This window comes from Budorcas taxicolor, chromosome 1 (genome assembly GCF_023091745.1).
Source record: "Budorcas taxicolor isolate Tak-1 chromosome 1, Takin1.1, whole genome shotgun sequence".
Lineage (NCBI taxonomy): Eukaryota > Metazoa > Chordata > Mammalia > Artiodactyla > Bovidae > Budorcas > Budorcas taxicolor.
This window is the reverse complement of record NC_068910.1, coordinates 52616267-52865757: the sequence shown is the minus strand read 5'-3', so window position 1 is coordinate 52865757 and position 249491 is coordinate 52616267. Positions and strand designations below refer to the sequence as shown.

General features: G+C 38.6%; 2 protein-coding genes and 1 non-coding gene across 5 annotated transcripts; 2 read left to right on the top strand and 1 right to left on the bottom strand.

Annotated features, from left to right (window-relative positions):
- Positions 1 to 23222: 23222 nt before the first annotated feature.
- On the bottom strand, positions 23223 to 206476 carry CLASP2 (cytoplasmic linker associated protein 2). Of its 3 annotated transcripts, XM_052637064.1 has the most exons (44): positions 206282 to 206476; positions 195735 to 195813; positions 187932 to 188035; positions 186149 to 186240; positions 184872 to 184947; positions 183245 to 183342; positions 178413 to 178483; positions 152557 to 152703; positions 130835 to 130914; positions 128063 to 128155; positions 124429 to 124574; positions 121483 to 121618; positions 113957 to 114027; positions 111766 to 111825; positions 110437 to 110514; positions 109601 to 109768; positions 105220 to 105275; positions 103877 to 104050; positions 89266 to 89289; positions 87158 to 87175; positions 84969 to 85070; positions 84788 to 84814; positions 82044 to 82070; positions 79068 to 79238; positions 78519 to 78626; positions 74860 to 74922; positions 73760 to 73866; positions 72077 to 72100; positions 70510 to 70754; positions 68702 to 68765; positions 63193 to 63195; positions 58158 to 58321; positions 57274 to 57352; positions 57096 to 57146; positions 53165 to 53308; positions 48766 to 48909; positions 45761 to 45867; positions 43765 to 43918; positions 40135 to 40363; positions 32926 to 33119; positions 31826 to 31954; positions 29113 to 29319; positions 27672 to 27788; positions 23223 to 25614 (listed from the first exon to the last, which is right to left on the bottom strand). In XM_052637064.1, exons 1-44 carry the CDS (start codon positions 206474 to 206476, stop codon positions 25528 to 25530), a joined length of 4713 nt encoding a protein of 1570 aa, XP_052493024.1. In that variant the 3' UTR covers positions 23223 to 25527. The 3 variants fall into 3 exon arrangements, with proteins under 3 accessions (XP_052493024.1, XP_052493034.1, XP_052493042.1); XM_052637074.1 differs by lacking the exons at positions 63193 to 63195; positions 72077 to 72100; positions 74860 to 74922; ... (2 more) ...; positions 87158 to 87175; positions 89266 to 89289; XM_052637082.1 differs by lacking the exons at positions 63193 to 63195; positions 72077 to 72100; positions 74860 to 74922; ... (8 more) ...; positions 195735 to 195813; positions 206282 to 206476 and adding an exon at positions 171941 to 172032.
- On the top strand, positions 142630 to 142702 carry TRNAG-CCC (transfer RNA glycine (anticodon CCC)). The gene has a single exon. It is a non-coding gene; the product is annotated as a tRNA-Gly (tRNA).
- Positions 206477 to 239168: 32692 nt separating the features above from the next.
- Positions 239169 to 239601, top strand: LOC128050800 (40S ribosomal protein S15a-like). The gene has a single exon (XM_052643202.1). It carries the CDS (start codon positions 239190 to 239192, stop codon positions 239580 to 239582), a length of 393 nt encoding a protein of 130 aa, XP_052499162.1. The 5' UTR covers positions 239169 to 239189; the 3' UTR covers positions 239583 to 239601.
- The last annotated feature ends 9890 nt before the right edge of the window (positions 239602 to 249491 follow it).

Genomic DNA, 249491 nt, shown 5'->3' with positions numbered 1-249491 from the left:
ACAAGTTGGAGAAGTTACTGGTGTTTTAGGACAAAGATTCTTCGCTTGAGCGAACTTTAGTCAGGCTCCCTATCTTCTCCTGTCCTATCTGTAAAATTCAGGCCTAGCAGGAAGGAGTCATTTTAGGAACCCTTTATTTCTGTATCTGATCAGATTCCTTAGTCTCCACCATCACCTAGGTAATATCTGATCACTCTTGCCTGCCTTCAACAAGAAACCTATTAGGTGGGTTCAACCAGAAACCCCCTTACCCTTTATGTTTCCTCTTAGTAATTTTCTATCCGCTGACCTCTGCCCTCCTCCTTGGCTCTAAATTCCCACTTGCCATGCTGTATTTGGGTTGAGCCCAGTCTCCTTGGGCTTTCCAGGTGGCGCCAGTGGTAAAGAATTCATCTGCCAATGCGGGAGCAGCAAGAGATGCAGGTTCAATCCTTGAGTTGGGAAGATCCCCTGGAGTAGGATATGGCACTTCACTGCCTGGAAAATTCCATGGGCAGAGGAGCCTGGTGGGATGCTCCTTGCACTGAAAAGAGTCAGACATGACTGAGCACACATGTCCCAACAAGGCTCTAGATATTACATCTATTTTGGGGCTTCAAAATCACTGGAGATGGCAATTGCAACCATGAAATTAAAAGACACTTACTCCTTGGAAGGAAAGTTATGACCAACCTAGATAGCATATTCAAAAGCAGAGACATTACTTTGCCAAGAAAGGTCTGTCTAGTCAAGGCTATGGTTTTTCCAGTAGTCATGTATGGATGTGAGAGTTGGACTGTGAAGAAGGCTGAGCACTGAAGAATTGATGCTTTTGAACTGTGGTGTTGGAGAAGATTCTTGAGAGTCCCTTGGACTGCAAGGAGGTCCAACCAGTCCATCCTAAAGGAGACCAGTCCTGGGTGTTCATTGGAAGGACTGATGCTAATGCTGAAACTCCAATACTTTGGCCACCTGTTGTGAAGATTTGACTCATTGGAAAAGATTCTGATGCTGGGAGGGATTGGGGGCAGGAGGAGAAGGGGACGACAGAGGATGAGATGGCTGGATGGCATCACTGACTTGACGGACATGAGTTTGAGTAGACTCTGGGAGTTCGTGATGGACAGGGAGGCCTGGCGTGCTGCTATTCATGGGGTTGCAAAGAGTCGGACATGACTGAGCGACTGAACTGAATGAACTGAACTGAACTGAGGTGACTCAGGGGGTAAAGACTCTTCCTGTAATGTAGGAGACCCAAGTTCAATCCCTGGGTTGGGAGGATCCCTTGGAGAAAGGAATGGCTACCCACTCTACTATTCTTGCCTGGAGAATTCCATGGACAGAGGAGCCTGGTGGGCTAGAGTCCATGGGGTTGCAAAGAGTTGGACATGACTGAGTGACTAACACTTTGACTTCAGTCTTGTTGAGCCCCGTCTCCCCAAATGCAAAATTCCATTGCAGTGGTCCCTCTACCTATAATCATGGTCCGTCCATCTTTAACAATTATCATGGATTTTTTTTTTCCTTAACACTTAAGGCCTGGGGCCAGAAACTGATACAGAGTCTTTATTCTGCATTGTATTTTATCAGTCATTGCTCTTTACAGCATTGGACCTTGCTTCTATCACCAGTCACATCCACAACTGGGTATTGTTTTTGCTTTGGCTTCATCCCTTCATTCTATCTGGAGTTATTTCTCCACTGATCTCCAGTAGCATATTGGGCACCTACTGACCTGGGGAGTTCCTCTTTCAGTATCCTATCATTTTGTCTTTTCATACTGTTCATGGGGTTCTCAAGGCAAGAATACTGAAGTGGTTTGCCATTCCCTCCTCTAGTGGACCACATTCTGTCAGAATCAAGGCAAATTGGAAGTGGTCAAACAAGAGATGGTAAGAGTGAACATCAACATTCTAGGAATCAGCGAACTAAAATGGACTGGAATGGGTGAATTTAACTCAGATGACCATTATATCTACTACGGCCAGCAGGAATCCCTCAGAAGAAATGGAGTAGCCATCATGGTCAACAAAAGAGTCCGAAATGCAGTACCTGGATGCAGTCTCCAAAACGACAGAATGATCTCTGTTCATCTCCAAGGCAAACCATTCAATATCACGGTAATCCAAGTCTATGCCCCAACCAGTAACGCTGAAGAAGCCGAAATTGAACGGTTCTATGAAGACCTACAAGACGTTTTAGAACTAACACCCAAACAAGATGTCCTTTTCATTATAGGGGACTGGAATGCAAAAGTAGGAAGTCAAAAAACACCTGGAGTAACAGGCAAATTTGGGCTTGGAATGCAGAACGAAGCAGGGCAAAGACTAATAGAGTTTTGCCAAGAAAATGCACTGGTCATAGCAAACACCCTCTTCCAACAACACAAGACTCTACACATGGACATCACGAGATGGTCAACACCGAAATCAGATTCATTATATTCTTTGCAGCCAAAGATGGAGAAGCTCTATACAGTCAGCAAAAGCAAGACTGGGAGCTGACTGTGGCTCAGATCATGAACTCCTTATTACCAAATTCAGACTTAAATTGAAGAAAGTAGGGAAAACTGCTAGACCATTCAAGTATGACCTAAATCAAATCCCTTATGATTATACAGTGGAAGTGAGAATTAGATTTAAGGGTCTAGATCTGATAGATAGAGTGCCTGATGAACTATGGAATGAGGTTCATGACATTGTACAGGAGACAGGGATCAAGACCATCCCCATGGAAAAGAAATGCAAAAAAGCAAAATGGCTGTCTGGGGAGGCCTTACAAATAGCTGTGAAAAGAAGAGAGGCGAAAAGCAAAGGAGAAAAAGATATAAGCACCTGAATGCAGAGTTCCAAAGAATAGCAAGAAGAGATAAGAAAGCCTTCCTCAGTGATCAATGCAAAGAAATAGAGGAAAAGAACAGAATGGGAAAGACTAGAGATCTCTTCAAGAAACATAGAGATACCAAGGGAACACTTCATGCAAAGATGGGCTCGATAAAGGACAGAAATGGTATGGACCTAACAGAAGCAGAAGATATTAAGAAGAGGTGGCAAGAATACACAGAAGAACTGTACAAAAAAGATCTTCATGACCCAGATAATCATGATGGTGTGATCACTCATCTAGAGCCAGACATCCTGGAATGTGAAGTCAAGTGGGCCTTAGAAAGCATCACTATGAACAAAGCTAGTGGAGGTGATGGAATGCCAGTTGAGCTGTTTCAGATCCTGAAAGATGATGCTGTGAAAGTGCCGCACTCAATATGCCAGCAAATTTTGGAAAACTCAGCAGTGGCCACAGGACTGGAAAAGGTCAGTTTTCATTCCAATCCCAAAGAAAGGCAATGCCAAAGAATGCTCAAACTACGGCACAACTGCACTCATCTCGCATTCTAGTAAAGTAATGCTCGAAATTCTCCAAGCCAGGCTTCAGCAATACGTGAACCGTGAACTTCCTGATGTTCAAGCTGGATTTAGAAAAGGCAGAGGAACCAGAGATCAAATTGCCAACATCCGCTGGATCATTGAAAAAGCAAGAGAGTTCCAGAAAAACATCTATTTCTCCTTTATCGACTATACCAAAGCCTTTGACTGTGTGGATCACAATAAACTGTGGAAAATTCTGAAAGATGGGAATACCAGACCACCTGACCTGCCTCTTGACAAATCTGTATGCAGGTCAGGAAGCAACTGAAGCAAGTTAGAACTGGACATGGAACAACAGACTGGTTCCAAATGGGAAAAGGAGTACGTCAAGGCTGTATATTGTCACCCTGCTTATTTAACTTATATGCAGAGTACATCATGAGAAACGCTGGGCTGGAAGAAACACAAGCTGGAATCAAGATTGCCGGGAGAAATATCAATAACCTCAGATACGCAGATGACACCACCCTTATGGCAGAAAGTGAAGAGAAACTAAAAAGCCTCTTGATGAAAGTGAAGTGGAGAGTGAAAAAGTTGGCTTAAAGCTCAACATTCAGAAAACGAAGATCATGGCATCTGGTTCCTTTACTTCATGGAAAATAGATGGGGAAACAGTGGAAACAGTGTCAGACTTTATTTTTGGGGGCTCCAAAATCACTGCAGATGGTGATTGCAGCCATGAAATTAAAAGATACTTACTCCTTGGAAGAACAGTTATGACCAACCTAGATAGCATATTCAAAAGCAGAGACATTACTTTGCCGACTAAGGTCCGTCTAGTCAAGGCTATGGTTTTTCCAGTAGTCATGTATGGATGTGAGAGGTGGACTGTGAAGAAGGCTGAGTGCCGAAGAATTGATGCTTTTGAGCTGTGGTGTTGGAGAAGACTCTTGAGAGTCCCTTGGACTGCAAGGAGGTCCAACCAGTCCCTTCTGAAGGAGATCAGCCCTGCGATTTCTTTGGAAGGAATGATGCTAAAGCTGAAGCTCCAGTACTTTGGCCACCTCATGTGAAGAGTTGACTCATTGGAAAAGATTCTGATGCTGGGAGGGATTGGGGGCAGGAGGAGAAGGGGACGACAGAGGATGAGATGGCTGGATGGCTTCACCGACTCGATGGATGTGAGTCTGAGTGAACTCTGGGAGTTGGTGATGGACAGGGAGGCCTGGTGTGCTGCGATTCACAGGGTCGCAAAGAGTCGGACATGACTGAGCGACTTAACTGAACTGATTCTATCAGTCAGGCAGCCACAAAATCAGATTGATGGGTGGAGAGTTAAATCATTTCAGGATCATGTCTTAAAACTTCCAGAATCACCCTCTGGCCACAAATGTTTTGCATTCTTTCCACATGCAGCATAAACTCATCTTGTCCCCAGGCCCATGTAAAGTTCTCATTCCATTACAGCATCAAGTTCCAAAATCTTGTGAGGTCCTGGAGCAGATGAGGCTCTTGGATGTAGTTTCTTGGGTGTAATTCAAGTGGTTCCTCTCCATGTGAAGTTCTGTGAATTAAAAAGACAGCGGATCTGCACCAATCACTACCACATCCGTAGTGAGCAATGATGAGAGATGCACAGGAGACTCTGCCTCTATAGGCATTTCCCTTCTAAAAGGACAGCAATAAAAGGCACACAGTAGTTACTAGTCCATAAAAAGTCTGAAATCTAACTGGGTAAATACTATCAGTTCCTTGATTAGGACTCTGCCAACTTCCTGGGAATACTCAGTGGCTCTTTTCTCCATCCATTGGGCTCTTGGCTGCACCTTCTGAGTTATCCTTCCAGTTCCATAAAAAGTAGCCCATGTTTACAGCTAAATCGTTTTCTCAGCTGCTTCCTGTCCACAGTTGTGCAGAGGTCTTAAGATCTCTTTTCATATTGTACTGTCCCTGTCCCTTCCAATCTAAGCTGATATAATTCATTTTTAAACTTTGTAGGTCTTTTGAATCAATTTATAACTTACTCCAAGAAGCAAAAACTGCACCAACACATTGTGGGGGGAGGTGCAGCTTAATTGTATTGTTCTGGTTCAGTTTCTTATAAAGTCACAGTCATGATATTAGCTCAGGCTGCAGTTGTGAAGGCTTAACCAGGCAAGAGGATCCACTTCCAAGCTCACTTGCATGACTGTTGGCCAGAAACCTCAGTGACTCAACGTTTGGGACCACAGGGCTGCTTGTTGTTGTTCAGTTACCCAGTAGTGACTTAGAGACCCCATGGACTGCAGCACACCAGGCCTCCCTGTCCTTCACCATCTTCCGGAGTTTGTCCAAGTTCACGTTCAATGGATTGGTGATGCCATCCAGCCATCTCATCCTCTGATGCCTTCTTCTGCTCTCCATCTTTCCCAGCATCAGGGACTTTTCCAGTGAGTTGTCTGTTCACATCAGATGACCAAAATACTGGAACTTAGGCTTCAGCATCAGTCAGTATTCAGCATCAGTGAATATTCGGGGTTGATCTCCCTTAAGATTGACTGCTTTGATCTCCTTGCTGTCTAAGGGACTTTCAGGAGTCTTTTCCAGCACCACAGTTCACAGACATTAATTCTTTGGCGTCTGCTTTCTTTACGGTCCAGCTCTCACAAACATATGTGACTCCTGGGAAGACCATAGCCTTGACTATACAGACTTTTGTTGAAAGAGTAATATCTCTACTTTTCAGTACACTGTCTAGGTTTGTCATCACCTTCCTGCCAAGAAGCAATCGTCTTCTGATTTCATGGCTGCAGTCACCATCCACAGTGATTTTGGAGCCCAAGAAGAGGAAATCTGTCACTCCCTTCTATTTGCCATGAAGTAATGGGGCTGGATGCTATGATCTTCGTTTTTTAAATATTTAGTCTTAAGCCGGCTCTTTCACTCTCCTCCTTCACCCTCATCAAGAAGAGGCTCTTTAGTTCCTCTTTGCTTTCTACCATTAAGAGTGGTATCGTCGCATATCTGAGGTTGTTGATGTTTCTCCTGCTTATCTTGATTCCAGCTTGTAACTCATCCAGCCCAGCATTTCTTAGGATGTTCTCAGTGTACAGGTTAAACAAAGAGGGTGACAGCAGACTCCTTTGCTGCTTGAATGTCCTCAAAACATGGCACTGGCACGTCCTGAGAGAGCTAATTCCTAGATAGACTGATAAGGAGTCCAGGGCCCTCAAGGAGGAAAGGGTCCAGGGCTCTCGTGGAGGAGAAAGGGGACTACGGCTCTCAAGGAGAAAGAGACAAAACCATCTTTTGAAGGGACGAATGTCAAAGAGTTGGTAGATGTATTTTTAACCAGAAGAGCCACATTCATCATTATCATTTAATAGGTTTTTGAAGGCACTAAAATAGAAGAATTAGATCTGAAATTCAAGGTATAAAAATGGAAAGAAGGAGGTTAAAATTATCACTGTTTATAGACTGTCTGCTCATATATCTGAAAATGTCATGGGAAGACAGTAAAAACTGAATAACATGGTGGCATCTAGGAACTAACTTATGAAATATAAAGAAACATGTGAGCAAAGACTTTTAATTCTCATAAACACAAATGTACATTGAAAATTGAAAACATTCAGCAGTGTGTCCAGTCACTCAGCAGTGGCCGACTCTTTCTGACTCCATGGATTGTAGCCCACTAGGCTCCTCTGTCCATGGGATTTTCCCAACAAGAATACTGGAGTGTGTTGCCATGCCCTCCTCCAGAGGATCTTTTGGACCCGGGGATTGAACCTGCGTCTCCTACATTTGCATTTTACCACTAAGGCACCTGGGAATCTAAAAATACTACATCCAGTATTATAATGGTAGTTCTCCATAAGCTGACAATAAACTTAATATGATTTCAATAAAAATAGTAACAAATATTTAACTGGACATGCTGATTCTAAGATTAATATGGGAAAATAAATAAGCAAAAATAGCCCCCCCAATTTGAAAAAGTCAAATGAAAATATTTATAAACCTAAATATTTAAGAGTGTGCATTGGTGAATGAATAGATAGATAACAGAAGAGAATGAAAAATCTAGAAACAGATCAATATGCATATGGAAACTTACTGTGTAATAAAAACTGGCATCTCAAATAGTGGAAGAAAATGGAACATTCAGTAAATGATATGGGAATCAAGTTAACCATCTGAAAAACATACCAGAATAAATTATAAGTGGCTTTATTTTGTTTTTTTCCAAAAAGATTGGAAAGGATGGAAAAGCAAAATCGTAAAACACTAGAAGTAAATATGAGAACATAAAAATTTTAGTTATTCAGAGAGGAAAAGGCTTTTTAAATTATGACTCAAAATCTAGAAATTTTAAGAGGTGGATAATATTTAATAACCTAAAAATTATACTTTTCTTCCTAACAACCATTGCCATAAGCACATTCAAAGGAGAACAGGAAAATACTATTTAGGACTTTTCACGGATAAGAAGTTTTATTTCCCTAATACATAAAGTTCCTATAAATAGATTAAACAAAATACTGTGAAAACGGCCTTTATACACTGCAACTCCAAAGAATACGCAAATTGGGAGTAAGTCTTTAGGATATACCCAAACAGAAACTTTCACTGAAAAGAGCAATGAAATTGAAGAGCTACCTCCTGCAGGACAACCTAAAACCTCACCACTAGAATTTTATGTTGCCCGTAATGGTGAAGAATAGCCACATCTGGAGAAAACTTTGTTCTTGGAAAAAGGCGGAGGAAGCTGATACAGCTTTCAACAGAAAGGACTGCTATAGCCATAGTCAGTGATCCCATACCTATCATTTTCTCTCAATTAGATGGGACCCTGGGGATCAGCTGAGGAACAACTGCTCTTAGCCTTCATCCAATCAGAACTTAGTGGCAGCTAATGGCCAGGAAGACAGCTGGTAAACAGGAAGGACAAGCTTCTGATGTAGAAAATCACATCTTTAAGAAATGTTCACATTTGAGTGCTGGATTAAAAAGTGCTATCTGCTTGGAATTCTGCACAGCAATTAATTTTTACTTGAGAAAAATGAATGATAGACAGCATGATTTTCAAATGCTCACAAGTTAGCATGATTTTGAAATGCTTCTGTGTGATGGGTCTTGGACTTACGCTTAACCATTTCAAAATATGCATGCTTTCACACTCTGTTAAGCAGTTCATGGGGGCTAGTGAGTGAATGCTTGTGTCCTCTCAAAATTGCAAGTGATAGTATTAGAAGGTAGGGCCTTTGGGAGGTGATGAGCTCATAAGGTCCCACAGAGCTCCCTAGCCCTTTCTGCCATGTGAGGACACAATGAGAAGTCTGCAACCCATAAGACAGCCCTCTCCTTTCTATGCTAGACCGCTATTCTCAGACTTCCAGCCTCTAGAACTGTGAGAAATAAATCCTGGTGTTTATAAGCCACCCAGTCTGTGCTATTTCATCAGAGTAACCTGGAGAGATTAAGACAGTGGGATGCTAGGTGTCCCTTTGGGACATACTGAGGTTTCGGAAAAGTTACTGAGCTGCAGTGTCAGGTTTTGCTGTACAACCAGCCATTTCAACCAGCATTGTTGAAATGCTGGTTTTGCTGTACATTGTTGAAATGTCAGGTTTTGCTGTACAACCAGCCATTCAACCAGCTGGTTGTTTATGTTTCAGCATAAACAACCAGCATTTACTTGGCTCATGCTTCTGTGGGTCAACCAGCTGGGCTCAGTTGGGCAACTATTGTGAGCTCAGCCAGTCTTCCTCATGCCACTGCAGTAAACCGTGGGATGGCTTTGCTGATCTTGGCAGGGTCTCTCCTACACCTGGGGTTTGGCCAGGAAAACTGGGCTGACTTGAGTTTCAATGTATGGCTTCCCACTCTCCTGCAGACTAGCCCTGCTTTATGCCCATGGCGGTTGAATGGGTTCCAAGAGATAGTATAAGGACTTGATCAGCCCAGAACTTGAGCACCATCACGTCTGCTGAAATCTCTTGGCCAAAGCAAGTCATAAGGCCAGCCCTCATCCAAGAGATGGGGAAACAGACTCAATCTCTTAGCAGGAGGCGATGCAAAATCACAATTATGTGGATATAAACGCTGACAAGGAGCAAAGATGATTTTTACTAGCTGGTTCTTAAAATGCTTCAACATAATAAAATGCACTTTTTTCTTTTTTCAGATTCTGTTAATGGGGAGGGATTGGAAAACTGTGGCCATTTTTGTAAAAATCATTAAGAGATACCAAGGGAACATTTCGCTGAGCACAATAAAGGACAGAAATGGTATGGACCAAAAAGAAGCAGAAGATATTAAGAAGAGGTGGCAAGAATACACAGAAAAACTATACAAAAAAGATCTTCATGACCAAGATAACCATGATGGTGTGATCACTCACCTAGAGCCAGACATCCTGGAGTCTGAAGTCAGGTAGGCCTTAGGAAGAATCACTTTGAACAAAGATAGTGTAGGTGATGGAATTCCAGCTGAGCTATTTCAAATCCTAAAAGATGATGCTGTCAAAGTGCTACACCCAATATGTCAGCAAATTTGGAAAACTCAGCAGAGGCCACAGGACTGGAAAAGGTCAGTTTTCATTTCAATCCCAAAGAAAGGCAATGCCAAAGAATGTTCAGACTATTGCACAATTGCATTCATCTCAAATGCTAGCAAAGTAATGCTCAAAATTCTCCAAGTGAGGCTTTAACAGTACATGAACTGAGAATTTCCAAATGTTCAAGCTGGATTTAGAAAAGGGAGAGGAACCAAAGATCAAATTGCTAACATCCGTTGGATTATAGAAAAAGCAATAGAATTTCAGAAAAACATCTACTTCTGCTTTATTAACTCTGCCAAAGCCTTTGACTGTATGGATCATAACAAACTGTGGAAAATTCTTGGAGACGGGAATACCAGATCACCTTACCTGCCTCTTGAGAAACCTGGATGCAGGTCAAGAAGCAACAGTTAGAACCACACATGGAACAATGGACTAGTTCAAAATTGGGAAAGAGTACGCCTAGGTTGTATATTGTCATCTTGCTTATTTAACTTATATGCATTAAAATCATGCAAAATGCCAGGCTGGATGAAGCACAAGCTGGAATCAAGATTTCAGGGAGAAATATCAATAACCTCAGATATGCAGATGACACCACCATTATAGCAGGAAGTGAAGAGGAACTGAAGAGCCTCTTGATGAAAGTGAAAGAGGAGAGTGAAAAAGTTGGCTTAAAACTCAACATTCAAAAAAACTTAATATCGTGGCATCTGGTCCCATCACTCCATGGGAAATAGATGGGGAAACAACGGAAACAGTGACAGACTTTATTTTTTTGGGCTCCAATATCACTGCAGATGGTGACTGCAGCCATGAAATTAAAAGATGCTTGCTCCTTGAAAGTGGAGAAGGCAATGGCAACCCACTCCAGTACTCTTGCCTGGAAAATCCCATGGACGGTAGGCTGTAGCCCATGGGGTCACTGAGAGTCCGGCACGACTGATGCGACTTAGCAGCAGTAGCAGCAACTCCTTCGAAGAAAAGGTATGACCAACCTAGACAGCATATTAAAAAGCAGAGACATTACTTTGCCAACAAAGGTCTGTTTAGTCAAAGCTAAGGTTTTTCCAGTAGTCATGATGTGTGAGTTGGACAATAAAGAAAGCTGAGTGCCAAAGAATCAATGCTTTTGAACTGTGGTGTTGGAGAAGACTCTTGAGAGTCCATTGGACTGCAAGGAGATCCAATCAGTTCAACCTAAAGGAAATCAGTCCTGAATATTCATTGGAAGGACTGATGCTGAAGCTGAAACTCCAATACTTTGGCCACCTGATGAAGAACTGACTCATTGGAAAAGACCCTGATGCTGGGAAAGATTGAAGGCAGAAGGGAATGACAGAGGATGAGATGGTTGCATGGCATTACCAACTGGATGGATATGAGTTTGAGCAAGCTCCGGGAGTTTGTGATGGACAGGAAAGCCTGGCGTGCTGCAGTCCATGGGGTCGCAAAGAGTTGGATGCGACTGAGCGACTGAACTGAACAAACAGGTAGGTAGGAAAATATTTGAAATACTTCAAGTCAGCTGGACAAAAAACTAGCAAAATTTGTTCCTGAAACAGTTAACAAATATGCTCATTGTGAAGTTGGTAGATAAAAATATAATTACGTAGGATTTGATAAAAGCCCTTTGCCTTTGAAATGAGAATGTGAGAACCTCCCTGGTGGTCCAGTGGCTAAGACTGTGCTCCCAGTGCAGGGAGCCTGGGTTCAATCCCTGATCAGAGAACCAGAACCCAAATAAGAACATGCAACAAAGATCGAACTAATCCTGTGAGCCGCAACAAGACCTGGTGCAGTCAAATAAATATTAAAAAATAAAATAAAATTAGAATGCTACCTTCCTGGTTCTGTATTTGCATGGGAGAATGCCTTTCAACGAGACTGAGAACTGGAAGTATGTCACTAAGAATATGAACACCATGTATTGAAAGAATGGATAACCACAAGTAAGGGTCAGGTACCCTTCTGAACATGAGACAGTAGGTTAGACGGTGGAGCTAGATTTGGATTTGAATTCCAGCTCTGCCAATTATTACTGTGTGATCTAGTTACAAAACCCCTTTACCTTAGCTTCTTCATGTGTAACATGGACAGAACAGTATATGTTCTTTATGGAGTCATTATGAAGATTAAATAATACATTGATTGAGCTTGAAACTCTGCACAGTTCATGATAAGCATTGTGTTTGCTCTTGTGTGTAATCTCTGAAGAGTCTCTGACGTATCCCGTCAACAAGAATGAGCTGACTACTGTGTCCTGGATAAGCAGGCAATCCAAGCAGAGACATCTGTCATGGTGTCTTTAACCAACAAAGTGTCATAAAAGCAACAAAGGATGAAATGCTATTTGTCCATATGTCAATGTGGACAGTTCTACAGCTTATAGTCAGTCATTTCACTGAGATGCCCCAGACACATGGCAGTTTCTTGAATGTTTTACTCTGTGATGAGTGACTGAAAACATTCTAACCTAGAGAACTGTGTGGGTCTGGTAATCCATATGCTTCTAAATGCCCTTTATCTAAAAAAAAAAAAACCAGAACAGGTAATTTTTTTTTCCTCCTAGGCAAATTTAATATTATGCTTCTCCAAATTACCTTAAATCATTCTTATTTTTTCTCTATGTATTTAAAATTTTAACTTAGAGGAAATTTGAAAGAACACAAAAATGATCACCTATGTATTCATTAGTGATATATGACTATTGTTAATATTGCATTTGTCTCTTTATCCACCTATTATTTGCTTAAATATGTGAAATTAAGTTGCAGATTTCATGACATCCCTACATAAATACTTCACAATGTATTCTAAGAGTAAAGAAATTCTCTAACAGAATTATAATATCTTCATTACATCCCCAAGTTTTTAACTTCAATTAAAGTTATTTATTTTCTATTATTATATATCATTAATGTATATTATTTTATTCATTTCTGAATCTCTCCATTTGTCCTTAAATTGTTTATTATAGTTTTTTCTTTAATCCAGAATTCAATTAAAGGTCACAATTGCATTTATTTTTAGTCTTTTTTTTTTTGGCCATGCCAAGACCATTGCAGGATCTTAGTTTCCTAACCAGGGGTTGAACCTGGGCCACTGCAGTGGACCTCCAGGGAATTTTCAAGCTACTGCAATTTTGGAGATGTTTGCTAAAGCAATTAGCATGTCTGTATAACCACATGTCCAGCTCCCTGTATTAGCTTCCTAATACACTGTAACAAATTCCTGGGTGATTAAAATAATGCAAATTTATTATCTCACAGCTCTGGAAGTCGTAAGTCTGAAACAAGTATCACTGGACTAGAGTTAAGGTGTTGGCAGGGCAGTGCATCCTCTGGACATTCTAGGGGAGAGGCTGGTTCCTTGCCTCTTCCAGCTTTTGGAGGCTGCCGGCACCCCATAGCTCTCATCAGTCCAACCTGTGGGCATCACATCTTTCTGACTCTGACTCTCCTGCCTCCTTCTTTCATTTATGATGATTACATAGGGCCCACTTCCAGGATAATCCAGGGTACCCTCCCCAGCTCAAGATTCTTAATCACACCTGCAAGTCTCTTTTGCCATATAATGTAACATATTCAGTTTCCCAGAACTAGGACTGGACATCTTTGGAAGTCACTATTCTGCTGCTGATACAGTAAAATTACATATCTGAAGGTGGGACATGAAAATATTTAAACGCATTCTCTCTTGGTCCATTCGAGCCACTATCCACTCCCCTTCAGTGTGCACTGTGCATGTCCATTACACATTAACCAGATCCCTTCAGAAAACACACGAAGGCCACCCACCCAAGAAATGCCATTTCCTCCCAGTGCCAGCAAGCTTAACTCCTTAGGAGGTACATTCCTTTCTCAGTCCTGTAAGGGGTCACAGTAATCCACCATTCGCCTTGTTGGATTATGGAAACTGCAACAGGTTAGTTCCTTTGATCTACAACCCTTTGTCTCAAAAATTCATATAACTGTGCTTTGACCACCAATGAATGGGAACAGTCCTCGGAGCTTTCTGAAAGTCTGTTTCATGGGCTATAACCCTCAGGGTAGCTCGAACAAAACTTTCTATTTCCTTCTTAGAGTGACCAATCATTAATTTTTACATTGACACTTCCACACTTCACTTCCTTCACCTCTTTGCTTGATATTCTGCTCTCTGAAGTCTTACTGCTGGTCTTTTTAAGACTCCTACACATCCTCACCGTTTTCATCCCCCTCCCTGATTTTTTTCCCTCAGTCTTCATTGTAATCTCAAGGATGCTATATTTTTCTTATCTTTTCTCTTTAACTAGAATGTAAGTCTGTGAGGGAAGCCATTTTTCTCCAGTTTTCAGTGCACAAATACCTAGAGCAAAGCTTGACATTTCAATAGGTGCCCAAGCACTTAAACAAATGACTCAGGGTTGTAGTTAATACATTTGTACATGGATATCCTATAAGAACATGTAATGTAAAAAACAAACAAACACGCTGCTAACTGGCAAGATTTAAAGTGGTGTCCATAAACTGCTTGACGATTGCTAAAAGGATTCTGAAATCAAAGAACTATGTGTTATAAGTAACATCAGTGCTATTTATCATCAATACCTCTAGATCAGTGCTTCTCATACATTAATATGCATATGAACCACAAACCATAACACACCTGGAAGCTTGTTAACAAGAATGCAGAATGCAGATTCTGATTCTGGAGGTCTGAGGTGAGGCCTGAGCTTCTGCACTGATGAGTTTCTGGGTGATATTATAACTGCTGGTCTATGAAATAGCAAAACTTAAATGATGTTAAAATCAGAAATGTCAATGGTAACTTCTTTTGCAGGAAAGGTGTTAAAACCGAGATCTAAGGACCTAAAGCAAGAATTAGTGTGCCCCAACTGTACCATTACGGATTACTGGTGTGGTAAGGGATTCTCTGAATTGAGATATCACTTAGATTGGTGTTTGTAATGCATAAATACTGGTTTAAATACACAGGGAGGAAAAAAAAGGCAGACTAGGTCAAGGAAGCAGAGGAAAAGATAAGAAGGCTTACTTTTTTTGTAGGGATTAAGACTTTAAAAATAGAAATATATATGAAGTCATACCCCACATCTCAGTACTCATTTGCTTTCTTCAGGTCCCCCTGTCTTTATATTCCCACTTGCAATCGCGAATGAACCCTTTCCCCCCAAACTGTAAAACCATATCATGTACATGTGTTAGTTTTTTATTGGTTTTTCTTTTGCCACCATGAACATCTGAAGTGCTTGTGTAATGCATTTACTTTTTAGGAAAATCAAAGTGGCAAAAGTATGTGGCTTGAAACATCTACTACAAATATACTGGAAGATTGGGATTGACGTATTGACTGCTATATACAAAATAGCTAATAAAAGACCTGCTATATAGCACAGGGAACTCTATGCAATGCTCTGTAACGGCCTATATGGGGAAAGAATCTAAAGAAAGAGTGGATATATGTATATGTATAATGGATTCACTTTGCTGTACAGCAGAAACTAATACTGTAAATCAACTATGAAAAGTGAAAGTGAAAGTCGCCCAGTCACGTCTGACTCTGCGACCCCAAGGACTATACAGTCCATGGAATTCTCTAGGCCAGAATACTGGAGTCGGTAGCCTTTCCCTTCTCCAGAGGATCTTTCCAACCCAGGGATCAAACCCTGGTCTCCCACACTGCAGGCGGATTCTTTACCAGTTGAGCCACAAGGAAGCCCTGTAAATCAACCCTACTCCAATAAAAAAATTTTTATAAACAACAAAACAGTCCAATAATAAAATGATCCAACAAAACACAGTCTGTCCTAATCTCCCTTCTCATGAGGTGGCCACTTTCCAAAGCACACTTTCAACCTTTAGCAATGTCTCCTGATACATAGTTCTAGACACTATCTATCTATTCACTTTTAAGGGAAGGTGAGGTTTCAATAGTCTATATAGCTCCCACCCAATCACAGCTAACGCAGCTTTTTGGTGAAGTTAGCTTTTATTGTTACCATCATGATGTGTAGTAGTAGCAGCAGCAGTAGTCGTCGTTGCTCAGTCGTGTCCGACTCTTTGCAACTCAGAGGACTGGAGCCTGTCAGGCTCCTCTGTCCATGGAATTCTCCAGGTAAGAATACTGGAGCTACCTGGGAAGCCCTCATTATGTATAAATATTCAAAATTAAGGATATAGTATATTAGGATACATACTTCGCTTTTCATTTGCTTGTCAAATTACCTACATCACTCCCACACTGTGAGAAAATTTCTTCCCAATATATTCATTCATTACATGCATCCCCCCTTTCTCTTCCCTCTTTCCCTCCTCTTCTTGGAGACATTCCCCTACCACACCTGTAGCAGCTTACTCTACCTGTATTCCGTCTGGGCTGGCTATCCCCCCTTAGGGCTACTGTATGGCTTCTTCCTGAGTCATCTCTCACCAGCCAGGCTTGAAGACAGGCAAGAAAAGGGAGGAAGGGCAGTAGGAAAGGATGATGGAGTCAGAAGGATTAGTCTCAGTGAGATGCTAGGTAGGGCTGGAGCTGGCTGCCCTGCCTAGTCACACTGGGTTACCAAGCATGTCCAAGACAAATGTTTGGGGTGAAATTTTCTTGTTTGGTCACACCACAGAGCTTGTGGAATCCTAGTTCCCCATCAGGGATCAAACCCAGGGCCCCAGCATTGGAAGTATACAGTCCTAACCACTGGACTGCCAGGGAATTTCCTGTTTGGGTTGAATCGTAAGGCCTCATTTTATCGATGCTTCCAGTATGACAGAGGATATGGAAATTGCATCCTCGTCTTTAATGACTATGAATATTATTTTTTACTTATTTTGAGAACTTCTGTACTTCCATAGGTGAGATGTGGGCATTTTTAGAAACTTTTTATGCACCAGTTATACAAACTATATAAGGACTATTTTTGAAATGCATAGATGGTTATTGATTTTAAGACCTTAAAAGGCACCAATAGTCACAAAATTGGGAGAAGACCTTATAAGTGTTCATGTACAATTAGAGTACTTATAGCACAGAGATTGGGTAAATAATACATCAGATGATACCCGTGTTGTATCAGAGTAAGAACAGAGTAGGCAAGTTGAAGCAACTTACTTTTTAATTAGTTTTTATTGGAGTATAGTTGCTACTCTGGCCGTAGTCTGAGTTTAAAACACAGCTTGAGCTACACAACTTGGGCAAATCAATTAACTTCTCTAAGTCTTAGTCTCTACTCTGTAAATTGGGGATGATGATGATAATACTTGTTGTGTAAGACTGGAATAAAAAGTTAATGCATCTAAAGTACTCAGCACAAAACAGGACACACAGGAAAGAACAATTAGTATTATACGTTTTCATGCTAAAATCTAGAGCAGCTGGTCAAAATGTGAAAACACATAGAATGATTTTACTGTTTTTATGAGATTAGGATATTCCAAAGACTCACTGAATTAATTTACTTATGTATTCATTTATAAAATAAATATTAAGACTTCCTGTGTTCAAGTGTTGCAGACAGTGTTACAAATATATAAATGGTTTTTTAAATAAAAGGGCTTATGCAGCATTTCAAAAGCCAAATTTGAACTGACAGATGAACGGATAAGGAAATGTGGTAGATACACACAATAGAATATTATTCAGCCTTAAAAAGAAGGAAATCCTCGTATATGCCACAACACTGATGAAACTTGGAGATGTTATGCTAAGTGTTTAATAAGTCAGTCCCTAAAGGACAAATACTGTATGATTCCACTCCTGTGGAAGTACCTAAAGTTGTCAGAATCATAAAAACAGAAAGTAGATGGATGGGTGCCAAGGGCTAGGGGGAAGGGAATTAGTGTTTAATAGGAACAGAATTTCAGTTTTGCAAGATGAAGTTCTAGAGATGTTATACAACAATGCCAACACTAACTGAACCTAACACTACTGAACTGTATACTTAAAAATGGCTACCATGGCGAATTTAATGTTACATGCTTTCTGACAATTAAAAGCAAAACAAAACAAAACTTTTTAAAGCCCTGCAATTAGCAAATGAAATGCTGAGTCTATGACGGTTAGGTGGAGCAGCTCAGATCCAAGGAGGTGAAATGACTCAGCAACAGCCCAGGGTGGCAGCTTGATCACTGTGCCCCGCCTGCAGTTGTAAAGGCCCTCACTTGTGGAGCTTCCGACTGTGCCCAAGAAACAGGCATTATTTCATTTAGTCTCACGATATTCTTATGTGCTAAGTGCTACTGTTTTTGCTGTTCTGTGGATGAGGAATTGGCAAAGTTTTGAGAGACAAAGTTGTCCAAATGCTGGAAAGAGTGACTGCACTTGAGCACCAGCTCCTCTGTAAAACTTATTCTCTGTTACTATCTTCTTTTGGGAAGATGAGGAAATCTGGGACAGATGCCAAGTAGCTAATGCAACGGCAGAGGGTGAGGGTGGTGACGAGAGGCAGATGGTGGCAGATCTACCTATGGTATGAACCTTAAAGGTAGGACTTAAGACAAAGCGGGCCCGAGTCCATATGCCAAATTTAGAAAAACACATCAGCACTGAAGTCAGAACCACTGAAATCAGTGTATGAACAGAGTGAGTAGAGAGTGCGAGAGACAAAGCCATGACTGACTTCTTGCAACCTCTGGGGCAATACATGTCACTACGCAACTTTTGAAAGAGTTGCTTCCTACAATAGGTAACTAATGAGAACCTACTGTACAGCACAGGAAACTACTCAATGCTCTGTGGTGACCTAAAGGGGAAGGAGACTCAAAAGAGGGGCTACACGCATATATATAGCTGATGCACTTCCCTGTACAGCCGAAACTATCACACCACTGTAAAGCAACTATACTCCAATAAAAACTAATTAAAAAGTAAGTTGCTTCAACTTGCCTACTCTGTTCTTACTCTGATACACCACGGGTATCATCTGATGTATTATTTACCCAAACATCTTTACAGAGAGTCATTTATGGTAATCAGGTTGTGAATAAAGTTCTTAATCACTTTTGTACTTGGACCCCATCTTAATGATCATTATTTTTTTGTTATTTTTATGTTTAGTTCAGTGTTACTAAGCATATTCAGTTTTGCAACTATCACCAACATCCATTTCCAGAACTTCATCACTGCAACATATAATCCTGTGCCTTCATTTAACACTGACTCCCTCTTCCCTCCTCCCAAACCCCTGACAAACACCACTGTATTAAAACTTTCTGTCTCCAGGTACCTCATGCAGGTGGAGTTATACAATATTTGAATATTAAGTTTTTAATACTTTTCAACAAACCTCAAGGCTATTCTTCAGTGTCTTCTCGCTCATCCACACTGCTGCATACCTAGAGAAAACCTCACTGTATGGAAATTCTCTGACCTCAAGAGCTAGAAATCAGTTCTTAGAAATAAAAATCACCATTTTTCTTACAAGAGCAAAATGCAAAGGACTACCCTAGCACCCAAGCAGAGACGTCAGAATGGAATAGGTGGCAGGAGAAAATGAACAGAAAATAGTTTGGACAGAATTGGGGATCAATGATTTGTGTTGAATGTTTGGCATGTGAGCTCATATGTATTAAAGCATGGGAAAATTTATCCTAAAATTCAGCTGGAAATGAGTTCTGGATTCTTCATTTTCGATTCAACATTAGTGTAAAAAACTGATTCAGCGTTTTTAAACTGGGCTGTATTGCCAGCGCAGCTATCTACGGAAGCCCCTTTGCTTTGATGCAAGGTTTCTCATCCTGGGCATTACTGACATTTGGGGCTGCATGCTTGTTTTGCTGAGGGGCGGTTGCTGAAGGGGGCAGTCCTGTGTATGTAAGATGCTTAGTAGCATCTTTGACTTGCACCCACTAGATGTCAGTAGCACTTCCTTACCAAGTTCTGACAACCAAAAAAGAATCAACACTGCCAGATGTCTTCCAGTGGGCAAAATCATCCCAGAGAACTGTGGTTTTAGGAGGATGGAGAAGAGAAAGCACATTTCTTGCTTTGTTGGAGTAACTCAACGGTAAGTCTCTACTTTGACCTGAACTTTGATAAAAATTAGTTATAAATCTGGTTATAGACTAAAACCAGCAAGCACTCTCTTTTCGCACTGACTTCCAATAAAATAGTAGCTCAGATGGTAAAGAATTTGCCTGCAGTGAGGGAGACCTGGGTTCAATCCCTGGATCAGGAAGATCCCTTGTAGGAGGGAATGGCTACCCACTCGAGTATTCTTGCCTGGAAATCCCCTGGACAGGGGAGCCTGGCGGGCTACAGTCCATGGGGTGGCAGACAGTCTGACACGACTGACTGAGGTTCGCTCACTCCAAAAATATCAGACTCAGTTTCTTTGTGCATGCTCAGTCATGTCCGACTCTTTGTGACCCCACAGACTGTAGTCCACCAGACTCCTCTGTCCACGGGGATTCTCCAGGCAAGAATACTCGAGAGGGTAGCCACTCCCTCTTACAGGGGATCTTCCCAACCCAGGGTTCAAATCAGCATCTCCTGCATTGCAGGCTGATTCTTCACCACTGTGCTACCTGGGAAGCCCTCACACACTCTTAAGGAAAAAAAATACTGGGAGACTGGGCTAGCTGGGGTACTGCACTCAGGGCTAGCTGGTCAGGATGGTTTGCAAAAAGCAGCACGTCTGGGCACTTTCTACCTCGAGTTACAGGCCGACTCCTCCTATATCGATCACATTTCTGAAAGCCTATTAATGCATTTCTCCCATTACCAGATGCACAGCTACATATTAACAGCGGATAGATTTTAGAGGTGCCAGATACACAGCTTCCCTGGTGCCTCAGCTGGTAAAGAATCCATCTACAATGCAACCCACAATGGAGGAGACCTGGGTTTGATCCCTGGGTTGGGAAGATCCCTTGGAGAAGGAAAAGGCTACGCACTCCAGTATTCTGGCCTAGAGAATTCCATGGACTGTATAGTCCATGGGGTGGAATAGAGTTGGACACGACTGAGCAGCTTTCACTTTCAAATGCACAGCAGGTGCTCAAACATTTACTAGGTAAATAAGGATAATCAGAACCAGATTCAGAGAGACCAATCTGAAAAAAAAATTGTAATGTAAAAACCAACTCACTTTTGAAGTTTTCAGAGTATATAAAATTGAGGTGTCTGTGATGTTAATTCTATAATCATGCTGTTTTTCAGCTTGTCTTCGATGAACTTCTTTGTTCAGTTAGATAAGTACTAGTACCCAGTCAGATGCCAGTCTCCACTGGCATCCCACGTTCCAGCTAAACCAAGCTGTGTAATGATGGCCAGTTGGGGAGATACAAAGGGTATGTTCAGTCTGGAAAGCAGATGCAATATTATAACTGTTTAAGAAAAGGAAAACTTTTGAACTAAAACCACTGAAAGAAAAGCTATATCCAAGGTTGTTTTGTTTTTTGATTGAGAGAATGCACAGATTTTGGGGAAGAAGATCTTTTATGGGAATTTTAAGAGAGAATGAATTTTTTTTTTTTTACCTTGATCAAACAAACCATGGTTTAAAAAGTTCTAGTGATACACCCTAGTGCTACTTACTTCACATATAGCCCTAGCATTGCCTTCCTCTTTGGCTTTCTTCTGCTGTTCCGGTCCTGTAACCCCAATGAGTCTCAGGCCCATTTAGCTCTAGACAAAGTTTACGCCTCACCTCTTCTAGGAAGCCTTCTGTGATTACACCTTAGGTGCGCCATCACCCCCATTCCCTACCTCCCATCAACACCTTGTGTGTTATTCTCTACGAGAGCACTAACCACACTGCATCGTGGCCATCTGCTCTACTTTGCGTCACTGAAGGCAAATACTCAGATATCTTTTGCATGAATGAATGTAGGTAAATCTGAGATACTGAAATTCTTACACATATAAAGGTTTCTTGTATTTTCTTGTTTTACTTTTGATTACAAGAATAATTTAAACCCAGCTAGAATAATTTAGACACAGCTATTTAAGTAACTAGGAAATCTTTAAATAAGTGATATCTTTCTACATTTGGCAATTTCATAGTAAAGACACCTATAAAGTTACCTAGTATGAAATAATTTGAGATGTGCCATAGATGTAGCTATTTGTTACAGGAATATTCAGCAAAGGTCTACAACCCAGGATTATGCTGCACACATACCAAGGAATATTTCGCTGCCATGAGACGTCATCCTATAGAAAAACAAATAGAGAATATATTCAAAATGTAATGTTAAAATACATGCACAGAACAGATGCATTCAAAACCTTAGTTTTGAAATCTAAACTTTTCATTCTCTGGTTAATAAAACTTAATGTTCCTTTTTGGAGAAGGAAATGGCAACCCACTCCAGTGTTGTTGCTCGGAGAATCCCATGGACAGAGGAGCCTGGAGGGTTACAGTCCATGGGGTTACAAAGAGTCAGACATGACTGAGTGACTAACACAACAACAATGTTCCTTTATAGTTTTCAGCATTAAGTCAAATTGATTATCTTAGCAATCCACAAAACAGCAACACAGATCATCTCAAGTGGTGCTATTAAGAGGCAATTTCTTTTGCAAATTTTCCAAATATTCCACAAGAGCAGTGGACAACTTTTTAACTGACAAGGCTTTTTTTTTCTTTCTGACAAGGTTTTTTAAAGCTTAACTCTGGACCTTGCATTTGCATGGCTATAAAACTACACTGATTAACTACAATAAAATGAACTAAAACAATACAGGAAGCAAAGATGTCAAAGGTTAAGAAAAAAAAAAAACCCTTATGGGGAGGAGTGATAAATTAGGAGTTTGGGATTAGGAGATAAAAACTATTATTTATAAAATATTATACACACACACATACACTCCATATAGCACAGGGAACTATATTCAACATCTTGTAATAACTTATAATGAAACAGAACATGGTAAAGAATATGTATGTTGTAAATCATCTATACTTCAATAAAAAAATGTTTCAGAAAAAAAAACCACCTCATATTATGGAGTAATATTACCAATTTTTGTTTCTTTTTACTGTAAATGTTTTTCTAAATTAACAATAATAAGAAACACTTGAATTTACAAATATATCTGGCCTGAAGATTTTAGTTTTTCAATGTTAGATATAACTTGGTGAAAAGTTGTTTTGACCTAAGTTTCTAATAAAATACGAAGGAATAGAGTGAATTTACTCCAAATCTGAAACCTCAGATTCAAACCATATCTTACTTGAAAATGTCAAAAGTCTATTAAAGATTTTGAAAACCCACAAGAAACAAACATGTTTTAAAACATGGAATTACATGCTTTTTTAATTGGTTTTCAGCAGCGTGGGTAAATGAATGACACTGATGCTTAGGGGAGAAAAGTAGAAAGAAAAAAAAATTAACCAGTAGCTTTTAATCACCATTCTTTAATAGCTGACATCTTAATATGTTTCTGAAATGAACAAATTAAAGGTATTGTAAATAGCAATCTGAATAGTCAACAGTAACTTTCTTATAGTCTTATCAACTGAAATAATAGAACTTTAAACATGACTTAGCTTTCTACCTTGTCACATTAAACCATAATCTTCTGTTACCCATTCATTTCTTGAGTGCCTGCCTTTACGCGCCAGGTGTTTGATCTAAGTTTTCAAGTAGAGTTATTATTCAGGTTATGTCACTCTATTTAGTTGTCAACAGTAGTTAGAGCAGGACCTTAAAGAGGTCAAAATTAAATTAATATTTCGATCCAAAATGATTATAAAACATACCAAGGTCATGAAACATAAAACATTACTGAGACAAGTTCAGTGCTTAAAATACCTTCCCTTTTTAAGGATAAGTGATAATATATACATGCATTTAGAGATATATATATTGGATTGTGGTTGCTACTCCTGACAAATCTTTTCTCTTCAGATGCACTTACAAATTCATGAGAACAACACTGATATAGGACTTTCTAAAAGCTTTTAAAATCCTAGTTAGGAGATAAGTGACTTGTCACACAGTAAGACAGAAAAACAACTGATATACATTGTTAATTTTTTCAAGTAATGTTATGTACAGTTTTATTGCCAGTATATGCACAACAGTAAGCATAGAACTATAAATACACAATGTAATTAACAGTAGAAAACAAAATTGTTACAGGTAAAGTGGGGGGTGATGTAGAGAAACTATTTTCCTGCTGCTAGAACAAAAGCAAAGGAAGGTAAAATCCTATGACAAATCATCCATTCAGTACTCTTGTCTTAAATTCTTTACATACATTTCTACATTGTTTTTCAATTCAACAAAGAAAGTACAGATAACTCTGTTAACAATAGCAAATTGCTTCCCTAATAGCCATTTGCCTTTCCAGTCAAATTTACTTTATGTTAAGATAAAAAAAAAAAAAAAAGTCAAGGTAAGAAATCATTAGTATCCTGGTTCCATATGATCTAATCTGCCTTTCACCAAAACCGGTAATTTTTGAAAGTTGGCTGCACATGAAAATAAGAGGTGTAGCAAAAGGTGATTAAAAAATTTGTTAAAAAGTAACAGAAGATCACCCTTTTAGTAGTTTTCTAAAAGACACTATGTAGGCAGCAGCTCAATTAAAAGTATTAGCCCTGAAGAGGTAGAGAATTTGAGCCTATTACATGAAGATAATAATAGCCTTGGCACCATCTTCTCTCTCATCAGGATCAATGTTTTCAAGTAAGACAATTTCATGGCAAAAGGAAACCAGGTTCCACCACATAAAGAAAAGGTGCTGGTCGACTCCCATGTCGCAATCATTAGTTTGTTCATTAAATGAGAAACAGAAGACGGTCAAGGACACACATGCACTTGCTTTCTTTTTGTCTGTTTCCATTATCAAGTTTATTCATAAGTGAATTTGATATCAATAAATAAAAAAGCATCATTCACAACCAAGATAAACAAACCAAAAAACCCTGCAATGAAACCTTCTACTTGAATAAGTAACAAGAAAAACACAGGCTGATGATTTGGTGCAGCTTTCTTAAGGGATCAGAGAGGGGACATGGTTTTAAATAAACGTGGCAAGGTCAACAACCAACAAACGATACCAGCTTTACAGAACTGGCTGGTTCTGTAACGTTTCTTTGAGGTCTTAGTTTTAAACTACAGATCACCCCAAAGAAGTTGCAACTAATGACATGTATCACCATCACACCAACAGAGTCCAGCTGGAGTTCAAATCAGTCCTGCTTTGTTTCACATCATTTCAGTATTTCTAGCATAGGACATGATACGGAACAAAACTTAAAGTAGCAATAAAAATATTATTCTGCATTTGAATAAAGGCCAAAAAGAAAGTTTTAGACTGTTAAACTTTAAAGCTTTAAGCATTCCTGTTTAACCAGCATTAAAAAAAAAAATTTATACAAATTTTAACACTGGCAAAGGTTAATGGGAAGACAAAGAAGTACAAACGTGTGAAATGATGAATTAGATTAAAAATTACTTTGTATTGATCAACTGATGTTAATACTGCTTCTTCTTGAATTTGGAATAACTATTGTAAAAGTTACATGCAGACTGAGGGTAGTCCTCTGTTACGGAAAATACAAAACAAAACAAAAAACTAAAACTGGGAAACAATGGTAAGTTTCAAAAGATGTATTTGAAAATTTCTTTTCACTGATGAGGGTGGTCTGTCTGTCCTTTCTTTGAGAGACCTGGTTCACTTCTGTCAGCTTCACTAACTTTGTCCGGAAACATCAGTAGTGGGGTCAACTCCTCCAGAACCTGTCTGTGCACGTTTGATGTAAAGATTCAGTAGCTTCATCTGCAGATTCAAGCCAAACACATGTCATTTGAGCAAGCTGCTCTAAATTATCCTGAGATGCTCATTAAAGAAAATTATACACATATGTGAGCTTCAAAAGGTATTTTAGACTGAGGGGTTATTATAATGCACTATTGTTGATAATTACGAATTAAAAAAAAAATTTTAAGTCTTAGTTTTGTGCATGACTGAGTATTCTAGCGTGCCTTTTCAAAAACTGTTAGAGTGATGAACATGTAACACTTAAAGAAGTCACCATTAGGACAAAAATGGTAGACATCTGAGCATTATGTGCTATGCAGTATGCTGCCTTACATTCTATCTTTTTATCTTCACAACATTTTAGAGAGGAGGAAACTGAGATTCAGGATGTACCATCCCTGCCTAAGGTCAAAAGGGTAGAGAGTAGTGGGCCAGGAGACGAAATTAGGCTCTTGAGTTCCAGCACCCAAGACCACAGACAACTATGTCACCACTCTCCTCACAGGAATGTTTTTGATTTCCTGTCATTTTTCAGTCTGTACTGTATGAGATCATATTTTTATAGTTTGGAATCAAAGCACATACAATTCTGTTTTTCACTTTTTTTTTTTTTTTTTTTGAACCTAATGTCATTCTCAAATATTTTTCCCACCTTCTTATTGTCTTCACATGCAACATTGCTACTGGCTGCCTAGTATGCTGATAAAGTGATGAATTTTAATTCTTCTACAGATAACTCTGGCTTATCAGGACCTAACTTTGCACAAAACTCAGAAAACTTTTCCCTCTGAAAACCACACAGTTGTTCAAAATTTGCTTTTCTTAACATCTACTCTTTGACCCAATGGTTTAACCCAGTATCCACGGCATTCAGTGGCTCACTGAACCCTCTGAAACTAGGTATAAAATTTTCTGCATAAGTTTATTTTTCTTGAGATTATACCCGAAGCTCAAAGTGGTCTGTAATACAGAAAAGGTTAGGAATCACTGCTTTAATCTATCTATGACTTGTACAGATTTTAAAGTAAGGTATATATTTGAGTTCTTTTTCCTTTATAAGTATTTCTTATTCCCTTTTGCTACTTAAAAAATAATTTTGATTAAAGACAATTGTTAGGATTTGTGGAAACTTTAAATGAAGGTGAGGGTCCCGCTAACTGGTTCATAAACCATAATTCAAAAATCATAGTTTATCCTCACCCTTTAGAACAGATTTAAGGTTTTGATGATACCGAAGAAATGAAGAAAACAAGACTGATGTTTTTCACATCTTAAGGACTAATTGTAAAATTTATTTTAACATATCAAATAAAAATTAAACATTTATGGTGATCATAATAAGAGCAGAAAGAAAATGAGAACAAATATTTGATTATCATAATTCATAGGGGAGAATTTTAAAATGTTCTAGTGTTCCGTAATTTGGTACATATAAATCCATGAATATATAACCACAATTTATTGTTTTTTTTCTTTTTTCGGCTGTACTATGTGGCATGTGGGATCTTAGGCCCCCAATCAGGGAAAGAACCTTGTCCCTCTACAGTGGAAGCACAGACCCTTAACCACAGGACACACGAATATATAACCACAATTTACTCTGTTTTTTTCTTTTTTTCAGCTGTACTATGTGGCGTGTGGGATCTTAGGCCCCCAACCAGGGATAGAACCTTGTCCCCCTACAGTGAAAGCACAGACGCTTAACCACAGGACATCCAGGGAATTTCCAACTGCTATTTATTATTTTCTTCTTTTTCTATTTATTTTTAAACAGTCACAGGGCTAAGAATTGAGTGTGAGAGTGGGAAGAGTGAGTTGGTGATCAGGAACAACCAGAAGCAGTAGACATTTTTTTCACAGCAATCTACCAACCATCCTACCAGACCGCTGACTTCACTTGAGTGACAGAAGTGAAAGTACAAATAGCTAAAGTGCAAACGTTAAGAGCAATTAGGATGGACGCTTAAAGCCTAATTAAAAGTCAAGTAACAAATTACCCTTCAACACACACAAACAAGTATATTTTGAAGAGCGACCCATGGCCACCATCTTTAGGAGAGAGCAGCCCTACTTACTTTACTGCCAGTGAGCTGACTGAGATGTGGTTTTAGTTCATCACCAATTACTGCATGAACAGCCACCAGGCAGAAGACACAAGCTTTCCGAACACTGCTTTCCGAATTATCATAACCCTGGGAAGAGATCCTTGTTAGTACTCCTGCAGGATCTGAGAAAAGTACCACCGCACAGAAACAGAACTGCAACCCAGAGAGGAGATGTCAAGCATGCTGACAAGAGAGTTTTGCTGACTGGGTGAAGTTAACTTTTCACCTTTTCAGGCAGCGACGTCCCTTTCCCTCCTCCCTTTCCCTTTGAGCACCCCCACTCCACTGTCAGCCTTTTTTATCAGGGTCTTTCTTATTTAGCCTGGTAAGCTACAATCTCTGGCTCTGAGGCCACCCCAGTGCCTGCAAAAGTCTCTGAATTAACCTTTCTAAAGCCTTCAGCTTTAGCGTATTTAGCAGCTCCTTACGAATGAATAAAACCTAACCTCCTTGGCCTGCAGTCAGGGTACTCCTCTAATCCAGGCTGAATTAGATTAACATCTGGCCCATCCTTACCATTACTCTAAGTTATTTATCCAACAAACATTTATTCATGTCCACTACTATATGCGCGACACACACCTATTATGTATATTCTGTTCTTAGCACCAAAGCATAGATAAAGAAGGAAGACATTTGGATCTTATCTTCAAGGACCTCACAACTTAGTAGCTGCAGCTTAGAACAGAGTCACAAAGCTAAAACTATAGATGCACAAAGAAATGAATGATGGCATCTTACACACACACTATTTAATAGTAGTCACTAAAATTATACCCCACTCCAGTACTCTTGCCTGGAAAATCCCGTGGATGGAGGAACCTGGCAGGCTGCAGTCCCTGCGGTCGCTAAGAGTCGGATACAACTGAGCGACTTCACTTTCACTTTTCACTTTCATGCACTGGAGAAGGAAATGGCAACCCACTCCAGTGTTCTTGTCTGGAGAATCCCAGGGACAGGGGAGCCTGGTGGGCTGCCGTCTATGGGGTCGCACAGAGTCGTACACGACTGAAGCGACTTAGCAGCAGCAGCAGTATATTATTTATTAGAATGGAATAGTAAAAGGTTCCATTCTATGGAAAAGGTTCATAGTCTTTGATTAACTTAAGCAAAGCATGTCACAAAATAAGATCCCATTTTTGTTAAAGGGTTTTTATATGTATGGGTTTGTATGCAGAAAACCACATTAAATGCTCATCTACCACACTAAACAGTAAGTTTTATGTTATGTGTATACTAACCCCCCACCCCTACACACACACACACCTGCTAGCTATCGGGTCTTTTGCTCCGAACGCCCGCAACAGCAGGAAGGCTTGGTCATGACACTGGTGTTGCCTGGCCAAGTACCTAAAATAACTGAATCCCCAGTGTATCAACACAGCTTCTTTCTCCAGGTTTTACTGCCTACCTGTATTAGGCCTGGCATGATCTCTGGCAAAAGCAGGTTAAGCGTCTCCTTGGACACTCTCTCAATCACTTTTGTTTGCATCTTGATGGCAGCCAGGTTGATGGGGTAGTCTGCAGTCTGGATGATGGGACACAGCACTTTGATGCACTGCTCCGGGCTGATGGAAGTGGCCAGCACTGACGCGGCCTCCTCAGCAGATCTCACCACCTAGGACAGAGGGCAATGCTGAGCGGGGAAGTGATTCTGTAAAATGTATGCTGTGTCCTGGGTGTGCACATTTCATGAAATACATAATACAACATGGGATCTGGAGTTTTCTTTGAAAACATGAAAGTAAATAAACGGATACATGGGGCTTTATTATACCATTCTTCCTTCTTCTGTGTTCTCTTTTTAAAAAATAAACAGCATGTATTTATTGGGTAACATTTTTACTCAGTGCTGTAATACAGAAGGTTTGGGGATACCAAAAATCAATTTCTGTGCCTGCAATCAAAAGGTTTCTATGTATAAAATCTATATGAATTTTGGGAGTTTGGGGACTATGTCTGTATTTTTCTGTACTCTCTCAATGCTGGTTTGGTTTAACAATTAGAGCAGTTTGAACACGGTATTGTGGTCAAGTTCTGCAGGGGAGCGGAGGCTCTGTCTACCTAGACTATCCTGTCACTGGAGTCCTCAGCATCAGCCATGCTGAGACCCTGCTCACTGTTAGGACCCTCAACTCCAGGATGGCTTGTGCCCCTTTTATCATATTACAAAATAAAATAAAAGTCATTCCATTAATATGTTATCAAATTAACAGTCTATTTCCCCTACTGTTCATGATTTTCTTTCCTTCTATACTGGACTTGGGGAGGTAAGATGCTGGTTTTGCAAGAAGAAAAAGTTATCTATATTTTTATCAGAATCTGTAATCTCTAAAGATACTCTTGAAAAGATGTAACGATTACTGCTTATGTGGCTGTTTTTGGTATTGTCTTACTTATGCTCTCAATCTGAGAGGTTTATAAAGGAACAGTGGAAAATACACTGGATATCAGAAGCTGCTGTTGTTTAGTTGCTACGTTCTGTCTCACTCTTGCGACTCCATAGACTGTAGCCCACCAGGTACTTCTGTCCACAGGATTTCCCAGGCAAGAATACTGGAGTGGGTTGCCATTTCCTACTCCAGGGGATCTTCCCGACCCAAGGATCAAACTCATGTTTCCTGCATTGGCAGGCAGGTTCTTTACCACTGAGCCACCAGGGAAGCCCCTCGGAAGTCAGTAGACCAAGGGCTAGTTTTGGCTGTAATAGCTTAAGGATATCAATTTTCTTTTGTAAAAATTGGTATGCTGCCAGCCTTATTTGGCTCAGAAGGTGGATAACTAAACTATAAATATTACATAGTTTTTTTTTGTTGTTAAAGGCTTCAGTAAGATGCTACAGATGTACCACTCAAACACCAGCTGGATTTTTAAAAACTGGATTAAAAATTCAAGTAGATTTAAAAGTTATGGCACACAATACCACAAGATTCAGTGATAGCTTCTAAAAGGTGGATAACTCAGATGGTTTTGATTTCTTCATAGCATCATCAAGATTTTCTTATTGTCATGTATGTGAAATGTTTTGTTTCAGTGTGGTTTTAGCTGCATTTCCCTAAAGATGAATGAGACTGAGAATCTTTTCATGTGCTTATTGGCAATTTGTATATCTTCTTTTAAGAAGTGTCAACTGGTCTTCTGCTCACTTAAAAATTGAGTTATTTATCTTTTGATTGTTGAGGTATAAGAGTTCATCATATATTATGGTTGTTGTAAGACATGATTTGCAAAAACATTTTCCTATGTTGTGGGCTGTCTTTTTACTTTCTTGAGAGTGTCTTTTGAAGCACAAAGGTTTTTAATTTTGATAAAAGTTCAATTTACACTTTTTCCCTTGTTATCTCTACTTTTGGCATTATATATAAGAAACTACTGCCTAATCCAAGGTAACAAAGTTTGATACCTATGCTTTCTTCTGAGAGTTTTACAGTTTTGGTTCTTATACTGAGCTTTAATCTATTCTGTCTCATTGCTGTTTTAACTTTCCTTTTTTTGGACTTGTCTTTTGCTTATGTCTTAGAGACACCTAATGCTCTCTCTTAGAACTGCAGTCCCTATTTGAAACTGGCTTTTCTAATTATTTCTAAGATTTTAATAAAAGTCCTTATGATTGTCTCATCAATGCCACTGGTTATGGTGGGGATATCCTAACAATGAAGTAATGAGACAGGTTTATAGGACTTTTTCAGGAAAGCCGAAAAAGTGTTTTATTGAATAAACTCTTAACAGATACCTAGCTCTTCAAGGCAATTTACCACTTTAAAATAACAACGATTCTTATTTCCATTAGTTATTAAAAATACAAATCCTATTGGTAAATGGAAAGTGAAGTTACGACTGGTAAACTCAAGTGGAAATCTAAAAGTGAGTGAAAAGAGAAAATAAAATCAAATAAATTATATCCTGGAGTTATCCTATTTTGGATAAAATGCCATGATATCAACATAACTAATTTAACAGAAAAGAACATATTTTTGCCTTTCAATCAGATACTACCTTGAACATGAAGTGGTCATAAAGAAAATGTTTGCCAAGGGCACTTTCCAAACACATTTATTATGTTTCATACAATAATAGCAAAAGTACTGAGAACAAAATAATAATTTAACTGTTAGATAACTCACCTCCTTATGAGGGTCTTTATGTGCTTCAAGTGTTTTCATGACAGTCAATTCTGCATAGTTTTTAAATCTTGCTGGTTGATGCCTTAGGATTTCTCTTAAAACCTTCAATGCCAAAGCCCTGATTGTAGGCTAAAAAGAAACATTTTAATGTTGTAATGCAAGAAAAGTTATGACCAACCTAGACAGCATATTAAAAAGCAGAGACATTACTTTGCCAACAAAGGTCTGTCTAGTCAAAGCTATGGTTTTTTTCAGTAGTCATGGATGGATGTGAGAGTTGGAGTATAAAGAAAGCTGAGAGCCGAGGAATTGATACTTTTGAACTGTGGTGTTGGAGGAGACTCTTGAGAGTCCCTTGGACTGCAAGGAGATCCAACCAGTCCACTCTAAGGGAAATTAGTCCTGAATATTCATTGGAAGGACTGATGCTGAAGCTGAAACTCCAGTACTTTGGCCATCTGATGCAAAGAACTGACCCTTTGGAAAAGACCCTGATGCTGGGAAAGATTGAAGGCGGAAGGAGAAGGGGACGACAGAGGATGAGATGGTTGGATAGCATCACCGACTCAATGGACATGGGTTTGAGTGGACTCCGGCAGTTGGTGATGGACAGGGAGGCCTGGTGTGCTGCAGTCCACATGGGGTCGCAAAGAGTCACACATGACTCAGCGACTGAACTGAATGCAAGGGTCTTAATATAGGTTGAGGGAACTGTAGAGAACTGCATAAAATATGTGGTATATTACGTAATCAAGCTTTCACATCTCCAGCTGAAAACTTACACTTCTCAAATGAAGAACCACTAGCTCTATTAAAAAAAAATTTTACTTCTGAATAATTGATTCAAATATGCAAAAAAAGTTGCACGTTTGAATAAAAATTTATGTCAGCAATGTTTTTCCTGTGGTTAATTGCTCAAAATCATTGATATACTTGGCTGAGAAGAAAAAGTATTTTATGGTGAAAATTTCATGCACACTGAAGCAGCAGCAAAGACTCATTTCCCCAAATGCCAAATATGTGTAGTGTTTGATTAACAGGAAATGACAGGCAACCCAAGGCACAAAAACAGGCTATTGTTTATATGTTCTGCCACTTACCTCTTTATCCCCAAGGGTTTCAAGCAATAAGAGTAATATCGTTTTGAAGTGTTCATCCCAAACACTGAAAGATTCTTCCTGTGTCAGTTTCATGAGTTCATACAGGGCGATTTTTCTTTCTTCTACGCGTTCATTATGGTTAGACAACTCCTTCAACAACTCTGCAACCAGGTCAGAATGGTCTAGGGAAAGATCTGTCATATGGACGTGATGTTAATTCTGTGACTTTAGAGAGCAACTTTCACAGGGATGGGGATGATAACTTTATAACATCATGAGACACAAACAGAAAGTTGGTTATAAAAAAAGCAAAGAAAAATGACTAAGATTCTTTTCCATTTGTCATCCCCAAAACCTCAATGCTAGCTTAAAACTGTTTATGATAAAAATTCATGAGAGAGAACTGTATAATGAATCCCCAATCATATTATGAACCCCTATCACCCAGACTTGAAAACTAAGATTTTACCATTCTTATATCATCTTTGCTCCCACTCTCACTTATTTTTCTCAAATATTTCTAGCAAATCCCAAACGTATCATTTCATCCTTACTCACTTCAGCATGCATTTCTATGTTGTCATGACAAGAGGCTCACAGGGTTTGGGTATTCCATTTTTAGCGATACCAATAGTGATCACTGGATTTAACCAGTAACAGCTTGATCCTACCATTGTAAAGTTCTCTGTCTGTCAATCTCTGAATTAAAGATTTCACTCACTGAAGGGGCTGAATTAATTACTTTATTAGGAGTTAAAAATGTGTTGTAATTTTTCTGAGTGTGAGTTTGTCAACTAGTGCTATTTTGATTACTCTGAAAAGGAGTTCAGAGTCAAGAGTTTGGGCCCAGTGGTTATCAAGGAGTTTTCATTTGTTTCTGCTTTCTTTTTTAAAAGTATAATTATGAATTCATTAATTTTCTGAATGTTAAAGGACATGCTGCTTATTTTTCAACAGTCATCACATAATGCTTTGAGTCATCTTTGTAGGAAAGACGATTCAATGCAAAAGTTCACTTCAGAACATTACAAAACACCAGAGTTCTTCCTAAATTCTTTTGATGATAAAATACATGATAAATTCAGGTTTTAAGGGATGTGGGCAGGCATTTGCGTGAGCTGAGCTTGTGCCATAGATTCCTTTCCCTTCTAACCCCGTCTCTGGAATAAAATAACCACAGACCATGGTGCCTGAGCCTAGAAGGTCCACCTGGGGTCACTGCCTCTCCAGGAAAGACGTCTGACACTGTGGAGCCGTATGCTCTGTGGCTCTGCTCGGCATGAGCATTCTAGTCTTCTGAAGAGGGTCACAGCCAAAAAAAGGAAAGGTTCAAGAGGAAACTGCACGTTTCCCTAAAGTGACCCTGGAGGTTGTAGTCTGCCAGATGGCTCATTACTGGTCCATAAAAATAGACACTACTGTGCACATCCTACTGGCTGGTTGGCCACAGACCGAGAGAATACCAATTACCTGACATTACAGATCTCAGGGAATCTATAACTACAGAAAGAAAAGCTCTATTTCACTTAAGAGGACTCAGAAATCTGAAGAAAGAAAACCAAGCTGAACTACCGGAACGGATGAATTCCCCCCCCCCCGCCCCCCCACCGCCTTCTGGCTGTACCCCATGGCATGGAAATCTTAGCTCCTCAACCAGGCATTGAACCCATGGCCCCACTCAGCATTGGAAGTTCAGAGTCTTAACCACTGAACCTCCACTGAAGTTCCCAGATGACTTCTATTGGAATAAAACTAACAATGATAGGGAAGGGAAACTGAACCAAATAAAATGACAACACTGACTATAAAAAAGGAAATGTGTTAGGACAACTTTCAGGGAACTATAATAAGAGCACTAAGAACCTCTGATCCCCAAATACTCATACATGACAGCACAAAATGTGACTACTGAAATTATCACTTGAGGTAATCTGGAAAGAATAAGCACTGAGGAGAACCAAATTAGGATTTTGGAAAATTAAGAAGAATTTTTAAGAAATGCAGAGCAAAATCATGAAAAATAAGAAATTTCAGTTCAAAGATCTTAATTTGGAGAAACAAAATAAACTTACAATGAATTCATCTGTTATAGACCAACATTAGAACAATGTTGCTGGTTTAACAAGAGTGACTGCAGCAGGATAAATACATCTCTACAAACTCAAGAATCACTGAGAAGTTACATTATCAGACTTTCAAAGACGTCAGAAAATCATTCTGATTAAGAGTGCATTTTATTTCAGCTGAATAAAGGGAAATCTCAAGAAAGCGCTTTGTTTCAAAGGAACTCGGTTCTCTTCTTCATGAATACGGGCTTTGTAATTACTCTAGAAGATAATTAGAAATGATCTGTCACATAGAATGGTCTGGACAGATGACTGACAGGAACATAATTTCTGCCAAAGAAAGGACAAATTATTTGTTGATAAAGTACAGTCAACTGTATTTCCTCTTCTAACACAGAAAGGCACTGTGGTTCTGTGAAAAGAACAAGAGGCTCAGGAGTCTCACCAAGCCTCTCTCTCTCAGCCTTTGTGGGATGGGAGCACACTCTTAATTAAACTGTGGAGGCTGGGTTTTCTTATCAGTAGAACTGGAAAACGGCACCCACCTCCTAGGGTCAGAATGAGAATCTGAGTCTAAAACATGAGTTTCTCTTGAATAACAGTATTATCCTCACCAGAGATAGTATATATTCTGGAATATTACAGTCCCTGGTGAACTTTACAAAGGTCATAATTAGAAGTGGCTATGAGTGGGTTTGTCTTGTTATTTTAATAAATCTATCACTAATGTATGTATCTGTTTGTGACATGTATAGGAACACGTGAGTAAGAGAGATACTTAATAACAGTATCTCAGAGTTTTAAAACAAATTTTCTTTCCTAGAAACTCCCACTTGAAGAAAATAGTTATCTCCTAACAAAGGTCCCTCTAGTCAAGGCTATGGTTTTTCCAGTGGTCATGTATGGATGTGAAAGTTGGACTATAAAGAAAGCTGAGCGCAGAAGAACTGACGCTTTTGAACTGTGGTGTTGGAGAAGACTCTTGAGAGTCCCTTGGACTGCAAGGAGATCCAACCAGTCCATCCTAAAGGAGATCAGTCCTGGGTGTTCTTTGGAAGGACTGATGTTGAAGCTGAAACTCCAGTACTTTGGCCACCTGATGTGAAGAGCTGACTCACTGGAAAAGACCCTGATGCTGGGAAAGACTGAGGGCAGGAGAAGAAGGGGACGACAGAGAATGAGATGGTTGGATGGCATCACCGACTCAATGGACATGGGTTTGGGTGGACTCCGGGAGTTGGTGATGGACTGGGAGGCCTGGCGTGCTGCGGTTCATGGGGTTGCAGAGAGTTGGACACGACTGAGCAACTGAACTGAACCGAACAAAAGTTTTAGATTGTGAAAACAAAAAGAAGAGGAGAAATTTTACTTGGGGCCAGGGTATCAAAGAAAAAACAGCAAAATTGAGGTCAATCTATTAAACAGGATAATGTCGGCAACATTCACAATAATGTCAAAGTCTTCACCTCAGATTTTAGAAAGAAAACAGACAATAAATGAAAATAACTGCTGCACAAAGCCTGGAGAAACTACTATTTTGGTTTAGTAGGAGGCTTATCCATCTTTGCAGAGTGTTTACTCAACATAAAAGGTCTGGCTTGTGTTTCAGAAGTCAATCAAGTATTATGCTGTGAAGAAATAACGTTCTCAAATTCAGAACTATTCAACCCACTTTAGGTTTCAGTTAATTTCCAAAGATATTTTCCTTTAACAAATAGGAAACAGATGATCTTTAGTAAAGGAGAAGAAAATTAGAGTAGGGGGTGATCTTGCTACGCTGTCACAATTATGGCTTTGTGATGTGATATTTGTGATATATTGAGTCTCTTTTAATATGACAAGTTGGTAAAAACACAATTCCTCAATCTCATAAAATGAAGGTATTTTTTCACTCATCAAAATTACAGACCTGGGGACACATTCATGGGCAGAGTAAGGAGGGTTTCCACATGTGAGAAAGGGAAAGGTAGGGGTTTCAGAGTTCAGCCAGAATAAGAAGCGTTTCCCCATGTAGTGGCAACCAGGTGTGATCTGTCAATAGCCCAAGCAGAAGGGCACTGGGTATCAGTGTCCACGTGGAAGGGGGAGCCCGGCAGGGTGAGGCATGCATGTGTACAAGTGAGGAAGTTGTTGGGATGCAGAACCGGCTGCACACAGGAGGGCTGATCAAATAAGTAAATGTACTAAAGATAACGGAAGTCAGGTTTCTCACAGGGGTTATCAGCATGCAAAGAGAGAAACTAAAATTAATCTCATGGTGCTAGACTGGAATTGGAGTTACTGGTACAAACATACAGCTTTTGACAGATACAGAAATAGATATATATCAATGCATACATACTCCTTACCTCTAGTCACTTAGAGGAAGTATAACAAGTGCCCAAACTTTAGTCTTAAAAGATCATTTTCTATTAAAAGAAACCAAGGATTGATCCTTGGAGAAATGGTTGGTTCCAGGACTGAAGTAAGGACAGTGTAAGATTATGCTGTGTCAGAACGTAAGGATGGGCACATGTTAAAAGGACACAAAGCCAGCTTAAATGGGATCCTGGTGGTCAAGTCAAGGACAACTTGAGCATCAAAATAAAGAATGATAATTAAACATTATAACCCATTGAATACAACAGGAAATTATGTGTCTATACGTAAGTTATATGTCTATACTTATAAGAAGGTCATGTTGCATTTAGTCTTCACGTCTCCTTCTGTGTTCAGTTGTTTCTTGGTTTTCATGACCGTGGCACTTTTAAAAATTAAAGGCCAGTTATTCTGTAGCATTTCCCCCAATCAAGGTTTGTTTGATGTTTTCTTAGGATCAGATTTAGATTATGTGCTCTTGGCATCAGTATCACAGAGGTGATAGTGCATCTGCTGACTAACACACGATTTCACTTTGCCCCCAGGCTGGTGATATAACTTTGATTACTTCATTATGGTGCTGCTCCTAGGCTTCTCCACTGTGAAGTTACCCATTTTGTAATTAGTAGGTTTTTTTGAGGGGGGAAGGTATTTTAAAACTAAATATCCTGTTTCTGATTTGTTGTTGTTCATTCATTCAGTGGTATCCAACTTTTTGCAAGCCCACGGACTGCAGCACACCAGGCTTCCCTGTTCTTCACCATCTCCCAGAGTTTGCTCAAACTCATGTCCATTGAGTCGATGCTGCCATCCAACCATCTCATCCTCTGCTATTCCGTTCTCCTCCCACCCTCAATCTTTCCCAGCATCAGGGTCTTTTCCAGTGAGTTGATTCTTCGCATCAGGTGGCCAAAGTACTGGAGCTTCAGCTTCAGCATCAGTCCTTCCAATGAACATTCAGGGCTGGTTTCCTTTAGGGTTGTCGGGCTTTGATCCTTCTCAAGAAGAAGGAACTGTATTCACAACTTTTAAGGTTTTGCCTGTTTTGAAATAATACTTAAAAAAACAGCAACCCTACACATAGACACACACATAGATGGGAGATGAAGCAGCTGTGACTGCTGTGCATCAAAAATATGAAGAGAATTAAGTTGTTAAAGCTAGGTCTCCACCACCAACCTGCTGGGATGACTCTGGGATCCAAGGGCACGTTGCTGCTATGTCTGGTTTATTCACACACTCCTGTTATGCTGCTATTGTGACTAAACCTCAACAGCATAGTCAACTATATACGACAGATTAAAACAAACCAGAGTGCATAATGGTCACAATTTTATAGATTCTTATGTAATTTAGGGAATTTGGTATATTGTCATTATTTTGCTTTTGTGATATTTGTGATATATTCAGTCACTTACTATGACATGTTGGTAAAAATATGATTTATCGACTGCAATAGTAAATAAATACAGAAGTGAAGAGATCTTTCTACTCTTCAAAATCAGAAAAATTAAAAAACAAAATTGAGAGCTAATTTTTCAGTCTTCCTAACAATTAAAGAAATTGTTCATTAGGATAACCTATTTTATACCTATCACAATGATAAAACATAAAAAAACTTAAACATTCTGGACTGATGAGGAAATCAGTATTACTTAAACTGGCCATGTGTTTTGAGTTGATAACTGGTAGTAACTCTGAAAACTTAAGGCTTACATATCCTTTAATTAAGCAATTCTCTCTAGAACTCTCTTAAAATTATCTGTATATGTGCACAAAAGTTTATGCAAAAATAAGTTCACTGACAGCAACACTGAGGGAATAAAGGAATACCAGAAACTATTAATACCTAATTACAAAATCATGAGGCAGTGTTGAAGGGGAGACTTTCAAGTTTATCTACATATAGTTACATATTACTAAAGATTACTTAAGCCTTTAGTTCAATAAAGTAATGAATCACGTAATTTACAGAGGAAATATGCAATTCCTTATTATTAAAAACAAAGAAAATACTAATTGCACTGTTTTACACTTTATAATCAGTTTCTATATATCTTATCCAAATCTTACAGCATACTATGATTAGACCCAGACTTCCCTGGAGCTCAGATGGTAAAGAATCTGCCTGCAATGCAGGGGACCTGGGTTGGGAAGATCCCCGGGAGAAAGAAATGGGAACCCACTCCAGAATTCTTGCTTGGAGAATTCCATGGAAAAAGGAGCCTGGTGGGCTATAGTCCCACCAGGTCTCAAAGTCTGACACGACTGAGCGAGCACGCGCATGCACGTGTGCACACACACACACACACACACACAGCTTAGACCTAAGCCAACTCACACTCTCTCTCTCACACACACACACACACACACACACACACACACACAGAGCTTAGACCTAAGCCAACTCTAAATCTTGATTATACCTTTTCCCACACTCAATCCTTGATTAGAGAGTTTATAACTTCACACTAAAGAATGGGTATCCCTTTAAAGGGTTTTGTCACTCTGTATAAAAATTAATAACTAAATGAAAATGTGACTGATTTCAGTTATTCCTGGGAAAACTAAAGTTTTCTTGATTTCAAGGATGATCTTAGGATGATTAATCTGTCTTTTATTATGGAGAAGAAAACTACTAAACCAATAGAAATGAGCTCCTAGAAGATGGCAGAGAACATTCCCAGCCTCAGAGATCCTTCCTTTTTAGGGAATTACACAAAAAGAACATGTATATTCTATAGCGTCATTGATTACCAGTCCTCCGAATACAGACAGGACATACCATCAGGAAACTGGTCAGCATCATCATCAAACATGGCTTCCTTTAGGGCGGACTTGTTGAAGGGACTCATGCTATCTGAATAGTTATACGGATTATAGTCTCGGGAGCGTGGAGAGGAGTGAGCAGGCATTGAATGCAGCAGTGAAGCCTTATTATCAAGGGCTGTTTGGCTTGAGTCAGTAGCATCACCTCCTGCTCTTGGGTCAGACATCCCAGGACCGCCACACATCTATTAATGGGAAGAGGAAGGCACAGCAAATTAAATCATTTCAAATATCTGTTTGAAAGTCTAAAAAGGTATTTCCCTACTGCTTGAAAGGCTGTTTTGAAAAGATAACAAAAACCAGCTGAAAAAAATTAAGTAATGGAAATCCACGATGATGAGCTAAAACTTACATTCAGAAAGTCAAAGTTTACTAGAAAAGATGTAAAGAAACCATAGCCATGAGGGCAAATAAGAATCATGAAAGAATGCTGTCTCTACTGGTCCAAATAGGAAAAGGAGTACGTCAAGGCTGTATATTGTCACCCTGCTTATTTAACTTCTATGCAGAGTACATCATGAGAAATGCTGGGCTGGAAGAAGCACAAGCTGGAATCAAGATTGCCGGGAGAAATATCAATAACTTCAGATATGCAGATGACACCACCCTTAGAGCAGAAAGTGAAGAGGAACTAAAGAGGCTCTTGACGAAAGTGAGAGGAGAGTGAAAAAGTTGGCTTAAAGCTCAACATTCAGAAAACGAAGATCATGGCATCTGGTCACATCACTTCATGGGAAATAGATGGGGAAACAGTGGAAACAGTGTCAGACTTTATTATTTTGGGCCCCCAAATCACTGCAGATGGTGACTGCAGCCATGAAATTAAAAGACGCTTACTCCTTGGAAGGAAAGTTATGACCAACCTAGATAGCATATTCAAAAGCAGAGATATTACTTTGCCAACAAAGGTCTGTCTAGTCAAGGCTATGGTTTTTCCTGTGGTCATGTATGGATGTAAGAGTTGGACTGTGAAGAAAGCTGAGCACCGAAGAATTGATGCTTTTGAACTGTGGTGTTGGAGAAGACACTTGAGAGTCCCTTGGACTGCAAGGAGATCCAAGCAGTCCATTCTGAAGGAGATCAGCCCTGGGTGTTCTTTGGAAGGAATGATGCTAAAGCTGAAACTCCAGTACTTTGGCCACCTGATGCGAAGAGTTGACTCATTGGAAAAGACTCTGATGCTGGGAGGGATTGGGGGCAGGAGGAGAAGGGGACGACAGAGGATGAGATGGCTGGAGGGCATCCTGACTCGATGGACGTGAGTCTGAATGAACTCCGGGAGTTGGTGATGGACAGGGACGCCTGGTGTGCTGCGATTCATGGGGTTGCAAAGTGTTAGACGCAAAGAGTTGGATACGATTGAGCGACTGAACTGAACTGAACTGAACTGAATGACTCCTACAGTTTCCTTATCAAGGGCGGGATCAAATATATACAATGTGATTAGCAAGTTTCTCTATGCCAGTAAAAGATACAAAACAACTTTCATTAGAAACACAGAACTAAAAGCTGCCAGATTTCATTATTAAGGTTGTAAATTCTATAATGACAGTATGTTAATAAAGTATAAGAAAACTGAATTTAAGAAGGCCTACTTAAGGAAAAAGAGGCCACAAAGGACAGCATGACTTTTGGAATGCTGCATGATGGAGTTTGGGCACATTAACATAACTTATCAAAATACCAATTACCACCATCAATATCACCATTACCACCATCTACTGAGCAACCATGTGCTGCTATGCCAGTAGCAAGGTGTTCTACAAATATTCTTTAAATATTTACTGTACACGTATTCCATGCCAGGCATCATTACTGGCATTGAGAATATATTAGTTAACAAACGAGAGAATGCCGTCTATCCTCATGAAGCTGACATTCTAGCTGAGGGACAGAGACATTAGGAAAATGTAATGAGTGAGTTACGTATGTGGTACAGTAGGAGGTGAATCTCGTATGGCAGGCAAGGGCAGTATTAAAGGGACCTGAGTGCCAAGGCTGCAGGGGAGTCAGTGTGGTCAGAGTAAGGTTCGCTGGGAAGCCACTGCAGCGAAGACCTGGAGGCAACGAGGAGACTGGCCGTGGCTATCTGGGGTAAGAATGTTTACGGCAGAGGGGCAGCCTAGACAGAGGCACTGAGGCAAAGCGCATGCCCTGCACGCTCAGGCACAGTGAGGAGGCAAGTGGCTTGAGCAGAAGAGAGTAGCAGGGAATGAGGCTGCAGAAGTAACAAGGGAAAAAATTCTACCGTGTAGACTGCGGCTTGTTTCTGAAGACAGAGTACACAGATTTCCTGATGGACTGAGTAGGGAGGATGAGAAACTGAGACAAGATGAGGACAGCTATCTGTCCAAGGTTTTTGGCTGAGCAACTAGCATTGTATTAACTGAGAGAGAAAAGAACAGTTTGGGGGGAAGATCTGGAGTTTAAACAGGAAGCTAGATGTATGGATCGGGAACTCAGAAGAGAGGTCTGGGCTGGATGGAATCACATCATTTATTATATGCATAGTAATTTTTTAAGGTATGCAGTAACATCCCTAGTTTCCTTAGGCAGACATGAGGTTTACAGATGGTAATCTGACTAGTGAGTAAATGGCAAACTCACCCCTGCCAGAATCCACTGCTTGGCACTGCCCCTGCTCCTCTAGGAGGGAAGTCTCAATCATGCAGTGATGCTTCCTAACCTCTCACTGCTACCACACTCAACTTGTGAGGCAGGGAACCTCAAATACGAGTAGTAAACAGGGTTTTGGCAGTCAGTTTACTGGCCCATCTGCCATGTAGGCACGGGGAGAAAAACAATAGCAGGAAAGAAGTCAGGAGGCAGAGAGGGGGCTCTTTAGAGATCTGCTAAAGCACTGCAGCGTTCCACAACTGTGCAAACACTGAGAAACCACAGGTTCCACAGGAAATGGTGGGACAGCTTGTTCTTAGAAAAGTGTAAGATGTCAGAGAAGAGCTGAAGTAGAGTAAAAAAATACCAACAGCTCTTTATATAGTGGCAGAAATAACAAACTGAACAGTAAGATTCACAAAAGTTGGAAAGATGGGCCAAAACATTCTTAACTGGAACCACATCAACTGATGAAAATATCACCACACTGAACAGGAATTTTCAAAAAGTCTAAACACTTTGTTTTGTCCTACAAGAGCCATGGGATTTGGCTGATGTTCTGGTCGCTGCTCTTTCATAATGCATGTGCTTTCGTAACTATACAGGCGTCCGTCCTGGTTCTCAGCTGGACGAAGCCTGATCCCACCTAAGCGTCTCTGTGCCTGCTATTTCCTTAATGGAATGCTCCTCTCCTAGATCGCGTATGGCTCTACCTGGGTCTCAATGCAAATGCCATCTTTCCTACAGCACTAATCTCTATCTGAAACTCCACAAGGAACTTGAGGGCAGCATCTATGCCTTGTAAATCTAAGATGCACAACAGAGCCTGGAGCAAGGCAGCTACTCTGTAAATACTGAGTGAGTGACTCCTGGAAGTTTATATCTGAAAATGACAGAAAGCAAAGTTTAAAAACAAAATTTACAACTCTTAATGAAAATGTGTGCAATGTAAGAATATTCAAATACTCACTGAATCGCCATCATCTTTTTTAGAATCTCTTTTCAATGGTTCATTCATATCTTCTTGACTACGGAAGCTGAAATTCTGAATTGCTTCAGTGACACCTCTAAGAGAGCTATAAATATCTTCAGAGTTCATATTTTCTGTGTCATAATCAAAAGCACTATGAAAAAGACAACAATTAATTTCTGTTTCTGTGTAGTTTTAAAATACAAACACATCTGAGGAAATGGCACAGGATGTTTATAAAGACAGAGTTAGAGAACATATATGTTCTAAAGCATAATTAGCAAAACAAAACCTGACAGGTACAAATGGCTAAAGAGTATGTGCCGGGAGCCAGTGTGAGGAACTACGCCCGTGGCAAAGGTCATGAGGAAGGAGGCTCGGCATATGCACCCCTTTTTTATTTCTTAAAACAGCCAGATGCAGCTCAGTCGCAAGCTTCTGGAAGCATGTTCCCCTGTTTGCTCATCAAGGGCAGTTTATAGTGACTATAAGGCACAGCCCTTGACAACTGGTTTTTCTTTTCACCTTAAGAACTTTTTTTACATTTTTAAGTAGCTGAGAAAAAAATCGAAACACATTTCATGACACAAGAAAATTACATAAAACTCAAATTGTGTGTGTGCATGCATGCGTGCTCAGCTGTGCCCGACTCTTTTGCGACCCCATGGACTGTAGCTCGCCAGGCTCCTCTGTCCATGGAATTTTCCAGGCAAGAATACTGGAGTGGATTGCCATTTCCTCCTCCAGGGGATCTTCCAGGAATTATTTTGGAACATAGCAATGCTGATTTATTTAGCTATTGTCTATGGCTATTTCACACTACAACAGCAGAGTTGAATAGATCTGACAAAGACTACCCTGATTGCAAAGTCTAAAATATTTACCATATGACTCTTTACAGAGTTTGCTAACCCCAGTGGGTACTGCTGAAGAAGAGATAAATACATTTTACACAAATACATAAGACGACTGAGAATTTTTAATATAAGTGTTACTGATATGAATTCTTTTTTTTTGGGCCACATTATGAGGCATGCAGAATCTTACTTCCCTGACGCCAGGGATGGAACCAGTGCCCCCTGCAATGGAAACAGAGCCCTAAGCGCTTGACTGCCAGGGAAGTCCCACTGAAATATGAATTCTATAATCAGATTCTAAAATTCAACTCAGTCTGGAATTTAGCCATCATAATCATCACATATGCATAGGCATGGAAAAAATATGGTGGCAAGTTTGCAATATGTTCTGCAATATAATGAAGCATACAATTGTAATGAATATGATGAAGACTATGCTACATGGCTAATAACAAAAATCAAGCTGACAAGGACAATAATGGCTACCAAGCCATTTTTTAAAGACCAGGAGAAGGGAAAAAAACGTTAATCCATTAATGAGTTATTTTGAAATATAGCGCATGTGGGATTTGCTCAAGTGTGTGAAAATTTCACAAATCTCATGAAGGATCAATCTCAAGATCACATTTTTTTCCTAAGAAGTATACATATTGCCATTTTATATTTAACCTTTCCTTTATGTTTTTCTTTATTTTTACATTTTTTTTGGTCTATAAACTTAATTTTGTTTTCTACTTTTAACAGGTGGTTGGCCGATATTAGATCTAACTTGATCTCATCGTTTATATCAACTTTTATAACTGAAAGACACAACTGGAAAGTAATGGATTTATACAGCTTATCTGAGAAACAAACAGTAACTGTGGTATTTAATGTTTAATTACTGCTCGCTTTTTCCAAAAGCTGTGTCCATAAGTTCTCCTGTCACTTACAAGAAAAAGAATTCCATATCCTATATATTATTATCATCTAAAGGATTCATTTTGGAATAAACCGAACATTGTTTTAATTTGCTAAGTTTCTATGTGTCCAAGACATTTTAGTTAAGCAGTAATCAGCTGGATTTATATTGATGTCAGTTTTTCTAAGAATGGGAATCTGCAAATACAAACCATGATGGTAAACAATCCTTCTATTACCTTGGAGATAAAGTATTCTGTGATGTATTGGTAGGAGAAGTGAGAGGACTGGACCAGTTGGCGGGTGACCGTGGTGCTGGTCTTGTCAAAGGACTTCCCATGGAACCCTGATGGACAAGAATCAAATAAACGTGAGCATATGACAGGCTCTTAGGGAAGCCATACAGTCAAGATGTTGAATACATGAAAGAGCCAGATTTATATTAACAGGTCATTATTTTATGTATTTAAAAAAATAAAAAAAAAATTTTTTGTCTATGTGATGAGACAAGTGGGATCTTAATTCCCCAACCAGGATCAAACCCACACCCCTGCACTGGAAGCACAGAATCTTAACCAATGGACCACCAGGGAAGTTCCCAGGTCACTATTTTACTGTTCTCTTTTAATTTATTACTAAAATTCATTTAGCTGCGTTGGGCCTTAATTGTGGCACGCAGACACAACTTCCTCCAAGTTCCTCCATGGCACGTGGAATCCCAGGTTCCCTGACCAGGGACTGAATCCATGTTCCCTGCACTGCAAGGCGGATTATTAACCACTGGACCACCAAGGAAGTCCTTGCTAGGTCGTTATTTTAAAATACTCATGTACGTATCTCTAGTTTCTGTGGGGAAAAACTTTCTTCCCATTCAGCAATCTAGCTCTTTTAAGTTCTTTGTTGTTGTTGTTATCCTCAGCTATTCCTTCTCCTAAATATTACCACAACAACCTTTTTTCCTCAATAATTAAACAAGATTCCAAATTAACAATCTTAAATTAGCTTCCTGCCCTAAGCCAATTCCTTCCTCCGATCATTCAGTTCAGTTCAGTTCAGTCGCTCAATCGTGTCCAACTCCCTCTGACCCCATGAATCGCAGCACGCCAGGCCTCCCTGTCCATCACCAACTCCCGGAGTTCACTCAAACTAACGTCCATCGAGTCAGTGATGCCATCCAGCCACCTCATTCTCTGTCATCCCCTTCTCTTCCTGCCCCCAATCCCTCCCAGCATCAGAGTCTTTTCCAATGAGTCAACTCTTCGCATCAGGTGGCCAAAGTATTGGAGTTTCAGCTTTAGCATCAGTCCTTCCAATGAACACCCAGGACTGATCTCCTTTAGGATGGACTGGATGGATCTCCTTGCAGTCCAAGGGACTCTCAAGTGTCTTCTCCAACACCACAGTTCAAAAGTGTCAATTCTTCAGCGCTCAGCTTTCTTTATAGTCCAACTCTCACATCCATACATGACCACTGGAAAAACCATACCCTTGACTAGATGGACCTTTGTTGGCAAAGTAATATCTCTGCTTTTGAATATGCTATCCAGGTTGGTCATAACTTTCCTTCCAAGGAGTAAGCGTCTTTTTAATTTCATGGCTGCAATCACCTTCTGCAGTGATTTTAGAGCCCAGAAAAATAAAGTCTGACACTGTTTCCACGGTTTCCCCATCTATTTCCCATGAAGTGATGGGACCAGATGCCATAATCTTCGTTTTCTGAATGTTGAGCTTTAAGCGAACCTTTTCACTCTCCTCTTTCACTTTCATTCAAGAGGCTTTTTAGTTCCTCTTCACTTTCTGCCATAAGGGTGGTATCATCTACATATCTGAGGTTATTGATATTTCTCCCGGCAATCTTGATTCCAGCTTGTGCTTCTTCCAGCCCAGTGTTCTCATGATGTACTCTGCATAGAAGTTAAATAAGCAGGCTGACAATATACAGCCTTGACGTACTCCTTTTCCCATTTGGAACCAGTCTGTTGTTCCATGTCCAGTTCTAACTGTTGCTTCCTGACCTGCATATAGGTTTCTCAAGAGGCAGGTCAGGTGGTCTGGTATTCCCATCTCTTTCAGAATTGTCCACAGTTTATTGTGATCCATACAGTAAAAGGCTTTGGGATAGTCAATAAAACAGAAATGTTTTTCTGGAACTCTCTTGCTTTTTCCATGATCCAGCGGATGATGGCAATTTGATCTCTGGTTCCTCTGCCTTTTCTAAAACCAGCTTGAACATCTAGAAGTTCACCTCCAATCATTACAATCACTTAAATTTTGTTCCTCCTTCAGTTTGATTTACAAACGATTTTTACAAAGACATCAAAGAAGTAAAATCTGGTCATATTAGCAATTTGCCTATCTCTTAAGGTAACAATAAAACAATATCTTCTCCTTTTATGTTTTTAATTTTAAGTTTTCGTCCCATGTACCTTGCGGGATCTTAGTTTCCTGAGCAGAGAGTCAACCCATGGCCCTGGCAGTGGAAGTACAGAATCCCAGCCACTGCACCACCAGGGAATTCCCCTTCCCATTTAAAAAAATAATTGACTTTGGTCCCAAGGAATGGTTCTCACATTGTTTTCCCCTTATACTTTACCTTACTCCTGACATAAGTGCATCTGCTTTCTCCTTTACGCATTATCAAAGGTATTGCCCGCTTTGTCTTTTTAAAACCCAAGTTCAATTCTTTGGCATATTATGTAAATAGTTCAATACCATTTAGATATAACATTAACACTTCATTTACTCAGATCTTACTTCTCCAAAATAAACTCTTGTATTATTCAAGCACCTGTAGACTGATAAGCCTGTAATTATTAAATGTGAACATGTCCTTTAAAGCACTACCCTCCTTGGGCCTGTTATTCCTGGAATAAGTCATCCTTGCTGGTCCTCCAATAAAGACTGGTTCATCTAAAGAGCATGTTCTAATTCTCAGGGCTTGCACTGATCTAAGTTCTCATCTAAGTTCTGCTATATTTCACTTTCCTTGTTCATACCGTGGTCACCATTCACCACTACCCTAATGCACACCAAATAATAATAGAAAAATTAGAGACCTAAGGACTATTCTTTCCAGGACAATATTTATTTCTGCTTAGGAAATGCTGCCTAATGCAAATGCAAAAATTACATATTAGGATCAAAGTTTACTTCACGCAAAAAAGAAAGCAATTACTGTTGTTAACCACCCATCACATTAAACAATGGACAAAAATAAAATAAAATAAAACAAGTGAAAAAAGACCTGGGTTCCATTGCCAGTGTTTCGAAGGTGATTATGAAGAAGTTTGGTAGCACCATCCTGAAAAGTTTTTGGTAAAGCTCCTAATAACATTGTAAACTCTGGGGTATTGAGTTCAAATAAGGAAATCAGGACTGACTGTGCTGCCTAGAAAACAAAGACATACAAGAAGCAGATGAATATATTTTGGTTACTCAAAGGAGACCATTTTCTTCATTCAACATTTCTGTTCAATAGTGCCAGACCACCTTTCCTACGGAAAAAGGATGTTCCTACATTCTTTCAAATTTCTTTGCTGAAACAATAAAAAACATTTTTTTGACTTACCATTTGTTTTTTGAAAGAAAGAAGGCATCATGAAAAGTATAACAAATATGATCTACCAAGGGCAATGGTCTTGGCACCTTTGTTGAAAATCAGTTGGCCACAGACACGGGTTTTCTTCTGGACTCTCAATTCTATTCTATTGGTCTTTTTCTCTATCCTTAACCCATTACCACACTGCCTTGACTACCATTACTTTGTATTAGGTTTTGAAGTCAGCAAGTGTAAAGTCCTCCTACTTGTTTTTGTTTTTTTTTTCCCAAGGCTGTTTTGGCTATTACAGGGCCCCAGGAATTCCATTATGAATTTTGGAATCAGCTTCTCAATTTCTATAAAGCCAGCCTAGGATATGGTAGGGATTACACTGAATTTATGATCACTCTGGGGAGTACTGACATCTTAATATAGTAAGTTTTCTTATCCAAGAAGACTTGATCTTCTCATCCAAGAACATGGGATGATTTTCCATCCTAAATTTCTTTCAATATTGTTATATAGTTTCTACTATAAACTGTGCTTCATTAAATTTATCACTTTTTAATCTTAGTGCTATTTTAAATGGAATTGTTATCTTAATTTCACTTTTGGATTGTTCAAATGTTTAGAATACAACTGATATTTGTGTATTAATTTTGCACCCTGCAATCCCGCTGAATGGGTTTATTAGTTCTAATAATATTTTAGTGATTCTGAAGGATTTTCTATACATAAAATTATATCATTTGCAAATGGAAATAGTTTTTCTTTCCTTCTTTCTCTTTTGTCTCTTTCATTTTCTTTCTCGTCTTTTTTTTTTTTGGGGGGGGGGGAGGGTTTGTTTTTTCCAGCTCGACTGTCCTGGCTAGAACCCTACTACAGTGTTGAACAGAAATGGTGAGAACTGACATCAATCTCTTGTTCCTGATTTTACAGAGAAAGCATCCAATCTTTCACAATTAAGTAGCTGTGGATATTTGGAGGTGCCCTGCATTGGGCTTAGAAAGTTCCCTTCCCTTGTTAGTTTGCTTGCTATTTAGTGTTAATCATGAGAGATGTCAGATCTTGCCAGATGCCTTTTCTGATGAGATAATCATGTGGCTTTTGTCTTTTTAGTATTCATATGGAGCACCATAACAGATTTTCAGATGTTAACTCAACCTTGCATTCCTGTGATCAATTCCACTTGGTCTTGGTATGTAAGTCTCTTTTTTATGTTATAGAATTTGGTTTGCCAGTATTTTGTTGAGGATTAAAAGTGTCCATATTTATAAGAGATACTGATCTGTAGTTTTCTTTTTGTGTGTGATGTCTTGGTCTGGGTTTGTTACTAAGATAAAACCGCCCTCAAAGAATGAGTTGGAAAGTGTTCCTACTTCTTATGGTTTTTAAAGAAGAGTTTGAGAAGAATTGATATTAATGTTTGCTAGAACTCACCAGTTAAACCATCTGAGCCTGGCTTTTCTTTTTGGGTGGTTTTGTGATTACTAAAATTAATCTCTTAACTTGTTCTATTGACTTTTCCAGTTAGTTTTGTTAGTTTGTGTCTATCTAGGGATTTGCCCATTTCATCCAAGTTTACCACTTCCTAGTATACAATATTGTAGCATTCCTTTATAATTATCTTTATTTCTGGAAGGTTAGTAATAAAATTCTCTGCTTCATTTCTAATCCTAGTAATTTCAGCTTTCTTCATTTTTCTATCAATAGAGCTACAAGTTTGTCAATTTTGTTGATCTTTCCAAAAAACACAATTTTTGGTTTCACGAATTTTCTCTATCATTTTTCTACTCTCTATTTTATTAATTTATGCTTAATCTTTTTTGCTTGTTTGGCCTGATTTTTAAAATTGAAGTACTCTTTCTGCTATACAATATAAGTTACAGGTGTATACTATAGTGACTCATACATTCTAACTCACTTATACTTATTATTTCCCTTGTACAATATATCATTGTGACTGATTTTATACTTAAATGCTTATACTTCATCATTCTCCACTCCCATATTATCCCTCTCCTGCTGGTAACCGCTAGATTGTTCTCTATATCTGTCAATAGAGTTCTTTCTTATTATATTCACTAGTTTGTTAAATTTTTTAGATTCCGCACATAAGTGATATCACACAGTGTTTGTCATTGTCCGATTTATTTCACTTAGCATAAAGTTCAACCATGGTGCTGCAAATGGCGAAACTCTGCTCATTTTTACAGCTTAGTAGTATTCCATGGTGTGTGTGTATGTGTGCGTGTGTGTATCACCTCTTTATCCTTTCATCTGTTGATGGACACATGTTGCTACCATCCATATCTTGGCAACTGTAAATAATGGTGCAATGAACATCACTGGTGTGTGTATACCTTTTCAAATTAATGTTCTTGCTTTTTTTTTTTAAGATGTATACCCAGGAATGAAATTGCTGGGTCATATGGTAGTTCTATTTTTAGTTCTTTGAAACTAAGGACCTGTTTTCACAGTGACTGCAACCATTTACATTTCCAACACCAGTGTATGAGGGTTCCCTTTTCTCCACATCCTTGCTAACACTTGTTATCTGTGTTCTTTTTGATGACAGCCATTCTGACCAGTGTGAGGTAATATCTCTGTGGTTTTGATTTGTATTCCCTTGATGATTCGTGATTTTCAGCATCTTTTTATTTGCCTGTTGGCCATCTGCATTTTCTCTTTGAAAATAGTCTATTCAGCTTTTCTATTTTTCAATTAAGCTTTTTTTTTTTTTTTTTTTTGATGTTGAGTTGTAGAAGTTGTTTATATATGCTGGATATTTATCCCTTATCAGTCATTTGCAAATATTTTCTCCCATATTCAATAGCCTGTCTTTTGTTTTGTTTACGGTTTTCTTTGCTCTGCAAAAGCTTTTAAGTTTAATTAGGTCCCATTTGTTTTTCTTTTATTTCCTTTGCTTTGGGAGATGGAACCAGCAAGCACTATTGCGATTTATGTCAGAGAGTGTTCTATGTTTTCCTCTAGGATACTAACAGTATTCAGTCTTACATTTAAGTCTTTAATCCATTTTGAGTTTATTTTTGTATACAGTCTTAGGGAATGTTCTAATTTCATTCTTTTACATGTAGCTGTCCAGTTTTCCCAGCACTAGTTATTGAAGAGATTATTTTTTTCCTCATTGTATATTCCTGGTTACTTTATCATAGTAACACACATTGACCATTTGTGCATGGGTTTATTTCTTGGCTCTCAGAATTCTGTTCCATTGATCTGTGTGTCTATTTTTGTGTCTGTACCATATTGTTTTGATTACTCTGGTTCTGTCAGTAGAGCCAGATACAGGATGCAAGAAACGAATGATTAGGGTTGAAGAGGAATCTCAGGAAGATGGTGAAGAGAACAGAGGGTCTAGAAAGGAACACCCCAGAAAAGAAAGAACCAGTGTTTTTGAGCATATGGAAAATCTCAGCCATGAGCATGGGGCAGAGATGTTGAACCTATTAACATTTAAAAAATATGTTGGGGGGAGAAATAGGACAATGAAAACCAAGGCAAATTATTAACACTAGGACAAACAAAGTTTCCATAAGGAGGGAGGCAGTAATTAACCACTTGGTGAAAGAATTAATACTTCCACAGTCAAAATTAAATCTTTTCTACTGATTACGAACAACTGATTCATAAGTATTTTGAAGGTTATGGGGGAAAGACATAGGCTAGGATACTGGAAAGTGAAATCTTCATTTACAAAGGCAGACAGACAGATACACATGACTGAATCTATCAACAGGTCAGTAAATAATGCCCAAAATTAATACATCAAGAAACAGTACAAACTCTTATTTGAAATACATAGGTAAATGCAAGGGAAAAAATTCTGAATGGCTATAAGAGTAGAGTTAGGAGGACTGTGTCAAAGACAGCTATTTTTGATTCTAAGTTTGAAAATTATAGTCGCATTAATTGGATAAAATTTAAAAGAGAGGATTTTTTTTTTTAAAGATCTTTGTATCACCAGGTAAATAACTCTATGCTAATGGGTAACATCCTGAAAATACTAGCTTCCTTAACTGGCAATCTAAAATGACTGATTTGCTTTTCTAATTTATCTTCTGAATCTTAAACTAAAACATACCTTCCGAACATCAGAACTTTTGGGTTCTGTTGTCCAAGTGATGACTCGAGACACTGCCAGGCGAGTTTCACTGGAATTTACAAAATCTCCTGGATCCATCTGTTTGGCCAGAGTTTCTATGTATTTGAGGATAGCAACCTTCACCTATACAGGGATGCACAAAGAGAGAGGACAATCAGCTGGGCATCGTTAGGCAGTAAGAACACTTGAGAAATAGATAGGTAATAATTTTTTTTTAACAAATACAAAAGGAAAAAGCATCAACAGCAAAAGAAAAGTTATACATACAACCACCTACCTATCAGAGGTACAAGTATATGATAATGTGGCTTTTTTCCCACACATAGCAGAATTTATAAATTGTATTACCCATCTTTGAGCAATTGTTGAAGACTCTCTTGATAAGATTAGGCACTTCTCCTTTAGTCTGCCTTCAGAGCTTAGAGCTGACTCCTGTCTAGATCTCCCCGGGAACCAGTCTTTATACATTGAAGGATAATTTGCCTCTTGGGGAAATGAACCAAAGAGTTTTGGAAATAAGGTATTATACATCCAGTGGGTAATCAAGTGGATAATCAAAGTGGGCAAAACAGGTTTTTGATAAATATACATTAAGGCTCCAATGAGACCAGGTTTCTTAATAGGTCCATCAACTGCTAGAACCACCTCTCAAAATAAATGTGACAAAAAAGCTTTACAGAAGGACCACTGGGGAAGAGACACTTATTTGCATAAAATAAGTATAATATATGAGTTTAAAAAGTCTTACTATTCTCCTAGAAATTCCTGATATGTGGGTGGCATGGCAGGTAGGAGTGTGGTAGGATGCAGGCTTTGAAATCAGCAAGAGGTGGGGCAAAGCACACACGCTTCTCTCTTAGATGCAGCCTTCTTTACCCTTCGAGTAAGCCATTATTAAATAATCCCCCCTTTCTCGGTATGGCAGGGTAGAAAAAGTTAGAGAACCACTGTTTTTAAAGTCACGTCTAACATTCTAGATTTCTAAATAATGATTCTCTAAGACGTTATCAGTGCACTTTAGAAATGGCACCTGGCAGAGTGCACAGTCCTTGGATACAGCAGACTCTAAACACATACTAAATGCTGATTTGCAGACTTAGAAAAAGGAAGGTTTAAATGTATGACTAAAAATAGCAACTTTGAAAAAATATTGTCAAAGATTAAGGTAATCAGGTATTCTGCACTCCTTCATCCCCTATTATTGATCTTATTATTGATCATTTCTCTCACTCAATCCAAATAAGGTCTCTGGGAAGTACTATGTCAAGTTAATATATAGCAGTAATAAGTTAAACTTCTGACTCTTGAACATTTTCCCGTCTCTGCTTCCAGTTTAAAAAAGACAGAAAGCATCAACTTATTGTCTTCATTTCATAATAAATGATTTTAAGAAGTAACTGTAACTGTAAGAAATTTTTTTTAAAGTTAATCCAAAACCATCCTGAGTAAATCATACAGTGAAGAGGGAAAGAGATGTATGGTTAATTTTGAGTAGCAAGCCCAACTAAATTATGGCAGCACATAACATTCTGGAGTTTTAAGCCACGTCATCTTCTACTGGTAAGACCAGCTGAAAGAAAGCTAAAGTAAATCAAAGAATAAACATCAATGCATTTTGTTTTTTGAAAATATTTATTTGCACTATGTGAGATTTAATTAGTACCATGTCTTGGCAATTTATAGAGGCATGTAAAGTTTCTAAATAGTTTCATAGAATAGGTGTGTTTACTATACAAATAAGCAAAACAACCATAATACATATATAATCATTTGAAAATTTATATTTTGGTAGTATATTTCAAAAGGTTATAAACATCGTCTTTATTTTTAATAACATTAACATGCATTCTTCTTCAGAGAGGAAAAACATTATAGTTGCTAAGGTGTGTATAATTCTAAACATATTTCTGAAACTCAAAAAAAAAGTCAAAAAGTTCCATTTATTTGAAAAATATTACTCAAATAAAATCACTCTGTATGCCCTCTTTGTCTATTTTATTGCTTCCTTTTTGACATTTGGCTACATGATAGTCTGTGAGAAATATAAAATTTTATCTGAAAGATCCAGCATTTTTTAAATAAAGAATTTTGGTAAATCTCATACTGAAGTTATTTGTGTTTTTCTATAATCTGTTAAGTTTCTAATTCTTAATCCTGTCAATCATCTCAAAGTTACTTTTATTTTCGGCACAAGGTACAGCTCCAATAAAATTCCTTTTTGCTATCCTAAGACATTAATTTGTGGGTGTCTTTCCCCTACAGTGACTTTCCCCTACAGCTTTATGTATATACGTGTGCATAATATATAAAAGCCATACCTATGTCCATATAACAGATTATGATATATACATATTTACAGAGACTGTTTCTCTAAAAGTCATATACACATACATATTCCCTCATAAATATGAGGTAATATGAGGTAAATATTCTTTACCTCAGTCAGTAAAGAATCTGCCTGCAATGCAGGAGACCCAGGTTTGATCGCTGGGTTGGGAAGATCCCCTGGAGAAGGAAACAGCAACCCACTCCGGTACTCTTGTCTAGGAAACCCCATGGACAGAAGAGCCTGGCAGGCTATAGTTCATGGGGTTGCAGAGCTGGACGTCACCGCGACGTACATATGTGTATATGTATGTATGTATGACTTTCAGAGAAACAGTCTGTGATTCCAGTCTTCAGTATGACATTTCCTAATAGGGAAACTAGTTTTACACTTCCCATTGTCTTTCTCTTCAGGCCTTTAGCAACCCTTATTTTGAAAACTAATGATTCAGACCTCCATTTCTACTGGCCCATGTAACAACTCTATATGTTTTCAATACCATTTGAATACCTACCACCAGTACCTAAATCATAATTCTTTCCACAGTTTACAGTTCATCACGTTATTATAAATATTAATGACAGAAAATTATCAGGAATACCTAGCACAATGGCTTGGACGAATAACAAGTTTAAACAATATCTATCAATAATAGCAAGTAAATTATTCTCCTTCTGCAGGCACTTTTAAAAATCAAAACAGATGGAACCTCTTTCACAAAGCAGCTCTGAGAAAATAACATATGTTGAGTACATGTCAACCCTGGTAAGAAACATAATTGTGACTTTAAGGCAAAATCATATTCAGAAACTTAAAAGGGAAATCAATCCAAGGCAATAATGCTTATAGAAACATTTCGTGCAGAACAGAGCAGAAAATACAAGGCTTGTAAATGTACATATGCTTGTTATTTCCCTGACGTTAATCTCATTTAAGAAAACTCAATAAAACTATTCTTAGTAAAGAATTCAGGGGTACATATTTTCTTCTATGTTAAATAATTATTTGTAACAAAAAATCGGTATCTACCTAGTTTCCACATAAATTATTAGAAAATGTGTGCTAATAACAATTGAGAAAGCTAATCCCAAATCTAAAGCTTATGCACACATCAGAAATATCACATTATAAGAAGAAAAAAAAAGCTACTGTTTCAATTAAGAAGAACTGGAGAACAGCTCTGAGATTAAACTTAAAAATTTTTGTTAATTGAAATACATAGGCAAAACTGATATTCTGTACCGAATACCTATTCAAACTCCTCAACTTTGAAGAAAAAAAAAAAAGGACTGGGAAATCACAAACATAAAATGAGAAAAGACTTGATAGAGAGAGTTTGCACAACAGCTTAGGGTTAGACGGCCATACTTGTGTTGCTTTCTAACTATGAGTCCCCAGTAAGCTTCTCCGGAAGATAATCTGGCACCGAGTAACATTTGAAATCAAACCCGTGCATGCTTTAGAGGCTCGTAATGGTTAGTAGTTGAATATACAGATGCATACAAACATTATTGGAAACACTGCAGAGTTCGTAAAGAGAGTTAAGAAAAGAAATAATGCAGATTAAAACAAAACCAATAAAACCTTGGAGCTCCAAAAAGAGTGAAGCTGGTCCCGAAGTGCTGGCTTGACTGTCTGAAAGTTTATAAAAACAAAATCCACTGATTGAACAGCTTCTCATGTGACAGAAATACAAACATTAACTTTATGAATAAAATACTTCAATTCCTTACAATGTCTTCAAAAGACCTCAAATTTTTACCTTCAAGCTTGGTGTTTGGGTCTGATCAACTGTAAATCTCATTAGAATATTGAACTGAAGATCATTTGGAAAAGATTCTCTGAAATATGCAAAGAACAAAGCAAAAAAAAATTAAGTCAGCAAGTAAGCTTTTAGCAAACTTAACAGATTATTTTTAATACCAAAACATAATGTCATTTAGAAAGCATGCATGAAGCATATCTATATGTGGTATAGTTTATGTGGTAAAGAATACAATAAAAGCTACTCTCAGAAGAACCAGAACGTTTGAATTTATACCTTGCAAGTATAAATTTAACCCCCTGTAAGGGGTTAAAAAGCAACACTAGAGCAAATAATGATCTCTTGCCTCAGTTATAGATTTAATCAGAGAAGGTGTTCAGGGAAAAGTTCAACAGTATCAGAGATGTTTCCATACCTAATATCTGAATTCTAGACTCATCTCAACTTAGTAAATGGATATTTGAAATAAGTCACTTCAACAATCTACACAAGAAAGTAGAAATGTATTATTGGTTCAAAATCTTTTGAAAAAAGAATGCATAATAAAACATTCTTTTTAAGTTTAGCAAATATTTTAATCTTTATATTAGACTGAATAAAATCCTTTACTTTGCAGTTACATCTTAATTACAATAAATTGCTACCTTGAATTACTCAACCGATGTTAATGAAATTTTTTATAGATTAAATGCAATGTTTGAACTAAGAACCTATGTTGCATCAAATTATACCATGTAAACGGACATTATTAACAATTTTCAAATGGAGCTCATGAAGTCTTGATGGTTTGAAAGGACTCAGAAATCTGAACTTTCAACACAAAAACTGAATTTTCTTAATTACTACTGGGTAAACTTGAAATATATGAAGAAAAATCTTACCTTGTAACATCGAGGGCTTTCTGAACTTTTGCTTGAACAGACCCAAGCAGATCAGCACCCATTTTTTTAAGTAGTTGTGTCAGCAGTACAAACAACCAATCCTGAAGATCATCTTTGTGGACTTGTATGAAGTCCACTAGAGTCTCCAAAAACATGCTGAATACCTACAGTGGGTAAATGGGGGAAGGAGAAGAAAAAGGAGGAAATATTGACCTCTATGATCAATTCAAAACTGAAATAGAAAGGAATATAGGAATCAGAGGCACAGCGATTGGCAGCCAAGCGGAAAAACAATCTCTCTCGCTTTTCATTGGACTCTGTGATACAAGAGTACGTTTGAACTGTTATCCAACTTCTGCTGAAGTTCGACAATTAGCTATTCCATGCAGCATCACTTGGTAAAGAAACTTTGGCCATAATGGCTGGCACACCTAAGGTTGTCAATGATGCCACAGCTTAAACTGAAATTCATTTTACCTGAATTTAGGCCAAGAAACTACCTATAGTCTCACCAGCCCCCAGCTCTCTGAAGTGTCAGTGAGTTAATCAGGGGAAGACTATGCTGACAGCTACCTTAATATATAAGATGATTTTTAACATAATGGGCTAACTGGAGACTTCTTAGTTTTCACAGTGTTAGTGGTCACAAAATTCTTTGGTATAAGATGTATTATTCATTAAAACTGCCCCAAAAGTAATTTAAAATGACCTGTGTGCTCAGTTGCTCAGTCATGTCTGACTCTGCGACCCTATGGACTGTAGCCCTCCAGGCTCCTCTGTCCATGGGATTCTCTAGGCAAGGATACTGGAGTGCGTTGCCATTTCCTCCTCCAGGGGATCATCCCAACTCAGGGACAGAATCCATGCCTCTTACGACTCCTGCATCAGGCAGGCGGGCTCTTTACCACTAATGCCACCTGGGAAGCCTTAAATGACCTGGGATACCTGTGCCTAAAATAAATAAAATCAGGACACAAATCTACATCTACATTTTAATGATTTCTACAAAGAACCAGATGGCATGCTATTAGTCTCCATTTCTACTGAGGGGTTTTATACTTGTTTCCAATATTAATCTACTAGTTTTAAACTTCTTATAAGATTCAAGAAAAATTAGGGAAACTAAAATTTGTAAGTGATTTCTCTAATTAAAACAAGCGACATACAATAAGGTTATATCTCATCAATAAATTCAATATCATACTGGACAATTTATTTCTACATAAAGAGGGAAAAGTTCTTAAGACAATGTCAGCCATGTTGCATTATGAGACAATTTATAATCCCAATGGATTATAAAATCTATGATTTAAAAAAGTTAAGTTCAAAGTAAGTATGCTAATTTAAAATTAAGAGTTTTACTCTCAATATATATTTCTTGACTTTCCTTTATGTAATTATACACAGATTTCTGTTTTTTCTCTTATGTTAGAAATGAAGGACTTTTTATCTATCAGAACTGTAACTAAGCTTTTTAACATCTTAATTTGAGTTAGAAAAAGATGTGCTTGTGTGTATGCGCTCAGTCGTGTCGGATTCTTTGCAACCTCATGGAATGAATATAGCCCGCCAGACCTGTATGTCTATGGGATTTTCCAGGTAAGAATACTGGAGTGGGTTGCCATTTCCTACTCAAGTGGATCTTTCTGCTCCAGGGCTCCAACCTGTATCTCTTGTATCTTCTGCACTAGCGGGCAGATTCTTTACCACTGTGCCACCTGGGAAGCCTTAGGAAAAAATACACTTTGCTTAAGACTCTATTTGTAAAAGCAGAAAGTACAACTACCTAAAATTTGTTATCTCTGATCTCAAGGCAGTAGGTACCTGTGCCTCAACACTGTTCTTAATCACAATGCAGATTCGTTAACTCCAGTCCTACCCTACCAGAACCACTTGGACCGCAGCTTCACTGAACTGTCTCAGGGCCTGAGGGACTTCAACAGACCTACTCAGTAACGAATACATGTATCTAACCTAGTACTCACTCTGACTAGCAAATCTGTCCAGTGACGTCCTGGCGTTGGTCAGTACCTGCCTACAAAGGCAAACATTAAATATTCAGGAATTTTGTGAGACGGTTGGTGGCTTGAAATCAGCCAGCTGGGACTATCTACACCTCGGGAATTGTAATAAACATGACAAATCAGGGCTTCCCGCTAGTCCCTTAAACCTGGTGGGCCAGCACAGCACTCTCCAATTCTCCGGTTCACTCTCACTCTTACTGTTTCAGCTGCTGCCTATTTCCCTTAGGATCCCAACTTTAAGCTTTCACTACACCAAAATCCATTTCGAAAATCAAAGGCATTAGAGTGCCTAAGTCAGCTCTCTCATTTTATCTGATTCTCAGAAAATTGAGAACTAGAAAATTAAGGGACTTACTTGCTCAAGGTTTCCACAGTTCATCAATGGCTAAGTCGCTTGGCTTTTAGTTGTGTTCCATACACTCTATAACTGGACAACTTCTTCATCTACTTGACTGCCATTCATGATAAAATTCTCCACTGACTCTCCCCTCACTCTGATTTCTTCTATAGCTATCCTTTTAATAACTCTTTCTCCAAGGAAGAGCCAATTTTATTTCTAAGACTAGTCTTTCCACCTGTATTCTTGCTCTCTAAAGTATGGTCTCCTCTATCTTTACTCTTCTATTCTCAACCAGAATTCTTTGTTTCCCAATGCAGAAGACACTGTCTCTAGAATTTTGCCTGCAGTTTCCATCCTACTGCGCCCATCAATTACCTTCCAATCGAGAAATGTCACAGCTTTATCATGAGCTTAGTACGCCTGGCCATTCCATAGTTTGACACTGGTTTTCCTCTTCTTATCTCCCTTTTTTCATTGTTACCAGGCATTTTCCTTTTGTACCCTGAATGTGAGGAGATCTCTTAGATCTTCATCCTGATTCTCTTTTCATCGAAATTATGACTTCCTTGACAGAGCCTCTCTGATCTAGCCTTCTAGGCCCCATAATAATCTCTATGATAGCTCTCACTTTTGGCCTTACTCAAATCTGTCGATCACAACATCACTGTAGGCACCAGGCATTTCTGACCTCAAGTCTGGATTTCTCTAACAGGCCAGAAAGCAGATATTCTAGGTTTTGCAGGGCATATGATGTGGGTTGCACTCTTCAACTCTGTCATCATAGCATAGCCACAGACACTATGCAGACAAGTGAACACAGTTCTGTTTCAGTAAAACTTTATTTACAAAACAGCAGGCCAACTCAGACTTCTTTCTGTCAGATGGTGACATCACTCTTTTGACAGAAACAAAATTCTTTAATGTCCCTTCACTGTCTATAGAATAATGTCTCAAATGCTTAGACGAGGTTCTAACTCTTCAGACTGATGCTGGACAATTCGGCAACATAACGTCTTCATCCCTGAACACGTATCCCACACACTCCTGATTCCCTATCACTCTCTAATCCTTCTGTTTCCACAAAGTACGTGACTCCCTACAAAGTTTACCACTCAAGTCCCAGCCAAACAGCTTCTTGGATATCTTTAAACAACAGCCACTGTCTATCCCTATTTGCATCTGGTACTTGGGCTGCCTTTGCAGTGCTCTTTGACTTTTTCTGTATATATGCTATCTTCCTATCTGGAATACATAGCATTTGAGAACAATGGCTCTATTTCAGTCTTACGCCACCAGTCAGAACCAAATCTTAAGTTATCAGAGGCTGACGATGCAATTAAAAAGTTGTCTGATTAAACTATAGGAAAAGTTCCCTTAAAAGTAAGAATTTTCTTTTAGTTGAGTAAAATTTACCTTGGTAGCCAACCCCTTTTCTCAATGCAAGGGAAGATATGGATGACCTTCCTTTCACTACAGCCAAGGTTTTCTTTACTATAAACTTTCTGACATCTCCCACTTCTCTGGACTCAGGGTAGTCATTTGTAGGAGGCCCTTTCTTCTCATCCTGATATAATCCAAAGTTTATGTTCCTGTCAAGATCTGAACTGCTATTTTCTTCAGGAAGACGTGTCTGAGTCTCCTAAGTAGAAGTTTCTTTTGATTAGATAAAATGTGAGTAGAGCTGAATAAAACTGTAAATGTGTACTAATAGTACTTTACATATAGAATTATACTATTATTTTTCAAAATGCTTATACATACACACACACACATATATCTTCATTCAAAATATACATTGGAAGTTTGCACAGAATTTCATGTGACTGCTATAACACAAAGAGTTCACTGTCAGATAGATGTTGATATTCTCCCATTTCCTTATCTATGATTAAAGGAGAAAGAGAAAAGTGGATATACTAGTAAAACATTGGGCTAAACATCTGATTTCAGAAGAGAAAGCTGAGATCACTGCTCCTTAAACTGCTCTGTCTCCTTTTACGGGACACCATTAGCAGAACAGTAGAAAGTGCATATGAAGAGGTTAGAACTCAATTTTTAAAAACTGATTGTGAAACTCGGGAATTGTTTTTTTTAATAATTCAATGAAATCAACCTTCAACAGACTCAATGTATAATCCTACATATTTCACAACTGTAGTTCACTGGGAAAAGAACTGTAATATTTGTGTTATTACAATTGAGGCAGCCTTGCTTTTAACAGTTGCGTGTCAGTCGCTCAGTCATGTCTACTCTGTGTGACCCCATGGACTGCAGCCCGCCAGGCTCCCCTGTCCATGGGATTCTCCAGGCAAGAATACTGGAGTGGGTTGCCATTCCCTTCTCCAGGGGATCTTCCCAACCCAGGAATCAAATCTGGGTCTCCTGCATTGCAGGCAGATTCTTTACCACTGAGCCCCAGGGAAGCCCCCATATCTTAGGTGTGCCAGTCATCAAATATAGAACAGAAGAACATAATCAAATTAGATTAATTAGTAGATTAAAAAGCACATCTCCAAACAGAATGACAGTTTGCGTAACTGCAGATAGCATTTCGTGGATTGCAAAGGTTCCAACACTGCATGAACTCTTTGGGAGAGAAAATAGAGAAAAAGGGTTAATTTCACAGTCATGCAGTAAAGTTAGGTTTCCAACAAATATTGAACCAACTTACTCTCTATTGAGAGTTCCAACACAGGGGACAGCATGCAAAAGGAAAAAAAGAAAAAAAAGAAAAACACACAAATTAGTCGCCATCAATGCCAAGTTCCTGTATGGAAGAAAAACACTTAGAAAATAAAAATGACAAATGTTTTCCAAAGTTTTATGACAAACTCAAAATAGTTTTTAACACAAGAGTTAAATGAATGGTATATGAAAAGAATATGTGGTTTTCCTGTATTTCTCTCTCATTTTCTTGCCAAGAAAATTTACAAATAATAAAAGAGGAAAACTCCCTTCTTTTCAGACCCTACTATCCTTGAATTTCAACTTCTGGAAAGAATCTAAGACTAACAGACACCTGCCAACATTTCTGAACAGTGCCAACATTTGCTTCCAAAGCATAGTATCTAAGAATTTTTTGTTTATTCTTTCCCCCTCTTGAGAAGCAATGTATTCACAAGTTAAATTATTTCTGTGAAGGACTGGAACAATTACTATTGTATGGAGGTAAAAAGATACTACAACTTTTAATATTCCCCAGGTAAGATGCATATTTGGTCTCTTGATTCTAAGACCTGTAGGCAGGCAGGACTACACAGAACATAATATGTCAAATCAAAGCATGTTCTTCAGTAAAGGTGGCTCTCCTCAAGTATTCCTTCTGTGTCAACTGTCAGAATCACAGGGGATAAGCTTTCTGACACACCTTACATTTGGAGGAAAAAGTGTTCTAGAGCAATCAAAATAAAAATCTGCCTTGAATTCCTTAATTTTTCAAACTTATTTAAAAAAAAACATATGTAGTACTTATAGTGTTATAAGGACTTTACATACATTAACTCATTTAATCATCACCGCAATCTTATTAACTCTATTTTACAGATTAAGAAACCAATGCACAAGGCACACACTGCTAAAGAGTGATGGAGGTAGGATTTGAACCAAAGCAATCTAGCTCCACTACTCATATTTGTTATCACTGTGTGGTACTGTCTCTCAGGAAAATATTAAGAGGCTTTAAACTACACATTTGCAGCTTTATAATCTAAATTACTTTCATACAGATACCACGACTGAATCAGTAGTATCTGAAAGTTGAAAAAGTTTACCAACTTATGGACATCAACTAATTTCAGCTTGTACCCTGTAATGCCAACCACATTACTCATGTCACAGAAAAAGAAATCTAGCATCTATTTCAACTGTACTTAAAAAGAGCTCTTTTCCAGCCCTTCCTTTCTGGGATGTCTTTACTGTATAGTGGAGTTCACCTGCTATTTCAGCTGGACTCAGATACTTACTAACACAAACAAGAGAAACGTTCTAGGGGCTGGAGGTGATCCTAGATGAAAGGAGATGGGGCTGCTGCTCACACCCTGGTTCTCTAAGTCTCCTATTTCTGCTGGGGACAGCAGGTGGTCTACTGCTACTTTTCAGAGCTGCTAAAAGAGACTGAAATGTTGACTTCAGCTGAAAAGGACACGGCAAAGTCCACCCAACCAACCTCATGATAGGAAGTGTCTCTGAAACCCTATGGCCCATTCTGGGGGCAAGGCTTCAGATGGTTTCTGCCCTGTGAGCTCTCAGCATGGTTGAGGTTACAGATAAGTGATTCCAATTCATATGGAGAGCATATTTGAGGAAAGAAAGAGAAATGACTTTGATGATCTGTTTCAAGGCTATGAGGAAAAGTGCAGGGCACATCTAGGGAAATGAACATAGTTTTCAGGCTGGGTTGAGAGTGAAAAGGGAATAACAAGCCAAAATGACAGGCTTTGTTTGAATATTTTCTTGAGGGTAATGAGTAGTCATTGAAGAGTCTTAAGTCAAGAGAAAAGATTTACCTTTTAGAAAGATTATTCAAGGATGCAGAGTGAAAGAGAATTTAGGGACAGAAGGTGGGGAGGAGGTGCAGCAGGCCAAAGGCAATTGTGCCAAGAATGAGTAGTGAGAATGGAAATATTTAGAAGGTTGAATCAATTAGGACTGAGAAAATCTCTAGAATGATGCCCAGTGAGGGGATGGTGGCTTCATCTAACGAGATAACGTGACTCAAGAGGAAAAGTAGTTTTAAGGTTTAAGATGAGCCAAAGGTATGTAACTAGGTAAGTGAAGGAGAAAAATATGGGCTGGAAGTATCATTTGAGAGTTATCAGGATAAAGTGGGCGACAAGCTTCACATAAGGTACAGAGTGAAAAAGGAGGGCCTAGGGCAAAGCTCTAACCTACAGCAACACTAGTAAAACAAGCAGAGACAGGTGTCTGAAAAGAGAGGCTGTCTGCTGTGAGGAAGATTGGATCAGACACAACAGAAAACAACCCTTCTTCTCCTCTCCCACACCACATTCCTTAGTGTCAGAAAAGGTAAACTGAATACACTTACAACAAAGCTGAAAAATAAAAAGGGATGTCAAAGAGCAAGTTGAAATTTATGAAAAATTCCTGGAAGACCAAGCAGATGAGAGTATATTAGCAAAAAAACAGAGTACATGTTTATGAGGCTGCCAACAGCTTCAAGGTAAGACCTCCTGCCATTTCCATAGGAGAAAAGGTAGAAAGAATGGGCTTATGTGCAATTAATTTTGCTGATTTGGAGGCAGGAAATGGAGTTTCTGTTGGATGGCATCTATTTTCTTGGTAAGCTAAGAGGCCAGGACAAATGGTCAGGGCACGAGATGAGAGGTGAACAGGGCTGGAGTTAAATTTAAGGAGAGACTATTTGACACAGTCTCTATGGAGGACAGAAGAGAAAAGCAAGAGGTACAGGGAAGGCAGGACTGAGCTTTTAGACCAAAATCACAGATCAGAAACGGACAGCGTATATAGGAATAAAGGTTGATTTAACCCACCAGGGACTGGTACACTGTTTCTGGTACCGGTCAACAGTCTCGACCTTCAGCCAGTGGCATGACCATGAGCAGAGGTTCTTGAACATGTTTTTGTTTTTGTTTTTTTCTTCCATTTGGCTGCTCTGGGTCTTAGTTGTAGCATGTGGGATCTAGCTCCCTGACCAGGGATTGAACCTGGGCCCCCTGCACTGGGAGCTCAGAGTCTTAGCCACTGGACCACCAGGGAAGTCCCTTGAACATGTTTTTATTTTAGTGTCAATGTGTCAATCATTAGAGTTGATTGTATACAACAGGGGTTGGGAAACTATAGTCTGCAAGCTAAGACTGGTTTTACATTTTAAAATAGCTTTTTCTTTTTTTAATCAAAAGAAAAGGCTATTTAGTGACACATGATAATTTGATGAAAATTAATATTTCAATGTTCATAAGTAAAGTTTTATGGACACCTAGCCATGGCCACTTGTTTAGATACTGTCAAAAGATGCCTTTGTGCTATAATGGCAGAGCTGTAACAGAGATCATTATGGTCCACAAAGCTGAAAATATATACTGCCTGGCCCTTTATAGGGAGGGGGAAAGAAAAAACCAACTCTTGATGGACAGCAGTTGGGAAACTGAAACTAAGATTTTACTTGGAAGGAACAGAAAGCATCAAGAGCAGCTGCTTGATTCAAATGACTGGACCATTCGTGCTTTATAAAACTAAATAGGAGGGACAGCTACCACTGAACAATATAAAGACACGCAAAAACTCAAATCAAGCCCTGATACTTTTAAACCCCCACCATATGGTGATACAGCCAGTTTATTCTTAATTAATTACATTACTGGCAGTCTCTGATGGACAATCACCAAATAAAAGCTGAGCAAAACGAGTTAACAAAAATCTCCCCTTTATATCTGTATTCAGTGAAATAACTAAAAAAAAAAAACCGAAAACAAAAAACAAAGCAAAGCCAGATGGATCAATAGGAATTGTACGTTGTTATAAAACCCCACAGGAAAAAAACCGAAAGTCTCCTTCCTGACACCTATAGGGAGGATCGTGGCTGGTTCTCCATATTTACTAAGGGAGGCCAAACACCTGTGCGTCACCAACATCAAACCTGGCTTTCCTATTTGATCTTCAAGAGACTTTAATTTTAAAATTTACTTCATTTAAAAATTTTTTTCTACAAGAGACTGTTTAAAAAAAGTCTCTTTATTACTGTTAAATCCTAGGATCCAACTAAACTGCATTATGTCTTAATAAAAAATAAAAAACTGTGACTTCAAGAAATAATAACAACCTCACTCTCATACCTTCCACTACAGATGAATTATATTACTTATTGAAGATGTTTCAAAACTCTTATTTTTAAAAGTTGTAGATTACTAACAAAATATTATTTAATAAAACAAGTCCACACAGATCATAACTGTCTTGTCCTTTAACTCATACTGCTAACAAAAAAAAAAATATCAACAGTTAATTTGTTTAGGATTTATAGAAATTCTTCCATTATAACAATTCTTACAGTAATCAGTGGTAGTAATATCAGTATAAAATGGTATAGTTATCTACAAGCTCAGTTTAAAAATTATAAAATTTAAAAAAATAAAATAAATAAAAAAATAAAAATTATAAACAGTGTGCTTTTTGTCTTTAACGGGATCTTGTATTCTTGGATAAAATAAATATGCCTTGAGACAAAAGGATAATCTTTGGAAATTATTGCTTTAAAGTTAAGACAAGTTATAATCCTTAGCCAGATTTTAGTTTATGTAAAGAATGGGATTTTAGTATCTTTAAGTAGTGTCACAAGTAATGAAAATACTGAAAATAGGAAAAAATGAGGAGGAATGAAATGTGCAACAATAAAGTGAAGACAATAAAAAAAATGAAGCAAAATTCATAAATATTTTTCTTATGATTTCCCTCTCACTTAGGTTAGAAATTCTCATGTAGACAGCTGGTGTCCTAAAGGAAGATATTGAATAAAATTTCACCACTGTCAAACACACTGCTGAAAACAGAACAAATGAGTACATTTTATGACAAAACTTTACATTTTAAAACAAAAATTTCACAGTACACATGCAGAGTATACATAAGTACTTACATATACTTTAATCAGCATTAAAAGCTGAATGAAGTTCTGAAGATTTTTATGAACTCTTTCAACATATGAAATGTTTCTCTTTTGTTACTCACAAACTATATCACCCATAGTTTGTGCTTTAAAAAATCGTATTTTATGCTTTTTGTTTTTTAATGGCAGTTCTTGTCTACAAAATTGCTCTTTTAAGAATATATTTGTTAATAGAGAAGAAAAAGTTACAAACTTTTTTCAACTTATCCCAATTATTTCCTTTACAAATAGTAAAATGTTTTTAGTAATACAAATACCCTGACTAATTGTAGAAGAGTCGTGCATGTGACTATATATTCTTCAGTTTATAGCCTTAGATAATCTGTCTTTTACAGAAGCTTAAATAGTTATCAGAGAGCAACTTCTGAATTATGTATGATATCAAATACTCAATTTCAATTATGTTGAAAAGATCATTGCCATTTTAGGGCAATATATAAACAAAAATGGCTTATAGTTTTTTGTTATTATTTACTTCTTTTTTGGGGCAATATAATAATGACACCTTATAGGAGTAATCTTAAATACTAAAACATACCTTGCCATGAGGATCAGCAAACATTCTTGTGAAAATTTCACATAATCTTTTCAGTTCAACTCGACTGTCAAAATAATAAAGTGGCTAATTAATACACTGCTGTAGGAAGAAGTCATTTAAAAGTGACTTACATATATATTTGGGCTTCTTTTTTTTTTAAGCCAAAAAAAAAAAAAATTCAGCTCTCAAAATCGAGAAATTTGTAGGATTTACTAGTCAGGGCTAAGTACAATTTATCAAATGCAACAATAATTCTGTAGCAATACATACAATATTTTAAAGGTTGAAAGTTACATGAAAAGAAATACAACTGTACTTTATTAATGTAGCACAGCAGAGTAAACTATACAGATGACATTCTCAGTACATGAATCTTACCCTTTTAAACGCTTTTATGTTTTCTTAAATTTTGCCACCTGAGGGCTAAAATCTTTCTAAACTATGACTACTTCCTTGCCATTTAAAATAATACACTGAACCTAACACTAATCTAATCTTGGTGGGGCAGAAACAACATTATGATGATTTATAGTAGTGATTCATGAACTCTAATATGTAATATTCATGAACTGTAATAATATGTAATTAAAATATATTAGGAAGTACATAGACAAACACTTATTGTAAATTATATAGTTCTAACACCTCCGAAAATCAAACCCTAATTTCAGGTATTAAGGCAGGAAGTAGCCCTCTATTTTCCACCATACTGAAACTTACAAATTTTCTGAAACTAGGTTCTTAAAGGGATAGACTATAGAGATTTAAAACACTACACAGATAAAAACGATACAGACTTTAGAGGGGGAAAGCAAGCAAGAGCCAGTAGGACAGGAAACCGAATCAAACCCAACTAAAAATCAATATAAACTTAAAAAAAATTTTATTTTATCTATTGGTGACATCTCATGACATGTGGGATATTAGTTCCTTAACTAGGGATCAAACCTGTGCCCCCTGTAGAGGAAGCATGGAATCTTAACCACTGGACCACCAGGGAAGTCCCTAAACTTCTGTTCTTAGAGAAATTCACTCCAAATCCATTTCATATTATACCAGGATTCAAATACCACATGAACACCAGGAATATACTTTCATTTTCAAGAAAACATAAATATTCTTTCATCTCACTAAAAAACTTATCAGGAATGAAGTTTAATAAATGAGTCAACTTTAATATTATGCATACTTTATTATTTATTTTCATTTAATAACATTTTTATTTAATAACTACTTATGAATAAAAAGTTTCGTTTAATAATGTTTCTTTAAATAGAGCAAGATAATTATAATTTAAAAATATAACAGTATGGATGGTCCTAAAGGGTTAGGGCTTGGGATAATATTCTGATGCCACTTTTTGAATTCAGGACACATATGAGCCCATACTAATATCTTTAAAGTGTTATGAAAAAGTCAAGTCAAAAAGTGCTAACCAGGGCCTTCCTGGGTGGCTCAGTGGTAAAGAATCTGCCTGTTAATGTAGGAGAGACGGTCCCCAGTCCAGGAAGATCCCACACGCCATGGAGCAACTAAACCCCTACACCACAACTACTGAGCCTGTGTTCCAGAGCCTGCAAAGCACAACTCCTGAGCCCAGGACCCACAGCCGCTGAAGCTGTGGGAGTGCCCTAGAGCCCAAGCTCTGCAGCAAGAGAAGCCCGTGCAGTGAGAAGCCTGTGCGCTGGAACCAGAGCAGCCACGCTAGCTGTAACTAGAGCAAAGCCGTGCAGCAGTGAAGACCCAGCACCGTGCCCCCCCAAAAAGCGCAACAGACAGGATAATCATCGGAAGACACTATAACTCACCTTAGTGTTCTCTGATTTTTCAGTAAGTTCTGCAGACCCAGCAGGCCTTCTTTCCTTTCTGACCAGTTGGAGCTAGCGCATCTGTTGAGGACTTCCGCCACGTCTTCTGTCTGCCTCATGTATGTAGGAATACTACCATTCCGAGAGCTGTAGGAGCGTTCTGAGCAAGCACTGGATGCATCGCTGTTTGCATCATCGTCTGAATGCATCCCATATGATTCGTATCTTCTTCGCGCAGGTTTTTTCTGTTATACATAAAGACTCTCATTAGTGGTAGCTAAAATAACATGCCGGTATTTCACGATTTCTACTGACCAGAAAAGGACTGGCCTTTGTTTAAAAATCAGTGTGAAGCATGCTGCTAATCATTGTAATAATAAAATGTCGAATTTTAGTTTTTTTCAGAAAACATGTTTTAGGAGTTAGTAGGAGATGGAATATTCTTTAACTATGGGGAGTGGTAGAAGCAGAATAAGACTACTATATGGAAGTCAGATACGTAAAGCGGGGAGTGCTAAAAACATGAGGTTCTTCCTTTTCTTTTTTCTTTTTGTGGAAAACCAAGAACTACTACTAGAGTGTAAACGAACAGGCTCTGTACTAGAACTCTGAGCTGTTACGAAGAAATTATAACCTTTTCAAAGGATGAGAATGGATCAGAAAAACCTGTTTCCTGTGTAAAGTTCTACTTTTTCTGTCTCTCTACCTCCCTTTTCCTCTATTCTTCTTTCATTCCCATTATCACTTCTCTGCCACTCTTCCTTCACTTGTACCCATCTCTAATGTTTCTTTGAGAAGAAAATCACAAAGAATGATGACAGCCCGTTTAGCTTACACTTACTTTTAGGAAGCAAGCTCCTAAAGGTTCTGCATGCTTTCCCTAATGTGTCTAAACTATCTATTTCAATATATATAAGAAAGTATTACTTTGATTTCTTCACATCTGAAGTTATTATTTAATAAATAAAACTGCTAATTTTTCCTTGAATATTAAAAGTGAAATGAGACAGAATAGATTATTTGAGATTTCCCTGAAAGAATCAGAAATAAATCTTTAAGTAATCTGATATGTGAATTCAGGCTGGTGAGAGATGAAGATGTTTCTATGAAACACTGAAGAACAATAATTTTACATAGCTACAGGTGACTTAAATTGATCAAGTTTAAAATCTAAAATAAATATAACCTGAACTTAAAAATAGTTTTTCAATGACTTTCCATTACTAAATTGATTTGATTTGGAGGCACCAACTTAATTTAGAATGGCAAAAACATGATACTTTTTGTATTAGGCTCCTAGTTTTGTTATAGACATAGTGTCAATGACATCATCGCATTTGTGCAAAGCAGTCAGGCTAAAAGGATGAGAACCCCCACAGGACACTATTTAAACACTATCTCCCTACTGATAATCATATAATCGTATGTACAGAAAAGTGATGTAGGTCTAAGGATTTTATTACTTCCACTTGAATTTTTTATGGAAGACTATCATCTGGTAAACTGATGAAGGCAAGAAAAGAACGTTACGGCACCATAAGACGTCAGAAAATAGCAATGTCTATACCTTAGTCCGCATGTCTCCTAAGAGCTGAGAGCAGTAGATTTTTAAAGAGAAAAATTGAAAATAATGAAGAACATTTTGCTAAACAGCACAGTGAAGCAGGCATAAACAATGCCCATAATCAGAACCATTAAGCTTTTAAATATTTAGATACATAAGAACTGCTTATTAGCAGGCTATATCTTTAATTTTGTCAATATCCTTTAGTCCAAAGAAAAATATGTAAGTTACAGAAATAGTCACATAACCAATTTCCCCAAAGAAATTCAAGTCTTCTTCCTATTTGGATCCTTTTGTCATTCCTAAAGTTAATTTTATTTCTATGATTTTCCCTAGGTCCAACCAGGCTTAGTAGTTGGACAGTCCTTTCCTAAAAATTGATAGTTACAATTGGAATATCTATGCTATGCAAATAACAGAAGTAAACACAATCAAATTATTGGGATTCAGTTTTTAGCACTGATGGCTAAATATTCCTCATATAAACCAAATACATCTTATTATAAATAATAGGATCAAGATTATTCAAGAGTAATCCAATCAATTCATAAAATTTGTATGAACAGAATTTAACTAGTAAATCCTTCACATAGAGGAAACTAGAAAATGTGATTGGAGAAATACACTGATCAGGAAGAATAAATTTAAAACATATGACTAATTTAATACCATCAGAACAAGATGTGATTAATATATCCCAAGCTCAAGAGAATAAAGTTCTTATTTAGTAAGTATTTTTATGAAAAAAATCAGGTGGCTGAGGTAAAGAGAAAAATTCAGCACAGAGCAGAACCTCACATGTGATTACATTAATATGCTATAGCTATGACCAATGAATATTTTTAAAAACTTGCTTTTCAAATATATGTGACAAATAGCATATTGGTAATGGTTAAGAGGTGGCATGCAGGTTTAAAAGGCACAATGTACTTTGTTATTTTAAAACAAACATGACACCTTTGTTAAGTTCTGTGTAAGAAAATGAGTAGATGCTTCTCAAAAATAGGATTAATGTCATAATTTGAGAGAACTGTCATACTGAAATGACAAGGGAAAAAGGCAAAAGCCAATCGTGATCACTGTCTCAAATACTTCCTTCATAATTTTATGGGAGGAAAGACTACAGAGACATCTGTACAGCACTCTTCTGACAAAACCGTCACGGATCTGTAGACGACATTTTCAAGCCTCACTGTTTAATGTTTCAGGTTTAAAGAGCTAGAAAGATATCTTAAATATAATTTGTTTTGAAATTGTACTTTCTCTCAGCTCAGAAAATACAAAGAAGTAAAAGACTATACAAACTTTTACTCCAAACTAAAACAACCCCTAAATACTCAAGGTTGAGCTAGCTTTGAAATTATATACTTGCAGTGTACATATTTATATACTCATCTATCTGCCTTTATTCTCAGCGTACTACAGTGCATAAAAACACTGTATTAACAATATCAGTATTTATATTCCTGACATTCCATCATGGGCCTTGGCTTAAAAAATCTGACCAATTAATAAAGATCAACAATAAATTATACTGTTTTGCTTTTTCTGCTGCCACATTTGGTCTTCCTAGATTTGATCCAAGGGAATCTCCCATCTCCTTCCCCACACTTGTGGACTGGCTCACTCATGCATCAGTTTCCTTCACTGGAACGTCTACAGTGATAAGGAAGTGGACAAGAGTACCAGGGCGTCGGCCACCGCCTCCTCCACGTCGGAACCTGTGTTCAGGACTCGCATGGCGCTGACGGAGGACGACAGTCGGCTGGACTGGCTGATTCCATACCCCGGACCTAATTCATCAGAAGAAGGAAAACAGCTTTGAGAGAGCCATAAATGTAACATGGGCAGGCTGGAAAGTTTGAGATCCTTGAGAAGGGGGAAAGAAAAAAAAAAAAAAAAAACCAATGGGGCAAAGCATTTTAAAAGCAATATTGTATTCTCTGGGTACATTTAGTTTTGGTCAAATAAAACGGTAAAAGCAATTAAAATCACTGACAATGTGTGGCAAGTGAATTTAAGGAATAGTCGCTATGATACATTTATCACCAGAAGATAGAAGAAAGTATGGCTGGTCAACTAAGGGCTTGGAAGTTGGTAGCCCTGTAATTAATCCAGTTCTATCAGTCGGGCAAATTTCATCCATGTGGGTGAGCCACAGGGTGGCCCGGAACAAAGATCAATCCTCAAACCAGTAATGATTAGGGAGCTCAATGAAGCCATGCCAAGAATTTACAAGGAAAAACTCCTCCAATGATTCTTTCTTCTCCTTCAAGATAGGCTGATTCATTCTATAACTAAAAGACACATCATTTGCTATTTGTCAAGCACCTACTATTGCCTGACACTCTGAGGTATGTATAGACAAACCACAGTTGGGTTCTTCTCCTCAACTACTTTCTATAATTTATCATCATTTACAATTAAAACACTTCATCCACCATTTTGGTTTTTTTTTTTAACATATATACAAAAGATGAAGTACATAACAGAGAACATAAAACAATTCTATTCTATTTTAAAATGACATAACTTAGGTTATACAAAAGAAAAATGTCCATCTCCAGGGAGAAAAATGCTCAAGTAAGATTGCTGAAAGGAAAAAAGTTACTTGAGGGAAAATTAATAACAACAACAACAAAAAAAAAACCACACAAATGACTTATTCTTCAACAAATCAAATAAAAACAAATCAATTTTAAAACATGATTACTCAATGGGAACTGAAAAGGACAAAAAACTGAGATGAATGCACAGATGATAGTGAAAATGTACTCATCCTTCACCTGAGACCCCATACACATCGGGGGCGTAGAGGGCACCAGTAGATCTGGAATGGTGTCTGGAGGCTGGAATAACAGGACCATACAAACCTCATCTATTACCACAGAAACAAGGAATAGTGGCAGCACGACAGTCAGGCAAGGAGAGTCAGTTAACAATGGTATTATACTGCTAAATACTTAGGATCAGAACAGTGCCTTAGATAAGGGCAACTGAACGCTGCAATATCATCCTTGACACACAACAGATCTTACAGCTAAGGGGACAGACGTAAGCCCACAGGAGACAAAGAAGCAAGTATTCAAATGGAAGGAAATGTCAAAAGTACAAGCATGAAACAGAAAAATGAACACTGTAATTTAAAAAAAAACCACTATGGTAAATAGTAACCAATAATAATCTTATTTCCTCTAATCCTGAACTCAGGGAGGTAGTTGTTACTATTCAATTTGACAAAGCACAGAGAAAGGTTCATTAATTTGATTAAGGCCACACTCAGTAATCATAGTCTTTCAGGGTCTTTGCTCTTGAACAGTACACATACCATCCTCACATTGTTCAAAAGATAACATACCTCATTTATATTAGCATAAACATTTTTTACAATGGTTTATACAACCTAAGTTCGGAATTCAGTAGATTTAAATATCAAAGCACATTTGAACACCAAAAAGGGAATATTACTAATTTGATTTAAAAAATCTAGAAATATGTGACTTTTCCCTATATTTATGACATCTCTCTAAATCTAAATTTAGTATATTTAAAAATTTTAGATCTTAAAATCCTTTTTTTATCATGTTATAAAGTCAGTATTATTCTTAAATACACAAATAAGGGAGGAAAATTTCATTTTATTATTTAATGAAACATATTACCCTTATTTTAAAAGTTTCTCTGCCGCAGATATATTAGAACAATTGAAGTACTTTTACTATATGAATTACTCTTTTGTCACAGAATGAATAAGAAAATGATCAAAAAGATGTAAAGACAGGATTAAAGACAGAATGTTGCCTAAAATGTTTAATCAGACCCTGAAAGGTGATCGGTATCATTAGTAAAACATACTAATATATAGCTGGTTTTAATTTTACCCAACAGAATAATTAATAAAATGATAAGGAAGAGTTGAACCAATATGGAAATGGTTTAATATACAAAAAAACTTTTGAAATCAACAGTTATCTGTGGCTGAAGATAACACTCATATGCTTGTAATAATGTAGCCTTTTTTTTCAATCTTAGTTCCAGATACAGATGGAAACTAAGAGAGCAAGTTCCAGAGTTCATCTTTGCCTAGCTCTGATTTATTTCTGGTGTATCAGGGCCCTGATGCTGGCTTTGTGCTACAACTGAATAAATGGCAAACTATGGGATTCATGTGTTGAATGGCCATATTCAAGTCAGAGGTGACAGAAGGTTTCACCAAATAAAGGAAGACAGCAAAATCCAGGCAAAATGTACCAGAAAATCCTGATCTCTGGGAATGCTATTTTTATCCCTGTTTAACAAATAGGGCTAATCCCCTATCTTTGCTATGCAACATCTATATGTAAGCAAAAGGCTACAAAATTTAATTTTCCTAAAACTGTATGATAAAAAGGTTTAACCACCTCTAAACCAAATAGGATGTTTTATCACAACTGAGAAAACTGCCTCCTTTAATAACAAAATTTAAATGATCTCAATTGCCAAATGGAGACTGAGATAAATCTAGAAGATTAATGACTAAGAATATCTTCCCTCCTGGCTCAGCCTGTAAAGTATCTGCTTGCAATGAGGGAGACCTGGGATCAATCCCTGGGTTGGGGGGATCCCCTGGAGAAGGAATGGCAACCCACTCCAGGATTTTTGCCTGAAGAATCCCACGGACAGAGGAGCCTGGTGGACTACAGTCCACGGGGGACACATTAACACTTTCACTTTCTCTTTAAAAATAGGCATATTAACATGTTTATAAATAGAAGTTGGTTATAAATTTCCTATAATCTCTATTATACAGTTTTTAAATGGTCTAGAAACATATTTTGTTTCTTCTTGCTATCTCATGCTTTCTACTAATTCTACATTATACAAGGTATTATACCATTAAAAAAAATCAAAGATCCTTGCCACTAATATACAACACAACTAACTGTAGGTGAGCAAGCACTGTTCAGGGGCAAGAAGTGGAAGAGCGGTGGTGGCAGAGACGACAATCCTGAGAACCACACGCTCACTGTGTGCAAGTACTGCTTGGAGGGATCCTTTCCGTGGAATCTCTGCTTTAAAGTGTCTTCAGATTAACGCTAAGAACTACGTGCTGCTATTATCCTCATTTTACAGATAAGGAAGCCCTGGTACACAACAGCTACAGAGCTGGGATATCAACCAGACCATCCGACCCTAGAACAGACACTCTTAAATGACCACAAGCCCACTTCACCTCTGAAGGTGATGTGCTTATGTTACGCAAATATAGGATTTATTTCATTTTTAAACAGATATGCATGAGGATTAACCAATACATATGTACAGGTATGTGTGTCTGCACGTATACACACATATACACGGACACTCTACAACCTACTGTATTATCATACATGAACTAAACCTATCTCTGGCAAAGTACAGAAGGAAACTCTTTGGCACCTGGAATTGGAACACAAACAAGGGTTGAGGACACCCCTGTCTGTGTTCCTAGCTCAAAGGGTCGGTAGAGAATAGTTTAGTAGTGATACAGTTGAGCCAAATGGCCCAAAAGAAACTTAATTTCTCAGAAGTTCTATACCAAAAGGTCTACTGAAGGAAGTAATACTTCCAACAGCTAACGAGTGGAACCACGTTCTATTTAAGTGTCACAAAATCTGAAGTGCAACTCTCTTAAGTGTTACAATAACCTATACTCTATGGAATTAAAAGAAAAAAACATGAAATGACTTTAGGTAAGTGCCTAAAAATAAAGTACTAGTTAAAATGCTGAGGACCACACAGAAATTCTGAAGATTTTCAACATAAAAAAATTCTGCCTCTCCAATTACTCTAAAATACTAAAGGTTTTAAAAGATCATTTAACATTTTATAATTGAGGTAAATGGAGTATTACAGTCAAGGTTACAGTACAATCTCTATAACAAAGAACAGACAGGCTGCACAGCAATGACATGATAAAAGCTAATGCATGGGAAATGCTATTAAACTGTAAAGTATATAAAAATATTAATCCCTTCCATTTTAATAAGTAGTTCAGGTTATTTTACAGCCTTCTTTCCAGCAATCCTAAATATGTAAGGTGAAGAGTGAATATTTCTGCTGAAAAGCATAAACATCTCTATTCTTATCAAACTAAATAGTCCACATTTCACTTAAGAGTAATTACTTAAATATTATCTTTAAATTTTATAGGGATATTCATTAAGAAAAAATCTTGAATTCAATATTATGTAATCTAAATCTATATGATATGTACTTGACTATGAAGGCAATTTGTTTATCTAATGTCTAATTTCCTTATTTAAGACAAGTAAATGTTAAAGGAACTTCCCAAACATGTAACTTCCCTCTGACTGTCCTTAAAAAGACAGAAAAAGAGGCAAAGATACAGTTGATAAAGCTAAATCCAGGGTCTTTTGAGGTTATCAGATGGTGCAAACACAACAGGGAAGCCGAGACAACTCACCAAGGGGCTGGAAAGAGCGCACAGGACTCGTATCCCTGCTGCTCTCCCGGCTGGCTTCCCGGCTGCACCCTTGACTCACGCTTGGCCGAGGAATCCGACTGCTTCGGGCTGGTATGAAGCAACGGCAGCACAGAAGTGGAGTAAACAGGAGAAGGGTTTGTATTTTTGATATTTTGGTTTTATTCTTTTCTTTCTTATAAAGCTAATAAATAACAAGTTCTGCTAAGTAAGGATGAAAAGAAATGATTCTTGATGAAGCATTACCAGGAATACCATTAAAAATTCTTCCTTACACTCTTCTAGTCTGTATGTGATTAGAAGAGCAAACTGTATTTTAGTAAAATTAAACAGCTGCAAAGAAAAAAACAGATTTAAAATAGAAGTAATATATCCAAGATAAAATATATAATTTCATTTTTAAACATATATTTCAATTCTCCTTGAAGTTGTTTTCCTCAAACTTAGAAGTACCTAAATGAGGTCTTCAATGCTACCAAGGCCTAAAGTACAAAAGAAACACAAGGTCCCAAGTTTGACACAGGATCTTACCCACTGAAAGCCGAGATGGACTGGCCTCTCTGCTACAGCCCTGGCTTCGGGGTATCTTGCTTCTCTTCTGTGTGGAGGCTGAATTAACCAGGACTCTCTGAACACCAGAGCTCACAGTGGAGAGGGCTGTTGTAGTCAGAACTCTTCCTGGAGACCCAGACCGGCTGCCAGCTGAACACCAAACACACGTATGTCAGCCTGTGAACTCCAAGAGATCTTTGTCGAAAGGATAAAAATTCAAGAAGTACATCTGAGAAACCTGTGATACAATGGCAAGTTCTAAGTTCCAAGGAAATAGATTGAGGAAGCTTTATATATAAACTGAAAACCTGGAATAAAAATAAAAAGATATACTATATATATATATATATATATATATATACACACACACACACACACACATATATATATGTATACACACATACTAGGATTGAATGGTAAATCAAGTAAATATATTTTCAGTTTTGGGGACTATAAGACGTTATGTTTAATAAGGAAAACACTACTATGATTTTCGGAACATAAATAGTAGAAAAGGTTTCCAAAGAAATAACTTATCTAACAATACATTTCATGTAAATATGGTTTCATTTAACTATATGTTAAAAAGCTATCATTAAAGCTATACATTTATAAGGAAACAATAATTCTATTATTGATAACATTCTTCTTAAGAATGTAATAATGAAAATTTGCCTTTCAAACTGTTAAAACAGTTTGCCTGTTGAGATGCCTTGAAATGGGCATAACAAAGTTGTCTATCTTGCTACTTACATATATTTTAAAATTTTTACAAGATTAAATTTTATTTATTTTGGCAACACAGAGTGGCATATAGGATCTTCATTCTCCAACCAGGGATCAAACCCGTGCCCCCCACAGCGGAAGTGTGGAGTCTTAGCCATTAGAAAGCCAGGAAAGGCCCAAGATTAAATTTTAAATGTTTACAAAGTTGGGCCAGCTAAAAAAGAAACAGGTTTTGTTATTTGCCTCCAAATAAAAAAAGGGTCTTGGGTGGCCAAAGTCTGGCATGTAGATGTTTTGGTGGAACAAAGATTTGTGGGCAAATAAATGTCAAAGAAAATAGATTCTTTCAAAACTAGTAATTTCCAGTCTTGGAAGAGAGAAGATGTGGTCAGGTAGAGAGAGGGAATTGGACAAAATCTCAGAGAAGGGGCAAGAATTTAAAAAAAAGAAACATGCGTTTAAACTAGAATTGTATAGTTTTTAAAGGGGTAAGCTCCTTGTCAATCAGAGCATTTTGTGTTTGCACTGAAAAGGAAAATAAACTAGGTAAGTCCAAGGTATAATTTAACTCTAGATTCTGGATAGTAGCATTATAAAAGTTAAACCTGAACTTAAATAAAACTCCATGAAAGCAAAGTTTCTTCTTTGTTGGGCACTTCTCCACAGTCACTGCTCACCTTGTATCATTTTACCCAGTCATGCCTCACTTCCACAGAGCAAAGATTAAAGACTTAAAGTCAATGGGGAGAAGCAGGGAACATCACTGCGGAAGGAGTGCTGAGTTCAAGGGAGGGAGTGGTGACTTTTTAGTTCAAACCAGCCCCGTATTGAGGTAACACTGGCCACATTTTTGGATTTTTTTTTAAATGAAAGCTCTGACATTTTCTTATTTTTATCATGTTGTATAGACCAACTTGTACATGAATAGAGGCAGACTGGATATGACCCACAGGTTGCTGATCTGTGACCCTTGTTACTGTTTTCTTGGCACGGTGTTCCTGAATACAATTTAAACTCATGCTTAATTCCTAAACTTTACCAGTATACAATATGAAACTCATCTTCTGCTGTTTATAGCAATACTGTAAAACAAAGCAATGTTTATGATGAAATTGACAGTTTATTATTTGTGTAGAAAGAATTCTAAATTATTGCAGGGAAATTATACAAGTGTACTTTAAAATGATGGTTCATTTGAATTGTTCCATGACATTTCAGGAGAAGAATGTTTAGATGAGGTTTCTTTCAGTCATAACCTTAGGGATACTCACAAGGCACCTATTTTCTCCATGCAGCATCTAAACTAAACATACACACCAAAAACACCCAGACACCCAACATGCCACAAACTCACAATGCAAGGTAAGCTGATGGAATATTTTATGGGAATGTGACAATATAAAAATATAAATAACGAACTGACCACATACAACATGTTATTCTGTTAAAACCAATGTAAGTTTAGGAGGTGAAGGTGTTGGTAGGAAACTGGAGAATTCCTTGAGATGTGGATCTATTCAGCAGAGAAGAAACATGCAGTATAGAAGCAAGAGTAACCACTCCATCTATTCTAGATTGGCTGAATTTATCAAAACTATGTGAGCTCCCTCTCTATATATTTGAATTCATTCATGCCCTGTGCTAGGAAATACAGCTGGCAGTATTAATTATTTCGTGCTCTTCTCTACTACCTGCCATGAACAGCATAATAATCCAGTGCCTATAACCCATTTGCAGTCATTCATACTTAGAAGAAGAAAATATCATGGCTCTTTCCCCAGCAAAAGAACTAGCAAGGTTAATCATTTCTTTGAGGAAAATCACAGTTGATAAAAAAAAGTGTAGGATGCACCTAGCAACATTGTGCTCCTAGAAAATAATTTGCAAAATTTGAAATTGGATAACTAATTTCTCTTGTGCTGCCTAAAGTTTCCAAATCACTGTTTTGTACTTTTTATGAGCTATTTTCAAGGCATTACTAAAGCTCCCCTGCTTTGGGATTTTTATACTTTGTGGGCTCAACATGGATAATTTAAAAAAATACCAGGGTTTTAGTAACAAATAAGGACAGGTCACAGGAAAATCAAAATTGGGAAATTTTACCCCAATAATGGCTACAAAATGATAGAATATTAAATGTTAAGAATTTCTGCTGAATAGAACCCATTCTTGATAATGAAAATAGATGATCCAACAACTGATGCACAAATAAAATCTATAGATTCTTACCACCAATGGTATTAGCAGATTGTGATCCTGAACAAGTGTAAAGGCAGAATTAGGGTAAGGGTTATAATCCATGAAGAGGGAAGGAGCAGATTTAAAATGCATGGCAGATGGAAATAAGAAAGCTTTAGTCAGTTTTGAAAATTAAAAATCCTAAAGCAAAAAAAGCAAACTTTAACAAAAGCAGAACACTGAGTAGTTTTCACAGCTGGTAACTGAGATCAGACACCAATGGACAAAGCAGATGAAATGAAGGTGTAAAGTGCAGATTTTTCAGCTTTTCTTCTGATAGGCTATAATCTAAATAATTAAATGTTTAAACTTTTATTATTTAAACATTTAAAAACTACAGGTGAGGAAGAATTACAGCATCTTCTAGCTGAAGAAAAATTACATGAAAAAGCTACAGATTTTATCTTTCTTAAGACACTGAGGGGAAAAAACTGAACAGAAGCAGGGTGGGTGGAGAGACAAAATTTCTCACAGGCTGTACAATCATTTGTACATAATCAGTCACTACCGACAAGAAAAGACACAATCTTTAAGTAAATAATTAAGTCTGGAAGTCTCTCCATTGGGTCTGCTTTCAATTTATTTTTGGTTAGCCATTAGAACATACCTGCTTTGACTCAAGAATTTTTTTTCCCTAAATGGTGATATAAAATATGGAAAGACCATGCAAACCCTAGTGAATTACTTCACAACACAGTAATATTTCTGTGTAAATGTGTGTAAAGAGACTTGCATCAAATTATATAAAGCTGCAATATCTTTCTTCAAAAGAATCTGAAAGGAAACAAACAGTCATTCAAATAAATATATAAGCAAGCAAATAAAAACCTCACCAGTATGATTTAAAACCTAAGTGATTTTACTGTGGGAAAGTTATCTGATCTTAGAATCTTACTGGGTCTAAAAGCCTATTATTATGCTCTCACACTCTAGGAGACGACTTGAAGTACTGTGCATAGGGTTTCAATGTCAAAAACCAAATATAAAAAAAATTACTGTATATTCTCGATATGATCAGTAGTTATAATACACTTAAAATGGAGGTCCTTAAGGAATATATTAAAAAATCGTACACAAAGCACTTTGAATCTCTGCCATGAGTTCAGTCTTAGTGTTACTTTAGAAGAAAACTCTGTAAAATATCTCACATGAAACTGAGTTTTATCCTTAAGATACTAGATACAGTCTCGGGTTGCTATCTTTACTTTTCCTTATGCTTTAAATTTCCTTCACCATTATTTTTGTTTCCTGAAGGCCATAAGACTAACAAGGTATAGAAAAGTGCACAACAGGAGTATAAAATTCAGTTGACATTACATTAAGAAAAACAAAGAGATCACTTTTATCAGCTAAAATATAGAGCATGTACTTTGTGCTCAGGCAAATACACTAATTTCACCCTCACAACAATCCTGTAAGATTATCCTATTCATTTTACTGGTTATATTCGAAGTACACAGAAATGTAACAACTTTAAACAACCTGGAATAGCCATGACCAACTCTGGGAAGTACGGCTCCAGATACCATGATCTAAATCAACAGTTCTCAGACCTGACTGTAACAGAAGTCACTTAATGATCTTGTTAAAGACTGAATTCAGTACACCTGTGGTGAATTTCTCAGGCGTGCATTTCCCAGGTGATGCTGATGCTGGTTTGGGCATCATATTTGGAATAGCAAGGCTCTAAACTTCTGTGTTATACTGCTAAAGATTAAGTTACTTTAAACAATTACTCTATTTTTCCTATTTGTAAATAATCCTCAATTTGCAGACCAATTTTACTGGAGCATTTCTGCTTTTTTTTAGGACTCTTGTTGAGTGATCCAATCTTTACCCTGCCTGGATTTTTTTACTTTGGAAAGAGGAGAATCTGCTAGGCTGGACTTGTCTAATCATCCTCTGGCACCCTCTAAGCCCAGCTCCTTTCCCTAATTCTAAGATTCAAGAATCAGGTTGAAAAACAGACGAACTGGGCATCTACATCTTGAAATATTATCTAAAGAACAGTAGAAGATAGCTACATTTCTTTCTTTCCAAAATGACCAAGTAATGATATAAAGAAGAACCCCAGAATTACCTCCCTAGAAAAAATCCCTGTTCTAAGAGGTATGTACTAAGGAAAATTTCTTGATAAAGAAGGAAAGAGATCTCTTTTAAATTAATTATGCCATAAGTGAATATATTACTATTCTGGAACATAGAGGAATGGATCATTCATTTTACCTAGAATTCAAAATTGTGCTTTTTAATAATTGCGCTTATGAGAAACTCAGCTTCCAATGAAATTGCAAAAATATAAATCTTAAATTTAACAAGGAATATTAACAAAACTGGTCATTTCAATTTGTTTCCTCTTTATAAATCAGTATATACCTGCCAAAAATGCTGACTGTATTCTAATGGATTTTAGGGAAAGTACAAAGATACTACATATCTGTCCTTGAATAATTAGCTAGATGCAACCAGATTTGATGCTAACATACAGCAATTATTTTGCCCCTAAAAAGCACAATTTTCCACATTTACAGTTTCTGGGTAGACTGTGAAAACCTTAATGCTAAAAGATTTGTGTTATCTCCATGCAAAAGTCTGTATAACAGATGAAGTTTCTCTTTCTAAGTGGCAGGTATCAGTGATGCAGCCCTAATAACACACCAAGGACAAGACAACACCCACTCCAAAAGTTCGAAAACATGCACAACAACTGACCCAAAACATTGAAAAAAAAATACCTTCATTTTTGTCAGGTGATGATGAACCTAAAGTACAGAACAAGAACTCAGTATGTGGCTTGTCTTTTTGGGAATTAGTTTTGTCTTTTTCCACTGGTCAATCTCCTAATACAGTAACATACAAAGAACACGCTTATCCTAACATAGTAGAAACATGAGAGAACTAATAGGTAATACATACGCTGTGACTGAGACACCATCTTTGTTCGACTTCTTCCTCTGGAATCTGTCTTGGCATTTCCCATACTAGCAAGTGGTGCTGAAAGCTTTGCTCTCACCCGGCCTAAAGAATAAAATCATTTATATAATTACAGACATTTTTCTATAATATTTAGTAATGAGGGAAAAAAAAAATCTCACTATAATTTTCTAATTGGGTGTGCTTCTCAAGTATCGTTAAATTCTGTAACACTGTAAACTTCACTCTAAAGATTAGCATTTTCCCTTGAAATTTTAAAAATATATACTGTTTTTTTATGTGTTGCACCATAAACTAACTTTCCTTTAAGGGTAAGAGTAAAGTCAAGCTAAAAGATCTCCATTCTCAGTTTGATATTATTAGTCCAGTAGAGTTATAATTAAGATAATTACCACAGGCATAAATTTATTCAGTTTCTATGAAATTTAATTTATTCTCAAATTCAGCCTGTAGTTTAAAATACAAGCTTAAGCTTAGAAACAACAGCCCGGTCTTTTGGACTGAAAACGTACTTCCGAAGGGATTTGCAGAAGATACAATACTAGCTAAAATATCTCTTTATATGCTTTGCTAAACATCAGAGTACTACAGATATACATGGACATGTTTACTATTCTCTTCCCCAAACAGCCAACTTCCATTTATAAAATTATTTGAGGAAACACCAATCACAGAGGAGTCGGCACTTTTCTCTACACATTTCCTTCTCTGCCTCCAATCAGTATTCCTTCCTTCTCTATTACTGTTTCATCCCCCTCCATGAAACCAAGGTGCAAAAATGTTTCTAGAGCTCTTGAACCAAAGGAGAGAATGCTTACTTATCAAAGTGCTTAAGTAAACTGTCATCAGAAAAAACAAAAATATATTACTAGTAGGTACTTTGGTGTTCTCGAGCAACAGCCTCAATCACTATCACATTGGAACCCATACCAACATGATCATGGAGAAGAGCTCAGAATCCTTTTCACTTAAAAGGCACAACTTGGAGGGCAATCATGATCTATGATCTAGCTTGATACGGCAATATTAATTAAGAAAACATATCTAAAGGTAAGGAAAATTTCAAAATTATGAAATGAGTGAGGGAAGAGAAGAGAATAACTAAGAACAAGGGATAAAATGAAGCAAAATGAGAAGTACAGGTGGTAGATCCTCTCATTCTATCAGCTTCTTCAAGGCCCCAAAAAGCTCATGATTCAGGACTTTCACCCTTTTACAGAGTCTGCTTAGAATAGGACATGATGTTCTCCTGACTAAGAAGTAAAATAGAAAGAAAATTATTATTTTTGAAATGCAAAATTTATCCATTATAATGAAGAAGTTAGGATAAATTATTTTGATATTACCATCTAAATTATAGTGACACAGTGCCAGAAACCATTTTTATAAAGTATTCTAAAACTTAAAATATGAAAATATTTCAAATATGTCAGAGTAAACATGAGACCATCAAAATGTCAAGTCTACTTGGTTATATTACAAGAAAATGCCACTCGTAAAATGTGGGAAAAAATTGTGGTTCATATCAGAGGCTTAATTAATAAGATAGCCTTTAAGTAGGAGAAATAAAAACACTGAAGTTTTTCCTTTCTCCAAATTGAAAAGTAAGAAATATTTTTAAAAAGGTAAATTGGTTCAGCAAAATAAAGTATTGTATCTAGCAAGGTTTTTGTACTTCCAAATTCAAACCATATGCAATTCCCCAGGCACTGATTCAAAATCAAAGATACATTTAAAAGCTGACAAAATAAATGCATTTAAATGGGATGATATTTAAACTCCAGTGATAAAGCAACGGTGCGTGCACTCACAAAGTATAAATGAACTGGCAAAAATTAAAAAACAAAAACACATAAGAAAGGCATTAATGTCACTACAGAAAAAAATGAAACTATGTAACTTTATACTAGGTATTATTAAACATGTGAAGCAATTATGTTTTTTCCAGCATGAGATAATGCAAGATACACAGCAAAACTCCAGGATGAAGGATTAAAAAAAAAAATCTACATGAATAACACAACCAAACACAAAATGTAGAAGCTAGCACAGCTGGCAAATTATAGATCTGCAAAGAAAGTAGCCTATTTTAGTTTTTAATATTTAATTCCTACTAATGAAAATATTAATGTAGAGGTATTTGTGTTACTAACAAAATGTTTAATTCTTACCATCTTCAGATGCTGTTCCTAAATAAGAGAAATAAAACAATAACGTTTCAACAAAGTCTGCCAACGTTGATATTAAGACTTTCCTTGTGCCTCCCACCCAAGACGAAAACAAACGGGCAAAAGAAAAAAATATCTTCTAGTTTGATAGCCTTAAATTAGCTTTTAAAAGGTTTTGAGATAAAACAAAATTTGAGGTAACCTACAAAACAGTTAAAACTAGACAACTGAAAATAGCAAAATTCTGAAATAAACCAGTTTGTCTACTGTATTTCATAATGAAAATTTTAAATGAAGAAAGGTAACAAAACTAATTGCTCAAGAATGATACAACTCTGTCACTGCTCCCTTCGAAACAAATGTTTTAATATATCTTTCCGATGTAAGAATACTTTCTGAGTATTTTCAAAAGGGAGCCCAAGAAAGAACTAGAAAACTAACTGACAAACATGGGATCACAGCCAGGACCCAGGCCGTGTTGTTTTCATCAAAGCGTTACCTATGAATCTATCAGCTATTTATTCAAGCTTTTTTGTATTCCTTGATTCATGGGGTCGCAAAGAGTCAGACACGACTGAGCGACTGAACTGAACTGAAGATGTTGTAAAAGCTAGCAAAAAAAATTATCAAGTAAAGAGAATTTCCTGGCAGTCCACTGGTTAGGACTCCACATTTTTACTGCTAAGGTCTGGGGTTCAATCCCTGGTTGGGGAACTGAGATGCCACAAGTTGCACAGCATGGTCAAAAAAAAATCAAGGATGAATATCAGAACTCATTACTATTATAGAGCAATAGCAGGTATTTCTCTCTCTGTGTGTATATAGATTAAAAAAAAAACACAGGACTAAACATCAATTAGAGTATCACATTATATAACACAGGTGATTTCTCAAATAGGCTGATGTTTCTGACCCAAACAAGAAAAATTTTGATCTGGAAAGTGAGAGTAATTTGTTTTTTTAAGGATCCAGACTCTCAGTGACAGAAGTGATACCACACGGTCTGAAATATAGAAACTATCTCATGGTGGGTTTTCATTCATTTAATAATTCCTTAAATTTATGAAATACATTAAACATAAAGAGATACACAGAGACCAATTATAAATAACACTCATGTACCCAAGCCAAGATTAAATAAATCATCAGAGTGGAAGATAAACCAGTTTCAGAGTTTATGTAATAATTGACAGAAAAACACAGTTTTCCATTTTTCCTAGATCTCACACTGTGACTTACAGATTCATGATCTTCTTACAAGTTCTTACAAAACAGCTCAAGTTCCTAGATAACACTGGTAGTATCTGATGACATGAAGGAACAGTATGGATAACAGAGTCTAGTACTAGACAAAAATATCATACAGATAAAAATTATCATACTGGATCAAGCAACTGAAGATAAACTAAATAATGAAATTTAAAAGGTACAGCTCAAAATAAGTTCAATTTTGATAAAATGTTCATCTGAAACACACTCTTAAAAAGACAGCATCTGTACCTAGCACTTCATTTTCATAAACGACCAACGTTATTGTTGTTTAATCACTAAGTTGTATCTGACTTTTTTCTGACCCGGAGAATTTCCCAGGCAAGAATACTGGAACGGGTTGTCATTCCCTTCTCCAGTGGATCTTCCCGACCCAAGGATGGAACCTGAGTCTCACGTGTCTCCTGCATTGGCAACAGATTCTTTACCACTGAGCCACCAGAGGGGACATATGAATCCGTAAAACATGTCATCTGTCTCTCTCTATAGCAGAGTTAGTAAACTAAAGAACCGAATTATGTGACTTATGAGGTTCCTTTCTCTTGAATCTGGTATTGCTGAGAAAGACTTGAGAAATCGAGAATATTCTAAGGGCTCAGGTTGAAAAAAGTTAAGAAAATTGATTGAACTTAAACAAACAGTAATCTAGTATTTGAATAAACTGAGAAACCCAAAATGGATATGTCTAGCCCCAAATTCAATCAGAGAATTATGGAGCCATTTTCACATTAAGACTGCTGCTAAATAAGCAGTCTATTTTCAGAAATTAAGAGAACAAAGATATTACACAGAATCCGAGAACCATAAAATTTTTTAGTAGAATTAGAAAAGGAAGTTCTTACCATCCATCTTGTCAGAAGTATCCTCTATGATGAAAGAGCAAGCAAAGAACAGAGGAAAACTTGGTATATTAGAAAAAGATTTTATAACCCCTGGAAAACATTATTTTTAAGAAGACAGAATTCATAGCACAAATATGAAGCTTTTTTTCAATTAAAACATACTAGATTAAATAAGATGAATTTCCTTTGTGAGACAAAGATATCAACTGAATTGATAATAAGTCTAATTTTTCTTTGCCTAGAGAAGTTAGAGAAGCCCATGTTCCAACCTTGGGCGCCTCCACCATCAGACGAACCTCCTGCTTGGGTCTGCGGAGCTTCTCATAATCTGAGTCACTTCGCCTTGCTTGCTTTCTTCCTCTATAGGCTAGAGCACACCCCCAAATTCCACTCTAAATTTAGCTCTTTCGTCATTATCTTCCCTCTACTGCCTTGCTGCTTCCTCACCCCATCCTTTCCTAGTACTTTCGGTCCTGTAAGCCCTGAAGCATGGACAAATCAAACAACTCTAATTTTCTACCCCGCTACACGGAGGTGCCCCAACAGAGACAATTATAAAACCACAAAGTCATGCATAAAGGCACTGCTAGAAACTAGGGTAATCATCAGGCTTGGCCTTGAGTGATTGTGCAGAAAATTATTAACATACCAGGCCTGATACTCTTAAGAAGAGCCTAATTACACGGCTGGCCCTTAGCTGGCCACTGGTAAATTAGTTCTGGATCCTGACTGTTTCAGTGTTGGGGACAAGGTATCGAACTCCCGCTAAAGGAACTTGCCTGAACTGTTTTTGCAGATAATGTGATTTATGAGGAATACCTGCTCTCTTTTTGGGAGAACAGATGTTGGTAATTGTGGCTGGGTATATGGCAGTGCCTACCTAACCACCCCCACTTTACCCTCACCCTGGGCTGAGTCTTAAGTGAGTCTCTCTGGGCAGAAACATTACGCAAATGTGCTACAGTCACTGCCGGAGGAAGGAGCATGTTTCATACAGCCCATCATTTTGCCTCTGGGAGGGATAACTGAAAGCCTGTGCCTCGATGCCTCCACAACATCCAATGGGTTGTTTTCCCTTGCTGATCCTGCTGTGTGTCCTTTTGCTCTAATAAGCCTCAGTCATGAGTACAGCCAAGTCGTGTGAGTTCTTCCAGCATGTCTCTTAACCACGTGGGAGGCTGCAGGAAGGCCAGAAGAGCACCCCACCTCTTGTGACCCCTCAACATGCTGTAGCACACTTCCAGTCGCCTCTCAGACATCCTGCTTTTTATTAGCAGTGTCCTGACTCCATTTCCTCAAACGTGAAAACACAGACGCAACAAACTCCTGATGACGTGGTTCTCAACGCCCAGCTGCCCCAAAGACGTGTGAACTACCTGCTTCTTCCTTTTCTTCCCCCCACCTCAGTGACGCTGCTGACCTTTCAACACCCAAGGCTAACTCCCTAGTGCCATACACCCTATTCCTTATGCCTTTCATGAGAATTCCGGCCATAAGTGATTTCCTCTCATTCTTGCATTTTAACTTTTTCTTCTCTACTGATCCTACCAACTTAGTATACAAACATATGTAACTCCCTTAATTTTGAAAAAACAAAAAGTTCATTAACTATGGATAATTGCTACAATGTTTTTTCATCTCTTCTCAACCATTAAGCATAGGAATAATTTATGCAGATTCTCCTTCCAACTTCTTCCTCAATCAAAGAAGTCTGACTTCTGTCACATGATACCACTGAAATAATTTACTTTCCTTTTCATTTAGGCAATCTCACAAACCTAGCCATTGAGAACAAACATTCATAAATTTGGCATAGATATATCAAGGTTTCCTTCACAGAAATTCCTGTCTCCCATTCTATCAAACTTCAGGATAAAGTTTTAAAGGGTAAACCTCAAAACACTCATCATATCCCACTGTTAAAGGATTCAGTACTTTAGTGGCGGAAAAGCCCAGTGGCAACTGCTTTAAGTAATGTATTGAGTTTAATATTGAAAGATTACAATAAGAACAATCTCCAATCATTTCTGAACCTAATCTCAAGCACAGATCTCTCTCCTGAGTTTTCTGCCATTGTATGTAACTCTTTCTCATATACTACTGTGTCTCCATAACAATTCCAGGTTGCTGTCTCTGCGACGTCAAACTCAAAATGCATAAAACTCAACAAGCTTTTAGCTGCTCATCCTTTAGCAACCTACTGATAGACTGAGAGACTGTTTCAGTACAGAAGTATATTATCTCTGGATCCATAAATGTTCAGCCATTATAAACAGAATCAAAGTGAAGAAACAAAGAAAACACAAGTCACATCTGTATAAGAAAGGTCAGAAAGAGGGGAGGAGGGCATCTAGGAAGGAAGAAGAGAGGAAAGGAGGAAGGGAAGGAAGGAAGGAAGACAGTAAGGAGAAGAGAAAAAGACACAGAAATAGAAAGAATGAGAAAATCTATTCTCTAAGCCCTGGAAAGAGCCACAGGCAAGTATCTCATTGTCCCTGAGTGTGAGCCTGGGTCAGGAAAAAAAGAGGACAGAGGGCACCTTTCCCTTCTGTAAGAAAGCAAACATGCTCTTCAAACCTTAAGGAACCAAAGAAACAAATTAAGGAATCTCATGGCACTGTTACGACTTTCTTATGAAAAAAACATTGCAGCAAATGGCTTTCAAATTCACATTAAAACATTTCAAATTCAGTATTTTTTTCCTAATACTAAAAAATAAAAGCTGTTAAATGTTTTTATTGTTAAGACTCACAATGAGTAAATTTTATTGTTTCCCATTTTTCCCCACTTAAAAAATTAATGTATAATTCATGTACCATAAAATTCACTTTCATAGTACACAATTCAGTGCTTTTAATATATTCACAAGACTGCACAACCCTCATAAATATACAATTCCAGAACACCTTCATAACTTCAAAAAGAAATCTTACACCCACTGATGTCACCCTCTATTTTTCCCAACTCCCATCACTTCGCAACAACTAATTTATGTTTCTGTGGATTCACCTATTCTAGGCATTTCATGCAAACGGAATCATAAACATGTGCCAGTGTGTACCTAACTTGATAATGCTTTCAAGTTCCATCATCTTAGAGGATGCACTAGTACTCCATTTTTATGTAGTATGATCCTTTTTATGGCTGAGTGATATTCCATCTCATTGTATGTACATATCTGCTTAACCAGTTACCAGCTGATGAACATTTGAGTTGTTTCCACTTTACGGCTATTATGAATAATGTTGCTTGAACATTTATTCATGTATATATTTTAATGAGAACGTATGTTTCATATGTCTTGGGTAAACAGCTGGGAGTGGAACTCTCTGTTTCACTTTTTGAGAAACTGCCAAGCTGTTCCCAGGGTGGCTCTGCTTACATTCCATGAGCAGTATCTGATGTTTCAATTTCTCCATATCTTCACCAGCCATCCTAGTGAGCATGAAGAGGTGCTTTCTGTTAGGACCAAACTGAAGCCAGGACAGGCTCTAAGGGGCAGGCTAGGCCTGAGGTTTAGTCTCTAGGAAAGCTGAAGCACTGGGAACTCCCGCAGGCAGTGTAGCTCGACCAATCAGAAAAAATCCCCATAGTCCCCCACCCGCGCCAGACCTGAGCCAATCCGGATAGGGATGCGAGGTTAAAAGTCCCGCGTGCGTACGGTTTAACCAATCAGCTATGCTGTTACAGGAACAAAGAACCGTCTGTATAAAAGTAGATGTGATTCAGAGAGCTCAGGGCTCTTGTCGGATTCCACTGTGCTGGATGAGACCTGGGCCCTAACGCGAGCTAGCAATAAAGCCCTTTATGCTTTTGCATTGCTGTGGATGTCTTATTCTCTCAGTTTTGGGGACTCGGACTCTGGGCATAACATTTGGGGGCTCGTCCGGGATCCCTTTAACTGGGAAGAATAACACTCTCCCGGCAGAAGGGGTTTCCTCACTAGGAGGAGAGATCTCTGAACACCGGTGTTTTCTGGTTAAGTCCAGTGTAAGGCCGAGGCCTGGCATTGTGCTGGGGAGGCGGCTGGCTCTGTTTTCTGGTTAAGACCAGCATAAGGCCGAGGCCTGGCATTGTGTTGGGGAGGCGGCTGGCTCTGTGGACGTCCTGCCAGTAAGATACTCTCAAGGGGAGAAAAAGGTTAAAGAAAGGGGGCCTGGGAAGACCTAGTATTGTGCTTTTGGCCGATGTACATTTGTTGTCTGTTTGTTGCGTCTGTGTGAGTGCCAGCACTGTCTCTGCTCTTTGTGTGCTCATTTGGTCTCCTGTGTTTTTCTCTGTAATCATGGGACAAACAACTTCTACTCCTTTGTCTCTTAGGACTGACCACTTCTCTGATTTTAAGTCTAGAGCACAGAATCTATCGGTGCTGGTAAAGAAGAACAAATTAATAACTTTTTGCAGCGCAGAATGGCCGACCTTCCATGTAGGCTGGCCCTCAAAAAGCACCTTTGACTTGGGAACTGTACACCAAGTCCGAGACATCATCTTCCGACTGCGGATCGGACACCCTGACCGAGGCCCCCCCGCCTCCTTGGGTAAAACCTTTTTTGCCTCAACAGGGATTTTCAACCCCTCAGGTGTTGGCGACACATGTAAGAAAGAACCCAAAGAATCTCAAGGAGCCTGAACCAATGGCGCCACTATATACCCCATCTTGCAGGGGGAATTGTTAGGGGAAGCACATTGATTGAAACCGCTCCACCCTGGCCAGGCACCATAGTAACCATTTGCATGAGTTGTTTTATGACAGGAGATCCTGATAAAAAATACGGAACTAATAAGCCTCCACCAACCGGAAGAGTTCGGGAAAGGTTTAAAGGAGACACCGCCTGTACATTGTGAGCCACATGGCAGAGCAGTTCTCCTGGTTTTCCTTACCCTGCTGCTCGCCACCTGGATGCCCTTTCCCAATAAAATCTCTTGCTTTGTCAGCACGTATGTCTCCTCGGACAATTCATTTCTGAGTGTTAGGCAAGAGCCCAGTTTTGGGCCCTGGAAGGGGTCCCCTCTTCCTGCAACAAATGGTGACTCTGGTGGGACTCTTCTTCGCCAAGACTGACATCCTGACCACTCGGGGTACTCAGGGGCCAGCTTGCCTGCCGATGGACCAGACCCAGCGGCCGCAACCGGGACCCTTTTGTCCCTGGTCTCCTCCTGACACGGACAACTGGCTAGAGTGCCCTGACCGGTAAGGAACAAGAGACTTTATTGATCTCTCTCCCCTTCCCTCTCTGTCTCCTCTCCTTAACCCTTCCTATCCTTCCCTGTTTTTCTAGTCCCCTGGTCCTGGATGCAGAAATCTGGTCGAAGGGCCCTCAGCCTGAGCTGAGGATTGGAGACTGATCACCTCCTCTTGGCAGAAAACTCGAATTCTGGTTCTGATTTCTGGTAGGGCCGAGTTCCAGTCCTCCCTCCTCTGGAAGCCCAGGGAAAAGTCCCGTAACGCCTGGGTATCTGTAGGTGGCAGGAGACGTCTGTAAGGCCACCCCTTTTGCCCCCTCTCCCGCCTCCTCCCCCTTCTTCTTTCAACCTGGCTTCCTTTCCTCCCTTAAAATCTTTGATGTTACGGAAAGGCTTGGTGGGCTACAGTCCACAGGTCGCAAACAGTCTGATACGACTGAGCGACTTCACTTTCACGTTGATGAGGACTGCCGGGTTTATATGTGTGTGTTTTAACTCTGTGTGATCTGTGTAGTGATTTTTGATGGCCATTTTGCTTTGTCTGGCCACCATGTGGTTTAGACCTGCTGCCATTTGTTAGAACTTGATTTTCTTTCCCTGTGCCTTGAGACCAGGGCTCTTAAGAACACTTATCTAGACTATCTCTAACTTCTGACACTGAGGAAAAAAAAAAAGACTTAAAGCTAGATCTCGCACTGTGTCTGTCTAAATATGTCTTGGTATGTCTCTGTCTCTGGGTAATATTTTTAAAGTTAATTTATATATGAGATCTATTTATTTGGCTTAAAAAAGGTAAGCACTTACAAATCAAGTAATTCTAAATTAAACAATAAATTCCAGGTTCATGTGAACTGGGAAATATTCAATGTTAAATACCTGATATTAATGTTTGTTTGTTGACCTATCTAATATAGACATGTCTTAGAGTAATTAACGTTAAAAAAAAATTTTCATTGTACCTAGGTTTAATATAAGTTAAATATTATATCTGTTACAAGTTTGTCGACAAGAAAATTACCTCAAGTAAAAAACTTCAAAGAAAATGTAAATGAGCTATGAGCTTTTAGATAAACTCTATTAAGAATAATTATGCTTTAGGAATGTCTGTCTGAAATAGTCTGTCCAAATTGGGGTAACTTGAATTGGGTTGTGCTAAACTAAGTGATGGAAGTTCACTGACTAGCTAGCTCATTTCCAAATAGAGTAAGATTTTAAAACATTTATTACTGAACATTAGTTTCCTCTTACAAAGAAGCTAAAGAAATTTGGGACTGTTAATGACTAAAAATAAGCTGGCGCAAAAACTTGAATTTGGCTTTTCTCTCTGTTAAAAGGACACACTTTCTTCAGATGTTGAACTGCATTTAACAATAGATTTAAGTTTATTTGCCTCTTAAATGGTCTGTTCTGTATCTGCCTCTGAAATCCCATATTGCTACTTTGGCTGAGTGAATAGCTATTGTTTCACAGTGACCTATAGTCCTATCTGACTGAGTGCTCAAAACCTTTCTGATATTTGTTGACAAAACTTCCTAAATCATTCTATGAAGCACTTTTGGCTTCTAGCTAACTTTGGGGTGCTTCAGAGGGCCCCTGAAGCATCCCAAAGAGAGATATTAAATTGTGTTTATTTGGTTGGTTAAATTACATTAAAAAGATTATCAAATGAGTAATACATCTGCTCATATTATAATGTAGGGTAAAATTACTAATACAGATATCCTAAAAATTATATGGAGTTTTTAACATTCTGATATGTCCTGGTATTTTAATGGAAAACCTGATGACTTCACAAAAGTTAGCAAAAGGACTGAATAAACCAGTGAATATGCTTATAACTTTTATGGTTTCTATCTGAAAAATAATGGGGTTAAATCTTATGTTTTCAGGGAGTAGGGGAAATCTTCCTCTCAAACTAATTATGACAATACTTTGGTAAAATTAGACGTTATAAACAAAACAATTATATTTTCTATCTGACTCCTCCAAAAATTGGAAGTTCTTAGGTTCCCAGTAAGTTTATCAAATGAGTTAGGAAGGTTATCTCACGGATACAAAAATCTCAAGAAATTTTTGAGACCTTAAAAAGGGAAGAATTCACCTAGATTTGTTAGGCAAAATCTGTGATAAGCCTTTGGTGTGAGATTCCCAGCCCTGTTTTATTTTAAAAGTTCAGTCTGAGACTCTATAAATGTTTCAGCAAAATAAAAAGACTATGATCAATTATGATTATAAAAATCATCAAACCAAAATCAGTGAGAACAGACCTATTTTGCAAACAAACTAGCCTTAATTTGGTTATATTTAATAAAAATAAGGGTGACTTTAAGGAAAAAAGATATTTCAAAATGTTAAATACCAGTTTGTTAATGGAGTAAGACTCATCTCTTAGATAGTTCCTTGATGTTATGTGATGTTACTGTAAAATTTAACTGAATTCTTGAAGAACACCCTGTTTGTTTCTGAAGCTTATCTCAGTAATCTATCTTTGGATGAAGATCAGATGCCTCATGACCTGCAACCAGGACTGGAAAAAGACATAATTTAAGGGAATGTCTCCAACATGGATGGAAGGACTTTTTTATCAGGAGAAACTACACTACACCAGGATGAGAAGATGACGACATCAGAGGTAGACAGCTTCCCCAAGATGCTGGACCTGATTCATATGATCATTTATGTTTTCTTGACTTCTTAGACCTTTGCATGTAAGTCAAATGCTTTTCTATCACAGGCCTGATCCTATGCTAGTTTTAAAAATCAATCTAGTTGTTGGGTTTGTGGCCAATAACCTGTGTCTAGTTCTGGGTTACCTTGGTAAATTTCTCTATTACCAGACTCTAACTGGTTGGCCCTGAGAAAGTTTACTTAAAAAATTAAATCATACTAAAGATAATCAGTCTAGTGACACTAAAAAACTGGGCTATGTTCCTTATAGATGGTGCCAATATATAATTTCCCTGAAAGATAAAGATTCTACAGGGCAGACTAAGTCAGATGACCTGAAGATATACTGGGCTACATCTAATGGAAGTTCTTAACATAAGTCTTACTTGTGACTTTACTAATACTGCTGGCTATGTTATTTGTATTTCACCTGTTTTACAAAATTGCTGTTTCTTACACTGTATGTGTGTGAGGCCTCTAATACAATAATATATAGTCCCATATGAGATCGATGATGGTAACAGTGTAACTCTAGATATGGCAAGAAGCAACAAGAGGAAATATTTTCCTGGACCAAAAAGCTAGAAAGACAGGTGGTCCAGAGAATTTTAGATACTGTTTCATGGCCTAGTCTAGTAACAGCACATTGAGTGGCCTGTTTACCCGAGAATGGACACTCTCAGCACCATGGGATAAAATGGTCATGAAGTGGCCCCCTCATAATCACGGTCAAGTTTACGAGCAAAAAGGGGCTCTGCCAACTGAAGACTGACACTCGCCATCTGCATCTACGAAGATTAAATCATGGCCGCTGCAACTGCTGACTTTGAACGCCCCTGAAAAGAGTTCAGGGTGAAAATCAGAAATGAGGCACTCTGTGCTCTGAGAAAAACTGGCAAAACAGGCCATCAGGTAGTTAGATCTTTTCAGGAAAAGATTTTATGAGTCCCAATTCTTGTATCTTCTCACATCTAGAAAAACACTGTCATTAATGGTAAAATCTGCTTTGGCTATTAAAAAATAGTTTACAATTAAAAGTCAAAATAGAGTAGCTATGGTTCAGATATCCTGGGAAATAACTAGGTGATGCTATGGGTGTACTTTCAGATTAGAGCTTGTATTGCTCCAAGCTGGGGCAGTCCTATGCCCCATTTTGACAGAAAGTTATCATAGTCATTGTTGCCTAGTTCCCTAAAATTAAAACTGAGCGGGACTCTGTGGGGCTCTGGAGTACAGATCTGCTCTGTGTTCTCCATTTCTTATCTGTAGGATATAGACTTTGTTCAGCCTCCTTGGCCTTCCCTGAATTCCAAAGCATAGATTCAAACAATTGCTAATCAGGGAAGGGAGGGGATACAAAAACAGAAACTATCAAAGCTTGGTACAGCCTCCAGACAGAGTCCTGGTTCCTACTCAAAGAAATATGCATAACAATGTCTTTGAGCTCCCACCCAGGTAAAAGATGGTAACTTCAGACTGAACACAAGATTCTTGGAGCACTGCTCTGTTGCCTCACCACCAACCAATCAGAAGGGGTCACAAACCCTGTAACCCTCACCCCAAATGTTGCCTTCTGTTTCCGGGGACCAGAGATGACCATCCTGTTAGGTCTCTTGTTTGGCCCTTGTCTATTTCATCTCTGAGAGGGGCCAACTAAACTGCTGCAACTACAAGGGTAAAAGCTGGTTTCAGATGTGGAAAACCCCAACTTAGATCAGGTAGAGAGACTTCTGCTCTGCTAGGCAGGCCTACGCCCATGCACAGCAGGAAGAAGTTACAGAAGAAAGAGACCTCCGCCCCAATTCCCAAAAAGTATCTTGAGTATGAAGTCCCTCAGGGGGCCTATGTGCTGTGTTAGGGGAAAAACGTTTTTCTGTGAATCACTCAGGGGTAATCAGGGAGTCCCTGGCCAAGATTAAAAAAAGGGCTAAATCAAAAAAAGAAAAGAAACGTCTCAAAATTAATTTGAGTCCTGGTTCCAACAGTCTCTGTGGTTAACAATGCTAATTTCCACCCTGGTGGGCCCTCTAATAGTGCTACTATTAATACTTACTTTTGGTCCATGCATAATAACTAAGCTTGTTGCCTTTGTAAAAGACCGCGTCAATACCGTCCAACTGATGGCACTGAGGCAACAGTATCAGGCCCTGCCCCAAAATAAAGAGTAAGATTCCTCTACGCAGCTGAAGACAGGGGGGAATGTTAGGACCAAACTGAAGCCAGGACAGGCTCTAAGGGGCAGGCTAGGCCTGAGGTTTAGTCTCTAGGAAAGCTGAGGCACTGGGAACTCCTGCAGGTAGTGTAGCTCGACCAATCAGAAAAAACCCCCAAAGCCCCCAGCCCGCGCCAGACCTGAACCAATCCAGATAGGGATGCGAGGTTAAAAGTCCCGCGCGCACGGTTTAACCAATCAGCTATGCTGTTACAGGAACAAAGAACCGTCTGTATAAAAGTAGATGTGATTCAGAGCTGGGGGCTCTTGTCGGATTCCACTGTGCTGGATGAGACCTGGGCCCTAACTCGAGCTAGCAATAAACCCCTTTATGCTTTTGCATTGCTGTGGACGTCTTATTCTCTCAGTTTTGGGGACTCGGACTCTGGGCATAACACTTTCGAATTTCATTTCCCTAATGTCTAAAGATATTGAGCATCTTTTTATGTGCTTTCTATTGGTAATTTGTATATTGTCTTTAGAGAAATGCGTATTCAAATCCTTTGCCTATTTTTTAAACAGAATTGTCTTTTTGTTACTGAGTTATAAAAATTCTTTATATATTTGAGATCTAAGTCCTTAATCAGATACATGATTTGCACATTTTCTCTATTTTGTGTGTTGTCTCTTCACTTTCTTGATGGTGTCCTTTGAAACAAAATTTTTAATTTTGATGAAGTCCAAGCTTTATCCAGCTTCTCTTCAATTTTGTGTGTTTGGTAAAGTATCTAAGAAAACATCACATCATTCAAGATAATGAAGATTTATACATGTGTTTCCTTCTAAGAGCTTTATAGCTGTAGCACTTACATTTGGGTCTTTAATCTATTTTGAGTTAATATTTTGGATATAGTATGAGGTAGGGGTCCAAATTCATTTCTTGGCATGTGGCTATCCAGTTGTTCCAGCACCATTTGTTGAAAAGAATTCTTCTCTACGGCATGGTCTTGGCACCCTTGTTGAAAATCAACTGATCATAGATAACATGGGTTTATTTCTGGACTCTCAATTCTTTGCATTGGTGTATATGTCTACCTTTATGCCAGTACCACATAGACTGGATTACTGCAGCTTTGAAGTAAGTTCTGAAATCGGAAAGTGTGAGTATACCAAGTCTGCTCTTTTTTTCCCCAGATCATTTCATCTATTCTGGATCCTTTGCATTTTCATATGAATTTTAGGAGCAGTTTGTCAATTTCTGTAAAAAGGTAGCTGGACTTTTGAGAGGGATTACATTGAATCCGTAACTCAATTTCCTATCTTAACAATGAATGTCTTTCCATTTATTTAGATCTTTAAATCCTCTCAACAGTGTACTGTAGTTTTCAGTGAACAAATGTGAAAGAAAACATATAGATGGCCCTGATTCCTGGCAGAGCTCCTAAATCCCTTGTAATTTCTTATGCGGTAGGATGGAGTACCTTTTGTTCTAGTATTTGCTTGTGACCTGCTACCTGACAGAGCTCCTAAACTCCTTGGAATTTCCTGGGTGACAGGAGTGTCTTCTGTTCTAATGAGGCATTTCCTGGTGGGCTCCTGGACAGCTTCAGAATGCGGGAGGGTCCCAGAAAGATGAAACCATGGTTTGAAGCTTGGAATTTTCAGCCCCATCCTCCATCCTCTGGGAAGGGGCGTGGAGTTGGAGACCAAGTAAATGCTCAACTATGACTGTGTGATGAAGCCTCCATGAAAGTGCCAACAGCACGAGATTCAGAGGTTCTGGCTGATCTAACATACCCACATGCTGGGAGAGCGGCACACCGCAGCTCCACAGGGAAAGCAGCTCTGGGCTTCAGACTTTTCCAGACCTCGTCCCCTACATCTCTTCATCCGACTGCTCATTCACATCCTTTAACTCCCTTTGTAAAGGAGGGGGGCAAGGGCACCTCTGACTTACAGCCAGTTGGTCAGAAGCACAAGTAACAACCTGGACTTGCAGTTGATGTCTGAAGGGTGTGTGAGTCGGGGCGGGAGCCTTTAACCTGTGAGGTCTGTGTTAATATATATTATGTTACAACTGAACTGCACAAGGATACCCAGCTGTTGTCTGAGAATTGCTCGTGTGAAATCCCACACATTGGTGTCAGCAGTATGAGAGTAAAGGAGAAACACAGGAGTGGTTATTCCTAGAGAAGTCTTACACTTCTGTTATACAGATTCCTAAGAATTTTTTCTTTTTGAGGTTATTATCATTGGAAATGCTTTCTTACTTTATTTTCAGGTTGTTCACTGCTAGCATTTAGAAATCCAACTGATTTTTGCATATTGATCTTACCTTCTATAACTTTTGCTAAACTCATTAAAAATCTCGAATAGTTTTTTGTGAATTTCTTAGGATTTTCTATATATAAGATTACGTTTTCTATACGTAAGATCAACTTTTACTTCTTTTCCAGTCTCGATATTTTTTATTTGTTTTTCTAGCCTAACTGACCAGGCTAGAATTTCCATGGCAATGCTCTTAGGAAGGGCAAGAGTGGACATCCTTATCTTATTGTTGATTTTCAGGGAAGCATCCAGTCTTTCATCATGTCATATATGATAGCTGTGGATTTTTCACAGATATCTTTATCAGGCTCAGAAAGTTTCCTTCTATCCCAGTTTGTTGAGTATTTTTATCATGAAAGAGTGACAGAATTTGTCAATGCCTTTTCTGCATCTAGTGATCATGTGATTTTTGTCCTTTGTTCTACTACAAGGTATATTATATTGACTGGTTTTCATATACTGAAATAATAATGCGTTTCTAGCAAGGTAATGTTTCAAATACAGAAAAGTTTTACGAAAATTAAAAGCAGTGATCAACCCACTGTTGCCATCTTTGTCAACATTTTTGTCCAGTCCTACAAGTAAAAATGTTCATAAGTATTATTCATAATAACAAAAAAAAAAGGAAACAACCAAGACGGCCACCAACAGAAAACTAAATTGTGATATATTCATACAATAGAACATTATATATAGAAGTATAAAGGAACTTTAGCTACATGCAATGATATAGATGAATCGTACAAAAAACCGCATTTGCCCAGCCCTTCATATGTATAATTTCACACAAAATGATGAAATTATCATACATTTTTTGGTAGGCTATATCACTTGATCTTTATTAAAAATATGACTTGTCAGTGGCTGCATGGCATATACAAGGGTATACCATAACTTAAACATTTCCCCTTGTAACATATCAAACTTGAATCTAATACATTATTAAAAACATAATAAACGTTCTTTTTATTTCTTGGCATAGTCTTCTAAAAACATCAAAACATTGAACATTTAAAAAAGTTTCATGGGTATCACGAAAATGCCACTCAGATAAAAGTGCTCCATGATTATTTCACATCTGTACTTTTAACTGCGTTCTTTATGACCAGCAGTCACTAACTTTAACTTCCTTGTTTTATTTATAGGTCAATTTGCATCTGTTTGATTACAACTGATGTTCAATATCTGTTCTGGTGTTTTGGTGGCAATTCTGAAATATGCTTTTCTTGACATATATAAAATTTTTTTCTATAAAAATAAGCTCACCTGTTTTCCCGAGATGTATAAAACTTGGAGACATTTTACATTTTTGCAGTATCTGGCTAAACCTTTTTCCCTTTCTGTTTTCAGCCACTTGTTACATTTTTACACTTAGATTTTGATCTGAGGGACTTTTCCCTCATGGTTTTTTGGCTTTTATACTTAGAAATGTCTTCTCCAACCTGAGATTAGATGAATACTCAACTATAATGTTTTCATCAAGTTGCTTTATATTTTTGTTGAACTTTTTAGTCACCTGGAATAAACCGTTATACAGTGTAAAACGTGATTCTAACTTAATTTTGTACCAGACTGCAAGCCATGTGTCTAACACCATTTAATGAATAATCTATGCTTTCCTCACTGGATGCAGCTCTGCCACCTTTACCATGTACCACACCGCCCCCACCCAGAATCTCTGCACTTCCTATGGACTGCCAATGGTTTGCCTGCCTAGTGTTCTATCACTATTACTCAAGAGAAAGAAAAATGAAGCACAAAAGTAAGACAAATAATACGGCTAACTAACCGGAAACTTTTAAGGTTGGTGGAAATAAAAAGCAAACTCTGAATGGCTTTGGGGATGTATGTTTAAGTTTTGATTATGATTAAGCTTTGCAGTTTTCCCAGATTCCCAAAAGCCTTTACCTTCTTGGGAAGGGAACAGAGATAGGAGCAGGGGAATGGAGAAGCTGGGTGTAAGACCAGACTTCCTCAGTAACCAGCAGCTGGCTGTGGCAGTAGTGCAGAACTGTGAAAATAACTTCACAGGCAAATCAAGAGTTGTTCCTTTGATCAAGATGATTAGGAAGAGGAGAAATAAGGCATTTTAGATATCTCAGAACTACATTCCAAGGACAGAATCATATAAAATGTACGGACACTATTCATAATTAGAGAAAATGAAATAGAGATGATAAAGCTTTCACCACGATCAGTTACTGAAATTGATGATGGTTCCCTAGTGTCCTGAGACCAGGGAGAAGATGCAGCACGATTTCCTGTAGTGAGCTGTCTTACCTAGCGATGCATAGGAGCCTGGGTTCAGGGCCCCTGCGCCTAACCGCCCACTTCGCACAGCCTGTCCGGCAGCATGGTGTGCCTTGGCGCCGGCGGCAGCATTCACATCGATGTCGCTTCGTGAACGCTGCAGGCTTCCAGGAAGAGAACTGGCTTTGCTGCTGCCTGCTGATACTATGAAAACCAAAGGAAAGGTAACCTCTATTATTTTCATCATTGCAAAGGGCATAAAAATTATACAAACTTGAAATCACCACAAGATATTGAATGATGATCCAAAAAGGAAATAGTGGCCAAATGGATACTAGAAAAGTATCCATTTCTAGATTCTACAAAAGTACTTTAAAATCAGGATGCCTCAGTTTCAATGTTGCTGCAAGTAAATCTTCTTGGACAATTTTTTCTCAGTATTTCTCTGCCTCATTTCCCCCTTTCAAAAAAATGGGAAAAAATAACTGTACTTTGTAAAACTTCATAGGATTGTTTTGTAAATGAAAGGATGATATTTACAACTGATTCATGAAACTGAAGTGCTACATAAGATAAATAGATGACAGCAAGGCTACTGTTTGACCATAAAAATAATGCAAGTAGAACCAGTCCAGGGATAAGATAATTCAGAAAATAATTCAGGTTCTGCCACTCTCAGGCAATGCAAATTAAGTCATTAAATTTCTGGTGTTTAATGGCTGAGATGCTGAAAGAAGTCACCTCAGTTCAAAAATGGACCTGAATAAATATTAAAACATAAAAAATAAAATAAAAATAAATTTCTCGTGTTTAGTTTTTCAGTTTTAATAAGGAGTTTTATAAACTCTGAGTTATGACCCATTAATAAAGCTGTGAAATTAACTGAGTGGGTCAGGATGGCACTTTAAAGAAATGAAACAAAATAGAAAAACAGAGTGTGTCACAAGTAAAGGTAAGTAGACTTCCTGGAACTTCAGATTATACTATACACATATATTGACATATAATACACTACATGTTACATGTATGTTGTACGTATATAATTACATATAATACATTGTAGGTAGTATATGTATATGGTATACAAACACAGGTTGTGAAGTGTATATGTGTGGCATTTACAATGTAAAATGATTTTCTCCTTGTTGGTCACATTAAAACAGTTTAAAAGCTATTGTTTTTAACTGTTTAGCTTTTAAACAGTTCTAATGTGCTTCAAAAACTTTTAAGGAAAACTTCATAAATGTTTTAAACTTTTAAATTCTTGATGACACTCTGAGTGAGAAAAGCTTTTTACATAGTAACTTTTATTTATAAAGTCACTTTAACTTTATTAAGTAAAATATGCTATGACTCTTAAAAAGGCCATTTACCTCTTCCAGCCACAGCAGATGGGTTTGCTGTAGACCATTTTGCAGAAAAAGGGCGACTGTAAGGTAAAAAGAAATACTTTTAATAATATATCACTCCTCTGACAACACTTAATGAAACACCACTGAGATTTCTGAAGAGTTGAGAAGTACTTGATTTCAATTTTTCTTTCACAAATTACTTCCAAACAGTTGTTGTCATGTATAACTGGTATCTAAATTAGTTGTGAGGCAAAAATGAAATACTAGCACTGAATAAAGACTGTAAGCTCTACAGGAACAGGGACCAGGTGGCTGCTATTCACTCTTGTCCTCGGCACACATATTATAACGGGGAACTCAATAATGGCACTCTCCAACACTTTCATTCTGAGGTATTTTACCTAGAAGGAGAGAGAGGGAGTACTATTCCCAGTACACAGGGAGTTCAGTGAAACCAAAGCCTCCATCACCTAAGTCGTAACAGTGGTGGCCACTGGAAAGTCAAGCAATTACTCTGTAGATACAATGCCATCTACAGTAGTGCCATTAAGTGTTCCTGTGCGGGGCAAGAGAAACAAAGCTGCAAACTGCTGCTGAGGGTAACGTGTATTGACATGATTAGAAAGCAAAACAGCTAGAATCGTTTCAAAAGAATCCACTGCCTCCTTTAATATCTTTCCTGATTACTTACCTTTAACTACAATGTTACTCTGCAGCCCCAAAATAAACATATCTAAGTGTGTCAGAGGGTCTGCAAAGTATACCTATGAATTTTATTTCACTTTATCATATTACTCGTTTGTTCACTTGCTTGTTGTGCTACGTGGCTTGCAGGATCTTTTAAGATTTCATCATTCATCTTTGGCTGCGCTGGATTGTCGTTGCTGTGCCGGCTTCCTCTAGCTGTGGTCCCAGGCATTCTCGTGGAGGCCTCTCTTGTGGAGCTCAGGCTCTGGAGCACGCGGCTTCAGCAGCTGCGGCTCCTGCGCGGCAGAGCACAGGCTCAGCAGCTGTGGCCCGCGGGCTTGGTGCCCAGTGGCAGGCACAATCTTCCCAGACTAGGGACCAAGTCTGCATTCTCCGCATTGGCGGGGGATTCTTAGACCACTGGACTGTCAGAGGAGTCAGCGTGTGGGATTTTTAGTTCCCAGACCAGGGACTGAACCTGGGTCCGTGACAGTGAGAGCACAGAGTCCTAACCCCTGGAATGCCAGGGAATTCCCTATCTACAAATTTTAAAGGTGAGGGGAAGAGAGGTTAATGTCAGATTACTGAAAATATTCTTAAGTTATTATTGTGTATAAGTTGCTCAGCTGTGTCCGACTCTGTGACCCCATGGACTGCAGCCCACAAGGCTCCTCTGTCCATGGAATTCTCTAGGCAAGAATACTGGAGTGGGTTGCTATTCCCTTCTCCAAGGGATTTTCCCGGCTCAGGGATTGAACCTGGGTCTCCATGTTGCAGGCCAATTTTTTACTGACTGAGTCACCAGGGAAGCCCTAAGTTATTATTATTAAATGGTAAATTTGGCATTTGGTTATCAAACCCAATATTATATTATTTTTATAATTGTCTCCTAAAACTGTTATGTTGAGGCAGATTGATTCAAATCCACAGATTTCAAAGTTGTTTATGTTTAAAGATGTTCTACTAGAGTAAGATCACTGGAAAAACCATAGCCTTGACTAGATGGACCTTTGTTGGCAAAGTAATGTCTCTGCTTTTCAATATGCTGTCTAGGTTGGTCCTAAACTTTCTTCCAAGGAGTAAGAGTCTTTTAATTTCATGGCTGCAGTCACCATCTGCAGTGATTTTGGAGCCCCCCAAAATAAAAGTCAACCACTGTTTCCACTGTTTCCCCATCTATTTCCCATGAAGTGATGGGACCAGATGCCAGGATCTTCGTTTTCTGAATGTTGAGCTTTAAGCCAACTCTTTCACTCTCCTCTTTCAGTTTCATCAAGATGCTTTTTAGTTCTTCTTCACTTTCTGCCGTAAGGGTGGTGTCATCTGCATATCTGAGGTTATTGATATTTCTCCCGGCAATCTTGATTCCAGCTTGTCCTTCTTCCAGCCCAGCGTTTCTCATGATATACTCTGCATAGAAGTTAAATAAGCAGGGTGACGATATACAGCCTTGACGTACTCCTTTTCCTATTTGGAACCAGTCTGTTGTTCCATGTCCAGTTCTAACTGTTGCTTCCTGACCTGCATATAGGTTTCTCAGGAGGCAGGTCAGGTGGTCTGGTATTCCCATCTCTTTCAGAATTTTCCACAGTTTATTGTGATCCACACAGTCAAACGCTTTGGCATAGTCAATAGAGCAGAAGTAGATGTTTTCCTGGAACTCTCTTGCTTTTTCAATGATCCAGCGAATGTTGGCAATTTGATCTCTGATTCCTCTGCCTTTTCTAAAACCAGCTTGAACATTTGGAAGTTCACGGTTCACGTATTGCTGAAGCCTGGCTTGGAGAATTTTGAGCATCACTTTACTAGCATGTGAGATGAGTGCAATTGTGCATTAGTTTGAGCATTCTTTGGCATTGCTTTTCTTTGGGACTGGAATGAAAACTGACCTTTTCCAGTCCTGTGGCCACTGCTGAGTTTTCCAAATTTGCTGGCATATTGAGTGCAGCACTTTCATAGCATCATCTTTCAGGATTTGAAATAGCTCCACTGGAATTCCATCACCTGCACCAGCTTTGTTCATAGTGATGCTTTCTAAGTCCCACTTGACTTCACATTTCAGGATGTCTGGTTCTAGGTGAGTGATCATACCATCGTGATCATATCATGGTTTTTCCAGTGGTCATGTATGGAAGCAAGAGTTGGACTATGAAGAAAGCTGAGCACCGAAGAACTGATGCTTTTGAACTGTGGTGCTGGAGAAGACTCTTGAGAGTCCCTTGGACTACAAGGAGATCCAACCAGTCCATTCTGAAGGAGATCAGCCTTGGGTGTTATTTGGAAGGAATGATGCTAAAGCTGAAACTCCAGTACTTTGGCCACCTCATGCAAAAAGTTGACTCACTGGAAAAGACTGCTGCTGGGAGGGATTGGGGGCAGGAGGAAAAGGGGACAACAGAGGATGAGATGGCTGGATGGCATCCCAACTCAATGGACGTGAGTTTGAGTGAACTCCAGGAGACAGTGATGGACAGGGAGGCCTGGCATGCTGTGATTCATGGGGTCGCAAAGAGTTGGACACGACTGAGCGACTGAACTGAACTAAACTAGAATAAGATAAAATACCTTATTTAGATCCTTGCTACTGAAAGAATGGTCCATAGACAAAAAGCAATGACATCCCCTAGGAATGTGTAAAACATGCAGAATCTCAAGTCCCATCCCAGATTTACTTAATCAGATTCTGTATTTTAGCAATGATCTTCAGCTGACTCATATACAAAGTTTGAGTACAACAAGTAAAAGTAAAGGGAAAAAGAAGCAACAAAGCTCATTCAAGGTGAAGGATTTATCACAAATTTAAATAGAAGTTTAGGTACAATTATTCCTACGATAATTATTTTTTTTAATCAAATCGTATCTTCTTTTACTCTGAAAACTTGTAAGCCACTGAACTCTTATTTAGTGAGTACTTCCTCCAATTGTGCCCCAGATACCTCTCCTGCCCACCCTGGTACCTGTCCTGGACCAGGAAGTTGCCAAGGCAACTAGCAATCTTAGTGGGGGTGAAGACCCTAAAGACACAGAAACTACAGCGAGGCAGACTGATATTCTGTGAGCTGCTCTTCCCTAGAGAAATCTGCAGATATTTCTGGCCACTGCTACGGATCTTAGCCATCTTATAAGGCTAGAGAAACAGAAAACAGGGTATAACTGCCAAGGCAGCAAGGGTATGAGGTGGCCAGCACAACGATGAGAGTGGAGTTACAGAGAAGTGAGCCAAACACTAGGTAACTTTGTCCCCGGAGGGAGTTGCTAAAATCTCAAACTATGCCAGAGGCAAGGAAAGAAAGCAATGGCGTTTTTACCAGTCACACAGTGCTGTATAAAAGTTTTAAAGACGATTTCTGAATCTCCATTATAATCCCTCCATAACAGTGCCCTAGAAATGGGCTACTTACTATATGGACTATTTTGGGTGTATTAAAAAAAAGTATACAAATTAGTGGTTTCCAATCTTTCTCAAAGAAATGAACATATTCTAACAAAATATGTCTGAAACTGTTCACACAAACTTTGAATCCCTAAACTCAATCCAATGAGAAGAAGCTATACAAGCATGTAATCCAACCCCTGAGGCAATAGACCAAAGGAAATAAGCACATTCAGTCATCAGTCTTTCAAGGCTTTAAAAAGAAAGCAACCATCCAACTTAAGGAACTCTGTGGAGCTGAAAAGAGGAAGTAATCAGTACTGATCCTTTATATGACCTTACTTGAGGCTTTCTTGGGAGCTAGATGAGGACCTGTCTGATTGTGGAAGAGATGCTACACTGCCAGAACTCTTTAAGTAAGTCTGAAGACTCTTCTGATAAGACGGCTCGAGGGAATTATACAGTGTTTCAGCTTCACCGGGGAAGTGGTTTCTAAGACCCATATATGTCCTGTAAAACAAACAAACAACAAAATTTAAGGGTTTTTTCTAAAAAAAAACCAAAAACACCTTAAAGAAATAACTGCATGATTACACATTAACTGTAAAATGTGTACATTCAAGAAGAGCAAAAGTTTTTAACCCCAAAGGTTTTAATATAGCCACAATGTGCCAAGTGAATACTTTCTAAATTAAACAAGTTTTTGGAGAAAGACAACAGGCTTTTGAGAAAAGGAGATCTCAGTTAAAAACCTGACTATAATCCTTACAATTTGGGTGGCCTTGTGGAAACTTCCAGAACTCCAACTTCACTTGCCAGAGGAGATAGCACCTTCATTGGATCATTTTAAGGATTAGAAAAGAACATATACCTACTGCCCTACAAAGTATCAGGTACATAACAAATGTTCAGTAAATTAGGTATTTTTATTCACAACAAAAGTGAATATGTTATGATGTAATACGAATACTGATGGATATATAAACAACAAGGCTAAGTGAACTATTAAGACAACCAGTACAGGTTTAATGGAGAAAAATCAATCTCCACTTGACTAAACAGCTGATCAAATACAATACTTGGGACACTTTCAATATTTTCATTCTCCCAGTATAATTTCTGTCGAAGAAAAGACCAAAGTATGTTTAAACCAACACAAAAATACCTTATAGACTTACTTTCTTGCCTCCACTCTGGCCTCAGCATCGGCATCATGAATTCCCTTCTTAATAGTTTCAACCAAGACAGCTGCATGTCTATAAAATAAAGTACCTTTAGGTTCATGTATAAAACTGTCTATCTCACCACAAACGATACTGCCTATATACTATATACCACACATCAATCACAAATGGGCAAGGGAGAGAAAAAAGGTAACTAGCGTATACTGTTGGAGAAGGAAATGGCAACCCACTCCAGCGTTCTTGCCTGGAGAATCCCAGGGACGGGGGAGCCTGGTGGGCTGCCGTCTATGGGGTCGCACAGAGTCAGACACGACTGAAGTGACTTAGCAGCAGCAGCATATAATAATGAATCTAAGATTGCAACATTTCCTGATAATCCACCCCACACATTTTGCTCATGTATGGTTTCCTTCTGACAAGTCAAACATTATAAACCTGAACATAATTATTTTTATATGGAGTCCAGATAAATAGTACTAAAATTTTAAATTTTTCATGAATTAAAGAAAATCTTTTGTGTGGTTCCTCAGTAACCTACCAGTGTAGAAATGTGCTAGTAGTAAAATCAGTTACAATCTAACCAAACTGAATAGCAGCTGCCACAAAAGAACGTAAAGAAAGCTTGGAATTATATCATGCCTGCAGTAAACAACATATTCTATTTTTTTTTAATGGGTTGTGAATAGATTTAATGCTTTCCATAAGAATGGAAAATCAGAATGTATTTAACACAAATACATGTATATCCCAAGCTTCATATGAGAAACAAATGAGAAATACAGCCATACAAATAGCCAGTGACTGACTAGCTGCCCATATTTTCCTCTTTTTCACAGCAGAGTTTCATTAAACATTGCCCAGTATATACATGGCCAATGACACCTGACAGCTGGTGTGGAGAAATCTGCCAACAAATCTCTCTTACGTTTTTGATCTCTTTCCTCTGAAAAGAAGTACCTTTCTTCTATCCTAAATCATTCATTACTTGATTAATTGCACCTTGGGAAACCTATCTTACATGACTAGAGATACATTTTAAAATACCTGCCCAATTTAACCTGGAATTTCTTATATAACCTGGAATTTCCTACCCAATTTAACCTGGAATTTCTTGCCCATTCACCTAAGAGACCCTCATTCATCCCACAAAGAAGAAAATCACAGCTACGATGAATAAGAGGAACACCTCAGCTTTAAAGGAAAAGCAGTACAAATAACTTTTAAAGGAAAATGAGAAATAATGCAAAACCAATACCATCAATTTCTAAAGAAGTGATGACAGGGGGAGGGGAGAGCGGCGGAAGAGGAAGAGCCGGTGCGTACCTTTCCAATGAGTGAGTCTGCCACTCCTGTAATAACAAATCTAGAAATTCAAATGAGCGCCTGAAAAATAAAAATACTATTAACTAAATGCTGCAACATTAATACTCAGCTATATAATTTTATAACTAAATGCTAATTAATACTTTCTTCTATAATTCTGCATTTTGCCTTCTGAATTAAAGACATATTTTTAGATATTTTTACTCTCAAATACTTAACTCTTTTTAAGACTCCAACTATTCCTATGCTTAACAGTTCAAAAAGACCTTAATTTTAACTTGGAAATGTTTCTCAAATATAAAATTTAACTTAACTTAAAAGATACTTATCAAACACCTACTATGCACTAGAAACTGAAGACACGGAATGGTGGCCAAGAAAGCTACAAGGTCAACTCAAACACCACATGCGAAACAACAAGTAATCCTCACCCTCTCAGCCCACTCGTGGAGCCCGTATGGTACAGACCAGGAGATAACATGGAGGTTAAATTAACGTGCCCACAGTCACAGAGCTGGGACTTAAACCCTGACATTTTAACTCGAGCGATCACAGCGTGAAGCAGCTGACATCACCTCCCTCATCCACATCCAATAATCATGTCTCAATTCTGTCTGAAATCTCTTGAACTTACTGAATAAAATCTCCTTCAGTCAATTATCACAAATACAGCTCCAGTTTTCCACCCCTTACATTTCCATGAGATGTAAGAAGTCCTACTTAATTAAACCAATGCTTCTCATTGTCCCTTTTTAATCACTGTTCACAGCTGGAATAAAAACTAGGATGGATGACATTACTTCTCACCAAAAACTGCTTATGAAACAATACTGGAATTTCTCTTCCACTCATTCAAAGCTCTCTATACCCTGACTCCTACCTATCTCCGTTTTCCCCGCAGTCAGGCTCGTTTCCTACTGAACCCTCCCCTTTATCACAGCTCCTGGGCTCAGTGGCCTGTCCAATGGCTCTGCAGCCTGCAGCACAGCTTTCCAGCTCTGCCTACACCTTACCTCCCTTACAGGTATTGAAATGCTCCCCATTTTCAGGATAATTCTATGATGCATTTCCTGACTTCCTCTTCTCTGTTACATTCCTAATCTTCCAATTACCGTTTTACTCAGTGTAAGACAGTGACTGGTAAATCTCTTCTGTAAAGGGCCTGAGAGTAAATATTTCAGGCAGCAAATATTTTAGACTTTGAGAACAACAGTCTCTATCTCATTTTTTTCCCACCTTTTTAAACACCTTTCAAAAATGTTAAGATACAGTCTTAGCTTGTGCCTGTACAAAACTAGACTGTTGGACAGATCTACCCAATGGACTGTTATTTGCTGACCCTGATGTAAGAGAGAGGTAATTAAACAACTGTCCCCAAATTCCAAATCACTTACAGGTAACAATGATGTCTGATTTTTCCGAACATTCAAAGTACTTAAATAAACATATTTATCAAACAAAAAAGGGGAAAGAGTTTTTTACAGTTTCCTTAAATATCCAACACACAAATCTTGTGTTTTGTCTTTAATACTAATAGTGCCAGTGGTGATACCGCTGATATCAAAGACTGTAGAAATAATGAGACAGACACTGACAGACTGACACTATGATTATATACTCTGAGCCAAACACTATGTTCATGTCTTCCAGTGCCCTTCTCATTTAACCCTCACAGCTCTGTGGGGTCCACATCATTAGGCCCACTAACATACACAGACATGAGGTTTAGGGCAATTAAATGACTGCCCAAGGCAGGATAATCAATCAAAGTTGTAGGATTCTAGGTAAGGGCTGACTCTAGACTCCAAACTCTCTGAAAACCAAAGAAATAGTGGCCCAAATAAAATGTGGGAGATCTGGGTTTGATCCCTGGGTTTGGAAGGTCCCTGGGCAAAGGGAACAGCTACCCATTCCAGAATTCTGGCCTGAAGAATTCCATGAAGAAGTCCATGGGGTCGCAAAAAGTCAGACACGACTGAGCGACTTTCAGACACACTTTAATATGAAAAGGCCAAGAAATGTGGATAGTCATAATAAGTACTTTGTTCCTTTTTTCCTTACATAAGATAAAAAACTTTAATAAGGTTTCTAGAAGGCAAGAAATTGATGACAACTAATTTTTGTACCCAACTAAGAATCAGACATGATGCAATATTCAACATAAAGCTATACTAAGTTTTTCAAAACTTACCTCCTTACAGGAACTGATTTCGATGTGCAATTGCTTGTTATTAAAGGTATAAGTCTGGGTACATGAGTATGCTGAAAAAGACAGTTTAGAAGAGGTTGAGAAATACCGTGTACCTTACATAATCTCTTCCTTTACTTGCTTTGCATTCAAGTATTTTGCTATATTAGAAAAGAACAAAAATAACCATAAAATCAGATTTTGAAAGAAATTAAGACCAGTCAAAAGGTTTTCCCAAATTAAAGTAATAGTAATGATACAATTTCAGAAGGGCAGATGTGGTTGTAATATTAAATAATAAAGACAAGTTAACTAATAACTACAGAGAACTGTTAGGACAGTGTACTTTGGGGGGAACCAAACACATACTGGTCTTATTTTTGAGGTACCATGGCTACTGCTCGAGAGAGCACAGTAATTGCTATGTCATCAAAGCAGGTTATCAGAGTGAATCTGCATAATTATTAAGAATGCACCTTGAAATGGTGATTTTAACTGAACTCTCATCCTGGCTGAACCACAGCTCCCTAGAATTCAGGTATATAATCTTCTGATTTCCATTAGTAACTCTTACATTCTTCTTTAGTGAGAGTGTTTGTGTGTTAGTCACTCAGCTGAGTCTGACTCTTTGCGAGCCCATGGACTGTAGCCTGCCAGGCTCCCCTGTTACTGGGATTCTCCAGGCAAGAATAGCGGAGTGGGCTCCCATTCCCTTCTCCAGGGGATCATCCCGACTCAGGGATCGAACCTGGGTCTTCTGTATTACAGGCAGATTCTTTACCACCTGAGCCACCTCTTCTTTAGTAAAGCAAACACTAAGAAGTTCACAAAAGATGTTAAAATAAAATAGTAACCTAAGGATACATATTTGATGCTTTAAATCTCCTATTTTTCTTCTGAGCTGATGGTACAGGCTGGGTTACCTAGGAAGCAGGCTGTGAGATGGAGTACAGCCTTTTTAATATTAAGCAGTGCTTTTGGGATCAACACCGGTGGAAGTGAGAAGGAAGAAGGAATAGGCAAAGGAAGAAATCAATCTGTGATAGAGCCCAAGGACCTCTTTACCCAAAGTCACTAGGGAGCTCTGGAAGATAGTCTCAAAATGGCCTAAGATGGCCAAAAGTCTGCTCTTCTACGTCAATCAGTTTACTGGATATGGGCCATAACTAGGAAAGGGCAAGACTTCAGGAAAGGCAGATATCTGCAAGCTTCGCAGGCTTTGAAGAGGCTGCGGCTGAAGGCTGTCAGCCCAGAGCTTCCGTACTTGTGAGGAAACAAGTCTTAGAGTGAAGGAAAAAGTGAGTGGCCACAACTAACTCAACCAACACAGAGGGAAAACGTTTTTCAAGTCTGACAGAGGGAAGCCACCCACAGACCTGAAGTTGTTCAAGATGAGGATGATCCACCACAGGGCTGACCTGCATGGTACTCAACTGCTATATCCAGTATGGAAGGGCTCTGTGGACTTGCTCCCCTAGCACCAGGGACCAGTTTTGTGGATGAGAAGTTTCCCATGAACAGGTTGGGGGTGCGGGGGTGGTGATGGTTTTGGAATGACTCGAGTGTGTTACATTTATCATGTACTTTATTTCTATTAGAGCATCCAGAAGAACTCGTCCCTGAACATTACTGAGGAGTCAAAGAAAGCCCAAGGGGACTCCCTAGCCACAACATACCACATAGCAGGTCTCACCTACCTTCTTCCTCCTCTCTCTCATGATCTCAAAATCCTACTGCCGCTGATTAACTCTTAAACAACACAGTGGCAGAGACGGGGCTAGAGACTAACCTATTGCTACACCATATTCAGGGGAGCTATTCCAAAGGAAAATAAGTGATCCTCACAATTACAGATGATGCATTCAACCAAATACTAAATCAGAACAACTTAGAAGCAGGCCCCTGGGAAACAAATAAAAATATAGAAACCAGGAAATAATGTAAAACAACAACAACCTGATTCATATTTTCTGTGAGACGATGGGACATGTTACTGTCTCAATAACATGAGACAAGCTCATGAAAAATGGGCAATCTGAACACAATACAGAAAGTAGAAACAAACCTAAAAATGGCAAGTTGGGTCCTGTCAAGTAAGCAGAATTTAAAGGCTTTTTCCTGAGAACATATCAACTGAAAGACAGGAAACAAGCAGAAGCAATAAATAAATGATACATGAAAACTAACATAAATCTGAACAAACTTCGTTTTAGTCAGAAATCTTGCTCCTCTGTGTAAAGACAGCACAAATGAAAGAAGCTGTGAGGGAACTCCTAGCAGAGAGACGCTCCTACAAAGCTCCCTAAAGCAGTGGTGGTGCTGTTTTTAAATAAAAGAATCAAACAATATCTCACTATAAAAACAATAAAGAGTTCAGAAAACAATTCTTTGTGAAAAGGAGATAATTCTGAGAGAAAAGAAATGTGAACCTGAAGTCCAATTTTTGAATTCTTGTATAATGGCAAAGCAAAGCCACTTAGAAACATGAAAAGACAAATATCTACGAAAACTGAGAACACACTGCTGCTGCTGCAAAGTCACTTCACTCGTGTCCGACTCTGTGCGACCCCATAGACGGCAGCCCACCAGGCTCCCCCGTCCCTGGGATTCTCCAGACAAGAACACTGGAGTGGGTTGCCATTTCCTTCTCCAATGCATGAAAGTGAAAAGTGAAAGTGAAATCGCTCAGTCGTGTCCGACCCTCAGTTACCCCATGGACTGCAGCCTTCCAGGCTCCTCCGTCCATGGGATTTTCCAGGCAAGAGTACTGGAGTGGGGTGCCATTGCCTTCTTAGAATACACTAAGATCAAGCAAATATTTTTAATGTTAAGAGTCCTAATAAAGATTGGGCAGAAATAAAAGCAGAAAAAAAACAACCCACCATAGTCAACTTTAGTTGCTGGAAATTAATTCAGCAGTTAAGGGGAAAACAATGACACAAAAAGATAAAAATATATACTTTTTATTTTTTTTAATATATACTTTCCAAAAGGCTGGGGAAGTAAAAGAGAATTTATTCTTGACACTGACAAAGAACAAGAAACTTTTAAGAAAAAAAGATTTCTTTAAAAAATGAGACCATAAAGAACTAGAATAATATGAACAAACTAGATTTAGCAATGAATAAAGCTCTCTATAAATGAATCCCATATTTCACAAATACTAAAAGACTACCTATGTAAATATATGATGTACTCTGATACCAACAAAATTTGGGTTCTTCAATGAAGAAGAAATTGTACCACCAAATTCTCTGATCAGAAAGTCATCAAATTACAAAATGATAAGAATGACAAAAGAACCATCTGAAAATGCAGACAATATCCTTATGTAATTCAATGAGAAAGTTGAAATGGAAATTAGAAATGACTGAGAAATATAAAATAGAGTGTGGTAAATCTAAATCACTGGATGCTGCTAATGCCAAACTCAGAACACAACATTATGATAAGAAAGCCTTATGTGATTAAACAATAAAAACGATGACAAAGTGAGAATATACCACAAAAATCTAGGGGAAAAAAAGAAGTAAGCCACAGTAAGTCAAATAAAGTAATTAAAAAACATAAATATCGAAATTAAACAACTAGAAAAAATAAAAGAATCCCATGGGTACCAATGTAACAAATGTGAAGCTTATAAAAAATCTCTTAGCAATACCTCTAACAAGTATTTTCCTTTTTTTTAAAAAAAAGAACATATAATAATACGATACAAAATGGTAATAGAACCATGGTAGAAGAAGCTTCTCTTAAAGGAACAGTACACAACCGCATGTCAAGAGTCTTCTTAATTAAAGTGTTAGCCAGCTGCGTCTAGCTGTGTCATACTGCCTAATGGCCAAGCAGAATTCATTTCATGGATGTACAGTGGATAAATGAAGAGAAACAATCATTTCTGAAAGGATATCTGACAAGATTCCAAGTCTACTACTGACCAAAACTTAGCGAAATATAAATAGGAGGAAATTCTCAGACCTAAACCAGAATATCTAAAAACTCATCTCAGAGGTCATATTTAAAGCACTCCTATTAAACTCAGAGAAAAAAATAAAGATTTCAATAATTTCCACCAGTTTTGAACACTGTTACGAAGGTGCCAGATTTAGTGAAGCTTACAAAAATATTAAAACAGAAAGAAAAGGGACATTTTCCAAGACAGATTCATAGATTTCTTCACAGGCACTAGATTTTAATGCTAAAAAAACACCTGACACAGCAGCATTAGAAAGAGATATCATTTACCAGGAGAGGAAAAATTGATCAAAGAACCTGGAAAGGCATTTAAAAAGCAGACCCGTATATTTATGGAAATTTACTACAAGAAGAGAGTGGTAGTTTAAGAAAAGACTGAACTATAATCTACTATACACCACGGGGTCAACTGGTTTTGTATCTGGGGGAAAACGAAGTCAGATCTCCGTATTTTGCACAAAAATAAAATTAAGTTGATCTCAACCTAAGAAACAAAATCATAGAAAGTTCAAAACTGAATATTTTTATAACTGAGAAATGGGGAAGGTTGTTTTAACTTTATATAACAAAACCAACAAAAATAGCATTGTCTCAAAACAAAAATATTTTAAATTTCTCTATATATCAAGTGTAGCTTAAACAATATATGAAGAAATGACAAACTGGTAGAAAATATTTACAAATAAAATTAATATACAGTTGTCCTGCAGTGTCCACGGGGATGGTTCTGGGACCCTGTGAGGATACCAAAATTCAGGGATATACAAATCCCTTACATAAAATGGTACAGTATTTGCATAAAACCTATACTTTTTTTTTCCTGTATACTTTGTCATCTCTAGATTACTTAATTAGTTAATATAAATTAAATGATACACACATAGTTGTAATTATTATAAATGTTACAGAAACAGATGCCAGTAGAAGGCAATTCAAGTTTTGCTTCTTGAAACGCACTACAATTCTTTCCCCCGCAAATATTTCTGATTTGAGGTTGGTTGAATCCACAGATGCAGAACCCATGGATAAGGAAGACCAACTGTTCTAATAACATAGAAAAAAAGTGAGGAAAAATGCACAGAATATAAATTGGCAATCCTTAGAAAAACTATTAGAGGAAAAAAACACCTAATGTTTTCTAATAATCCAAGAAATGCAAAGTAGAATATGAAATAATATTCTTCAATTATTAAATTTTAAAACCATTAAGATACTAATAATACACAGTGTAGGTAAAGGAAGGAGAAAAAGAATTTCACAAACTTCATGGGGAAATATGGTGAGGACAGCTTAATATTATGCCCTTTAACTAAGAACTGACTTAGACATCAAAAAGAATTAAACAAGGGAAGCTGCTTGAGTACATGAAGTTTAAAAAGCAAGAGTAAAAAAACATTATTTTTACATATATATAAAATATAAATGCTACACTTACATTTTGTAGCAAATATAGTTTGTAGAGGCACAAAATAGAGGTTTGGAAAAGTACATCCTGAATGGCTAGAGTGGTGAGTTGTAGAAGAGCAAAATTTAAAGATTTAAGTGGGGAAGTTTTACATTTTTAACTCTTCTGCCACCTTTAAGAGGTGGATGATGAGAAATATAAAGAATTTGTTGTCATCTTTTACCACTGCTTGTAACATTTTTACTGTTTAACATTTGCCTGTTACTGCAGAAGCAGAAGATATTAAGAAGAGGTGGCAAGAATACACAGAAGAACTGAACAAAAAAGATCTTCACGACCCAGACATCCTGGAATGTGAAGTCAAGTGGGCCTTAGAAAGCATCACTACACACATAAAGCTAGTGGAGGTGATGGAATTCCAGTGGAGCTGTTTCAAATCCTAAAAGATGATGCTGTGTAAGTGCTGCACTCAATATGCCAGCAAATTTGGAAAACTCAGCAGCGGCCACAGGACTGGAAAAGGTCAGTTTTCATTCCAATCCCAAAGAAAGGCAATGCCAAAGAATGTTCAAACTACCATACAATTGCACTCATCTCACATGCTAGTAAAGTAATGTTCAAAATTCTCCAACCAGGCTTCAGCAATACATGAACCGTGAACTTCCAGATGTTCAAGCTGGTTTTAGCAAAGGCAGAGGAACCAGAGATCAAATTGCCAACATCCGTTGGATAATCAAAAAAGCAAGAGAGTTCCAGGAAAACATCTATTTCTGCTTTATTGACTATGCCAAAGCCTTTGACTGTGTGAATCACAACAAACTGTGGACAATTCTGAGAGAGATGGGAATACCAGACCACCTGACCTGCCTCTTGAGAAACCTATATGCAGGTCAGGAAGCAACAGTTAGAACTGGACATGGAACAACAGATTGGTTCCAAATAGGAAAAGGAATATGTCAAGGCTGCATATTGTCAGCCTGCTTATTTAACTTCTATGCAGAGTACATCATGAGAAACGCTGGGCTGGAAGAAACAGAAGCTGGAATCAAGATTGCCGGGAGAAATATCAATAACCTCAGATATGCAGATGACACCACCCTTATGGCAGCAAGTGAAGATGACCTAAAAAGCCTCCTGATGAAAGTGAAAGAGGAGAGTGAAAAAGTTGGCTTAAAGCCCAACATTCAGAAAACTAAGATCATGGTATCTGGTCCCATCACTTCATGGGAAATAGAGGGGGCAACAGTGGAAACAGTGTCAGACTTTATTTTGGGGGGGCTCCAAAATCACTGCAGATGGTGATTACAGCCATGAAATTAAAAGACGCTTACTCCTTGGAAGAAAAGTTATGACCAACCTAGATAGTATATTCAAAAGCAGTGATATTACTTTGCCAACAAAGGTCCATCTAGTCAAGGCTACGGTTTTTCCAGTGGTCATGTATGGAAGTGAGAGTTGGACTGTGAAAAAAGCTGAGCACCGAAGAATTGATGCTTTTGAACTGTGGTGTCAGAGAAGACTCTTGAGAGTCCCTTGGACTGCAAGGAGATCCAACCAGTCCATCCTAAAGGAGATCAGTCCTGGGTGTTCATTGGGAGGACTGATGTTGAAGCTGAAACTCCAATACTTTGGCCACCTCATGCGAAGAGTTGACTCACTGGAAAGGACTCTGATGCTGGGAGGGATTGGCGGCAGGAGGAGAAGTGGACAACGGAGGATGAGATGGCTGGATGGCATCACTGACTCGATGCACATGAGTCTTGGTGAACTCCAGGAGTTGGTGATGGACAGGGAGGCCTGGCATGCTGCGAATCATGGGGTCACAAAGAGTCGGACACGACTGTGTGACTGAACTGAACTGACCTGTAACATTATTTACACACACATTCTCACACATGCACATGCATATTGTGCCTATTCTGTATACAGCATCTTACTTTGTAATCCTCTTTACTATTTAAATTTCATTAATACCTGTGTATTCCTTTTATTATCAGAAAAATTATTCAAAAGTAATTTTTTTCTTGGCGTTTAAAAAAATTCCAATGATTTATTTAAGTACACTGAAAGAGAGAGACAGAGACAGACAAATGGATAGGCAGGCATACAGAGGAAGACAGGAAAAAAAAAAGAAAGGAAAAGAACCTACCCGAATTATGAATCTGATTGCTGCACATCCAGAAGTCGCCATGACTTTCGCACTATTGGGGACGAGATTAAAAAGTGTAGGTACAATGGCTTCAGCGCCATGATCAAACTTGTTTCCCAAAACTGTTGAAAGATGGCTATAAAGCAAGACAAAAAATGTTGTGTTAGAAAAATAGTTTAACATTAAATATAGGTAGGATCATATAATTTTAAAATATTCTTTTACTAAATTAACTTAAAATCTTTATTTTAACCAGTTCTAAAATGGCTGAAAAACAAAAGAGAGAAAGGGAAGTGCAGATATTACATGTTTCTTTCTTTTCCCTGACCTTTTACGGTCTAGTGCACAGTTGAATTTTGGCATTTTAAGCATCTCTCTGCAATAGAGAAGCCATCTGATCTCAGAATTTAAGCATTAACATGACAGGTAAAACACTCAGCTCTGATTGTCCTGATGTTTAGTCTTTATCCATCAGTTATTTTCATTCTGATGCCCCAGTATCAATCTTATATTCAACATATTGTACAAACAAGTAAAATCTTACCCAAATCAGTATTCTGCTATTTGTATTAATGGTACCACTACTATTTCAGTCACAAATACTTCCTGACATCTTTGGCGTAGGATTTCAGAATTCTTGATTGAAAATAGAACTCTACCATACACTGGTTACCAGCTTCCCTGGTAAACAGACGGTAAAGAATCTGCCTGCAATGCAGGATACCCAGGTTCAGTCCCTGGGTTGGGAAGTTCCTCTGAAGAAGGAAATGGCAACCCATTCCAGTATTCTTGCCTGGGGAAAATTCCATGAACAGAGGAGCCTGGTGAGCTACAGTCCAGGGGGTCACAAGGAGTTGGATACAACTGAGCAACTAACACACATACATTGATTGCTTCCCAGGTGGCACCAGTGGTGAAGAACCTGCCAGCCAATGCAGGAGACATAAGGGACATAGGTTTGATCTCTAGGTAGGGAAAATCCTCTGGAGGAGGGCATGGCAACCCACTCTAGTATTCTTGCCTGGAGAATCCCATAAACAGAGGAGCCTGGCAGGCTATAGTCCACAGGATCACACAGAGTTAGATATGACTGAAGTGACTTAGCGTGCACAGATGCACTAGTTAGTTGGGTGACTCTGAACAAATGTGTCTTCTCTTTCCAAATTTGCAGTTAAACAACTAATCCAGCCTAATTAATTTAATATGGTTTAGTCTGACTTTGGGTAAAACACTTAGGAAAAATGCTGTAAATACATTTCTGACAAGGTGCAGAAATGGTTAATTTTATATAGTTATACCTTTTTAGAATACAGTTAGCTCCAAAATATCAGATTCGTGATTCAAAGCAGTACTCAGACCTATTTACTAGTGTTCAGTTACACATTCAGTTTTCCCTTGTGAAACTCAAATGAGAAGCAGGGAAGGCCACCTGTGCCCTGATGTTACTGTCTTCCTTTAAAGTGTGAGCCTTTGTTCTGGTGAGCAGGTGATGTCCTTTGCAAGTAGCCTCATCTTTCCCAGCTTGTTAGGAGGGGTAGCCTGAGAGTACTCAGCTTCCAGAGTAGCCTGAGCAGTACGATTCCTACACCACAGCCTTTCTGGGGTCTCAAATGCATGCCCTGGGGGTTTGACAAGGTCTCTCCAGTCTGGCTCCTCAAAACTTGAACCTGTCCCAGCCCATACAAGTTGGCTTCCAGCAGTAGGTCTTTCCTGCCCCCATGGAGTTGTACCTTTCACATGCACAGATTAGTATTCAACTAGACTCACGGATCCCCTATGCAGAATTCTATAGCTCTTTTTCTGTGTAGCTCTCTTCGCCCCAGTATTCTGCACTGAAAAGTTGAGCCACTTCAGCTTTCAGAACCTCCCATCTCTTCTCTTGTTTCTTCTTCAACTCAGTGAGACTGTTTTGCTCTGCCTGGGTTCTCCCTCCCCCTCTCTGGTTCAGAAATGTATCCAGGTCAAAACTGTGCCAATGGTACTGTTCAACTGATTTGTTTCAAGAATTACAGTCCTGCTCTGTCTGCTGTCCATTATCTGTACACAGTTGTCTTATACATTTTCTCCAGTTTTCTAATCCTATACCAGTTATTGCATCATGGCAAGAAGCGGAATTCTCATCATGAAGTATTTTTCAAGGTTACAATTTGCAGATTTTTGTTTTGTTTTGCTATCAAGAGATACTCAATTATTTCGGTATATTGACTTGTATCTAGCAACCATGCTGCATGGTCCCTTAATTATAATCTTTTATTAATTCTTGTCTTTTTCTGCATGGATAATTATATCATCTGTTAATAAGGGCAGTTTTGTTCCTTTTCTTGCAATCCTCATAGTTTTCATTTCCTGAGTTTTTTATTTTTTTCTGTTCTGACTAGGACATCTAATATGATCCGGATTATAAATACTAATAGTATGTATCTAAGTGTTCCCTTTCTCCAAAGGAAGGCTTATACAGCAATATATACAACAAATTTTTTTTTTGGTCAGGAGCAGCAGTAAAAGGAGTTCAAGTGTTCCACCATCCTTAAATTGTAGAAAAATATAAACATACTGAATAGGTTTAGACTTTGATAAGTTAATGATGGATGTTACAATTCGAGGACAATTGCTAAAATGTCAGAAAAAAAGCTTACTATCCAAATTAGCAAAGAGAACGTTACATAAGAAGAGACCTATTCATTTTTTTCTTACACTCACAGAGTCAGTGGCCAAAAATCTACCAGTAGACTTGTGACACAAAAACACATTTCAAAGTTGGTATAAAGTACTATTAAGAAAGATTTTTTTTTTTTCAAAATCACACAAATTTAATCCTTATGCATATGATTTTTGGATCACGCTTTAGGGGGGTTATCCTACTAGTGCTTTACTGAATGAGCAATTCAATCAATGAGCCTGAAATTAATTCATAAGTAATACTTATCACAAAAAGAGTATACTTACGCTACAGTAATGCAAGCTTCTCTAACCACTTGGGATCTAAGATCCTTAGCTGAAAGTTTAAGTGCTCCATCCAACAAGCGTAAATGCTGGAAAAAGCAATCATATTGTGCAGCTCCAGCAACAAGCAATGATCGAATTTTCTTTAGCTGAAATAAAGAAAGTTTTCATTACTGACATTCAAAAGTAAAGCAGTATAAAAACACAAACAACTTCCTAAACATTATTTGAACAAAATTTTTAAAGTTTTCATTAGATTTTATAACTATATTCAGACATTTTAACAGCATTAAACATAAATAAACATGTGAAGAAACAAAACAGCTTTCTGGAAAAGAACATTACAGATTTAGTTATATGTATAATAGACATGTATAATGTTTGAGTATATAAATAAGTCTTTAAGTTTTAAGGGAGTCTATTTAAAATTGTGACAAAAGACACACTCAGGTGACATGAAGTTAAAAGTTTACCTAAATAATACCCATGATTATGTAGAATCTCATATTAATTTCAGAAAAGGCAATGGCAACCCACTCCCGTTCTCTTGCCTGGAAGATCCCATGGAGGGAGGAGCCTGGTGGGCTGCAATCCATGGAGTAGCTACAAGTCGGACACAGCTAAGCGACTTCACTTTCATGCATTGGAGAAGGAAATGCAACCCACTCCAGTGTCCCTGACTGGAGAATCCCAGGGATGGGGGAGCCTGGTAGGCTGCCATCTATGGGGTCACAGAGTCGAACACAACTGAAGTGACTTAGCAACAGCAGCAAATTAATTTCTGAGCTTTTCTAAATTATTTTTTTTAATTTAAATTTGTTCATTTTAATTGGAGGCTAATTACTTTACAATATTGTATTGGTTTTGCCATACATCAACATGAATCCGCCAAAGGTGTACGTGTGTTCCCCACCCTGAACCCCCCTCCCACCTCCCTCCCCGTACCATCCCTCTGGGTCATCCCAGTGCACCAGCCCCAAGCATCCTGTATCCTGCATCGAACCTGGACTGGCGATTCGTTTCTTATATGATATTATACATGTTTCAATGCCATTCTCCCGATATCTTTAAAAGTTAAAAAAGATGAACTAAAGATGGAAAGTATAAAAATAAAATATTGTGAATATTAAAAAAAATAGTTGAAAAAATATTATATAGCCTTAAGTATACATAAGGAAGGGAAACTATCATAAGCAGAAATCAGGAGGCATCTAAATGAGATTAACTAAAAAAAATCACCATATGATAGGAAAAAATTATCTGCAACACAACAGTACAATGCACAAGGAATGGCAATAAAGTAAAAAAGAGACAACCAAATATTTCATTGGCTAAAATAAATACAAGGAAATGAGCTCAACCTTACTAGCGATAAGCAAATGCAAATTACAACAAAGACACACCATTTTCCTTCATTAGCTGGGCAAAAGTTAAGACTCAGTAATACCCAGTACCAGACAGAAAACAGATATTCTTACTGTTAAGTAGATCATGAATGACTAATATCTTTGTTCGAAATATTTTGGCAACATCTACTGAAATAAAACTGTATCTATTCTTTACCCATCAACCTCATTTATAAAAATTTAAGCTACAAAAATAAAAATACCACTGTTATAAATACATGCAAAGATGTTTATTGCAATATTGTTGATACAGCACGAAACAGAACAAGTCCATCTTACTTTCTAGAAACATACAGCCCACCAAAACTGAATGAAGAATTAACAGGTAATCTGAACAATCTGATCACTGATCATGAAAAATTTACAGAATCTGCAATTTAAAAAAGCTCCCTGCAAATGGAAGTCCATGACAAGATGGTTCACTGAGGAATTCTATCAAACATACAAAAAAGAACTTATACCAAACCTTCTCAAACTCTTTCAAAAAGAGGGACTTCCCTAGTGGAATGGCTGAGATGCTGCACTCCCAATGCAGAGGGCCTGAGTTCAATCCCTGGTCAGGCAACTAGATCCCACATGTCACAGCTAGAAGAGTCCACATGTCACAGCTAGAAGAGTCCCCATGTCACAGCTAAGACTTGGTGCAGTCAAATAAATAAATAAAACGAAAAGAAAAATTCTTCCAAAGACTAAAGTAGAGGGAACCTTCCCAAAGTAATTTTATGAAGCCACCATCACCCTACTATCAAAACCAAAGATGCTACCAAAAAGCAAAAGTACAGGGCAATATCTTTGATGAATACAAATGAAAAAATCCTCAATAAAATATTAGCTAACAATCCAATCACATATAAAAAGGGTCATACACCTTGATCAAGCTGGATTCATCCCAGGGTCACAAGGATGGTTCAACATCTGCAAATCAAGCAATGCGACAGAGCACATCAACAAAAGAAATCACAGGATCATCTCAACAGATGCAGAAAAAACATCTGACAAAATTCAACAACCATTTATGATAAAGACTCTTACCAAAGTGGGTATAAAAGAAACATATCTCAACATATCTCAATAAAAGCTATTTTTGAAAAACTCACAGCCAATGGTTTATGACAAACCCAAACTCAACAATCAATGGTAAAAAGCAGGAAACACTGCCATTAAAATCTGAAACAAGACAAGGATGCCCACTCTACCACTTCTGTTCAACACAGTATTTATTAGAACTCTTAGTAACAGGAATCAGACAAGATAAAGAAATAAAAGGTATCCAAATTGGAAGGGAAGAGGTAAAATTGCCATCACATGCAAGTAGCATGATTTTATAGAAAACCCTAGAGATGCCACACTAAAACAATTACAACTACTAAATGGATTCAGCAAAGCAGCAGGATACAAGATCTGTTGCATACAGAAACCTGTTGCCTTTCTTTATACTAACAATGAATTATCAGAAAGTAAAAAAAAAAACTTTAAAAATCACATCCATGGTGGCTCAGACAGGAAAGGATCTGCCTGTGTTTGATCCCTGGGTCGGGAAGATCCCCTGGAGAAGGCAATGGCAACCAACTCCAGTACTCGTGCCAGAAGAATTCCATGGGCAGAGGAGCCTGGCAGGCTACAGTCCATGGGGTTACAAAGAACTGGATACAACTGAGGGACTAACACTTTCATTACATATGTGCATTACATACACACACACCTAGGAATAAACCTGACCAAGCTGGTAAAAGACATTCAGTGGGAAACATAATACACTGATAAAGGAAACCGCAGACGAACCAAAGAAATGAAAAGCTATCCCGTGCCCTTGCACTGGAAGAATGAACACTGTTAAATGGCCATACTGTGAAAGCAATCTACAGATTTAATGCCATCCCTAGGAATCCCTAGATTCCTACCATAAGTGCCCAGGAATTCCCTTTACTCCACAACTATGTAACCCAAAGGAAAGCCACGGCACTGGGCCATCAGTGAAGCTCAACAAGTAACACAGGTGGAGACACTAACAAATGGATGAGAAAGACTCTTCCCAAACAGCGAAATAGAAAAAAATGCACCCTGAGAAAGGCCTATTATCTCAATTTGTTTTCCAGAGTGAAATACTACTTATCAGACTCTATTTCCCAAGCAAATACCAGACAGTACTACTACTAAATTTCCAAGTTTTTGAAAAAGAACACTGAGGGGAAAAATAGAGAGAGAAGAAAATAAAAAAATTGAACACTTACTGCATTGGCACGCTGATCCCAGTCATGTTTGTCATCTGACAAAATTTCCCTGATTTTATTTAACGTTTCTTCAAGTTCTCGACTAGAATAGATCTTAAAGAAAAGATGCAAAATGATAACATTACTATTTCTTGCCACAACAAAATGATGCCTTGATGTTTAAAATAATCATTTAAGTAACAGTATTTTTCCCATTTTGGCACCATTTTTAAAATGAAGAATGGAAATACATTACAAACAATAATAAAATAAAATGCTTTATCTTCCTTACCAGTTACATAGGTAAGGGTATTTTCTCCACTCATAAGTAACTTCAAATATACTCTTAAAACGCTTTGTCATTTAAAAACAAAATACAAATATCCTACAGATTAGTAAAAATAGGAATGATTCCTCAAAATGACTTCAGGCATATAACAAATCTATTGCATTCATAGAGAGTGAAAAAGTTAGCTTAAAGCTTAACATTCAGAAAACTAAGATCACAGCATCCAGTCCTATCACTTCATGGCAAACAGATGGGGAAATAGTAGAAACAGTGGTTGACTTTATTTTTCTGGGCCCCCAAATCACTGCAGATGGTGACTGCAGCCATGAAATTAAAAGACGCTTACTCCTTGGAAGAAAAGTTATGACCAACCTAGACAGCATATTTAAAAAGCAGAGACATTACTTTGCCAACAAAGGTCCGTCTAGTCAAGGCTATGGTTTATCCAGTAGTCATGTATGGATGTGAGAGTTGGACTATTAAGAAAGCTGAGCACCAGAGAATTGAGGCTTTTGAACTGTGGTCTAAGAGAAGACTCTTGAGAGTCCCTTGGACTGCAAGGAGATCCAACCAGTCAATCCTAAAGGAAATCAGTCCTGAATATTCACTGGAAGGACTGATGCAGAAGCTGAAACTCCAATACTTTGGTCACCTGATGTGAACAACTGACTCACTGGAAAAGACTCTGATGCTGGGAAAGATTGAAGGCAGGAAGAGAAGGGGACAAAAGAGGATGAAATGGTTGGATGGCTCACCAACTCAACGGACGTGAGCTTGAGTAAACTCCAGGAGTTGGTGATGGACAGGGAAGCCTGGCGTGCTGCAGTGCATGGGGTCACAAAGAGTCGGACATGACTAAGCAACTGAGCTGAACTGAATACCTCCTCCACCCCTGTCCATGCTAGACAGCAGCCAGGAGAAATGTTCACTTTTTTTCCCTCTAGAACTAACTGCCAAACACCTTTCACTCACTTAACAAGTGTTCACATAACAAAGATGCAATATTCTAGGCATAAAGGACACTATGGTTAGCAAAAAATAAGCATGGTTTTTGCCTCAGCAGCATATAATCTAGTCAAGAGGGAAAAGAATTAATCAAATGATATAAAATATGAAATTACAAACAGAAAGTACCACCAAGGAGAATTAACACTGTCATGAAAGTGAACATGTAAGAGGGAAGTGAACTAGTGAGGAAAGTGAAACATGAACTGAGGCAGATATCATCAGACAAAACAGAGATCAGTGAACAGCACGTGCAAGGCCCTGAAAGAAGGCCAAGTACAGTAGTAAAAAGCGCAAAGGAAACCAGGCAAGGAGCCAGGGACCCAGGCCCGAGTCAGTCAGCACACAGGATTTCTCTACCTCACAGTCAAGGTTCAGAGGTGGGCATGTGACCCAAATCAGTTCGATTAGAATGAAATACAAGTTGTACATGGTCAACGAGGAAAAGAGACAGACTGTAGTGAGGGTCTGAGGCTCGAACAGCTGCAGCCATATTGCTGACCACATGGGAAGACAACGTAGAAGGATCCAGAAATAAGACCTAACAAAGAACAGGGTTCTGGATACCATTTGAGTGGTATACATGAATACCTCAAAATGGCCCTGTTTATGTTTTTCAGTTTTATCAGCCATTAAATTCCCCCTTTTATAATTAAAACAAAACAAAAACTTGCCAGAAACAAGAGTACGAAGGGGAGCAAGGCATGAGACAAGGCAGAAGAGGTCAGAGGGGGACCAGGTAACATTCAGTTAGAGAAGGACCACTGGAGTGTCTAAGCCTTTCTCCCTCCTGCTTTCCCTGCTAAGTTAGGGATCAGCAGGAATAACTTCTAGGTGTCTGACTCTTGTACCTGTATAAGTAATGGTTTCCACACGAAACACTGAAAGAGTACATTGAAAGGAGAAGATCACGAATCCAGCTGTGCACAGGTTGAACCTGAGATGCCTCAGAGATGCCAAAGAAACAAGAGGTGGAAAAATTACTTTCACAATAAAGAGACGTCTGGCTTAGAGATAAAAACCTAAGCATTATCTATGTGAAGGCAGGAACTAAAGCCATAGATTTGAAGGAAGTGACTTAGTAAGAAAATGGAGAGTAAGAAGAGAGGCCTAAAACTAAACCCTTAAGAAATCTCAAATATTCAACAGTCAAATAAAGAAGGATGCAGCTATAAAGGAGAAATAGATGAAGCAGACAAAAAGATAGGGGGGAAAAATGAAAGAACACTGTTCACAAGCACCTTTAAAAAAAAACAGTGGATATACTGAGACACTATAATGTAATATGACTCAACAATATGGATTTAATTATATCTCAGCCTCACTGAAAAATCACTTGAACATCCAACTGTACCAATAAATAGTAATTTGATAATAATAAGTCAAGTATTTTATTTATGCAGTCAACTCAGGAAAAAAAGGATTTGAAAAAAGGGACAAAAACAAGTGATTATAACAGGGAATATGCATGGGGAATGCCACATTACTGGTACCCTTACCTGAACAGAAGGGACATCTGTAAAAGCTTTTATAAAATCATCCTCATCAACTGCTCCAGCACCTCCTTCCTTAGAAGCACCTGATAATTAAACAGAAAAAAAAAATTTTTTTTAAGTTTACCCTTAAGCATTTTAGCACCATAATGCCATGAAAAAATTAACTCTTTTGATGTGAAAAAGGCATAATTTTGAGACATTCCATTTTACAAGAAGACATTGAAAACTCAACTTCTAAGAAAAGAGAAGGTACTTAGCAGTAGTTGATTAACTCTCTATAAGATACTAGACAAGGCTGGTAATAGAATCCAAACTATACAAACCCTCTCACCCTTCATTCAATGAAGCAGCAAGGACGCAAGAAATACAGGTAAAAGGATAAACATTAAAAAGAGGAACAGTTTAAGCAACAATGTCACTATTGATGGCAAGTAAGTGAGACAGAGGATCCATGTGTGCTGCAGGGGCCAGGGAAGCAGATGTGGAAAAAATAAGGGTCTTCAAATCAACTGCAAACATACATAGAGCTCTCTTATTGTACATGCACAATCAAAGAGTAAATGCAATAGGCAGTACTTACTTAAAAGCCTCTAATTAACCCAAAAAGAAATGCAGAAAGGCAAAATGGTTGTCTGAGGAGGCCTTACAAATAGCTGAGAAAAGAAGAGACGCTAAAGGCAAAGAAATACCCACTAGAATGCAGAGTTCCAAAGAACAACAAGGAAAGGTAAGAAAGTCTTCCTCGCTGATCAATGATCAATACAAAGAAATAGAGGAAAACAACAGAATGAGAAAGAAAATCAGAGATACCAACGGAACATTTCAGGCAAACGTGGACACAATAAGGGACAGAAATGGTATGGACCTAACAGAAGCAGAGATACTAAGAAGAGGTGGCAAAAACACACAGAAGAATTGTGAAAAAAGAGATGTTAAAGACCCAGGTAACCACAAAGGTGTGATCACTCACCCAGAGTCAGACATCCTGGAATGTGAAGTCAAGTGGGCCTTAGGAAGTATCAGTAAGAACAAAGCTAGTGGGGTGATGGAATTCCAGCTGAGCTATTTCAAATCCAAAAAAGATGATGCTGTTACAGTGTTGTACTCAATATGCCAGCAAATTTGGAAAACTCAGCAGTGGCCACAGGACTGGAAAAGGTCAGTTTTCATTCCAATCCCAAAGAAAGGTAATGCCAAAGAACGCTCAAACTACTGCACACTTGCACTCATCTCAGACGCTAGCAAAGTAATGCTCAAAATTCTCCAAGCCAGGCTTCAACAGTACGTGAACCGTGAACTTGCAGATGTTCAGGCTGGATTTAGAAAAGGCAGAGGAATCGGAGATCAGATTGCCAACATCCGCTGGATCACAGAAAAAGCAATAGAGTTCCAGAAAAACATCTACTTCTGCTTTGTTCACTAGGCCAAAGCCTCTGACGTTGTGGATCACAACAAACTGTGGAAAATTCTTCAAAAGATGGGAATACCAGACCATGTTACCTGCCTCCTGAAAATCTGTATGCAGGTCAAGAATCAACAGTTACAACTGGACATGGAACAACAGACTGGTTCCAAATTGGGAAAGGAGTATGTCAAGGCTGTATATTGTCACCCTGCCTTTTTAACTTCTATGCAGAGTACATCATGAGAAACGCTGGGCTGGAAGAAGCACAAGCTGGAATCAAGATTGCTGGGGGGAAATATCAATAATCTCAGATATGCAGATGACACCACCCTTACGGCAGAAAGCCAAGAAGAACTAAAGAGCCTCTTGATGAAAGTGAAAGAGGAGAGTGAAAAAGTTGGCTTAAAACCCAACATTCAGAAAACTAAGATCATGGCATCCGGTCTCATCACTCCATGGCAAATATACTGGGAAACAATGGAAACAGTGACACACTTTATTTTGGGGGGCTCCCAAATCACTGCAGATGGTGACTGCAGCCATGAAATTAAAAGACACTTACTCCGTGAAGAAAAGGTATGACCAACCTAGATAGCATATTAAAAAGCAGAGACATTACTTTGACAACAACGGTCCGTCCAGTCAAAGCTATGGTTTTTTCAGTAGTCATGTATGGATGTGAGAGTTGGACCATACAGAAAGCTGAGTGCCAAAGAATTGATGCTTTTGAACTGCGGTGTTGGAGAAGATTCTAGACAGTCCCTTGGACTGCAAGGAGATTCAACCAGTCCATCCTAAAGGAGATCAGTCCTGAATATTCATTGGAAGGCCTGATGCTGAAGCTGAAACTCCAATACTTTGGCCACCTGATGTGAAGAGCTGACTCACTGGAAAAGACCCTGATGCTGGGAAAGATTGAAGGGAGGAGGACAAGGGGACAACACAGGATGAGATGGTTGGATGGCATCACTGACTCAATAGACGTGAGTTTAAACAAGCTCCAAGAGTTGGTGATGGACAGGGAAGCCTGGAGGGCTGCAGTCCATGAGGTCGCAAAGAGTCAGACACGACTGAGCAACTTAATGACTGAACTGAACTGAAATGAGCTATTGTCTTATAGTTCTTTTATATTCTGTGATACTGGGCCTAGAATCAGGCAAAACACTTTTTTCTGCTAACTCTAATGGTCTAGAATGGTTTGTTGTTATTGTCAATGCAGGTGCTGAAAGACCAGAAGCAGAAGGGAGAAGGAATCTGCTCCTTCCTAAGTGTTTCCTGTTCTTGTCAGTAAAACCCTAGCAACCCTGGTGTGACATTTCAGTAGGAGTTACAGAATGCAATCTGTCTAACATTCACTGAACCAGTTCATCATGCCTCTCAGAGACACAGGATGGCTACACTTGCCCCTCAGCGGTCTGACTCACAGCTCTGCAGGGCCTCTGCTCCAAGCCTCTACAGCTTAATCATTTTTACCTCCTCATTTTATTCTTCCAGCTTCACGGGTAGGAGCTACTTACTGTGATTAGCTACCTCCATGATACTTAAGTGTTTTCTTTTTGCATCCTTAATTCATCAATATTCATTTAACAAATTATATTAAATTCTCTCTGCAAAAATCACGTGTGGATTCTGTCTTCTGACTGAACCCTGGCTGGTAACTCTACTTATTATTTATTTCTTCATGGTAAAAACACATGAAATGACTTTCAAATACGTAAAGTATATATTCCAATGGAAAATTATTTAAAAATCTCTCTGATTAAAAAATTAAATAGAAAATATCTTTCCGATGAAGTTTATCATCTACCAAAGGAAATATTAGTATTTCAAAACTCCATTTTAAAAAATAATATAATTCAAATTAAAAAAACCACTCAGGATTTCCAAAGGTATGTAAAAAGTGCCTTATCTTAAAAAAAAACTCTGAAGGTTTTTATGAGTTTTAACAGCAACAAGAGATGGACCACAGAACAGGATAACATAAAGTTTAAGGCAATATAAATCTGCAAATTAAAAGTAATGACAACTGAATAAAAGAGAAATAAATGCATGCTTACCATTGGAAATTCAATTACAAGAGGAAATAAACTATGCAATTTCCTAGATATTAAAAAGTTCAAGAAAATAAAACTCTCAATGCATGCCCATAATTAGTATAATTAACTGATCACCTGAAAATAACAACAGCAAAGAAACAAAAAGTATGATACCAACCATGTTATTTTAATATCTTACAACATGTATTCATTTACAAATCTCTTAATATGGCAGGGTTTATTGTTTCTGACAATGGATCCCTTGACAGTAATACACAGACATGAACTTTTACAATTTCTTCTCAAAAATTTTTTTTGGCCATGCCAAAAGGCATGATAGATCTTACTTTCCCAAACAGAAACTGAACCCATGTCCTCTGCAGTGGAAGCACAGAGCTCTAACCAAAGGACTGCCAGGGAATTCCCCACCAATCTATCACAGTTGTCTGTCTAAGTCACTGGACAGAAATGTCTTTAGGGACTTGTCCTTGTCCAGTGATGGATATTCAAGATGGTGGAGTAGAAGGATGTGTAGAGTAAAAGGCAAGTTAACCTTGGAGTACAAAATGAAGCAGGGCAAGGTCTAACAGAGTTTAGCCAAGAGAATGAGCTGGTTATAGGAAACACCCTCTTCCAACAACACAAGAGATGACTCTACACATGGACATCACCAGATGGTTAATACCGAAATCAGATTAATTATATTCTTTGCAGCCAAAGATGGAGAAGCTCTATACAGTCAGCAAAACCAAGACTGAGAACTGACTGCGGCTCAGATCATGAACTCTTTATTACCAAATTCAGACTTAAGTTCAAGAAAGTAGGGAAAACCACTAGGCCATTCAGGTATGATCTAAATCAAATCCCTTACAATTATACAGTGGAAGTGAGAAATAGATTCAAGGGATTAGATCTGACAGAGTGCCTGAAGAACTATGGATGGAGGGTTCCTAACACTGTACAGGAGTCAGTGATCAAAACCAACCCCAAGAAAAAGAAATGCAAAAAGGCAAAATGGTTGTCTGAGGAGGCCTTACAAATACCTTAGAAAAGAGAAGCTAAAGGCAAAGGAGAAAAGGAAAGATACATCCATCGGAATGCAGAGTTCCAAAGAATAGCAAGGGGAGAGAGGAAAGTCTTCCTCAGTGATCAATGCAAAGAAATAGAGGAAAACAATAGAATGGGAAAGACTAGAGATCTCTTCAAGAAAATCAGAGATACCAAGGGAACATTTCATGCAAAAATGGACAAAATAAAGGACAGAAATGGTATGGATCAAACAGAAGCAGAAGATATTAAGAAGAGGTGGCAAGCATACACAAAGGAACTATACAAAAAAGATTTTAATGACATGAATAACCAAGATGGTGTAATAAGTCATATATAGCCAGACATTCTGGAGTATAAAGTCAAGTAGGCCTTGACAACGACCAAAGCTAGTGGATGCTATAGCTGAGCTACTTGAAATCCTAAAAGACTCTACTGTTAAAGTGTTGTACTCAGTATGCCAGCAAATTTAGAAAACTCAGCAGTGGCCACAGGACTGGAAAAGATGTTTTCATGCCAATTCCAAAGAAGGGCAACGCCAAACAATGTTGAAACTACCGTTCAATTGCACTCATTTCACATGCTAGCAAGGTAAGGCTCAAAATCCTTCAAGCTAGGCTTCAACAGCATGTGAACCGAGAACTTCCAGATGTCCAAATTGGATTTAGGAAAGGCAGAAGAACCAGCGTTCAAATTGCCAACATCCACTGGATCATAGAAAAAGCAAGAGAATGCCAGAAAAACATCTACTTCTGCTTCCTTGACTATGCTAGATGGTGTGGATCACAACAAACTGTGAAAAACTCAAGAGATGGGAATACCAGACCACCTGACCTGCCTTCTGAGAAATCTGTATGCAGGTCAAGAAGCAAAGTTAGAACTTGACATGGAAAAACAGACTGGTTCCAAACTGGGAATGGAATATGTCAAGGCTGTATATTGTAACCCTGCTCATTTAACTTTTATGCAGAGTACATCATGCAAAATGCCAGGCTGGATGAATCACAAGCTGGAATCAAGATTGCTGGGAGAAATATCAATAACCTCAGATATGCAGATGATACCACCTTAATGGCAGAAAGTGAAGAGGAACTAAAGAGCCTCTTGATGAAGGTGAAAGAGGAGAGTGAAAAAGCTGGCTTAAAAGTCAACATTCAAAAAATGAAGATTATGGCATCTAGTCCCATCACTTCATGGCAAATAGATGGGGAAACAATGGAAACAGTGACAGACTTTATTTTCTTGGGCTCCAAAATCACTGCAGACAGTGATTGCAGCCATGAAATTAAAAGATGTTTGCTCCTTGGAAGGAAAGCTATGACAAACCTAGACAGTGTATTAAAAAGCAGACATTAGTTTGCAGACAAAGGTCCATCTAGTCAAAGCTATCATTTTTCCAGTAGTCATGTACGGATGTGAAAGTTGGACCATAAAGAAGGCTGAGCACTCTAGAATTGATGCTTTTGAACTGTGGTGTTGGAGAAGACTCTTGAGAATCACCTGGAGTGCAAGGAGATCAAACCAGTCAATCCTAAAGGAAATCAACCCTGAATATTCATTGGAAGGACTGACACTGAAGCTAAAGCTCCGATACTTCGGCCACCTGATGCAAACAGCCAACTCATTAGAAACGACCCTGATGCTGGGAAAGACTGAAGGCAGGAAGAGAAGAGGACGACAGAGGACGAGATGGTTTGATGGCATCACCAACTCAATGGACATGAGTTTCAGCAAGCTCCAGGAGATGGTGAAGGACAGAGAAGCCTGCTGTGCTGCAGCCGTGGGATTGCAGAGAGTCACAACTGAGCAACTGAATAACAACCTTATCCAGTAGTTCCTAAATATTCAACACAGTTTTCATAACAACTTTCTTTCCACAATTATTAATATATTTTGTTCCTTTATATGTTAATACCATTTCTTGCAAAATACTTTGTTACAATATTAAGAGCAACTGAGCAACCAGTAGGGCAGTCTGAGAACCAATATCTGACTCCTGGAAAGTATACATCCCAACTGGTACAGGAGACCTGCACAGAAACACCACAGCAGAGCCAGTTATCCTCAGTGTGCTCAAGAATGGAAAGCAGAAAGTTCTACAGACAAATGGAGATGTGAAGGGGGAGCTCAGTATGAAGAGTCATTACACTATATATGCAATTTACTCAAGTGTCATATGTACAACAGAATGCTAATGCCCACACATCAGCCTGCCGGCCACAACAACTCCAAAGGCCTCAAGGGAATGCAGAGAATCTGACTAAACCCCGATAAGGCCAGTGCCAATGACTAAAGACATACATAGGAAAGTCTAAGTTTGAAAGTCACAATTTATTCCAATCATAATGTCTTGATTATGCAGTAAATTCTGTCTTATATAGAGTAGGGTCAAATAAGCTAGTGGAGAATAGAGGGGGGAGGCAGAAATTAAATGGCTTTTAGAAGTCCTACAGAAGAGGGAATTCCCTGGTGGTCCGGTAGCTAAGTCTCTGTGCTCCCAATGCAGGGAGCCCAGGTTCGATCCCTGGTCAGGGAACTAGATCCCACATGCTGTAAGGAAGAGTTCACATGCTACAGCCAGAAGATCCCATGAGCCGCAATTAAGACCCGGTGCAGCCAAATACATAAATTTTAAAAAAGAAGTCCTACAGAGATACAGAGACAAATCAGCCTTAGGACTATCTCAGATATGACAGGCCTCTAAACCTGGACACGAATATTACCAAATTTGGTAAGGACTTACATAGTTTGAATACTTGACCCTAATGTACCTTACTTACTTCTGAGAATCGCTGTGGTTAAGCAGAAGTGCTGCTCACAGTGTGAAGACAGAGGCCATGCTGAGTTCTGCATTCTAACCTTTCTTACAACTCACATGTCTTATAAACCTAGTTTGCCTAATGTTTTTCCTCACCTTCAATTTGAGTGTTTGGCCTACAAAGTGTTATAGGAAAAGGATCTCTGCATAGGAAATAAACTGTTGAATCAATTGTTTCATTTCACATTCAACATTCCATCTTCTGATACAACTTTAAAAAGTTCACCTAAACATACTACAAAATCCCTTTAGCACCAGCAAGGAAATAACTACACAGAAGAAAGTGAAAAAGAGTAATGGGCTTTCATGTCAAATATTACTGCAAGAAAAGGAGAACGGGCATGCACACCAAGGAGATGTATTTAGACAAATTAAGCTTGAAAGCAGGAGCACAGGTAAAGGTTGGGCTGAAGGGACAAGCAAAGCTGGCTTCCAAACTGCCTGAAGCTCTTTCAAATGTAACTGGGTTAACAATGACACCAGAGGATGTTAATGACCTGAAACAGAACAGAAGAGCTCTGCCCAGCTGTCTGGTGGTGGTGATGGTGGTTTAGTCGTTCAGTCGTGTCCGACTCTTGTGACCCCATGGACTGTAGCCCGCCAGGCTCCTCTGTCCATGGGATTCTCCAGGCAAGAATACTGGAGTAGGGTGCCATTGCCTTCTCCAGGAGATATTCCCGACCTGGGAATTGAACCCAGGTCTCCTGCATTGTAGGCAGATTCTTTACCAACTGTGTGAAGCCCACACAGTTGCCTAACCACTTTAAAACAGAGGTCAGTAATTTTTTTCTGTAAAGGACTAGAGAGTAAATATTTTAGACTCTGGGGGCCATGTGGTTTCTGTTGCAATTTCTCAACTCTGCCATTATAGCCTAAGAGCAGCCACAGACAATATGTAAATAGTGAACAAGGCTGTATTCCAATAACGTTCTACTTGCGGACTACTGCAATTTGAATTTGATATAGTTTTCACATGTTATACAATATTCTTCTTCTTCTGAATATTACTAGTCATTTAAAGATGTAGAAAACATTCTTAGCTCATGGGTGAAATAAAGACAGACAGTTGGCTGGACTTGGCCTGTGTACTATAGTTTGCTGATCCCTGCTCCAGAATCTACTCTAAGCTGGTAATCACTTGCACTGGGAGGCACAGGGAGGGGAAGGCCGACTGGGGGTACTGTCATTCAGGAGATAGCACGGCTTCTCGTGTGCCAGACTGGCTAGAGCAGGCACTCTCAGAAATCCTCAAATACTACTTCCAGAGGTTCAAGTATAAAGAGAAAACTCCATTCTTGCCAGTCCTTAACTACTAAGGATACAAAGGTGAATGAAGCCAAGGGTAAAGTAGTATGTTTTAGATACAGGAGCAAGGAGAGCAAAGTCTCAGAGGTGGAAAGAGGCAGGTTCCTCCCACGCTACAATGAAGCGACTGGCACTGAAGACAAAGATAAATGCAGGAAAAACAACATGGAAGGAAGTATGGCATGAACCTTGATAAAATTCATAAAACATCCATAATTTTTCAAGAGAAAATTACACTAATGAAACAACCAATGATGCTTTTGAAGAGTGCTATGAAAAGACAGAAGAGCTTTCTGGATCCTCAACTTTCTAAGGGAAGTAGGCTGAAAAAGATACTCAGCTGAAAACACAAGACACTTCTAGGCAAAAGAAGAAAAGACTTTGGGGGGCAGAGCCGAGGGTCCAGGGCGCAACCAACAACAGAGGAAAACAATGGTTTAGAGAAGCATACCCAAAGAGAGAATGAAACCTTGATGGAACATTCATGACGCCTGAAGTAAGGGAAACTGACAGCAGACTCCTGTAGGATTTCAAAATGCCACAAATCAGTGACTATTAGGACGTTCCTGTTCCTCCCCTTTTTAAAGTAAGAGTGTCCATTATGGTTTTTCCATGCTGGTACCACCATTATATGTTGACTGTGTGAGGTGTAAGTAGATGTCTTTTTAGCTCAGAGGCCCTAGGATGGAGAGGAGCCACCCAGAGGCTCACACGCATCTGGACCTGGTACAGATCACAAGATGATGGACTGTAAACCTGATGGTATAATTAGGATGAGACTTTTGGGAAATGTCCACGAGTACCATCTTGTACGTGGGAGACATGTGAATTACTGTGGTCAGAGGGCAAGCTGCAGCAGACTGCACAGAGAGCTATAAAAGCTGCTTTCACTGCTGACAACTTCTCATTTTATAATACGATTTTGTAGCTTTCCCTATTGAAAAGTGAACTTCCCAGGAAAAGAGGTGGAGAGGAGTAACTGAGAATCCTAGTTGAGACAAGACCTAGGACAGGCTGAAGGGGCCCCTATCTGGTGATTCTCTAGTGTGTAGCATAAATAAACTTCCTCTGAGGAAAGCTTCTGGAACCTCCAATTTGGACCTGAAGGACCAATTCAATTGAAGGACCAAGTTCAAGCAATGAACTGACAATCAAAGTTCAAATATGTTGAATCCTTGAACAAAACAGAATTAAACTGCACGGGTCCACTTACATATAGTTTTTTAGAATTTATTTAGTTTTTTAAAAATACCGAGGTCTACACTTTGTTTTATTTACTTATTTTTTTGGCTGCACAGCATGCAGGATCTTAGTTTCCCAACCAGGGACTGAACTCGGACCCCTGGCAGTGAAAGCATAAAGTCCTAACCACTGAACCAGAAAGGAATTACCCTAGGATTTTTAAGATAAATAACGCAGTACTACATGATGTATGGTTTGCTGAATCCATGGGTGTAGAATTGCAAACAGGGAGGACTGACTAGGGGACCTGAGTATCCGATGACTTGGGTATTCGTGGTGGGTCCTGGAACCGATGCTCACAGGTACTGGGGGATGACTGTACACAAGAGGGCAAACCATTATGAATTAAGTCACAGGGAACAAAGAACAGAATTTTAGAAGTGTAGATACGAGAACTGTCTAGGTACAGACTACAGAATATTAATAGATGAGGGTATAATGCTTAAAGAAATAATACAGATAGAATCACAAAGATGTCAATCAATAAAAGATAGCAGGAATAAACAGATAATTTGGGGGGGAGGAAAATGCAGTAGTACAACTATTTAACAAAACAAACCAACTTTGACTGAAAGATTAAACAAAAGAAATATTCTGAGAACTAGAAGATACACCTGAATAAACTACTCAGAATGTGGCAGAGAGAAACAGGGAAACGGAAGTACATGAAAAGACATGGAGGTCAGCATGAGAAGTTCTAATCTCTACCTAATCGGAGTGCCTCAGAGAGAGAGAGAATGGAAATGTTCACAAAAAGATGATGGCTATGAACTTTCAAGATTCATGGAAACCAGGAATCTATAGAGTCAGGATGCACAACATAACCCAAGCAAGATAATTAAAAAGAAACCCACACCTAGAACTCGGTGGTGTAACTGCATAACACCAAAGAGTCAGTCACCAAAGAAAGAAGAGATCACCTAGAACGGAACAACAGACTTCTCCAAAGCAACAGTGGGAGCCAGAGAATATATTAATATCCTCAGAGTTTTAAAAGAAAGAACTGTAAATCTAACTGTGTACTTAGGAAAATTAATCTTTAAATAAGAACACAAGTGGAAAAAGTCAATGCACTTAAAATGAAGAAAACTTGAGCCCACCTCATGCAATGAGTTGACTCATTGGAAAAGACTTTGATGCTGGGAGGGATTGAGGGCAGGAGGAGAAGGGGACAACAGAGGATGAGATGGCTGGATGGCATCACAGACTCGATGGACATGAGTCTGAGTGAACTCCGGGAGCTGGTGATGGACAGGGAGGCCTGGCGTGCTGCGATTCATGGGGTCACAAAGAGTCGGACACGACTGAGTGACTGAAATGAACTGAACTGAACTGAAGGATGGTCTGATTAGAGGTTGGCAGAGGTTGGCAAACATTTTCTGAAAAGGGCCAGATAAAAAATATTTTAGGCCTCACGGTGTGTGGTGCAATTACTCAACTCTTCACAAATGAATGAGTGTGGCTACATTTTAATAAACCTTGATTTCTTAAATCAGATAGCAAGGACGTATTTGGCTGTTGGCTATAATTTGCCGAACTCTGGGGTAGATAAAAAGCTCAAAACAATATATAGTAAAATCATTTTAAAATTAAACTGTATCTAGGTGATTAGTTGTAAAATCAAAATATAATTAATTTAATTTCCATGCTTCAAGCAAAAAAATTAGAAATTTTAAATTAAAAAATACTATGCTGAGGAACCTTGAGAGCAATTACACTGAGTGACAAATACAGTATGATCTCGCTACTTGTGAATTAAAAAAAAAAAAAGGCATAGGTACAGAGACCAGATTGGTGGTTGCTAGAGGGAAGGGGTAGATGAAATAGGCGAAGAGAATAAAAAGATACAAACTTCCAATTATAAAATAAATTAAGTCATGGTATGTAAAGTACAGTATGCTGACTACAGTTAATATTATACTGCATATTTGAAAGTTGTGGGACTTCCCTGGTAGTCTAGTGGCTAAGACTCTGAGCTCCCAATGCAGGGGGCCCAGGTTCGATCCCTGGTCAGGGAATTAGACCCCACATGCTGCAAGTAAGTGCAGCAAAATAAATAAATAAAACTAAGTTAAAAAAAAAAGTTGCTGAGAGAGTAAATATTAAAAGTTCTTATCACAAGAAAAAAACGTTCTGCAATTATGTATGGTAAAGGATGTTAACTCGACTTACTATGGTGATCATTTTGCAATATATACAAATTATGAATCATTATGTGGTACAACTAAAACTAATCTTATATGTCAATTACACCTCTATTTAAAAAAAAAGAAAATGCACTGACTCTGTAGATGAATCTGGGGAGAACTTAACATCTTTATAACACTGTTTTCCTATCCAGGAATGTAGCATGTCCATTTATTCATACCTTTTAAAATTTCTTTCAATAAAGTTTTATAATTTAACAAAATACTATGCTTTTACCATAAAAGAAAAACATTTTCAGGTATCTAGAAATAAACCAAACCAAACAAACAAAAAATAGAAAAACTTTGAGGGGAAGAAAGATTAAATTTTAATGAGACATTAAAGAACACCAAAATTCGTGGATAGATACCCTGTGTTCATGGACAGAAAATCTCAGTATCATAACGATGTCCAGTACTCCCAAACCACTGCCATAATCAAGCCTCAAACAGGATTTTTTGTGGAAATTGTCAAGCTGATTCTAAAATCTATTTGGAAGACCAACGGGCCAAGAACTGTTGCAATAACCCTTGTATAAGTACAAGGTAGAAGTACTTGCCCACCCAGAAATCAAGACTTACAAAACTAAGATGAAGATGACAATTAGGTTTTACTGCAGGGATAGACCAACTTATCAGACGAACAAAATACAAACCTCAAAAATAGATCCACAAATGTATAAAAAAAATTGAAAAATGACAAAGAAATGATTAACAGGGAAAGTAATTCAATAATAATGCCCTAAAATTCAACAAAAGACTGAAATAACGGACTATCTATTTTAAAAAAGTTATTTCCTTTTGAAGAGAAATTTTAAAACTTTTAAAAAGCAAATTAAAACTTAACAGTAGACATTCTGATTCACAAGGTAAAATGGTAGTCATCCAATTTCAAATCAAATGTTCTATGAAATACTCCAAAACGCAGAGACCAAAAAGGAAAACAAATAAAACTGCCCAGAGCACATAACTTGTTATACATGTTCTCACTTCAAACTTCAACTGTCCCATTATAGATAAATGGGGAATACAGACATCCTAAAACCAGCAATGTCAACTACAGAGCCCTTGCTGGAGAGAAAATTCTGAGGAATTTGTATGGAAGAGGAGGATCCTGGCAGGGGAGCATGCAGGTATCAAGTATGGTTCCTTGTAGAACCAGCGATAAGCAGCACCTAGATGAGGGAGGTATCCCTTCAAAGCCTGGTGAATAAAGGAAGAGAAGATAAGGGTTCTCCTGAAACAAGATGGTATCATAGTGTCATAGAATCACAAGTACAATAGAAAACCCCCTTGTATTAATTAGAAAAGAAGTTGCATTTCACTATACCAACAGAAGAGGGCATTCCTGAACTAAGAAACAGTCTATTTTTCTTTCAGGCCCCAGAGAATCACTTGTTATTTGAAAATATTCTTAGGATATTTGAGGAAATTTGAGTATAGAATGGAAGTGCTTAAAAGGAGGTGTATAATTTAAAAGAATAAATTTACAGAAAATAAAAGGGCTTAAAGGAACAAGTTAAATGTCACCACAAAGAAATCAGACAAATCCACAATATGGGAAAATCTTAAAAGACAACCAGCTTAGACTCTTTTTTAAAAAAGTCAATGTTGTGGTATAAAAATTGGTAAAGGAATTGTTTTATACATAATACTCTGAAATATTTTGGCATATGATAATAGTATTATGGTTATAATGAAGACATTTTTAACAATTAGAAGTTTCATATTAAAATACTTATGGCTGTAATATTGTGATGTCGACAATTTACTTTCCAACTGTCAAGTTTTGAAAAAAGTATGCATGAGAATATATCTATATGGAGATGATTAAAACAAATATGGCGAAATGCTAGTTGTTAGATCTGGGTGATGATTATTTGCTGTATGCCAAATGATGCTTTTGAACTGTGGTGTTGGAGAAGACTCTCGAGAGTCCCTTGGACTGCAAGGAGATCCAACCAGTCCATTCTGAAGGAGATCAGGCGTGGGATTTCTTTGGAAGGAATGATGCTAAAGCTGAAACTCCAGTACTTTGGCCACCTCATGCAAAGAGTTGACTCATTGGAAAAGACTTTGATGCTGGGAGGGATTGGGGGCAGGAAGAGAAGGGGACGACAGAGGATGAGATGGCTAGATGGCTTCACTGACTCGATGGATGTAAATCTGAGTGAACTCCGGGAGTTGATGATGGACAGGGAGGCCTGCCGTGCTGCGATTCATGGGGTCGCAAAGAGTCAGACACGACTGAGCGACTGAACTAACTGAACTGAACTTTGCTATATGCTAAAAATTTTTCATAATAAAAACTACATAAATTCTAGCTCACTAAAAAGCTACAGTAAGTACGGATTAACATCAGGGAAAAAGGAAAGAAACTACAGGAATCAAAATCCACACAGTTAGTAGTTATTTCAAGTCAATGGAGTAAAGAACGTTTCGTCTAATTGCAAAGACAATAACTTGTCCATACTTGAGGAAAACATTTAAATGAATATACTGTCACCTTATACATAAGAATTTCAGATATATGGGACAAACTAAATGTAAAATAATTTTATGTTTTAGAATAAATTAGACTATTTGTATAAACTTTTGGGTCAGAATAGTCCTTATACAAGAGAGGAAATTTGGAAGTAAAAAAAAGGACAGATATTTTACCTAACAAAACAAAATTTTTAAATTTCGATATAAAAGTGCCACAGATAAAAGAGAGACTGAGGAAACACGTGTGACTTATAATAAGAGCATAAAAGGCCTAATATTTTAAAAATTGTAACAAATTGTTGAGAAGATAAAACAGTCCAATTTTTAAAAATGAGAAAATAATAAATTATAACTTACATAACAGAATATGCTAATTTCCATTAATAAATTCAAATATTCCAAATTTAACTGGAATATAAACTCTAGGAGGACAGGTCTTGGTTCCATTCCCTGATATTTCCTAGAGATTAAAAAAGTAGCAGCACATTGAAAAAGCTTTCAGTAAACTCATTGCTCATTGCTGCCTGGCTGGGCAGGTGGATGCACATTAAAAGAAAGCGGTACCAAGTGACATTCACCAAATGTCATTCACCAAAATGACAATTAATGAAGCTGTTCTATTCAATGCTGAAGAAGGTAAAATAATGTCTTTATTAAAATGAAAAACAAGCAACCTCATTTAAAGGCGTCTATTCTACAGATTTCCTTCTAGAGAAGGAAATGATAACCTAGAGTATTCTCTTCAGAAGAGACTGGCAGGCTACAGTCCATGGGGTCGCAAAAGGGTTGGACATGACTTAGCCACTAAACAACAACAAATAGAACAATTCTACAGATTAGAAGCACCAGAAGGTCCAAATATATAAGTACACGGAGACCTGCATTCTTAGTAATCACATTAAGTTGTGAACAACCTGAATGACACTGACACTGGAATGGTTTATTAAATCATGGTCCATCAATAATGTGGGATACTCTACATTATTAAAAAAATGTGACAGCTCTCATTCTCGATGTTACAAAAACAAAAATATGTTTTGTGGGGGGCGGGGAAGCAAGCTGCAAAGTGTTTACCAGCACGTTTAATGTGAGCAAAAATAAAATCTAATCTGAATACCTACACAAATAAACATGGAATAAGATATGGAAGGAATATCATAGATAATACTGGCTACTTAGGGCAAAGAGATTAGAGAGACCAGATATTAAGAACTTTTTTTTCTAAACATTTCTCTAATGTTAGACTTGTTAACAGTCAGTATATCTTTCCTGGGCATCCCAGGTGGCTCAGCAATAAAGAATCTGCCTTTAATGCACGAGATGCAGGTTCAATCCCTGGGTTGGGAAGATCCCCTAGAGAAGGAAATGCAACCCACTCCAGTACTCTTGCCTGGGAAACTCCATGGACAGAGGAGCCATGGGGTGGCAAAGAGTCGGCCATGACTTGGCAACCAAGCAGTAACAACATGCCTTTTACATTAAAAAAAAAAAAATCAAACTATGCATTGCATTACTAAGAAACACAAAAACTGATTCTAAAAAGGAAAAATGTCTGTGTACAAAATAGATAACTACTAAGAACCTACTGTAGAGCACAGGGAAATTTACTCAATATTCTGTGGTGACCTAAAGGGGAAGAAAACCCAAAAAAGAGGAGATACACATATCCATATGGCTGCGTCACTGTGCTGTGAGTAGAAATCAATACACCATTGAGAAGCAACCATACTCCAATAAAAATTAATTCTAAAAAAAGAAATTTAAAATTTTAATTAAAAAATTAAATGTACAACATGGTCATCATAGAAATAATGTTTATCAATTCAATAATATAATGTGATAAATATAAGCTTGGAATTATAAGCTATCAATATTAAAAACTTCTACTTTATATGGACCAAGTATAACAAGTCTAACTAATGGAAAAAGTCCCTCCCATGTGTGACCTATGTTAATGATATTTCACTCTTTTCTGAGACAAACTTTGAAGTCAATTTGCCTGCCTAAATGACTCTCTAGTTTTCTAACACTTAAATCTCAAGTCAAAAAGTACCGGCAAATGAAGCATGGAAAGGCCAGAACACTAACAAGCACTAACACTAGTTGGTGGGATGATGAGCATGGACAGACACAGTCATTTGTTTTCCACTTTTTTTTCCTTGAGCTCTCTGATGGTCTGCTCAGTGGCTAATGTGAAGCCCTACACATAGCAGGCTCTATACAAAGACGGAGACAAGAACAATAACTTATCTGTGAAGAGAGTGGGTTTTCAATATGCCTACTAATTTCAATCAAAATAGTCTGGTTGTTTATACTACTTCCTCCCTTCTCTTAAACATTCTGAATGCTTCATAAAATAAACTTTGTACAATGAAAATTTTTTCAACTTTTGCACAATAGGTAAAACAAAACTGAGGCAAAAGAAAATAACTGTAGCAAAACACATATATTTTTAGACATACCAGACAATTAGGCAGCTTATTGATTTATATTTAACTACTTATCAGTTAATTATTCAAATCATATTTATCTTAAAACCAAAGTTAAGAGAGATAGCACCAGGGCTTCTTATGAATAAATGAGAGGGGATTCACAGTAATTTAAGACAGAACCAATCCCTAAATTCCAAATTTAACAGTGTTTTGCTCCATAGGATAAAAATAAGAAATATGTATCTCATGTATTATGAGGGAGGAGATGACCCAGAGATGATTCCAAAAAGCCCTTGACAGTGGGCCAAACACTGGGCTCTTGTCTCGTCTCTGCTAATAACTAACTGGTCTTGGATGTATCATTTACTTTCTGAGTCTGTTCATCTGAACTGGGGTTGTATCATTTTTTGAGATAACTTCAGGGCTAAAATCTTCTGGGTAGTACCATTCCCAGTCATTAGGGGGATTAAAAGAGGAATAAAGCAACAAAACAAAATACACAAACAGAAAAGTTACTTGGTTTTATATAATTTCAAAGACAAGAAACTAAGGTTTACAAATTAAAAATTCAGACTTCAAGATTAAACAAATTCTATGAGATTTGTTTTATTAATTATATATCATTTTCATAACCTTGATTTTGTTAAAAGGGAAAACAACTTTGCTGTCTGCATGACAGGAATAAATGGGAGTGATTAGCATAATCTGCAGAAAATAGATATTTGGACATAAATAATAAAACAGGTAAGACAAGTAAGACAGGTGACAAATCACTAACCTCAAAATCTGGTAAGAATTATAAGTAAGAGCAATTATATCATCATCTAACTCAATTTTTATTTTTAAAAAAGAGTAGCAGCCAAAATAATTGGTACAGGAATAGGGACATTATAACTCAGAAGATAAGCTTTAAAAAGGCAATTGTAAAGAGGAAAACACTAAAAAAAGCATTTCCATTTATAATAAAAAATTACTAGTTGGCTTATTTCCAAATATTCTACTTTGTTGGGAATCACACTAGTTGAGGCTTAAAATGACTGATTTGTGGATGTTGAAAATAGTGATGCTTCCTACAGATTTTAACCTCAGAACTTTAGGATCTAAAGTTTATCGAGTTTAGTACTGGTGGCAATATAATAAAATGCTTTTTGTGCTTCACCCACTTATTAAAAGCATGACCAGTTCAAGTTGCTTAAATTCTCCAAACTATAGTTTGCTTATCAGTAAAAGTGAGTTAATAAAGTACCTAAATTAGTTTTAATAAAACTTGAGTTTTATTAAATTCAAGGTTTAAATGAAAACATACATAAAAACAGACCCTAGTATTTTTGGAAAAAGAAAGTTATTGACTAAAATACTATAGAAATGTAAACATCTGGAATAATCAAGTATCTTCACCAATTGTATTGAAGCCATTAAGCCAAAAGAAGGGAAAATGTGTTTATCTAAATTCCTACTATGAAATCACAAATGTTATTCAGAAAATGGACTATTTAAGGGAATTCAATTTATCTTTATTCTAATTTGGAAAGCATAAAGACACTTTTGACAGCCACATAATATGGATTTTCATAGCAATGGTATATCGACATGGAACAACCCATAATCTTTTAAAAAAAATTCTCCTTGGTTTAGAAGCCACCCAGTATGAGAACAGGTTGGCACGTTGAGCCAAAGAACAAAACAAAACTAACACTGAAGAGTAAACACAGGTCTTACTGACTTTAATTAACTGGATAGGATATTTTGCTAAAAATAGCATACACCTCTTTAATCTCGACTTATATCTCTGGGAGAAGTAAATTAAACTCCAAAACTTCAAAGTAGATTCAATTAGGGTTCTAAAAGATGCTCACTTTATTTTTATTTTGGAAATCTTACCTGAAAAGAAATCTGTTAAACACAGTGAACTGTGATTGGCTTTTACCACTATTACATACTTCTACCTACTGTACCCTTTCAATCAGGAACTAATCATGCCTATTTATTACATACCACGGAGTAGCAAACAAAACGCTTGGACTGACCCACCATTATTCCATATAAAGTTAGGAGAAATAAAACGTACAGTCTAGAAAACGCAATAGTTATAATAGAGGCAGGACAACCCTCAAGTATTTGAAAGTATGTTAACAAATAATCCACCTTCTCTGCCTAAGTTACAAGGAGCAGATTTTTAAGCAATATAAGAATTAAATTACCCAGATTTGAAATGGCTTATAACTTTTGTGAAGGATACTATGCCAAACTGAAAGAGCACAAGCAATCAATGTACCTTTTGATTCAGTAGTTTAAAAATTCATTCCAAGAAATGGCAGGAGGTGTGCTGGAATATATGCACGAGAGACTGATGGCATAGGACAGCAGAAAACACGAAAGCAAGCCTAGGTATTATTTAGCCATGAGTAGGTTTAAATTAGTAATTTAAGACAATGAGAAAATGGTCAGGGTTAAGTATTAATATAAAGAAAAAACATATACAAAACTATATAATGAAGGATGCCAATCCTGCCCTCCTAAGAAAATATCTGTATGTGTAAAAATAATTGGAAAAGTAACTATAAAAATAACTGGGACAAAATACAGTTGATTATGTCTTGTGTAGTGGTACTACAGATGGTTTTTGTTCCAAATTTAATCCATGAATATATACTTAATTAGATGCTGAATAATCAACCAAGTATCAGGAATACTCTGAAAGGGACTGCTATACCTAAATAGTAAATTTAAGTATATGACTCCCAATGCCCCTTCTAACTCAAAGATTCTACAACTCTAAGAAAACTATCTGTGACTGATTTAAAAATCAGTAAGCCTCAGCCAAGAACAAAAAAGTTGAAAGCTGTATTTTTAAAGGACTGACAGCCAAGAATAGCATTAATTTCTGAAGCAATATCAGTATCTTCTGGCTAAGAGTTTTTTTCTTAGACAGAAAAATGGGCAGTGAACCTAAATGAGCTACGGCAAACAAAAGAAACAAACAAACAAAAAACTGCAGAATGAATATGCTATTGCCAAAACAATGAGGAGGAGGAGAGGAATGAAGAAAAAACGAAGGTGTATCCCTTGTTTTTATCAAAAGGGCTGCCACCAAAATAGACAGCATCCTCTGTATGAGTGATTAATGATGACAATGCTGAAAGCTACCTACACTCTTCTATCTGGTAGGATTACAAATCAGAGAAGGGAATATGGTATTAAGAAAGTCTCTGCTTCTTTAAAAAATCTGATTTTATCAAGTTGATTAACATCAGAATTAAGTGACTTTTAGTAAGTAAACTACAATCTCAACTTTCATCAAAGAAAAGAAAACATGAAAATCACAGCTAATTATAAACCATTGGCTCAGAGTCACAAAAATGTTAAATATTTTCACAAAGCATTTTAAGTCAAGGCAATTTCATAAAATAATTATCATAATATCACAGATTAGAAACTTATAAGTCAAAATAAAGAAGACATATTCCTCTTGTAATTAGCAAAGGTAGCCATTTGTTACAAAAGTAAGCCACCACAGAATGTCATTAACTTTATAACAGAGATAAGAATCCATACTAGACATCATGTGATAGGCTATAATGACTACAGAATGAGAATATACTCTTAAAATTGCAAAACAAAAAGAAAATGATTAAAATACTAAAGTATAAATTACTCAAAATATCGAGAAATTATTTATATGCATGCAAATATACATGTATATACCATACCATACCATCTTTCTTGCTAGTACTGAAGATATTTAAAAGATGAAATATTTATAATAGTTTTACTATGTTCAGAATATCCTATGATGTAAAAAATAACATTTGGTTGTATAGAAAGATCAAGAAAACACAACTTATAGAACCTGGTCAAAATACAGTTTATTTTTCTTTCCTTTTTATTTTTAATAAAAGGACTGTAGACAAAAAAAAAAAAAATTCCCGAAGGCTATGACTTTCCCACTAGCTATCATAAACAAGTAAAAATCTATTTTCCCAAATTATAACACATAAATTTATTAATAAAAAAGAGAAAGAAACTACTGTCTTTTTAGCATTAAATATTTATCTTTTTTCTTATAGAATTCATTTTACTGTAAAAACTTGGCAAAACTAGCACCTTAAAAATACAGCTTTCTAATTAGTGGATGAAAATAATACTCATAAAAATTCAAAGATAAACAAAATGCTAAAAAGTTTAATATGATCAAAGAATATACTATGTGTTATATAATTGCCATAAAACCTGGTTTTTCCTATTTATTATTAATCCAGAATACATTTTTGAGGTAATTTTACTTGACCACCACCCATTTCCTATTGTGACAAATTATTCAATACCCAGTATCTTTAACCATTTCTCCAATGTTAGAGTATTTAAGACTTCTGCCCTAGATGAATGTATATGAACATTATATGAATCAGTACTTCCTTAACAACTAAAGCACCTGAAAATAGCCAAATTCTGAAAAACCTACTTTCTCCTTGAAAACAGAAAGACCCAAACCCCTAACACGCCCTTAAATATCTTTTTACGGCATCTGAAAAACAAATAATCTCAAGAAAACACAAATTCACTTATGTTCTGAGAGGAAATATCAATATACGAAATTTTAAATGTTTTCAGAAAGGCAGCACATTCTTCTGAGTGCTGCAACAGATTCTCTAGCTCTGCAATCCTGCTGCAGTCATGAATAAACATATTCCTCTGAAGTTCTAAGTATGTGTGGCCATATCAAGGGCATGAGGCATGCACATCAGATTTGAAATGGATTTACATTACCTCCAACCTTAGGGCCACCTGCTGAACCAGGCTTCCTTGCACTGTTGACAGGATTTCCGGATGTTTTAGGTGCAGGAACCTTGAAGGCCGAAGCAGCTGATGATGGCCTATTTCCATCCACTGATTCTTCATCATCAAAGCTCTTATCTGCACGAAGTGTTAGAAAAATGTATTTTAAGAGAACCAAGCTTTGCTCAATTTTCCATAAAACTCAAAAATCAAAAAAGGTATGTATAAAGTCATTACTTTCTAAGATAGATAATACAAAATAAAGCTCCTTTGAATAAGCATTTATATACTAACACTATATAAAATAACCCAGTGTAATTTAAAATCAGTTTACAATATTATCTTAGTTCTCACCTAGATATATTAAGTCAAAACATAAAACCAAACACATAAACACTGAGTAGTAAGAAGCATTTTTCATTTCTCTGCTACTCATACAAGCATTTTCTGCCAGCTCCTCCCATAGTGCATCTTCCAGCACACCCTGCCTTATTTCTTATACCCAGATTCTGCAACTTACAATCACAGATCCGTTTGCAAATCAGTCGCCTCATTCCTCTGAAAGCTCTTAATTTCCCTCACCCTAGGATGCTCTGGATAGTTCACATGGCCAAATACAATAGATTTGATACTAATCAAAGACTCTATCAAAAATAGACAGCAACAACCACAGAACCACCACTGAGGTTTGTGCCGGCATTTTTCTTTCTCTTCCCTGCCCTAGGTGCTGTAACAGCCAATCAGCTACAAGGTGACATCATCTTATGGCAGCTACTGCCAGATGAAAGGTAAAAATTCTCCATGTATTTAAAAAAATTCTCCATGGAGCTGCAATCCTTAAGTCTATAACAAAAATTTCAAGGGTGTTCAATACTAAAGGTTTATAAACCTAAATATGTTTCCTTCTCTTTAAGCCACATGAAAATTTATACAAAGAAAAAATAACCTTTTCTGCAATGTTTGTTCTGCTGGAGTGCTTCTTATTGCATCAGTAAAGCACGGAGTATCACAGTGCTCGTTACTGTGCATAATTAACTCTGTAATCTTACAATCTGCTGTTTCTTTAGGCCACAGAAGCCAAACTGAACAATTTGTTCTCATCAACGATTCAAAAATATTCTACAAAGCTCCTTTTGGACTATTTATGAATAACTACACTAGTATAACCTCCTCATACAAAATGAACCCTCCCATCCCCAATCCACCCTCCAAATCACAAGACGCGTGCCTTTTACTCGTCTGAGAAGATGGTTTTCTCTAGGACCCTGCACAAGCCAACCACGACAAACAAGATGGGCGAGGCAGAGAAGCAGCTTTACCACAGGCTTCAGATCAATATGCCAGAATCTCCTCCTTTCAGTCTGCATCCCTTACCTGCGCAAACACCCAAATCAGGTAAAACAGACTCATCCCTACAAACCACTGCAAGTCCAACTACTCAGTGTATTTAAAAAAATACCAGGCAAGTGTTAAGACTGTTTTATTTACTGGAAAAAAAAGAATCAAATAGATACCCTAATACAAACCACATTACGTTTTAAGTGTTTTTCTTAAACAGTACAACTTGTAGGAAAAACGTATCTTTTAGTTAAAAAATATATACATATTTTAGCAATGTGCTACTGGCAGTCAGTTTGGATCCATTAAATCTCTGGAGACTGCTCTGTTAAAAAACATTAATATAATCTCAAATAAACCTTCTTTTTTTTTTTTGGGCCACCACCCTATTTTGAAAAAATGCAGCTAAGAAAGACAGAGTATATACACAAATCTACAGAGCGAGAGGCACTAAAACACCGAGCAGCCAGAAGTTCCCATGGAAACAGTGCTCTCTCTGTTCCTACACACACACAGAATTGAAATGAGTAAATACTTCTACCACTTAAAAATAATTAACTCTTAACATTCTAAAACTACTAGGAAATTAATTTTTCCCTTTTTATCAAAACAAGGCAGAGAACAGTATATAAATTAAAGCCTGCAGCTCAATTAATTTTCATAAAATGAATATGCTAGTGTAACCAGTCTCCAGACTAGTAGATCATTATCAACATTCTCTAAGCTCCCTCACTGAATTGCCCTAAAGTCGTTATTTTCTACCAGAGCTAACTAGTCTAGTCAGTTTTGCCCATTTTTGAACTTTTATACAAAAGGAATCAAATAATAGGTACTCTAGTACGTAGTTCTTTTCACTCAATAAAATGTTTGGAAGACAAATTTTCTCATTGCTTCAAGTTTTTTAGTGCATGAAATGTGCCACGAGTTATTAATATCCATTCTACTGTTGATAGACATTTGAGTTGTTGCCTAAGATTGGTATAAAATAGTGCTAAGAGGTAAGCAAAGTTAAAGGGTTCTAAAGCTTTCAGTATTAACATGGAAGTAGTAAACACAGTGATTTATTTTAGGTTGCAGTAAGCCAAAGATTGGAGAAGGTGATGGCACCCCACTCCAGTACTCTTGTCTGGAAAATCCCATGGACGGAGGAGCCTGGTAGGCTGCAGTCCATGGGGTCGCAAAGAGTCAGACACAACTGAGCGACTTCCCTTTCACTTTTCACTTTCATGCATTGGAGACGGAAATGGCAACCCACTCCAGTGTTCTCGCCTGGAGAATCCCAGGGACGGGGCAGCCTGTTGGGCTGCCGACTATGGGGTCACACAGAGTCGGACACGACTGAAGTGACTTAGCAGCAGCAGCAGCAAGCCAAAGATGCAACTTTGCAAGAGGTTACAAAGATTGTAACCTCTAAGGCAGTGGTACTCAAAATGCTGTCCCAGGCGAGCAGCTGACCATCATTTGGCAATTTGTTAGAAATGCAAATTATGAGGCCCCAACTCAAATTTAATGAATCAGTAACTCTGGATTAACAAACTCTCCTGGTGATTCTGATAAAAGATCAAGTTTAAGAACCACAGCACTATGGTAGAAACAGGCAAACGTTTTCTAAACGGCAATATAGGAAATATTATAAGCTTTGCAAACCTTACATATATGTAGTCTCTCTGTGCAACTATTCAACTATGCCACTGTAGTGTTAAAGCAATGATAACAATCTGTAAGCAAATGAGTGTGGCTGTGTTTCAATAAAATTTTATGTATAAAAAATGGAGGATGACTGGATTTAGCCTGCAAGCAACAGTTTCCCAACCCCTGCTTGAGGGTAACCACTGAAATAAGAGTAAACACATACATAAAAAAAGAAATCGAAGAAAAAATAAAATAACAAGAAAATAACTGATTAACTGAAAAAAATAGAAATAAAAGAAAAAGTGGGAAAAATAAAATCAAATATATCAGTAACTACTTTAAAAGTAAATCAACTAAATAGTCCAAGTAAAAAAACAGACTGAACTTGTTTCTAAAAACAGGTTGCTTAAATGAGAGATGTATTTTACATATAAGGGTCACAAAAAAGTTAAAAGTAAAATGAAGAAACAGACCATGATAAACATTAACCAGAAGGTTCATGTAGCTATACTAATTTCAAACAAAGCAATTGGAACAAGCATTACTAGAGACTTTTTAATAATGATGAAGGAACCCAACCCAATAGGGGTAAAATATCAGAACCCTACATTTTTATGCACTCATATACATTTCTCTTCAAGAAAATCAGAGATAACAAGGGAACATTTCATGCAAAGATGGGCTCAATAAAGTAAGAAACGGTATGGATCTGACAGATGCAAAAGATATTAAGAAGAGGTGGCAAGAATACACAGAAGAACTGTACAAAAAAGACCCAAGCTCATGTCCATTGACTCAGTGATGCCATCCAACCATCTCCTCCTCTGTCGTCTCCTTCTACCTCCGCCAATCTTTCCCAGCATCAGGGTCTTTTCAAATGAGTCAGCTCTTCACATCAAGTGGCCAAAGTATTGGAGTTTCAGCTTCAACATCAGTCCTTCCAATGAATATTCAGGACTGATTTTCTTTAGGATGGAATGGTTGGATCTCCTTGCAGTTCAAGGGACTCTCAAGAGTCTTCTCTTAGACCACAGTTCAAAAGCATCAATTCTTCGGCACTCAGCTTTCTTTATAGTCCAACTCTCACATCCACATATGATTACTGGAAAAACCATAGCCTTGACTAGACGTACTTTTGTAGGCAAAGTAATATCTCTGCTTTCTCACATGCTGTCTAGGTTGGTCATAACTTTCCTTCCAAGGAGTAAGTGTCTTTTAATTTCATGGCTGCAGCTGCCATCTGCAGTGATTTTGGAGCCCAAAAGAACAAGTCTCTCACTGTTTCCACTGTTTCCCCATCTATTTGCCATGAAGTGATAGGATCAGATGCCATGATCTTAGTTTTCTGAATGTTGAGCTTTAAGCCAACTTTTTCACTCTCTTTTTTCACTTTCATCAAGAGGCTCTTTAGTTATTCTTTGTTTTCTGCCATAAGGATGGTGTCATCTGAGGTTGTTGATATTTCTCCCGGTAATCTTGATTTCAGCTTGGGCTTCCTCCAGCCCAGCGTTTCTCATGATGTACTCTGAATATAAGTTAAATAAGCAGGGTGACAATATACAGCCTTGACATACTCCTTTCCCAATTTGGAACCAATCTGTTGTTCCATGTCCAGTTCTAACTGCTGCATCCTGACCTGCATACAGATTTCTCAGGAGGCAGGTAACGTTGTCTGGTAATCCCATCTCTTGAAGAATTTTCCACAGCTTGTTGTGATCCACACAGTCAAAGGCTTTGGCATAGTCAATAAAGCAGATGTTTTTCTGGAACTCTTGCTTTTTCGATGATCCAACAGATGTTGGCAATTTGATCTCTGGTTCCTCTGCCTTTTCTAAATCCAGCTTGAACATCTGGAAGTTCACGGTTCACACACTGTTGAAGCCTGGCTTGGCGGATTTGGAGCATTATTTTACTAGTGTGTGAGATGAGTGCAATTGTGCGGTAGTTTGAACATTCTTTGGCATTGCGTTTCTTTGGGACTGGAATGAAAACTGAACTTTCCCAGTCCTGTGGCTACTGCTGAGTTTTCCACATTTGCTGGCATACTGAGTGCAGCACTTTAACAACATCATCTTTTAGGATTCTAAATAGCTCAACTGGAATTACATCACTTGCACTAGCTTTGTTCGTAGTGATGCTTCCTAAGGCCCACTTGACTTCGCATTCCAGGATGTCTGGCTCTAGGTGAGTGATCACACCATTGTGATTATCTGGGTCATGAAGATCTTTTTTGTACAGTTCTTCTGTGTATTCTTGCCACCTCATCTTAACATCTTCTGCTTCTGTTAGGTACATACTATTTCTATCCGTTCAACTTCAGCTTCTTCAGCATTACTGGTTGGGGCCTAGATTTAGATTATTGTGCCCATCTTCGCATGAAATGTTCTCTTGGTATCTCTAATTATCTTGAAGAGATCTCTAGTCTTTCCCATTCTATTGTTTTCCTCTATATCTTTGCACTGATCGCTGACGAAGACTTTCTTATCTCTCCTTGCTATTCTCTGGAACTCTGCATTCAAATGGGTATATCTTTTCTTTTCTCCTTTGCCTTTCACTTCTCTTCTTTTCACAGTTATTTTTAAGGCTTCCTCAGAAAACCCTTTTGCCTTTTTGTACTCCTTCTTCTTGGGGATGGTATAGATCACTGCTTCCTGTAGGATGTCAGGAACCTCTGCCCATAGTTTTTCAGGCACTCTATCAGATCTAATCCCTTGAATCTATTTCTCACTTCCACTGTATAATCATAAGGGATTTGATTTAGGTCATACCTGAATGGTCTAGTGGTTCTCCCTACTTTCTTCAATTTAAGTCTGAATTTGGCAATAAGGAGTTCATGATCTGAGCCACAGTTAGCTTCAGGTCTTGTTTTTGCTGACAGTATAGAGCTTCTCCATCTTCAGCAGCAAAGAATATAATCAAACTGATTTCAGTATTGACCATTTGATGATGTTCATGTATAGAGTTGTCTCTTGTGTCAACAAACATCCGTCTAGTCAAGGCTATGGTTTTTCCAGTAGTCATGTATGGATGTGAGAGTTGGACTATAAGGAAAGCTGAGTGCCAAAGAATTGTGGTGTTGGAGAAGACTCTTGAGAGTCCCTTGGACTGCAAGGAGATCCTACCAGTCGATCCTAAAGGAGATTGGTCCTGGGTGTTCATTGGAAGGACTGATGTTGAAGCTGAAACTCCAATACTTTGGCCAGTTGATGTGAAGAGCTGACTCATTGGAAAAGACCCTGATGCTGGGAAAGATAGAGGGCAGGAGGAGAAGGGGACGACAGAGGATGAGATGGTTGGGTGGCATCACTGACTCAATGGACATGGGTTCGGTGGGACTCCAGGAGTTGGTGATGGATAGGGAGGCCTGGTATGCTGAGGTTCATGGGGTCACAAAGAGTCAGACACAACTGAGCGACTGAACTGAACTGAACTTGTGTTGTTGGAAGAGGGTGTTTGCCATGACCAGTGCGTTCTCTTGACAAAACTCGTTAGCCTTTGCCCTGCTTCATTTTGCACTCCAAGGGCAAATTTGCCTGTTACTCTATGTATCTCTTAACTTCTTACTTCTGCATTCCAGTCCCCTATAATGAAAAGGACATCTTTTTTGGGCGTTAGTTCTAGAAGGTCTTGTAGGTCTTCGTAGAACCATTCAACTTAAGCTTCTTCAGCATTACTGGTTTGGGCATAGACTTGGATTACTGTGATATTGAATGGTTTGCCTTGGAAATTAATAGAGATCATTCTGTCGTTTTTGAGATTGCACCCAAGTACTTCATTTCAGACTCTCTTGTTGACTATGAGGGCTACTCCATTTCTTCTAAGGGATTCTTGGCCATAGTAGTAGATATAATGGTCATCTGAGTGTTACCAGGTTATCTAAAATGAAACACTAAAGGCAAACAATATAAAAACTGGATAAAATGTACATTTAAAAAAGTTTTCTTGGGACTTCTCTGATGGTCCCATGGTTAAGAACCGTTTTCCAATGCAAGGGACATGGGTTCGACCCCTGGTCGGGGAACTAAGATCCCACGTGCCTTGGGGTAACTAAGCCCTTGGGTCACAACTACTGAGCCCTGGCACCACAATTAGACAGTCCTCGAGCTGCTAGGAAAGATCCGTGGTGCCACAACTACGCACCAACACAACCAAAACAAAACAAATAAAAAGAAATACTTATTAAAAAATTAAATTAAAAAGTCTTAATAACCTGACAAACAGTAAGAAATACAAAGACAAAACTTGTACTTTTGAAGGTCTTTAGGGCAAAGGAAGCAGAATTGAAGACTCACATAAGATATAAAATATTAATAGACTTTTTCCACCAAAAACTGGTGTACCAAATGACTACTTGCAAGGTTAAAGTGAACCAAAAATAAACCCTTACCCTCTCATAGTCTTTCATTCTTTTCAAACTTTTCTCAAAAGAGAGCAATAGAGAAAAAACCAGGAGGACTTCATTAAAGTCAACTGCTTGGACAGCTGAGACACCCAAGGCCCTTAAACTCAGTAGGCTCACACTAGCAGTACTCCCAAGCTACAGCCAAAGAAAATGCAGCATTTTCCTGGAAGAAAGTCTCTGGCCCACAAATTTATACCAATGGGTAATTCATGCTGATGTATGGCAGAAACCAACACAGCAGTGTTAAGTAATTACTCTCCAATTAAAAATAAATAAAAAAGATTTTTTAAAGTCTCTGGCCTCATATTATTTGCACAAATAAATTTCCAAATGTCACTTGGCTTGACAGGAAATAAGACACCATGAGAAGGAATAAACAGAAAGAAACAGACAGCAGGAATAGATCCCAGAATTATCAACATCCTACCTAGCATTCCAAATTCAAATCTGAGAATTCTTAAGCATAGACTATGAAGTATCTACATTTGGAAGTTTGAAATAGTTGCCTATCTACTAGGCAAGCTTGAAAATAACTTTAAAATATTTTAAAAAGTGGACACAGATTAAAAAAAAAACAAACAACTTCTAAAAATAAAAATACAATAACTGAAATTTAAATTCAGTAGGCAGGCATAATAGTAGACTAGACACAGCTCAAGGGATCATTAGTGAACTAAAAGAAAAATCAGAAAAAAAATCACCTAGGATATATACAGTAGGCGCTTTAATATTTACTGAATAAACAAAAAAAAAGGATCAAATACCAAAAGCAACCTATAAATCATGATTATGTTGACACGTCTGTTCTCACTTCAATGTTTCAAAATGACAATACTATGGTTTGGCGCAGAAACTGAAAAGGACGAATATATTAAAAAGAACTAGGAGACAGAAACTAATAAAGTGAGTAGGCTGCAGTGATAATACACAGGATGGAAAAGCAGAGAAGGCGATAAGAGCAGGAAGATGAGATGAAGATGGAAGAGGAGATGACAGAGGAGGAGGAGACTGGGAAGAAGAGATGGTGACAGAAGGGAAGAGGGGAGAAATAGAAGGAGAGGAGAAGGAAGAGATGGAAACAGAGGATAAGGAAACGGAGGCGGAGAAAAGAGGGGGAGGGGATAAGAGAAGGCAAGGGGGAGGGACAGGCAGAAATTGAGGGGGACAGGAAAAAGAAGCCCAAGTTCAATAAGGCTTTACCTTTTGTTTCCTACATTCAACACTTGCAAACACTCCTCAGCAAGCACTGAGGTATTACAGGCCCACAATCCTGTATCTGCATTCCTGAAAGCCAAAAAGCTTTGAAGTCCAGTTTCAGCTTGCTTTGTCTTTCTAAATTCATTTGGTGGCAAAATGTGAACTGATTTGAACTCAGCTTATAGCAAACTATGATGTGATTTGACAAGAGACTATTTATTGTCTTATTTTACTCACTGTGAATTTGCATACATTTGACTGCAAAAAATATTAATGTACTTGATTACAAGGGACAGTCTCAGACCCAGGTAGAGTTGTTATATAATGATGCATGGTGTATGATCATATTGTTTTTCTATACTCTGACATATTCTGAATTCCAAAATACAACTGGTCTACAAGGTTTCCAATAAGAAAGAGTAAATTCATATTACCCTAAGTCCCTTCCCTTTTTCCTTCCAATGAAAGTCATATATTTTATATGGCTATTTAAACATTCTACTTCACTTTTATGGGCATATATATTCCAAAATCTGCAATTTCTGCTTCTGAATCCATATGAAAGATTAAAAACTTCTCCATTTAACATGCCAAACAAAAGAGCAAGCCAAAACTTTATACCATTTCTCAAAAAAAAGGAATTAATTGGGTGTGGATTTTCTTCAGTAAACCAACTAGTTCAGTTAAGAACCCACATCACGGATTTTCATGCACAAAATACACTGTTTCAAATTAAGTAGTTTCTTACACTAAAGTTCCTCTTTTCACTTGAAGCTATATTCTTCCTTATTCTAATTAAAACAATGAGTAAAAGGACTTTGGATTGCTAAACTGTTTTACACTCTTACATACCAAGTCATGACCATGGTCATAGCTAAATTAGCAACTGAGATTAGGAAACAATAATCTAAAATATCTTGGTTGTCCACTCTCCACTCAGCTGTTACAACAAGATACTCTCCTTGGCTTCCCTCTGACCTCACAAGTCTCTGTAGCTCAGGATCTTTCTCCTCCACTCAGCCACTAACTGGTGAATATCCTCTTCTCCAGACAATACACTTTATGAGTAGTTTCATCCATTCTCAATAGTTTTAAACATCTTCTGTATATGCTGGCAACTCTCAAATGCTTTTTCTTCAACAAATAAATGGCAAGTGGAGAAAAAAAAAGATATGAACGGAGGATTAAAAGATCTATTAATAACTGCAATGGTGAACCTTGTTTGAATCCTAATTCAAACCTTCATATTATCTGAAGAATTATGGGTGGAAGTTTGTGACATTGTACAGGAGGCAGCAATCAAGATCCTCCCCAAGAAAAAGAAATACAAAAGGGCAAAATGGTTGTCTGAGGAGGCCTTACAAATACCTGAGAAAAGAAGAGAGGCGAAAGGTAAAGGAGAAAAGGAAAGATAAACCCATTTGAATGCAGAGTTCCAAAAAATAGCAAAGAGAGATATGAAAGCCTTCCTCAGTGATCAATGCAAAGATATAGAGGAAAACAATAGAATGGGAAAGACTAGAGATCTATGACCCAGAGAGATGGTATTGGGAGGGAGGTGGGAGGGGGGTTCAGGATTGGGACTCATGTACACCCGAGGCAGATTCATGTTGATGTATGGCAAAACCAATACAGTACTATAAAGTAAAATAAAGTAAAAAAAAAAAAAAGAAAGAAAGAAAAAATAAATCAGAGATACCAAGAGAACATTTCATGCAAAGATGGGCACAATAAAGGACAGAAATGCTATGGACCTAACAGAAGCAGAGATAATAAGAAGAGGTGGCAAAAACACAAAGAAGAATTATACAAAAAGATCTTCATGACCTAGATAATCACGATGGTGTGTCACTCACCAAGAACCAGACAGCCTGGAATGCGAAGTCAAGTGGGTCTTAGGAAGCATCACTATGAACAAAGCTAGTGGAGGTGATGAATTCCAATTGAGCTATTTAGAATCCTAAAAGATGATGCTGCGAAAGTGCTGCACTCAATATGCCAGCAAATGTGGAAAATTCAGCAGTGGCCACAGGACTGGAAAAGGTCAGTTTTCATTCCAACCCCAAAGAAAGGTAATGTCAAAAAATACTCAAACTACTACACAATTGCATTCATCTCACACGCTAGTAACGTAATGCTCAAAATTCTCCAAGCCAGGCTTCAACAGTACGTGAACCATGAACTTCCAGATATTCAAGCTGGATATGGAAAAGGCAGAGGAACCAGAGATCAAATTGCCGACATCAGCTGGATCATCAAAAAAGCAAGAGAGTTCCAGAAAAACATCTACTTTTGCTTCATGGACTATGCCAAAGCCTTCAACTGTGTGGATCACAACCAACTATGGAAAATTTTTCAAGAGATGGGAATACCAGACCACCTTACCTGCCTCTTGAGAAATCTGTATGCAGATCAAGAAGCAATAGTTAGAACTGGACATGGAACAACAGACTGGTTCCAAATTGGGAAAGAAGTACATCAAGGCTATATACTGTCACCCAGCTTATTTAACTTATACGCACAGTACATCGTGCAAAATGCCAGGCTGGATGAAGCACAAGCTGGAATCAAAACTGCCAGGAGAAATATCAATAACCTCAGATATGCAGACCACCCTTATGGCAGAAAGCGAAGAACTAAAGAGCTTCTTGATGAAAGTAAAAGAGGAGAGTGAAAAAGCTGGCTTAAAACTCAACATTCAGAAAACTAAGATCATGGCATCCAGTCCCATCACTTCATGGCAAACAGACAGGGAACAATGGAAACAGAGAGAGACTTGATTTTGGGGGGCTGCAAAGTCACTGCAGATGGCGACTGCAGCCATGAAATTAAAAGCTGCCTGCTCCTTAGAAGAAAAGCTATGATCAACCCAGACAGCATGTTAAAAAGCAGAGACATTACTTTGCCAACAAACATCTGTCTAGTCAAAGCTATAATTTTTCCAGTAGTCATGGATGGATGTGAGAGTTAGACCATAAGAAAAAAAAGAAAGAGAGAGAGTTAGACCATAAGGAAAGCTGAGCGCTGAAGAATTGATGCTTCTGAACTGTGGTGCTGGAGAAGACTCTTCACAGTTCCTTGGACTGCAAGGAGATCAAACCAGTCAACCCTAAAGGAAATAAGTCCTGAATATTCATTGGAAGGACTGATGCTGAAGATGAAGCTCCAATACTCTGGCCACCTGATGTGAAGAACTGACTCATTTGAAAAGACCCTGATACTAGGAGAGATCGAAGGTGGAAGGAGTAGGGGATAACAGTTGAGATGGTTGGATGTCATCACCAACTGGATGGACATGAGTTTGAGTAAACTCCAGGAGTTGGTGATTGACAGGGAAGCCTGGTGTGCAGCAGTCCATGGGGTCGCAAAGAATCGGACACGATTTAGTGACTGAACTGAACTGAACTCAAACCATTAAAAGGCATGTATGGAATAATCACAGAAATGTGAACACTGAGTATTTGGTACTGTGGGTTAATTTTTTTTATGTGAAATGGTCTTATAATTGTTTTATAAAAAGATGTTTTACTTTATTTTTCATGTGTGAAGGAGTATGTGTGCATATGTGCAAACAAATACATCCCAGTCCAGCCGGAGAATAAGGCTGGAGCAGATAGGTAGGGATACAGATGAATAAAGATCAGCTATGTACTGATAATTTCTTGAAGCTGGATAATGGGTGGTAAGGGAGGTTTGTTACAATATATTCTCTATTTCTGGGTATGTTTGAAATTTTCCTTAAAATAATTGTGGTAATTTGAATCACTTTACTCTCTTGCTCAAGACCCTACAATGAAACCCCAATAAAATGATAAGCAACATCATAAGAGCTAAGAAAATGAAGCAGAGCGGAGAGTACGTGAAATCAGCACCTATAGATAGTATCAATTTCCTATAAGATGCAAACAAAAAGGATGGAAGGCTTTTGAAGAATAGTATCACAGAAAAGCTGCAACTCAGAATTCTCTGAAGCAGCAGCGAGAACTCATCTACCTTGCAGAGTGACAGAGAAGCAACAATTTCTAAGCTAGTAAGTACAGGGCTGATTAGCAAGGAACAACTGGAAACCCATGGAATGATTTCATCATTAAGCTTGTTCCACCCTCAATTCAGGGAGTTCAACATTTTGCATACAGGTATGCAAGTGCATTCTGTAAAAATGGAACCACCAGAAAACGAAAAGTCAGTTTTTTGAACCATTTAAACTTCTGTTTGCCAAAATTAAAATTTAATAGAAGAACTAGATGAGAAAATCAAGGAAATCTCCCATAATAGAGAATAAAAGGAAAAAACATAAAACTTAAGACAAAACATAAAAGACACAGTGAATCAATCTAGGAGGTTCAATATCTGACTATAAGCAATTCCATAAAGTGAGACTAAAACTAATGAAGAGGAGAAACTTATTATTATTAAAAAAAATAACCAAACAAAATAAGATGACTTCCTAGGGCTAAAAAAAACCACGAGCTTACAGAAGTAAAATAATCAAGCAATGATACTCCAGTAAAATTTTTTTAAAATAAGTAAAATAATCCAACAGTAACAATAAAGAATGCCTTCAATTTAAACCAAAATAAAAAAATTTTAGTAAAATGATTAGAAATTGAAAATCAAAGTGTGTCAAAATAAAATAATCACCAGATTTCAATATTCACAGGAAAATACCATGTTCAACAGCACAGTTAATCTTAGTTACTTCTTAGTTTGGATTTGGTTGCCATTCCTTTCTCCAGGGGATCTTCCCAACCAGGAATTGAGCCCAGGTCTCCTGCATTGCAGGCAGATTCTTTATCATCTAAACCACCAGGGAAGCTCTATTAAATAACTAGTTAAAAGATATTTGAAGACTCTTACCCTCTTTGTCAAAGGGATCTTTAAAAATTCAAGACCTTCTACTGGCACAAAAACAGAAATACAGACCAAAGGAACAAGACAGAAAGCCCAAAGATAAACCCACACACCTATAGACACCTTATATTTGACAAAGGAGGCAAGAATATACAATGGGGCAAGGACAGTCTCTTCAATAAGTGGTGTTGGGAAAACTGGACAGCTATATGTAAAAGAATGAAATTAGAACACTTTCTAACACTGTATACAAAGATAAACTCAAGCAAGCCTCGGCAGCATAAAAACAAAAAAACAAAAACAAAGATAAACTCAAAATGGATTAAAGACCTAAATATAAGACCGGAAACTATAAAACTCCTAGAGGAAAACATAGGCAGAACACTCTATGACCCACCCCCTAGAGTAAATGGGAGGGAACATGGGTAAACCTATGGCTGATTCATGTTGATATTTGGTAGAAACCAATGCAATACTATAAAACAATTATCCTTCAATTAAAAATAAATAAAAACAAAAACAAACAAGTAGGACCTAACTAAACTTAAAAGCTTTTGCACAGCAAATGAAACTATAAACTATTCACATATAAAGGTGAAAAGACAACCAACCCTCAGAATGGGAAAAAATAACAGCGAATAAAATAACTCAGAAAGAATTAATTTTAAAAATATATGAGCAGCTCATACAAGGCAACACCAGAAAAACAACCCAATCAAAAAACAGGCAAAAGACCTAAACTGACATTTCTCCAAAGAAGACATACAGTTGGCTAACACAGGAAAAGATGCTTAACATCACTCATTATTAGAGAAATGCAAATCAAAACTACAATGAGCTATCACCCCACATGGGTCAGAATGGCTAATCATCAAAAAATCTACAAACAATAAATGCTGGAGAGGTTGTAGAGAAAAGGAAACCCTCTTGCACTGTTGGTGGGAATGCAAGTTGATACAGTCACTGTGGAGAACAGTGTGGAGAGTCCTTAAAAAACTAGGAATAAAGCCAGGAATATGACCCAGCAATTCCACTAATTCTGAGGAAACCAAAACTGAAAAAGACACGTGTAACCCAATGTTCGTTGCAGTTCTATTTGCAATAGCTAGGACATGGAAGCAACCTAGATGTCCACTGACAGATGAATGGATAAAGAAGCTGTGTTACACAGACAACGGACTATTACTCAGCCATAAAAAGCAACGCATTTGAGACAGTCCTAATAAGGTGGATGAACCTACAGCCTATTATAAGTCAGAAAGAGAAAAACAATTATCACGTACTAACGCATACATATGGAATCTAGAAAGACAGTACTGAAGAACCTATCTGCAAGTGGCAATGGAGACACAGAAATTGAGAAGACACTTATGGACACAGTTCAGCGGGGGCAAGAAGGCGAGGGTGGGCGGTATGGAGAGAGTAACATGGAAACATATATTATCATATGTAAAACAGACAGCCAATAGGAATTTGCTGTATGACTCAGGGAACACAAACTGGGGCTCGAGAAGAACGTAGAGGAAACAGGGAGGGAGATAGGTGGGATGTTCAAATGGGAGGGAACATGGGTAAACCTATGGTTGATTACTGTTGATATTTGGTAGAAATCAATGCAATACTATAAAACAATTATCCTTCAATTTAAAATAATTTTAAAAATTCAAGACCTTCAGTAATTCTGTGAAGTAAAAGGACAAACACAATTTAAATCACTATTTGGTATTCATAAATTTAAATAACAACATATTTCATAATAACCATAATAGCAAACTAAACAATAAATGAGGCTTATAGTAAGGATTATTTAAAACCTTTAAAATGTCATCATTTTAGGTAGTTAAAATTTCACCACAGCTACAGGTTGGTTACAACAGCTGTCAAGAACATCAACTATATATTCTACATGTACACAGGAAAGATGTAAACCTTTTCATGAAAAATCAGGTTCATGAGCAACATCATGTTTGCAGATAAGTTGCTACTGATGTCCAACACTTTGTACCCAGAAGGGTAAATGGGTCTGTTTCAAGAAGATTTTCCATCTTAGTAACTACTACTTTCCTGCCTTTATTGCTATTGAATGCCCAATTTTTTTTCTCACTTCTAAGTTACTTCCTCTCCTCATAGGCTATTTTTCCCCCTTATTGCTCCTAGAAGAAAAGTTTGCCCTTTTGGCCAGTAAGTTAAAGGGCTGCTTCTTTCAGTGCCTTAAATTATTGACTCCAAGTGTATCACACAGAACAGTCAAGGGTTTGGAAGGAGAGAAATCTATTCAGCGTTAATTTCTTGCTGTTGTTCTCAATCCCCCAAACCAGTAGTTACGTGTCAGATTGGACGGGGGAGCCTGGTGGGCTGCCGTCTACGGGGTCGCACAGAGTCGGACACAACGGAAGCGACTTAGCAGCAGCAAAAGGCTAAGGGAAAGCCAAGGTTATATCATCACTTGTTTGTCTTTTTTGAAAGATTCATGTTTGGAAGAATAGACTGTTTTGAATTGTTTAAAGTTTAGAGACAATCTATTTGCAACAAAACCTTATTTCTTTCCAGTCACTCTGTAGCATAACAACAAAAGGCCAAATTCCTCTTGTGAGCTTTTGAGGCAGATTTCAGGGCTCAGCGCCACATAATAATCCTACAGGTTTTTAACTCTATCTGGTTTAACTGCCCAGAGCTACTTCATAATCATCTGACTGCTCTGTTTTGTACCCTTGGGTAAGGATAAAGACAACTAAACAAAAAGGCACATGAAAGCCACCCCACCAACTCTTCAATTGATGGTCATTAGAGTGCTTCTCAAATCTGCTAATAAAATCTTTCATATGTCCATGAAGTTAAGCCTGCATAACATTTTTAACAGATAACAGACTAATAACCAGAACACAGAAAGAGAAACTATAAATGAAAAAGAAAAAGCTGGAGCACAGGGAACTCTACCCAATACTCTGTAAGGACCTATATGGGAAAAGAATCTTAAAAGAGAGTAGATGAAAGTATATGTGTAACTGACTCACTCTGCTATACAACAGAAACTAACACTACATTGTAAATCAACTCTACTCCAATAAAAATTTAAAAAAATAAAATTTTAAAAATTATTCTCAAATATCTCTAAAAGATACACCTAACCCAGGGATCAAACCCAGGTCTCCCGCATTGCAGGCAGATTCTTTACCACCTGAGCCACCGGGGAAGCCCAAGAATACTGGAGTGGGTACCCTATCCCTTCTCCAGGGGATCCTCCCAACCCAGGAATCAAACCACGGTCTCCTGCATTGCAGGGGGATTCTTTACCAGCTGAGCTACCAGGGAAGCCCAAAAGATGCACAGGGGAAAAAAAGAGTTGCCTAAAGATGCCACAAAGCAATTCACAGTAAAAAAAAAAAATACAAACATTCAAACATATGAAGATGATCAATGTTATCAGAAAAAAGGAAATTTTTTTTAAAGAGTGAGATATTTTTTACCTATCTGATATGCAAATTTTTAGAAGATTAATAATCATGAGAACTGAAATGAATGTAAGATAGAAAGCACTGTTGGTAAGAAGTGGTAAAGCCTTTTTTGGGAGAAATTTGGGAGAACTAGAACAACTTGAAATGAATAAAAACTTTGATCCAGAAATTCTACTTCTAGACTGTTTTTAAAAATGTGTGTGCAAAAATATATGTGCACGTACACACATGATTTGTACAAAGGTGTTCATTTCAGAATCATTTAGGAAAGTTATATGTGATTAAGCAATCTGAAATTCCATAGACAAAGAGATATTTATGACACACATCCATACTATGGAGTACTATGGAACAGTGCAAGCAAATGAGAACAGTTACATATCATGACATTTTTAGAAAAATCCACCACTATGCACTATTGAGCAGACACAGTAAATGGCAAAAATATGTTGAGAATGATACCATTCATGTAAACAAAGTCAAAACACAACTATTTTGATACTTAATATGAATGTTAAGGCAGAGTAAAAGGTATGAAAAAACAAACTCCATACTAATAAAAGTGTTCCTCTCTGCTTATCTCTAGGCTTAGGGGTTTGGAGGTAATTGAGAAGTGGTTCTTTATTTACATTATTTGATTTTTGAAAAAGAGAAGATACTAGCACATTAAAGAATAAAAAACAAAATACATAAGGAATAGCATAAACCAGTGCTGTATGTATTCTCAAGATACTAATATGATGCATGTATATTACACATGAGAGACACTAATATACAGAGAAGTATATATGAAACTCTTAAGAACTATAAACCCCAGGATGACCTGTTACTGCTTAGATTTTTAATTTTTTAATAAAGATGTATTACTTTATCACTAAAAACCAATAAAAGTATTTTCATTTTAAAGAGGAAGAGAATATGCGGGAAGGTTATTCTCTGAGCTTTATAAGAGGTTGTTACTTTGATTTTTTTTAAAAATCAACACATTCTTAAACAGTCTGAATGGATTTAGTATTATTGAAAAAAGAAAAAGTAAGTAAATATACACTGATAGCTACTGAACCTATAATGTTTAAGAAAGAAATAAAATCTGGATACAGTCCAAATAAAACGCAACATTTAGATCTGCTTAGAAAATAAGATTTAAAAATAACAATCAAATAAATTTGGCAATGCCCTTAAGTATATGAGAACTTAATTCATTAATTTTGATGGCTTTTGCCTTAAAAACTGGAAGTTAAAATTACATTTCTATTTATAGAAATTATTTCTATAAGGACATATAAAAGATAAATTCTTGAAATAAACTGTAACAATATGCAAAATCAGATTTACTACCATATTCCATTAACATATATATAATTATTTAAATGACTGTTTACCAATATGATTTTTTAAATATAAACTTGCACCCTATTCCTCAGCATCCCAAGGGGACACACTGGTTAGACAGAAGTCATTAAACAGTCATAAAAGAAGGCTGAAACTGTTAAAAAACTTCCAAATACAAACCAACCTTTCTTAAGAACGTAGCGAAAAATACATGAAACACTTCTGAAGTAACCTCAATTCCCCTCTGGTGTTGATGCGATTATAAAGTATATATACCTCTAAGCATCTTAACAAAAGGTTTAATAATGAAGAAAAAAAAAAACTGAAGTACTAAATGTTATGAAGGACAATACCAAAGGCACATTTGAGGCTCTAGATTTGATTCTGGTTTGCTCTGTGCCTGAATCTGGGACTTATAAACTCAACAAGCCTTAGTTTCCTAATCTGTGAAACGGAAATACCAAAATCCTCTTTACACTTCATTTATTTGTACCTTAGGAGTTAATGGACAATAAGTACACTCATGTGCTTTGGAAAACTAGACAGCACTATAAAAATACATTTTAAAAATTATTCTACTCACAATAAAACACTGGCAAAACTGATTTTTTTAAATCAAACTATATCTGTATAGAATTTATAAAGGACTAAATATTATCTAGAGAACTACTTACTAGAGATATTGACAAATAACAAGCACATCAATTAAAACAGTGTCTATGGCAAGCCATTTTGCCTCTTTATCTAATTAATCACTACAGAATCCTACTTGTTGTCAATACAACAGCAATTTTGTCGAGCTAGGCAACTCTGCCAAATCTGTCATTCTTTCAAAGGCCATGTTCTCTCTTCAAAGCTTCTGCATATTTCCCATGTTTCTTTCAATATCCCTTTATATCCACCACCAAAGACAGAGGGTTTGCTTGGTAAGATGCAAGGTAAACTGTCATATTTGCCAGATTCCATACAGACATATCAAGTAGAAAAAGATACCAATGACAAGTACACACACACGTGCATATATGAACATACAAGCGGTGTGTACACACACATACACAAAGTGTCCTTCATTCTTTAGGGAGAAATACCTTTCTTATACAGCAAATGACCGTCACTTTAAAAGGAAGTGTACACCACAAGCAAAAGAAGAAAGATAAATCTTACTCACCATCTCCCATAGCCATTCAGATGGTCCAGGGAGCTCTCTCAAACCAAGAGGTCAAACAGCACAACAAACAAATGCAGCTCGGTGCCTGCGCCACTGGGCTCGGCCTGCAGCCTGCAGACACCCTGCAGACACCCGGAGCACGGTGTGACCCGGGCCTCGCTGCAGCTCTGCACCGCAATAGCCAACAGCTGCTACTCCACTTCAAAATAAAAGTCTGGGGTCTTGGTGAAAACCCTCGTCTCTTTAGCAGAGCCTTGCAGAGCTTGATCAAGATTATTCTTTAACTGCATGTAAGAGGTTAGATATAGGTTGTGGTATTTCTCCTTGTGCTGCCTGCCTGAAATTTAATGTAAGAAAAGCTCTGGGAGCCAATAAATGCCAGCCCACTGAGGGACTTTTAATGCAGTCATCAAAACACAAGGCATGTGTTCAACAATCATTTTCTGCTTCCCTAAAGATATCCATGTAATCAGTAGCAATCACATGATCTGATGGATTAACTGATTTGTGCCTTTTTTAGAGGTTTTCATCCTTTTGTCGTTACCTTTTAATATTTACAACGGAGACTGCTAGAAGCACACAAACAGGAATAGCCCAGTTTCCATGATTAACTGCTCTCATTATGCAGGAAGCATTTCTGGCTGCCGTAAACAAATCACGTCAAAGGCAGCCCATCAAAGGCTGCTCTGTGTGTGGACAGCAGGGCCACACGGAACAAAGCTTGCTTCTGGCGGAGACAGGACCCAGCCAGTGCGCAGCTGCGGAGACTCGAGCACCCTGCATCCACGCTGCATAGCCAGCAGCACACCGTCAAGCTCCAAGAAGGCCCTGGGGCTCCTGGTCACAGACAGACATGTTTTTCACTCAGCCTAAGGAAAGGGCTGCTTTGCTTTTCACCAAAGGGTATGTTATCAACTAGATTGCCAGTTACCTTATTGCCTCGTATAGCCAAATATCAAGGTAATTTCAAAGCCTAGTTTCTATGCTTTATTTTATTGCCAACCTTCTAAAACAATTATTTTCCTAGCAACTGTTTTCAAACAGAGAAGCTGGGAGATAGTTTACAATGATTACACGCCAAGACTGCATTCGGTCCTACACACACACTTGATAAATCAGAATTATGTGGAGTTTTTTCAGTGAAAAAAAAGAAAAAGACTTGCAGTCACAGCCACCAACACGTCTGTGTTTACATCTCGGTGAGCGTAGGAGCCTGTCTAGAAAGCTCCATGATGACACCAGACCCAGCTGTGATCACAGGGCGCCTGCAAGGTTCAGTCTTTTCCTTCCACAGTACTGCTGTTGCCTTCTTTCAGCCATGATCTGATTAATTTTAAATCCAGTTTCCTTCTAATAGCAGTTAATTCCACTGCACTTAAGGATTCTGCCTAACTTACTCGATAATGAGAATTAAAGTCAGACTTGAAATACCCTCAAAACAAACAAACAAAAAATACCATGCATTTCTCACTATTCCCAAATTATATGACACACTCAAACCTCTGATAATAGAATTTACTTTGTGTTCTTGAGTGTGCTGAACTAATGCTCTAGAAAATCAAGTCAAAGAGTTCAAACAGAACTTAAAAGGGTACAGATATGGCAAGCATGAAAGAAATCAGAGCCAAAAGCATGAGATGTAAGGTTATGCATTAGGACGTGCATAAGGGGAGAAGAGGTAGATGGAAGAGGAAATAAAATAGACAATTTTCCCAAACAATAAATGTATATAGGTAGTTTGAGGTCATATCACTACCACTTACCACAAGCTTCTCCAGCCTAAAATCCTTCTTATTCCCAGAAGCCGAAAGACTCCTCCTACGGCCTACAAGACCCTCATGTCGTGGTTCCTGCTTACATTTCCAATTAGCTCTCACAGACGCTCTCGCTTCCAACCTAGCTCTTTCCGCACTAGGTTCTAGTCAGCCCTGGCCTCCTCCACTCCTTTCTTCATATATATGAAGATCTTTTCCACCTCTCGGCCTTTATGGCCACATTTTCTCTGCCCAAAGCATTTTTTACCACCATGTATCCAATGACAAGCTCATTCTCCTTTATCAGGTCTCAATCAAATATGCCAATGCTCAGAGAGGCTTGCCCACCCTTCTGTCTAATGCGGCATCACTGAGTTAACATCTCCATACCCTATTTACTTCACTTAATGACTGTGCAGATGACAGATTTTAAACTACAGTGGCTCTTAGACACTTATACCACTTTTACCACGAATCTTCTGGGTTGGTTTTTATTTGTTTGTATTTAGTAAGATCACTTTTTCATCCCTAAACAACCTAAATCAATATAAGAAGCATGGTATTTCATTATTATAGTTTTAGGCAAAGACACACTAAAAGTTTTTACTGCTTGTAACAGTTTTCTAGTCACAGAACATCAGATGAAACAAATCCAAATTAAATACCAGGTCTGGCTGAACTCAAATAATTTGTTTTGCATATGTACACCAAGGGAGAGAGAGAAGAGGTGATATCTTTAATAGCTCTTCATTCTGTTGTGTGCATGAACTACTGCTACAAGTTTCCATGTTGAGCCTTTATTCTGACTTAAATGTTTTCCTGTCTGTAACTTTATTTTCAAGTTTTAGTTTGAGTGAATAGTAACAAGGAGCCAACAAAGGATTGAAAATTACGTGGGGAAAAATTGTGCAGAAATAAAGAATGGAGCCAAATAACCCTCCATTACATTATTTTAGGTATGATCTTGTTTGCTGTTGTTGATTAGTCACTAACTCATGCCTGACTCCTTTGCCACCCCATGGACTGCAGCCTGCCAGGTTCCTCTGTCCATGGAATGGATTCTCTGTAGGCAATACTGGAATGGGCTGCCATTTCCTTCTTCAACTTGGCAGTTAATAAAACTGGCATGGACGGAGGGGCCTGGAGGGCTACAGTCCATGGGATCGCAGAGAGTCAGACACGACTTCACTTTCACTTTCAGTTTCAGTGCTCAATTGACATATTTTTCTACCTGTGAAAATTATTCAGGCATCTTGGGTTGGGATGAAATATACTATAATGTTAGGAAAAATTAGGAAATTATTCATTTAATGGCTTTTTTACTTAGCAGCGAGGATTTTAAGGAATAATTTAAATTAATTTCAGTAAATTCATTAGACAAGGAGTAGTTGTATTTTCTTTCATTACCAACTGCAATCACTCTGGATATGTTTACTTACTTATGATCTCTCTTTCCCCAGAATGTAGGTTTGTCTAGGCTGAAACTTTAACTGTCTTCTTCACTCTTGTGACAAAATCTATTTACATTTTAAGAAGACCATTCTCAATTCTGGTAGAAAGCACATTTCAGGGGTCAAACACAGAACTGAAACCTATTGCAGCAGGTTGCAAGTAAAAGCTAAAGGAGATTTACAGTAGGGTTTTTAGCAGTGGAGATATGAAAAAAAATTAGCAAACGACACATATTAGGATTTCAGAGGTAGAAATGACTAGTTAGAATAGGAGATCAATGCTAATTATTAATAATTATAATCAGGAAAATTTCTAGCTTGAGTTGATGGTGGTGCCATTGACTGAAATGGGTAAACTGGGGAAAGAACAGATTTGAGGGAAAGGAAGAGAACAGGCTTTAACTTTTGGACCTGTTAAGCCTGAGACACTCATCAGGCATCCAAAGGGAAAGGCCACATCAAGGTGACAGGCTCTGGGATGTGGAACACAGAGATAAATGAGGGCCAGAGCTGCACAGTGAGGAGCCATCAGCACATGGCTGCCATGTGGAGCCTTTGGGCTGGACTATCACTGAGAGATAATAAAGACAAGGGGGGAGAGGCTTGGGCCCTGGGACCCACCAACATGACAAATGGGCTTTCCTCTTTTAGCCTCTTAATAACAAAGCTGATATAGTATTTTTCAATGATAGTACAATTCCATCATCAAAATCATCCTGACCAATTTTTACACACCAATATATATATTATAGATTTTTAACGTTCACATTTGACTATACTTTCAATATGTAGATTATAATCTCCAAAACAAAAGGATTCCTGAGGATTTCTCTCCAAGAGACATAAATGACAGGTACTAACCCTAAATCTCCCTGTTTATGGAGAGATCATCAAAAGAAAAAGAAATGAGAGCTAAAAGAATAGGAAACAAAAAAAACCTTCTATCTTTCGAAGGTAACAAAAATAACCTCAGAAAATACAAGAAGGGCAATACTTTCGAAACAAATCACAATCAAATAATAGATATCTTAAATTGATAGTATGCATTGTATTTTTCTTAAGAGGTGTGACTACATAGTCTGGAATACACAAATGAGAATGCACTGTAAATGGTACAAAAACACAATTCCTTAATTCAAGGAATTTTAACAATTCGCCACCTTTTTGCTCTTTCTGCTTTGTATGGAAATGGACAGAGGTAACTGCTGGAACACCTTCTATTCAGAGAGGAAGAGTGAGAAACTGCTGGTAATCAGGGTGAGGACCGGTAGTGCTGAAATCAATTTATGCTCCTGCAACTAACTTTAGATTAGGGTAGACACAATCTTTTTAACACTAAATTCTTACTACATCTGCCTTAATGCAATACAACAAGGCTTGCATGCTAAGTCACTTCGACTCATTGCGACCCCATGGACTATAGTCCACCAGGCTCCTCTGTCCATGGAATTCTCCAGGAAAGAATACTTAGTCTTGGTTTAATCTGGAGAAAACTAACTAAATTATATTAATAACTAGTCTTCCTATCACCTGACTATAATAATTCATACAACAAATTTTTTCTCCAGTATCATATACATTATTAAGCTAAGTATGCTATCTTTATAAAATAAACCTATTTTCCTAGGTGCAAAAACTACCTATACTATCTTTGGATTTAGAATATATTATTCACATATACAGTTAATTAACACTTATGGACTGAAGGTAAATGCTACCCAGTAAGATGAAACACAACTTAGCAACCTTACAAAAAGGAAGAGCAACCACAAAATCAAATAAATACTAGATACCAATGCCAAGCCTCCTTGAATTCCAAGGAGGTCTCATTCTAATTAAGAAGCCAAAAATGATTATACTGGTGAAGTTCCTATGTCTGTGTTTCTTCACTGGTATCATCACTGATAGTCTAAACACAGGTGTAACAGTAACCAACCCTACAATTTCTACTAAAAATCAGTTAAGTAAAACAATTACTCTGCTATCACAGGCATAACATTCTCTAACATAAATCATACCAATGTTTTCTTAGGTCAGTCTCTCAAGGCAATAGAAATAAAACCATAAATAAACAAATGGGACCTATTCAAACTTATAAGCTTTTGCATAAGAAAGGAAACCATTAAAACAACAACAAAAACAACCCAAAAGACAACCTATGGAATGGGAGAAGATATTTGTAAATGATGCAATTGACAAGGGCTTAATTTCCAAAATATACAAACAGCTCATACAACTCAACAACAGCAAAAAAACCCCAACAACCTAATTGAAAAGTGGGCAGAGACCTAATTATATAATACTCCAAAGACACACAGACGGCCAACAGGCACAAGAAAAGGTGTTTAACATCATTAATTATTAGAGAAATGCAAATCATAACTATAATGAGGTACCCCCTCACACCAGTCAGAATGGCAATCATTAAAAAGTCTACAGTGGAAACAACCTAAGTGTCCACTGACAGATAAATGGATAAAGAAGATGTGGTTCAGATATACATGGAGCATGACTCAGCCACAGAAAGGATGAAACACCATTTGTGGTAATATGGATAAACTAGAGATGATCATACTAAGTGGAGTTAAGTTAGAAAGAGAAGGACAAATGCCATATGATATCACTTACATGTGGAATCTAAAATACAAAACAAATGAACCAATCTATGAAACAGAAATGGGCCCACAGATAGAGAACAGGCTTGTGGTTGCCAAAGGGAAGGGAAACCAGGGGAGGATGAACTGGGCATCTGGGGTGAGCAGCTGAGAACTATTATATACAGAATGGATAAACAGCAAGGTCCAATCTCCTGAGACAAACCATAATGGAAAAGAATATAAAGAAGAACATATATATGTGTATAACTGAGTAACTGCCGAAATCAACACAACACTGCAAATCAACTAGACTTCAATTACAAAATAAGTTGAGTAAAAAACACATTTTATGCACGGAAGGACACAGAGGACAAGGGGGTCATCATATCTTCAACACAGAGGATACCAAAAATAAGGTTAAAGAATAATACCACTTTACACAATTAACCCATTATTAAATTTCCACTTATTCCAAAAGAGTCGGAGGATAGGTAATGATCAGCAGAATACAAAGACTTTGTTACTATATCCTAACCAAGTTTTAACCCACGAAGTCAAATCTGCTGAATCAGTGATGTAATAGTTGACTTGAAGGCATATGTTGGTATATAAAACTCTGCTACCTAATCTCAGAAATGTTTGAGATCTGGATTAACTTAATTATTCTTACCTTTGCAGACACTCAAAATCATACCGCCTGAATTTTGCACTTCATCAAATTTGGCAAGTATCATTTCTAATCTGGGAATAAAGAATAAATTCTGTTTATTTTACATACACTTTTAATTAGAAACAATTTCCTTCACCACTTCCCTGAGAAAAAACAATCCCAGGGATTCAGTTAGTTGTATACAACTCTCTTTTTATAATTAACTTGCTTACTGAAAGCAGACACAAAACCCAGCTATTCAGTAGAGACGAGGAGTCAAATACAGGTGGCACTCTACACACTCACAGGTATATCTGTAAAAAGGTAACTTTCAAAGGAAGGGGATTACAATGTATAAAATAAACAAGTTACAGGGGTTTATTGTGCAACACAGGGAACAGAATAACCATAAATGGAATATAAAAATTGTTAACTGCTATGTTGTACACCCAGAACTTGTATAATACTGTACATCTACCATAATTCCACTTTTTTAAAAAAGATAACTTTCACACAAGGTACTTTCATAGTTTCATCATAAAATTACTTCTCCAAACCCATCAAAAATACTTTAGTTCCAACTTTACAATGAATCCACTCAGTCACCAAGTCATTTTTTTAAAGTACATAAAAATCGTTCTAAGGAAACTTAAAGCAAACATAAAAACAATGGAATACAAACTGTCAGAGATTAAAGTAATGCTGATGATGTCACTGATAATCTCACGTTGAATTTCAATTCAATACCAACTCTATTAACTCTTTCATATTCAGAATACTTCCTTTCTACCTTTCTGTCATCACTTTTAATTAAAAACATTTTTTATTAGAAAAGTAATATATACTCATTACAAAAGAAAATCAGGAAACATAAATAGAAACAAAGGAAAAAACCCACAATCCCACCACCCAGAGAATTTATTCAATTGCCTGCTTTCCAATTCTTTATATTTATATATAAATTCTCTTCGGGTCAAAATGGGATCACACTGACAGCACCACTTTTTAATTTTTCAATATTATATCATGCTATGATTTATTCTTCAATTTATGACTTAGAGATCTAGGTAGGTCTTTAACTGCCGAATGTTTTTCTCACATCAATGTTTCTGTCATAATTTCACTTCTAAAACTAGTTAAGCCTTAGCCCACATTCTGTCATCTTTTACTTGTAAACTGAGGATGAAGATACGGTTTGGTCTAGAATTTTCTTTTTTTTTCAATTGAAAACCTTCTAGAAATTTATTGTAACAGGATTTCTAAACCTTAAACTCATCTCATAGTCACACATCTGAAACCATTAAATTCAACAAATATTCATACATCTGAAAGTACTTCAGTCAAAAGAGGCTGAAAGTCCCTTCAGCCTACACAGCAGTTATCTTCCAGAGACTTGAACAGAAATTAAACAGGCTGCCCAGACAACATGTGGACAAGATGAGCCAAGGGAGGGAAAATTGGAACTGGAAGATAGGAGTTCAGAATGAAGACCACACAGGCCACAAAGCTCTTCGGGAAAAAGTCAGAACAAGATGTTAAGGAACATGAAATCAGCAGTACCAAAATGGGAGGAGGAAACGAAGGGCTGCAAGCTCTGAGAGAAAGGATGGTTGGTAAGGAATTGAGGTGGGACAGATGAAACAGCAAGGAGTGAAGATACAGGCAGCTTTAATGGGAAGAGGAAATACTAGCAAATATAACAGTAATAGGGAGAAAGATAGGAATAAATAATAAAAGGCTATTATAAAATAATAGAGCTATTTAGAAAAACAACCTTATTCAAAACGGAGGCTACATAATCTGATGGAAAAGGAGGAAACGACGTAAGAGTAGAAAGAAGAAACTAGGATCTTTTAAGTAATTCAGGAAGAAAAAAAATTAGGCCACTTAACCAAAGGCGAACACAATAGACGCTGGAATATCCAAAAGCACCTTAGAAGGCCAAAGGATAGAGGTATGTAAAGCTCTGGAAGGTTCTGATTCAGGGTAAGGATAGAGACCAATAAAGCATTAGGATGGAACTGGAAAAGAAACTCTATCTCCATATTTAAGTTTAAAAAAATCACAAATACAACATGAAAGAGAGAATTAGGTATCTCAGAACATAATCTCTTTTGTGTATCAGCCAATTACTGATAAAATATTCATGCCATACAATTCACCCCTTTAAAGTGTACAATTCAATGGCTTTTAATATAAAGCTAAAAGATGTACACAATCAATTTTAAAATGTCATTATTATACCAAAAACACAACCCGATACTCATCAGCAGTCACTCTCCCCAATTTTCTGAGTACCATGCAACCATTAATCTAGCTTCCTTTCTATAGATCTGCCGTATCTAGCCATTTTATATAAATGGAATCATCTAATATGGCTGGCTTTTTTCACTGACAATGTTTTCAAGGCTCATTTATGTTATAATATGTATCCGTCATCCCTGTTCATGGCCAAGTAGCAGTTCATTGTACAGATATATTCTATTTGGTTTATCCACCAGCTTACTGGCATGCGGGGATGTGAGACATTTTGACTTTTTAGCTATTATGAATGTTCACAATGTTGTTATGAACATCTGTGCACAAGCTTTTGCATGGATATGTTTTCACATCTCTTGGGTATATAGGTGGGGGTAGAACTGCTGGATCATGTGGTGATTCTGTTTAACATTTTGAGGAACTACAGACTGTTTTCCGAAGTGGCTATACCATTTTACATTCCCACCAACAATGCCTTCTAATTGCCCGACATCCTCACCAACACTTTTTATTGTCTATCTTCTAATTTTAGCCAACCTAGTAGTATCATGTATTTCTCTGATGGCTAATGATGCTGAGTATCTTTTCACGTGCTCACTGGCCACTTGTGTGTCTTCTCTGACAAAATGCCTATTCAAATCCTTTGCCTGTTTTAAAAATTGGGTCATCTGTCCTTTCACTGTGGAGCTCTAAGAGTTCTTTATTATATATTCTTTATATACTTGGGACACAAGTTCTTTTATGAGATTATTATTTGTAAATATTTTTCCCATTATGTGGGTCTTTTTTCCAATTTCTTGATGATGTCCCCTGAAGCACAAATTTTTAATTTTGATGAAAAACAGCTTATTTTTTTCTTTGGTTGCTTATCCTTTCGGCGTGACATATAAGAAACCATTGCCTAGCATTCTCTATAAGTTTTATCATTTTACACTTAGTTCTGTGATACATTTTGAGTTAATTTGGGGATGTGGTATGAGGAAGAAGTTAAACTTTATTCTACTGTATGGGGAAATCCCACTTTCACATCACTATTTATTGAAGAGAGCTATTTCAAATCCTAAAGGATGATGCTGCAAAAGTGCTGCACTCAATATGCCAGCAAATTTGGAAAACTCAGCAGTGGCCACAGGACTGGAAAAGGTCAGTTTTCATTCCAATCCCAAAGAAAGGCAATGCCAAAGAATGCTCAAACTACTGCACAATTGCACTCATCTCACATGCTAGTAAAGTAATGCTCAAAATTCTCCAAGCTAGGCTTCAGCAGTATGTGAACCATGAAATTCCAGATGCTCAAGCTGGTTTTAGAAAAGGCAGAGGAACCAGAGATCAAATTGTCAACATCCGCTGGATCATGGAAAAAGCAAGAGAGTTCCAGAAAAACATCTACTTCTGCTTTATTGACTATGCCAAAGCCTTTGACTGTGTGGATCACAATAAACTGGAAAATTCTGAAAGAGATGGAATACCAGACCACTTGACCTGCCTCTTGAGAAACCTCTATGCAGGTCAGGAAGCAAAAGTTAGAACTGAACATGGAACAACAGACTGGTTCCAAATCGCAAAAGGAGTACATCAAGGCTGTATATTGTCACCCTGCTTATTTAACTTATACGCAGAGTACCTCATAAGAAATGCTGGGCTGGTTGAAGCACAAGCTGGAATCAAGATTGCCAGGAGAAATATCAATAACCTCAGATATGCAGATGACACCACCCTTATGGCAGAAAGTGAAGAGGAACTAAAAAGCCTCTTGATGAAAGTGATAGAGGAGAGTGAAAAAGTTGGCTTAAAGCTCAACATTCAGAAAACAAAGATCATGGCATCTGGTCCCATCACTTCATGGCAAATAGATGGGGAAACAGTGGAAACAGCGTCAGGCTTTATTTTGGGGGCTCCAAAATCACTGCAGATGGTAACTGCAGCCATGAAAGTAAAAGATACTTATTCCTTGGAAGGAAAGTTATGACCTATCTAGACAGCATATTCAAAAGCAGAGACATTACTTTGCCAACAAAGTCTGTCTAGTCAAGGCTATGGTTTTCCCAGTGGTCATGTATGGATGTGAGTCGGACTGTAAAGAAAGCTGAGTGCCAAAAATTGATGCTTTTGAACTGTGGTGTTGGAGAAGACTCTTGAGAGTCCCTTGAACTGCAAGGAGATCCAACCAGTCCATCCTAAAGAAAATCAGTCCTGAATATTCATTGGAAGGACTGATGCTGAAGCTGAAACTCCAAGCTTTGGCCAGCGAAGAGCTGACTCATTTGAAAAGACCCTTATGCTGGGAAAGATTGAAAGCAGCAGGAGAAGGGGACAACAGAGGATGAGATGGTTGGATGGCATCACCAAGTCAATGGACGTGAGTTTGAGCAAGCTCTGGGAGTTGGTGATGGACAGGGAGGCTTGGCGTGCTGCAGTGAGGGTCGCAAAGACTCGGACATGACTAAGCGACTGAACTGAACTGAACTAACCTATGTATCCTTTTATATATTTTGAATATGATGACAGTCCAGAAAATTAAACCTATTTTAAATAAGCACATGAAATTAAAACCTTTAAAACCAGTGACAAAAAAAATATTTAGTAATACTTACCTAGCAGGGGGAATTCCTCTCTTATAAAGGTCCACTCTCACTTTCTCTCCCACATGTCTATAAATCTCCACCATAGCCAATATTGCAGCATCTCTAACCTGCCAAATAATTCAGAGCTTAAAAAAAAAATACAAGATACAATAAAATACTTTACCTCAAGATAACATTACATTCATGGACCAACTTGAAGCTCCAAGTTGGTTTTAATGCCTTTAAACCCCGGGGAGATTACATTAGGTCATTAATAAAAACCAAGACGACCTACCTAGAAATGTCTAGAGAAAGCTTGTAAAAGTTTCACAGAAATCTAAGAAGCATCTAAATAAATGCGACTTTTAGAAAAACTTCTATTTGTAATAAGACTGTGTAAAGAACTGATAATACAAATCATTATCACAGTTAACATATTTTCCTGGAATAAACTGCCTTTTAGAAACGTGGCCTGAACTCAAACAGATAATTATACACCAGTGTTCACAGCATTATTATTCACAATAGCCAAAAAGGGGAAACAACCCAAATATCTATCCATGGATGAATAGATAAACAAGATGTGGTGTGTATTCAGCCTTCAAAAGCAAAAGAAGCAAATTCTGACACACACTACAACATGGATGAACCGTGAAGACATTATGCTAAGTGAAATATGCCAGATACAAAAGGATAAATATCACACGGTTCCACATGATGGCTGGTCAAATTCATATGGAGAGAAAGTAAAACATGGCTGCCAGGAGCTGAAGGACCGGGGAATGAGGGGTCACTGTGTGACAGCTTGGGAAGATGGAAAAGCTCTGAAGATGGCTGGTGGTGATGGCTGCACAACAATGTCAGTGTATTTACTGCCAGTGAACTAACTCTCCACTTAAGAATGGCTGAAATGGTAAATTTCATGTTTTGACTATTTTACCACAATGAAAAGAAACAATAAATGCGGCCTAAACACAGGAATGTGGAAGGCAGCTTTCAGTTCCTCTGCACAGTTCACTGCAGAAGGGGAAATAAAGAGACAGCAGAACTCTCTACAAACCTCTCTAGGAAGAGTAAGGGCCTAAAAGCAGGGAAACCTAGCTCAGGGTCATTTCAAATGCCCAAGCTGTGCTAAAAGAGTTACAGTCAAGATTCAACTCCACCACAAGGGACAAGTTCCAGAGCACATTCCTGTACTATGTCTATAGTATCTGTGGCTCAGGGTATGAAATCTCCAGCAAGTGATATACCACTGGCACAAGCAGGGTTATGACTGCTACAAAAATTACTGTTATGCAGGAATGAAAAGGAAGCTGACAATCTGTCCTCATAATTAGCTCATAGGAGGACTACAGAAGGGTGTCCAGGGTCTTTGTTACTCAATCTTTCCAACCTAAGAATTATCCTTTAAGTCCCATCTACCCTTAATACAAGCCAAATAGCTAACAAACTTAAGTGACATTGTGAATAAAATGTGTTCTTAAAAACTAAAATGTGGTGGAGTTTGAAAACACAGAAAATGAAGTGGAATCTTGATTTTACCACCCCCTTCACCCTCTCTCTTCTTTTTTAAACATGGAATAAGAGCACTAGAAAACAAGAGGTGGCAAAAAAAACTGACTGTAAATTTAGTGCTTGAATATAAATAAAATTTTACCTGACTGTTGGAATCTCCAAACAGGATACACAAATGTGGTACCAACTTGCTGAGGACTAGTGGCTGAGCCCCAAAACTAAATACAATTTGAAAAAAAAAAAAAAGTAAAGAGAATTTGGTTTTAATTAAACAGTAAACAAAATACTGTTATACTTTCTTCTTGTCTGTCTCAATAAGACAAATATGGTGGAGAGCATGAGCATACATCATTAAAACATGGAAGGTATGAGACACAAGCAAAAACTAATTCTAAACAATGTGAGATACGTAAAGTTGAACAATCATGACCGACAATGAAAACTGTCAACACATGATCCAACGGAGCAAAATGTTCAACCAATGGCACTCTTACACCTAGCAACCTATCAATCACTCAGACAATTTGAACTTTTGTATTAAAATACTGACTCTTTTTTTAGACTCTGGGTCTCACACAAATTTGCATTCCACTAAAATAAGTAAATTAAAAGATTTTTATTTATGCTTACTAATATTTTGATGGTCATGGGTTGAAAGCAAACGACAAGGGAGCCAAAAACCACAAAAGCTGTGCAGACTGAATGCACTTACAAGCTCTAGATGGCAGAAAGGACCATAGAGGAGTGAGAGAAAATAAAACAAAGGTATAGTTAGAGAAAGGAAGAGCACTACAGGAACAACTGAGAGCTCCTACATGCTACCTATCGTGCTGACAGAACTTGAAAAAACTAATCCAGAAAGACAGCACATGCTTAATTTACAGTTTCTTCAGACTGGAGCTCTGTGGCATCTGTGCTGTCAGATCTCTGCATTCTGTCGCCAGCTTCACTGTCTGATCACCTGGGGGAGTCTTATTCAGTCTAGGATTTTGGTAACCACTTGCACTGCTCTAGAAAGCCCAGGGCCAACTGGCAAAAGGGGGCTGGGGAAATTGGCTACAACAGCTAAAACACCACAGAATTAAAGAAAACTCCAAACTGGGTCTAGAACAGAAGTAGATTGTAAGTTCTACCAGCATATTTGTTATATGACCATCTATTTCAGGTGGCAAATAACATACTAAAGAGAAAAAGAGAAACTTATCGGTGACTAATAATTTTTAATTAACAACATGAGAGAGAACTTACCAAAAAATTAGCAGATAAAGCTATCAAATAAGATAAAAATTCTGGTGCCAGAGATCAATTATCAACTATTTAAAATCTGTTATTTCTAAAGCTTTCCTTGAGCTTTGTGAAATCGATACATTGTTTTTTCTTGAAAAATGAAAAACATATTCCAATAATCATAAAACTTACATGTTTAATGTTTCAATAAGACACAGACACACGCCTTCTCGAGATCGAAAATTCTTGTGCTTAAAACCAGAGGTCAACTGTTCCCAAATGTACTATTTGAAAGAAAAGTAAACACGTATAACAAAAAATTAAATTACTCACGTTATAATCTTTTCTCTATTCTCGACCTTACTACCAGCCTTCCTGATAGCTGAATCTTCCCATGGACTGTTCACTGCTCTACAAGCTTTTCTAAGCCAAACGTGCACTGACGCTGCTCTCACCCATTTTTAAGATCTTAATCACATTTTTAATTTTGATTTTGTATCTTTCACTTTAGATTTCTATTATTCTTGGAAAAACTGTGTCTAACACCTAAAAACCTTAGAACTCCCAAGGACACATAAATTCCTCTAAGCTTTAGAAACCATCAGTAACAATGCTACCATTATAAGCCTCGGAGTACTGTCAGCATTTAAAAGGTCCAATGTTGCCTAGCAACTAGTACAGACTGTCACAAGGAACAGGCTTTTTCAACATTTTATAATTCAGGCTATTTTCCTTTTAACACTGGATCCAAATACAGAAACACATTTGGGCAAATCATTCTATTGCTACCCACCCAGTAATCTTTTTTTTTTTTTTGAAAAAGCATAGATAAACCTATACAAACAATCTAAAACAATTACATGGGTTTGTTACAAGAAGGAATTGAGCTTTGTTTTTCCAAACATATAGCCAACTGTCCCAATCAGTCTTTTCCCCACATTTAAGAAACACCACCCTTACCGTTTACCAATGTGTACATAGACACATACACAGAAACTTTCACACACACATGCATACAAACACCTCTTCCTGGACTCTCTCCTCCCTGGACTCTGTATTCAATTGCTCCTAATATTATTTCTCTCTGCCATTTCTGGAGAGTAACTTACAAGCCTACAAAAAAAAAAGTCTTAAATGTGAATACCCTGACCTATTAACACCATGTCAGAACACTTCTCTATCCTTACGTTTATGTCCAAAGACACAAGGATGCCCTGTATAGCACTCATAACAATAGCATGTCAAAAACAAGTTAAAATTCGAATTGCTAAGCAAGCATCAAAGGATACTCACCAAGTTATAAATAAGGACTTATATACATATTTATACCTTTATATTCTAGGGTATAAAAAAGAGGAAGTCTACTTTTACAACTCAATTCTCCAGATTTTTAAAATAAAATATACATAATACAATTCTTACACTGAATTTTAAATAACACAATATCATTGTATATTTTGTAAACTGATTTTTTTCCCACTAAAAGTGAGCTACTCTTTAAATATTTGTTTACATGTCACTTTATTCTTTACTCCTCTTTCAAAATACATCCATTAGACCAATTTTTTACTAGCAACCACTTTTTACAATAAAAATTTTCTCCCTGTCTCAGTAAGCGTTTCAGAAACTCATATAACCCTCATTGAACACCAATATAATTTGCAGGTAGTGAAAACCAGAAAATCCTAACAAATAATATAATCAGTACACTGTCAAATCACTGAACTCTATAAGCTAGCTTTTTGAAAAAGCCTTAAAGAGTAGAAAATAAGAAAAATAAAGCCAAAAAATCAAGCAGTTAAATACTGACAACTTTTTTTAAATTTCAGTTTCTTTAAAGCATTACAATAATTCACTGTTTAAAACTCTAAGTTTCACATCCCTGGGGCTTTACTGACTTGCTGTGATTACCACCTATCTTTACTGTTCGTTAATCATCAATTAGCAAAATCTGAACTTTAAAATGTAGGCTTACCATAGGTGGCGCTACCTGATCCATTAACTTCAGTATCAGAGTCTGAGCTTCATCTCGAACCTTGTCTTTGGCATCTCCCATTCTGTCTACTAAAGCTACAATAACTAGAGAAATGAAGAGAGAAAAGAATAAATATTTACAATTCATCTCCATTTATAAACTGTACTTTACAAAATTACAGACATCAATTATTTACATAATGAAAAGTTATGAAGCAAATTGTTTCAAGTTCTCTATCCATGACTCCAATCAAAGATAACTGAGAAGCAAAGTTTCGTAAGAATACATATGGTATGATATCCACTTAATAATGTTCTAAAAACAGGCAAAACTTACTATTATTCTGTCTAGAGATTCATACAGATGCTTGAGCAACACAGAGCAGCAAGGGAATGATTATCCCAAGGTCATGACAACAGTCACCTCTGGTGAATAGTGGGAGGTGTCAACAGGAAAGCACTTATAAGGAACTGGTAGAGTTCTAGTTTTTTGACCTAGGCATAGGCAGGTGGTGGTTTGACAATTATTCCTTAAATTTACATGCTTGATATGTATTCTTCTATATGTACAATGTATTACTCAAATGACAAAAACAAAGCCTGGTCCATGAGACTGAGGTCCTTCTCTACTATATCCAAACCTCTGGCACTATTTCATGAAACACGGCTGGTAAGGCAGGTTAGAGTCCATTCCTGGAGAGTTTTCATGGAACAGGCTTCCATAACTATAAATCAACAAAGCACCGTGAAGAAATCATACCTATTGGGGGTGGGGAAGGAGCAAATGGGAGGGTGGCTAGAACTGAAGTTATGGGTTGTAGTCAGCCCATAGGGTAAAAACACCTCATAGTCAAAATTATCTTTTTGTAATCCCTTAACCACTATCACTTAGTGTGGTATGATATCAGGTGTGTGACCAAACTACTTAATCTTTTTGTCTTTATCTCCTCAGCCCATAAATGTCTGGAGCAGTACTCACCTCAGATTACTGAGATAAATGTAAACTACTCAGAAAGTGAGGGACACTGGGTAAACATCAAAGGGGTCGCCTACTGCTCCCATCAGCCTACAGGTTCAAAAGCACAGATATTAGCTTCTTTTCTCTTTACTTTGATCTTACAGCTACAGCCTTCCTTTCTCTGAGGGGATAGAGGCTGAGGCCTAATTACTCTAGTTGTTTACAGACATACAATTAAATGTGTAGGTAATGTGATGCCAACATAGTCTACAACGTAACACTGTCTACCGTGTAACAATCAGAATTGATAAAATGATTATTAACAGCATTTAAGGGAAGAAGAAACACATCCTTTTTGGAAGAAAATGAAAAGCCAACTATGCAAAATGGAACGATCATCCAAAAATCTAAGCTTAATCAAAGAAATGATTATTTAAGAAAACAAAATCTTTGCCATTAAAAAAATCGTAAGCCTAATCATGAGGCAACTGAAGTATCTGTCAGTTGAAACAATATAAATCCTTCTCATCTTTTTTTAATTTTTTTTTAACTTATTTACTCATTTGGCTGTGCTGGGTCTTAGTTGTGGCATGCAGGATCTTTAGTTATTGCATGTAGCATCTAGTTCCCTGACCAGGGATCGAACCTGGGTCCCCTGTATCTGGAGGGCAGAGTCCTAGCCAGTGGGCCACTAGCAAAGTCCCAATCCTTCTCATCTTGCTTAGACATATATTGTTAACACTAGAGAAGTTCTCCCACATCTACAGAACTAGCTATTGTGGGACTCTGGTTCTGACAGCTTCAGACAGAGACAAAACATTTAATAAATGTTAGATATTATTATGTACTATAGCAAGGAGAGATAAGAAAGCCTTCCTCAGCAATCAATGTAAAGAAATAGAGGAAAACAATAGAATGGGAAAGACTAGAGATCTCTTCAAGAAAACTGGAGATATCAAGGGAATATTTCAAGTAAAGATGGGCTCAATAAAGGACAGAAATGATATGGACCTAACAGAAATAGAAGATATTTAAGAAGAGGTGGCAAGAATACACAGAAGAACTGTACAAAAAGATCTTCATGGCCCAGATAATCACAATTGTGTGATCACTCACCTAGAGCCAGACATCCTGGAATGGGAAGTCAAGTGGACCTTAGAAAGCATCACTATGAACAAAGCTAGTGGAGGTGATGGAATTCCAGTTGAGCTATTTCAAATCCTAAAAGATGATGCTGTGAAAGTGCTGCACTCAATATGCCAGCAAATTTGAAAAGCTCAGCAGAGGCCACAGGACTGGAAAAGGTCAGTTTTCATTCCAATCCCAAAGAAAGGCAATGCCAAAGAATGCTCAAACTACTGCACAACTGTACTCATCTCACACGCTAGAAAGTAATGCTCAAAATTCTCCAAGCCAGACTTCAGCAATATGTGAACTGTGAACTTCCAGATGTTCAAGCTGGTTTTAGAAAAGACAGAGGAACCAGAGATCAAATTGCCAGCATCTGTTGAATCGTCAAAAAGGCAAGAAAGTTCCAGAAAAACATCTATTTCTGCTTTACTGACTATGCCAAAATCTTTGACTGGGTGGATCACAATAAACTGTGGAAAATTCTGAAAGAGATGGGAATACCAGACCACCTGACCTTACTCTTGAGAAACCTCTATGCAGGTCAGGAAGCAACAGTTAGAACTGGACATGGAACAACAGACTGGTTCCAAATTGCAAAAGGAGTACGTCAAGGCTGTATATTGTCACCCTGCTTATTTAACTTCTACGCAGAGTACATCATGAGAAACGCTGGGCTGGAAGAAGCACAAGCTGGAATCAAGATTGCCGGGAGAAATATCAATAACCTCAGATATGCAGATGACACCATCCTTAATGCAGCAAGTGAAGAAGAACTAAAGAGCCTCTTGATGAAAGCGAAAGAGGAGAGTGAAAAAGTTGGCTTAAAACTCAACATTCAGAAAACGAAGATCATGGCAGCTGATCCCATCACTTCATGGCAAATAGATAGGGAAACAGTGGAAACAGTGTCAGACTTTATTTTGGGGGCTCCAAAGTCACTGCAGATGGTGACTGCAGCCATGAAATTAAAAGACGCTTAGTCCTTGGAAGAAAAGTTATGACCAACCTAGACAGCACATTAAAAAGCAGAGACATTACTTTGTCAACAAAGTCTGTCTAGTCAAGGCTATGGTTTTTCCAGTAGTCATGTATGGATGTGAGAGTTGGACTATAAAGAAAGCTGAGCACAGAAGAATTGATGCTTTTGAAATGTGGTGTTGGAGAAGACTCTTCAGAGTACCCTGGACTGCAAAGAGATCCAACCAGTCCATCCTAAAGGAGATCAATCCTGGGTGTTCACTGGAAGGACTGATGTTGAAGCTGAAACTCCAATACTTTGGCCACCTAATGTGAAGAGCTGACTCATTTGAAAAGACCCTGATGCTGGGAAAGATTGAGGGCAGGAGGAGAAGGGGACATGAGATGAGAGGATGAGATGGTTGGATGGTTGGATGGCATCACCGACTCAATGGACATGGGTTTGGGTGGACTCCAGGAGTTGGTGATGGACTGGGAGGTCTGGTGTGCTGTAGTTCATAGGGTTGCAAAGACACGGACACGACTTGAGTGATTGAACTGAACTGAAGCACTGAATTATCTCATTTAATCCTCATAACAACCCTATGAAATAGAGTAGGTCCATTGGATGAAGAAGGTCCGGAGGCATTTTAAATACCTGGATCAAGGTCCCACAAGTAGCAAGTAGTAAAAACCAGGATTCAAGTAATCTTTTAGGCCACGGTCATAATTAATTCCATTTATTTGTACCTGAGGTGGTGTGTGTGTGTGTGTCTGTGTGTATGTGTATTAACAATCACATAACAATAATGGGAAAATAAAAATAGACACTTCATTCCTGAGCGGTTGAGTTTAACTCCAAAAAGAAAATACAGGGACTTTCCTGGTGGTCCAGTGGTTAAAACTACTTGCTTCCACTCCAGAGTTCTATCCTTGGTGGGAGATCTGAGATCTCCTAAACTGCAGTCAAAAAAAAAATTCGACCCAAACAGGAGCTCCCTTCAGTTTAAAAACTAAAATTTATAAAATATAAACAACAAAATCAAAAAACTTCACACTACATAAACTTCAGACTTACAACTATTAACAAAATTTCATAAATTTTTTGCACTAGAATCCCTTTTTAATATATATACTCTTGGAGTCAAATAGAACAAGATTTATCTCTAGCTCTATTGGTTGTTTAATTACGTAAGACAGTAAACTTCTGTTAGTTCAAAGACTTTCTCCTCTGTAACGTAAGGGGGTCCAGGTCTATACCTCACACGGCGAGTGAGAGAATAAGCAGCACTGGTAAGAAGCACCTGTGCCAAGACCATAAGAAGCGTTCAGAAGCGTCAGCACTCTCCCTTACAGATCTGTATGCAATGACCACCACATTATTTATTATTCAACACATGCAATCAATAATCACTGGGAATCCAAAACAGAGCTTTTCACTCTGTAACTCTCAAAAAGAACTTGTTAAACAAATAAATACATCTATCATAGACTGGAATTTGGACAGGGAAACACGGAAGGAGTTAGTATATTTTATCAGTGAGTATAAACATGGAAGCATAGCTGTTAGTATATTTTATTCTCTCGGCATTGTATCAGATGCAAACCATTTACAAGAGGCAAAGCTGAGGACCATGTACCCTGACTGCTCTAATACTTTCTACAATATCATTTTGGATTAAAACTTATCTGTTTAAGATTTGTAAATATCTTTAAACATCTTTACTGGGTTTTGTTTTCATAAAGTTCCCTGGCAGTCCAGTAGTTAGGACTCCCTGCTTTCACTACCAAAGGGCCAGGTTCAATCCCTGGTTGGGGAACTCAGATCCTGCAACCAGCATGGCCAAGGGCGGGAGTGGCAGGTAGGGGACAGACAAAAAATAACCAAGGTTGGTGATCAGTGTTAACTTAAATTGTGTTTTGGGGAGGTTTGAACATTTAATTTTTCCATAAAACATCTAGTCACAAAAGAAAATGTAAATATACTAATGAATTACATTAATAGAGTGCATACTCTTTTTGGTACTAAAATTGACATAGATCCCAATTTTCCTAAAACTTCACTATTAATATAAAGAGATTAAAAATACCTGTAACAATAGTTAACCTAAGTGTACCAAAAGAAAAACAGTATCATTCATATCAAGTTACATACACCTAAGATTACCTAATCAAAAAAAGACCTCCAGCACATAACTTAATTCAATTTCCTTTCAAGGAAAGGCTTCTAAGATGGTTTGGCTAAGATTTAAAACAGGGCAAAACAAAAAGTATTGGCTGCTTAGCCATGCTCGGCGTGGAATTCTCCAGGCAAGAACAGTGGACTGAGTAGTCTTTCTCTTCTCGAGGGGCTCTTCCCAACCCAGGGATCGAACCCGGGTCTCCTGCACTGCAGGCAGATTATTTAAATCAACTCTGGGATTCTTAGTTTAGTACTATATCTCTTTAATAGCACAAAGATACACTGCAGCCTATCGTGTAGAGGTAATTTGTCACACAAATTAGAAATAATTATTTGAGGATAATCTTTCATTTATGTAAAGCAGAGAAACCCAGTAAATGGATAAAAAGTGGGCATTCAATAAATGGTAGCAAAACTGTGATGAAATATTCCTATTATATCATACTGACTCGCAAGTAATAACAAGCTCAAGTTTCACTAAGAACAATAATGAACACTTAGGGTTTAAAGTGAAAATGACACTGACAGTAAATGCACAGGGGTAAACAAATAAGAGATTAACAGATAAAAAGCTACACACATAAGACAACGTAGATATGTGGGAAATACATACAAAAAACACTACCCAACAAAAACAACTTAATGTAATTAATTAATTTTTAAGGGTATAGAATCATGAAGTAAAGAAAAATTCAGTACTGGGTGAGATTAATCTGAAAAACTCCCAGGTACTGAAGTCAGAAGTAAATCATTAGAAGAGAAAGGAAGGACCCTGGAGAAGAGAAGATTTGAAAAAGAAATAACAGCATAGCAGAGGCATAAACAAGTTAAGCCAGAACTAACAAGAGTGAGCAAGTTTTTGATTAACAAAAGTAGAGAGCATTTGCTGACAATCACAGATAAATAAGGCTGCTGAGGTGGAGAAGAGTCACACTGGCTGAGAAGACTGAAACTCCAAGGAGAGCAAAATCAGAAGTAAATTCTGAAAACAGGATAGTCCTGGCAGGCAGCAAACGAGGGTTCTGGTCCTAATACTTCCACAGTGCCTAAATTCAAGCAGTCAGTACATACATCAAACTCCACCTGATTATGTGTGAGAAGTAAGTGAGATATGCAATACCTAGAATTACTCTGAAGTCTGAAATATTGTCTGCAACAACTGATAGGGCAGGGGTCACAAATTCAGATGCCTACAGTCAAGGAGGTACCAGAAACACCAAAAATGAACCAGATCCGAGAACTCCAGTATTCCAACCTGTGTATTATAACCAAAATTCCAGTTATGAGGAGACAAGAGGAGATGGGAGGAACTTAAGGACTAGAAAGCTCATGACCAAGACAAAGAGAAAGCTACCACACAGCCTCTGCCGATATTCATATGTGGGAATGGAAAGAAGATCAGGGTTGCCACACTGGCCAATTTTTCAAGACAAGCTGCAAATATGAATTTTTATGTAAAATTTCCTAAATGTTAATTCAAAATACTGTAAGATAATACATAAGCAAGTAACACATGTTAACATCTATCACAGGATTTTAACCAGGAAACTGACAGTTTCAAAAATCTTTTCAGAAGCTATTCATACAAAGATTGAATTGGAACCAGGTATTGATTAAAAAGGAAATGATACAGATAGGGACAGTTACTAAGATACTTCCACTGAAAGGAGAGGCAGTAAAAATAAAGGCCTAAGTTGGCAAAATTGAGTGGTATACTGAACGTGAAGCTGACAAAAGATAATTTGAAAATAAGGGTGATGATACACTGTGAGGCATTAACTGAATCCATAAAAGAAATCACAAACATGTGAGGTTACCCTTAAATACATTTCTATATAATAGGACCAAATCCACTCACTGAAGCACTCCAAAAGGCACACAAAGGTCACTTGGGTTGAAAAGGTAAGTCAAAGCCCAGTCTGCCATCTAACTACTATACACAAGTGTGATACCAGCACAGCATTCTGGACTGCAAACACACCAGAAGTGCTGTTCAGAGTATGGCCAGCAGCCCAGGACCAGTCTACAAACATCTTGTGGGCAAGACAGTGAGTTTTTCTAAAACAAGGTTTGGAAACAACGTGACCAAAGTAAATTTTACATTTGTTGACTCTCACAATAAAAATTGAGCCTTGTATTTTTTTAACATTTCGTTTCACTATAATTTATTCGTACTGTATTTTATAAAATACTGGTCTGCAATAGACTAGCAATGAAAAAACTGGTCCTTCACCACAGATAAGGCTGAAAAGTGGTGCTGCAAATTATTTTGTAAATTATTAATATGTTACAGAAAAGTAAAAGAACAGTAAAAAAATTTGAAATATGAAGTAAAAATCTATTAGATGTATATTCGGTAAATTTTTTGCTTTTGTTTTTGTCTTAAAGGAAACATATTTATTTAAATGGGCTTAAAATCTTTTATATCTCAGCAAATTAAAAATGCTAAGTAGTGGATCTCTGAATTGTATACAATTACATTTGTGCATTTACAGAGAACTAATTCTGTTAAACAAAAACTATGAAAAAGTCAGTAGGTCAAACACTAAAATAATTTATAAATGAAATTAACTTACCCATTGCTACATAGGACTTAAATCGTGTTGATAATCTGTCCACAAAGGCACTTAAAATTTCCAATCCCATTAATGACACCTACAGATAGAAAGAAATTTTAATGAATACAAATTACAGATGCATATTATAATAACAGTATGTAACTGTGACATAAAGTTCTTCACCTATTACCAAGCTAAAACAAAAGACACTGAAATATTCAGGGTGAACAGTCATGAGCTTCAGTTCAGTTCAGTTCAGTTCAGTCGCTCAGTCGTGTCCGACTCTTTGCGACCCCATGAATCGCAGCACGCCAGGCCTCCCTGTCCGTCACCAACTCCCGGAGTTCACTCAGACTCACGTCCATCGAGTCCGTGATGCCATCCAGCCATCTCATCCTCAGTCGTCCCCTTCTCCTCCTGCCCCCAATCCCTCCCAGCATCAGAGTCTTTTCCAATGAGTCAACTCTTCGCATGAGGTGGCCAAAGTACTGGAGTTTCAGCTTTAGCATCATTCCTTCCAAAGAAATCCCACGCCTGATCTCCTTCAGAATAGACTGGTTGGATCTCCTTGCAGTCCAAGGGACTCTCAAGAGTCTTCTCCAACACCACAATTCAAACGCATCAATTCTTCGGCACTCAGCCTTCCTCACAGACCAACTCTCGCATCCATACATGACCACAGGAAAAACCATAGCCGTGACTAGACGGACCTTAGTAGGCAAAGTAATGTCTCTGCTTTTGAATATGCTATCTAGGTTGGTCATAACTTTTCTTCCAAGGAGTAAGTGTCTTTTAATTTCATGGCTGCAATCACCATCTGCAGTGATTTTGGAGCCCAAAAAAATAAAGTCTGACACTGTTTCTACTGTTTCTCCATCTATTTCCCATGGAGTGATGGGACCGGATGCCATGATCTTCGTTTTCTGAATGTTGAGCTTTAAGCCAACTTTTTCACTCTCCTCTTTCACTTTTATCAAGAGGCTTTTTAGTTCCTCTTCACTTTCTGCTATAAGGGTGGTGTCATCTGCATATCTGAGGTTATTGATATTTCTCCCAGCAATCTTGATTCCAGCTTGTGTTTCTTCCAGTCCAGGGCACGCTATTCTTAAATGGCCAATAACAATAATAATATGCAAATGCAGGAAGATAGTGATATAGCCTATTTGGCAAAATATTAGTAACTGATGAATTAGCTAAAGGGTACAAAGGAGTTCACAGACTATACCTGCAACTTTCCTGTAATGTTGAAATGTTTCTTAAATGAAACATTTAAGCAAAAACAGCACATTTAATTACAGAGGAATTCCAGCTTCTGTCTAGGATGAAGAAACTGGAAAAAATTATCACTCCCACTGTAAACAAGAAAAAGCCAAATAATCTACAAAACCGTAACTATTCTTGAATCCATTTAGAAAGCTATGGTTGTAGAATCATCATCTAGCTTGAAATCTTAAGGAAAGACAGATGCCAAGGAGAGATGAGACGTAAGCAGTAGGTCACATGTGGAAGAGGACAGAAGTAAGATGAAGCCACAGTGCAAGTGGGTGAAAAGAATTTGGGTATATTCAACCCCTTGCTAATACCTGAGTCTGGGTTGCATGGAAATACAGAAACCTGTTACCGCAGACACAAGAGGAGTTCATGCCTGCTTGCAGGCTTTCTCCACAAACCGCCACTAGACACAGTGAAGACAGAGAGCAGGGTGGGAGACCAGAGAAAGCCCTTGGCAGCTACAGGTCTTGGTAGAAAGGAGTAGCTACCTCTGCAAGCAAATCACAAACCTTCTCCAGCTCCTTGTCCTATAAGAAACAAAAATTTGAAGCTACAGATGAAAAGAGAAACACTGTAATCCTCCTGACAGAGGTAAACACTAACAACTACTAAGTAAAGAGAAGGGTAGGGGGGGAGCCTTCTACTTCACAGGTAGGAGGAGAAAACCATGCTGGGCTCTCATGATTAAAGCTTCCCATTGAGGAGGGACAGGGTTTCTGAAAGAGCTTTACCTTAAGGGTCAGGGACAGAGGGTTCCTAAGACTGAAGCTGGGCCAGGAAAACAGAATAGCCCCACTACTCATAAACGAGGCAGCAAGATAGGAAGAAGCAACTGCAGTTTACCACTGGGGAAAGGAGAAAACCCCTCTCTGCAGTACAAGAAAAGAGAAAGCCTAAAGGGTATGGCTAGATGATTTACAAGCTGGAATCAAGATTGCAAGAAGTATCAACAGCCTCAGATATGCAGATGATACCACTCTAATGGCAAAAAATGAAGAGCTAAAAGAGCCTCTTGACGACGGTGATAGACAAGAGTGAAAAGTCTGTCTTCAAACTCAACATTCAAAACACTAGGATCATGGCATCTAGTCTCATCATTTCATGGCAAATAGAAGAGGAAAAAGTGGAAGCAGTGACAGATTTTATTTTCTTGGGCTCCAAAAATCACTGTGGATAGTGACTGCAGCCATAAAATTAAAATATGCTTGCTCCTTGGAAGAAAAGCTATGACAAACCTAGACAGCATATTAAAAACCAGAGACACCACTTTGCCGACAAAGGTCCATATAATCAAAGCTATGGTTTTTCCAGGGGTCATGTATGGATATGAGAGTTGGACCATAAAGAAGGCTGAGCGCTGAAGAATTGATGCTTTCAAATTGTGGTGCTGGAGGAGACTCTGGAGAGTCCCTTGGACTGCAATGAGATCCAACCAGGTAATCCTAAAGGAAATCAACCCTGCATATATCCACTGGAACAACAGATGCTGAAGCTGAAGTACTTTGGCCACCTGATGTGAAGAGTCAACTCACTGGAAAAATTCCCGATGCTGGGAAAGACTGAAGGCAGCAGAGGATGAGATGGTTAGATAGCATCACTGACTGAATGTACATGAATGTAAATGAACTCCGGGAGATAGTGGAGGACAGAGGAGCCTGGCATGCTGCCATCTATGGGGTCACAAAGAGTCTAACACGGCTTAGCGACTGAACAACAACAACAAAGTTGAAGGGTGGGTGCAGAAACAGTGAGGACTCAGCAATTCCACTCCTAGATATATACCCAAAGGAATTAAAGCAGGACATAGATGCTTGCATGCCAATGTCATTAGACACCATTCATTACAGCCCAAAGGAAGAAAAGCCCAAATGGCCATCAGATTGGTAAATAAACCAAATGCGGTATATGCATGCAATCAAATACAGTTTGGCCATAAACAGTAATGACTGATGGGCTTCATGGTGACTCAGACCGTAAAGAATCTGCCTGCAATGCGGGAGGCGAGGGTTGGGAAGATCCCCTGGAGGGCATGGCAACCCACTCCAGTATTCCTGCCTGGAGAATCCCTAGGGACAGGGGAGCCTGGCGAGCTACAGTCCATGGAGCTGCAAAGAGTCGGACCTGACTGAGCGACTAAGCACACAGCACGGTAATGACTGACACAAGCTGCAGCATGGACGAGCCTTGAAAACACTCTGATGAGTGCAAAAGCCAGACACAAATGGTTACATGTTGTGTGACTCAACTTCTCAGAAATGTCCAGAACAAACAAATCCAAACAGAGAGAAAGTAGATTAGTAGTGCTTAGGGCTAGTGGATGTAGGGGTTAGGGAGGTAACAGCTAAATGGTACAGGGTGTTTTTTTTTGACGTAATGAAAATGCTCCAAAATCGACTGTGCTAATGGTCATGCATACCTGCAAATACACTAAAAAACAATGAGGTGTGCACCTGAAATGAGTGAACCGTATAACATGTGAATTACATCAATAAAGCTATTAAAAACTTAACTGGAAGTACAGACACACTCATACACAAAATCTAATAGATGATGAAAGCAGTATCTGAAATCAGCAGGAAAAACACGCACTCTTAGTAAAATCTCACTTAGGAATCAATCCTGAAGATACACCAGCAAAATTATGAGAAGACACAAAAAGATTAATGCAAGAGACTGGAAACTACCCAAACATTCATCAGTATCAGACAGATTCAAAAAATTATGGTCCATCCACACTACTGACTACTATGACACTTTAAAAATAAAATTGAAGGCTACCCTACTTTTGCTTTGCAATGAACTCCAAGATACATTAAGTGAAAAAAGCAAGTTAGAGAGACACATATTTAATATATATTTAAAAAGGGGACTACTGGTCCGGGGTGGAAGGGAGGCTCAACAGCAAGGGAATATATGTATACTTATAGCTGATTCACGCTGTTATACAGTAGAAAGTAATACAATGTTGTAAAGCAATTTTCCTGCAATTAAAAAAATTTAATTAAAAGAAATTTTTAAAGGAGGGCTACAAATATTAAGGGATATAGTTATGAATGTTTAAAAAATAACAACAATGGAAAGATAATCAGAAAAAAAATTTTATGGCTGGGAATAGTGTGTATAAGTCACAGACAAAGAAACCAGACCACTTTGAATATACCTTCTTTGCAGCAATAACTAATTTCATTGAAAATGAAATAAAATACGTAAACATAATGCTGGTGTTAGTCACTCAGTCGTGTCCAACTCTTTGAGACCCCATGAACTCTATAGCCCACCCAGGTTCCTCTGTCCATGGAATTCTCCAGCCAAGAATACTGGACTGGGTTGCCACTGCTTTCTCTAGGGATCTTCCCGACCCAGGGATCAACCCTAGGTCTCCCATACTGCAGGCAGATTCTTAACCATCTGAGCCACCAGGAAAGCCCAAGTAAACTGAAACGTATACTCAATTAACAGCATAACCACACAGAAGACTAGTCTAAGTGACTTTAAAATAAAGCAATCTGACTGTGCGTCTCTAGTGGGATATACCTTAAAGACAAAAACAAAACTCTGCAAAAGAGAAACAGTCAATGTTATTTAGAATTTCTGTTGATAAAAGGAGATATAGATGGAAGATATATAAAAATAGCAAAAACTGCAGTCTTGAATCTGAATATAAGTAATAACTCAAAAAATACTATTCTCTAAAAAAAATCTAGAAACAAAGATCAAATGAGTAACAGTAAGTTCCATTAGCACCTATGTTGTAGTTTCCACATTCCATTTCCCACAAAAAGGAACCAAGTAGCTGATTGCAGGGCAGGAGCAGCAATATGATCTCATGATACTGGAGAGCAAAGACTACCAAAGGTTCTTAGGGTCATCTGATAGCACAGTCTGGATATTAGTAAGAATAATGACTGGGAACTTCCCTGAAGATTCAGTGGTTAAGACTCCAGCCTTCCACTGTAGGGGGCAGGGTTCAATCCCTGGTTAAGGAACTTGAAATGTATTAGACATATTTAAATGCAAGACTTCATATGATAACAAAAACTATCTGGCCAACACTGGAGCATGCTAGTTATTTTTACCTCATTATTTTGACAATTAGTAAATAAAGAAATTATACAAACTATACGAAAGGAATGAAACAAGGTTCAGAATTTAGAGTTCCAGAATATCACAATCACTGACAGTAATGCCACTTGCAAAGTCTGAACCACCAGCAACCACACACCGGTAGTGGTGTGAATTGGCAGTGGTAACATTTACAGCAGTATGTACTGGGGCAGCCATCTGACTAGCATTATGCCTTCCTGGGTAATCAGGTTGGCACATTTATACACGGAAACATTGTATCTCATTGTAACTATATGTAATTTTTCTTTATAGTACAGTGAGAACATATTGGGGATTTTTAAAAGTGATGAGTATTGAGTATTCTCTATAAACTTTATTTCAGGATTGTAAGGGGGAGCATTAAAAGAGGGTGCTGGCAGCTTCCCTGGCCGTCTAGTGGTTAAGACACCATACTTTCATTGCAGGAGGCATGCGTCTGATCCCTGATCAGGGAACTAAGATCCCACTTGTGACATGGCACAGCCAAAAAATAAAAAAAAACTTTTTTTAAAAAGAGGGGGCACTAAATTGGGTTCATAATCACTACCCTACAGAACTCTCATGCACACATACAAGGTGACAATGCAAAAGAACAATGTGAATAGTAAAAAGGCAAAAACCTGGATGTTCTTCCTATGTGGCAGGTAAGCAAAAAAGACAAGATCCATATATCCAGACAGACTTCAAACAAAAAAAATAGTATACTGTCAGAAATTGATGGTTTATAAGATATACAATCAAGGTTTTGCTAACACTGGAAGGTGGCATCATCCTTCAAATGGTAAAAGAGCTGTGATTTTGTATTACAAGAAAAGACTTGAAATCCTAGCATGTTACTAGCCCAGCACTACACAGTTATAATATAAATGCTATTTACTGTCTTTTCCATTTTGAGAGTCAACTTATTATTACATTTACAGATAGACAAAATTTAAAAGTTAGAGATGACAAATGATAGGAAATTGAAGAGGTTTACCAAAATACAGAAAAGGAAAGGAAAATTCTAATGTCTCTTGGTTCAAATACTCTATCAATTTAACAGTCTAGGACCTAAGCCAAAATACTTACATCTTTTCTACACAATGAGCAAACAGTACTGGCTTTCTAAGGCCACCTTAAAGATTAAATGAGATAATGGAAATAAAGCACCTGAGACAATGCCTGGTACTCACTAAGGGCTCTTTAAATGGTGGTTATCATATTTAACTGCATTTTACAAGGAACATTTTTATTGCTATAATACCACTTTTAAATTTGGTTTTTCCAGTGGTCATGTATGAATGTGAGAGTTGGACTGTGAAGAAAGCTGAGTGCCGAAGAATTGATGCTTTTGAACTGTGGTGTTGGAGAAGACTCTTGAGAGTCCCTTGGACTGCAAGGAGACCCAACCAGTCCATTCTGAAGGAGATCAGCCCTGGGTATTCTCTGGAAGGACTGATGCTAAAGCTCAAACTCCAATACTTTGGCCACCTCAAGAGTTGACTCACTGGAAGACTCTGATGCTGGGAGGGATTGGGGGCAGGAGGAGAAGGGGACGACAGAGGATGAGATGGCTGGATGGCATCACTGGCTGGATGGCATCACTGACTCGATGGACATGAGTTTGGGTGAACTCTGGGAGTTGGTGATGGACAGGGAGGCCTGGCGTGCTGCAATTCATGGGGTCGCAGAGAGTCGGACGCCACTGAACTGAACTGAACTGAAAATCACAGGACTTACCAAAATCAAATGCCAGAGCATATTTATCTTATATAATGTACATAAATATCCACACATTTTTAAACCTTCAATTAATGATTTCTCCACTCAGCTGAAGATCCCAACTGCCCGTTTAACATCTCAACTTGGATGTCAAACAACCTTCTCAAACCTGACTTTTTACTTCCTTCACCTGACTTGTGTTCTCAGTCTTCCCCATTTCAGTAAACACTACCCTCTATTAGTGCTTAAGCAATGCAGTGACCCCCAATTCCTCTCTCTCAACCCTCATACTCAATGCTGTTGGCTCTACCACTAAATCACCCTCCAACCTCTCACTTCTCAAGTACTGCCACTGTTACCAGACCAGTCTGAGCCACCAACTCTCCGATTCTTCTGCTGCTCTAACTGTCCACTCCTCACGAAGACAGCAACCCACTCCAGTACTCTTGCCTAGAAAATTCCATGGACTGAGGAGCCTGGTAGGCCCCATGGGTTCACAAAGAGTCGGACACGACTGAGCGACTTCCCTTACTTCACTCACCTCACAAAGCAGCCAACCCTCTACGTAAAAACCCTCCAATGATTTAGAATAAAATCCTATACAGCTCTTTCTACCGGCCCCTTTGAGCACCTCAGCTCACTTGGAAACTCTAGCCACACTGGCCTACCTCCTGTTGCTCAGCAGAGCTAAGTCCTCTGCATCTGTGGCTTCCTCTGCCCAAAGGCATTCTTCACTCCTGGACTTCTTTCCTAAATGTACTCAAATTCCATCTCACTTCCTTTACTTCCCAAACAGTCTCATCTTCGCCTCATTCTTTTACATCAGTTGATTCACAAGCACTTATTACATGGAACTCATCTGTATACCCATCTGCCTTCCTCTTTCTTATAGGATCTCCATGACGGCAGCAGTCTCACTCCCCTGCTTTTAAATCACTCCGTCAGTGAGGTCTTCAGCAACAATTTAAAATCCACACATCTGCATCCTACCCAATGCTTCTATTCCCTTCACTGCTTTTCTCCAAAGCATTTATCATCATCTAACACAGAAGAGACTCCAGTTATTTACCTTGTTTATTCCTCTGCCCCCATGAGAATCCAAGTACACAAAGGCAAGGACTTCTGTTGTTTTTTCACCCTTGTATCCCAGGGCCAAGAAGAATATGTATACATCATAGATCTTCATGTAATAATGTTAGTTGCTCCGTCGTGTCCGACTCTTTGTGATCCCATGAACTATATATACAGCCCACCATGCTCCTCTGTCCATGGGTCTTCAGGCAAGAATAATGGAATGGGGTGCCATCCCTTTCTGTATCTCAAGTGCCCAGAAGAGTGTCTGCACATTGTAGGTCCTTAATTAACGCCCAAATGAAGCTGAGTGAATAAGCCTTTCTAGTCTTGTTCATAGGTGGGTTCTCAATATCTGGAATACTAAGTACACTTCTATTTGTGTGTATATTCAAAAAACTGATACACTTTTTTCAAAAGATTTCAACAGTCATTGTACCTTCAGTAAAAAATGATGACTTAGCTTGGTAATTCAGTATATAAATTTCAAATAAACTAACTAGAATGCTTTCTCCCGAACAATGTCAGAAAAGGTCTTATATTATAGCAATCACTAGAAAGGAGAGAAATAATGATTCAGGCAGGAGAGATCCAAGTTGATGAATTCATGTCTTGAGAAGACAAGAGGGCATGGACACACATGCCTTCAATACCCACGTGGAGGAATTGGTAGAAGTGAGAAAGCCCACTTCTGTAACAGAAAAGGCAGAGTGACAGGGGCACGAAAGGAAGTCTGCAGGTGAGGTTATGGGAGTTCTCTCCCGATTTCTAAAACTCTCTCAGGCTACCATGTCTACCGAGGAGCATGGAGAAAATGCACAGTAAAGAGGTAAGAACATGAGTCAGGTCCCTGATGGATCTAACTCTGAAGGACCAGTTAAAGGAAAAACAAAGCAACGAGTAGAAGTTCTGGGCAGAGACATCAAAGAAGAAGCAGGATACCGTGGAATCACAGAAGCCAAGAATATGTTTCAAGAGATGGGACCGCTCAACTGTCACTCACTGACGGCACCTCTGAGGAGTGCCAATTCAACCACAGGCAGCATAGGGGCGACACAAGGGCTTTCAGGTGGCAATGGAAGTAAGCGTTACCAAAGAGCCAACTTTGTACAACAGTCTCGGCTACAACACAAAATCAACTATCTTAAGTGCCTATGCCCTTCCTGCAGTGCAAGTAAATTTAGGTCTCGTCTTCCAAAGAAATAAGATGAATCCTCTAAACAGTAATGGTGTATCCTTAAACATTAACTTTTCCCAAAGTTTTCAAAAATAATACAGAAGCAATATATACTGGAACACTGAGGTGGTTAATTCCCAAACTGTCTATTATCGTTGTAGAAAGTCAAACCCTTCCAAAACTCTTAAGTTTCATCATTAAATCTGCATAATAAATTTAGAGTTTCCCTTTCTTCTCTATGATGATAATGCTTTCAAACTACAGCCTATTCACTGTTTTAAGTATCTGTTACTAAGAATCACTTCAACCACACGATGCTTGGACCAGCATTTTAAAGCAACACTGCCACCAGAAGACTAGAAAGCAAAGTTACTGCTAAAAACCACAGTACAGGCTGATTACAGAAAATTTACCTGGTCTCCCAACGTGGCTGCATTACAACCTGCCTACTACCGGCTCTTCTGAAACACTCATTCCTTCTTGTACCTCATTTTTTTATTTTTTGCCAGTATCAGCTAACCTGCCACGGCACGGTTTCAAATCCGAGTCAGTCCTTAACTACGGCAAAACAAAATGACACAGAGCGTTCAATTGCTTTCCGTCGACTATAAACAAAAAGCAAATAAATAATGCCATGAAGTCAGCCTCTTTTCACTAGATTTAACGGTAAACGTAATCAGGCACCTTATTACACTCTAGAAGATGCTTTAGACACGAAAAGCACCTTTCAGAAACAGAAAAAATTATACAAGAAAAAAGAAACCAGGCGATTAAGTAGGATAAAAATGCTAATTCAAAAGGATTAACTTGACATCTCTTTTGAACTTAAAATCTGAATCTTCCTGTCCTACGTCTCGCCCTGGGTAGTGTTACACAGGTACGTACGAATGTATAATAAAGGGTCTGCTACACGTTTACGCATGTAAATGATCACTAATTTTTAAAAACAGGTGTTGAAACATAATGCCTTAGTGCCAAGGAACTCTACACGGTGTCACAGAAGAATTTGCCACTGCTCACAATCGTGGAAAAAGTTGGTCTTGGTAGGAAGGTGGGCTCCCGCTAGCTTTCGGAGAGGCAGGCTCGCCGCTGGGGGGCAAGTCTGGGGACCCAGGGTCCGCCGGGCGGTCCAGAGGTGCCCGGGGCCGCCCGGGGGCCCACCCGGCCGCCCGAGCACGTCCGGGATTAAAGGGCCGGCGGGAGAGGGCGTGCCCGGCCAGGCCGCGCAGCCGCCGCTTACCCGGTAGTTGCTAGAGCCCACCCAGCCGGTGAGAGCGTCGACCGTCTTGCTCAGACGGGCCAGGTCCTCCTCCAGATCCGGGATGGCGCCGGGCGCGCCGAGGTAGAGCAGCAGCTCCTGTCCGACCTGCAGGCGGCCGCCGACGTCCTTCTGCTGCACCTGGGCGCTGAAGTACTCCATGCTGCGGGGCTCCATGGCCGCGGCCGCCCGCCCGCCCGCCCGCTCGTGAGGGGCCAACTTTCGCCGAGCGCCGCCCAGCCGCCAGAGCGGGGCCCCGCGCGAACGGGCGGGACGCGCTCGGTCCGGCCGAGGCGCGGCTCGCGGGGCGCGGCGGGCGGCGGGAGCAGCGCCAGGCACCCAGCGGCCCCCCAAACTAGTCAAACTCGGCGCCCCCCGCGCCCCAACCCGCTTCAGAGGCCGCGGCCGCCGGCGACGTCAGCGCGCGCGTGACGTCAGCGCGACGCCGGCGAGCGAGCGCCCGCCCGCCTGCCCGCGGGTCCGCACACAAGGTTCGCGGAGGCGGCGGCCGCAGCGGGAGCCGGTGGGGGTCGTGGAGCCTCTGGGGAAGTTGCGGTCGGTCTGGGTTGGCATCCCCAGGAAGCCGACGATTCTCTGCCAGCCGCCACCTCAGCACTCAGCCGTCGCCTTGTAAAATCTTAGGCCCTTTGAAGTTTTCCTCCACTTTAAATCAGTACTTGGGAAAGTTTCTTTGACTTGGAATTCCCCTTCCCTAACTCCACTGCCAGATTTGTGGGGTTTTTTAGGCTTTGGGAGTTTGGGTTTGTTGGTGGTGGTCTTATTGCTTTTTTGTTGGTTTGTTTGGGGGTTTTTGTTTTTTTGTAGAACACACTTTCTTATATTAAAAAAAATATTAATAATGACCCCTGCTTCCAGCCACCGCCACTTGTTGGGTTGCCATTTGAGTATGCTTTACCAAAAAAAAAAAAAAAAAAGGTTTAATTTACACAGACTAAAATGCACAGATTTTAAGTGGCCCATGCATTTTGTCAAAGGTACTCACCACCGTGAATAACCACCATCCTAGGAACAATAGAGCATATTTCCGTCATTTGGAAGTTAAGTTAGGAACTTCCAAATGACGGAAGTTAGGAAGTTAGGAACTTCCAAATCAATAATCATTGCCTTGCCAGGAAATACTAATCAGATTTCTATCACCGTAGCATAAGTTTCCATATTACTTAATTTCACGTGACTTCATACAGTCTATGCTTTTACTGAGTTGAGTTGGGCTTTTTTCATTAGTATGTTTTGAGGTTGATCCAGTGCTGTTGGTCTGTCAGTAGTCCCTTTTTATTGCTGAGTAGGAGTCCTTATATGGAAGCACCATAGTTTGCCACCCCGTCACCTGTTTATAGACATTTGCACTGTTTCACTTTTCAGATTTCCGGCTGTAACCAGCTATAACCGCTAGTGTACAAGTCATTGTGCAGAGACAAGGTTTCATTTCTCTTCGGTAAATACCAAGTACTGGAATTACTAGGTCTGTGTCATGAGTGTATGTTTAACTTTAGAAGAAACTGCTGAACTGTTTTCCAAAATGTCTGTACCATATTAAACTCCCATCAGCAGTGCTCAGAAGTACCACTTGCTCCCCATCCTCCACAATATTTAGTATGGTTGGGTGATTAATTTTATCCATGATGTTGTTGTTCAGTCGCTCAGTTGTATCCAACTATTTTTGACCACATAGACTACAGCATGCCAGGTTTCCCTGTCCTTCACTATCTCCCAGAGTTTGCTCAAACTCATGTCCATTGAATTGGTGATGCAATTCAAGCATTTCATCCTCCATTGCCCCCCCTTTCTCCTCCTGCCCTGAATCTTTCCCAGGATCAGGGTCTTTTCAAATCAGTCAGCCGTTTGAATCAGGTGGCCAACCTATGGAAGTCATGTTAGTGGGTGTAAACTGGTCTAGAATACACTCTAAATGGACATGTTAGTTCAGTTCAGTTCACTTCAGTCACTCAGTCGTGTCCGGCTCTTTGCAACTCCATGAATCGCAACACTCCAGGCCTCCCTGTCCATCACCAACCCCCGGAGTTCACTCAGACTCACATCCATTGAGTCAGTGATGCCATCCAGCCATCTCATCCTCTGTCGTCCCCTTCTTCTCCTGCCCCCAGTCACTCCCAGCATCAGAGTCTTTTCCAATGAGTCAACTCTTCGCATGAGTTGTCCAAAGTACTGGAGTTTCAGCTTTAGCATCATTCCCTCCAAAGAAATCCCAGTGCTGATTTCCTTTAGGATTGACTGGTTGGATCTCTTTGCAGTCCAAGGGACTCTCAAGAGTCTTCTCCAACACCACAGTTCAAAAGCATCAATTATTTGGTACTCAGCCTTCTTCACAGTCCAACTCTCACATCCATACATGACTACTGGAAAAACCATAGCCTTGACTAGATGGACCTTTGTTGGCAAAGTAATGTTATTTAGCTTCCTGCTAATTATTTCCAGCCACAATTTAATAATTTTAAATATCTGTCTCTTCTATTACACAGAAACTCCAAGATCATTCGTGTTTTCCCTAGGATGGTGCTGGACAAATAATGGGTGATCAATCAATTTAAGCAGAATAAGTGAATGAATTTAATGAAATGCTTGAAATGTTCACATTAACAAAATAAGAACAAAATAATAATACACTCTCCAAATCCAAAGAAACCTTTTCTGTGTTTACTCTGGGGTTTTTTTCCCTATGTTACTCTGTTTCTCTTTGTATCGTGGTATAAAGTCTCTTCCATCGTTAATTAGCTGTAATTTCTGTGCAGTTGGGCCTAAATCAACTACTATAATAACTGTTCCTTGCTGTCTAGAGGTTCCTTTCCTAAGGGTTGTTGTTGTGTTGTTCAGTCACTAAGTTGTGTCCGGCTCATTGTGACCACATGAACTGCACCATGCCAGGCTTCCCTGTCCTTCACTGTCTCCCAGAGTTTGCTCAAATTCGTGTATATTCGGTAATGCTATGTAACCATCTCATCCTCTGCCACCCCCTTCTCCTCCTGCTCTCAACCTTTCCCAGTGTCAGGGGTCTTTTCAAGTGAGTCGGCTCTTCACATCAGGTGGCCAAAGGATTTACCTTCAGCTGCAGCGTCAGGCCTTCCAGTGATTATTCAGGGTTGATGTCTTTCGAGATTGCCTTGTTTGATCTCCTTGCAGTTCTAAGGACTTTCAGGAGTCTTCTCTAGTACCACAGTTCAAAAGCATCACTTCTTTGGCACTCAGCCTTTTCTGTGGTTCATTTCTCACATCCATACATGACTACCGGAAAAACCATAGCTTTGACTATACCGACCTTTGTTAGCAAAGTGATATCTCTGCTTTTTAATATACTGTCTAGGTTTGTCATAGCTTTCCTTCCAAGGAGCAAGCATCTTTTAATTTCATGGATGCAATCGCTATCTGCAGGAAATTTTGGAGCCCAGGAAAATATAATCTGTCACTGCTTCCACTTTTTCCCCTTCTATTTGCCAAGAAGTGATGGGACCAGATGTCATGACCTTAGTTTTTAGAATGTTGAGTTTTAAGCCAGTTTTTTCACTCTCTTTTTACATCTTCATCAAGAGGCTCTTTAGTTCCTTTTCACTTTCTGCCATTAGAGTGGTATCATCTGCATATCTGAGGGGTTGATATTTCTCCAAGCAGTCTTGATTCCAGCTTGTGACTCAGCCAGCCCAGCATTTCGCATGATGTACACTGCATATTAGTTAAATAAACAGGGTGACAATATGTATAGCCTTATCATACTCCTTTCCCAATTTTGAACCAGTCAGTTCCATGTAAGGTTCGAACTGTTTCTTCTTGACCCACATACAAGTTTCTCAAGAGACAGGTAAAGTGGTCTGAGATTCCCATATCTTTAAGAATTTTCCACATTTATTGTGACTACACAGTCAAAGGTTTTAACATAGTCAATAAAACAGAAATCAGTGTTTTTCTGGAATTCCCTCACTTTCTTTCAGTTCATTTCAGTTCAGTTGCTGAGTCATGTCCGACTTTTTGAATTGCAGCATACCAGTCTTCCCTGTCTATCAACAACTCCCGGAGCTTACTCAAACTCATGTCCATTGAGTCGGTGATGCCATCCAACCATCTCATCCTCTGTTGTCCCCTTCTTCTCCTGCCTTCAGTCTTTCCCAGCATCAGGGTCTTTTCCAATGAGTCACTTCTTCGCATCTGGTGACCAAAGTATTGGAGCTGCAGTTTCAGCATCAGTCCTTCCAGTGAATATTCAGGACTGATTTCCTTTAGGACTGACTGATTTGATCTCCTTGCTGTCCAAGGGACTCTCAAGAGTCTTCTCCAGCACCACAGTTCAAAGCAATAATTCTTCAGTGCTCAGCTTTCTTTATGGTCCAACTCTCATATCCATACATGACCACTGGAAAAACCATAGCTTTGACTAGATGGACCTTTGTCAGTAAAGTAATGTCTATGCTTTTAATATGCTGTCTAGGTTTGTCATAGCTTTTCTTCCAAAGAGCAAGTGTCTTTTAATTTCATGGCTGCAGTCACCATCTGCAGTGATTTTGGAGCCCAAGAAAATAAAATCTCTCACTGTTTTCATTGTTTTGCCATCTATTTGCCATGAAGTGGTAGAACCAATGTCATGATCTTCTTTTTTGGATTGTTGAGTTTAAGCCAACTTTTGCCCTCTCTTCTTTCACTTTCATCGAGTGAAAGTGCAGGAGATGCAGGAGACCCTGGTTCAATCCCTGAGTAAAGAAGATCCCCTGGAGAAGGCAACGGCAAAGCCTGTTCCAGTGTTCTTGCCTGGGAAATCCCATAGACAGAGGAGCCTGGTGGGCTACAGTCTATGGTGTCACAAAAGATTTGGACACGACTAAGTGACTAAAGCAATAACAGCAAGTATTTGAGTAACTCTGGAACTACCTATGCAATGTCTAGTTAACACTGGCTACGATTACCTGTGTATATTGTCTGTATGTTTCATTAATTCATCAACAGATATCTCCTGAGAGCTTGTTATATGCTACACACTGTACTATAGGCCACAGATGCAAAGTTCATTTAGATATGATCTCTGCCCATAACATCCCTATGTAGAGACAAGAAAATCAACATTTCTAGGATGCAAGGATCGGGTAAGCAGAGGGTTTCTGCAAGCCTGGGTGACAGTCTCTCTTTGTCTAGCTGGCACAGAGAATAGGGGTGCGAGAGTTGTGACTTGAGAAGGTTTTCTTGAAGAGGTTTATATATAGAGGTTTGAGACTATATAGGATTTGGCAGAGGTTTGAGAGTATATAGGATTTAACTAATTAAAGAAGCAGTTCTTTCATAAGATCCAGCAGCCCCATTCCTGGGCATATATACTAAACAATACCATATTTCAAGAAGTTCAAAAAAGAGGGGATATATGTATATGTATAACTGATTCATTTTTCTCTATAGTAGAAACTAACACAACATTGTAAAGCAACTATACTCTGATAAAAATTACTTTAAAATAAAGCATAATTAGAACAGATACGTAAATCTGCTGTGTTCACAGGAGCATTATTTACAATAGCCAAGGCATGGAAAGAACCTAAATGTCTGTCAACAAATGAACAGATAAAGAAGATGTGGTACACACATACACTGGAATATTTCTCAACTATAAAAAGGATGAAATAGTGCCATTTGCAGCAATATGGATGGACATAAACATGATCAAGCGAAGTAGGTCAGAAAGAGAAAGACAAATACCAGATGATCACTTATACGTGGAATCTAAAATACGACACAGCTGAACATATCTACAAAACAGAAACGGACTTACAGAGGACAGGCTTGTGTTTGCTCTGGGACAGTAATGGAGGAAAGAAGGACTGAGAGTTTGGGATTAGCAAATGCAAACTGTTACATATAGGATGGATAAACAACAAAGTCCTATTGTATAGCACAGGGCACTATATTTAATATCCTGTGGTAAACCGCAGTGAGAAAATAATAGGAAAATGAATATGCGTGCGTGCTAAGTAAAGAGCAATACTGCATAGGAACCTGGAATGTCAGGTCCATGAATCGACGCATATTGGAAGTGGTCAAACAGGAGATGGCAAGAGTGAACATTTTAGGGTCAACATTTTAGGGATCAGCGAACTAGAATGGACTGGAATGGGTGAATTTAACTCAGATGACCATTGTATCTACTACTGTGGGCAAGAATCCCTTAGAAGAAATGGAGTAGCCATTATAGTCAACAAAAGAGTCCAAAATGCAGTCCTTGAATGTAATCTCAAAAATGGCAGAATGATCTCTGTTCGTTTCCAAGGCAAACCATTCAGTATCACAGTAATCCAAGTCTATGCCCCAACCAGTAATGCTGAAGAAGCTGAAGTAAAATGGTTCTATCCATCTAGAACTAACACCCAAAACAGATGTCCTTTTCATTATACTGGACTGGAATGCAAAAAAGGAAGTCAAGAAACACCTTGGGTAACAGGCAAATTTGGCCTTGGAGTACAGAATGAAGCAGGGCAAAGGCTAATAGTGTTTTGCCAAGAGAACGCACTGGTCATAGCAAACACCCTCTTCCAACAACACAAGAGAAGACTCTACAATGGACATCATCAGATAGTCAACACCTAAATCAGATTGATTATATTCTTTGCAGCCAAAGATGGAGAAGCTCTATACAGTCAGCAAAAACAAGACCAGGAGCTGACTGTAGCTCAGATCATGAACTCCTTATTGCCAAATTCAGACTCAAATTGAAGAAAGTAGGGAAAACCACTAGACCATTCGGTATGACCTAAATCAAACCAATAAAATAGATTTAAGGGACTAGATCTGATAGATTGCCTGATGAATTATGGATGGAGGTTCGTGACATTGTATAGGAGACAGGGATCAGGACCATCCCCAAGAAAAAGATATGCAAAGAAGCAAAATGGCTGTCTGAGGAGGGCTTACAAACAGCTGTGAAAAGAAGAGAAGAGAAAAGCAAAAGAGAAAAGGAAAGATATACCCATTTGAATACAGAGTGCTGAAGGATAGCAAGGAGAGGGAAGAAAGCCTTCCTCAGTGATCAATGCAAAGAAATAGAGGAAAACAATAGAATGGGAAGACTAGAGAGCTCTTCAAGAAAATTAGAGATACCAAGGGAACATTTCATGCAAAGATGGGCCCAATAAGGACAGAAGTGGTATGGACCTAACAGAAGCAGAAGATATTAAGAAGAGGTGGCAAGAATACACAGAACTATACAAAAAGATCTTCATGACCCAGATAATCACGATGGTGTGATCACTCACCTAGAGGCAGACATCCTGGAATATGAAGTCAAGTGGGCCTTAGGAAGCATCGCTATGAAAAACGCTAGTGAAGGTAATGGAATTCCAGTGGAGCCATTTCAAATCCTAAAAGATAATGCTATGAAAGTGCTGCAGTCAATATGCCAGCAAATTTGGAAAACTCAGCAGTGGCCACAGGACTGCAAAAGGTCAGTTTTCATTCCAATCTCAAAGAAAGGCAATGCCAAAGAATGCTCAAACTACCACACAGTTGCACTCATCTCACACACTAGTAAAGTGATGCTCAAAATTTTCCAAGCCAGGCTTCAGCAATACGTGGACCGTGAACTTCCAGATATTCAAGCTGGTTTTAGAAAAGCCAGAGGAACCAGAGATCAAATTACCAACATCCGTTGGATCATCAAAAAAGCAAGAGAGTTCCAGAAAAACATCTATTTCTGCTTTATTGATTATGCCAAAGCCTTTGACTGTGTGAATCACAACAAACTGTGGAAAATTCTTCAAGAGATGGGAATACCAGATCACCTGACCTGCCTCTTGAGAAACCTGTATGCAGGTCAGGAAGCAACAGTTAGAACTGGACATGAAACAACAGACTGGTTCCAAATCAGAAAAGGAGTACGTCAAGGCTGTATATTGTCATGCTGCTTATTTAACTTATGTACAGAGTACATCATGAGAAACACTGGGCTGGTGGAAGCACAAGCTGGAATCAAGATTGCCGGGAGGAATATCAATAACCTCAGATATGCAGATGACACCACCCTTATGGCAGAAAGCAAAGAAGAACTAAAAAGCCTCTTGATGAAAGTGAAAGAGTAAAGAGTAAAAAAGTTGCCTTAAAGCTCAACATTCAGAAAACTAAAATCATGGCATCCGGTCCCATCACTTCATGGCAAATAGATAGGGAAACAGTGGAAACAGTGGCAGACTTAATTTTGTGGGGGCTCCAAAATCACTGCAGATGGTGACTGTAGCCATGAAAGTTAAAGAGGCTTACTCCTTGGAAGCAAAGTTATGACCAACCTAGACAGCATATTAAAAACCAGAGACATTTTGCCAACAAGGTCTGTCTAGTCAATGCTATGGTTTTTCCAGTAGTCATATATGGATGTGAGAGTTGAACTATAAAGAAAGCTGAGTGCCAAAGAATTGATGCTGCTGAACTGTGGTGTTGGAGAAGACTCTTGAGAGTCCATTGGACAGCAAGGAGATCCAACCAGTCCATCCTAAAGGAAATCAGTCCTGAATATTCATTGGAAGGACTGATGCTGCAGCTGAAACTCCAGTAGTTTGGCCATGGGAAGACTGGCTCATTTGAAAAGACCCTGATTCTGGGAAAGATTGAAGGTGGGAGGAGAAGGGGACGACAGAGGATGAGATGGGTGGATGGCCTCACCGACTCAACGGACATGAGTTTGAGTCAACTCCAGGAGTTGGTGATGGATACAGAGGCCTGTTGTGCTGCAGTCCATGGGGTTGCAAAGAGTCAGACATGACTGAGCAACTAAACTGAACTGAACTAGTTTTTTTCTGTTGTATGTTACTCTTTTTGACCCTATGGACTGTAGCCCTCCAGGCTCCTCTGTCCATGGGATTTTCCAAGCAAGAATACTGGACAGGGTTGCCATGCCCTCCTGCAGGAGATCTTCCAGACCCAGGGATTGAACCTGCATGTCTTAGGTCTCCTGCACTGTCAGCAGGATATATATATATATAGCTAAGACACTTTGTTATACAGCAGAAATTAAACAACATTGGAAATCAAGTATACTCCCATAAAACTTTTTTTTAAAGAAGTGGAGTTTTTTGAGGAATAACCTGTTTATCTATAAGATGTAGACTTGACTATTTAAATTTAACATTTGTCATTATCATTACATACCTCCTACAAAATCTACTTATTTCTCTGTATCACTGTTGTCTGTCCTCTATTCAACATCCTTAGAACAGAAAGTTCTCAAACCTCCTAGTTCAGCACTTTATCTCAGTCATTTTTCACACACCCATAGACCAAAAGAAACACCTAACAATTACCATCTACTGAATACTAAGAACCAAACAACTTAATGAGTATTCACGTCCTAACATCTTGGCAGACATATGAAAAATAATACACATAAACTGAAGGAAGTGCATTTTCATTTCGTCCTTAAATAACACACTAATAAAGTGCCTATACCTGTGGATACACTGCACAACTTCTAAAACCTTGGAACCAGACTGGACACGGCCATCTTCATCCTGTGGTACACTGATTTTTGTGTAGCACTTGCTTTTTATCACAGCAACCATAGCAAACAAAGCCTAGTAAAAATAAGACATCAGTGAAAGAAATGTACCACAATCTAATGTTGAAACTTTGAACTCCTTGGAGCTGGTAGTTCACTCTATGACTGACATATGCCAAATATCACTGTTTCCTTTTAAAGTTAAACTATTTTGGAGTGCTCTTTCTTTTATTTATTTTTTTTTTTTTCAGCCACTCTGCACCAACAGGTAGAAACCTAGTTTCCTGACCTGGGATCCAAGCCATGTCCCCTGCATTGGAAGCATGGGAGTCTTAACCACTGGACCACCAGGAAAGTCCCCTGGAATGCTCTTGGTGAGTTTCTGGCAGCACACTGCTGTACTTGAGCACACAGTTTAGGAATCTTGGCAGACATATCTGATGATGCTTGAGTTATCAGAGAGACAAAGAGAATAAGAAACAAAAATAGCAGCTCATACAGGAAGAAGGCGTAGGTCTAGTGAGAAATGGATTTCACTAAGGCCACTGCTCAGCTTGACACTTATTAGGTCTTTTTTTTAAAAAAAATTTTTTTATTTTTGGCTGTGCTGGTTCTTCCTTGCTGCTCAGGCTTTTCTCTAGTTGCAGTTAGCAGGTGCCAGAATCCAAAATAAAGCAATTTTTACTTTCCTTAAGCCCAGAAATGCTTCCCCAGTTGTGGTGTGGGGCTTCCCATTACAGCGGCTTCTCTTGTGGAGGAGCACGGGCTGTAGGGTGCATGCGCTTCAGTAGTTGTGGCCTCGGCTCTAGAGCACAGAAGTTGTGGAGCGTGGGCTTAGTCGCTCAGTGGCATGTGGGATCTTCCCTGATCAAGGATCAAATCCTGTGTCTCTATGTTGCCAGGTGGATTCTTTGCCACTGAGCTACCAGGGAAGCCTGACACAGCTTAGGTCTTTTAATCCTCAAGGCGAGAAAGCTAAGGCTCAAATGTTAAGTCTCCAGCCTCACTCATGAGTTCAGATTCATGATTTAAACACAGGATATCTGGCTTCTCCCCAGCAGATAATTTTAAAGGAAAGAAAACAAACAAGCAAAAAAAGTTTGTAATTTACTACCAAAATAATAACACTCATTATAGATAACAGTCTTTCTTTGAATATCTAGGCAATAATTCCACTGAGAATCTGCTTTCCTCTGAATTGCTGTTAAAAAGAAAAGGACAAGGAGACGAAGGAAATGGGTAGAAAAATTAAGGGCACAAACAGCATAAGAAACAACTACATTTTTTTCATAATCAGTCACTAAATGTATCTGGGAGCACAAGTTTATTTTTAACTGGCAACAAGCCTGAAATAGATCATATAAATACAGGAGACTGACTTCCTGACCTATTTGTTCATTATTTGTGATAATAGTGGAAACTTTGAGTCAACTTTGTTCTGACACTGGACTTTATTTTCCACATGGAGACTGACAGACAAATCACCACACTGCTAGTTTAAAACTATACTTCCAACAAATATCCATCAAGGGGGGGATTGTGTTAGTGATACTAGAGTGTGGGGGTTGGGTGGCTTACCAAAGACAGATCACAATCTCTCCTCAAAGGTTAAAAGGTGTTCAGAGTGTTAAAATGAGTGTTCAGAGCAGCTTTATTCATAAGTCCAAACTGGAAACACCCCAAACATCCACCAACTGGAAAATTGATGACTGTGGTACATAGCCATAGAATGGAATTCTACAAAGCAATTAAAAAAAAAAAAACTGATGCACTTGCCAATGAGCATGAATCTCAAAAACACCATGCTGAGCACAAGAAATCATATACAAAAGAATATATACTCTGTGATTCTATAATCGAAAGTGGGATCCGGCTGCCCACCGCTCAAACGCCATTAAAAAGGCAAGGTTGTTGGAAAGGAAAGTTTGCTTTATTTTGGATGCTGGTAACTTGGGGCTGGGGGAGTAGGGGGCGTTGCAGATGCCTGTCCAAAGGCCAACTCCCCTCAACTGACAGCCAGTCGGCAAGAGCTTTTATAGGCTGAGGGAGAGGGCTGCATGCAAAAAAGTAGTCAGCAGTGACAGACATCTTGAAATTGGTCATCAGTGGTCTGGTCAGTGTCATCTTGATTGTTTTAGGCAGAGTTAGTCTTCAGTTCCAGGACAGGTTTGTTTCCATTTCTCTGAAGCCAGTTCTCAGATCTGTGCAGCTGACGTCATGGCTACTCCCCAGGTGACGCAGCGGTAAAGAATCTGCCTGCCAATGCAGGAGATGCGGGAGACTCAGGTTTGATCCCTGGGTTCGGAAGATCCCCTGGAGAAGGAAATGGCAACCCACTTCAGTATTCTTGCCCGGGAAATCCCATGGAGAGAGGGGCCTGGCAGACCACAGTCCAGGGGGTTGCAAAGAATGGGACACAACTGAGCAAAACTGACCCTGCGCACACGCATGTCATGGCTACCGTCTGGGCATCGTGCAGTTAACTTCTCCACCTGACTGGGGTGTCAGTGTCTATAAGGAAACTCACAGGATATTCAGAATATTATCTACAGTCCTTAAGGAGGAGCTAAAGGTCCTTGACAAGGCTTAATGACTAAACCATTATTATTTGGTCTCCTTTGACTGTTTTCCTTTGTTTCTGCATGTTCTCACTTCTCTTATTAAATTTATTCCTTGGCTACATTTTTTCTACAGACAAAAGGCATGGGGGACAAGGATCTGCTCTGTTTCAATTCTGATTACAGGAAGTTCTAATACAAGGAAAACTTACTGGTGGTGATACAAGTTAGAAGCGTGGTTAGCACAAAGAATGGCCATCGGTGGGTATTAACTAGGAAAGGGCCTGAGAGAACTTTCTTCAGTAATGGACATGTTCTATACCTTGACCTGAATAGTGATTATTGAAGTGTATGCATAGGTATCAATTCAACAAGTTATGCATGCAAGATGAGTAAATGGTACAATTACTACATTTATGTTAAAACTAATAAAAAATAGTTTAAAAGTTATGAATCAGTTAAAGGAAAATAAGAGATAAAAGATTTATGGTCTATTGCAGTGCTATCCAGTAGAAATACAAAATATATGTAATTAAATTTTTTCTAGTAGCCACATTTTGAAAAGTAAAAAAAAAGTGAGGTTATACTTAGTAACATAGATTATATTTCATAATATTTTAATGATATTTTAAAAATAACATTTAATAAAATTATAGGCAATATTTTTACATTTATATTTAATACTTTATCAATATTCAGATGTTATTTAGACCTGTGATCAAAATGAAAATTATTAATAAAGTATTTAATATATTAGACAGTACATGCAAGTCTATTGAAATTAACACCAGTTTAGAATTAGAAAACTCAAGTTATTACATGTATGACTGAATGCTTCACTGTATACCTGAAATAACATCAGTTCAGTCGCTCAGTCGTGTCCAACTCTTTGCGACCCCATGAATCACAGCACACCAGCCCTCCCTGTCCAAACCATCTCCCGGAGTTCACTCAGACTCACATCCATCGAGTCCATGATGCCATCCAGCCATTTCATCCTCGGTCGTCCCCTTCTCCTCCTGCCCCCAATCTCTCCCAGCATCAGAGTCTTTTCCAATGAGTCCACTCTTCGCATGAGGTGGCCAAAGTACTGGAGCTTCAGCTTTAGCATCATTCCTTCCAAAGAAATCCCAGGGCTGATCTCCTTCAGAATGGACTGGTTGGATCTCCTTGAAGTCCAAGGGATTCTCAAGAGTCTTCTCCAACACCACAGTTCAAAAGCATCAATTCTTCGGTGCTCAGCCTTCTTCACAGTCCAACTCTCACATCCATACATGACTACAGGAAAAACCATAGCCTTGACTAGATGGACCTTAGTTGGCAAAGTAATGTCTCTGCTTTTGAATATGCTATCTAGGTTGGTCATAACTTTCCTTCCAAGGAGTAAGTGCCTTTTAATTTCATGGCTGCAGTCACCATCTGTAGTGATTTTGGAGCCCCCAAAAATAAAGTCTGACACTGTTTCTACTGTTTCCCCATTTATTTCCCATGAAGTGATGGGACAAGATGCCATGATTTTTGTTTTCTGAATGTTGAGCTTTAAGCCAACCTTTTCACTCTTCTCTTTTACTTTCATCAAGAGGCTTTTTAGCTCCTCTTCACTTTCTGCCATACGGGTGGTGTCACCTACATATCTGAGGTTATTGATATTTCTCCTGGCAATCTTGATTCCAACCGCTAGGCCATTCAGATATGACCTAAATCAAATCCCTTATGATTATACAGTGGAAGTGAGAAATAGATTTAAGGGCCTAGATCTGATAGATAGAGTGCCTGATGAACTATGGAATGAGGTTCGTGACATTGTACAGGAGACAGGGATCAAGACCATCCCCATGGAAAAGAAATGCAAAAAAGCAAAATGGCTGTCTGAGGAGGCCTTACAAATAGCTGTGAAAAGAAGAGAAGCAAAAAGCAAAGGAGAAAAGGAAAGATATAAGCATCTGAATGCAGAGTTCCAGAGAATAGCAAGAAGAGATAAGAAAGCCTTCAGCGATCAATGCAAAGAAATAGAGGAAAACAACAGAATGGGAAAGACTAGAGATCTCTTCAAGAAAACTAGAGATACCAAGGGAACATTTCATGCAAAGATGGGCTTGATGAAGGACAGAAATGGTCTTGACCTAACAGAAGCAGAAGATATTAAGAAGAGGTGGCAAGAATACACGGAAGAACTGTACAAAAAAGATCTTCACGACCCAGATAATCATGATGATGTGATCACTAATTCAGAGCCAGACATCTTGGAATGTGAAGTCAAGTGGGCCTTAGAAAGCATCACTACGAACAAAGCTAGTGGAGGTGATGGAATTCCAGTTGAGCTGTTTCAAATCCTAAAAGATGATGCTGTGAAAGTGCTGCACTCAATATGCCAGCAAATGTGGAAAACTCAGCAGTGGCCACAGGACTGCAAAAGGTCAGTTTTCATTCCAATACCAAAGAAGGGAAATTCAAAAGAATGCTCAAACCACCGCACAATTGCACTCATTTCACATGCTAGTAAAGTAATGCTCAAAATTCTCCAAGCCAGGCTTCAGCAATATGTGAACCGTGAACTCCCTGATGTTCAAGCTGGTTTTAGAAAAGACAGAGGAACCAAAGATCAAATTGCCAACATCCGCTGGATCATGGAAAAAGCAAAAGAGTTCCAGAAAAACATCTATTTCTGCTTGATTGACTATGCCAAAGCCTTTGACTGTGTGGATCACAATAAACTGTGGAAAATTCTGTGAAAAATTCTGAAAGAGATGGGAATACCAGACCACCTGACCTGCCTCTTGAGAAATCTGTATGCAGGTCAGGAAGCAACAGTTAGAACTGGACATGGAACAACAGACTGGTTCCAAATAGGAAAAGGAATACGTCAAGGCTGTATATTGTCACCCTGCTTATTTAACTTCTATGCGGAGTACATCATGAGAAACACTGGGCTGGAAGAAACACAAGCTGGAATCAAGATTGCTGGGAAATAACATAACACTGTAAATTAATTATACTCCAACAAAAAATTTTAGGTATTTTAAAAAAGCAAAAAATAAAATTATATCATATTCCTAAAAAAGTGAAGAAAACTCAAGTTCTGAGTTCTTAGTTATGTAAACTATCAATTTGTCTGAGCATCAGGGTTTCAGTCAGTCTATGTAAAGGAAACTAATAATGCTTGTGGGGAGAGAGACTCTGCTACATGAGTCTCACATACGTCTTGCTCTGTATGCCAACAAAGGAGACCCTGACTGTTACTGACAACGGTTTTTGCTTTCCTTAATCAATAGAAATTGATACATGACTTCTCTGGCGGTCCAGCGGTTAAGAATCCACATGCCAATGCAATGGACACAGGCTCGCTCGCTGTTCTGGGAAAAGTCTACATGCCACAGTGCAGCTAAGCCCATGTGCTGCAGCTTCTGAAGCCGGAGCACCCTAGAGCCTGTGCTCTTCAACAAGAGAAGCCAGCTCATTGAGTAGTCCACACCACGACTGGAGAGAGCCGCATGGAAGACCCAGCAGAGCCAAAAATTAAAAGATTAACTTAAAAAATTAAATACAAAATAGACGTTGATAAGAGGCCATACAAGAAATTCAGGCAAGGCTTTATTGGGGGCCTCTGTTGCAGCAGGGCCGGGAGCTTTGCTTGCTTGCTCACTTCCTGGCTGCAGCAGGGTGAGCTGGTTTCTTATATGGGGTGAGGATAGGGGCAGGTCCAGGGGTGGGGCCAGAGGGCTGGTGTGGGTGGTTTGCCCTCCTCTTTGGTGGTGGTGTGTGCAGCTTTCACTTCCTAATGTACTGCCTACATGCACAGTACCCTGCTCTTGCTCCTGGCTGTTCGGAAATGGCAGTTGGGGTTTTTGGTCTTTTTGTATCTTGTCCGTAATTTGCCCCAACCACGCATACACGCAGTTATTTTTAGTCCCCTCCAGTGCCTTTGCACTTTGCTGCTCAAGGAGACATTAGCCTGGGTAGGAACACTGAGGTGAGGGTTCCCAGATCCCGGCTTCCAGCTTGCCTCCTGGCCACTCTTTGCCTGGTATGTTTGCAGTGAGCAGCCTGGAGGGGTGAAATGATGTCTTTCTCCAGGACAAAGAACAGGTTACTTAGGGCTTGCTATAGAGCAGAGGATTTCCCAGCCTCTGTTTCTCTCCTGTAACAGAACCCTCTGAAATTTGGGTGGAGACAAAGGGGAAGGGTGCAAACATGAAGCTTAAGCTCCAGAGAATTGATGCTTTTGAACTGTGGTGTTGGAGAAGACTCTTAGGAGTACCATGGACTGCAAGGAGATCCAACCAGTCCATTCTAAAGGAGATCAGCCCTGGGTGATCTTTGGAAGGACTGATGCTAAAGCTGAAACTCCAGTATTTTGGCCACCTCATGTGAAGAGTTGACTCATTGGAAAAGCCTCTGATGCTGGGAGGGATTGAGGGCGGGAGGAGAAGGGGACGACAGAGGATGAGATGGCTGGATGGCATCACCGACTCTATGGACGTGAGTTTGAGTGAACTCCGGGAGTTGGTGATAGACAGGGAGGCCTGGCGTGCTGTGATTCATGGGGTCGCAAAGAGTTGGACACAACTGAGTGACTGAACTGAACTGAACTGAACTGCTGCTGGTTATTTGCCTTGAGTGGAAAAGTCTTTTGTTTCTGACCCAGGAGTCTTGGGTCTTCTGTTAGCATCTATAAAATGGCAAAAGGCTGAGCAATTAGCTTGTAAGTAGGGTAAAATCAAGTCCCATTTCCCACAATCAAAGGTGTGTTTTTTTTTCTTTTTTGGTAAAAATAAAATGAAATCTATTAGGAAGTGAAAATATTCCATCAAAGAATATGAAAAAGAACATATATATATGTATAACTGAATATATAAATATATATAGGTACAATAACTGTCCAGAAATTTATACAACACTGTAAATCAACTATACTTCAACAAAATTTTACAAAAAGATTTCATCAGTGTAGTAGATACATTTGAAAAACAATACTAGGTGGCATATAATGAACCCCTAGACAAATTAAACACAAGTATTAAGGAAGTCTGGCTAAAATAATCTGATAAAACTTCACAGATCGCTCTAGAAATTAATGATGAAACAGACCTACCGGTTGCAGCAATGTTTTAAAATTGTTTCTGTGAGTAAATATTTTCTCATAAATTTCCAATATAAGAAAGCCAGGGACTTCCCTGGTGGTCCAGTAGCTAAGGCTCTGCCCTCCCAATCCAGAGGGCATGGTTTCAATCAGTCAGCAAACTAGATTCCACATGCCATGACTAAGACCTGCTGAAGACCAAAAAGAAGAGTCAAAGGTAGGTTCCCAAAGACTCGAATGCTTTGTTGAAGAATGGGGCTAGGAGTTAAAAGCGTGATCAAGCCCAGATGCATGGAGAATTACAGTGTTTAATCACTCTGCCTATTGGATAGGCTTTACCCAACTATACTACCAATGGCTTCAAGCCTCCTAATTTCCCACTATGACACAGGGTACAGGACTTATTTATGTATTTCTTTAACTAGGAGATACATTTGGGTTTCCTACCATTTTTAAGAATTTGAGTTATGTTCCCACGGGTACCCAACCTCTGGGATCTAATGCCTAATGATCTGAAGTGGAGCTGATGTAATAAATCGCATCGTAAATGTAATGCACATGAATCATCCCCAAAACTACACATCCCAGTCTGTGGAAAAACAGTCTTTCAGGAAACCAGTCTCTGGTGTCAGAAAGGCTGGGGACTGCTGCTATGAGGGATCATTCAAAGCCAGAGGGAACTTAATGCTTCTTGGCAAGAAGAATTTAACTCAAAACTTTCAGCTTCAAAAACGTTTATCTTATCATGCTAGGTGTAGAAACAGTCATAAATGAGTGGGGTCCAAGGTGGGCAAAATGATTCTCACATGGCAGATTTAAGAGATACTTCTATAGATAGGAGCAAATGAGGCAAGTGGGAGTATGGATTTGACCTCAGCAAGGAGAAGCAGAGAAGGGCTCCCAGGGACAGGGAAGGAATCTGGATGCAGAGGCAGGAAATAGCAGGCTGAGCTCAGCAACCATGGCCTGGCCATTTCAGTTGGTTCCTGGGACCTGTATGGAGGAGTCCTTACCAGAATTTTTAAGCCCTAAAAAGGTTTTGTCACATGCATTCAATAAGGAAAGTGAACAATATCCCACTTTGTCATGGCAGCCAATCTTCTTTTCCATAAGAGTCTGGAAAAATAGGAAATTTTATGTGCAATGAATGATAGGAAATTTTGGTGGTTTGATGTTATCAGGGTGTCCAGTGACGGTTTCCCATCAAACATATCAAAGGTGAGTTAGAATGTGGTAAGAAAGCCATGAAAATATCACTGGGAGACATTGCTTTAATGTGAGATTTCTTGCTCAGTCCACAAGGATGTACTCAGCCAATATCTTCAAAAATAGATTTTCCACCTTATAAAAGATGTTTTTAATTAAAAATTTTTTTTGGCCACACCAAGCTGGGCATGTGGGATCTTAGTTCCCCGACCAGGGGTCAAATCCACACCCCCTGCATTGGAAGGCCGACTTTTAACCACTGGACCACCAGGGATGTGCCCTGGTTTAAATTTTTCCGTGACAAAGAAAATGATCTACTAACTCTCATTAAATCAATTCCTGCTCAGTTGCTTATGACTGGATATTTTATTCCAAGTGTTGCTGTTAAAATTTCATTTAGCAATGCACTGTCTGATAAGAAAAACACACACAAAAGTTTGTGTTTTGAAACTTTGGTTTCTTTCTGATTGTCCTTCAGTTCAGTTCAGTTCAGTTGCTCAGTCGTGTTCGACTCTTTGCAACCCCATGGACTGCCTCATGCCAGGCCTCCCTGTCCATTGCCAACTCCTGGAGTTTACTCAAATTCATGTCCATTGAGAGGAACCAGAGATCAAATTGCCAACATCTGCTGGATCATGGAAAAAGCAAAAGAGTTCCAGAAAAACATCTCTTTCTGCTTGATTGACTGTGCCAAAGCCTTTGACTGTGTGGATCACAATAAACTGTGGAAAATTCTGTGAAAAATTCTGAAAGAGATGGGAATACCAGACCACCTAATCTGCCTCTTGAGAAATCTGTATGCAGGTCAGGAAGCAACAGTTAGAACTGGACATGGAACAAAAGACTGGTTCCAAATAGGAAAAGGAATACGTCAAGGCTCTATATTGTCACCCTGGTTATTTAACTTCTATGCAGAGTACATCATGAGAAACGCTGGACTGGAAGAAACACAAGCTGGAATCAAGATTGCCGGGAGAAATATCAATAACCTCAGATATGCAGATGATACCACCCTTATGGCAGCAAGTGAAGAGGAGCTAAAAAGCCTCTTGATGAAAGTGAAAGAGGAGAGTGAAAAAGTTGGCTTAAAGCTCAACATTCAGAAAACGAAGATCATGGCATTAGGTCCCATCACTTCATGGGAAATAGATGGGGAAACAGTAGAAACAGTGTCAGACTTTATTTTTGGGGGCTCCAAAATCACTGCAGATGGTGACTGCAGCCATGAAATTAAAAGACGCTTACTCCTTGGAAGAAAAATTATGACCAACCTAGATAGCATATTCAAAAGCAGAGACATTACTTTGCCGACAAAGGTCTGTCTAGTCAAGGCTATGGTTTTTCCAGCGGTCATGTATGGATGTGAGAGTTGGACTGTGAAGAAGGCTGAGCGCCGAAGAATTGATGCTTTTGAACTGTGGTGTTGGAGAAGACTCTTGAGAGTCCCTTGGACTGCAGGGAGATCCAACCAGTCCATTCTGAAGGAGATCAACCCTGGGATTTCTTTGGAAGGAATGATGCTAAAGCTGAAGCTTCAGTACTTTGGCCACCTCATGCAAAGAGGTGACTCATTGGAAAAGACTCTGATGCTGGGAGGGATTGGGGGCAGGAGGAGAAGGGGACGACCGAGGATGAGATAGCTGGATGGCATCACAGACTCAGTGGACGTGGTGAGTCTGAGTGAACTGCGGGAGATGGTGATGGACAGGGAGGCCTGGCGTGCTGCGATTCATGGGGTCGCAAAGAGTCAGACACGACCGAGCGACTGAACTGAACAGAACTGAGTTGGTGATGCCATCTAGCCATCTCATCTTCTGTCATCCCCTTTTCCTCCAGCCTTCAATCTTTCCCAGCATCAGGATGTTTTCAAATGAGTCAGTTCTTCCCATCAGGTGGCCAGAGTATTGGAGTTTCAGCTTCAGCATCAGTCCTTCCAATGAATATTCAGGACTGATTTCCTTTAGGATGGACTGGTTGGGTCTCCTTGCAGTCCAAGGGACTCTCAAGAGTTTTCTCCAACTCCACAGTTCAAAAGCACCAATTCTTCAATTGTCTTTATTTGTCATTTATTGCTGAGTAACACATTACTTCAATTTAATGGTTTGAAAAAACAGTATAGGACTTCCCTGGTGGTGCAGTAGATAAGAATCCACCTCCCAATGCAGGGGGCGGGTTTGAACCCTGGTTGGGGAAGAATCCACATGCCACAGAGCAACTAAGTCCGTGCGCCCACAACTGCTGAACCCACATCCTGCAGCTGCTGAAGCCTGTGCCCCAGAGCCTGTTCTCTGCAACAAGAGAACCTACCACGATGAGAAGCCTGCACACTGCAACAAAGAGCAGCCCCCACTCACTGCAGATAGAGAAAGCCCATGCAAAGCAACGGAGACCCAGCACAGCCAAAAAATATATATGTGTGTGTATATACAGGGGACTTCCTTGGTGGTCCAGTGGCTAAGACTCCTCTCCTAATGCAGGGGCCTGGGTTCCATCCCTGGTCAAGGAACCAAGATCCCACATGCTGCATGGCACTGCCTAAAACAAACAAACAAATCAGTATATATTTATAATCCCATGGATTTGGGTGACCAGGAATTTGAGAGCAACATAGCTGGATGTTTCCTCACACAGTCTTTCATGAAGCTGTGTTTAAGACATCAGCCAGGGCCTGCAATTCAGGAGACCCAGGTTTGATTGCTGAGTTGGGAAGATCCCCTGGAGCGGGGCACAGCAACCCATGCCAGTTTTCTTGCCTGGAGAATCGCATGGACAGAGGAGCCTCGCCAGCCCCAGTCCATGGGGTTGCACAGAGTTGGACACGACTGAAGCGACTTAGGGTGCAAGTGCGCTGTCAGCTGAAGGCTTGACTGGGTTGGAGGATCTCCGTTCCAGGTGGCTCACTCCAATGGTTGTGGGCAGGAGGCCTCAGCTCCTCACCTCTTTCATTTTTCCAGAGGTCTGCTTGATCTTTGTGACATGGCAGCAGACTTTTCCCCATGTGAGTGATCCAAGACCAAACAGAAGTTGACCATGTCTTTTATAGCCTCATCTCAGAAGTCACACACCATCGTTGCTCCAATAGTCGTTGTTTACAGGGATCAGGGTAGGAAGGAACAATACTACTGCGTGAAAACTGGAGGCAAGAATGGGGATTTTTTATGAAGGCTGATAACACACTATCTTTCATTGTGATGTTTGAAAAATGCTGATAATTGCATTTTCTTTCTTTTTTTTTGTAATTTAATAAATTATCTACTGTATCGTAATTTATTTTAAAGTCTACAGTCACAACTCCTGATGTACATAAAATTTTTTTCACCATACTGAATTTAATTCATCTGGAACCTCCATTTCTGTTGGTGTATAGATAAACATCACCATCACTTCAGGTTTATAACCTTGTCACTTCCAATTAATACAATTTTCTTGGGGAAATTAAGGATTTCTCTACACACTCCTTTGTCTGATAATTGCATTTTCAAATGGGAACAGGAATCAAAAGTTAAAAGGATTAAGTTGTTACTAGTTAGTTTGAAACAGTGAGAACAGAAGAAATTCAGAAAACCTTGAAGGTATTGAGGCTACTGACAGTGAGAACTACCCTAATTTTCCTGTAATTATTTTGATAGTGCTATATTCCAACCATCATTTTAACAAGCTGAAGTCCATTTAAAACATATACAGGATATAATCAGATGTTTAATACAAATTTCTATTATTGTACAAGTGTGAATGAGTCTAAAGATTGGTATCTGGTTTTTGAGAAAACTGAGTAATAATTGCCTGAAACCATTATATTCAAAGTGAATATAATTAAAATCAAATCTGTGGGGCTTCCCTGGTGGCTCAGCGGTAAAGACTCTGCACTTCCGCTGCAGGAGGCACAGGTTCTGTCCCTGATCATGGAATTTCCACATGCTGCGAGGTGCAGTTAAAGAAAAAAAAAATCAAATTTGCAAACTTAAAAACTGTAACCACATTTTAAAACTATAAACAGAGAAGTCCTGACTACAGTATTACAATCAAATTCACAGATCAATTAAAAATTTCATAAAGCTTCAAGATTGGTTTTTTGAATTACCTTGGAAACTGACATTTATTTTTAAAATATGGGAACTTCCCTGGGGACCCAGTGGCTAAGACTCTGTGCTTCCAGTGCCGTGTGTACAGATTCAGTGTCTGGTCAGGGAACTAAGATCCCAAAAAAGAGAAAGAAAAATTGGCAACAAGCTATGTGATTTGTTGTTGTTGTTTTCGCTTAGTCACTAAGTCTTGTCCAAATCTTTGCAACCCCGTGGAGTGCAGCACACCAGCCTTCCCTGTCCTTCACTATCTCCCAGAATAGATATTTCCAAATCTGTTTAGGTCAAAAAGAGGTTGTCAATCTGAAAAATATGTTCTTATAAAAATAGCACAGTTAATAAACACACTTGAGTGATTTTTTTTAAAGTCATATGTAATCCAGTTCTTTTTCATATAATTGGATGAATGCATGGTTGACTAGGAAATTTTTAGTATATTTGTAATGGTGATGTCTGTGAAGATGTATGTTGGTAAACTGATGAAAATATTTTCAACCAAACAGTAAAGGATTTTAGCACACAGGATTTTCTGGAATTAAAAATATGGGAATAGGCAGAGATGAAACATATTATGGACAGAACTCCAGAAGTGGTAATTCACATCAAGGCCCTGCTTCAAGAACACATTTTGCAAATAATCTGTTTTAGTAGTTTTTTTAGAGGGCTAGTAAAGAAGTAAACATTGCTCTTAAAAGAAATTAGTGGTTTGATCATTTCTTCTTTTGAGTATCAGTTCAGTTCAGTTCAGTCGCTCAGTCGTGTCCGACTCTTTGCGACCCCATGAATCGCAGCACGCCAGGCCTCCCTGTCCATCACCATCTCCCGGAGTTCACTCAGACTCACGTCCATCGAGTCTGTCATGCCAGCCATCTCATCCTCGGTCGTCCCCTTCTCCTCCTGCCCCCAATCTCTCCCGGCATCAGAGTCTTTTCCAATGAGTCCACTCTTCACATGAGGTGGCCAAAGTACTGGAGCTTCAGCTTTAGCATCATTCCTTCCAAAGAAATCCCAGGGTTGATCTCCTTCAAAATGGACTGGTTGGCTCTCCTTGCAGTCCAAGGGACTCTCAAGAGTCTTCTCCAACACCACAGTTCAAAAGCATCAATTCTTCAGCACTCAGCCTTCTTCACAGTCCAACTCTCGCATCTGTACATGAGCACAGGAAAAACCATAGCCTTGACTAGATGGACCTTTGTTGGCAAAGTAATGTCTCTGCTTTTGAATATACTATCTAGGTTGGTCATAACTTTTCTTCCAAGGAGTAAGCGTCTTTTAATTTCATGGCTGCAGTCACCATCTGCAGTGATTTTGGAGCCCAAAAAAATAAAGTCTGACACTGTTTCTACTGTTTCCCCATCTATTTCCCATGAAGTGATGGGACCAGATGCCATGATCTTCGTTTTCTGAATGTTGAGCTTTAAGCCAACTTTTTCGCTTTCCTCTTTCACTTTCATCAAGAGGCTTTTTAGCTCCTCTTCACTTGCTGCCATAAAGGTGGTGTCATCTGCATATCTGAGGTTATTGATATTTCTCCCGGCAATCTTGATTCCAGCTTGTGTTTCTTCCAGTCCAGCGTTTCTCATGATGTACTCTGCATATAAGTTAAATAAGCAGGGTGACAATATACAGCCTTGATGTACTCCTTTTCCTATTTGGAACCAGTCTGTTGTTCCATGTCCAGTTCTAACTGTTGCTTCCTGACCTGCATACAGATTTCTCAAGAGGCAGGTTTGGTGGTATAAGTTATGTTTAATATGTTGATTTTGAGAACTTGCTTTACTATGCAGATACATACTGAGTTAGTTAGAAAGAGCAGCTGATCATAGGTTTCTAACTTCATATTGAATTGTTATTTTTCTTTATTTATTAAAAAAAGAAAGTAAATGTTATGACAAAGAGTAAAATTTGGATTAAATAAATGAATTCTTTATAAGACCATCTTATCAATCACAAAGTTGAATCATTTGCATTTTAAAAGCTAAACTCTCAGATGACAATTACCAAGTAAAGCTAATATTTTCACTGTATGTGACAAGACTACTGGAGTGAAAATAAAGTCTGAGTTAGAGGAGAGTTCAGACTTCCCTGGGGGCTCAGCAGTAAAAAATCGGCATGTCAATGCAGGAGATATGGGTTCTATCTCTGATCCAGGAAGATCCCCTGGAGAAGGAAATGGCAACCCACTCCAGTATTCTTGCCTGGGAAATCCCACGGACAGAGGAGCCTGACGGGCTGCAGGCTGTGGGGCCGCAAAAGACTTGGACATGACTGAGCGACTAAACAATATCAGAGGAGAGTTCATGGTGGAACTATGGGTTGTTTGAGAATTTTGGTTCATTTATATTAGATTTCAAATATCGGCAGTTAACTAAGAATCATCAGTAAGCTTTTCCAGTCACTGAAAAAGTCTTTTGACAAGTATCCTGAGAGAAAAAGGGAATGGGAATGACCAATCCCCCCTTGCCCTGTTTTATTTTTGGCTGAGACTCAGGGCATGCAGTCCCCAACCAGGGATTGAACCCACATCCCCTTCTGTGGAAGGAAAGAGTCTTAACCACCGGAGCTCCTGGGAGGCCTGGGGAGCAGGAATGGTCAGAAATGAGTTCTGTCTGCCAATAAACCAAAGCAATTCAATCCTGTGATGCACAGCGGTAGGCAGCTATATATTTTTTCTGCCTAGCACCCTTTCCCATCCACCCTTGAGTTGCAACCAGTTTTCCTTTGGGTAACGGGAGAAACAGACCAACTGCCTTGGTTTACCCTAACTCAGTTTTAGCACTTAAAGTTCTATGCATAGGAAACTTTATAGTCCTGGGTGAACAGGAAGCATCGGTCATCCTAGGAGTGTGAGACGTGGAGAGGTGACAGGCTCGTTTCTTCCCAGATGTAATTGTGGCACTTGATCAAGGTCTGATCACTTACTGCATCCTACCCACGTGGTCACAGTGATTGAATGAGAAATGGATTTGAGCAAAGCTGGTCTGTCTCTACCAGAGGGAATAGGGAAAATGAGCTCTTTTCAACTTGTGCCATTTACCACGATCGCCATCTTGATTGCCTTGTGGAAAGATCTTTCCTAGAAGTGGAGAGCCAGGGACCTGATCATTTGACCCTTGGAAACAGCCACTGAGGAAGCCAGCTGCCACCCTGGACTTCTAACTTACTAAGCTATAAATTCCCTTCTCTGCTCTCGCTTGTTTAAGTTGATTGTCTCTCACTTGCAGCCCTAAGAATCCAACAACCTGTCAGCATGAAGGCATATTTATTAAGATTTTAATCAACAGGAGTCTGAAAATGTATTTTTCCACCTCTTTGTCAGCATTCAGTGCATCTCTACTTAATCATTATCCCACATAGCACTTAAAGCAGGTAAATATATATATATGTGTATATATATATATCCATACATTTAACTGTTTGGATTCTAGAAGTATTGTGACACCAACAGCGAAAAGAAATTGCCTAGTCTGAGCTGTCAGGTCTCTGTTATTCAGTCTAATTATCCAAAACTGATGCAATAGCTTTCATCAATTAACCAAGGAAACAAGTAGGAAAAGTCCCTTGAAAACTTTACTGATTAGTAAGAAGTGTAACATGTTTTCTGAAGTTAAAATAAGCATGGCCAGGTTATGGATTAGAATGTAAAGTTGACATAAAATTTTAAGAGCCTAGGATTCAAAGACATTTCTTACTTGTGCTTCATTGTTTTAGTTTATATATATATCCCAGGGCACATGTTCTTTTTTTTTTTTTTTTTTTTTTTTTTTTTTTTTGAGTACTTAGGAAAGGTATTTCTGTACAAAACTTAGCAAAGTCTCACAGTGGAAATAGAGACATATTAAAAACTTTGAAAACAAGCAGAGACTTGACCAGAGCTACTAACAGCAATAGGTAAGATGGTCTGGAAAAAGAGGAGATTACAGATGAGACCCCTTTGGAATTCAGTACAATTGTCAAGACAAGTAATAGTGACAGTCTCAGTAAAGATAAATGATTTTCTGTTCTGGTTTCTACCTGACCCATGCAAGTGCCAACCAAAAAAGGGAAAGGACATACTAAATATTAAACAGTCAACATATATAAAGTGCTTCATATAGCAAACACCCAGACAGCATTTATCAAGAGCCAGACACTATTCTAAGCACTTTACAAATATTAGCTCATTTAACTCTCATAAATTTACGAGGTAGTGGGACTTCCCTGATGGTCCAGTGGCTAAGACTTTGGGCTTCCAATGCAGAGGGTCCAGGTTCAATCCCAGATCTGGAAACTAAGATCCCACATGCCGAGTGATGCAGCCAAAAATTAAATAAACAAGTAGAAATGAGACCTTGCACCTTGTTCACCCCTGGGCAGATCCCAGGGACCCACCTCCCAGACCTACCAGTCTACGTGTTCCAATGTTGCATGGGAGGAGCAGAAAGACCAGTGAGCTACAGAGGTGTCTTGAGGGTAGTGATGAAAGACAACTTGGCAGTGAACTGCTCATGTCTGATAAACCAAGTATCAGATGCCTAGGTGATGGAGAAGATTAGGGATCCTACCAAATACTCCAGAAGGCAGGAATTTGGATGAAAACTTAAGGAGAAAAGGGTAGCAGGGACCACACAATTTGACCAAGATTAAATTTCCACCACTCCAAGTGGAACAGAGGCTTACAAGAACAATTATAAGGGAAATTATACAGGCAAAAAAAAAAAAGAATGTAGGGACTTCCCTGGCAGCCCGGTGATTGAGACTGCATTTTCACGGCAGGGGGGCCCAGATTCAATCCCTGTCAGGGAAATGAGAACGCACAGGCCATGTGGTGTGGCCAAAAAGTAAGTAAATAAATAGAAAGAATATTAAAAGAATGAATGTAATATCTTTGCATATCTGAACATGTTGCCTAAGATTTGTATCCACAAAGCACAGAAGCACAGAGGTTACTGACCTGCATCTGCCCATAGAATAGAGTGGCAGAATGAAGGAAGTTACAACGGCAAGAATACTGGAGTAGGTTGCCATACCCTCCTCTAGGGGATCTTCCCAACCCAGGGATTGAACTCATGTCTCTTATATCTCCTGCATTGGCAGATAGGTTCTTTACCATTTATGTCACCTGGGAAGCCCATATATGGAGGATATTCGATATTTTCTGCATGAATAAAAAAGCACTTGACCTCATCTTATATTTCTGTTTCTCCATGTCTCACCTCACTAACTAGTTTTTTACTTTTTGTGAGGGTCTGGACTGTATTATATACATCATCATAATTGTTTCTTTTTTAAAAAAATTATTCTCTTTATTTTATTTATTCTTTTTATTCTTTTATTGAAGTATAGTTGATGTACAATATTTTATGTTACAGGCATACAGGTATATAGTGATTCATAATTGTAAAGGTTATACTCCATTTACAGTAATTGTAAAATATTGGCTACATTCCCTGTGTTGTACAATATATCCTTGTATCTTACTTTATACATAATAGTTTGTACCTCTTAATCCTTCACCCCTATATACCCACCTCTCCCCATTACTAGCTTGTTCTCTCTGAGTCTGCTTTTTTGTCATATTTACCAGTTTGTAGTATTTTTTTAGATTTAAGATATAAGTGATATCATACAGTATTTGTCTTTCTGTCTGACTTCTCACTTTCAGCATTTTTTTCATAACAGCATCAAATGTATAAAAGGTATTCACTGTATATATATGAAAGAATGAATTCCCAGGGTGTCTGTACAATATAATAGAATATCTAGCGTCTTAGATTGGGCTCTTCCAGAAGCCCGCTGAACCACAGATTCAAGTTCAAGTTCTCCTGGCACAGGTTAGTAAGGGAGTCAGGGAAGCAGGACCATGAAGGGGAGGCAGACAAGAAAAGGGTGCAATGTTTGATGAATCCTTGAACATGGTCTGAGCATGTAGGGAGCTCTGGAGCATAAATTGCACCTTGAGTTCCTGCAGTCTTGTGGTTAGGGAGCTGGGCTTCGTCCACCCTCACTAGTCAGGGGCTGCCTACCAGCCACCTTGGGGAATGGGCACTCTCAGGCATCTCGAACCTTCCAAATGGAGGTGGCTCCAATAACCCAGGGGCAATTCTTTGAAGAAGGTTGCTGGTATAACCCAAGGAGTTTCTGAGGGGTTCTGAGCAGTGTATCTCTGCGTTCATTGCACCTGGCAACAAACAGGTCATAGAGGGCATCTTTGATTCATTTTGAACATTATGTTCCTATTTATCCTTGGGTTTTTTTCTGGTTCATTGATTTTTTTTTTCCTAGTCTGTTTGCTAATCTATATCGTACCTCCTTGTATTTGTTTATATAAAACAATAAAAAGAATTATAACTATTCTTAAACACAAGCAAATGCCAGTTAGTCCAAAGATTTATATCTAAAAAAGGAAACCATAAAAGTCCTGGAGGAAGGCTCCCAGCCACTTTGGGTGGGAAGTAGGGACTTGAGAAGGTCGAATTACTCTACAGAGGAAATGGAAAGAATTTGTTTTTTATGGTTTTTTTTTTTTTTTTTTTTTTTGATTCTGGGAGGGCAAGCACAGAGCAGAGAGGAGTAAGGCGAAACAACAGATGTAGCCAAAGGACGGCTGGGACCCAGAGTGCCTGATGTTGGATTTTAAGATGCTGTGTAGCTCTGTTCCGCTAAGCGGTCGTTGTAGACAGCTCCAAACCTTGGGTAAATAGGAGCTGCTTCCGGTATAGAAACTAAGAGATGGATCGAAGAGTAGAGATGAAAGAACAATCTGGAACTGTACGATGGAGAACAAGGGTTCAGTATCAGCAGCTCACACCAGCCGGGCCAAGAGACCAGAACTCCACAGGGAATTGCCGCGGTCTTGACCGAGGTACTGGATTTCCTTTTCCTGGAGGCATGGAATATGACCAAGCCAATCCTCTCTAGATCCTTCTGATAACTGAACTGCACCAAGGAAGCTAAAAGCCCTTCAAAGTATCTTTACAAAGTGCTTTTATAAAATAATATCCAATCATAATATGGGAGAAGTTACATAAGTTGTGTGAAAATATGGAATAAGGCAGAATCAGAACCCGAGAAGTTCCCAGTCGAGGCTTCTGTAACATATTTTTGTTCCCCAGCAGCAGCTTGCAATCACAGGGCCAAAGCTGCTGCCTGCATCTGGTGCTTCTCTGAAAAGCTTCACAGTGAAACAGGGAATCTCAAAAATGGGTTCATTTAAATCCCCTCTGTGTCATAACTGCCTGAAAAGTTACAGACTTGGGGAATAAGAATAATATATAGTCACCATGACAGATTTCAAGTTTTGGCCAGATCAGTAAAATGAATGTGTACCCTCCCAACTGGGGGGCTATGGTGACAACCAGGTCTTAAGAGTGCATAGATATGCAGAGGTTGGGACCAGTGGGGGAGGGAGGTGGTTGATTCAGGAAGTGATCCCTGAAAGGATGATGGGAGAGTTAAAAAGTGAGACTGGGAAGGAGAGAGAGCCGGGAAAGGAGACGTTAACGAGTGAGTTACTACAGTGGGTAATGAGGGCTGTATCCTTGTGCAGAATACTTAGAATCGTCTCACAGAGAGGCAAGGAAGATGGGATATTTATTGACCAATTCCTGAAGCCTTTTGGTTGAAGGTTGCTTTGAGCTGTTTATTTGTTTTTCTCAATTTGGCTGCACCAGATCTTGGTTGGGGAACGCAGGGTGTTTGATCTCCGTTGCAGCATGGGGGATCTTTAGTTGTAGCATGTGGAATCTGGTTCGCTAACCAGAGATCGAACCGAGCCCCTGCATTAGGAGAATGGCGTCTTAGCCACTTTAGGGTCTTAATTCCCCGGCATTCCCTCGTTGCCAGGGAAATGATCTGGGAGAGAAACATGTGACTTCAGTTGTCCGCGGGTAGGACAGTGAGAGTTTTGAATGTCCTTTCGCGCATCTGTTGGTTATGTGACTTTTCTTCACTGTGCTTCAATTTACTCACCTACAGAAGCATGTTGACAATAATGGAAACTTACAGGGTTTTCCTAACAGTTAAATGACAAAAGATATATATGTAAAATGCTTAGAAAATTCTCAGGAGCCAAATCAATAATACAATTCCCATGTTAAATCTACCACATCCATTAAACCAAGTTAAGTGAATTATAGCTATTCTCTCTTACTCTTTGGAAAGATAATAACTTATTTGCATTAGTTGCCTTTTTTTGCTAAGCAATCTAATGTTTTTTTTCCTTAACAGATTTTCAACTTCATTTGTGCTTATAATTGTGAATTTTATAATGTTCATAATGAATAATTATAAAGGTGGGTATCCATGAAGCAAATGACAGATAAAGTAATTTCTATACAGCTTGAGCTGCAGACCAAGTTTTATGTACAGTCAGGTTTTTCTTTTGTGTTTTGGTTTATTTTCTAATGTTATCTCTGCTAAAGGAAATGACCTAAGCTTTGCTCCAGGTCCCTGGGACTGGCACTGTGTGTTGGGTATCACTGTCAGCTGCTGCTAAACATTATGACTGAAGGTGAATCTTGAAATTAGAGCAGTTTTTTTTTCACTGACACCATTCCCAGCATTATGCAAAGTCAATGAACATGTACCTAAAACTAGAAAGGAAAATATTTCAACTTGAGAGAAAGAAAAAAAAAATGGATTCCTGGGAATTTCCTGGCAATCTAGTGGTTAGGACTCAGTGCTTTCACTGCTGGGGCCTGGGTTTGATCCTTCCCTGGTGGCTCAGATGGTAAAGAATCCGCTTGCAAGCAAGGGACCCGGGTTCAATCCCTGGGAGACCTGAGTTTGATCCCTGGGTTGGGAAGATCCCCGTACGAAGGGCATGGCAACCCGCTCCAGTATTCTTGCGTGGAGAATTTCATGGACCGAGGAGCTTGGTGAGCTACAGTCCATGGGGTCGCAAAGAGTCAGACACAACTGAGCAGCTAACACTGTGGGGATCTAAGATCCCACAAGCCAAACCACACAGTGTGGCCAAAAAAAAGAAAAGAAAGGATTCCTAATCTACTTCTTGGTTCTTGTCTTGGATTTCTTCATGTTCAGGTTCAATGTTTAGATGTTGTTTGTAACCACACTATGCCATCTGTTTATGTCCACGATGTGCACGGAAAGTCATCCATTGCTGAGAAAGGCTGAACTGCTCAGGGACTGATCTCCTCAGTTTGATCATCTTGAGAAACTGCATCCACAATATTAAAGGTTATAATATGTCAGCTGTGTGAGAGCTAGTGAAGAGAGTGAATATATCCCCGACATGTGCTACTCAAGCAAGCCACTTGAAAACTGGCTTTAAAAATGACATACAGAAATGCATTCAGGTGATCTCTCCTTAAAAAGACCAATGAGAACAGGAAAGATGTTTCTGTAGGGAAGCTCAGTTATAGTTGTTGCTTTCTTTTTTCTTTTTTTTTTTTGCCTGAGGTGCAGCTTGAGGGATCTCAGTTCCCCGACCAGGAATTGAACCTGGCGCCTGGCAGTGAGAGCACTGGGTCCTAACCACTGGACCGGTAGAGTAGTCCTTTGTTTTCCCTTTCAGATAGACAAGTTTTAGAACAGTGCTAGGTTCACAGCAAAACTGAGTAGAAGGTGCAGAGATTTTCCATGCATCCCTGGCCTCCATATACACACAACCCTCCGTGCTATCAACATTCCCCACCCACCAGCGTTGTATGTTTGAATCTACATCAACACCTCTCATAACCATAGTTTATGCTGGGATTTACTGTTGGTGTTGAGTATTCTGTGGGTTTGGACGGATGTATAGTGGCATGTGGGCTTCCCAGGTGGCCCTAGAGCTAAAGAATCCACCTGCTAATGCAGGAGACATAAGAGGCGTGGGTTCGATTCCTGGGTTGGGAAGACCCCCTGGAGGAGGGCATGGCAACCCACTCCAGTATTCTTGCCTGGAAAATCCCATGGACAGAGAAGACAGGTGGGCTACAATCCAGGGGGTCGCCAAGAGTCGGACACGACTGAAATGACTTAGTAAGCACACGTGCATAATGACATGTATCTACCATTATAATATGGTGCAGAAGATTCACTGCCCTAAAAACCTGTGTGCTCTATCATCTCTCCTTTGCCCCAGCCCCTGGCAACCACTGATATTTTACTGTCTCCATTGTTCTTGCCTTTCCAGAATGTTGGAACCATACAGCCTTTTCAAATTGCCTTCTTTCCCTTGGTAACACGCATAAAAGGGTCCTCCATGTCCTTTCATAGCTTGATAGCTCATTTCTTCCTAGTGCTGAGTACTAGCCACTGTCTGGATATACCACAGTTTATTATCCATTCACCTACAGAAAGACATCTTGATTGCTTGCAAGTTTTGGCAATTATGAATAAAGCTGCTTTAAAGGTCTGTGTGTAGGTTTTTGAGTAAGGCTAAGTTTTCAGCTCATTTGGGTAAATACCAAGCTGGATCATTTTGAAACAGTGTATTTAGTTTCATAAGAAGTCTCCAGCTTTTCCGCCATCTTTCCGTGCGGCCATAATGGTGCGCATGAATGTCCTGGCTGACACTCTCAAGAGTATCAACAATGCCGAGAAGAGAGGCAAATGCCAGGTCCTTATTAGGCCGTGCTCCAAAGTCATCGTCAGGTTTCTAACAGTGATGATGAAGCATGGTTACATTGGCGAATTTGAAATCATTGATGATCACAGGGCTGGGAAAATTGTTGTGAACCTCACAGGCAGGCTAAAGAAGTGTGGAGTGATCAGCCCCAGATTTGATGTACAACTCAAAGATCTAGCAAAATGGCAGAATAACCTGCTCCCATCCCGTCAGTTTGGTTTCATTGTACTGACAACCTCAGCTGGCATCATGGACCATGAAGAAGCAAGACGAAAACATACAGAAGGGAAAATCCTTGGATTCTTTTTCTAGGGATGTAATACATACAAATAAAATGCCTCAGAGGAAAAAAAAAAAAGAAGTCTCCAGGCTGTCTTCAAAAGAGATTGTACCATTTTGCAGCCCCACTAGCAATGAATGATAGTTTATTGTTGATAGTTCAAATATTGCTATCGTTCATAGCAATAGTTCCTGTTGCCCCACATCCTCACAAGCATTTAGTGTTGTCAGTGTTTTGGGTTTTAGGTGTGCAGTGTTAGATCACACTTATTTTAATTTGCATTTCCTTAATGACATACAATGTGGAACATCGTTTTGTATGTTCATTTGCCATCTGTGAGGTATCTGGTGAGCTTTCTATTCCAATCTTTGGCTTATTTCAAAATCAGGTTGTTTCCTTATTACTGCGTTTTAAGAAATCTTTGTGCATTTTGCATAACAGTCCTCTATCAGACATGTCTTTTCCAAGTATTTTCTCCCAGTCTGTGGCTTGTCTTCTCATTCTCTTGGCAGTTTCTTCCGCAGAGCAGAGCAGAGTTTTTAATTTTAATGAGGTCCAATTTATCAATTCTTTCTTTCATGGATTGTGTCTTTGGTATTGCTTCTAAAAGAGTCATCACCATGCTTGAGGTCACCCAGATTTTCTCCTATGTTACCTTCTAGGAGTTTTACATCAGTAGGTTTGCATTTTACATTTAGTTCTACGATCCATTTTGATTTATTATTTTTGTCACAGTTCTAACTTCTGTGTCTAGGAAATTTTTGGGTTTTTTTTGCATATGGATACCTTGCTGCTTGGCACCGTTTGTTGAAAAAGATGATCTTTTCTCCATTGTATTGTCTTTGTTCTTTTGTCAAAGATTAGCTGGCTTTATTTATATGGATCTATTTTTGGACTCTCAATTCTATTCCATTGACCTGTTCATCTATTCTTTCACAATGCAATCCTCTGACTTTGTGCTTTTCCTTTAATATTGTGTTGGTCATTTTGCTTCTTTATATAAACTTTAGAATCACTTAGTTGATATCCACAGAATAATTTGTTGAGATTTTGATTGAGACTGTGTTGAACCCACAGATCAAATTGGGCTGATATAACATCTGGCATGCTGCCGTCGATAGGGTCACAAAGAGCTGGACACGACTAAGTGACTGAACAAAAATAAACATCTTGACAATTTGAATCTTCCTATTGATGAACATGAAATATTTCTACATTTATTTAGTTCTTTTTTGATTTATCAGAGATTTATAATTTTTCTCATATACATCTTGTTGCTGATCTTTTTAAAGTATGTATTTGAAGACATACATATTAGTTGTACTTTTGTTGTTATTGTTCAGTTACTAAGTTATATCTGACTCTTTGTGACCCCATGGACTGCAGTATGCCAGGCTTCCCTGTCCTCCACTATCTCCGGGAGTTTGCTCAAATTCATGTCCACTGAGTCAGTGATGGTATCCAACCATCTCATCCTCTGTCGTCCCCTTCTCCTCCTGCCTTCAATCTTTCCCAGCATCAGGGTCTTTTCCAATAAGTCAGTTCTTCGCATCAGGTGGCCAAAGTACTAGAGTTTCAGTTTCAGCATCAGTCCTTCCAATGAATATTCAGAACTAATTTCAGGATTGTCTTGTTTGATCTTGCAGTCCAAGGGACTCTCAAGAGTCTTCTCCAGCACAATTCAAAATCATCGATTCTTTGGCACTCAGGCTTCTTATGGTCCAACTTTCACATTTGTACATGACTACTGGAAAAACCATAGCTTTGACTAAATGGACCTTTGTTGACAAAGTAAAATGTCTCTGCTTTTCAATATGTTGTCTAGGTTTGTCATAACTTTCCTTCCAAGGAGCAAGGGTTTTGTAATTTCATGGAGGCAGTCACTGTCTGCAGGAAATTTTAGAGCCCAGGAAAATAAAATCTGTCCTTTTCCCCTCTTCTATTTGCCATGAAGTGAGGGGACCAGAGGCCATGCTCTTAGTTTTTTGAATGTTGAATTTTGAACCGGTTTTTTCACTCTTCTCTTTAACCCTCATCAAGAGGTTCTTTAGTTCCTCTTCAGTTTCTGCCATTAGAATGGTATTATCTGCTTATCTGAGGTTATTGATATTTCTTCTGGCAATCTTGATTCCAGCTTGTGATTCATCCAGCCCGGCATTTCGCATGATGTACTCTGCATATAATTTAAACAAGCAGGGTGACGATATATAGCCTGGATGTACTCCTTTCTCAGTTTTGAGCCAGTGAGTTGTTTCATGTCCAGTTCTATCTGTTGTTTCTTGACCTACATACAGATTTCTCAGGAGACAGGAAAAGTGGCCTGGTATTCCCATTTCTTTAAGAATTTTCCAGTTTGTTTAATCCAAACAGTCAAAGGTTTTATCACAGTCAATGAACCAGAAGTAGATGTTTTTCTGGAATTCCCTTGCTTTTTCCATGATCCAGTGAATGTTAGCAATTTGATCTCTGGTTCCTCTACCTCTCCTAAATCCAACTTGTACATCTGGAAGTTCTCCATTCATGTTCTGCTGAAGCCTAGCTTGAAGGATTTTTTTTTTTTTTTTTTAGCTTGAAGGATTTTGAGCATTACCTTGTTAGTATGTGGATTAGGCTCAATCATGTGGTAGTTTGAACATTCTCATTCCTTGGCATTGCCCTTCTTTGGTATTGGAGCAAAAACTGACCTTTTCCAGTACTGTGGACACTGCTGAGATTTCCAAATTTGCTGGCATATATAGCGCAGCACTTTAACAGCATCAACTTTTAGGATATGAAGTAGCTCGGCTGGAATTCTATCACCTCCACCAACATCACCTGTTTTTAGTGATGCTTCCTAAGGCCCACTTGACTTCACACTCCAGGATGTCTGGCTCTAGGTGAGTGACCATGCCATCGTGATTATCTGGGCCATTAAGACATTTTTGAGAGAGTTCTGTGTATTCTTGCCATCACTTCTTAACCTCTTCTGCTTCTGTTAGGTTCATACCGTTTCTATCCTTTATTGAGCCCATCTTTGCATGAATGGCGTGCTGTGATTCAAGGGGTTGCAAAGGGTTGGACATGACTGAGCGACTGAACTGAACTTGCATGAAAAGTTCCCTTGATCTCTCCAGTTTTCCTGAAGAAATCTCTAGTCTTTCCCATTCTGTTGTTTCCCCCTATTTCTTTGCACTGTTCATTTAAGAAAGCCTTCTTATCTCTCCTTGCTATTCTCTGGAACTCTGCATTCAGTTATGTGTACGTTTCCCTTTCTCTCTTGCCTTTTGCTTTATCTCTCCTCAGCTATTTGTAAAGCCTCCTCAGACAACCACTTTGCCTCTTGCAATTTTGTCATATTTAAGTTTCTTCCAACTATTACATTATTTTTATTATTATATTTATATTATGTGGCAAAAAATAAAAACCCCAAGCTTGGTTCAGAACATTTCCAGTCAACATCAATTAAATGGGGAAAAACAGCTACAAATTAGAACAACTTTTGATCAATACCAACATGGAAGAAAAAGTTCTTTGGATATAGTTCCATCCCCAATAATAATATAGCACGATGACCAGCACAAATTATACCCACATTGACACTTAAAGCTGGTCACAATTTTGAATCTCTTTCATGAAGCCAGCACATTAGATACAATAGTTTTTTAAAGCCTTTTAAGAAGGGTCATTGATCTGTTCCAAATCAAAGGAAACTGAAGAGACATGACAGTTAAAGGCAATGCATAATCCTGGATTGGACCCTGGATCAGGGGGAAAACAGCTATAAAGGCCAATACTGGGACTATGCATGAATTTTAACATGGATTAGCTAATAGCATTGCATCAATGTTTCACTTCTTGATTTTGATCATCAAGATGTCCTTGTACTTTGCAAACACACCCTGAAATATTTAGAAATGAAAGGCCTGATATTTTGAGGTTTCTTTCCTTTTTTGTTAGACTATAGAGCATGTTGTACATGTATACGTGAAAAAGTGTACTTTTTTTTTATACGGAGGGAGATAATGAGAAATCTAATGCAGGAAAATTAAAACAAACTGGGTAAAGAGTACATAAACAATCTTTGTACTCATCTTGAAACTTCCCTATAAGTTAGAAATCATAACAAAATGAAAAGTCACCAAGCCAATAAAAATGCTCTAAAATTGAGTCTAAAAAGTTAAAAAATCATGTATTTGACATATTTTCCTTCACTCTAATATTTCAGACTTTTTTAAAGCCAATTCAATGCAGTATTTGGCCTAAAGATTTAAACATAAGCGAAAATCAGCTTAAAATACTACATAATGTTCTATCAACACATGACCGCTAGACAGAAAATATAGAATTGAAGAGAACACTTAATCTTAGATTCTTATAATCTTTTGTTTCACTATCTGTGAAGTTAACGCTCATGAAGAGGTAATAGTATAAGTAGATTTTTTTTCTTCAGTGAAAGGGACCTGAGAGAAGATATGCTTCTTTGCCTTCATGAGAAGTGGGAAGTGTTTAGAGGTACGGGGCGTTACGTAAACAAATTGCTCTCAAATGGTCTGGAAAATAATAATATGAGATGGGACTTCCCTGGTGAGCCAGTGTTTAAGCCTCTGAACTTTCAAAGCAGGGGGTTCGGATTTAATCCCGAATCAGGAAACTAGATCCCACGCGTCCAAAATATAAATAATAATGATAAGAGAAGCTAAAAAAGTAAAAGTGGCTTAAGGTTAACAAAAGTGGGACTGAGATGAAGCATGTATGGGAGTCCTTTGTACCCTTTTTCTCTCTCTTGCTTTTTCTTTTTGACTGAAACTTTTCTGTAAGTTTGAAATTATTTTGATATAAAAGATTACAGGGAAAAAAATCCCCAAACACATATTATGAGTCATCAGATAGCCCTTCTGGTCTGTTCCATATTGCACGATCTGCCTTCTGAGGCAGCTGTCAGCACGGGCACATGTCTGCTGGATCCACCCCAGCTGGCCTTCTATCTTTCTGCTGCCTGCATCTCAAGCCCTGGGACTACTTGCCAATAAGCCTGACTCAGGCTAGGACGTCACTACCCTGAGCAACTCGGCCAAGACTGGTCCAACTGGTTAGGGTCCTCTGACCGTGTATATAGTTAGGCAGGCAAGTAGCACCAACAGCACATACTCAGTCATTAAGTCATGTCTGACTCTTTGCGACCCTACTCTTTGCAGCCCGCCAGGCTCCTCTGCCCACGGAATTCTCCAGGTGAGAATACTGGAATGGGTTGCCATTTCCTTCTCCAGGAGATCTTCCTGACCCAGGGATCGAACCCACGCCTCCTGCATTGTCAGGCGGATTCTTTGCCACTGAGCCACCTGGGAAGCCCAATGGGCCCATTGCAAAACATACGCTGTTTAGCTGACGCTCTAAAAATGAAACAAAATCAAGTTTGCTTCAGCAGCAGGAGACCAGTGTGAGGTTCTCCGTTTGATGGTAGACCCTGAGCAGCTGGGAGCACCGGTCCTCGCCTCGGGTGCCTACAGCCTGGCTGGCATGAGGCTCTATGTCCCCTTCCTCCCCAACCCTGATCTCTGTGATTACAGTTTTTATTTTTGTGATTTCCTTCAGTATAAAATCAAGGTCAGGGAGCATATTCTTCCCCACAAAGACAGTGATTAAAGCAGTGTGTGGAGTGACACTCAGTCTAACCTTTTTATTTGCATATCCTTTCTTGCTTCCTATAGAGCTGGTGTGTCATCAGCTGATAGGAAAGCACATTTTCCTGGTACGAAAGTACATTTTCCAGGCTCTCAATACTATTGTAAATATTAGGTAACATTCACTAAAGGGGAATTTACTGCATTGGATTTAGGATATTTAGTATATTGCAAATGGGATAGCTATGAAGGATGTAAATTATAGTTAACAGAGGATTTGAAAGGAAGGCATATATTCATATGGTGATGCATGCTTGGTGAAAATATTTTTGTGAATAACTTAGTGGGGGGAAAAAGAGTGCATTGAATCAGTAGAATAAAATAAACACATTTTAATCAGCAAGGGCATAGGCACTGATAATGAGGATGAGGTAGATCAGTTTCTGCACTTTTTTCATTAAAAAGTAAAGTGAGACAGAGCTGAGATTGTACCAAGGGGAACAGAGAGCTTGACTGAGAACAGACTGCATAGCCTTATGAGTGCACGCTAAGGGCTGCCCTCTATGCTAATTTCATGATAATGAGCAAAACCGCGTGGGAGGATTAATAGCATAAGTTGTAGTCAAGAGCCAATTGGACACTTGGAAGGTCTGCTGGGCACAACATTTAGAAGGAGCTTCAGGAAAAGATAAAAAATTATATCATCTGGGAAGGGCATAGATTTTATTTAATTAATTTACTTACTGTATTTCATCAGTCTAATCTAAGTCATATTGAGAAAAAAGGTTCTTTCCAGTGAGCCTGTTTCCCAGAATGCAAAAGGGTGGGTGAGGAGGAGGTACGGGTGTGGCTGACTTTCCCAACTCTTCCCGTTGTCCAGGAGCTCAGGTAAAGTTAAAAATTGGCAGTGTCTTTGGAGCACTTTCATCCCGTTCACTTCATCCTCAAATGAGAACATGGAGACTTCTTGGTGAGGAATTCTTTTTCTTTTTTGGTTGTGCTGGGTCTTCGTTGCTACAAGTCGGCTTTTTCCAGGTGTGGCAAGTGGGGGCTACTCTCTAGATGTGTTGTGGGGGCTTCTTGTTGCAGTGGCTTCTCTTGTTGATGAACAAAGGCTCTAAAGCGAGTGGGCTTCAGTCGTTGTGGCACGGGCTCCCTAGTTGCGGCACACAGGCTTACTTGCTCCCTGGTACATGTCATCTTCCTGGACCAGGGATCAAACCCATGTCTTCTGCACTGGCAGGTGGATTCTCATCCACTGTGCCATGAATGAAGTCCTAGATGAGGAATTCTAATGCCCCAGTTTATTGCAGCCTGTCCGAGGACACGCAGAAGCTCAGAACTGGTTCCGAAGCGCTGGGTCATGGATCAGGTAGGAAACTGGAGGACAGGGCAAGAAGCAGGGAAACCACCAAAGGGGAAGGGAATAGCGTACCATTAGTGTCTCTTGAGTATTCCTTAGCACTCAAGTATAGACTGCAGGGTGACAATGTTGTCATCCTGCTTATTTAACTCACAAGCAGAGTACATCATGCGAAATGCCAGGCTGAATGAATAACAAGCAGGAATCAAGATTGCCAGGAGAAATGTCAACAGCTTCAGATATGCAGATGATACCACTCTAATGGCAGAAAGTGTAAAGGAACTAGGGAACCTCTTGATGAGGGTGGAAGAGGAGAGTGAAAAAGCTGGTTTGAAACTCAATATTCAAAAAAAAGAAGATAATGGCATCCAGTCCCATCACTTCATGGCAAATAGAGGAAAAAAAGTGGAAACAGTGACAGATTTTTTTTTGGAGGGGCGGCTCCAAAATCACTGCAGATGGTGACTGCAACCATGAAATTAAAAAACCCTTGCTCCTTGGAAGGAAAGCTATGACAAACCTAGACAGCATATTGAAAAGCAGAGACATCACTTTGCCAACAAAGGCCCATATAGTCAAAGCTATGGCTTTTCCAGTAGTCATGTATGGATGTGAGAGTTGGACCATAAAGAAAGCTGAGTACGGAAGAATTGATGCTTTTGAACTGTGGTGCTGGCAAAGACTCTTGAGAATCCCTTGGACTGCCAGCAGATCAAACCAGTCATTACCAAAGGAAATCAACCTTGAATATTCACTGGACAGACTGATGCTCAAGTGCCAATCCTTTGGCCACCTGATAAGAAGAGCTGACTCATTGGAAAAGACCCTGATGCTGGGAAAGATTGAAGGCAGGAGGAGAAAGGGATGACAGAGGATGAGATGGTTGGATGGCATCATGGACTCAATGGACATGGGTTTGCACAAACTCCAGGAGATGGTGAAGCCTCCAGGAAGGCCTGACGTGCTGCAGTCCATGGGGTTGCAAAGAGTAGAACACGACTTAGCGACTGAACAACAGATTGCAGAAACTTTTAGAGACACTTGACTTCCTGGAGAATCAGAAAGCCCTCGTATACAAGGAGAAAAAGGGTTCCTTGATGAGCACAGATGCTAAATAAAAGGAATACACTGTACTTGTGAGTTCTGAGGTATCATGGACGCTGCACACACCTATAATTTCTCCCACTGGTAAAGCAACAACTTGTGAAAATCAACCAAGGACCAAGGATCTGGGAGTCCACACGGTCCTGCCTATCTTGCTTCCCAGGGCTACTGCGTGGAGAACACTTGGAAACGGAGACACCAAACTCTCTCTTCTCATAGATTAAAAAAAACTTTTTCCCTTGGCCATGCCATGTGGCATGTGGGGTCTTATTTCCCTGACCAGGGATCAAACCCACGCCCCTTGCATTGGAAGCACAGAGTCTTAACAACTGGACCACCAGGGAAGTCCCTCTCTTCTCACAGCTTTTCAGGATTGGTTTTTTTAAATTAAACTTTTAATTTTGTACAGGATTATAGCTGATTAACAATGCTGTGATAGTTTCAGAGGGATAGCAATGGGACTCAGCCGTACATATATGTATGTATCCATTCTGCCACAAATTCCCCTCCCATCCAGGCAGCCACACAACATTGAGCAGAGTTCCCTGGGGAAAAGGATAGTTAAGGAGTTTGGGATGGACAGGTACACACTGCTATAGTTAAAATGGAAAACCAACAAGGACCTACTGTATAGCAGAGGACTGGTTTTGATATGCACCTGAGAAGAGCCGGTCACTCTTCTCTGCCCCAGAGGAGGTCAGAGATGAAGGTGAGGTGCCTCAAACTTAAAACACAGAATGTTCTCTTGGAACATGGGTTTGCAGTAATAAACAAAACAAGACGTCTTTGAGCACTTTCCCTCCTGCTCTTACATAGTTTTGACCAACTCAAGAGCTAAATATCTGTGAGAGTGCATACACGATGGCAATTTATTTTCTATGTCTGACAATGTCATTCAATAAAATAAATGTTGCCAACAGTTCATTCTGCTAGCTCTCCAAGCCTAATGTTTGACATGAACTTTGTTGCGAGGATATGCTTGCTTTATGATGATAACTTGATTTACTTCTGTTTGTTGCTCAAACTGCAACTGTGAATGTTTTTCTAGTATTGGTCTCTTGCCCTATGCTTGTAACAAGACCCATTAGCTACATTGCTCTGAAATTAGGTAGTAGTGATGACAACTCTGCAAAGATACCCCAAACCACTGAACTGTACACTTTAAATGGGTGACTTTCAGAGTATGTAAATTATATCTCATTAAAACTGTTCTTTTTTTTTAAGTGCTAACTCCCAATGTTCATTGCAACACTGTTTACAACAGCCAAGATATGGAAGCAACCTAAATTTCTATTGACAGAAATGGATAAAGAAGATATAGTACATACACACAATGGAATATTACTCAGCCATTAGAAAAGATACAATAATGCCATTTCAGCAACGTGGATGGGCCTAGAGATGATCATACTGAGTGAAATAAGTCAGATAAAGACAAATATCACATGACATCACTTATACGGGGAATCTAAAAAAAAAAAGATACAAAAGGACTTATTTATCAAATAAACTCACAGACTGAGAGGAATGAGTTTATCGTTCCCAGGGCAGGGGTGGGGGAGGGGCAGCTAGGGAGTGTGGGATTGGCATGTACACACTGCTATATTTAAAATAAATAGCCAGGACTTCCCTGGTAATCCAGTGGTTAGGACTTTACACTGTCAGTGCAGGGGGTGCAGGTTTGATCCCTGAACTGGTCAAGGAGCTAAGATCTCACATGCCTCGAAGCCCAAAACCAAAACATTAAACAGAGGCAATATTGTAACAAATTCCATAAAGACTTAAGGAATGGTCCACATCAAAAAGTCTTAAAAAGAAATAAAACAAAGTGGACAAATAAGAAGCTACGGTATCGCCCAGGGAACTCTGCTCAA

Excerpts from the sequence above, each read along its gene's own strand:
- LOC128050800 (XM_052643202.1), top strand. The coding sequence starts at position 239,190 with ATGGTGCGCATGAATGTCCTGGCTGACACTCTCAAGAGTATCAACAAT.
- CLASP2 (XM_052637064.1), bottom strand. The coding sequence starts at position 206,476 with ATGGAGCCCCGCAGCATGGAGTACTTCAGCGCCCAGGTGCAGCAGAAG. Across the intron at positions 111,826-113,956 it reads AAATCAGTTCCTGTAAGGAG|GCGCTCATTTGAATTTCTAG; the intron begins GTAAGTTTTGAA and ends TTTATTTTTCAG. Across the intron at positions 25,615-27,671 it reads GTCAGCTCACTGGCAGTAAA|ATGAAGCTACTGAATCTTTA; the intron begins GTAAGTAGGGCT and ends TTGAATCTGCAG.